The 243,793-nt window shown below is 49.6% G+C and overlaps 9 protein-coding genes across 29 annotated transcripts in view; 4 read left to right on the plus strand and 5 right to left on the minus strand.

The window, feature by feature from the left end:
- The window catches only part of LOC147597857 (protein NDRG2-like), a 6,224-nt gene extending 6,141 nt beyond the window's left edge, over positions 1-83 (minus strand). The window contains exon 1 of the mRNA XM_086765993.1: positions 1-83. This exon is cut by the window's left edge and continues 37 nt beyond it. The gene's annotated coding sequence lies outside the window, so the exon portion shown is untranslated.
- Positions 84-48,986: 48,903 nt separating this feature from the next.
- On the plus strand, positions 48,987-67,725 carry FEZ1 (fasciculation and elongation protein zeta 1). Of its 3 annotated transcripts, XM_086766147.1 has the most exons (10): positions 48,987-49,127; positions 57,863-58,154; positions 61,377-61,473; positions 63,171-63,257; positions 63,488-63,707; positions 64,416-64,687; positions 65,403-65,483; positions 65,889-65,964; positions 66,431-66,496; positions 67,549-67,725. In XM_086766147.1, exons 2-10 carry the CDS (start codon positions 57,880-57,882, stop codon positions 67,563-67,565), a joined length of 1,191 nt encoding a protein of 396 aa, XP_086622273.1. In that variant the 5' UTR covers positions 48,987-49,127; positions 57,863-57,879; the 3' UTR covers positions 67,566-67,725. The 3 variants fall into 3 exon arrangements, with proteins under 3 accessions (XP_086622273.1, XP_086622274.1, XP_086622275.1); XM_086766148.1 differs by lacking the exon at positions 48,987-49,127 and having other exon boundaries at positions 57,910-58,154; positions 63,071-63,257; XM_086766149.1 differs by lacking the exons at positions 48,987-49,127; positions 57,863-58,154 and adding an exon at positions 59,430-59,449.
- A 1,544-nt stretch (positions 67,726-69,269) lies between these two features.
- PKNOX2 (PBX/knotted 1 homeobox 2) lies at positions 69,270-166,221 on the minus strand. 4 transcript variants are annotated; one of them, XM_086766291.1, is made up of 15 exons: positions 166,141-166,187; positions 154,297-154,371; positions 152,056-152,123; positions 110,529-110,680; positions 110,102-110,190; positions 98,762-98,870; positions 93,827-93,966; positions 89,381-89,552; positions 86,091-86,279; positions 77,739-77,871; positions 77,568-77,659; positions 74,565-74,684; positions 72,743-72,819; positions 72,112-72,290; positions 69,270-70,646 (listed from the first exon to the last, which is right to left on the minus strand). In XM_086766291.1, the coding sequence occupies exons 6-15, from the start codon at positions 98,843-98,845 to the stop codon at positions 70,390-70,392; spliced, it is 1,443 nt and encodes a 480-aa protein (XP_086622417.1). In that variant the 5' UTR covers positions 98,846-98,870; positions 110,102-110,190; positions 110,529-110,680; positions 152,056-152,123; positions 154,297-154,371; positions 166,141-166,187; the 3' UTR covers positions 69,270-70,389. The 4 variants fall into 4 exon arrangements, with proteins under 4 accessions (XP_086622417.1, XP_086622416.1, XP_086622419.1 ...); XM_086766290.1 differs by lacking the exon at positions 154,297-154,371 and having other exon boundaries at positions 166,141-166,221; XM_086766293.1 differs by lacking the exons at positions 110,529-110,680; positions 154,297-154,371 and having other exon boundaries at positions 166,141-166,221.
- Positions 166,222-178,201: 11,980 nt separating this feature from the next.
- Positions 178,202-181,343, plus strand: TMEM218 (transmembrane protein 218). The gene is made up of 3 exons (XM_086766184.1): positions 178,202-178,318; positions 178,398-178,506; positions 180,788-181,343. The coding sequence occupies exons 1-3, from the start codon at positions 178,209-178,211 to the stop codon at positions 180,920-180,922; spliced, it is 354 nt and encodes a 117-aa protein (XP_086622310.1). The 5' UTR covers positions 178,202-178,208; the 3' UTR covers positions 180,923-181,343.
- A 5,219-nt stretch (positions 181,344-186,562) lies between these two features.
- On the minus strand, positions 186,563-196,810 carry SLC37A2 (solute carrier family 37 member 2). 2 transcript variants are annotated; one of them, XM_086766121.1, is made up of 18 exons: positions 196,725-196,810; positions 194,183-194,264; positions 193,991-194,078; positions 193,597-193,675; positions 193,287-193,422; positions 192,774-192,850; positions 192,513-192,679; positions 192,059-192,096; positions 191,652-191,819; positions 191,388-191,478; positions 191,247-191,309; positions 190,686-190,771; positions 189,742-189,790; positions 189,354-189,427; positions 188,801-188,879; positions 188,563-188,660; positions 188,175-188,239; positions 186,563-186,830 (listed from the first exon to the last, which is right to left on the minus strand). In XM_086766121.1, the coding sequence occupies exons 1-18, from the start codon at positions 196,781-196,783 to the stop codon at positions 186,815-186,817; spliced, it is 1,515 nt and encodes a 504-aa protein (XP_086622247.1). In that variant the 5' UTR covers positions 196,784-196,810; the 3' UTR covers positions 186,563-186,814. The 2 variants fall into 2 exon arrangements, with proteins under 2 accessions (XP_086622247.1, XP_086622248.1); XM_086766122.1 differs by lacking the exon at positions 186,563-186,830 and having other exon boundaries at positions 188,171-188,239.
- Positions 196,811-197,227: 417 nt separating this feature from the next.
- CCDC15 (coiled-coil domain containing 15) lies at positions 197,228-215,012 on the minus strand. The gene is made up of 13 exons (XM_086766120.1): positions 214,988-215,012; positions 213,697-213,894; positions 211,509-211,658; positions 210,424-210,606; positions 209,419-209,523; positions 203,413-203,577; positions 202,459-202,578; positions 202,134-202,183; positions 201,323-201,460; positions 199,249-199,431; positions 199,031-199,179; positions 198,460-198,631; positions 197,228-197,947 (listed from the first exon to the last, which is right to left on the minus strand). Exons 2-12 carry the CDS (start codon positions 213,868-213,870, stop codon positions 198,510-198,512), a joined length of 1,539 nt encoding a protein of 512 aa, XP_086622246.1. The 5' UTR covers positions 213,871-213,894; positions 214,988-215,012; the 3' UTR covers positions 197,228-197,947; positions 198,460-198,509.
- A 1,000-nt stretch (positions 215,013-216,012) lies between these two features.
- On the plus strand, positions 216,013-221,275 carry HEPACAM (hepatic and glial cell adhesion molecule). 2 transcript variants are annotated; one of them, XM_086766354.1, is made up of 7 exons: positions 216,013-216,163; positions 217,803-218,144; positions 218,370-218,651; positions 218,759-218,852; positions 219,330-219,403; positions 219,489-219,559; positions 219,638-221,275. In XM_086766354.1, the coding sequence occupies exons 1-7, from the start codon at positions 216,085-216,087 to the stop codon at positions 219,917-219,919; spliced, it is 1,224 nt and encodes a 407-aa protein (XP_086622480.1). In that variant the 5' UTR covers positions 216,013-216,084; the 3' UTR covers positions 219,920-221,275. The 2 variants fall into 2 exon arrangements, with proteins under 2 accessions (XP_086622480.1, XP_086622481.1); XM_086766355.1 differs by having other exon boundaries at positions 218,792-218,852.
- Positions 221,276-221,688: 413 nt separating this feature from the next.
- ROBO4 (roundabout guidance receptor 4) lies at positions 221,689-229,253 on the plus strand. Of its 7 annotated transcripts, none has more exons than XM_086766045.1 (19): positions 221,689-221,763; positions 221,876-221,920; positions 222,017-222,295; positions 222,373-222,511; positions 222,591-222,718; positions 223,612-223,724; positions 223,852-224,077; positions 224,161-224,282; positions 224,756-224,927; positions 225,008-225,158; positions 225,255-225,385; positions 225,829-226,005; positions 226,083-226,377; positions 226,471-227,136; positions 227,206-227,343; positions 227,434-227,583; positions 227,663-227,970; positions 228,060-228,207; positions 228,304-229,253. In XM_086766045.1, the coding sequence occupies exons 1-19, from the start codon at positions 221,700-221,702 to the stop codon at positions 228,395-228,397; spliced, it is 3,546 nt and encodes a 1,181-aa protein (XP_086622171.1). In that variant the 5' UTR covers positions 221,689-221,699; the 3' UTR covers positions 228,398-229,253. The 7 variants fall into 7 exon arrangements, with proteins under 7 accessions (XP_086622171.1, XP_086622167.1, XP_086622168.1 ...); XM_086766041.1 differs by having other exon boundaries at positions 228,085-228,207; XM_086766042.1 differs by having other exon boundaries at positions 228,088-228,207.
- Positions 229,254-229,273: 20 nt separating this feature from the next.
- On the minus strand, positions 229,274-242,051 carry ROBO3 (roundabout guidance receptor 3). Of its 8 annotated transcripts, XM_086766036.1 has the most exons (27): positions 241,700-242,051; positions 239,075-239,395; positions 237,662-237,819; positions 237,450-237,570; positions 237,222-237,360; positions 236,191-236,318; positions 235,977-236,101; positions 235,141-235,312; positions 234,825-235,036; positions 233,983-234,064; positions 233,730-233,898; positions 233,487-233,653; positions 232,982-233,103; positions 232,679-232,898; positions 232,485-232,597; positions 232,227-232,398; positions 231,917-232,102; positions 231,812-231,835; positions 231,709-231,742; positions 231,524-231,627; positions 231,232-231,441; positions 230,976-231,153; positions 230,738-230,905; positions 229,936-230,045; positions 229,787-229,858; positions 229,604-229,711; positions 229,274-229,522 (listed from the first exon to the last, which is right to left on the minus strand). In XM_086766036.1, exons 1-27 carry the CDS (start codon positions 241,833-241,835, stop codon positions 229,311-229,313), a joined length of 3,963 nt encoding a protein of 1,320 aa, XP_086622162.1. In that variant the 5' UTR covers positions 241,836-242,051; the 3' UTR covers positions 229,274-229,310. The 8 variants fall into 8 exon arrangements, with proteins under 8 accessions (XP_086622162.1, XP_086622160.1, XP_086622159.1 ...); XM_086766034.1 differs by having other exon boundaries at positions 230,976-231,135; positions 235,977-236,090; positions 237,222-237,570; XM_086766033.1 differs by having other exon boundaries at positions 229,936-230,042; positions 235,977-236,090; positions 237,222-237,570.
- Positions 242,052-243,793: the final 1,742 nt, after the last annotated feature.

The raw sequence follows: 243,793 nt of genomic DNA on the forward strand, positions 1-243,793 counted from the left end.
GCGACCAGGGCGGGGCGCGCCCTCCAGCGCCACGTGAACAGGCCCCAACGGCGTCTCCAACACCGCCCCCTGCTGGCCGGGAGGACCGGACACCGGAACGGGGAGTGGTCACCGCCACACCCCCCACAGGTTCGCCCCCAAAATCTCGCGATTTCCCCCAAGATTCCCACCTTTTGCCCGCCAAATCCCGCATTTTTGCCCCAAATTACCCCATTTCGCACCAAAATCCCCCATTTTGCCCCAAAATCTAACGATTCCCCCCAAATTCCCCCATTTTGCCCCCCAAATCCCGCATTTTTGCCCCAAATTCCCCCATTTCACACCAAAATCCCACATTTTGCCCCCAAAATCCCGGGATTTCACCCCAAATTCCCACATTTTGCCCCCAAAATCCCCCATTCTTGCCCAAAATTCCCCCATTTCGCACCAAAATCCCACATTTTGCCCCCAAAATCCTGTGATTTCCCCCAAATTCCCACAATTTGCCCCCCAAATCCCGCATTTTTGCCCAAATTCCCGCATTTCACACCAAAAGCCCACATTGTTGCCCCAAAATCCTGGAATTTCGCCCCAAATTCCCACATTTTGCCCCACAAATCCCCCATTTTTCCCCCAAATTCCCGCATTCCGCACCAAAAGCCCACATTTTGCTCCCAGAATCCTGTGATTTCCCCAAATTCCCCCATTTTGCCCCCCAAATCCCGCATTTTTGCCCCAAATTCCCGCATTTTTGCACCAAATTCCCACATTTTACACCAAAATTCCCACATTTTGCCCCAAATTCCCACATTTCACACCAAAATCCCACATTTTGCCCCCCAAATCCTGCGATTTCCCCCAAATTCCCCCATTTTCCCCCAAAATCCCCCATTTTTGCCCCAAATCCCCCATTTTTGCCCCAAATTCCCCCATTTCGCACCAAAATTCCCACATTTTGCCCCAAATTCCCCCATTTCGCACCAAAATCCCACATTTTGCCCCCAAAATCCAGCATTTTACACCAAAATCCCACATTTTGCCCCCAAAATCGCCCATTTTCCCCCAAATTCCCCCATTTTGCCCCCCAAATCCAGCATTTTTGCCCAAATTCCCGCATTTTTGCCCCAAATTCCCAAATTTTACACCAAAATTCCCACATTTTGCCCCAAATTCCCACATTTCACACCAAAAGCCCACATTTTGCCCCCAAAATCTCACATTTTTGCCCCAAATTCCGGCATTTTACACCAAAATCCCACATTTTGCCCCCAAATTCCCACATTTTTGCCCCAAATTCCCCCATTTCACACCAAAATTCCCACATTTTGACCCAAATTCCCCCATTTCGCACCAAAATTCCCACATTTTGCCCCCAAAATCCAGCATTTTACACCAAAATCCCACATTTTGCCCCCAAAATCCCCCATTTTTGCCCCAAATTCCCCCATTTCACACCAAAATCTCACATTTTGCCCCCCAAGTCCCACATTTTTGCCCCAAATTCCCACATTTCACACCAAAATCCCACATTTTGCCCCCAAATCCCCCATCTTTTCCCCAAATTCCCGCATTTCGCACCAAAATCCCACATTTTGCTCCCAAAATCCTGTGATTTCCCCAAATTCCCCCATTTTGCCCCCCAAATCCTGCATTTTTGCCCCAAATTCCCGCATTTTTGCCCCAAATTCCCCCATTTCGCACCAAAATTTCCACATTTTGCCCCAAATTCCCCCATTTCACACCAAAATCCCACATTTTGCCCCCAAAATCCCACAATTTCCCCCCAAATTCCCCCATTTTGCCCCCAAAATCCCACATTTTTGCCCCAAATTACCCCATTTTACACCAAATTCCCCCATTTTGCCCCCAAAATCCCCCATTTTTCCCCCAAATTCCCGCATTTTGGCCCGAAATCCCGCATTTTTGCCCCAAATTCCCCCATTTCACACCAAAATCCCACATTTTGCCCCCGAATCCCGGGATTTCACCCCAAATTCCCCCATTTTGCCCCCAGAATCCCCCATTTTTGCCCCAAATTCCCCCATTTCGCACCAAAATCCCACATTGTTGCCCCAAAATCCCGTGATTTCCCCCCAAATTCCCCTGTTTTGCCCGCAAATGCCGCATTTTTGCCCCAAATTCCCCACATTTCACACCAAAATCCCACATTTTGCCCCCAAAATCCCGGGATTTTTTGCCCCAAATTCCCACAATTTGCCCCCAAAATCCCCCATTTTTGCCCCAAATTCCCCCATTTCGCACCAAAATCCCACATTTTGCCCCCAAAAGCCCGTGATTTCCCCCAAATTCCCCCGTTTCGCCCCCCAAATTCCCGCATTTTTGCCCCAAATTCCCCCATTTTGCCCCAAATTCCCCCATTTCGCACCAAAATCCCACATTTTGCCCCCAAAATCCCGTGATTTCCCCCAAATTCCCCCGTTTCGCCCCCCAAATCCCGCATTTTTGCCCCAAATTCCCGCATTTCGCACCAAAAGCCCACATTTTGCCCCAAAATCCAGGAATTTCCCCCCAAATTCCCCCATTTTGCCCCCCAAATCCCCCATTCTTGCCCCAAATTCCCCCATTTCGCACCAAAATTCCCACATTTTGCCCCAAATTCCCCCATTTCGCACCAAAATCCCACATTGTTGCCCCAAAATCCCGCGATTTCCCCCCAAATTCCCCCGTTTTGCCCCCAAATGCCGCATTTTTGCCCAAAATTCCCACATTTCGCATCAAAATCCCACATTTTGCTCCCAAAATCCTGTGATTTCCCCATATTCCCCCATTTTGCCCCCCAAATCCTGCATTTTTGCCCCAAATTCCCCCATTTTCCACCATAATTCCCACATTTTGCCCCAAATTCCCCCATTTCGCACCAAAATCCCACATTGTTGCCCCAAAATCCCGTGATTTCCCCCCAAATTCCCCCGTTTCGCCCCCAAATGCTGCATTTTTGCCCAAAATTCCCACATTTTACACCAAAATCGCACATTTTGCCCCCAAAATCCCCCATTTTTGCCCCAAATTCCCGCATTTTAGCCCCAAATCCCGCTTTTTTGCCCCAAATTCCCCCATTTCGCACCAAAATTCCCACATTTTGCCCCAAATCCCCCCATTTCACACCAAAATCCCACATTTTGCCCCCAAAAGCCCGCAATTTCCCCCCAAATTCCCCCATTTTGCCCCCAAAATCCCACATTTTTGCCCCAAATTCCCCCATTTCACACCAAAATCCCACATTTTGCCCCCAAAATCCCCCATTTTTCCCCCAAATTCCCGCATTTTGCACCAAAATCCCACATTTTGCTCCCAAAATGCTGTGATTTCCCCAAATTCCCCCATTTTGCCCCAAATTCCTGCATTTTTGCCCCAAATTCCCCCATTTCACACCAAAATCCCACATTTTGCCCCCAAAATCCCGCAATTTCCCCCCAAATTCCCCCATTTTGCCCCCAAAATCCCACATTTTTGCCCCAAATTCCCCCATTTCGCACCAAAATCCCACATTGTTGCCCCAAAATCCCGCGATTTCCCCCCAAATTCCCCCGTTTCGCCCCCAAATGCCGCATTTTTGCCCAAAACTCCCACATTTCACACCAAAATCCCACATTTTGCCCCCAAAATCCCCCATTTTTCGCCCAAATTCCTGCATTTTTGCCCCAAATCCCGCTTTTTTGCCCCAAATTCCCCCATTTTTCACCAAAATCCCACATTTTGCCCCAAATTCCCCCATTTCACACCAAAATCCCCCATTCTTGCCCCAAATTCCCCCATTTCACACCAAAATTCCCACATTTTGCCCCAAATCCCCCCATTTCACACCAAAATCCCACATTTTGCCCACTGAAAAGGGAAGCTAGGGAAGGAATTTGTCCTGTCATAGAGCGGTTCATAGAACTAAGACTACTAAAAGAATGTGAGTCAGAATTCAATACACCTATACTTCCAGTTAAGAAACCTGATGGGTCCTATAGGATAGTTCAAGACTTAAGAGCCATCAACAAAATAACAGAGGACCTGTGGTAGCTAACCCCTATACCCTATTAACCATGCTAAAACCTGATTTAGCTTGGTTTACGGTCCTAGATTTAAAAGATGCTTTCTTTTGCCTCCCTCTCCATGAAGCCAGCCAGAAAATTTTTGCTTTTGAATGGGAAAATCCCAAAAGTGGTCGAAAGACCCGGCTCACATGGACGGTGTTGCCGCAGGGTTTTAAAAATAGCCCCACAATTTTTGGGAATCAGCTAGCAAAGGACGTGGAATCATGGGAACCACCATCAGAAGAAGGGAAGGTGTTACAATATGTAGACGACCTTCTTATTGCAACCAGAACCAAAGAATCCTGTGTCATTTGGACCGTGAGTCTGTTAAATTTCCTGGGACTACAGGGATATCGGGTTTCTAAGAAAAAGGCACAGGCGTTGTTACAACCCCAGGTCACGTACCTGGGGTACGAGATCAGTGCCGGACAACGGATCCTAGGACAAGCCCGGAAAGAGGCCATATGGCAAAGCCCCCGACCACAAACTATAAAGGAACTACGGACATTCTTAGGAATGACGGGTGGTGCCAACTTTGGATATGTGATTATGGTCTGCCTGTTAAGCCACTCTATTCCCTGATAGCAGCTAACCAAAAGTGTCTCCAGTGGGATGCTGAGTCAGATCGAGCCTTCCATCAGCTGAAGAAAGCCCTGATGTCGGCATCGGCATTGGGACTTCCTGATGTGAGTAAGCCATTTTTTCTATTTTCCCACGAAAAACAAGGAATGGCACTAGGAATATTGGCACAAGATTTGGGACCATACAGACGGGCGGTAGCATACTTCTCCAAACAGCTGGATGCCGCTGCGAAAGGGTGGCTGTTCTGGTTTTGTTAGTGGGGGGGGGCCTAAGGTGGCAGCTTCTGTAGGAAACTGCTAGAAGTTGCTCCCCTTTGTTCAGTGGACTTGGCTGGGCCTAGAGCGGACCCGCTGCTGGCCAAGGCCAAGCCAATTGGTAGCAGAATGTCCCGTGATAACGCCTCTGCGATAACGTATTTAAATAGGGGAAAACAGAAAAAAAAAAAAAAAGGGAGAGATGTGAAGCAGCTGAGCGGGGGGCAGAGAGGGGGAAGCGCGAGCCTTGTGGGCCTTGCAGGCCTCACCCTCTGGCCTCCCGCCGGGCAGCCAACTGGGCCCAACTCGGCCCGGCCTGGCTGCAAGAAGTGGAGAGGAGCAGTTGAAGTGAATAAGATGTAAAAAGGATCCTGAGAGGCGTCTGCCAGCCTGTTGTGAGGAACGGCTGCAGACGCCAAGGTCAGTGAAGGAGGAGGGGGAGGAGTAATGCGGCTCCTGGCCAAGATTCCTCTGCAACTCGTGGTGACGACCATGGTGGAGCAGGTTGTCCCCCTGCAGCCCATGGAGGTCCACGGAGGGGCAGAGATCCACCTGCAGCCCGTGGAGGACCCCACGCCGGAGCAGGTGGAGGCCTGAAGGAGGCTGTGCCCCGTGGAGGGCCCGCTGGGACAGCTGTTCTAGAGGGACTGTGTTGGATACCTGGAGTATCAGGGACACTTAGTGAACAATCCAGACCGAATGGAATTGTTATGTTTGTGAGCAGCAGGCCTCAAGGACATCACTGAAGCCGCTTGTGAGAAAGTAATGAAGCCGCCTGTAAGAAAGTACTGAAGCCACCTGTGAGAAAATAATGAGGCCGCCTGTGAGAAAGTAATGAAGCTTCCTGTGAGAAAGTAAACGAAGCAACCTTGAAGAAGATCGTAAACAACTCTGAGAAAGTGAAAACATGAAAAGTACGGGACTTTCAGGTTAACGGGACTTTCCAGATTAGCTAACTGCAAGTAGGAAGGATATGCAAATGTAACTATTAGAGCTTAAGCCAATCACGCAATGACTAGTAGGCATATTTTATCTTAGCAATATAAATATGTGCACCTGTTGCAGATATTGGGAGTAAAATGAATCATAGAATATAGAAGTGTTAAGAATCAATAGTAATTACAGATTATAACTTTAAAATAAGGAAACTGCCACTGACACCAATTTGCTGCTAAGAAATCCCCTACCCTTTCCATCTCGATCTGGGAATCGAGGTAATAGAGATGAGGGAGATTAATGAGATAATTTTTTTTATTAATCGCAGAACCGTAGCCGCATAGGGAGTGGGACCCTAGAGATCTTATAATACACATTTGTTAGAAGCTAGCCTAGCATATCTTTAATACAATGGTAAGTCCCAAACACCCCCAGATCCCACCTTCAGAAATAGGCCCTGAGCCATCACTTTGGAGCCAGGAAAACCAAGCAGCACCGCGACCTGTTCTCAAGACCAGATATGGAGATTTCAAGGAGTTTGACCAGCGAATTCGAGGAGGGGGCGTTTTGACGACCACCGAGACCACCAAAAGACCCTCGACTCAAAAGACTGGGCATGCGCGAGTGGGTGGGGAAATGATGTAATGGTTTCTCAGAAAATTTATGTTTATGCATATTATTTCTTGGAATTTAATGAATATGTATAATTAATGTGTATTTAACCCGTGCTGTTGATCAAATGGGCGCACACGCTAGGTGGAGCGATCCCCCGCGCGCCCAGCGCTGCAATAAAGAAGTGCCTGCTTCTTAACTTCTCATTGCTGTTAAGGAGTTTTATTCCGGATTTCGGTAACACACCCGGGACTAATAAATCGAACTACGCTTATTACTCATATTGAGTCTTTTGTCGTACGTTCCTCCGTCGCTCGCAAATGGCGCCCGAACAGGGACTACTAGAAGACACTGCTATCGGAGTGGCGGAGGCAGAGAAGCACCGGGAGCAGCGACCGGGGGGCAAGATCGACTACGCATTTGTCCTTCAGATGCGACGATCCGGAGCCTGAACCGTTGAAACAGGGGTTCGCCGTCTGCCAGGGCTACAGGACAAGCTGCAAAAAAGGGGTGCCTTAATCAGGGAGCACCAATAGTGAGTACTTAATCAGGGAGTAAAAGGGGTGCCTTAATCAGGGAGCACCAATTGTGAAACTGCCGGCAATAATGGAAAAGGAGGTAGCCCTAGAATTATTATGCTCTCTATGAGAGGACTGAGTTATGACTCGGCCGTCCTAGAAGCTTTGCTGCAGTGGGCAAAGAAAAGGGAATTAATCCCCACAGTTGATGATCCTTTTGAACTCCCGACACAGGAAAAGATAGGAAAAAAGCTGTGGGATGAAATAAGTAAGGGATCTCCACCGTGTGGAAGCTAATTAACGAAACATTGATAAGCATGAAAGCCGAGCGTTCAGTTGCTGCATCTGCTTTTGCGGCCTTAACTCCAGCCGACGGGTCCACCTCCACTACCAGCATGCTGTTCTTGGGTTTAACGAGCCCTGCCGCCGCCCCGGCTCGTGCTGAGGGTGGGGGGGTTCGAGCCCCAGCAAGGACTCCAGGAACTGCAGCCACAGCCCCTATAACTATAGATATGCGGGCACCAGAGGGAAAAACTGCCAAAGGCTTTTCACCACCATCAGACGTACCACCGCCAGGCACCCCGCCACGCTGCGCCAGTGCAGACTCAGAGTCACGAGCCTTTTCGCCGGCACCAACAGCTCTGGTTTATCCCCCGTTACCACCTTCTTCCCTGCCACCACGGCGTGAGGAGGAGGGGGATGAACATTCATCTGGCTCCAAGGACGCACAGCTGGAAGAGACGCTAAAAAGACTGGAAGCCCTAGAGATTCGCCTAGAAGTGTCACTGGGAAACTTGTCAACTCCTTCGCCTGTGCCACATCGAGACCTGTCAGCATCCAACCTATTCATTCCGAACGGAGCATCGGGTGAGATCAGTCTTTTTGCACCTTTGCAAGGGACGCCGGCGGGAGGGGCCGGGGTTTTGAATCCGATAGTGCAGTGGAAAGAGGTGATTCGAGATGCTTTGATAGAAGGAGAGCCTTTTCCTATGGCATTTCCAGTTGTGACTGATAATACTGGGAAAAGTGTGTGGAAAGCATTAGACTGGAAAATATTGAAGGAAGCTAAAAGTGCAGTTACTCAGTATGGGCTAAAATCATCATATGCTCAATCTGTGTTGCAGCATATTTTTTCATCACAGTTGTTAGCTCCTTATGATATTAGAATGATTGTCCAGGTCGCAGCAGCTGCAGTTCTTTCAGTACTGGCAGGCTGCTTGTGATAGGGCAGCTGCAACGCCTCGACAACAGGGTGATCCATTATTCGGGGTGCAAACTCAAATGCTGATGGGAGCGGGACACTACACACGATCTGATTGGCAAGCGCAATTTGCTACCGAAGTGTTACAACTGGGCCAAGATTTGGCTTATAGAGCGCTTGCTAGGGTGCACGATGAAAAGTCTGGACCTGCCTTTACATCAAGAAGACAAGGTCCCACAGAACCATATGGGAAATTTATTGATCGGTTGCACACTGCAATTATGGCTCACCCTGATCTGGATGATGACATGAAAGCAAAGTTCTTAGATATGCTTGCCTTTAATAATGCTAATCAAAAAAAAACAAAAAACAAAAAACAAACCCAAAAAACTAAGAGAGCCCTCAGTGTGCTGCCAAAAGGATCTAGTACAGGGCAACTGCTGGAAGCTGCTGAGCGAATGTTAGAACAAGAAAAGGCTACAGTCATGGCTGCTGCTGTAGGTGCAGCCGTTAAACCGTTGATATCAATAAAGCGGCGCGTGATTAACTGTCTGTAACCCCCATTCCCTCTTTCCCCCCCCCCGCCCCCCATCCCTGTCCCGCTAAGGGGGCAGGGGAGGGAGGTGGAGATGGTGTTAAGCCTGGGAAGAGGGAGGGGTGGGGGGAGGTTGTCTTGCTCCCTTTTTCCTTATCCTGCTTTGGTTTTAGTGATGGTCTGTTTTGCCTGTAGCGGTGGCTTTAAGGATCCCTCCCTATTCTTGTCTTAAACCTCAGGTTTTAGTTTTCTTTCCTCTTATATGTCTGGGCCACAGCCGCCGCCAGGCGCCCCCACCCCCCCGCCCCTGACATGGTTAACAGATACTCCTGTCTGAGTCGAGCTTTGTATAAGTGGAAGGACCGTTCCCTCTTATAACATGGGGGAAGGGATACGCTTATGTCTTTACAGGAGCAGTAAACAAGTGGATCCTTGTCTGTATCATCTGCGGGTATTTCAGAACATGTTTGGTTGACCTGCCAGATACCGGTAGGACGGCAACTCTGTGTAAAACAGCAGCAACCACAAGTGCTGAGTGCTAAAACTACAAAAGATGGAACTTTTTGGGATCAGTAAAGATGGACTTCTATTTTTTTTTAACTATTCAAGAGCTAATGTTTCTAGAGGGGTAATGATTGTAAATGCTTTAAGATCTATACATTGCAACGACACAGCATGACGTAATCATGCGAGCACATATCAAAATCCAGACAGCATAAAAGACCTAAACGAAGCATACATAGCATTGAATCTGGTTGCCAAGATAATACAGAGTTTTGGAAACTAAGTAAAATTATTGCTGCTTCAGTCTTTACACCTGGTGTGGCAAGTGCCTAGGCATTAACTATGCTAAATAAATTGGACTGTTGGCTTGCTAAGCAAATAAATACAACTGTATCGGCACTATCAACGCTGTTAACTGATGTAGATTCTATATACTATGCTACTTTACAAAACAGAACCGCTGTTAGCCTGCAGAGCACATATTTGACGGGCCTTGTTGCATGCGCTGGCCACGCATGCAGCAACGTCTAGTCAGGCCTTGTTGTATGCGCTGGCCACGCATGCAGCAACACCTAGTCAGTACTCTTTCACTGAATCTGCTGAGGGTATAAACAGAGGTGGCTCGGAGCGAAGGGGAGAGGACAGACCCAGAGCACACTTTATTTACAACAGGGGACGCCCTGAAGGTGCTGCGCCTGCCTCCCTTCTCTGCTCTGACCCGGCTGATAAACATCCTCTTGCTCAGCGGTGTCTTTGGCATAGTTGGGTTAGTAACAGAATAGATCAGCAATAGATTTTTTTTATTATTAGCACAAAATCATGGTTGTCAGGATTTTGATGGGCTTTGCTGCATGAATCTGTCTGATCATTCGGAATCTATTCACAAAAGTATTCAAAACTTGCAAAAAGGAGTACAAAAACAGCAACAAAGTGATGGTTTTGATATATTCAGACATCTTTTGGTGACTTGATATAAGCTTGTTACTAATAGCTGTAGGATGCTTATTCATTCCTTTTATATATGTATTTTGATCTATAATTCTGTGTCTTAAAATGTGTGCAAACTTTAATAGATAAAGCGTTGAAACAAGCCTCTTCTCCTAAACAAAGAAGGGGGAGATGTGGTATTTCGCTGAGCCAGTATGGTATCAGTGAAAGCACACTGACCTTGGGGGAGGAATGCAATCATGCTCTCAGGAAGAAAGCCATGGAATGAGAAGGGAAGCTTTAAGATACAAAACATTGTTAGCAGAATTTATGGCTTGTTTCAACAGAGGCCTGCAGAAAACTAGTCATTGCTCTTGTAGATAAGAAAGTTACTGGAGTTGTTATATCCATAATAGTAGAAAAATGTTATAGTAGAAAATTACTAGAAGGTACTGAAACTTAGCTTTGCTTTGTAATCATGAATATGCATAAACATGTGATCAGTAATTTTATTAACTAAGCTTGTGTGTGGCATAACTGGGTGGTTGCTGTCCTTGGTTAAAATCGGAATTATGATACTAGGCATCATACTAGGCATAACATACCATGCTTGCAAAAAATGATTAACAACTCAATACAGACAATCTGGCTCATTAAAAAAAAAAAAAAAAAAAAAAGAAGAAAAGGGAGATTCAGTAGAGGCCTACATGAACCTAGTTGATATTGTAGTAAAATAAGGTCAGGAGTACCAAAAAGAGCCATAGGAGGACCATGTTATTTTGGAAAATTGATAATGTTTGCTCCACCTATGAGAACATTACGGAATCACACTCGAGCAAGAAGATCGCTAAAAGTATTGACTCCCCATTGTGACGGCAATTTAACCCTGTTGGGTACAGCTGAGCGGATAGCATTATCTTTATTTGTTCCTTGGGCAGCAACTGCAAAAGCTTTAGCTAACTTAAATAAATTAGCTTGTTGGGCACAAAAGCAAATGAATTTAACCTCTAGCATGTTATCAGGATTATTAGAAGACATGGATAGTATGCGTCATGATATTTTTGCAGAATCTAGCAGCCATTGATTTTTTGTTATTAGCGCATAAGTGGGTCTGGATTGTTCAAAACAAAAAGGGGGATTTGTTGGATACCTGGAGTATCAGGGACACTTAGTGAACAATCCAGACCGAATGGAATTGTTATGTTTGTGAGCAGCAGGCCTCAAGGACATCACTGAAGCCGCTTGTGAGAAAGTAATGAAGCCGCCTGTAAGAAAGTACTGAAGCCACCTGTGAGAAAATAATGAGGCCGCCTGTGAGAAAGTAATGAAGCTTCCTGTGAGAAAGTAAACGAAGCAACCTTGAAGAAGATCGTAAACAACTCTGAGAAAGTGAAAACATGAAAAGTACGGGACTTTCAGGTTAACGGGACTTTCCAGATTAGCTAACTGCAAGTAGGAAGGATATGCAAATGTAACTATTAGAGCTTAAGCCAATCACGCAATGACTAGTAGGCATATTTTATCTTAGCAATATAAATATGTGCACCTGTTGCAGATATTGGGAGTAAAATGAATCATAGAATATAGAAGTGTTAAGAATCAATAGTAATTACAGATTATAACTTTAAAATAAGGAAACTGCCACTGACACCAATTTGCTGCTAAGAAATCCCCTACCCTTTCCATCTCGATCTGGGAATCGAGGTAATAGAGATGAGGGAGATTAATGAGATAATTTTTTTTATTAATCGCAGAACCGTAGCCGCATAGGGAGTGGGACCCTAGAGATCTTATAATACACATTTGTTAGAAGCTAGCCTAGCATATCTTTAATACAATGGTAAGTCCCAAACACCCCCAAACCCCACCTGCAGAAATAGGCCCTGAGCCATCACTTTGGAGCCAGGAAAACCAAGCAGCACCGCGACCTGTTCTCAAGACCAGATATGGAGATTTCAAGGAGTTTGACCAGCGAATTCGAGGAGGGGGCGTTTTGACGACCACCGAGACCACCAAAAGACCCTCGACTCAAAAGACTGGGCATGCGCGAGTGGGTGGGGAAATGATGTAATGGTTTCTCAGAAAATTTATGTTTATGCATATTATTTCTTGGAATTTAATGAATATGTATAATTAATGTGTATTTAACCCGTGCTGTTGATCAAATGGGCGCACACGCTAGGTGGAGCGATCCCCCGTGCGCCCAGCGCTGCAATAAAGAAGTGCCTGCTTCTTAACTTCTCATTGCTGTTAAGGAGTTTTATTCCGGATTTCGGTAACACACCCGGGACTAATAAATCGAACTACGCTTATTACTCATATTGAGTCTTTTGTCGTACGTTCCTCCGTCGCTCGCAGGACTGCACCCCGTGGAAGAGATGACCCACGCCGGAGCAGTTTCACGGAGGACTGTGGACGTGGGAGGGACCCCACGCTGGAGCAGAGGAGGAATGCAAGGAGTTCTTCCCCCGACGATGACACAGAGGCGTAAAACAACGCGTGATGAACTGACTGCGACCCCCATTCCCCCCCCCCGCCCCCGACTCCCCCCTCCATGCCGCTCGGGAGGGGAAGGTAGTAGAGATAATGTTAAGCCCGGGAAGAGGGAGGGGTGGGGGGAGGTTATCTTGTTCCCTGTCTCATTCTCCTGCTAGTTTTAGAAATAAATGAGTGTTTTTCCCCAAGTCGAGTCTGTTTTGCCTGTAACGGTAACTTTACAAATTTCTTCCCGTCCTTATCTCAAACCTCGAGCCGTTTTTCTTATATCATCTCCTCCTATTCTCTCGGAGGGTGGGGGGAGCGAGAGAGAGACTGTGTAGTCTGGTCCCGATCGGGGCTGAACTACGACAGTGGCCCAGCTGTCTGAGAGCAGTAGCAGCTGTCATTCTAAACATTCAAGAAGCCTGAAAGTTCACTCTAGGCCAGAAAATGACTGTCCTAGTTTCCCAGACTGTATCTGCGGTCCTTGAAGCAAAAGGAGGGCATTGGCTTTCCCCACAAAGGTTCCTGAAATATCAAGCTATAATGGTTGAACAGGATGATGTTGAAATCGTGACCACAAACATCATCAATCCGGCCTCATTCCTTGATGGGAACATCAGGGAGCCGGTGAGTCATGACTGCTTGGAAACAATTGAAACCATGTATTCTAGTCGAACGGATCTTAAAGATGTCCCTGTCGATGGAGCCGAACATTGGTTCACCGATGGAAGCAGCTATATGTTAAATGGAAGGCGACATTCCGGATATGCTGTTACCACTTTTGAAAAGGTGATAGAGTCCAGGCCACTATCAGCCGACGTCTCAGCCCAAAAGGCCGAGATCATAGCCCTTACCTGAGCCCTGGAGAGAGCCCAGGGAAGGACTGTAAACATTTGGACTGACCCTAAATATGCCTTTGGGGTGGTACATGCCCATGGAGCAATATGGAAGGCAAGAGGACTGTTAAATTCTCATGGAAAAACCATCAAACACGCAGAAGGGATTTTGAAAATCCTGAATGCAGCCCAGCTTCCCAAAAGGTGGCAATTATGCATATTAAAGCACACCAGAAAGTGAGCACAGAATTGGAAAGAGGAAATGAGCTGGCAGATAGGGAAGCAAAACAAGCAGCTAGAGAAACAATCAAGGTAGAGGGTGCGCTAATACCTGATGGACAGGTATTTCTAGAAGGTAAACCAGAATACACAAAGGAAGTCGGCAAACTTATTAATGATCTAAAGGGGTCATATAATGAGGAAGGGTGGGCCAATTACTACCCCTCACACGGGAGGGTAGTAATTCCCTCCTACATGATATGGTCAGTAGTCCGAGAAGAACATAGAAAAAGACACTGGGGGGAGGGGGGGGCAGAAGCCCTATATAAAGATCTCATCAGGAACATAATAGCGTGAAACTTAGACACTACCGTTAGACAAGTAACTCAACAATGTGATCTTTGTCTCCAGACTAATCCTAAAGTTGTAAAAGGGCCGAAACTTGAAAAAATCGGAAAGGGGAATGGTCCGGGACAACGTTGGCAGATTGATTTCTCAGAACTCCCTAGAAAAGGGGGGTATCGATACTTATTAGTACTTACAGATACCTTTTCAGGCTGGCCAGAAGCTTTCCCGTGCGGAACTGCTAAAGCCTGGGAAGTAACCAAAATACTGCTCCAGGAAATAGTACCTAGGTTTGGAGTCCCAGCAGTAATGTCCTCGGATAGAGGACCACATTTTGTGTCCAGAATAGTACAAGCAATTAGCCACCATCTAGGGATAGAGTGGCAATTACATACCTCTTACCGACCACAATCAAGTGGCCAGGTGGAGAAAATGAATCACCCAATCAAACAACAGATTGTCAAGTTGGGTCAGGAAACTAATCTAACTTTACCATTAGCTCTTATACGAATACGAACCAGACCAAGAGCAAGAGAAGGGCTTAGTCCATTCGAAATTCTATATGGACGACCCTATGGGGTACAAAAGGGAACGTCTTCACAAATTGGTGAAGAAATAATGACCTCCTATATGGTGGCACTAAACAAACAATTAAAAAGAATTGAAAAACATGCAATGGGAACACGTCGTAGGGGTCTGGATGGGCCTGTTCACGATATACAACCAGGGGACTATGTATATGTTAAATCTCTTACAGAAAAAACTCTGGAACCACAGTGAGCCGGATCTTTTCAAGTCCTCCTCACCACCTACACGGCAATTAAGGTAAAGGGACAGAACTCCTGGATACACCATACTCGGATCAAGAGAGCCTCTGCAACCTTGTGGAAAGTAACTCCAGACAACAACGAAGACTTGAGACTTAAACTCGTTCGAACGGATAAGGGCGGGAACAATGTGGGTAACAAGTAAGTGAGCCAAAAGCAGTAGTGAACCGGAGGGACACCACAGCAAACGATACCGGACAAAGAAACCGGGACCGGCCAGTAACTAATCTCGCCCAAATCTGTCATCGGTGCAGTTTATATCTTATTTGTCATTTTATTATAGGAAATATAAAACCCATTTTAGCAGGTCACCAAAGGCAGTACATTATCTACAGAAGTAGCTGTACTAATCCACTAGACCAACTAAATCCTAAAATGACCAATTGTTTAATTGGAATTGTGATTGGGCTTACAATATTTTCCTGCATCTTACCACCAACTTGTAATCAAAAGGACACCAAATGGCCGTGGTCTCACGCCTCCCTTGGGTTTACAGGAAGCATGGGACCACCTTTTAAACGGTCGGGCTTAAACTTGGCCACTGTGGTTATGCACAAAATGGAAATGTACTCAGGGCATGAGTGGGGCTGGGACAGAGGCAACAGGGATCCTTAATACTATGGTGCGCCCCGTTGTGATCTTATTGATTAGCTTAGGAGTTTTATTAATATTAACTATTGTGCTGTACCTATGGGTTTGGAGAATGTTTAAGAAAGTAACACTGTCGTAGTTCAGCCCCGATCAGGACCAGACTACGCAGTCTCTCTCTCACTCCTCCCACCCTCCGAGAGAACAGGGGGAGATAATGTAAGGAAAAACGGCTCGAGGTTTGAGATAAGGACAGGGAGAAATCCTTAAAGTTACCATCACGGGCAAAACAGACTCCTCTTGGGGAAAACTATTCATTTATTACTACAAACAGCAAGATAATGAGACAGAGAACAAGATAACCTCCCTCCACCCCTCCCTCTTCCCAAGCTTAACATTATCTCTACTACCTTCCCCCCCCCCGAGTGGCACAGGAGGGGGAAGAGGGAATGGGGATTGCGGTCAGTTCATCACGCGTTGTTTTACGCTGCTGCTTCATGGTTGGGGGAAGAACTCCTCACATTCCTCCCCTGCTCTGTTGTGGGGTCCCACCCGTACGCCACAGTCCTTCCTGAAACTACTCCGGCATGGGTCATCTCTTCCACGGGGTGCAGTCTCTCCAGAACGGCTGTCCCAGCGGGCCCTCTATGGGCCACAGCTGCCTTCAGGCATCCACCTCCCCCAGTACGGGATCCTTCACGGGCTCCAAGTGGATCTCTGCCCCTCCGTGGACCTCCATGGGCTGCAGGGGGACAACCTGCTCCACCATGGTCGTCACCACAGGCTGCAGGGGAATCTTGGCCAGGAGCCACATTACTCCTCCCACTCCTTCTGAACTGACCTGGGCATCTGCAGCCGTTCCTCACAACAGGCTGGTAGATGTCTCTCAGGATCCTTTTTACATCTTATTCACTTCTCCTCTACTCTCCACTTCCTGCAGCCGGGCCGGACCAATTCGGGCCCAGTCAGCCGCTTGGCGAGAGGCCAGAGGGTGAGGCCTGCAAGGCCCATAAGGCCTGCGCCTCCCCCTCTGTGCCTCTGCCCCCCGCTCAGCTGCTTCACATCTCTCCCTTTTTTTTTTTTTTTCTGTTTTCCCCTATTTGAATACGTTATCACAGAGGCATTATCATGGGACATTCTGCTACCAATTGGCTTGGCCTTGGCCAGCAGCGGGTCCGCTCTAGGCCCGGCCGAGTCCACTGAACAAAGGGGAGCGACTTCTAGCAGTTTCCTACAGAAGCTACCACCTTAGGCCCCCCCGTCACTAAACAAAACCATGTATGATGCTTCATATCATTCAGGGAAACTGTTTAAGTAAAAGAATTTACTTAGTGTGATAAAAAGGGGGGATTGATATAGGGGACAATAAGTTAATCACAACTATATATGTATGCTCTTAAAGAATTGTTGTAGTTCAGCCCCGATCGGGACCAGACTACGCAGTCTCTCTCTCACTCCCCCCCCACCCTCCAAGAGAACAGGGGGAGATTTGGTAAACAAAAGAAAACCAGGAAAAAAACCAAACCCGTGGGTTGAGATTGAACAAAAAGTAAATTTAACAGTAATGACAGAAGAAAACAAAACAGTGATGCAATACAAATATAGTATAATGGCTTACAACAAATCTCCACACCTAGTTTCTTCCACGTAGCAGGAGGCTCCTTTCACCACCCTCCTCACTTACATACTGAGCCCCAGCAGTTAGCTAATTAGTTAACTATCCCAGCCATAGGGGCTACCAGCTTCAGTACTCCACCCAGCTCAGGTAAATATTAACTCTATCCTAGCCAGAAACAGGACAAGAATACAGTTATAAAACATAGTCATGTACCCATATAGCTTAGAGAAACAATTAATGGAAGAGGAAGTCTGTTTTTTTTTTCTTTTCCTGACGAAGGACTCATTTGTAAGGAGTGAGAAACAGTCCCTACTGCTCAGTGGGAAAAAATCTTAAAAATCCTGAACCTTTTGTTACATGGTGACCAGCTCTGAATACCCTTGCTGCTCCTCACCGGCTCTTGCTACCACACATACAGGCTCCAAACTCTGGGGCTCCGGGCTTTCCTAGACCACCAGGACAGGGTGGTAAAGATCTACAGGCGTAAAAAAAATCTACAGGCCAGGAAACATTGGGGCTCCGGGATTTCCTAGACCACCAGGACTCCGACGTTTAACACCAGCTCGAGCTGTCCGCCTAGTGTTAAACCACAGCTTAAAAATGGTGAATGTCAGACAGCTGCTCCCACACCAGAAGTGTCAGCTCTGGAATGTCTTGCTGCTTCTCACCAGCTCTAGGCACCACATCTACAGGCTCACAAACATTGGGGATCCGGCATTTCCTGGGACACCAGGACTCCGACGTCTACCATCACCTCAACTCAGCAGTCCCTTTTGAAAAAAATCTTAAAAATCACAAACGTCAGAAGACTGCTCGCACACCAGAAGTGACATTTCTGAAAGCTCTTGCTTCTCCTGCCCGGCTCTTGCCACCGCATCTACAGGCTCACAAATATTGGGACTGCGAGATTTCCTAGAACACCAGCACTCCAACGTTTACCACGGTGTACTTATGGCCGCCCAGTGAAAACACTCTTATATATCATGAACGTTGGATGATAGATCCCACACCAGAAGTGCCAGCTCTGAAAACCCCTCAGTGGCTCTTGCCACCGCATCTACAAGCCCAGCAACACTGGGGCTCCGTTCTTTCCTAGACAATCAGGACTCTGACTTTTGCCACCATGTACACCAGGAAACTTTCAGAGGTGGCACTTTTGGTGTTAAAGCAATCGTCTGAGTTCGTGATTTTTAAGATTTATTTCTCACTGTGCAGCAGCTCTAGGTGATGGTAAGTGTCAGAGTCCTGCTGGTGGAGGAAAGCCCAGAGACTCAATGTTTCTGAGCCTGTAGATGTGGTGGGAAGAGTCGGTGAGGAGCAGCAAGAACTTTTAGAGCAGGCATTTCAGGTGTTGGAGTAATTGTCTGACTTCCTTCTGCGCGGCTGCTTCCAAGTTGACGGTAAGTGCCAGCGTGCTAGCTGTGTAGGACAGTGAAGAGGCTGACGTGTGTGTGTCCGTAGAGCTGCTAGAAAGCGTACGTGAAGAGCAGGAAGGGCTTTCAGAGCAGCCGGTTCTCGTCTTGGACAGTCGCCACACATCCGCACTTTTAGTGCCTCAGAACCCCGGACAGCTTGCAAAACACGGCTGTAACTGTCCCAGCGCAAGCTGTTCAGGAAAGCACAGAAATGCGATGTTCGCGTGCTTTTAGCGCTGCTCGCAAGAAGCCTCCGGAGCAGGCACTTCTCGTGCGGCAACAACCGTGCCTGCTACGATCTTTCCTAGCCTCTTTTCCTCCGGGCAGCCGGCTTTAGCTGATGTGAAGTGTTGGTGGGCAAATCATCCAGAGAAGTGTAGCAATGCTTCTGGGTTGTTAGCAAGAGCGAGTGAAGAGCAGCAAGAACTTTCCTTGCTGACCGTTTTCACGTGGGAGATTAGCTGGACATTTGCCGGTTTAGTGCCTTGTTTCTTCTGCGCAGCTTGCACAAAGCTTATTGCGGCTTTCGCGGTTCGAGTTGTGCATCGCCGGAGCTCTGCGGGAAAGAGCGAGAGAAGAGCCGCGAAAGCTCCGGGTGCGGCCAGCTCGCGTGTAGCCGCGATGATGCGCTGTTCGCCGGTTGGAGGGCGACTGCCTTCTGCGCGGCTGCTTCCAAGTTGACGGTAACTGCCAGCGTGCTAGCTGTGTAGGACAGTGAAGAGGCTGACGCGTGTGTGTCCGTAGAGCTGCTAGAAAGCGTACGTGAAGAGCAGGAAGGGCTTTCAGAGCAGCCGGTTCTCGTCTTGGACAGTCGCCACACATCTGCACTTTTAGTGCATCAGAACCCCGGACAGCTTGCAAAACACGGCTGTAACTGTCCCAGCGCAAGCTGTTCAGGAAAGCACAGAAATGCGATGTTCGCGTGCTTTTAGCGCTGCTCGCAAGAAGCCTCCGGAGCAGGCACTTCTCGTGCGGCAACAACCGTGCCTGCTACGATCTTTCCTAGCCTCTTTTCCTCCGGGCAGCCGGCTTTAGCTGATGTGAAGTGTTGGTGGGCAAATCATCCAGAGAAGTGTAGCAATGCTTCTGGGCTGTTAGCAAGAGCGAGTGAAGAGCAGCAAGAGCTTTCCTTGCTGACCCTTTTCATGTGGGAGATTAGCTGGACATTTGCCGGTTTAGTGCCTTGTTTCTTCTGCGCAGCTTGCACAAAGCTTATTGCGGCTTTCGCGGTTCGAGTTGTGCATCGCCGGAGCTCTGCGGGAAAGAGCGAGAGAAGAGCCGCGAAAGCTCCGGGTGCGGCCAGCTCGCGTGTAGCCGCGATGATGCGCTGTTCGCCGGTTGGAGGGCGACTGCCTTCTGCGCGGCTGCTTCCAAGTTGACGGTAACTGCCAGCGTGCTAGCTGTGTAGGACAGTGAAGAGGCTGACGTGTGTGTGTCCGTAGAGCTGCTAGAAAGCGTACGTGAAGAGCAGGAAGGGCTTTCAGAGCAGCCGGTTCTCGTCTTGGACAGTCGCCACACATCCGCACTTTTAGTGCCTCAGAACCCCGGACAGCTTGCAAAACACGGCTGTAACTGTCCCAGCGCAAGCTGTTCAGGAAAGCACAGAAATGCGATGTTCGCGTGCTTTTAGCGCTGCTCGCAAGAAGCCTCCGGAGCAGGCACTTCTCGTGCGGCAACAACCGTGCCTGCTACGATCTTTCCTAGCCTCTTTTCCTCCGGGCAGCCGGCTTGAGCTGATGTGAAGTGTTGGTGGGCAAATCATCCAGAGAAGTGTAGCAATGCTTCTGGGCTGTTAGCAAGAGCGAGTGAAGAGCAGCAAGAACTTTCCTTGCTGACCCTTTTCATGTGGGAGATTAGCTGGACATTTGCCGGTTTAGTGCCTTGTTTCTTCTGCGCAGCTTGCACAAAGCTTATTGCGGCTTTCGCGGTTCGAGTTGTGCATCGCCGGAGCTCTGCGGGAAAGAGCGAGAGAAGAGCCGCGAAAGCTCCGGGTGCGGCCAGCTCGCGTGTAGCCGCGATGATGCGCTGTTCGCCGGTTGGAGGGCGACTGCCTTCTGCGCGGCTGCTTCCAAGTTGACGGTAACTGCCAGCGTGCTAGCTGTGTAGGACAGTGAAGAGGCTGACGTGTGTGTGTCCGTAGAGCTGCTAGAAAGCGTACGTGAAGAGCAGGAAGGGCTTTCAGAGCAGCCGGTTCTCGTCTTGGACAATCGCCACACATCTGCACTTTTAGTGCCTCAGAACCCCGGACAGCTTGCAAAACACGGCTGTAACTGTCCCAGCGCAAGCTGTTCAGGAAAGCACAGAAACGCGATGTTCGCGTGCTTTTAGCGCTGCTCGCAAGAAGCCTCCGGAGCAGGCACTTCTCGTGCGGCAACAACCGTGCCTGCTACGATCTTTCCTAGCCTCTTTTCCTCCGGGCAGCCGGCTTTAGCTGATGTGAAGTGTTGGTGGGCAAATCATCCAGAGAAGTGTAGCAATGCTTCTGGGCTGTTAGCAAGAGCGAGTGAAGAGCAGCAAGAGCTTTCCTTGCTGACCCTTTTCATGTGGGAGATTAGCTGGACATTTGCCGGTTTAGTGCCTTGTTTCTTCTGCGCAGCTTGCACAAAGCTTATTGCGGCTTTCGCGGTTCGAGTTGTGCATCGCCGGAGCTCTGCGGGAAAGAGCGAGAGAAGAGCCGCGAAAGCTCCGGGTGCGGCCAGCTCGCGTGTAGCCGCGATGATGCGCTGTTCGCCGGTTGGAGGGCGACTGCCTTCTGCGCGGCTGCTTCCAAGTTGACGGTAACTGCCAGCGTGCTAGCTGTGCAGGACAGTGAAGAGGCTGACGCGTGTGTGTCCGTAGAGATGCTAGAAAGCGTACGTGAAGAGCAGGAAGGGCTTTCAGAGCAGCCGGTTCTCGTCTTGGACAGTCGCCACACATCCGCACTTTTAGTGCCTCAGAACCCCGGACAGCTTGCAAAACACGGCTGTAACTGTCCCAGCGCAAGCTGTTCAGGAAAGCACAGAAATGCGATGTTCGCGTGCTTTTAGCGCTGCTCGCAAGAAGCCTCCGGAGCAGGCACTTCTCGTGCGGCAACAACCGTGCCTGCTACGATCTTTCCTAGCCTCTTTTCCTCCGGGCAGCCGGCTTTAGCTGATGTGAAGTGTTGGTGGGCAAATCATCCAGAGAACAGTCGCAATGCTTCTGGGCTGTTAGCAAGAGCGAGTGAAGAGCAGCAAGAGCTTCCCTTGCTGACCCTTTTCATGTGGGAGATTAGCTGGACATTTGCCGGTTTAGTGCCTTGTTTCTTCTGCGCAGCTTGCACAAAGCTTATTGCGGCTTTCGCGGTTCGAGTTGTGCATCGCCGGAGCTCTGCGGGAAAGAGCGAGAGAAGAGCCGCGAAAGCTCCGAGTGCGGCCAGCTCGCGTGTAGCCGCGATGATGCGCTGTTCGCCGGTTGGAGGGCGACTGCCTTCTGCGCGGCTGCTTCCAAGTTGACGGTAACTGCCAGCGTGCTAGCTGTGTAGGACAGTGAAGAGGCTGACGTGTGTGTGTCCGTAGAGCTGCTAGAAAGCGTACGTGAAGAGCAGGAAGGGCTTTCAGAGCAGCCGGCTCTCGTCTTGGACAGTCGCCACACATCCGCACTTTTAGTGCCTCAGAACCCCGGACAGCTTGCAAAACACGGCTGTAACTGTCCCAGCGCAAGCTGTTCAGGAAAGCACAGAAACGCGATGTTCGCGTGCTTTTAGCGCTGCTCGCAAGAAGCCTCCGGAGCAGGCACTTCTCGTGCGGCAACAACCGTGCCTTCTACGATCTTTCCTAGCCTCTTTTCCTCCGGGCAGCCGGCTTTAGCTGATGTGAAGTGTTGGTGGGCAAATCATCCAGAGAACAGTCGCAATGCTTCTGGGCTGTTAGCAAGAGCGAGTGAAGAGCAGCAAGAGCTTTCCTTGCTGACCCTTTTCACGTGGGAGATTAGCTGGACATTTGCCGGTTTAGTGCCTTGTTTCTTCTGCGCAGCTTGCACAAAGCTTATTGCGGCTTTCGCGGTTCGAGTTGTGCATCGCCGGAGCTCTGCGGGAAAGAGCGAGAGAAGAGCCGCGAAAGCTCCGGGTGCGGCCAGCTCGCGTGTAGCCGCGATGATGCGCTGTTCGTCGGCTGGAGAGCGACTGCCTTCTGCGCGGCTGCTTCCAAGTTGACGGTAACTGCCAGCGTGCTAGCTGTGTAGGACAGTGAAGAGACTGACGTGTGTGTGTCCGTAGAGCTGCTAGAAAGCGTACGTGAAGAGCAGGAAGGGCTTTCAGAGCAGCCGGCTCTCGTCTTGGACAGTCGCCACACATCCGCACTTTTAGTGCCTCAGAACCCCGGACAGCTTGCAAAACACGGCTGTAACTGTCCCAGCGCAAGCTGTTCAGGAAAGCACAGAAATGCGATGTTCGCGTGCTTTTAGCGCTGCTCGCAAGAAGCCTCCGGAGCAGGCACTTCTCGTGCGGCAACAACCGTGCCTGCTACGATCTTTCCTAGCCTCTTTTCCTCCGGGCAGCCGGCTTTAGCTGATGTGAAGTGTTGGTGGGCAAATCATCCAGAGAACAGTCGCAATGCTTCTGGGCTGTTAGCAAGAGCGAGTGAAGAGCAGCAAGAGCTTTCCTTGCTGACCCTTTTCATGTGGGAGATTAGCTGGACATTTGCCGGTTTAGTGCCTTGTTTCTTCTGCGCAGCTTGCACAAAGCTTATTGCGGCTTTCGCGGTTCGAGTTGTGCATCGCCGGAGCTCTGCGGGAAAGAGCGAGAGAAGAGCCGCGAAAGCTCCGGGTGCGGCCAGCTCGCGTGTAGCCGCGATGATGCGCTGTTCGTCGGCTGGAGAGCGACTGCCTTCTGCGCTGCTGGTTCCAAGTTCACGGTAACTGCCAGCGTGCTAGCTGTGTAGGACAGTGAAGAGACTGACGTGTGTGTGTCCGTAGAGCTGCTAGAAAGCGTACGTGAAGAGCAGGAAGGGCTTTCAGAGCAGCCGGTTCTCGTCTTGGACAGTCGCCACACATCCGCACTTTTAGTGCCTCAGAACCCCGGACAGCTTGCAAAACACGGCTGTAACTGTCCCAGCGCAAGCTGTTCAGGAAAGCACAGAAATGCGATGTTCGCGTGCTTTTAGCGCTGCTCGCAAGAAGCCTCCGGAGCAGGCACTTCTCGTGCGGCAACAACCGTGCCTGCTACGATCTTTCCTAGCCTCTTTTCCTCCGGGCAGCCGGCTTTAGCTGATGTGAAGTGTTGGTGGGCAAATCATCCAGAGAAGTGTAGCAATGCTTCTGGGTTGTTAGCAAGAGCGAGTGAAGAGCAGCAAGAGCTTTCCTTGCTGACCCTTTTCATGTGGGAGATTAGCTGGACATTTGCCGGTTTAGTGCCTTGTTTCTTCTGCGCAGCTTGCACAAAGCTTATTGCGGCTTTCGCGGTTCGAGTTGTGCATCGCCGGAGCTCTGCGGGAAAGAGCGAGAGAAGAGCCGCGAAAGCTCCGGGTGCGGCCAGCTCGCGTGTAGCCGCGATGATGCGCTGTTCGTCGGCTGGAGAGCGACTGCCTTCTGCGCTGCTGGTTCCAAGTTCACGGTAACTGCCAGCGTGCTAGCTGTGTAGGACAGTGAAGAGGCTGACGCGTGTGTGTCCGTAGAGCTGCTAGAAAGCGTACGTGAAGAGCAGGAAGGGCTTTCAGAGCAGCCGGTTCTCGTCTTGGACAGTCGCCACACATCCGCACTTTTAGTGCCTCAGAACCCCGGACAGCTTGCAAAACACGGCTGTAACTGTCCCAGCGCAAGCTGTTCAGGAAAGCACAGAAATGCGATGTTCGCGTGCTTTTAGCGCTGCTCGCAAGAAGCCTCCGGAGCAGGCACTTCTCGTGCGGCAACAACCGTGCCTTCTACGATCTTTCCTAGCCTCTTTTCCTCCGGGCAGCCGGCTTTAGCTGATGTGAAGTGTTGGTGGGCAAATCATCCAGAGAACAGTCGCAATGCTTCTGGGCTGTTAGCAAGAGCGAGTGAAGAGCAGCAAGAGCTTTCCTTGCTGACCCTTTTCACGTGGGAGATTAGCTGGACATTTGCCGGTTTAGTGCCTTGTTTCTTCTGCGCAGCTTGCACAAAGCTTATTGCGGCTTTCGCGGTTCGAGTTGTGCATCGCCGGAGCTCTGCGGGAAAGAGCGAGAGAAGAGCCGCGAAAGCTCCGAGTGCGGCCAGCTCGCGTGTAGCCGCGATGATGCGCTGTTCGCCGGTTGCAGGGCGAGTGCCTTCTGCGCTGCTGGTTCCAAGTTGACGGTAACTGCCAGCGTGCTAGCTGTGTAGGACAGTGAAGAGACTGACGTGTGTGTGTCCGTAGAGCTGCTAGAAAGCGTACGTGACGAGCAGGAAGGGCTTTCAGAGCAGCCGGCTCTCGTCTTGGACAGTCGCCACACATCCGCACTTTTAGTGCCTCAGAACCCCGGACAGCTTGCAAAACACGGCTGTAACTGTCCCAGCGCAAGCTGTTCAGGAAAGCACAGAAATGCGATGTTCGCGTGCTTTTAGCGCTGCTCGCAAGAAGCCTCCGGAGCAGGCACTTCTCGTGCGGCAACAACCGTGCCTGCTACGATCTTTCCTAGCCTCTTTTCCTCCGGGCAGCCGGCTTTAGCTGATGTGAAGTGTTGGTGGGCAAATCATCCAGAGAAGTGTCGCAATGCTTCTGGGCTGTTAGCAAGAGCGAGTGAAGAGCAGCAAGAGCTTTCCTTGCTGACCCTTTTCATGTGGGAGATTAGCTGGACATTTGCCGGTTTAGTGCCTTGTTTCTTCTGCGCAGCTTGCACAAAGCTTATTGCGGCTTTCGCGGTTCGAGTTGTGCATCGCCGGAGCTCTGCGAGAAAGAGCGAGAGAAGAGCCGCGAAAGCTACGAGTGCGGCCAGCTCGCGTGTAGCCGCGATGATGCGCTGTTCGTCGGCTGGAGAGCGACTGCCTTCTGCGCTGCTGGTTCCAAGTTCACGGTAACTGCCAGCGTGCTAGCTGTGTAGGACAGTGAAGAGGCTGACGTGTGTGTGTCCGTAGAGCTGCTAGAAAGCGTACGTGAAGAGCAGGAAGGGCTTTCAGAGCAGCCGGCTCTCGTCTTGGACAGTCGCCACACATCCGCACTTTTAGTGCCTCAGAACCCCGGACAGCTTGCAAAACACGGCTGTAACTGTCCCAGCGCAAGCTGTTCAGGAAAGCACAGAAATGCGATGTTCGCGTGCTTTTAGCGCTGCTCGCAAGAAGCCTCCGGAGCAGGCACTTCTCGTGCCCCACAGTTTTCAGGAATCAGCTAGCAAAGGACTTGGAATCATGGGAACCACCATCAGAAGAAGGGAAGGTGTTACAATATGTAGACGACCTTCTTATTGCAACCTGAACCAAAGAATCCTGTGTCATTTGGACCGTGAGTCTGTTAAATTTCCTGGGATTACAGGGATATCGGGTTTCTAAGAAAAAGGCACAGGCGTTGTTACAACCTCAGGTCACGTACCTGGGGTACGAGATCAGTGCCGGACAACGGATCCTAGGACAAGCCCGGAAAGAGGCCATATGCCAAAGCCCCCGACCACAAACTATAAAGGAACTACGGACATTCTTAGGAATGACAGGGTGGTGCCAACTTTGGATATGTGATTATGGTCTGCCTGTTTAAGCCACTCTATTCCCTGATAGCAGCTAACCAAAAGTGTCTCCAGTGGGATGCTGAGTCAGATTGAGCCTTCCATCCGCTGAAGAAAGCCCTGATGTCGGCATCAGCATTGGGACTTCCTGATGTGAGTAAGCCATTTTTTCTATTTTCCCACGAAAAACAAGGAATGGCACTAGGAATATTGGCACAAGATTTGGGACCATACAGACGGGCGGTAGCATACTTCTCCAAACAGCTGGATGCCGCTGCGAAAGGGTGGCTGTTCTGGTTTTGTTAGTGGGGGGGTGCTAAGGTGGTAGCTTCTGTAGGAAACTGCTAGAAGTCGCTCCCCTTTGTTCAGTGGACTCGGCCGGGCCTAGAGCGGACCCGCTGCTGGCCAAGGCCAAGCCAATTGGTAGCAGAATGTTCTGTGATAATGCCTCTGCGATAACATATTTAAGAAGGGGGAAACAGAAAAAAAAAAAGGGAGAGATGTGAAGCAGCTGAGCGGGGGGCAGAGAGGGGGAAGCGCGAGCCTTGTGGGCCTTGCAGGCCTCACCCTCTGGCCTCCCGCCGGGCAGCCGACTGGGCCCAACTCGGCCCGGCCCGGCTGCAAGAAGTGGAGAGGAGTTGAGCAGTTGAAGTGAATAAGATGTAAAAAGGATCCTGAGAGGCGTCTGCCAGCCTGTTGCGAGGAACGGCTGCAGACGCCAAGGTCAGTGAAGAAGGAGGGGGAGGAGTAATATGGCTTCTGGCCAAGATTCCTCTGCAACTCGTGGTGACGACCATGGTGGAGCAGGTTGTCCCCCTGCAGCCCATGGAGGTCCACGGAGGGGCAGAGATCCACCTGCAGCCCATGGAGGACCCCACGCCGGAGCAGGTGGAGGCCTGAAGGAGGCTGTGCCCCATGGAGGGCCCGCTGGGACAGCTGTTCTAGAGGGACTGCACCCTGTGGAAGAGATGACCCATGCCGGGGCAGTTTCACGGAGGACTGTGGGCCGTGGGAGGGACCCCACGCTGGAGCAGAGGAGGAATGCAAGGAGTTCTTCCCCCGACGATGACACAGAGGCGTAAAACAACGCGTGATGAACTGACTGCGACCCCCATTCCCCCCCCCCCGCCACCGACCCCCCCCTCCATGCCGCTCGGGAGGGGAAGGTAGTAGAGATAATGTTAAGCCCGGGAAGAGGGAGGGGTGGGGGGAGGTTATCTTGTTCCCTGTCTCATTCTCCTGCTAGTTTTAGAAATAAATGAGTGTTTTTCCCCAAGTCGAGTCTGTTTTGCCTGTAACGGTAACTTTACAAATTTCTTCCCGTCCTTATCTCAAACCTCGAGCCGTTTTTCTTATATCATCTCCCCCTATTCTCTCGGAGGGTGGGGGGAGCGAGAGAGAGACTGTGTAGTCTGGTCCCGATCGGGGCTGAACTACGACAGTGGCCCAGCTGTCTGAGAGCAGTAGCAGCTGTCATTCTAAACATTCAAGAAGCCTGAAAGTTCACTCTAGGCCAGAAAATGACTGTCCTAGTTTCCCAGACTGTATCTGCGGTCCTTGAAGCAAAAGGAGGGCATTGGCTTTCCCCACAAAGGTTCCTGAAATATCAAGCTATAATGGTTGAACAGGATGATGTTGAAATCGTGACCACAAACATCATCAATCCGGCCTCATTCCTTGATGGGAACATCGGGGAGCCGGTGAGTCATGACTGCTTGGAAACAATTGAAACCATGTATTCTAGTCGAACGGATCTTAAAGATGTCCCTGTCGATGGAGCCGAACATTGGTTCACCGATGGAAGCAGCTATATGTTAAATGGAAGGCGACATTCCGGATATGCTGTTACCACTTTTGAAAAGGTGATAGAGTCCAGGCCACTATCAGCCGACGTCTCAGCCCAAAAGGCCGAGATCATAGCCCTTACCTGAGCCCTGGAGAGAGCCCAGGGAAGGACTGTAAACATTTGGACTGACCCTAAATATGCCTTTGGGGTGGTACATGCCCATGGAGCAATATGGAAGGCAAGAGGACTGTTAAATTCTCATGGAAAAACCATCAAACACGCAGAAGGGATTTTGAAAATCCTGAATGCAGTCCAGCTTCCCAAAAAGGTGGCAATTATGCATATTAAAGCACACCAGAAAGTGAGCACAGAATTGGAAAGAGGAAATGAGCTGGCAGATAGGGAAGCAAAACAAGCAGCTAGAGAAACAATCAAGGTAGAGGGTGCGCTAATACCTGATGGACAGGTATTTCTAGAAGGTAAACCAGAATACACAAAGGAAGTCGGCAAACTTATTAATGATCTAAAGGGGTCATATAATGAGGAAGGGTGGGCCAATTACTACCCCTCACACGGGAGGGTAGTAATTCCCTCCTACATGATATGGTCAGTAGTCCGAGAAGAACATAGAAAAAGACACTGGGGGGAGGGGGGGGCAGAAGCCCTATATAAAGATCTCATCAGGAACATAATAGCGCGAAACTTAGACACTACCGTTAGACAAGTAACTCAACAATGTGATCTTTGTCTCCAGACTAATCCTGAAGTTGTAAAAGGGCCGAAACTTGAAAAAATCGGAAAGGGGAATGGTCCGGGACAACGTTGGCAGATTGATTTCTCAGAACTCCCTAGAAAAGGGGGGTATCGATACTTATTAGTACTTACGGATACCTTTTCAGGCTGGCCAGAAGCTTTCCCGTGCGTAACTGCTAAAGCCTGGGAAGTAACCAAAATACTGCTCCAGGAAATAGTACCTAGGTTTGGAGTCGCAGCAGTAATGTCATCGGATAGAGGACCACATTTTGTGTCCAGAATAGTACAAGCAATTAGCCACCATCTAGGGATAGAGTGGCAATTACATACCTCTTACCGACCACAATCAAGTGGCCAGGTGGAGAAAATGAATCACCCAATCAAACAACAGATTGTCAAGTTGGGTCAGGAAACTAATCTAACTTTACCATTAGCTCTTATACGAATACGAACCAGACCAAGAGCAAGAGAAGGGCTTAGTCCATTCGAAATTCTATATGGACGACCCTATGGGGTACAAAAGGGAACGTCTTCACAAATTGGTGAAGAAATAATGACCTCCTATATGGTGGCACTAAACAAACAATTAAAAAGAATTGAAAAACATGCAATGGGAACATGTCGTAGGGGTCTGGATGGGCCTGTTCACAATATACAACCAGGGGACTATGTATATGTTAAATCTCTTACAGAAAAAACTCTGGAACCACAGTGGGCCGGACCTTTTCAAGTCCTCCTCTCCACCTACACGGCAATTAAGGTAAAGGGACAGAACTCCTGGATACACCATACTCGGATCAAGAGAGCCTCTGCAACCTTGTGGAAAGTAACTCCAGACAACAACGAAGACTTGAGACTTAAACTCGTTCGAACGGATAAGGGTGGGAACAGTGCAGTAGTGAACCGGAGGGACACCACAGCAAACGATACCGGACAAAGAAACCGGGACCGGCCAGTAACTAATCTCGCCCAAATCTGTCATCGGTGCAGTTTATATCTTATTTGTCATTTTATTATAGGAAATATAAAACCCATTTTAGCAGGTCACCAAAGGCAGTACATTATCTACAGAAGTAGCTGTACTAATCCACTAGACCAACTAAATCCTAAAATGACCAATTGTTTAATTGGAATTGTGGTTGGGCTTACAATATTTTCCTGCATCTTACCACCAACTTGTAATCAAAAGGACACCAAATGGCCGTGGTCTCACGCCTCCCTTGGGTTTACAGGAAGCATGGGACCACCTTTTAAACGGTCGGGCTTAAACTTGGCCACTGTGGTTATGCACAAAATGGAAATGTACTCAGGGCATGAGTGGGGCTGGGACAGAGGCAACAGGGATCCTTAATACTATGGTGCGCCCCGTTGTGATCTTATTGATTAGCTTAGGAGTTTTATTACTATTAACTATTGTGCTGTACCTATGGGTTTGGAGAATGTTTAAGAAAGTAACACTGTCGTAGTTCAGCCCCGATCAGGACCAGACTACGCAGTCTCTCTCTCACTCCTCCCACCCTCCGAGAGAACAGGGGGAGATAATGTAAGGAAAAACGGCTCGAGGTTTGAGATAAGGACAGGGAGAAATCCTTAAAGTTACCGTCACGGGCAAAACAGACTCCTCTTGGGGAAAACTATTCATTTATTACTACAAACAGCAAGATAATGAGACAGAGAACAAGATAACCTCCCTCCACCCCTCCCTCTTCCCAAGCTTAACATCGAGCGATATAAAACCGGGAAGGGGGCGGGGCCACCCGGTTTTTCACCGAGGGGGCGGGGCCATCGCGGCTGCACCCCCCGCCTAGGCCCCGCCCCCCTCCCCCGGCCAGGCGGCGTTCACTGGAAGGGGCTGCACGACAAGGACGACGCCGGCGCCTACGCCATGGCCAGCGTCTCCAGCAGCGACGAGGGCTGAGCCCCCACGGACGGCCCCGTGCCGGGAGGAAGCCCCGCCCACCCCCTTCCTCCGAGGAAGAGGAGGGGACGGCGCTGCTTTGCCAGCACGGCGTGGGCCACGAGTAAAAACTCCCCTGGGCCCCTTCCCGCCTCTCATCTCTGCCCAGCGTTCTGTCCCAAGATGGCCGCCGCGGGCAGGGCCATTGCGGGTCTTGAGAGGTCAACCAGGTTGGCCAACCCAACGTGGCCCCGCCCATAAGCTGGGGGGGTGGGGGGCGGAGCTCACTGCAGGTCTCACCTTGCCGCCATTGGACACCGGAGGTCTTCCCTCGCCACCATTGGGTGTCTCGGGTCGTCCCTCGCCGCGATTGGGTGTCTCGGGTCCTCCCTCGCCGTGGGTGGGGCGACCCCCAAAATGGCCTCCTTGCCCCACAAAATAGCCTCCCGCCCCCCAGCTAGGCCTTCTGCCCCCCCAAAATGGTGTCCTGCCCCCCAAAATGCGCTCTCGCCCCCGAAAGTGGTCTCCTGCCCCACAACTGGGCCTTCTACCCCCCCAAAATGGCGTCCTGTCCCCCAAAATGCGCTCTCGCCCCCGAAAGTGGCCTCCTGCCCCATAACTGGGCCTTCTACCCCCCAAAATGGCGTCCTGCCCCCCAAAATGCTCTCTTGCCCCCGAAAGTGGCCCCCTGCCCCACAACTGGGCCTTCTACCCCCCCAAAATGGCGTCCTGCCCCCATAAAATGGCGTCCTGCTGTTATAGTTTATCTGCCCTCTTTGTCCAATTAACTGACAGAGATTGGCCAATTAAAAATTTGGTTTATTAAAGCAAGCGACCAGTAAGCAAAACAGCGCTGGGCGGCCGGGGAGTCTCCTGCTCCGCCAACGGCGCGCGCCGAGATAGCAAACCGCCCCATTCTTATACAGTAAAAACAATAAATATTCCGTTGATGCTTATACATATTCATTACCTAAACCCACCTACTCTCGCTTCGTATGCTAATTAGCTTATCAGTCCTTCGCGCTTGCGCAAATTCTCCCAGGAATTGTGGGCGAGGGTCTTCGGGGGTCTTTTGGGAGGAAGGCCGTAGGTCTTCTTCACGGTGTACTTTTCACCTTTGCCTGGAATGTGCTGTTCCCACAAGTTGGCAGTGTCCTTATCAGTCTGAGCCGATTCGTGTCCTTCTTGAACAAGGAGATTTATGTGATGGGTGCCATCCTGTTCTCGAATCCTTGCTCCTTTTAATCACTCCCTCCCTCCCTCGAGATAATGTGAGACTGTTTCTTGCTCCAAACCAGACTTCCCCCTCCCACTAATTGCTTCTTCAAACTATATGGTTAGAAAGTTACTGGTTTTATACCCTTCATCTTTATGAGCCCCCCCCCGCTCCCTCCTTTCGCAGTCCTGCATGCCGTTTTTACATAGCCAGGTGCCTGTGGCTGACCTTGTGTATTTAATGTAACTTTCTTGTGGCCGACTTTGTGTATTTCATATAACTCTCCATTGTTCTGACAAGGTTTGATGAACAAACAGCTCACAGTTTATTACAATCCCCCCTTTTTCTTTTCACTATTTTGTTCATCAAATCGCTTAAGCACCTGCTGGCTCAAAATGAGGGTCTCCTCCACCTCCGGTATTCCTCCCAGAGGTTCATGCTTGGCTCTCATAAGCATCAAATGAGCTGCTTCCAATCTGTTTTTTACAATTGTAACTACTCTATTGAATATACAGGGTCCAAAAGTTAATACCAGTATTAATATAATCAAGGGTCCTGCAATGGTAGATAGTAATGTGGTAAGCCAAGGAGAGTGGTTAAACCAGGACTCATACCAGCTTTGTTGCGTTTCTTGTTCTCGTTTTCGTTTTTCTAGGCCTTCCCGAAGTTTTGTCATAGTATCCCTTACAATCCCTGTGTGATCAGCATATACACAACATTGTTCTCCCAAGGCAGCACATAGCCCACCTTGTTGTAGAAACATTAAATCTAACCCCCTTCGGTTTTGTAGCACCACCTCTGATAATGATCTAACAGATTTTTCCAAGGCAGTTATTGATTGTTCAATTCTTACCAAGTCTTCGTCTACTGCTATTCTAAGTGATTGAAATTTCTGATTTTGTTGGACCAATGACGTTATTCCTGTGCCCGCGCCTGTTGCTCCTACAGCTATCAAAGTGGCTATTGTCAAAGCCGTAAAGGTAAATGGTTCTCGTTTCTGTAAGTGGTGACTCTGGGTATTCTGGTTATTATGCACAAATTCCTCAGGGTGGTATATGATCCGGGGGATTATCATCACTTGGATGCAATATTCCTCATATTCGTTGAACAATTTAAGAGATAAACAGGGAGTGATTCCAGTTTTGGAGCAGATCCATTTGGTGTTACGGGCTGGTATTAGCCAATCAGCAGGGGGCTTCCCTTTCAGGGAAGCTCTTATCTTGCATAATTTATTTTTCTCTGGGGGTACATTCCCAATACATCTCCCTTGTCCCGATACATGTTGCATCGTCAGGCCTGGTTTTCGACCTTCAGAATCCCATAAACATTGTGTTGGGTTTGAACCATTTACCCTTTTCGCCTTTGAGTGGATGCCTATTGCCTCATAGAAGGGAGGTCTAGTATCGCAACACAACCAGCAATGTTGGGTCATATTTGGGTTTGTGTGGTTTAATACCAGGTAACTGGCTTGCATCAGTTTCCAAAGAGGGTTATCCCCAGAGTTTTCGTCAGGGGTTTGGATGGCTTGGGTACTATTCATTACAATAACTTTCGTTACATCACCCTCTGTTTCCTTGACCAAACTATCAGTCAATGTCTGGTCGGGGTCTGTTTTCTTAGCCAAATCATCAGTCAGGACCTGGTTGGGGCCTACTGGCAGTGGATCATTCGAGGCTGGTTTCTTTTTAATGTGTATTAGCCCACCTCTATCTTGCCCTAGTTCCTTATTATAACGAACTCCCCAAGTTCTTCCTACTAGCCAGCTAGGGTCCTGAGGTCGGGTCACATTCAAGTGCCAGTAGTTGCAACTCCACTTTGCGATACTGACAGACCCACTTCTATCCAGTGTACGTACCACTTGCGGCTTACATCCATAAGGGGCCCAAGATACCTTCAAGAAGGGATCTTTTCCAGGCTCTGGAATCCACCGGTTAGCAATTGTTTCACAACCCCAGTATGCGCAAAAATGTTGTCCTGGTTGGTTACAATACGATTTCCCAGGGTTAGAGCTCGGGCATAGATAAAATGGTGTACCTTCATTTTTACACGCTCCATCTACTGGCGCTAACTGACACAGAGTGGTCTTAAAGGCAGGGGCCCCTGGAGTTATTATAGTTTGTATGACTTTATCATCATCAATGCCCACTTGATGCAGTGTCCATTCGAATGGCTGATGAGCTTGGTGGCTCAGTTTCCCCCATGTTTGTGGTAACATTAAAAACAGAATAGTCAGGACGTACCGAAAAGGGTGAAGCCTCCAATTTTGTTTTAAGCCAATTTGACTAGTGCCTTTTTCCCATTTGGAACCTCGGGGCCTTTTCACTTGGAGGGCCTTTAAATCATCTGCAGTGACAGGGGTCAGTTCTCCACAGCACCTTGTCCCTCCACCTCGCTCGTCAACTCGGTTGCTTCGAGCTACGAGGAATGTCATCTTCTTGGTGGCAAGGACAATCTTCAGGAGAAATGTGACAGTGAATCGGCCCTCACTTATTTATTTTCTGTTCGGCTCCCGATTCTCCTGGGAGTAGCACTTTGGTATTTTATTTTTAAATTGTTTAAACGAGGCTACTCCTGTTTTCGGCACTTCCAAAGATATGTAAGTTCCTTCACTGCTACTACCAAACTTATTGCTACAATTAATATGAACTATGTGACACATCACTTTTCTTAAAGGCTCATATATATAATGATAATTACAATTACAACCACAATTCTGATTTCAATATAGTCCTTACGTATCCATGTATTTTCCAGGTCTCCAAGTGTGGTTCTTCTGTAAAAAAAAGGTTAACAAGCGAAGCGTCTCCGCCTTACCGATACATGTTCATTGCTCAGTTCAATTTATTAGTCTGTCTTTTTCTTCGCAGTTTTAATTTCAAGGTATTCGGGTCTCCAGAGCTCTCCCACTGCTCCTCGGAGATGGGTCCTTTTACCCGGCTGGCATGGGTCCACCCCCGTTCAGCAGTCCGGATGGCGGTTTCTGTAGTGAGTAAAACAAGATAAGGCCCTTCCCAGCGGGGAGTTAGTGAGGACTCCTTCCATGACCTAATTAAAACGTTATCTCCAGGTTGTATATTGTGTATTGCAATGTCCAACGGAGGCCTTTGTACTGCTAAGCCTTTATCTCGCAATTGTTTCCTCATAGACATGAGTTGGATTATGTACTGTTTCAGTTGTAAATTTTCAGCCTGGGGATGATCTCGGGGAACCTCCAAATCATAAGGCATTCCATATAACATTTCGAAAGGGGAGATTCCCACATCCGTGTGAGGTTGGATTCTAATATTTAATAAGGCTAAGGGAAGGCATTTTACCCAAGATAATTTGGTCTCCATCATTAATTTGGTCAGTTGTTTCTTTATCTCACCGTTTACCCGCTCTATTTTTCCCGAACTCTGTGGGTGCCAGGGTGTATGATATTCCCACTTGGTCCCCAAAGCAGTAAAAACTTCTTTTATGATTTTTGAAGCAAAATGTGGTCCCCTATCAGAGTCAATAGTTTCAATAGAGCCATACCTAGGTATCACATTTTCAAGCAATAGTTTTGTCACCGTTTGGGCAGTGGCCCTGACTGTTGGAAATGCTTCTACAAAGTGTGTTAAATGATCTATTATTACCAACAAATATCTATACCTGCCTACTTTCGGTAGTTCGGTGAAGTCTATCTGAATTTTGGCGAAGGGTCGGTGAGCCAAATCTCTTCCCCCTAATGGTCTTTCTCTTAATTGGTGCTTGTTCACTTTTTGGCAAATTAGGCAATCTCCAATTATTCTTTTTGCTATATTATATACCCCAATGCAAGCATATTTTATGGCAAATTGATCTACTAGTGCTTGAACCCCCCAGTGGGTGTTTTCATGGTACTTGCGCATGATTCTTATAGCCATAGTTTTTGAAATGACCTCTCGTCCATCAGGAAGTTCCCATTCTCCAGATTTGACTTCCCTTGCCCCCATTCGGACTAACTTGTCTTTCTCCTGCACAGTGAAGCTGTACAGGTGGTACTCTTCCCCATGCACACAACAAAACTGATAATTAGGATTCGCACAGCTACAATGAAGTGTGCTCTTCCAACAATCCTTGCAAGGAAACTTTCTATCTTTCTTTTCCTTGAAGATCATTAAAGCCGCTCGTTTTGCTTCTTGATCTGCTAGATTGTTTCCCCTTGTCAGTGGAGTTAATCCCCGCTGATGCCCTTTTAAATGGACCACTGCTATTCCTACCGGCCTCCGTAAAGCCTGCAAAATTTCAATTATTAACTCCTGATGAACCAATCCCTTTCCCTGGGAATTTATTAAGCCTCTTTCTTCCCAAATTTTCCCAAATGTATGCACTATTCCAAAGGCATATTTGGAATCCGTATAGATGGTGCCGATTTTTCCTTCTAATAATTGTAAAGCTCTTAAAACTGCGTATAACTCGCATGCTTGAGCCGACCAACTGGGACTCAGGGGCCCTGATTCTATTACCTTAAATGTTTTTCCATTAATTATCGCATATCCTGATTTTCTTTTCCCCTCTATTACCCGGGAAGATCCATCTACAAAAAGTTTTTCCCCATCCTCTAGCTCTTCTTCCTCCAAATCTGGTCTAATTTTGGCTTGTTCTTCAATAGCGTGCAGGCAATCATGAGTTATTTCCTCTGACGGTTCCCCGTACAGAAATTGTGCTGGATTCTGTAAACCAGTAACTTCAAGTTCTAGTTTAGGTGAAGATATCAGGATACCCTCGTACTTCAGGAGCCTGGCATCAGTAATCCACTTTTCAGCTTTCTGTTGTAAAATTCCTCTAATATTGTGGGGTGATAATACTTTCAGTTCTCCCCCAAAGGTAACTTTGTGAGCCTCTTCCACTAGCAGAGCCGCAGCCACTATAGCTTGTAGGCAGATAGGCCATCCTCTGCTTACAGGGTCTAACAATTTAGAAAGGTATCCTACAGGCTTTTTCTTCCCTGCCCATTCTTGCACTAACACCCCATATGCTGTTCCTTCATCAACATTAATAAATAAATAAAATGGTTTCTTGACATCCGGTAAACTCAAAACAGGAGTGTTTACCAAATCCATTTTTAAAACTTCCAATTGTTCATCATCATCCTTAGACCATTTTAATAGGCCATCCTTAGATATCTCAGCATATAAAAATTTTACTTTCCTACTATAGCCTTCAATCCATTGTCTACAATATCCCAAAAGGCCCAGCAATTGTCTGATCTGTCTCTTAGTTTTTGGAGCCGGCAATGATAATATGCCCTGAACTCTTTCTGGGTCTAACTTCTTAGTTCCTTTACTCAATCTGTGCCCTAAATATTTCACTTCCTTTTCGACAAATTGCAGTTTTGATTTCGACACCTTTAATCCCTGTAAACTTAAAAAATTTAACAACCTAATACTCTCCTCCCTAACTGCCTCCTCATCGCTGCCGGCCAACAGTAAATCGTCCACATACTGGACAAGGGTCACCCCCCCACCTAATTCGTACCCCCTCAATATTTGTTCTAATGCCTGTCCAAACAAATTTGGAGACTCGGTGAACCCTTGAGGTAAAACGGTCCACCGTAATTGTTGTTTTCTGTAAGTGTCCGGGTCTTCCCATTCAAAAGCAAAATAATCCCTGCAATCTTTCTTTAAGGGGCATGCCCAGAAGGCATCCTTTAAATCAATTACACTATACCACTGATCATTGGGGCCCAGCTGGCTTAAAAGTGTATGAGGGTTTGCCACTACAGGGAATCTGGTAACCGTTCGTTTGTTAATTTCTCGTAAATCATGCACTAATCTGTATGTCCCATCAGGTTTCTTTACAGGTAAGATGGGGGTGTTAAAAGGGGACATGCAAGGTTCTAATATTCCTTTTTCAATTAACCTTTGAATCTCAGGTTTCAATCCCTGTCTCCCCTCCATCGGTAGGGGGTATTGTTTTATTCTCACTGGTATTTCTGGGTTTCTTATTGTCACTGAAAAAGGTTCAATATACAATTTTCCAATGGTCTCCGGAGTGTACCATACCTCAGGGTTTATTTTCCCCTCATCAACTGTCCGTAAAGGACACAACTTAATTCTTAGTTCATTTTTTATGACTTCTAAGCCAATCCCTAATTCTATCATTAAATCTCTGCCCAATAAGTTATAGTCCGCCTCAGGCACTAACAGCAAGGACCCCACCCCAAATTTAGAATCACTTTCCAAAACCACATTTTTTATTACGGGAACACCAAAAGGCTCTCCTTTTGCTCCAATAACTTCTACTTTCTCCGAGGATGTCTCACACCCCAGGGGCAATTTTTGAACAGTAGATCTTTCTGCTCCAGAGTCCACTAGGAACTCTATTTCTTGTCGCTGGGGACCCACTTTTAATGCCAGCAACTCAAGTGCCAGCAACTCAAGCTCTTGCTGCTCCTCGCCGCCCATTCCCAGCGCATCTACAACACCACAGACATCGGGGCTCCGGGCTTTCCCTGACCAACAGGGCTTCGACGTTTACCACTCGCTGAACCTGGGCTCCCACTGAAAAGAACCCCGAAAAATCACGAACACTGGACGATTGCTCCCACACCGAAAGTGCCAGCCTGTTAAGCTCTTGCTGCTCCTCACCGGCCATTGGCAGCGCATCTACAGCACCACAGACATCGGGGCTCCGGGCTTTCCCTGACCAACAGGGCTTCGACATTTACCACCAGCTGCACCTGGGCGCCCACTGAAATAAAACCCCGAAAAATCACGAACGTCGGACGATTCCTCCCACACCGAAAGTGCCAGCCAGTGAAGCTCTTCCTGCTCCTCACAGGCCATTGGCAGCGCATCTACAGCACCACAGACATCGGGGCTCCGGGCTTTCCCTGACCAACAGGGCTTCGACGTTTACCACTCGCTGAACATGGGCTCCCACTGAAAAGAACCCCGAAAAATCACGAACGTCGGACGATTGCTCCCACACCAAAAGTGCCAGCCAGTCAAGCTCTTGCTGCTCCTCACGGGCCATTGGCAGCGCATCTACAGCACCACAGATATCGGGGCTCCGAGCTTTCCCTGACCAACAGGGCTTCGACGTTTACAACCAGCTGCACCTGGGTGCCCACTGAAAAAAAACCCCGAAAAATCACGAACGTCGGACGATTCCTCCCACACCGAAAGTGCCAGCAACACAAGATCTTGCTGCTCCTCACCGGACAGTGGCAGTGCATCTACAACACCACAGACATCGGGGCTCCGGGCTTTCCCTGACCAACAGGGCTTCGACGTTTACCACTCGCTGAACCTGGGCTCCCACTGAAAAGAACCCCGAAAAATCACGAACGTCGGACGATTGCTCCCACACCCAAAGTGCCAGCCAGTCAAGCTCTTGCTGCTCCTCACCAGCCATTGGCAGCGCATCTACAGCACCACAGATATCGGGGCTCCGAGCTTTCCCTGACCAACAGGGCTTCGACATTTACCATCAGCTGCACCTAGGCGCCCACTGAAAGTAAAACCCCGAAGAATCACGAACGTCGGACGATTGCTCCCACACCAAAAGTGCCAGCCAGTCAAGCTCTTGCTGCTCCTCACCGGAGAGTGGCAGTGCATCTACAACACCACAGACATCGGGGCTCCGGGCTTTCCCTGACCAACAGGGCTTCGACGTTTACCACTCGCTGAACCTGGGCTCCCACTGAAAAGAACCCCGAAAAATCACAAATGTCGGACGATTGCTCCCACACTGAAAGTGCCAGCAAATCAAGCTCTTGCTGCTCCTCACCGGTCATTGGCAGCGCATCTACAGCACCACAGACATCGGGGCTCCGGGCTTACCCTGACCAACAGGGCTTCGACATTTACCACCAGCTGCACCTGGGCGCCCACTGAAATAAAACCCCGAAAAATCAAAAACGTCGGACGATTGCTCCCACACCAAAAGTGCCAGCCAGTCAAGCTCTTGCTGCTCCTCACCGGCCATTGGCAGCGCATCTACGGCACCACAGACATCGGGGCTCTGGGCTTTCCCGGACCAACAGGGCTTCGACGTTTACCACTCGCTGAACCTGGGCGCCCACTGAAAAGAACCCCGAAAAATTACGAACGTCGGACGATTGCTCCCACACCGAAAGTGCCAGCCAGTCAAGCTCTTGCTGCTCCTCACCGGCCATTGGCAGCGCATCTACAGCACCACAGACATTGGGGCTCCGGGCTTTCCCTGACCAACAGGGCTTAGAAGTTTACCACCAGCTGAACCCGGGCGCCCACTGAAAGTAAAACCCCGAAGAATCACAAACGTCCGACGATTGCTCCCACACCAAAACTGCCAGCCAGTCAAGCTCTTGCTGCTCCTCACCGGCCATTCCCAGCGCATCTACAGCACCACAGACATCGGGGCTCCGGGCTTTCCCTGACGAACCGGGCTTCGACATTTACCACCAGCTGCACCTGGGTGCCCCCTGAAAAAAAAACCCCAAAAATCACAAATGTCGGACGATTCCTGCCACACCTTAAATGCCAGCCTGTCAAGCTCTTGCTGCTACTCACCGGCCATTCCCAGCGCATCTACAGCACCACAGACATCGGGGCTCTGGGCTTTCCCTGACCAACAGGGCTTCGACGTTTACCACCAGCTGAACCTGGGCGCCCAGTGAATAAAAATCCCCAAAAATCACAAACGTCCGACGATTGCTCCCACACTGAAAGTGCCAGCAACTCAAGCTCTTTCTGCTCATCACCGGCCATTCCCAGCGCATCTACAGCACCACAGACATCGTGGCTCCGGGCTTTCCCTGACCAACAGGGCTTAGAAGTTTACCACCAGCTGAACCTGGGCGCCCACTGAAAGTAAAACCCCAAAGAATCACGAACGTCGGACGATTGCTCCCACACCGAAAGTGCCAGCAACTCAAGCTCCTGCTGCTCCTCACCGGCCATTCCCAGCGCATCTACAGCACCACAGACATCGGGGCTCTGGGCTTTCCCTGACCAACAGGGCTTCGACGTTTACCACCAGCTGAACCTGGGCGCCCAGTGAATAAAAAACCCCGAAAAATCACGAACGTCGGACGATTCCTCCCACACCGAAAGTGCCAGCAAGTCAAGCTCTTGCTGCTCCTCACCGCCCATTGGCAGCGCATCTACAGCACCACAGACATCGGGGCTCCGGGCTTTCCCTGACCAACAGGGCTTCAACGTTTACCACCAGCTGCACCTGGGCGCCCACTGAAATAAAACCCCGAAAAATCACGAACGTCGGACGATTCCTGCCACACCGAAAGTGCCAGCAACTCAAGCTCTTGCTGCTACTCACCGGACTTTGGCAGTGCATCTACAGCACCACAGACATCGGGGTTCTACGCTTTCCCTGAACAACAGGGCTTGAACGTTTACCACCAGCTGCACCTGGGCGCCCACTGAAAAAAATAAACGAAAAATCACGAACATCGCACGATTGCTCCCACACCGAAAGTGCCAGCCAGTCAAGCTCTTGCTGCTCCTCACCAGCCATTCCCAGCGCATCTACAGGACCACAGACATCGCGGCTCCGGGCTTTCCCGGACCAACAGGGCTTCGACATTTACCACCAGCTGCACCTGGTTACGCACTGAAAAAAAACCCTGAAAAATCAAAAACGTCGGACGATTGCTCCCACACCGAAAGTGCCAGCAAGTCAAGCTCTTGCTGCTCCTCACCGCCCATTGGCAGCTCATCTACAGCACCACAGACATCGGAGCTCCGGGCTTTCCCTGACCAACAGGGCTTCGACGTTTACCACTCGCTGCACCTGGGATCCCACTGAAAAGAACCCCGAAAAATCACGAACGTCGGACGATTGCTCCCACAACGAAAGTGCCAGCAACTCAAGCTCTTGCTGCTACTCACCGCCCATTGGCAGCGCATCTACAGCACCACAGACATCGGGGCTCTGCGCTTTCCCTGACCAACAGGCCTTCGACATTTACCACCAGCTGCACCTGGGCGCCCACTGAAATAAAACCCCGAAAAATCACGAACGTCGGACGATTGTTCCCACATTGAAAGTGCCAGCCAGTCAAGCTCTTGCTGCTCCTCCCCGGCCACTCCCAGTGCATCTACAGCACCAGAGACATCTGGGCTCCGGGCTTTCCCTGACCAACAGGGCTTCGACGTTTACCACCAGCTGAATTTGGGCGCCCACTGAAATAAAACCCCGAAAAATCATGAATGTCGGACGATTGCACCCACATCGAAAGTGCCAGCATGTCAGCCTCTTGCTGCTCCTCACCGGCCATTCCCAGCGCATCTACAGCACCACAGACATCGGGGCTCCGGGCTTTCCCTGACCAACAGGGCTTCGACATTTACCACCAGCTGCACCTGGGCACCCACTGAAATAAAACCCCGAAAAATCAAAAACGTCGGACGATTGCTCCCACACCCAAAGTGCCAGCCAGTCAAGCTCTTGCTGCTGAACACCGGCCATTGGCAGCGCATCTACAGCACCACAGACATCGGGGCTCCGGGCTTTCGCTGACAAACAGGGCTTCGACGTTTTCCACCAGCTGCACCTGGGCGCCCACTGAAAAAAAACCCCGAAAAATCACAAATGTCGGACGATTCCTGCCACACCTTAAATGCCAGCCTGTCAAGCTCTTGCTGCTCCTCACAGCCCAATCCCAGCGCACCTACAGCACCACAGACATCAGGGCTCTGGACTTTCCCTGACGATCAGGGCTTCGACGTTTACCACCCGCTGCACCTGGGCTCCCACTGAAAAGAAACCCCGAAAAATCACGAACGTCGGACAATTGCTCCCACACCAAAAATGCCAGCAACACAAGCTCTTGCTGCTCCTCACCGGCCATTGGCAGCGCATCTACAGCACCACAGACATCGGGGCTCCGGGCTTTCCCTGACGAACCAGGCTTCGACGTTTACCACCAGCTGAACCTGGGCGCCCACTGAAAAAAATAAACGAAAAATCACGAACATCGGACGATTGCTCCCACACCAAAAGTGCCAGCCAGTCAAGCTCTTGCTGCTCCTCATGGGCAATTGGCAGCGCATCTACAGCACCACAGACATCGTGGCTCCGGGCTTTCCCTGACCAACAGGGCTTCGACGTTTACCACCAGCTGCACCTGGGCGCCCACTGAAAAAAATAAATGAAATATCACGAACATCAGACAATTGCTCCCACACCGAAAGTGCCAGCCAGTCAAGCTCTTGCTGCTCCTCACCGGCCATTCCCAGCGCATCTACAGCGCCACAGACATCGGGGCTCCGGGCTTTCCCTGACCAACAGGGCTTTGACTGTTACCACCAGCTGCACCTGGGCTCCCACTGAAAAAAAACCCCGAATAATCACAAACGTCGGACGATTGCTCCCACACCGAAAGTGCCAGCCAGTCAAGCTCTTGCTGCTCCTCACCGGCCATTGGCAGCGCATCTACAGCACCACAGACATCGGGGCTCTACGCTTTCCCTGACCAACAGGGCTTCAACGTTTACCACCAGCTGCACCTGCGCGCCCACTGAAAAAAAACCCCGAAAAATCACGAACGTCGGACGATTGCTCCCACAACGAAAGTGCCAGCCAGTCAAGCTCTTGCTGCTACTCACCGGACTTCGGCAGTGCATCTACAGCACCACAGACATCGGGGTTCTCCGCTTTCCCTGAACAACAGGGCTTCGACATTTACCACCAGCTGCACCTGGGCGCCCACTGAAAAAAAACCCCGTAAACTCACGAACATCGGACGATTGCTCCCACACCGAAAGTGTCAGCAACTCAAGCTCTTGCTGCTACTCACCGGCCATTGGCAGCGCATCTACAGCACCACAGACATCACGGCTCCGGGCTTTCCCTGACCAACAGGGCTTCGACGTTTACCACTAGCTAAACCTGGGCTCCCACTAAAAAAAAAAACCCAAAAAATCACAAACGTCCGACGATTCCTCCCACACCGAAAGTGCCAGCCAGTCAAGCTCTTGCTGCTCCTCACCGGCCATTGGCAGAGCATCTACAGCACCACAGACATCGGGGCTCCGGGCTTTCCCTGACCAACAGGGCTTCGACGTTTACCACCAGCTGCACCTGGGCGCCCACTGAAAGTAAAACCCCGAAAAATCACGAACGTCGGACAATTGCTCCCACACTGAAAGTGCCAGCCAGTCAAGCTCTTGCTGCTCCTCCCCGCCCATTGGAGGCGCATCTACAGCACCACAGACATCGGGGCTCCGAGCTTTCCCTGACCAACAGGGCTTCGACGTTTACCACCAGCTGAACCTGGGCGCCCAGTGAATAAAAATCCCCAAAAATCACAAACGTCGGACGATTGCTCCCACAACGAAAGTGCCAGCATGTCAGCCTCTTCCTGCTCCTCACCGGCCATTGGCAGCGCATCTACAGCACCACAGACATCGGGGTTCTGCGCTTTCCCTGAACAACAGGGCTTCGACGTTTACCACCAGCTGAACCTGGGCGCCCACTGAAAAAAATAAACGAAAAATCACGAAGATCAGACGATTGATCCCACAACGAAAGTGCCACCCAGTCAAGCTCTTGCTGTTCCTCACCGGCCATTGGCAGTGCATCTACAACACCACAGACATCGGGGCTCCGAGCTTTCCCGGACCAACAGGGCTTCGACGTTTACCATCAGCTGCACCTGGGCGCCCACTGAAAAGAACCCCGAAAAATAACAAACGTCGGACGATTGCTCCCACACCGAAAGTGCCAGCAACTCAAGCTCTTGCTGCTACTCACCGGACTTTGGCAGTGCATCTACAGCACCACAGACATTGGGGTTCTGCGCTTTCCCTGACCAACAGGGCTTCGACGTTTACCACCAGCTGAACCTGGGCGCCCACTGAAAAAAATAAACGAAAAATCACGAACATCGGACGATTGCTCCCACACCGAAAGTGCCAGCAACTCAAGCTCTTGCTGCTACTCACCGGACTTTGGCAGGGCATCTACAGCACCACAGACATCAGGGCTCCGGGCTTTCCCTGACCAACAGGCCTTCGACGTTTACCACCAGCTGCACCTGGTTGCCCACTGAAAAAAAACCCTGAAAAATCAAAAACGTCGGACGATTGCTCCCACACCAAAAGTGCCAGCCTGTCAAGCTCTTGCTGCTACTCCCCGGCCATTGGCAGCGCATCTACAGCACCACAGACATCGGGGCTCCGGGCTTTCCCTGACCAACAGGCCTTCGACGTTTACCTCTTGCTGCACCTTGGTGCCGACTGAAAAGAAATCCCTAAAAATCACAAACGTCAGACGATTGCTCCCACACCTTAAATGCCAGCCTGTCAAGCTCTTGCTGCTACTCCCCGGCCATTGGCAGCGCATCTACAGCACCAACGACATCGGGGCTCCGGGCTTTCCCTGACCAACAGGGCTTCCACGTTTACCACCAGCTGCACCTGGGCGCCCACTGGAAAAAAACCCTGAAAAATCACGAACGTCGGACGATTGCTCCCACACCAAAAGTGCCAGCCAGTCAAGACTTGCTACACCTCACCGGCCATGGGCAGCGCATCTACAGCACCACAGACATCGGGGCTCCGGGCTTTCCCTGACGAACCGGGCTTCGACGTTTACGACCAGCTGCACCTGGGCGCACACTGAAAAAAAGCCCCAAAAAATCACGAACGTCGGACAATTGCTCTCACAACGAAAGCGCCAGCCAGTCAAGCTCTTGCTGCTACTCCCCGGCCATTGGCAGCGCATCTACAGCACCACAGACATCGGGGCTCCGGGCTTTCCCTGACCAACAGGGCTTCGATATTTACTACCGGCTGCACCTGTGCGCCCACTGAAAAAAACCCCAAAAAATCACGAACGTCGGACGATTGCTCCCACACTGAAAGTGCCAGCCAGTCAAGCTCTTGCTGCTCCTCACCGGCCATTGGCAGCGCATCTACAGCACCACAGACATCGGGGCTCCAGGCTTTCCCTGACCAACAGGGCTTCGACGTTTACCACCCGCTGCACCTGGGTGCCCACTGAAAGAAAAACCCTGAAAAATCAAGAACATCGGACGATTGCTCCCACACCGAAAGTGCCAGCCAGTCAAGCTTTTGCTGCTCCTCACTGGCCATTCCCAGCGCATCTACAGCACCACAGACATCGGGGCTCTGGGCTTTCCCTGACCAACAGGGCTTCGACGTTTACCACCAGCTGCACCTGGGCGCCCACTGAAAAAAAACCCCCAAAAATCACGAAGGTCGGACTATTGCTCCCACACCGAAAGTGCCAGCCTGTCAAGCTCTTGCTGCTCCTCACCGCCCATTGGCAGCGCATCTACAGCACCGCAGACATCAGGGCTCCGGGCTTTCCCTGACCAACAGGGCTTCGACATATACCACCAGTTACACCTGGGCGCCCACTGGCCTTGGATGTTTGCAGGGAAACATCCAAGGATGTTTCCATCCACCCCCTCTCTGGGTTACCTGGGCCAGTCCTTCACCACCCTCACTGTAAGACATTTTTTCCCAATGTCTGGTCTGAATCCTCCCCTCTTTCAGTTTAAAAACATTACTCTTTCTGCTGTCGCTAAAGGCCCTGCTAAAACGTTTCTCCCCATCTTCCCTGTAGGCCCCTTTAGGCACTGGAAGGCCGCTCTCAGGTCTCCCCGGAGCCTCCTCTTCTCCAGGCTGAACAGCCCCAGCTGTTCCAGCCTGTCTTCATAGGAGAGTTGCTCCAGCCCTCTGATCATCTTCGTGGCCTCCTCTGTACCCTCTCCAACTGGTCCACGTCCTTCTTGTGTTGGGGGCTCCAGAACTGGACACAGCACTGCTGGTGGGGTCTCACCAGGCAGAGTACAGGGGCAGAATCCCCTCCCTCGACCTGCTGGCCACGCTTCTCTTGATGCAGCCCAGGATGCGGTTGGCCTTCTGGGCTGTGAGCGCACATTGCTGGCTCATGTTGAGCTTCTCGTCCACCAGCACTGCCAAGTCCTTCTCCTCAGGGCTGCTCTCCATCCATTCTCCTCCCAGCCTGGATTTGTGCCTGGGATTGCCATGACCCAGGTGCAGGACCTTGTACTTGGCCTGGTTGAACTTCATGAGGTTGGCACGGGCCCACCTCTCCAGCCTGTCCAGGTCCCTCTGGATGGCATCCCTCCCTTCCAGCGTGTCGACGGCACCACATAGCTGGGTGTCATCGGCAAACTTGCTGAGGGCACACTCTATGCCACTGTCCATGTCCCCGACAAAGATGTTGAACAGGGCTGGGCGCAGCAGGGACCCCTGAGGGACGCCACTCGTGACCAGTCTCCACATGGACATTGAGCAGTTGACCACCACTCTCTGAGTGTGGCCATCCAGCCAACTCCTTATCCACTGAGTGCTCCGTCCATCAAACCCATGCCTCTCCAGTTTAGAGAGAATGTTGTGTGGGACAGTGTCAAATGCTTTGCACAAGTCCAGGTAGATGATATCCATTGCTTGTCCCTTGTCCACTGATGCTGTCACCCCGTCATAGAAGGCCACCAAATTGGTCAGGCACGATCTGCCCTTGGTGAAGCCATGTTGGCTGTCACCAACCACCTCCTTGCTCTCCATGTGCCTCAGCATGGTTTCCAGGAGAATCTGCTCCATGACCTTGCCAGGCACAGAGGTGAGGCTGACCAGCCTGTGTCCAGGTCCCTCTGGATGTCATCCCTCCCTTCCAGCGTGTCGACGGCACCACACAGCTGGGTGTCATCGGCAAACTTGCTGAGGGCGCACTCTATGCCACTGTCCATGTCGCCGACAAAGATGTTGAACAGGGCCGGGCCCAACATGGACCCCTGAGGAACGCCACTCATCACTGGTCATTGGCCATTGTCTATCACCTGGACATTGAGACATTGACCACAACTCTTTTAGTGTGGCCATCCAGCCAATTCCTTATCCACTGAGTGGTTCATCCATCAAATCCACCTCCCTCCATTTTAGAGATGAGGATGTCGTGCAGGACAGTGTAGAATGCTTTGCACAAGTCCATGTAGATGACGTCAGTAGTTAGCAGCCCTTCGTAAGCCACTTGTAGGACTTTCTAAAATGAAGCGCCGTTCCTCTGGGACCCTCGCCAGCATTTAGAGCCAAACCAACCCTTTGACCTTGCACATTTTGCCGCCATCCCCTTTTATATCACTGAACGCCTAGGCCTAGTGTATAATGGGCACACAGGGTGGTTGGGCCCCATGGAGTGTAGAGTGGTTGGGTCCCATGGAGTCGTAAGCAAAAGTTTCATCTTTTAAGGCAGTTGATGCTTCATGATTTTTCTGATCTCAGTTCCATACTGTGGATTTCTTCTTTCCTGTTTTCTTCTTTAATTTCTTTTTTTTTTTTTCTTTTCTTCTTTTTCTGTGCCAGATGGCACAGTTTTCCATCCTCCTGTCCATCAGGTACCTAAAAATGTAACCTCTTGGCTCGGTCCTTGCCACGTTGAGTCCGGAGTGCTAATATTTCATTCCTGTAAATGGTGGGCAATAACGGTCATACTTTGGCCAGCCGTTTTCCCGTCCTCCAATCGTCTGTACATTGTAAAATTGTCGCATGAAATATGGATTTACGTCCACTGTAGCAAAAGATAAACTTCAGCCTAATCGCATACTGTGTCTTAAGACATGAGTTAATGATCGTATGAAGTCATCACAATTAGCAAGACATGCAAGAGCAAAGCATCCAGGGCATGAAGACAAACTTCTCCCATTTCTTCAGTGCCATGTCAGAGCGGGTGATGCTCCGGCCAGGACTTGACAAAATTTCGCTGAGCTTAACTATAAAAGTTTTGCAGCCTCTGCTGAGGTTTCTCACTCGATACCAACAATAAGAAAACAGATGTGGGTGGGGAAACCCTTGTTCTGTCCTGCCGCGGCAAAAATCAGCGTGGAAAAGGAGTTGGCGAGCGCAGTCGGTGGTGCTCGTCCTCTCTTTGCATTCCCCGTAGCCGCACAAGGCTGGACGTTAAAGCTGGTTTCAGGGGAAACGGAGCTCAAATCCAGTATCAGGGGAAACCAAACTCGAAGGCAGACCTTTGAGTTGCTGTGCTGCGAGTGGTTAAACTGAGATTTAAAAAAATAAAAAAAGCTGCATACATGATTCCATTGATCTGAAGCATGTTTATTAAAAATATATATAATTTTTTTATTTTTTGAGAGGAAAAAGATGTTTTGATCATTAATAAATAAAATTATTTTTAAATATATTATTTAATATATAAAATAATATCTCATAATATTTCATCTTTATAAGATATTATTTCATTTTTATATAATCTTTTAAAAATTTCATAATGCAGGGAACATATTGGTACACATATGTACAAATGGAGAGATACCGGTAGGAACGGGCGGCCCAGCAACACCCCAGTGATCGAAAAACGCTGGAGACACCCCCCGGGGGGGATGACGTCAGGGCTCCTCTGACCGACCTTCCCTGTGACGTCACCTCCCCGCCCATGCGCAGTGCGGCCGCCTACCCCCGGCGCTGTTCGGAGTATGTGGGGCTGCAGGTGGGTGAGGAGTTCGGTTTTTTTTTTTTGGGAGGGAGGGGGGATTTTTTTTGGGGGGCGGTGCACGGCGGTGCGAGCTCAGGGATGGGGGGAGCGGGCGCGCTGGGGGGTGCATCGGGCGTTGGGGGGAGGGGGGGCGTATTTTGGGGCGGTGCGGGGGGGGTGCGGTGCATGGAGGAGGGGGGTTTGGGGGAGGGGTGCCTAGCCCGCGGGGGGAGGGGGGGAGATGGGCATCAGCATCCGTGCAAGGGCGGTGCCTTGCGGGATGCGCACGCGCGGGGGGGAGGGGGAAGCTTTGCGGGTATTTTGGGGCGTGGGGGTGCGTGCACACGTATGTGCAATGCGTGCACGTGCGGGCGCGTGCGTGCAACCGGAGTGCTCCATTTTGGGCGGGAGAGGGTCAGTGGCGCGTGCACGGGACTGCACGCGTGGGCACGGGACACACGCGCCGTCCGCTGCACGCGCCCCTTGCAGGCCCGTGCGCCCGCACCCGCGTGCACTCGCCCCCGCGTGCCTGCGCGTCTGCGGAGGTGCGGGCCTGCAGGGTCGTGCGCGTGGGGTGCACCGTGCGTGGACACGCACGGCCCTCTGCGTGCACGCACACAGCCCCTGCACACAGAGCCCTTGCACACACACACAGCCCCTGCACACACACAGCCCCTGCACACACAGCCCCTGCACACACAGCCCCTGCACACACAGCCCCTGCACACACACAGCCCCTGCGCACACAGCCCCTGCACACACAGCCCCTGCACACACAGCCCCTGCACACACACAGCCCCTGCGCACACAGCCCCTGCACACACACACAGCCCCTGCACACACACACAGCCCCTGCACACACAGCCCCTGCACACACAGCCCCTGCACACACAGCCCCTGCACACACACAGCCCCTGCGCACACAGCCCCTGCACACACACACAGCCCCTGCACACACACACAGCCCCTGCACACACAGCCCCTGCACACACAGCCCCTGCACACACACACAGCCCCTGCACACACAGCCCCTGCACACACAGCCCCTGCACACACACAGCCCCTGCACACACAGCCCCTGCACACACACACAGCCCTTGCACACACACACAGCCCCTGCACACAGAGCCCCTGCACACACACAGCCCCTGCACACACAGCCCCTGCGCACACAGCCCCTGCACACACACACAGCCCCTGCACACACACACAGCCCCTGCACACACACAGCCCCTGCACACACACAGCCCCTGCACACACACACAGCCCCTGCACACACAGCCCCTGCACACACACAGCCCCTGCACACACAGCCCCTGCACACACAGCCCTTGCACACACACACAGCCCCTGCACACACACACAGCCCCTGCACACAGAGCCCCTGCACACACACAGCCCCTGCACACACACACAGCCCCTGCACACACAGCCCCTGCACACACAGCCCCTGCACACACACAGCCCCTGCACACACAGCCCCTGCACACACACACAGCCCCTGCACACACAGCCCCTGCACACACACACAGCCCCTGCACACACACAGCCCCTGCACACACAGCCCCTGCACACACACACAGCCCCTGCACACACAGCCCCTGCACACACACAGCCCCTGCACACACAGCCCCTGCACACACACAGCCCCTGCACACACACACAGCCCCTGCACACACAGCCCCTGCACACACACAGCCCTTGCACACACACAGCCCCTGCACACACACACAGCCCCTGCGCACACACACAGCCCCTGCACACACAGCCCCTGCACACACACAGCCCTTGCACACACACAGCCCCTGCACACACACACAGCCCTTGCACACACACACAGCCCCTGCACACACACACAGCCCCTGCACACACAGCCCCTGCACACACACACAGCCCCTGCGCACACACACAGCCCCTGCACACACACAGCCCCTGCGCACACAGCCCCTGCACACACAGCCCCTGCACACACACAGCCCCTGCGCACACAGCCCCTGCACACACACAGCCCTTGCACACACACACAGCCCTTGCACACACACAGCCCTTGCACACACACAGCCCCTGCGCACACAGCCCCTGCGCACACAGCCCCTGCACACACACACAGCCCCTGCGCACACAGCCCCTGCACACACAGCCCCTGCGCACACACACAGCCCCTGCGCACACAGCCCCTGCACACACAGCCCCTGCACACACAGCCCCTGCGCACACACACAGCCCCTGCACACACAGCCCCTGCGCACACAGCCCCTGCACACACAGCCCCTGCACACACAGCCCCTGCGCACACACACAGCCCCTGCACACACAGCCCCTGCACACACAGCCCCTGCGCACACAGCCCCTGCACACACAGCCCCTGCACACACAGCCCCTGCACACACAGCCCCTGCGCACACAGCCCCTGCACACACACACAGCCCCTGCACACACAGCCCCTGCGCACACACACAGCCCCTGCACACACACAGCCCCTGCACACACACACAGCCCTTGCACACACACAGCCCCTGCGCACACAGCCCTTGCACACACACAGCCCCTGCGCACACAGCCCCTGCACACACAGCCCCTGCACACACAGCCCCTGCACACACACACAGCCCCTGCACACACACACAGCCCCTGCGCACACACACAGCCCCTGCACACACGCACAGCCCCTGCACACACACAGCCCTTGCACACACACAGCCCCTGCACACACACACAGCCCCTGCACACACACAGCCCTTGCACACACACAGCCCCTGCGCACACAGCCCCTGCACACACACACAGCCCCTGCACACACACAGCCCTTGCACACACACAGCCCCTGCGCACACAGCCCCTGCGCACACAGCCCCTGCACACACACGCAGCCCCTGCGCACACAGCCCCTGCGCACACAGCCCCTGCACACACACAGCCCCTGCACACACACAGCCCCTGCACACACAGCCCCTGCGCACACAGCCCCTGCACACACAGCCCCTGCGCACACAGCCCCTGCACACACACACAGCCCCTGCACACACACAGCCCTTGCACACACACACAGCCCTTGCACACACACACAGCCCCTGCACACACAGCCCCTGCACACACACACAGCCCTTACACACACAGCCCCTGCGCACACAGCCCCTGCACACACACACAGCCCCTGCACACACACACAGCCCCTGCACACACAGCCCCTGCACACACACAGCCCCTGCACACACACACAGCCCTTGCACACACAGCCCCTGCGCACACAGCCCCTGCACACACACACAGCCCCTGCACACACACAGCCCTTGCACACACACACAGCCCCTGCACACACACACAGCCCCTGCACACACAGCCCCTGCACACACACACAGCCCTTGCACACACACAGCCCCTGCACACACACACAGCCCCTGCACACACAGCCCCTGCGCACACAGCCCCTGCACACACAGCCCCTGCACACACAGCCCTTGCACACACACAGCCCCTGCACACACACACAGTCCCTGCACACACAGCCCCTGCACACACACAGCCCCTGCACACACAGCCCCTGCACACACAGCCCTTGCACACACACAGCCCCAGCACACACACACAGCCCCTGCACACACAGCCCCTGCACACACACAGCCCCTGCACACACACAGCCCCTGCACACACAGCCCTTGCACACACACAGCCCCTGCACACACAGCCCCTGCACACACACAGCCCCTGCACACACACAGCCCTTGCACACACACACAGCCCCTGCACACACAGCCCCTGCACACACACACAGCCCTTGCACACACAGCCCCTGCACACACACACAGCCCCTGCACACACACACAGCCCCTGCACACACAGCCCCTGCACACACACAGCCCTTGCACACACAGCCCCTGCGCACACAGCCCCTGCACACACACACAGCCCCTGCGCACACACACAGCCCTTGCACACACACACAGCCCCTGCACACACAGCCCCTGCACACACACAGCCCCTGCACACACAGCCCCTGCACACACAGCCCCTGCACACACACACAGCCCCTGCACACACACACAGCCCCTGCGCACACACACAGCCCCTGCACACACAGCCCCTGCACACACACAGCCCTTGCACACACACACAGCCCCTGCACACACAGCCCCTGCACACACAGCCCCTGCACACACACACAGCCCCTGCGCACACACACAGCCCCTGCACACACAGCCCCTGCACACACACACAGCCCCTGCACACACACAGCCCCTGCACACACACACAGCCCCTGCACACACAGCCCCTGCACACACACAGCCCTTGCACACACACACAGCCCCTGCACACACACAGCCCCTGCACACACACACAGCCCCTGCACACACAGCCCCTGCACACACACAGCCCTTGCACACACACACAGCCCCTGCACACACACACAGCCCCTGCACACACAGCCCCTGCGCACACAGCCCCTGCACACACACAGCCCCTGCACACACACACAGCCCCTGCACACACACACAGCCCTTGCACACACACAGCCCCTGCGCACACACACAGCCCCTGCACACACACACAGCCCTTGCACACACACAGCCCCTGCGCACGCAGCCCCTGCACACACACAGCCCCTGCACACACACACAGCCCCTGCACACACACAGCCCCTGCACACACACAGCCCCTACGCACACAGCCCCTGCACACACACACAGCCCCTGCACACACACACAGCCCCTGCACACACACAGCCCTTGCACACACACAGCCCCTGCGCACACAGCCCCTGCGCACACACCCCCCGCGCACACAGCCCCTGCACACACACAGCCCCTGCGCACACAGCCCCTGCGCACACAGCCCCTGCACACACACAGCCCCTGCACACACACAGCCCCTGCACACACAGCCCCTGCACACACAGCCCCTGCACACACACAGCCCCTGCACACACAGCCCCTGCGCACACAGCCCCTGCACACACAGCCCGTGCGCACACAGCCCCTGCACACACACACAGCCCCTGCACACACACACAGCCCTTGCACACACACACAGCCCCTGCACACACAGCCCCTGCACACACACAGCCCTTGCACACACACACAGCCCCTGCACACACAGCCCCTGCACACACAGCCCCTGCACACACACACAGCCCTTGCACACACACAGCCCCTGCGCACACAGCCCCTGCACACACACACAGCCCCTGCACACACACAGCCCTTGCACACACACACAGCCCCTGCACACACACACAGCCCCTGCACACACAGCCCCTGCACACACACAGCCCCTGCACACACACACAGCCCTTGCACACACAGCCCCTGCGCACACAGCCCCTGCACACACACACAGCCCCTGCACACACACAGCCCTTGCACACACACACAGCCCCTGCACACACACACAGCCCCTGCACACACAGCCCCTGCACACACACACAGCCCTTGCACACACACAGCCCCTGCACACACACACAGCCCCTGCACACACAGCCCCTGCGCACACAGCCCCTGCACACACAGCCCCTGCACACACACACAGCCCCTGCACACACAGCCCCTGCGCACACAGCCCCTGCACACACACAGCCCTTGCACACACACACAGCCCCTGCACACACAGCCCCTGCGCACACAGCCCCTGCACACACAGCCCTTGCACACACACAGCCCCTGCACACACAGCCCCTGCGCACACAGCCCCTGCACACACAGCCCTTGCACACACACAGCCCCTGCACACACAGCCCCTGCACACACACACAGCCCCTGCACACACACAGCCCCTGCGCACACAGCCCCTGCACACACACACAGCCCCTGCACACACAGCCCCTGCACACACAGCCCCTGCGCACACAGCCCCTGCACACACAGCCCTTGCACACACACAGCCCCTGCACACACAGCCCCTGCACACACACACAGCCCTTGCACACACACAGCCCCTGCGCACACACACAGCCCCTGCACACACACAGCCCTTGCACACACACAGCCCCTGCACACACACACAGCCCCTGCACACACAGCCCCTGCACACACACAGCCCCTGCACACACAGCCCTTGCACACACACACAGCCCCTGCACACACACAGACCCTGCGCACACAGCCCTTGCACACACAGCCCCTGCACACACACAGCCCCTGCACACACAGCCCCTGCACACACACACAGCCCCTGCACACACACAGACCCTGCGCACACAGCCCCTGCACACACACAGCCCCTGCACACACACAGCCCCTGCACACACAGCCCCTGCGCACACAGCCCCTGCACACACACACAGCCCCTGCACACACACACAGCCCTTGCACACACACAGCCCCTGCGCACACAGCCCCTGCACACACACACAGCCCTTGCACACAGAGCCCCTGCACACACAGCCCCTGCACACACAGCCCCTGCGCACACAGCCCTTGCACACACACACAGCCCCTGCACACACACACAGCCCCTGCACACACACAGCCCTTGCACACACACAGCCCCTGCGCACACATCCCTTGCACACACAGCCCCTGCGCACACAGCCCCTGCACACACACACAGCCCCTGCACACACACAGCCCTTGCACACACACACAGCCCCTGCACACACACACAGCCCCTGCACACACACAGCCCTTGCACACACACACAGCCCCTGCACACACACACAGCCCCTGCACACACAGCCCTTGCACACACACACAGCCCCTGCACACACACAGCCCCTGCACACACACACAGCCCCTGCACACACACACAGCCCCTGCACACACAGCCCCTGCACACACACACAGCCCCTGCACACACAGCCCCTGCACACACACAGCCCCTGCACACACAGCCCCTGCACACACAGCCCTTGCACACACACAGCCCCTGCACACACAGCCCCTGCACACACACACAGCCCCTGCACACACACACAGCCCCTGCACACACAGCCCCTGCACACACACACAGCCCCTGCACACACACAGCCCTTGCACACACACACAGCCCCTGCACACACACACAGCCCCTGCACACACACAGCCCTTGCACACACACACAGCCCCTGCACACACACACAGCCCCTGCACACACAGCCCTTGCACACACACACAGCCCCTGCACACACACAGCCCCTGCACACACACACAGCCCCTGCGCACACAGCCCCTGCGCACACACAGCCCTTGCACACACACACAGCCCCTGCACACACACACAGCCCCTGCACACACACAGCCCCTGCACACACAGCCCCTGCGCACACACAGCCCCTGCGCACACATCCCTTGCACACACACACAGCCCCTGCACACACACACAGCCCCTGCACACACACAGCCCCTGCGCACACTCACAGCCCCTGCACACACAGCCCCTGCACACACAGCCCCTGCGCACACACAGCCCCTGCACACACACACAGCCCCTGCACACACACACAGCCCCTGCACACACAGCCCCTGCACACACACAGCCCCTGCACACACACAGCCCCTGCACACACAGCCCCTGCGCACACACAGCCCCTGCACACACAGCCCCTGCACACACAGCCCTTGCACACACACACAGCCCCTGCACACACAGCCCCTGCACACACAGCCCCTGCGCACACACAGCCCCTGCACACACAGCCCCTGCACACACACACAGCCCCTGCACACAACACAGCCTTGCACACGCAGCGTGCGTGCTGCAGAGCCGTGCTGCATGTGTGTTGGGGATGCGCACACGTGCACGGTCCCCGCCCGTGCACACGGGCCGTACTCAAAGCCCCAGTCTGGCCAGATTTTCCCCCAAAAGCTGCAGTGCGTTTCTTCTCTCCTCCCCAAGAGAAGTGTGACTGGATCTGGGTGAGTGGATTGGGGTAGTGGCACCTTTACTGGGCTGCCACTGGGTTACTGTTTGCTTCCTGTGAGGATACTACTTGGATACTACTGGGATACTGCTATGATATTACCTGGATACTACTAGGATAGTACTGGGGCAGTATTAGGATACGACTCAGATACTACTTTAATACTACTGTGATGGTAGCGGGATACTGCTGGGATACTCTCAGTAACCTTGTGGGAGAATAGTGAGATACTACCAAGACACAGCTGACATATTCTCCAGATACTCCAAAAGATACTCTCAGTACTATCGCATTACTACAAAGATAATACAGGGCTGTTACTGAGGTGCTGCTAGGTGTTGATGTACTCCTTGGGTACTACCAGGATATTATCAAACGCCGCTACAGGGCTGTCAGGGCCATACTCATTTTTTAGTAGGACACTGGTAGGCTACTAGTACGATACTTCCGAGGTACTACAAGGGCACTAGAAGCAATCATAGTAAGATACTGCTGGGATACTCTCACGGTGATGCTCAAACTTTTGGGATACTGTTGGTGCGTTGCCGATACTAGTAAGATACTTCCACATCACTACTGAGACAGTGGTATAATATAAGGATACTACTAAGATACTGCTTGTTCTCTAAGACGGTCACATTACAATACTTTTTCTAGACCTTTCCGCCACTAGCAACACTTTGTTGACACTATTAATTGCTACAAATGTAGTGCCAGGATATCAACATATTTCTGTAGTGCTGCCAAGACGCATTGAAGACAGTCCTGATGCTCTTGGGATACTACGAGGGTGCTACTGGGATACTATTGGTTGTGGCAGTGGGGTTTCAGCCTTCGTGGTGGCAGCGAAGGGAATGGGAACCCCCAGTGTTGTAACCTAGGAGTAGCCTGGTGCCTGATGGTCTCCCTCTTCCCTCAGCTAAGGCGTTGAGGAGGATGGAAGCACCCTTAGTAAGCTTGGAGGAGGAGTTTGAGGAGGGGCCCGGCGATGATGGGGGGACGCCATGCCGCGCAGCAGACCCAGCACTGGCCGAGCTGGAGAGCTTCTCGGCCGAGATGATGAGCTTCAAGTCAATGGAGGATCTGGTGCAGGAGTTCGATGAGAAGCTCACCGTCTGCTTCCGCAACTACGACGCAGCCACCGAGGGGCTGGCCCCTGTGCGAGGGCATCTCCAGGTGCAGGAGGAGGAAGAACGGCTCCAGGATGAGGAGTGAGTAAGGCCCCCACCCCCCTACACCTACTTCTGGGGTGCACCGTTGCAGTGTGTTCACACATCAGAGTAGGAGTGTAGTATCCTGTGAGTAATGCCCCTCTGGGGCCTGTTACACACTCCTTGCATGCTTGCACGATCTCTGCCATGTGCAGATTGGTCCCTTGCGTGATGACGTGATCACACGGCACCTTAGAGTGGTTGTGGAGCATCCTTAAAGTAGCCATGGAGCATCACTGGAGTAGCTGTGGAACACCCTTGGAGTAGTTGTGGAGCATCCTTGGAGTAGGTGTGGAGCATCCTACGAGGAGGCACAGTGGGCTGCCCCATGTCGCAGTCCAAGGGATCACGACAGGCTCAGTGTATGTGAGAAGAGCCCCGGGGTGGGGGTGAGTGTAGACCCCGAGTAAGGTGTGAGTAGGCTAGCCTCCTGCTTGCAAAGTGCAAGCTCTGCGCCAAGGCAGGGCAGCGAGTCTGGGGCAAAATCCTCCCAGTTCCACCCTTTTGGCCAAAAATGTAGTGGCATTTGTGTTAAAATCTAAATTTTCACTAAAAAAAAAACCCTTTTCTTTTACCGCAAAATGCCTTTTTTTTCCAAATGAGTGTATTTTTTTCAGCTGTGTTTATCCATTAACGTCTTTCTAATGCATTGTCCTGTCACACCAGGCCCTGCTGAAGAGTCTCTCCAGGCTGCAATTCCTAAAATTAATTTTTCACTCTGCAAAGTGGTTATTTTCAACCCAAAAGCCCCCAAATCTGTTTGTTTTGTTGTTTTTTTTTTTTTCACCAAAACCCACTGAGGCCAAATTGGCTGAATTGATGGTTTTTCAGAGAAAAATGCATTTTGTCTCAGTGCCAGGAGCGCCGCGCTGTCGCCGGCAGCCGGCTCACAGAGCTGTTTTGTACTGCTTATTGTGCCTTTTTGGGTCAGTTTGGGCAAAACAGGACTTTTTTTTTTCTTTTTTTTTTTTTCCTTCCTTTCTCTTGAATGAACCCTGTGTACATGGGTGGGGGACGGGCTGAGGTCTTAAAGGCACTGTATTTCCCTAATTATTAACCAGTTCTTGCCATGATTAACTGAGAAATCTGCTACTGCTTGCCTGACTGTGCAGGGTGTTGGCCCTTTAAGAGCGGGGAAAAAAAGCAGATTTGGGGTGAGAGTAATTTTTTCCTTATTTGCTGTGTTTTTCTTAAAAATAGGAATATAGGGGGTTTTGACATGCACATTTTTCTGTGTTAATTTGTGAACTATGTACTGTAGGGAGGAATTAAGATCAGGTGAAGAGGGAGATGAGGTGAATACCCCAAAATTAGCATTTTGAGGACTGGGGAGGGGCAGCTGGTTTTGGGGTGATTTAGGGGGAATCAGGATGTGCATGGACGAGGCACCCTGTAGGACTCAAACCGCCAGTTGTGTTGGGAAAACAGGTGGTTTTGCCTTAATTGGCAATCTCTATCTCTTTTTGTGTCTTTTTCCCCATTTTTGAACTTTTTCCCAATGTCGCCACTTTTCTCCTCTTTTCTTCCCTTTCCCTCTTTTTCCCTTTTTCCCCTCTTTTTTCGCCTTTTTCCTCTTTTCCCTCCCTTTCCCTTTTTTCCCGTTTTTCCCTCCTTTTCCCCTTTTCCCCTCTTCCCTCCTTTTTTTGCATTTTTCTCCTTTCCCTCCTTTTTACCTCTTTCCCTCCCTTTTCCCTCCTTTTTACCCTTTTTTCCCTTTTTTCCATTATTTTCACTCTTTCCCTTTCCCTCCCCTTTCCCCTTTCCTCTCCTTTCCCCCCACTTTCTTTCCTTCACCCCCTTTTTCCTCCTTTTTCCCCTTTTTCCCCACTTCTTCCATTATTTTCACAGTTTCCCCCTTTCCTCTCCTTCCGCCCTTTTTTCCCTTTCCCCCCCTTTTCCTCATTTTTTCCCCCATTTTTTCCGATTTTCTCTCTCCCCTCATCACATTTTTGGGGGTTAAAATGGGCAAAATTGGTTCGGCCCTGCAGAAGAGAGTCGGGCAGCCCTAATAGTGGCGCAGAGGATGGGGATTTGGGAGGTTTGGGGCAGTTTTGGGGTGTTTTGGTACACTTGAGGCAGCTTTGGGATGTTTTGGAGCAATTTTGGTGTTCTTTCCAGGGCTGGGTTTTGAGGCAGCATTTCAGGGGATTTGGGGAGGTTTTGGGGAGTTCAGGGTATCATAGCACTTTTTTGGAGGGGTTTCAGGGGCATTTTGGGGGGATATTTCAGAGCAACACTTTTTGATGTTCCAGAGCCATACTTTGGGGTGTTTCAGGGCAATTTTGGGGTATTTCAGGCCTGTTTCAAGACAAAAATTTGAGGTGTTTCTGGGTGCCATTTTGAAGTGCTGCAGCTGCATTTTGGGGCATTTCAGCATATTCCAGAGCAGCATTTTGGGGCATTTTGAAGCATTTGGGGGCAGTGTTTCAGGACAGGATTTTAAGGTGATTCTGAGTGTTCAAGGGGGACATTTTGGGATATTTTGGGACAGGATGTTTCAGGGGATTTTTGGGGACGGTGGTTTGCAGCGTTGCAGGGTGGCATTTTGGAGCGTTGTGGCTTTTGGGGGTATTTTGGTGTGTTTCAGGATGGCATTTTGAGGCATTTCAGGGCATTTTGGAGCTTTGGGACCTTTAGGGGCATTTTTACAGTGCTTCAGAAGAACATTGTGGAGTGTTCAAAGGCAGCAGTTTGAGGTGTTTTGGGGCCTTTCAGAGAGTCTTGGGGCTTTGAGGCATTTTGGGGCATTCAGGACGACATTTTGGGGTGGTTTGGGGGCTTTGAGGACATTTCAAGATTTTTGGGGCATTTTATGTTTTGGGGTGGCACTTTGGGGCATTTTCAGGGTGGCCTTTTGAGGCGTCTGGGGACATCGCAGTAGCATTTTTGGGGATATTTTGGTGGTGATGTTTGGGGGCATCTCAAGTGCTGGGTCAGTTTTTGTGGTACTTTGAGATATTTCAGGGCAGTATTTTGTGATGATATTTTGAGAAGCTGTGGGGTCTTCTAGGGCAGTATCTGGGGCCTCCTAGGGTAGCATTTGGGGCGTTTTGGGATGTTTGAAGCATCTCTGAGGTTTTTGGGGATTTTTAGGGGAAGGCATTTCAGGGTGTTCTGGGGCTGCATTTTGGGATGTTTTGAGGCATTTTGGTATACTGCTTTGGGACAACTTTCTGGGAGATGACATTTTGCGATGGTCGCTCACCACCCACCTCCCCGCAGGGTCTGGGATGCTCTCACCGATGGCTTCGCCCCCCGGGGCTCCCCTGGGCCCTGGCTACTCCCCGAGGCTGAGGCCCCTGATGGCACCGACCCCCAGGTACGACTGTGACCCCTGCCTTGGCTCCCCAAAACCCCCTGTTCAGTCTACCCCAAGACTCAGCGACAATCAGAGCAAACTACCCCAAAATGGTATTTTTGGGGTGCTGCAGCACCAATGCAGCAGCTGTCTACATTGTAGGGTCAAATTACCCTGAAAACGGCAAGGTGGAGTGTTTGGTTTGGCAATTACATCTTTGCCAATTTGCCCCTGAAGCCAGGGGTGAGGTGAGGTATTGGGGTAGAAAATAGTATTTTCTTCGTTGTAGTGAGTTCATGCTGTGAATAGCTGTGTTTGGGGTTGTGGGAGGGCTGCAAAGATGACCCAAAATCCGCTGAATTTAACCCATTTGGATGTTACACAACCTGTTTCTAACAGAGGAAGAGAAGGTAAATTTGTTGGGGAAACAGACTGTGAAAGGTGGTAAAAAAGAAGATGCTTCCCTGTCCAACGTCTCCATCCAGTGTCTCTGTCCATCACCTCCCCATCCACTGTTCCCCTCTGACATCTCCCCATCTAATGTCTCTGTCCAGTGTCTCCATCTGACCTCTTCCCATTCAGCGTCACTGTCCATCATCTCCCCATCCAATATCCCCATCATCTCCATCCAGCATCTCCAACACCTCCCCATCTAATGTCGCTATCCAATATATTTGCGTCAAACATCTTTCCATTCAGCATCTCCATCCAACATCTCTATCCAACGTTACTGTACATCTCCCTGCCCAACGTCCCAGTTTTACATCTCCGTCCAACAGCTCTCCATCCAGTGTCTCCCTGTCCAACATCTCTATCCATCTCCTTGCAACACCTCCCCATCCAACACTTCCCTGTCCATCATCTCCATCTTCGACGTCTCCAGCATCTCCATCCAGCGTTCCTGCACAAAGTCCCCATCCAAAGTCCTGTCCAACATCCCTGTCCAACATCTCTCCAGCCATCTCCATCTGTCTCTATCCAGTGTTGTTGTCCAGCGTCCTTCCGTCTGACATCTTCATCCAACATCTCCATTCAATGACTTCATCCAACATCTCACCATGCAACATCTCCATCTATCTCTATCCAGTGTCTCTGTCCAACGTAGAATCATAGAATGGTTTGGGTTGGAAGAGACCTTTAAAGGTCATCCAGTCCAACGCCCTTGCAAGGAGCAGGGACATCTCCAACCAGATCAGGTTGCTCAGAGCCCTGTCCAACGTGGCCTTGAACCTTTCCAGGGATGGGGCATCCACCGCCTCTCTGGGCAACCTGGGCCAGTGCTCTACAACCCTCAGAGCATAAAACATCCTTCCCTCCAATGTCTCCATCCGTCTCTATGCACTGTCCTTGTCCAGCATCCTTCCATTCAGCGTTTCCATCCGGCGTCTCCATCCAACGCCCTCATTCAACATCTCCCCATCCAATGTCTCCATCCATCTCTGTCCAGTGTCTGTCCAATTTCGATCTGGTGTCTCCATCCAACATCCCCATCCAACATATCCTCATCCAGCGTCTCCATCCAACGTCTCCATCCATGTCTGCATCCAGTGTTCCCATGCAAATCCCCTCATGGATCGTGTCCCCCTGAGCTGTGGTTCCCTGGTGGCTCTCCCACCAGTGCCAGGTCCAGGGCTGTGTCTGTGTCCGCGCTGGTGCCATGCCTGGGCCGGGCTGGGCCTGTGGTGCCACCAAGGCCACCCAGCCTGTGTCTCCTGCAGCTCTGCGAGAAGGAGGAGGAGGAGCTCACTGAGAGGAGTGAGCAAGACTCGGGCATCAACGAGGAGCCGCTGCTGACAGCTGAGCAGGTACCGCTGGCACCCGAATGCCCGTGTTCTCCCCCAAAAGCCAGGTTTTAGCCCTTCTGCCAGCATGACCTCAGCCCACCAACGTGCAGAAAGTGCAATAAAAGGCCAAATGCCATCGCCTTGGGATGCAGGGTGCGGGATGCCAGTGCAGGCAGAGGACAGGGGGAGCGGGTTGCAGGTGAGGGTGCAGAGCACAGGTGCAAGAGGTGGAGGAGACTGATGCCCTGCAGGTCATCGAGGAGCTGGAGGAGCTGATGCAGAGTTCACCCGACCCCGAGGCCGACCCTGAGGGTGAGGAGGAGGAGGAGGAAGAGGAGGAGGAGGAGGAGGAAGAAGAGGAGGAGGAAGCTGAGGCCGATGCTGAAGCCAGAGGCAGCAGCACAGAGCCCATCCTTCTGCGTGAGCTGCGTCCTTTCTCCCCCGCCTTCAACAACAACACTTCCCACGAAGGTACGGGCAGCAAAACCTGGGCCAGTCACTTTTTGGGGGTAATTCCAACCAAATCGGACAATTGAGTCTCTCCACGCTTCAGGGCTGGCTTTGCACGCAGTTTGGCCAGGAGGGACCTCGCGGTGAAAAAACGAAGGCCATGGGGATCTTGCTTTTAGTGTGGCTCTAAACGCCTCTGAGGTTTTGCCAGCGGTGCCATGTGTTTTGCGAAACGCGCCGCACTAAACGCATTTTTGCCAAGTGGCGTTGCGCCTTCCCTGAAGCACTTGGGCGTTTTGCAAAAGGCAATTGCATCATTGCATCAAGTGTTTCACTCATGCACTTTGCGTTTCACCGATTGCTCCAGGCATGTCACTAATTATGTCAGGTATTTTACTAATTACACCAGGAATTACACTAATTTCACTATGCATTGCACTTACTGCACCGGGCATTTAATTTATTGCACCAGGCATTGCCCTGATTGCAGCGGGCATTTTATTACCGCTCTGTGCGTTGCACTTACACGTGCGTTCACATACCGCACCGCACATCTCACCTGCTGCGCGGGGCGTTGCACCGCTTGTGCCGAGCATTGCACTAGCTGCGCTGGGCGGCCCGCTGGCTGCCCTACGCATCTCTGTCATTGCGCCATCCCTGTCTGGAGCGGTGCGGTGCATCTCCCTGCGGGTGCGTGTCTGTCTCTTAACCGCACCACCCGGGTGACAGGGCTGGGGCGGCTGTCGGCGCGGGAGCTGGCAGTGGCGGTGGGGCGCGCGGAGGCGGCGAGCCGGGCGCTGTCGGCAGAGCTAGTGGCCCAGCTGGCGCGGCGGGACGAGCTGGCGTTCGAGAAGGAGGTGAAGACGGCGTTCATCGGGGCGCTGCTAGCAGTGCAGGGGGAGCAGCGGGAGCAGCGGGAGGCTGCCCGTCGTCGCCGACGCGACAGGGGCCTGAGCCTGCAAGGCGGGCGTCCCGAGCGTGGGGACCATGTGCCCTGGAAGGTGGGGAACACCACGGGGGACATTGAGGGGGACAGGGGAAGATGGGATGGGGGGGGCAAGGGGATGAGGGGAGATGGGACAGGGATGTGGGGATGGGGTGAGGCAGAGGGACCTGGGGGTGAGGGATGGGGATGGGGGACGGGAGGGGTGATGGGACAAGGGGACACGGGACTGGGGACAGGGACATGGGACAGGAGAGGGGTGACAGGGGATAGGGCAGAGGGACATGAGACGGGGGCGGACATGGGGCAGGGGGATGAGGGTTTTGGGAAGCCATGGGACAGGGGAGGGCTGACAGGAGATGGGGCAGAGGGGCATGGGAGGAGTGGGACAGGGCAGGAGGATGACAGTTTTGGGGGGCCATGGGATGGGAGGATGCAGGGACAGGGGGACATGGGACAGGAGAATGCGGGGACGGGATGGCGCAGAGGGTCATGGGACAGGGAGGGTACAGAGGGCAGGAGGATGAGGGGACAGGGATGTGGGAACAGGACAGAGGGATGGTGGCAGGGCATGAGGTAGAGGGATGGGGGATGGGGCAGGGGGACACGGGATGGGGGTTGCGGGGACAGGAGAGGTGCTGAGACATGGGGACAGGAGAACAGGGGGGATGTGGGACAGGGGAAGCAGGGAGACATTGGTGCTGAGGGAGGTGCCACGGGCGACATCCGCATCCTCCGAGGGAGGTGATAGGGTGACGCATCTGTGTCCCCAGCGCTTCAGCATGGAGGGCATCTCCAGCATCCTGCACTCCGGCCTGCGCCAGACCTTCGGCACCGCCACCAATGAGAAGCAGGTCCCCTTTTCCCCTTTTCCCCCCCAAAATGGTCCAAATCTGTCCTTTTTCACCCTCCAACTCCATTTCCCTGCATCCCCCAAACTCCTTTAAGAATATTTTTTAAGTTGACAACCTTGTTCTGTCCCCTACACCCAACTCGTCCATCTTGCAGAAAAAAAAAAAAATCTCCAATTTTCACCCCAGAACATCTTCCCTATACAGGGCATTTGGGTGGATTTTGCAGCATGCGATTATTTCCACACTCCCCCCAAAATACCTGCCAGTTAAATGCAATCACAGGACAATCGCAGAGATATTCTGCTTTTGCATCAGTTTGAGGTGATTTGTGGCGATGTAAAAAAAAATAGGCAGTTTTGTGCCATTTGTGTGGGTTTTGGGGGTGTTTTTTTTTTCTTTTTTTAGTACCTGAACACGGTGATTCCCTATGAGAAGAAGGGGTCGCCGCCCTCCGTCGAGGACCTGCAGATGCTCACCAACAGTGAGTACTGGTTCACACTGCCATTTTTGGGCAGAATCCTTTGTTTTGCACTGCTTTGGTGTGGTGGATTTGGGGGTTGTAAACATGCTTTTTGCATTTTTTTTAATCCGGGCAATTTTGAAGTGCGACAATCTGTGTTGCGTCTTTGCAATGAAGCCCATTTTGGGGGGTTGGGGGGGCGGGGGAAGACCCGTTTTCCATCACTGCAATGCAGCTGAATTGCAGCAACACTCCCCTCCTATTTTTGCACCCTACACCGGAGTCAATCTGGGGGTAAACCACTCATTTTTTGCTGCGTAGCAGCTGTTTGGGGGTGAAAGCATGCAGCTTGGATGCTCTCAGGCCTGGTGCATTGTGGGAAATTCTGGCAGTGTCTCTGTGGTGACTGCGGGGCTGGTTTTGGTGGGGGGAAAGGGACATTTTGATGATGGCAGGGCTGGGCTCACAGTTCTGTTCCCCCTGGCAGTCCTGTTTGCCATGAAGGAGGGGAACGAGAAGGTGCCCACACTGCTCACGGACTACATCCTCAAAGGTATCGCCTCGCCCCGTGCATCCGTTGTGCAGCTCCCATGCAGCCCTTGTGCCTCTGTGCAGCCACTGTGCATCCTCCTGCATCTCCTTCACATCCTTCCTGCACCTCCCATGCATCCTTGTGCATCTTTTGTGCATCCCTCACCCATCCCTCGTGCAACTCCATCCTGGGTGCAACCCCAGTGCATCCCATCGTGCATCGTCACACACCTTTGTGAGTCCCTGGGCATCCTCCCTGCACCGTTACATGGCCCAGTTGCTTCTTTTATGCAGCTTCGTGAACCCCCTGTTCACCCCTCGTGCACCACTGTGCATCCCTCCTGCATCCCAGTTCATCTTCCATGCATTTCCTGGGCATGCCTGTGCATCTCTCGCACAGCTCTTGTGCATCTCTTCTGCAGCCTTCTGCATCCTTGTGCACCCTTCATGCAGCATCGTGCACCCTTTGTGCATCCCCTGTGCCTCCCTCAGGCAGCCCTCCATCTCCCACACAGCTCTTGTGCACCCTTGTGCATCACTGTATGTGCTTGTGCGCATCCCTGTGCACACTCATGCATCCCCATGCACATTCATGCATCCTCATGCATTGCTGTGTACATCATCATGCATCCTCATGCATCGCTGTGCACACTTGTGCATCCCCATGCACGTTCATACATCATCATGGATGCTTGCGCATCCCTGTGCACACTTGCGCATCCTTATGCATCCCTGTGCACATTAGTGCATCCTCATGCATCTCTGCACACACTCATGCATCCCTGTGCAGGCTCATGCAGCATCGTGCACATTCATGCATCATCATGCATTGCTGTGCGCACACGTGCATCCTCACGTATGCCCACCCACGCTCACGCATCGTCATGCATCCTCGTGCACACTTGTGCATCCCCCAGTGCATTCGTGCATCATGGTGCATCCTCATTCATTCCGGTGCATCCCCGTGCATGCTTGTGCATAATTGTGCATCCTCGTACATCATCGTGCAACCCCATCCGTCCCTGGTGGATCCTCGTGGGTGCTGACGCCCACCCGTGATCTCTCTCTTTGCAGTGCTCTGCCCAACCTGATGCGACGCTGCCCTCACATCCCCCCCCAGCCCCAGTGCCCCCTGAAAATGGGGCCAAACCAGAAGAAAATGGGTCACCCATGGTCCCCCAACACCCCTCCCCCCCCAACTACCCCCACCTTTGCACAGCTGGGAAATAAATAATTCGTTTCATTAATTAAGCAACCGGCCTCCAGCGTCTTCATCCCCTGCTTGTGACGCTGTTATGTGACTTTTTGATAGAAAAATGCACTTTTTGGGTGGAAAATCCCAACGAGGACTTTGCTGCAGTGCTCATGAATATGCAGAAATTTATAAAATATGCGAATTTCTGGCCAACGAGTTGCTGTGTGCTCAGAGCCGGCTGCAGCACTGGAGGCAGCTGCTGTGATCCAGGGGGCAAAATTCAGCTGTAAATTCAATTTTGAGGGGATTTTTCCCATTTTTGTCTTTACCGCAGCCCCATTTTCTGCTAAAAATTGTGCAAAAATAATTCCCCCCTCCCCCAAAATAATGCATTTATTAGCAATGGCTCATTAGGGAATAGCGGGAGGCTCCCATTTTGGGGAAAATTACTCAGTTTTGGGGTTTGTCACACATTTGCGGGGACAGTTTTTGCAGAGTGTCATCCACTTCGGGGGCAAATTCAGTCATTTAGGGGGAAGTCACTTCTTTTGGGGAGATTTACTCATTTTTGAGGCATCACTTTTAGGGAGAGCCACTCATTTTCGGGAGCATCGCTGGTTTGGGAGAGCATTATTTTTGGTCAATATCACTTTTTTTGGGGACTATTGATTGTTTTGGGGAAAATTGGGGAAAATTTTGGGGAGCATCATGGTTTGGAGAAGATCAATAATTTTTTAGGCATTACTCCAAATAGTAACTAATTTTCTCCCTCATTTTTGGAGAAAATCCCTCATTTTGGGGTGAGCATCGCTTATTTTAGGGGGGATGTAGCATTTTGGGAGAGCATCTAATTTTGGGGGAGAATCACTCATTTTGGGGGGTATTTGCCCCTCTTGGGTACCCTGACTCCCTTTTGGGGAGCATCCCTCTGAGAATATAACTAATTTTGGAGTGAGCACCACACATTTTGGGGGAGAACCACTCATTTCTGGAGAACTGATCTCCTTTTGGGGTAGGCATCAGAGGTTTTATGGGAGAATCACTCATTTTGGGGGGTATGTGCCCCTCTTGGTTAACATCATTCCTTTTTGGGGAGCATCCCTCATTTTTGGCAAATATCCTTAATTTTGGGATGAGTATCATTTATTTTAGGGGAGGATATAATATTTTGGGGGAGTGTTATTCATTTTAGGGTAAAAATCACTTGCAAATTTGGGTCAGTTCACCCATCTTGGGGCTGATTCACATATTCGAGGGGGGTTTTGCCCATTTTGGGGTTTTCTCTGCTCGCAGGAAAAGCTGCCAATAAAATAGCTGTGAAACTTGTAGCACTTTATAATAAATGGCCATGAATTAATACTAAATTGCAATGAATTCATTATGAAATTACAGATTACATTCATGCTAGATCAGTATCGAAAAATAGGCTTTTCTGCCCATTGCATCACTCATTTTTGGTTTTTTTTTTCCCTGCGGCTGCTGTTTTGTTGTTTTTTTTCCCAAACTCCTCAAGAGCCAAAAAAAAAAGGACAAAACCGGCAAAAACCTGAAAGAAATGAAAACATCCTTCTTACAGAAACCTGCATTTACAGGAGGAACCTACAGAAGAAAATTCCTTTATTATTTTTGCCCCGCATCACCTGGGTTTCCCCCTGTGCCACATTTTAAGGCCAAATTCACCCTTTTGCTAGTATTAAAAAAAAAACAAAACAAAACAAAGCAAAAGACATTGGGGTTTTTTTTTTGCAGATCCACCCTCTCCCATGGCTCGTTTGGGGTAAACCGCCACCATTTTCCCGCACAGGTGGACAATATCAGGGAGAAACCATCTTTCCAGCAACAATACTGAATTTCCCTCCACCCGAGCAAATCTTAGGGGTTGCCATTGAATTTTGGGTAAAAATTTTGCATTTTTAAACACCCACCCCCCTTTTTTCACAACTCTGTGTCAAAACACCCTGGAAAAGTCTCGCTCTCGGCAGCCTTTGTCCCAACTCTGCGTCCAGTCTCCGCCCTTAGGAACGAGGATGGGGTTTCTTCTTACAGACTGGATGGATTTTTAGCACATAAATTAAAGGATTTGGGGGAATTTCCTCCCTTTGCCAGAAGGCTGCATCCAGAGTCACCAAACGACTGCAGCATCAAGGCCAAAACAGTGATTTGGGCAATTTGGTGGGTCAAGAACACAAAACTCTCCTTGGATCAGACCTGAAGCAGATTTTGCACTCATAAATTTTTTTCCACCCACATGCCAGTATTTATGCCTGTGAATCATCTTTTTGGGGGAAAAACCCAAAAAGCATCAGTCTTGGGATGTCTGGTTTTCTTTTTTTGCACCAAGAAATCCAAGTGATGGACGTGGTGGCCCACAGTGAAAACCCAGTGTTGCTCAACAGCATCCAAGCATCGTGTGGGGAAAACAGCCTCCCCTAAAATCACTTTTTGTTACCGAAAACAAGGGGGAAAAGGGGGAAATAAGAATAAACTTTAAAAAAAAAAAAAATCTGGCCACGATATGTGCCTTGTAAACATGTATCCTTCACTTCCACACACTGACGTGGTCCCCGCACTCCTGTGGGCAGGCAGGGCATCCGCCAGCACCTCCAATTTGCTTTTTTTCTCATCGATCCTGTTTTTGTTCTTCCTGGATTTTTTTTTGGCATTTTGGGGGGAATTGCGTTTCCGGTGCTGTCACTATTTTGGGAAGGACCCGGGAGGAGCTATTCAAGTGAGTCACTGTGGTCCAAGCTGAGGTTGACGCTGGGCCCTGCCGGGAGGCCACCAGGCTCTTCCTCCAGCTCTTCTTCCTCTTCTTCCTCTTCCTCCATCTCCTCTTCCTCCTCCTCCTCCTCCTCTTCCTCCTCCTCTTCCTCGGTGCCATCCAGGGAGTCGTCATGGGCTACCAGCATGGCCTGCTGCATGGCCATTGTGGCCGTGGCTGAAGAGAGGGGTTGCAGGTTGTCCATGTTGAGAGAGCCTGAAGTTAAAAAAAAAATATATATATATATAAATAAAGACACCCCAGCTAATATAAAAAGGACCAAAAATAAGTGCGTAAGCCAAAAATAACCCCAGCAGAAAGCTGTACCTAGACAGGACACCCTGTAGGGTATTGCATCTGCCCCAGCCACTCCCCAAGGTCCAACCCAGATTTTTTTTTAGTTAATAACTAAATTTAACTTCATTAAATAACAAGAAAGCTTCATTTTTGCGCAAGTAGATGCACCAATTGGTTGGGCAGATCTTCTCTTCATTTTCTCTTAATTTCCACCTTCTCTTCCTCGTCTCTCTTCCCGTCTTGTCTCATCTGTCTTCCCATCTTCATCTTTTAATTTTTTTTTTCATTTTGTTCCTGTCCTCTCCACATCTCCCCCTCTTTATCTCCTCCCCAGCAGCTCAGGAGATATCCCAGCCCCATAGCAGGTGATCCTTCAGGGTCGTTCCTATGCCAAGGAGATGGCAGTGTCCCATTGCCAGCTCCCTTGTGATGGCCAACAGGAAAGACCTTGCATGGGCCACCTCTTCAACATGTTTATTTTTTCCCCCACAGGGGAATAAAGAGCTCTAGAAATCATAGAATCCCAGAATGGTTTGGGTTGGAAGGGACCTTCAAAGCCCACCAAGTCCAACCCCCCCGCCAGGAGCAGGGACATCTCCAACCACATCAGGTTGCTCAGAGCCCTGGCCAACCTGGCCTGGAATGTTTCCAGGGATGGAGCATCCACCACCTCTCTGGGCAACCTGGGACAGTGCTCTACAACCCTCAGAGTAAAAAATTTTTTCCTAATATCTGATCTAAATCTACCTCCCTCTACTTTAAAACCATTACCCCTTGTCCTGTCACACCAGGCCCTGCTGAAGAGTCTCTCCCCATCTTTCCTGCAGCCCCCTTTAGGTACTGGAAGACCGCTCTCAGGTCTCCCCGGAGCCTCCTCTTCTCCAGGCTGAACAGCCCCAGCTCTCTCAGCCTGGCCTCATAGGAGAGGTGCTCCAGCCCTCTGATCATCTTCGTGGCCCTCCTCTGGACCTTCTCCAACTGGTCCATGTCCTTCTTGTGCTCCAGAACTGGACACAGCACTGCAGGTGGGGTCTCACCAGGGCAGAGTAGAGGGGCAGAATCCCCTCCCTCGACCTGCTGGCCACGCTCCTCTTGATGCAGCCCAGGATGCGGTTGGCCTTCTGGGCTGTGAGCGCACATTGCCGGCTCATGTTGAGCTTCTCGTCCACCAGCACTCCCAAGTCCTTCTCCTGAGGGCTGGTCTCCATCCATTCTCCTCCCAGCCTGGATTTGTGCCTGGGATTGCCACGACCCAGGTGCAGGACCTTGTACTTGCTCCTTAACTACCTTTATTACCATTTACCTTTATTACCTTAATTACCATTAAGGCCTTGATTTTAATGTGTGGTCACCCCATCCATTGGGCATCAGGGTTTGTCCTTACCGTCAGGATTTGTCCCCGAATTGCCACCTTGCTGCTGCAGGACCCCAGCAGCGATGGAGTTGGGCCAGAACCGCTGGGTGGGTCGGTGCTGAGATTTGATTTTCTTGGCTTTGGGAGCTGGGTCTGGGTTGCTGGCGTCAAGCATTGGCTGCAGGATGCGCCGCCGGGCGTTGATGAACCTTTCCAGGGAATACAGAAACCATTTCCATAACTGGTTTACAACAATTTTGAGTCAAAACAAAAGACATTATAAATGAGTCATTACCATTCTGAGTCAAAACAACAGACATAACAATTTAATGAGTCGCAATATAAAACCTGTTTGAAAGTGGCTGCATGGTCCAAAAAGCTGAGTTTTATTTACCCTATTTTATTTGTCTGTGGCGTGTTACACCATTGCATTAAATTTTTCCAGCTGAGTTGGAGGCTGCTACATACCGGCTTTGTCAGGAGAGGGCACTGAGACATCGCAAACGAATGCCATCAGTTAACCGCCCCAGCCCATCTCCCAGAAATCATCCCTAACTGCCGAAGTTACCCCAAAAAAGTATATAGAGCACCAAAATAGTGTGGAAAAAAAGAAAATCTCTAAAGCCAGCAAGATGACTGCATGGGCCACAGATGCTCTCACCAGTTGTTGACTTGCAAGAGGGTCAAGTTGGTTTGGGCGGCGATTTGCCTCTTCTCATCCTCTGTAGGGTAGGGATGCTGGAAAAGAAAAAAAAAAAAAAGACAGCAGCAAAATGGCATCCCTGTGTGCAAAATGGTAGCCCTAAGTTTAAAAAAAAACAAAACCAAAACCTTTTTTTTCAGTTTCTCACCCCAAATTTGGTGGCTTCTTGCATTTGCAAGAGGCAAGGCTTGAGGGTGGTATCTGAGAGCATCAGTTTCCCTGGTGTCCTTAGGGCTTTTCCAAGACTTTCCATCCAAGGCTTTTCCTTGAAGGAATTTTTTTTTTTTTTTTTTTTTAGTTTTAGTGATTTTCTAGTAATAGTTTTTGGTAAAGGTGGAATTTGAGCTTCAAAACCCCCTGTCACCCATAATGCTCCTTGTCAGATACATCGATAAAACACCTCAAAACATCTGCACTGGGAGATGACCAGAACTCAAAGCTTCCCAACCATGCTAAAATCCTCCTTTCCAACCTCAAAAATAAAATAATTTTCAAACCAGTCCCGCAGGTAATTTTTTGGAGCTCCAGGCCAGCACCAGCATTGATTGACATGATTTGTTTCCCCCAAAATAGCATGATTTCCTTGACAAAACCACCCAAAGCCATGGGATGCAGGAGGCTCCTGTCCCACTGAGGCCTCAGAAGTGGTTAAAAATTACTCTTTTTAGCAAAAGTATCAATTTTTGGCATATGATTTCCAGCATTCCTTCTTCCTGCTGGTCCTACAAAACTCCCAAACCCAAGAAAATTATAAGCATCAATGCCTATTAGGTTAAAAACGGCATCATTTATGATGCCAGATGGAGAAATCTCAGGAAGAATCCCAAGCATCTTCTGACCATAAGGACTAGGCTGAGAGCAGAGGTCCAACCATCCAGTAGAAGAACAATTTATTTTTATTTTTCGATCCAGTTTTGGAAGTTTCAAACCATGGGGTTCTCCTGGCACCTGGGAGAAAATTGTTCTTTGGTTTTTGGTCTTCCAAATTCTTTTTCTGCAGTCCAGGCCTCAAAATGCATGGGAGATGCACAACACAGCTTGGGATGGCAGCCCAACAGAGCAATGCTCTGGTCCTCAATGCAATAAATCCAAAATCTCCCATTAAAAAAAAGGCTGGAAAGTTCCCAACCAACTGTCCTGGGTCATGTTTTACCCCAGGCTGCTTCTTGGAGCTGTTAGTTTCCATCTTGCTGCTGGAGTCTCTCAACTTCCTGGAGACCCTCGTGTGACCCTCGTGCAACCCTCTGCAAACCAGTTTCCGAGTTGTTTCTTGACCAAATTATTGAGGAAAAAAGATTTTTGTTTTTAGCTTTTCGCCTTTCTTCTAGCCCTGCTGATGGGAGAGTAATCTTCTTGCCCAGTTGCATCCTCTGAGCTCCCTCCATCAACCTACATCTTCAACCCCCAAAATGACTTTGTAATTCTGTATGCTGACTGATTGCTGATGTGCTACAACCATACCTGTGGGGTGACTTTCACACCCCGGCTTGCTGGAAAAGGGTATTTTGGAGCTGTTAACTGGAAAAAAATGCTCCATCAGCCATCCGCAATAATTTGTGGAAGTCCCCCTCTGGTTTTGTTTGCGTCTTCAGGCGTTAAAATATTTTTACCACCTGCAGTGAAAACGGTCATCCCCAAAATACTCCTGATGTAAAAACAAAGCCATGTTGTGCCTCTGAATATAAATTCAGACAAACCACCACCTTGATCTGTTCGGTTCTGGGGTTTTTTGCCTTTTTTCCGCAGCTTTGCAGCATGTTTTGGTGGCTGCGGTGCTCACCATGAGATGCTGGAAGAGCCATGAGCGCATGATGTTGGTGGCGTGTTTGGGCAGGACGCCCCGCTTGTTCTTGGACTTCTTGTCCTCCCCGTCGAGGAGGGAGGTGAGATCCAGGTTCACCTGCCAGGGGAGAGGAATGAGGAGAGAATTGACTAAAACCAGTGACTGGCAACCCAAAAACCAAGAAAAAAACAACCCCAAAAATGAGCAAAACCAACCAAAAATGGGAGTGGGGCAAGTGCAAAAAACAAACACTTGCAGTGAGTGTCCAAAATGCATCTCTTCCCCCAAAAAATGCATTAAATTAAATTATTTATTTATTTATTTTTACCAATGCTTTGCAACATGGGCTGCTTCTCCCTGTGACAACACAGGCACAACTGGGGAGTGTCGTGCTGATGCCATGTCGTGGTTTTGTTAGTAAGGGGGGGGCCTAAGGTGGTAGCTTCTGTAGTAAACTGCTAGAAGTCGCTCCCCTTTGTTCAGGGCACTCGGCCGGGCCTAGGGCGGACCTGCTGCTGGCCAAGGCCGAGCCGATTGGTAGCGGAATGTCCCGTGATAACGCCTCTGTGATAACGTATTCAAATAGGGGAAAACAGAAAAAAAAAAGAGAGAAGAGAAGATGTGAAGAAGCTGAGCGGGGACAGAGGCACAGAGGGGGAGGCGCAGGCCTCATGGGCCTTGCAGGCCTCACCCTCTGGCCTCTCGCCAGGCAGCCGACTGGGCCCGACTCGGTCCAGCCCGGCTGCAAGAAGTGGAAAGGAGATGAGAAGTGAATAAGATGTGAAAAAAGATCCTGAGAGACATCTACCAGCCTGTTGTGAGGAACGGCTGCAGATGCCAAGGTCAGTTCAGAAGGAGGGGGAGGAGTAATGCGGCTCCTGGCCAAGATTCCCCTGCAGCCTGTGGTGACGACCATGGTGGAGCAGGTTGTCCCCCTGCAGCCCATGGAGGTCCACGGAGGGGCAGAGATCCACTTGGAGCCCGTGAAGGACCCCGTAGTACCGGGGGAGGTGGATGCCTGAAGGCAGCTGTGGCCCGTGGAGGGCCCGCTGGGACAGCCGTACTGGAGGGACTGCACCCCGTGGAAGAGATGACCCACGCTGGAGCAGTTCCACAAAGGACTGTGGCGTAGGGGTGGGACCCCACAACGGAGCAGGGGAGGAATGTGAGGAGTTCTTCCCCCGACCATGAAGCAGCGGCGTGAAACAACGTATGATGAACTGACTGCAACCCCCATTCCCTCTTCCCCCCTGTGCCGCTCGGGAGGGGAAGGTAGTAGAGATAATGTTAAGCTCGGGAAGAGGGAGGGGTGGAGGGAGGTTATCTTGTTCTCTGTCTCATTGTCCTGCTGTTTGTAGTAATAAATGAATAGTTTTTCCCAAGTCGAGTCTGTTTTGCCCGTGATGGTAACTTTAAGGATTTCTCCCTGTCCTTATCTCAAACCTCGAGCCGTTTTTCCTTATATTTTCTCTCCCTGTTCTCTCGGAGGGTGGGGGGAGTGAGAGAGAAACTGCGTAGTCTGGTCCTGATCAGGGCTGAACTACGACATGCCACAACAGTTTTCAGTGCGCAATTAAGGGGGAAAAACACTTTTCTCTTAAAAAAACACAAAAAAAACCCACAGAAAAGGTGACTTTCTAAACCTGAAGTTAAAACTCTGCCCCTCATTAACTCCTAGCAAATTTGGGATCCTCACCCAGCGGATTCCCACCACGAGGACAAACATGCCCATTGATTGAAAAATAAAAAAATTAAAAATAAACATCTTGCTGCAAGATAAGTTTTAATGAGGTTATGGGAACTGAACTGAAATCTCAATGCTTGAGTTAAAAAGGGATTTTTTTTTATTATTTTTTTTTTTCCCCCCCAGCTCTTCATCAAAACACTTCTCCTGGATGAATTAAACATCAGGCCAGTAGGTCCCTGTGATTCCCTTGGGCTCCAGCTGAATAAATCACGCCGGCAGTGCAGGAAGAGCATCCGGAGGTGCTTGTCTGGAGCTCTCTCCCTGCCCTGATATTCTCTGCGCGTGTGTTTTTCCCACCATGGAGGGCTTTGCTGCAAGATTTAAGCCTGCAACAGTGAGATATTAAAGAAAGAAATTTTAAAAAGCATTGTGCAGGCAATAAAACCTACCAGGGGGGTGCCATCCGCTTCCAAAACGCCCTTTTTTTTTTTTTTTTTTTTTTAAAAGGCTCCTGAAATTAAATTGGGGCTTTTCAGAAAAAAAATTTGCATGGGAAGATTTTTACCGATTTGTCCCCGGGAAACAGCATAGCAGAAATCGACGGGTTTTTTCCCAAATTCCTGAGGAATGAGGATTTGGAAGAGATCACGGGCAACACAGCCAACGGGCACAGCAAGTTGTCCTTATAAATCCATTTCTACCCCAAACCTTCTACCTTATCGCAAGAATGCAGCCACACGGGGAGACCCCGTGTAGTTACTTGCAATGACAAAATATGGAATAAAACCAGAGGAAATGGCTAAAAAATACCCCCAAATCTATACAACCAGGAAAAAAAAAAGCCTTTCTCATGAATGGTGTGATTGTCATACTGGACAGGCGATGCTGGTGATCCCAGATCCATAATATTATAGCAATAATGTATAATATAATATAACATAATATGATATAATATTAATAATATATAATATAATATAATACCATAGAATATAATATATTGTATATTATATAATATAATATATAATAAATATCATGTCACATCCTATCATATTCTATATATTATCTTTTATATGCTATATATTATAATATTAGATAATGTCACAATAATAAGCATTACTATAATTTGTTAGGTTGTTGCTATAATTTGTTAGGTATCCCAAAGGCACCCAGCAGATGGATTTAATAAATGTTTCTTGCTAATTAAAAATGTAGGCCATGCCAAGGGTTGAATTTATGGAGAAACTGGGGTTTTTGCTTGCTGTAGCAGTGCAAAATATCACGGAAAATGGAATTTTGAGGTGGGACAGTCTTACCTGGGCGCTGGGGATCTGCAGGGCACTGGGGGCGATGGCTTGGGTGAGGACCTGGCCCGTCACCATTGTCACGGGCTGGTACAAGGCTCCACCTATGGAAAAAAAGGCTCGTGGGGGTACTGAACCCCTAAATTCCTACCCCTTCCTGGGAGCTTCCCCTGTAGTCCCTACCCGGCACGGTAGGCGAGCTGCTGCTGGCACTCATGGCCAAGTTGCCCGGCGGTAGTGCAGCTGCCGGCACCACGATGCCCGGCGGTGGGTTGGAGGCAGGCGGCAGTGCCGCTGGTGAGCTCTGCAGCATCTCCTGCGGAAAAAAAAATATTAAAACCACGCACTTTAACACATGGCAGGAGCATGCAAGGTTTTCATTTTCTCCCTCCGATAAATTTGCCGCATTGCCTATTTTTTTTTCTCTAGTGGTTCAACAGGCAAAATTGCAGAAAAAGGGATTTTTCAGTTTGTTGCAATTGCCAAAAAAAAGATGGAAAAATAAGGATTTACACTTAGGAAAGTTCCCAGTTTGCATCTTCCTCAAACTCATCCTCTTTGTGCAGCCACTATTTCCCATAAGGAAAAAGGAGAGAAAAAGAAAGAGTATGAGAGACAAGAAGGAATTTCTTCAATCTTCGTCTTCTTTCTATAAATTTCCTTTTTTTTTTGGTGCTTTAACTAGAAAGGGATGAAGAAGCATTTGCTAAAAGCCAAGGCACACATCACAGTTTCCCCTTGCCAGAATAATAGTAAAATAATGAAAATAGTAATAACTCAATTTTGAACCATTCCTTGCAGCTTTAAGCTAAATTCTTCCAAAAATTGGCAATTTTTTTAGCCAAAAGCTCTAATCTTATTATCAGCCCCAGCTCTGGAGCAGCTTTTTGCATGCAAGCAGCAATTGGAAAAAGCCCAAACTGAATGATTATTGGAGTATTTCATGCAACATTTTGGGTAGGGAACGGTGCTGCGATTGAGGATATGGGTGATGTACCACAGCCTCCAGATTGGTGCGATTTTTGTGCGTTATGGCAATAATATTTAGAAAATTATAATTTCAAAATAAGCCCAAGATAACTATATATCTCTAATTTGCCTAGCTGTAATGGAAATAGAACTGCACTCGTTTCGTGCAATAAGAATATTTTTTTCCCCTTTTCTACCCATTTTCCCATTCTGCATCACTTCCTTGGTATCTAGCTAGTTCTCAATTGTTGAACAAAATTGTTGAACAACACAGGGGATTTTTTCACCTTTTTACTCCATTTCCCTTCATTTTTATGCATTTCTTCAAGAAAACTATTACTTGGTTTAAGAAAAGAGGATTTATCTGGACTAGCGACGTGCAACGACCGGAAAAGGTGACTACACAAATGTGGTCCGAGTTGGAAAAAACTGTAACTTTTCTTTTCCTTGCAATAAAACTGTAGACATGGCAATTTGAACACACAAACCAATCAATTTTACATCACGAGATGATGCAGGTGCATTGTTTGGCGGGGAGTTAGCATATCGCTGTGTCCATGTCAATGCATTTCTTATTACTGAGGGGAAAAAAAAGACATTTTTGGTGCTTTTTTTTTTGCTTTTCCTCCTTACATTCATGCTTCTATCAGCTTTGTCCCCATCAGTCACCATCGAATTGTGCAGAGATCACAAGTAAACTCCGATCTCCCTGCATGCTTTTGCTGCATTTTCCCCTTCCGTGATGCCAAACCCAAAATGTTGCAACCAATGCCTCTGTCGTGTTATCTTCTTCCTCTCCATTGATGATCTGAATATTATTTATCTGGAAAATTTGCTGCAATTGCTGTGAATTTTTGCTTTGCCTTCCAGACATGCCTTTTCATAGCTAAATTAATTTTTAAAACACAAATATACCCACAAAATACTTGCACTTTTAAAAATACTCTTTCCCCATCGCCAGCCTTTTGGAGGAAATGGTTCTGGATTTGAAAAATGAGGATTTCTCAGCATACAGAAAGCAGAAATCAGTTGCTTTTGCATGCATTTGGATTTGACTTTTGCTAAGCATGTGGCTAACAAGCACAGAGGAAATATTCCTATAAAACCAAATGTGGTCCTTGGAGAACCTCAAAAGCAGTCAGATGTGGCCAGGGGCAACCAGAGAGTTAGACCAGTCTGGGGATCTCCAGGTGTCCTCTCCTGCCTCGTTTTTCCAGGATTCCTCCAAAAGAATGGCATCCAGACGATCGGTTTTGGACGTGCATGGGGAAGAAATAATTTGGGATATCACAAAGTGGGAATAAGAAACTTCCATTTCCAGGTATAGTGATCAAAGCCAGCTTCAGAAGCGCTTTATGATGACAAAAAATGCAATTTTTTTTGGTTGTGTAGAGGAGAATTGTCCCAAAACAACAGCTCAGCAACATCCAAAAAGGCAGAATATTGGTAATTATTAGAAAAAGATATGAAAGAAATTAATGGTGTTTCTGCAACATCAATGTGAAAACAAGGGTATCCAACGCAAGTGGAGGCTCTACCTTAACATAAATATATAGATACCTCCAAGAAGACTTTTAAAATATATTTTGCATAGTAATTGCCTTGGATCACAAATGCCAGCCAAATTATATTATGCTTGTGATTTTGCTGCAGTGGAGAATGTTTTATATTTTAGGACTCAAAGAAGTTGAAATGTTTCCAGCAATTTTGAAACTTGAGTGTAAAAAAATGCAGCACTAGGTGTCTCTGCAGATCTACATCTCGGCACTGACCTTCCCTGGTTCTACGGCAAAATGCAGTTTCTCTGAATTAAAAGTCACTTTAATGAAGAAAAAGACCTGGTACATATTACACTGCACAAAAAAAAATTTCCTTTGTCACAATAAGGCGAGTGTCAAAGACCAAGTGCTAAAATGTAAATAAGTGCTAAAATTCAGCGCTACTTAAGCTGATGTCCTTCCCCTTGTGCTTTATGATACAGTAATTTGGTTTTAGGTGGCACATATGCATAAAAATTTCTATCCCAACCTAACTTTGTCAGCTTTATTTGTGCTTGAGTAAAGCTGGGGAAAACTGGAGTTAGTTGGAGAAAAAAGAAACCTATGAGTTTGCCCAGAAAGAGTTGGCCAAACTCGAACTCATAGAATCACAGAATGGTTTGAATTGGAAGGGACCTTCAAAGCCCACCCAGTCCAACCCCGCTGCAAGAAGCAGGGACATCTCCAACCAGATCAGGTTGCTCACAGCCCCATCCAACCTGGCCTGGAATGTTTCCAGGGATGGGGCATCCACCACCTCTCTGGGTGACCTGGGACAGTGCTCTACAACCCTCAGAGTAAAACATTTTTTCCTAATATCTGATCTGAATCTACCTCCCTCTATTTTGAAACCGTTACCCCTTGTCCTGTCACACCAGGCCCTGCTGAAGAGTCTCTCCCCACCTTTCCTGCAGCCCCCTTTGGGCACTGGGAGGCCGCTCTCAGGTCTCCCCGGAGCCTCCTCTTCTCCAGGCTGAACAGCCCCAGCTCTCTCAGCCTGGCCTCACAGCAGAGCTGCTCCAGCCCTCCCAGCATCTGCGTGGCCTCCTCTGGACCCTCTCCAACCGGTCCATGTCCTTCTGATGCTGGGGGCTCCAGAACTGGACACAGTACTCCAGGTGGGGTCTCACCAGGGCAGAGTAGAGGGGCAGAATCACCTCCCTCGACCTGCTGGCCACGCTGCTGGGGATGCAGCCCAGGATGCAGTTGGCCTTCTGGGCCACAAGTGCACATTGCCGGCTTATGCTGAGCTTCTCATCCACTAATCACACTCAAGTCCTTCTCCTCAGGGCTGCTCTCCATCCATTCTCCTCCCAGCCTGGATTTGTGCCTGGGATTGCCACGACCCAGGTGCAGGACCTTGCACTTGGCCTAGTTGAACTCCATGAGGTTGGCACGGGCCCACCTCTCCAGCCTGTCCAGGTCCCTCTGGATGGCATCCCTCCCTTCCAGCGTGTTGATGGCACCACACAGCTTGGTGTTGTCGGCGAATTTGCTGAGGGTGCACTCTATGCCACTGTCTGTGCCGCCGACAAAGATGTTGAACATGGCCAGGCTCAACACGGACCTCTGAGGGACGCCACTCGTGTCCACTTGGACATCAAGCCATTGATCACCACTCCCTGAGTGTCGCCATCTAGCCAACTCCTTATCCATCGAGTGGTCCGTCCATCAAACCCATGCCTCTCCAGTTTAGAGAGAAGGATGTCGTGCGGGACTGTGTCAAAAGCCTTGCACAATTCCAGGTACATGATATCCGTTGCTCATCCCTTGTCCACCGATGCTGTCACCCTGTCACAGAAGGCCACCAAATTGATCAGGCACGATCTGCCCTTCGCGAAGCCATGTTGGCTGTCACCACCTCCTTGCTCTCCATGTGCCTTAGCATGGTTTCCAGGAGAATCTGCTCTGTGACCTTGCCAGGCACAGAGGTGAGGCTGACCGGCCTGGAGTTGCCTGGGTCTTCCTTGTTTCCCTTTTTAGAAATGGGGGTTATGTTCCCTCTCTTACAGTCATCGGGGACCTCACCAGACCGCCACGACTTCTCAAACACAATGGCCAGCGGCTTGGCAACTTCATCCGCCAGTTCCCTCAGGACCCGCAAATGCACTTCATCAGGTCCCATGGACTTGTGCACCTTCAGGTTCCTCAGATGCTCCCAAACCTGCTCTTCCAGTCCAGTGGGCGGTTCTTCATCCTCCCAGTCCCAGCTTGTGCCTTCCACAGCTTGGGTGGCGAGACAAGAGCCCTTATCAGTGAAGACTGATGCAAAAAAGTCATTGAGTACCTCAGCCTTCTCCATGTCCCGGGTAACCAGGTCACCCGTTTCCTTCCAGAGGGGACCTACATTCTCCCTGGACCTTCTTTTGTCCCCTACATACCTATAGAAGCCTTGTGTGTTGTTTTGGACATCCCTGGCCAGATTCAACTCCGTCAGGGCTTTAGCCTTCCTCACCTGATCCCTGGCCACTCGCACAGCCTCTTTATAGTCCTCCCAGGCTACCTGTCCCCGCTTCCACCTTCTATAGGCTTCCTTCTTTACTTTCAGTTGGTCCAGGAGCTCCTTGCTCATCCACACAGGCCTCCTCACCTTTTTGCCTGACTTGTTCTTCATCGGGATGCATCACTGCCAAGCCTTGATTCATAGGGCTCCTTCATGAATGGATGGGTGGATGGATGGAGATGAAAAAATAGTTGGCTTTAAATAACAGAGACATCTAGGCCTGTCCACAGGGTAAACTTGGATAAATTAAGATCTACAGAGAAGTACTGCATGGCATCAGGCAAACCCAACCATCAGCCTCCAACGATTAGCAAGATGAGGAGGAAGACAAGAAGAAGAAATGCTGTCCTGAAAATGCACATATAAACATTGACAATTGGCTGCAATTCTTGCACTAAATGAGAGCTGAAAAATGCAAGATTTTATCCAATTCGAACATCCCTGGCAATGCTGTGATTTCCAATATGATTGGCTTCCTAGTGGTTTTTTTCTTGCAAGTGAGGTCAACTGGAGAGCAGTCAGGGCCACTTTGATGTCAAAGGGAAGTTGAAATGATTTACTTTAAGTATTGGGTTAAATTGGCTTCTCCCCGCTGCTCCATGCAACAAGCATCTCCCCTCTCCTATCCTTATCTGAAAAACTAAAAAAAATTCATTAAATGGAGGGAGTTTAAAAGGATCTGATGAGGACTCAAGGGACAGGAATGAAGCCAAGTGAAAAGCAACCAAGAAAAATGGAAGAAGGGGATGATGGATTTGCAGGCCAAAGAGGCTAAAACTGCTCTGCCAATTGAAGTGGAGCACAACATGAGAAAGTGATGGAGAAAACAGGGTAGAAAAGTGTCTCTAAGGAAATGAAGGTTCAAGGAAGGCTCAACACATAGGAAAACCCCCTAACTTTTCACCTAGACTTGGCCAATGCCAGGAGTCATCCCCAGACTTGGTAACATGAGAAGATTTCAGCAACAGTCAAAACACCTGTTTGGGTGCTCTCTCATCTTCCTGTCGCTTCCAGGCTGTCCTGGTTCTGGCTAGGATAGAGTTAATATTCACCTGAGCTGGGTGGAGAACTGAAGCTGGTAGCCCCTATGGCTGGGATTATTAACTAATTAGCTAACATCTGGGGTTAATTTACCCAAATTAGCCCAAGGGCTATTTCATCCCATCTGCCATCATGCTAAGTGTATCAGTGAGGAGGGTGCTGAGGGGAGTTGCCTGCTACTTGGAAGAAACTGGCTGTGGAGATTTGTGGTGAGCCATTATACTGTATTTATTTTCCATCTCTGTTTTGCTTTCTTCAGCTCTCTGGAGCATCCCCAGTCCTTAAATCTCAACTGACGGACATAGAGTATTTCCACCCTTTTTTTTTTTTTTTTTTTTTTTTTTTTAAGCCTTATCCATGCAAACTCAAGTCTACTCCATGAGTCAAAGCACTGAGGCACTTGATGTTGTTTAGTTGGATAATTAGAAAAAAATTGCCATTGTATCGTCATCCTCATCCAATGACCAGATGAGATGGTGTTACCTTCTGGTCTAGCACCATTAATATTTTGGCTCCTATTGCCTGCTGAAAATCTCTTCGTCGCTGAGCCAGCATTTCCCCTTCCAGCTGGGTCTTTCCTGAGTGAGTTTCCATTTATTTAGCAACTACCTCCAAATCCTCACTTGAATTTCTCAACTTTAGAGTCTTGCTGAGAAAGGAAACATCAACAGCTCTGGGTTTGCCAGGATCAGAGGCTCTTGGTACCTCTCCATGGGCCTGATTATTTTCCAAAGACTTGTGCTAATTTTCTGATACGATCCCCACCTCTTTGTGAAGCACTAAATCCTCATTACTTTTCCTGACCGATGCATTCTAATTAGATCAACACTTTAAAAAAAAAAAAAGAAAAGGAGAAAAAAAATCACAATAGCCACAGGACGGCTTTCCATCTCATTAACTCCCCCACTTATTATTTTCATGAAAATTACTGATAAAAAACGCGCATCTCCATTTGCTGGGAGCGGGAGCTTCGTCGGCTCATATCTTAACATCTCTCTCATCACCCGGGATGCGAGCTGTTGCCATGGTGACGCACAATAATAGAAACTAATAAATTACAAACGAGATGCTCGTTGAGCAATTATTGTTCTCTTTTATGCAAGTGTCTTGCTAATTTTGATCATAAGGAATGCTACCATAAAGCAGCGAAGGGATAATAAGTCTATTTCTAGAGATTATTAGAAAATAGAGAGAAGGTGGTTTTTTTTGTTTTTTTTTTTAGATCAATGATTAAGTGGTTTGGTGCTTTCAGGAAACCTAAAGAAGAAATAAAACTTTATGGGGGGGTTTTTCCCTGCCCACGCTGGGGGAAGAAAGTGATTGCAAGCATTGGGAACTTCAAACTCTGCAGCACTTGGAGTTGGCTGAGCTGCTAAAATAATATTTTTTTTCCTTTCCGCCAACCTAAAAATGCCCTGAAAAGCCCCCCAAAAGCTGTCTTCTTTTGGGGGAGAATCTCAAGAGCTGCCTGTGAACACCTTGGCTTATTTTGAATTGGCTACAGTTATTTCTGGTGGGATTGTGCAACCCCTAATTTAATTTTCCCCAAACCAAAATCCTGTACCTGAGAGTGAAATCCATAAGGGACACACAACGTTGCATCAAGGAAGTTTTCTGGGATGCAACCAGCCAGCATTTATTCCCTGCACTGCAAATTCACATGAAAACCCCAACCCATGGGCAACTTTTTTTTCCCAAATATTAAGTTTAAAATTCCTTATTTTGTCCCAAAAGCCACCAGGTGCAGCCACTTCAGTTGATATTTCCGCAGTTCTTGGACATCTCCTTGTACTTTCCCACTGTGCTTGAGGCACCAAATATTTCCTTCTCCCAACTAAAACCCAAATTATGCAAAAAAAAAAAAAAAAAAAAAAAAGGCAAGGTGAAAATGTTGATCATGCTGGGGGAGAGCTGCAAGATGTGATGGGGAAAAAAAGGAGCAATGAAGCCAAAAAGGATTATCTGAGACCCAAAAATCCATTGAGTTGCCTTGAAACAAAGACAAGAATGGGGAAAAAGGAAGCGGTGGAGAAAATCATGGTGTTTCTGTCCCTTCCACCAGCATATAGTATTTTTTAATTTAAAAAATACAAATTTCTTGTCAATTTTCCCACATGCTTTCATGGCCTCTGCAATTCCTTACCCCACATTTCATTGCTGCAACATAAGAGTTTAGGGGAAGTCCTTGTTTCTCCCTTTTGCAGAGACACAAACACTGGGTTTGCACCCCAGCAAAACCCATGAAAAAAAAAAGCCATGAAAAAAACACTTCAAAAAGAAAAAAAAATTGCTGCAGAATCATTTATTGCACCGTATGCACAAGATATGGGTTATTTTTAATTATTTTCCTCATTTGGGGATGGTTTTTGATGAATTTCCAGGCGGCCACAAGAGTCGTGGAGCAACCCCCAAACCTCATTGGCCCAACTTGCCCATTGGCCAAGGTGCAACGATGGGGATTACAGGTGATTATGAAGGTGTTACCTGGGGGTGGAGGCTGATGGAGGAGGGGTTGGGGGAGTAGGGCCCCCCCAGATCGTTCCTGAGTAGGTTATCGCTGTGCATCTTGGTTTTGAGGCAGGTGATGTAGCGGTTGCAAAAGTCCTTGCACAACTCGTTGACCTTCTCCAGCTCCAGAAGGTGGATGCGCAGCACCTGGATTGCCTTCACCATCTACACAAGGACACAATGGCAGAATTAAAATCACTTTTTTCCTCGACACATTGAAAAAAAAAAACCAGTAAATCACTTAAATGCATTTCCTTTCTAAACAAACCAAAAAAAGGGAAAAAACCCAAGATTCTTACCCAAAACCCATCCCAGAGCCCACCTCTCTGCACCTCCACATTTCTTTTCCCTCCCCATCAATCATACCTCTGAAATCCCAAGAGGCGAAAATTCACAAAATTCACCGTTGCCTTCATGGGTATTGCTCCCCGTGCCCAGAAAAAGTCCAAGTCAAAGCCCTGACTGTCAAAAAGTGTTTGCTTATTCTCTGGAGGCCACTTCTAACAAGATTATGGGGCTGCAACTCTGCTGTAAGCTGTTGCTGGTGCAAAGCCTGGGCCTCATTAAAACGTACCCCATAAATGTTAAAAAATTTACACATAAAACATTCCTCTCGCCAAGCTGAAACCTTAAGTTTTACAGCTGCCATTTGAAATCTTGCATAATATATAAAATTTCAGCTATTCACTCCGGGGCAATAAATCCAGTTTTATGTAACAAAGCGTCTTTGCATTTCAAAGGGTGTTTTTAACTTGCAAATTTTAGTGGTCATCTTTACAAACTGTGAGTCACCACGTTTGGGAAACTTCCCGAAAAATCCAGGGCCAAACTGAGGTGGCGGCTTCACGATGCAGTTAGTGAATTTTTGGTTGGCAAACAACAAGGATGATAGGTTGTGGCTGGAAAAAAATAAATTTTTTTGCTTTTTTGGGTGCTTTTTTTTTTTTTTTTCCTCTTTTTTTCTTCCTCTGCAGTTGGCACAAGCAAAGCACAAGGTGGAGGCATCACGCCCCAAGTCTCCGCATCCTCCCAGGGCTCAGCGGCCATGAAAGTCAATATTCAAGGGCAAAGGCAAGAAGACCTGACACATATATGTATAAAAAATAAATCTCTCAATTATCTCAGCTCATTTGCTTAGGGTCTCATTTTATGTCCCTGCTCCGCTGCACCGTATATCTGTCCGGATAAAGAGTTACAGTCCGATGGCGTACGTGCACGGGGTTGTAAAAAATACAGATGCTGAATTAATTGACTGTGTGGCACTCGGCAGCTGATTGAGTTGATAATGGTGAGATCTGACCTTTTTCTAATTTCTAATTATGTGCATCTTGGTGGTGAGGAATACATGACTCTTATTCTAATGATAGCTAGTGCCACTGGTCTTTTCATCCCTCCTTTGCCATCGCTGATTTCTGGGGAATTAGTGGTACTGAAGAAAAAAAAAAACCAAACAAAAATAAGCATAAAAAGGACAATGGAAATACGGAAAAAATGTCTGCTCGGGAACAGGTTGAAATGGTGAGTTTTGGGCACTGCAAGATTTCTTCATCCAAAATTCCCTCCAGCTGGTGCTTCCCACCAACAGTAACGGTCCTTCTTCAGCATCACATTAACCATCTCCTCTGTCTTAATGAAGGACAGCCACACTGAGCGACTTGGATGGCTTTTGGACAAGTTTTGGGCATTAAATTAGAATATATACATACAGATATGTCCTACAAATAAGGCAAAAATACATATATATATAAAATTTAAATATATCTGGTGCTATGAGGCCATCCATGGGATCAATGCATATCTTCACAGACAAATTTCACCTCAGCTCCAAGAGTTGCTCCCAAACAGGACACTTATGGCCCAAAAACATGATTGGTGTGGGGTTTTTTTGAAGAAACCACCCAAACCCACTGAAAATAGCCTCCATGGACACACATGTCCCGCACTGACCATTTGCTGGAGATGTTTCACCTTGATATATGTAGGAATAGATTTTCGTCCCCCAAAATTTTAGAATTTTTTTTTTAGCTTCAGGTGGCTTTATCCTCTTGCTAAGTTGTTGCACTCATTTTTATCTAATTTAATGTGATGGGCTTTTTTTGGTGCACCTCAACATTCAATATGTATTCAGTTCCAAAACTGAAATAATATAAAATGTTACTTTTTTGGCTATTCATCCCAAAGCAATTCCTGTTCTTGGCTATAAGACATGGCAAAATGACCCATAATTTTTTGGTTTAGGGGTGTCACAAAACTCTTCTCCACAAACTGAAATTGGGCACAAAAGACACAGGATTTTAATTCATCTTGAAACTGTTTCTTGCATTTTTAGGAAAGGAGTAGTTTTTTGCATTGGGATGAACATTGCTCATTCTTCTTCCTTTCATGATAGGTTGTTGGACAAACTAATCTCCTTGATATCTCCAATATTTGGAAAAAGCTGAATTGCCTGATTTTGCTTCTTTTCCAGGATGGAAATCCCTCTGCAACACATGCCAGGGGGCACACCATCCCTCATGGAAGGTGTTTTACTATTTGCATTGTCAGAAACGGGTAAAATTGCCTCTTTTGGCATTAAAAGTCTGCTGGTGGAGCTCTGGGAGGGTGCACCAGGATGGTGCCATGGACCTGCCCACCCACATTCTTGCCATGGAGACCACATATGTCCAGGCTTCCTGGACAAAATAATGGGATTTAGGGTTGTTTCCAAGGAGTCTCCTGAGATGTCTTCCAGCCGCAATGGATGTGGTAGGAAATTTGGGTTGCTGTGACAAGGAAGTCACCAAAAATGGTCCAAAGTGTCCCAAATCACTGATACACATAACCACTTTTGGAAAAAGCTCTTATTTTGCCTTGTTTCTAGGACAAGAGCTGGCCATCACACTTGAAACAAGGTGGTGCCAGACAAGAAGGCAGACACTATTGCATGTTGCACCAAAGAGCAGCATTTCCTGCAGAGATTGCAAGTTTTGGGGCTCAGACCAGCCACTGATCTCAACTGTTTCCAGGAAGTGCGTTGACTCCATGGCCTTTGTGTGGGAAAAATAGCCAAAAATTGGGCAAGGGTTTGTTCTCACAGGCAATCTTATGGAAAAGGTCTCAGAGAAGGTCATGGAGAAGGTCTTGCAAGGTCTATGCAGAATATTGCCAAGATGGCCACCACTACAAAGGGACCTCCAAGACATTGCCCAAGGTGGTAGATCTCCATAATTTGTTCCTCATCCTCTACCCTCTCCCCATATTGCAAAAACCATCCACCAAGCCTCTACCAGGTTGTCCAGCTCTGGGTCATCGCTGAAGAAGGGCTTGTGCTCCTGCTCCTGCTGGTGGACAAAGTTTTCAATGTCGACATCAAAGCTGGCTGAGGTGATGCACTCAGAGCCCTGCGTCGCCTGCTCGCACTTCTCAAAGAGGAGGGTCAGCAGCGGGAAGAGTGGGTGCCTGCAGAGGACAAAGGAGACCCCCCCATAACCCCCATTGTTTTAGGTCCTCTGTCCATTTTTACCCCACGCCATCCATCCGTTCCCTCCCAGCCTGCAAGAGCCTGGTGGTGCAAAACCCACTCCCAAGTCAATGCTGGAAGTGCTCCTTCTAGACCTTTCCCAACTACAAAATAAAGCTTAAAAACCACAAAATTCACCATCTTCTCCACCAGGCAATGACTTCTTCCAGCATTTTTGTGCTTTCCATCACTGCACCACAGCTGGCGTTTCCAAAATGTTTTGCCATGGGCAAAAAGATTTAGCTTCGGGGTTGTTGTCTTGGAGCCATCTGCTGTCTCTCTTGGTTGGAGATGTTGGACGGGAATGGGATGGTATCACTACATACCCACAGAATCCTTTGGAACGACCTTGCTACGGGTTGCTCCTCCACCAAGAGGTCTCTTTGCACCTCCATGAAGCACATCCATGTCCATGCACAAAGTAAAAGATGAGTCAAATCTCACTTCCTTCTTACCATAAGATGACTCTTAGAAAACAAAGATTTGCAATTCTTCTTGTAAATCCACAATTTGCTCTAATGATGATGCTAAATTGATGCAATATGAAATACAAATATATGTCCAACACCAAAGCATGTGGAGAAGAAGGGGATGAAGACAATGAGTTAGTGTAACCTTCAGTGAACCTCTCCAGTTGTGCAATTAAAAAAAAAAATAAACTATTTATGGCGACTTGGAAGTGAAAAATACAAAATGTTGCTCCAGGGATGGTCTCCTCCAGCACCTCAGTTATCCCAGTGCAATGGGATTTGCTCCACTGTTTTATCTCCAAAAGCGGTCCAAAGGATGACTAGCAATCACTTCCCAACAGTCTTTTCTGAGCCGGAGTCAGGTGAAGGGGTTAAACCCCTCGGCTAAGTCTTCATTTGCAGCCGCTAATACCACAGCTTATTATAGTTTAATCTGTCCTGATCCCGGTTTAATGCAAGATTCGCCGAGGCTGGAGTGGAGAACAGAGAGGGGGGAAAATAATTTCATAATTTCAGCAGCCCTACCAGGGCTTAGTCGAGGGATATGAAAGGCAAATTCCAGGCGGCGGGCTGCATTATTGTGACTTATGAACCAGTGGCTCAGCAGCAGGAGCCTGCTGCCATTCCCAGAGCCGCTCCATCAATTCAGAGCAAAGGCACAGAATTACCCCAAGGATGGGGGGATTTGAGCTGGCGGGGGGGCAAGATTGCAACCGCCAAGCATTTTGTAGTCCCTTTGCTTTGAGGAGTTCCATGTGCCGAAGGGGAATTAAGATCGTTGCCAGCATCACTCCGCGTTGCTCAGTGTTAATAACTGGGGCAATGCTGCTGCTGACCCCCCATGAATGTCCTGGAGCACTGGCGGGGAGGAGGAGGAGGGGGAGACGTGGCTTCTCAGGGCAGGACGGTTTGCTTTTCAGTTGGAGATACAATAGAATAGAATAGAATAGAATAGAATAGAATAGAATAGAATAGAATAGAATAGAATCCACTCAAACAAAATAAATAAAAATTAAAATAAAATAAAAACTCAAAATAAATAAAAAAGAAAAGAAAAAAACCAATGCAAACCAAACCAAACTAAACTAAAATAACCTAAAATAAAGTAACATAACATAATAAAATAAAACAAAACAAAGTGCAAAACTCCCAGGGATGGGTTAAGGGAGAGCACCAAGGCTCCTGGTCAAGTGCAGTGTCGAGGATTTGCAATTGGACCTTTTTTTTCCTTTTTGCATGGGGAAAAAAAAAAAAAAAAAAGTGTGTTTTTTTTTTTTTTTTCTCTATTTCCAGCCATACTATGGCCACGACAGACAGGGGAAGGGAACAGCCATCATGGGGGTCTGGAGGCAGAGGTCGTGGCGTGGAAATTAAGAGCTGGAGGCCATCCTTGCTATGAAATCTGGAGGGGGAAAATAGATGGATATCCAGGATGCGCAGGAAAACAGGAGGATTTTCCCCATTATGAGTGTTATGGAGGCGGAAAAATCACTCCCATCACATGAAGAAGAGTTTTGGGATAGAAAAATCTGGTTTTGCTGAATATCGTTATGCAAAAAAAATCCTTTTTTTTTTTTTTTTTTTCCCAGGGAATCCTCCAAATAAAAGGGCTGAATCAGCCCTGACATTTTCCTGCAGGAAAGAGGTCGTTGGCAGTCACTAACAAAAAGGATTCGACATGGGCTAATAAAGAGAAATGAATTCTTCTAATGGCCTAATTTTGCACCTCTACCCACAAGCTAGTGAGCTGCGGCATGGGGTGCACATCAAAACATGGGGTTTTTCTTACCCAACTCCAATATACAACTTTCCTCCCTCAAAAAAAAAAAAAAAAAAAAAAAAAAAAAAAAAGAGAAAATGTAATGCAAACAAATCCATTTCCCCCATGAAAAAAATCCAGTTTGGGGGTGCTGGGTTGGTGTAAGCATCGGTTCCTGTGGGAGCATCATCTTTACTGGTCCAAAATCCACTGGGAAGTCCCAGTCCTGCTGTTGCATAAAGTAAATAAAATACTTCTGGTGGAAAAAAAAAAATGCTGCTGGATCAGTCCCAGTGAAGAGGCTCCCACACCAAGCAGGGAGGGGGAGGATTAATTTTTTTTCCCTTTTTTTCTATTTTTTTATGGGTGATAAACTTCTTGCTAGAGCATAAAACCCAGTGAGGTGACTTGTCCAGAGTTTTTTATATTTCCATTCGTATTTTCCTGGCGATTTTCCTCCAGGTTGACCGACCGATGCTTACAGACGATGCCTTCTGCCTTAGTGCAATTATTGAAAATTAACAAAAATCCATCATTTTCGGTGGAGGGTACAGCCAGGGCTAAAAAACTCCCTGTGTGCATTTGACAGCTCAGGACACGTACCCAATCCATATTAAAGGTTGTATAGGTGAATATTCTGATTTTGCATGCAGCAAGAAAAGGCTCGCTGGGTGTGGTTTAACAGATAAAAATATATTTGGGGAGTGATTTTGTTTGGTAGCCAAAAATAAGCATCCAAATTTGGGCAATCAAGTCCATGCACAGGACCAGTCAACATTTTTTTCCTCACTTTTCTGGATGGGAAATACCTCCAAAAATTTATTTCTGGCTTTTTTTTTTTTACCTTCAAATGAAGGCTGTCAAAAATCCGAAGGTGTTTTTGGTTTTCGTTATCCCATGAATGTTGCAAAAATCCTTGCAGAAGTGCAATGAAAAGGTGGAGTTTTTTTTTCCTCTGGAAGGACCTCTTTTGCCTTGAGAAAATTATTTCCAACAACAGAAAAAATCTTTAGATCCGCTGCAAATAATCCTTTGCATTTTCCTAGGAAACCAGTGGGTATCTTCCATGCTTTCATCCGTCTTTCCAGACGTTTTAGACTTGGAATTTTTGAATATTTGGAGTCAAAATATTTTAATTCCATCACTTCTGAGCTGCATTTTTTTTTGGTTCAGAAGCCCGCACTGCCCTGGCCATTAACAGGGGAGTTAATCCTTAACCTTAAACTTGAATCCTAATTATATTATAATATTTTACATTACTGTTACATCATTACTGTGTACATTATAATATTGTAAATAATTACATATTACTTCCCTAATTATACTATTTACATAATTATAAAATTACTTATTGCAATTATACAATAACATTACTGCATATAACATAATATTATATATTATTATCACCAAAATGACAAAAAAAAAAATGAAGCGGAGGCACTCATGCATCTCCTGCCCGTTGCTGCCCGCATCCCGTGGGGCTGCCTGAACCACACATTTCAGATTAATATGTGACTTCACCCTTCCTGGCTGCTTTTTTGACCCAAAATCGCATGGTTTCGCAAAAAAAAAAAAGAGGCTAATTTGGGTTTTCTGGGGGATGAATCATAGAATTCAAACCATGGAATCATAGAATGGTTTGAATATTAGAATATTTTGGAAGGGGGAGATGTTGCAAAACCTGGTCCACGAAGGAGCTCCACCACCATGCGTAATTATTACCAATAATTATTACCGCTGAAAAGGGAGCTAATTGCTAATTGTCCCATTCCTCTGTGTTAATTAACGCATTAGAATAATAGTGGATTAATAATGCATTATAATAATGAATGCACCAACAAATCAATGCATTAACCAATGCATTAATTAATGCATCGCCAAATCCATACATGAATAATGCATTCAGAAAATGAATGCATTAATGAAATAATGCATTAATTAATGCATTACTTAATTACTGTACACTGCTATTAGCTTGCATCACCTGTAGACGGCTCGCTTGTCGGCCTCCAGCTGCGCCTGGGGGTCACCAGCCGTGGCAGGTACGGGCGCGTTGGCGGCTGGTGCCGGTGTGGTGAGATGCACGGGCTGTGCCTTGGTGGGCTGCTGGGCTGTGGCTGTCATCTGGGAGAGGGAGAAAAAAATAGAGGAAAAAAGGAAGAAAAGAAAAGAAAAAAATGGGGTTTGGTGCACTTTTCCACCAAGTTTTGCAGCGTTCTGCACAGAATTTTGGAAATTTTGGCGGAGGCAGCCCTGTTGTGGGGCTCGCAGCAGGATGGTTTGGGGGAGGTAAAAATATATTGGAATTTCATCTAATCCTGGAAAGAGCAAGTTTAGTTTTTTCCCACTTTACCTCTACTTTTTACTTGGGGAAAATACAGGAAAAAAATCCCGATATCCTTATTGCCCTGCTAGCAAAGCGAAGGCGGGGGATAATTTATTAAGGGATGCTTTGCAGAAGTCCCAGAGTAAATCAACTGCAATGCTCGTCAAATGCCTGACGTGATTTTTTTTTTTTTTTCAAAGCAGGTATTACTGTCTAGACACAGGCATTTTAAAATTTCTTCCAAAATTACATGAGCCTCTTGCAACTCTCCAAGCCCAGGGATAAGTAATTTTTGCACCGTGTGAATCCAGCCAAAAAAAAAAAAAAAAAAAATCTGCCAGCATCACCCCCAAAACTGCCACTCCCATGTGCACAGGATTGCACAGATTTAGGGGCAATTTCCACTTAAAATTAACAGTTATTTGAATTATGTGCTGCTGGGCTGCAGAGGGGACCAATGTACACATGCGACGCATCCCTTTATCATCACAAATTTGGTTTAAAAAAAAAAAAAAATTCTGGGAAAATTTTCATTAGTTTGTGCGCAAATGCATCAGCAATCCCTCAAATCCTCTAAATCCTGTGGTTTTAGATCAAAATCTCAGTGGAAAATTAATGCAAAGGAGATCTTTCACCTGCTCTGGTTTGGAAATGTGAAAAACTTTGCATTTGCCTGTTTTCACCAGTAAATCTTCAATCCTTGCTTGAGCTAGGAAGCAAAAGGAAGCCTCTGTCTCTTGTTAAATATTATAGATGATAATTTATTTAGTTGTCTAATACATATTTATCTCTGTGTTTGTTTATATATAAATAAAATATTTTTAGAATTTATTTCTTTTTCTAATATATTTCTGTATTTATTTCTGTGGTTATATTATTTCAGTGTCTAGTATACTTCTGTATTTCTTTCTGTGGTTATTTATATATAAATAGAATGTTTTAATATATACACACACACCCCTAAACATATATATATATATATAAAAATACATACTCATTTTTCTCCAGCGAAACCCACCCTTATATTCATCTTTTTATTCATCTTTTTGCCATGAAAAAAAGTAGATTTCTTGCCTCCCTTAAAAGCTGCGTAAACGTGAGCTGGGCCAAAAGCGCGGCCCCTTTTGCTTTTAAAATGTTTGACTTTAATATCTCCTGCCTGACCTTTTGCTGCCAATACGGTGCTTTTTTTTTTTTTTTTAATCTCCTTTATTGTACATAACTCCAAAGTTTGGCTCTGACATCTTAGAAATTCTGTTAAATTTTTAACTCTCCCAACCCAGAATTCGATTTCCATCCCTCTTCCCTTCCCTGCTGCTAAATAAATTAGTGACAATTCAGGCTCCACTTCCCATTCCTATCCCAGCAGTTTGGATTTCTCTTTTTTTTCCCCCATTTTCGATCTAAAACCAAAATACAAGCGGATTCTGGGATTTTCCAACCATACCGTTCAATATTTCCCCATCCTCTTTCTCTTTTTGCCCTTCTCCCTATAATCCACCTTAAAAATTACCTTTCTGGGGGGAAAATAATGCTTTTTTCCCTCCTTTTTTATTTTTTTCCCTCTCATCATACTTATTTACTAGGATGTCAAAGCCCTTTTCCCATCTTGCTCCGAAATCCTGCCAAGTTGGCTCCTTCCAGCCTAGTCTGCAAGTAATTGGGCTATTACCCCCCAAAAATCAGCTTTCTCTGAGGCTCTTTCGAAGTCATTACCTCATGTTGGACTAAAGAAAATAATGAAAAAATAAATAAAAATAATCCCAAATTAGTAGAAAAAGAGGCGAGAGTATGCTTGAACGTGAGCATTTGCAAAGTACCAAAAAAAGGACAAGAATATATTTAATTTCAAAATATAAAAAAGTTTTTAAATGAAAAAGTTATGTAAAAATTATGTTAAAATGCAAAATTAAAAATATGTTAAAAAGATAAAAATGTAAAAATATGTCTAAAGTATGCAAAATATGGTTTTTTAAAGTAATAAAAAGTTTTAAAATTTAAAAAAAAAGTTTAAAAAGAAACAAAATTTTTTTAAAAATGCAAAAAAATCCCCCTGTTTTTGCAAGACTCCCAGTTAACGTAGAGATTTTTGAGGCGCTGTTTGCTCGATGATGTGCATCACCTCCCTGTTATATCCCTTTTTCTATTATATTTCTGGGTTTTTTTAACTTCTTTAGGAGGAAAATCCTTTGCCACAACGCAATGGGGATCTTCCTGCAGGTTTAAATGCGATAATCCCTCTTGCTTTCAGGGGTTTTTTTTTTAAGACTATGGCCAAATACGTCAACTCTAGAGAGCAACCACGGTGAAGGTCTTCACAGCAAGAAAATCTCCTAAATCAATAATATTTACCCTATTCCTTTGTGGTTCTGCGTGAAATTTCTCTAGTGTCATCGCACGTGCTGTAAACAGTAGTTCTAAGCCCAAAAATGTGCCAAGGACACCAGGAGTTGGAGGTTTCATTGATCCTACTGAAAAATCAGTATCTCCACACAAATTTTAATACGTGATTTTTTTGGTAATATTTTTATAATTAAAAATAAGAATTTTTGTGAAATAATTTTCCAGTTTTGTCCTTGATGTAACCATGTAAAAAACACTTTTTGGGGGGGCAAAGCTGCTTTCTTTGCTAAAAATACTGAAAAATCAACATCTCCACTCAATTTTCAATAATTTAAAAAATATTTGTATAATAAATAAATAAATTTTAATATTTTTTTAATTTTCCATTTTTGTCCCTAATTGAACCATCTAAAAAGCACTTTTTTGGGGAGGGCAAAGCTGCTTTCATTGCTTTTAGTGCTAAAACCGCCTATTTTTAAAACAACCTCTTTTTGTTAATGAAATAGCTGAAGAAATTTCCCTTGGCTTTTTCTTTTAATTTCTGATGTAAAATACGCAGATAATTATGCAGGCTCTTCAATTTTCAACAGGTAGAGTTACTCGGAGAGGGTGATACCCGGTGATAATTACAGCACTTTTTTCCTCAAAAAGGCAGCTTTTCCCATAATTTCTGCTTCTTTTTTGCACATTTCTGACAGTGGGGATGATCGCTTGCACAGTAAAATATTCATGCAAAGCTCCCCCAAATCCTTTTTTTAGCACTTTTCTCCCTAAAACAGTCCCTTGATGATGAGGAATGGGTTGTATCTCTCATAACTGATTTTTAAAAAAAATTATCACTGACCATCCCAATCTCTACCTCACTTGTGCAATTTGCTTTTCCAAACCCTAGAAATCCCCGATTTTCAGCTGAAAAGCTCATAGGAGTGAGAGGGTTGGATCAAAAAAAGCAACTCTTGGGTGCAGCTTTTCCTCCAAATCCACTAAGCTGCATGAAAAATGCTTCAGCAGCCCTCTCAGCGGGGGAACAAAGGAGGGATTTGGGCAACAATGCTCCCGAGATTCCCCAAAATCCAACATATTAAGATGGGGGGCAGATAAAGGGCAGGGATGGGGAAGGTAGGGGGACATCTCCATAGGATGCTGCAGAAAATCTCAGCTATTTTAAAAGTCCCTTAAATTGCCCATTAGGTCTAAAATGGTGTCGCGGCTCCCTGCTGCATAAGCGAGAAGTGCAGTGTGCTTCAAAAAAAAAAAATTGGGAAAAAAACCTTCTCAGAGCAGAGCAGTGAAGCGTGCAAATGATGACACAGAAGTTGGAGGAGCCATAAAAACCCCACCGAGGTGTCGTTTGCAAGAAGTGACCTTTTCCCACCAAAGGAGACGAGCAGAAAAGAGACCCAGGTGGCTTCAGGGGGGGCGTAAAAGTAAATTTATTTATTTTAGCTTGCAGAGAGCAGGCTTGATTTCTCTTTTTTTTTTTTTTTTTTGCCTGGGAGGGGAGATATTTCTGCTTTTGTAGCTGAGATTTGCAGCAAATGGGAGAAAGACTCAATATTTCCCCTATGAATCCCCAAAAAAAGCTGCTTTGAACGCAGAGCCAGTTCAGCGTTTGATCCCAATCATCCCCATTGGGTCACTGCAGCTGGGGAGGTGGAAACGTGATGTGGATTTGTGTCCCCTCACGCGGGACTGTCTCTGAAATCCAACCTCAGCTCCTATGTCCAGCCCATTGGGGTGCTCCAGTAGAGCTGCTCTTGGACAAAATCCTCTTCTTATAATAAATAACTCAACTCCTTAATGATGCTCAGAAAAGTTATTTGACCCCTTAGAGCAACATCATAGACTAAGTTTTTTCCCCGCTGCCACAGGTTGCCAAAAAGCATCATAAAAGCAAATCAAAAGGCCATTTCTACAGCTAAACCTGTCCCAGTTTAGTCAGATGTTCTGTCTTTCCAGCTCGTTAACGTGCTTGCTGCAGTCACACTACCGCATCAGCTTTCTGAGAAGATCCCATAACCCCAAAATAAGCCAGAAAGGGGAAGAAGTCCCATAGGTTGTCCCAAAACCTGTCAATGCTGGAAATTGCATAAAGAAAGGTTTTTTTTTTTAATTTTTGCCAGTCTCTGAAATGAGTTTTGGGGTGAAATACTTTGTAATGGTCATTATTTAGCAAGGGAGGGTAATTAATGCAGAAGTTAGGGGTCATGAGGGGTCTGGAGGAGCCCATGGGTGCTGGGGGACACTCACCTGCGGGGTGTCTTGGTAGGGAGCGGGGGGCACCGTCTGGGTGGCCATCATTGTCAGAGTCGGTGCTGGGGAGACATGGTGCATCCTGGGTGGGAGTCACATCGAGAACCTGCAGGTGGGAGAAACGCCACTGGATTAAGGGGACCTCCCCATGCAAAAATCCCTCGGAAAGGAAAAAAAAAAAGGGACAGACAGGAGAGGTGATGTCCTCGAGCACCCCAGCACAGTGCTCCACCACTCAGACCCTGGAAGAAACTCAAGATGATTTGATGACCCTCACCATAATTTTATAAATATTCGAGATCGTGACTTTGGATAAAGAACATATTGGGGGAAAAGCAAAGAGGATCGCTGGCAAGGAGACCTCTGCAAGGGTTCTTGGAGATGGTGGCTGCCATGAGTGAACCTCATTATATTTTCCCCTTGTGAACCCTGGTGCACCCAGGGCATTTTTTTCCACCCCTTATGCCTATAACCACAGCGCTTAAATGGGGATTTCCATCCCCTTTCCAGTTATTTCTTCTTTTTGGAAAGAGGAAGGAAAGTCAGAAATGCAAAACCTTCCATTTTCTGAAATGATACACCAAAAAACCCTCAAACAATGTGTCTCTTTGTCTTTGGCCACCACGGAGTCACATCCAAAGCACTGCATGCTCAATTCACAAGTGACATTGAGTATCCAATGTTGAGTTGACCGACACAGTTGATTCCTACATTGAGTTGACCTATCCAGTTGACTCCTACATTGAGCTGACCAACCCCATGGTGACTGAATGCAAAGAAGCAAGGAAAGAGGGTTCAAACCCTTGCTTGATTTGAACTGGGGAGCAAACCCTCATTTTGCACATCCCATATGGACATTCTTGAAGCCAGGAGTCATTCTGAGATGTGCTGCCTTCAACCTCTCTTCAAGTTGCTCTGCATTCTGTAAATGCACAGTTCTTTTTGGGGAAAGCAAACTCTTTTTGGGTATCTTGAGGTCCCAAAGTGATGGAGAAAGAAGAGGGCACTGGGAAGGGACAAATTTGTAGAGGAGCTCTTGGCTGGATGCCTTGGGGAAGGGTAGACTTGGTAGCAGAGTGCAACCAAAAGTCAGCTCTTTGCCCCAAAGTGTCCTGTTATTTCACTGTAGCTGCATGGTTGCTTCAGAAGGAAAGCCAATCATCTTGCTTAAATGCTCAAAAAAACCTCCTGTCCTGGATCTTCTCTGAGGCTCTGAGCTTGGGATTCAGCAAACTCACAAAGTTAAAATCTGTTAAAATCTCCCCAGAGCCTCCAAAAGCGCATTTCTCCCTGCAATGACTCATTTTTGTAAGAGGGTGACATCTCTCAAAGGGTTTGTCCAGTTGCGATGCCCATCATTCCACTGGGTTTCCTGCTGGCTCCTCATCTGGAGAGGAGCTGTCACTCTGTCCCATGGAAAGTAGATGCCTCTGATATAGTGAAGGGATTTACCACAAAATAGCGTCAGTGCTGCTTTTGCCATGAAATGGAGACATGCAGGAAGAAACCCTCTCGCACAAGGCAGAGGAACGGGGATATTGAGCTCAGTAAAAACAGAGGCACATTTGGGCTCTTCACATCAGTCTCCACAGTTTTGGGGGGAAAATTCACATTATTCTGGTCTTCTCTGTGAGATCCACAATTGTTTGGGGGAAGATTCACAATATTCTGGTCTTCTCCATGAACTCTACAGTTCTTTGGGGGAAGATTTGCAATATTCTGGCCTTCTCCATGAGGCTTTGGGCTTCACAGGCAGCACCAGGGACCAAGAGAATAAATGCACTGAGCCCACATGGACAGTCAAGTGCTGTCTGCACGAGATAAGCATCAACCACTCATTATTATGCATGAATAAATTAGAAAAAAAAAACCAATGCATGATTACTTTACACACATTTTGCACTTGTATGGACGCCCCGTGAATTATTAAAAGAAATCCTGTGCATTGGGAAGGCAGACGAGGGTCCTTGCATGACACAGACCTCTTGCAGCGAGCAGGATATCGCATTTATGGGATTAAAAATGATGCTTTTCATCTTTTTTCCCCAACAGCAAAATAGCAGGAGGCAAAATTATCTGCTCCTGAGTGAACTCGCGGCTTAAAATCTTTGGTGTCCGATGTCAAAACTCAACTTGCAGCTGGAGGCATGCGAGCATCCAGGTCCTCGAGGGGTAACACCAAGGGGAAACCTCTCCACCAGAAATAGCTGCAGCTGGAGAAAAGCAGAATTTACCATTGTGGTGATCTAGACCTCTCGGTAGGAAGCTAAAAAATATAAGAGTGCTATTTTGGGAAAAAAAAACCTGCTTGGCTTCTATTGTTTGTGCCAGGAGCAAGCCTACCTCTAGCGCACAGGGATTTATTGTGAAGTGCGAGTTTTTTGGCCAAATATATTCCCAGAAGGTGGCAGTCCAGAGCCCAATTTAATTGCCAAATATCATCTAACCTACTAAAATCAAACCGTTTGTTAAGGCTTTACGGGTGTTGATTTGTTTGAAGAATAGGACTTATAGCCAAATGTAAAAAAAAATTAAAAAGGGATAAAAATGAGTGACAGCTGTTCCTGACAGCAGTATATTTATCTTGGGGGAAACAAATGCTCTCGGGTGTCATAAACATCCAGGGAAGCGCCTGGCACTCGCGGGAAAAGCCGGACGGGTGTTTTACGTGGGAGCCCCCGGCCATGAATCTTGGGATAACGATGCAAAGCTGTCAGCCTCATGGATTTATCAGCAGCCAAATGCAGGGAAGGGTCAAAAGCTGGTATTTTACGCATTAATCCTTTCTTAATTTTTATATATATTTTTAATGCACTAATCCTCTCTTTTCTTTTTTTCCCCACCTCTTAAATCTATTTAGCTGCATGAGCTCTTGATTGTAGACATCCGATGATGAAAGGAGCAGAGCATCGCCAAACCCCTGCCAATCCCTGGCAGATCAGCTGAAGGCAATGATCAAATCTTGGATGAAGAGTGAATTTTGAGGGGCTGGGGGTCGAGAAGGGCAGGAATTGCTTCCAACTCCCAGGGCGTTTACACAGAGGAAAGAAATGGTGAGCCATAAAGCCCATAAAGGTTCTTTCATTTCTGGAAGCGGCAATACTTTAGGTTTTGGCAGTGATCTAAGATCAAAGTATCCTAAATTTCCTTATGAAATAAAATTATTTCAGCTATCACTGAAATATTGCCATTAAGTTGGAAATGTATTTCCTGAAGAGCTTGCATCAACCTAAAAGAGTCTCAGATTTACAGGCTACTCTTTTTTTGCCAGCAATATATTACCTCCTCTTTCAAACAAAAATAATTAAAGACTAAATTGAGAAGTTGGGGGTTTTTTTTCAGCCTGGCCACTGAGGCCTTAAAACATTTTAAAAATCAAAGTATTGCAGACAGTCGTCCACCACCCCCCAGGTGACTATGACTCCTTGATTAATAAAACAGCCGTAAAATCATATTAGTAGAGTTGAATGAAAAAAAAAAAAGTCGCATTATTGGTCTCCACATTAGTGTTTTCACTGGATAATGTTAATATTAGATTTGCAAGGTGCAACTCGTTTCCAAATCAACGGGAAAATGGGGATCGTCTTTCCTCACGCATTCAGCAGCTTCTCCTCCGCAGCAATTGATAACAGAGGATTCAACGTGAGTAATCAGAAAATCAGCTTTTCAGGTATTTTCTCTTCTATACCCAAAGTTTCAAAATTAGTAGAGGATGTTTTTCCAGCCATGGGAAGGTATTTTTAATTTTTTTTTTTTTAAGATTTGCAAGGATGTCATGTTAGTCTTGCTTTCTCTGCAATGGGCTGCAAGTTTTTTATGCCATTGTCTTCACAGAGGGCTCGTGCATGCTGAAGTTGATGATATATGCATTCATTATATGCACACATCTAAGTTAAAATGAAGAAATATAGCTGAGGGGGAAGGGAGAGGCACTTCCAGAGGACAATAAGTCTCTCTCTGAACTGCCAGCGAGGACAGGTTCACCCTCAACGGGTGATGCCAACTCTTCATTGGCCATAAAGTGAACAGAGAGTGACCCTCTCGTTCCTCGACATCTCATTTCTATCTGCCAACCTTCCCACTTTTTGCTTGTTTTTACCAAAATTCGCCTATTACCCTGAAAGATGAACACTAGGGTTTCACAAGCTATTAAAGGAACCCCCCTGTGCCTCATTAAAAATAAACTGAATGCTATTAAATGGTCAAAAATGGGGAAGAACCCCATTTTTTCAAGATATCACTCATTCTTGGTCATTCCTCACATTCAAGGTTGCTTCCAAGAAGGCTCGCATGATGCCTCATCTGAGGATATCAGGAGTGTTCGTGCAAGAAATATCACTGAGCCACTAAATATTTTTATTTTTTTAGGAATATTTGGTAGCCAAATCTCCTTTATCCAAACCCAGGAGGGTTTTTGCACTGGGAACATCCTCTTCTCTTGGCCAAGATGCTGGTTCCCTAAAAGCTGACCTTTGTATCCTTCCCAGCATCCAGTTATCGAGTTATTTCCCAATAAAAAAGGACAAATTGAGTCTATGCTTCTGCAACAACTACGGGCTAAAGCAGAAGGAGGTTCAATATTTCTGCAGGATAAAACCTGGACCAGAGCAAACCCCTTTCCTATTTTTCTCCTAAAAAAGCTCTTGGCCAATGCATAAGCACTGGGGTAAAAGGGAGACGGAAACATCATGCCGGAAAATGCCAAAAAACTCTTGCCAAGTTTGATTCATCATCGGATGGGACATCTCCGCTGGATGTGGGAGAAAATAGCATTTATTTATTTATTATTTGCATTTATTTATTTAATATTTGCAAATCCTCCTCCCAGCTCCAGCTCCCTAGAAAGAGAGGAGCTGCTACAGTGAATTTCCAATGAGAACAACAATTACCACTAAATATTTCTCTCCTGTCTGAATATACCCATCCCTAAAAGGCTCCAGGGACATCTCTGCAACATAAACAGGAGAATAAAACCTGCAAGAGCCAGTCAGAGCTTTAGTAGTCAAGGTTAATGTACCTTGAACACCAGCATTAAACAACTTTGTTCGTTTCTTTTAAGTGGAGAGCTGAGATACCTACATACATTTTAAACTGTTATTTTTATAGAGGGAGAGATTAAAACACCTTCCAAAACAAACCGGCACAGGGAAAGATCAAAGAAGCTTCTTCAAAGTAACCTGAAAGCACTTGCATTTTGTGCAATCCAGCCCCCGGCCCAACAAAAGTTTCCAAAAGAGCAGATTGTGAATTTTTTTGGAGGGCAAATCAAAAAGCTTTGAAGTGAAACATAGCTGAGAAACAACAAAAAAAAAATGCACAAAATTCCTCTTGCCAGACAGAAATTGTCCAGGAAAAGTTTCTGATTGCCTTGAGAGTGCTTGTAAAAAATAAGGAGCAGATTAATTTTCCAACACTTCCTCACTGCAAGCAATTAACTGTGAATAATTTATAATCCAAATCTTGCCTGACGCTTTCAAAACCTTGCTTTGTGCTCTTCGTTCTCCATCTCAACCTGCTAATCCCATGAGAGAGGAATCACTGAGCACTCGCATTTCCATGGTGCAAACACCAAATCTCAGTCCCATGCCTGTCTTGCAATGGGAAAGTCCCATGCCTAAGGTCCCAGCCAGGTTCAGAGGAGCTTCTTGGAGGACAAAGAAGATGATGGTAAACAAACACGATGACTTTAGGAGAGAAGGGCTGGAAGAAGGAGCTTAAATATGGGCCTGAGATGAATGAGGTATTGGGAAAATGGGAGATTTGTGGTTTTTACACATCTTCTGTCCCACCAGCAAAGGCGACATTAGAGCTGTTGCTTCGAGGATGGGCAGTCGAGAAGGAAGACGCTCAAAAACAGTCTTGCCAAGCAAAAATTTAACCATCAGCCACGTTTTCCCATCCCAAACTGACAACTGCAGTCCTTCACCAATTTCTCAGGCAGCGCAAGTATTGCAAAGCGCAGATCAGACCAATGTCAGCGCAAAACCCAGCCGCAATCTCTAACATACACAACAATTCCAGCAAAGATCCCACCACAAACTATGCAATGACTTTTTGCAACCATTGCTGCAGCCCATAAACCTCTCATGTGCAACACTGCAATTCTTAATAACGCCTTTTTGGGGTGTTCATTTTGCAAATCAAAGCCTGGAGGCTTCATGCAAATCTCTCAACACTTGCATGAGTAATTGCACTGGCTAAACACAAATGGAAACTTGCTTTTTGGTGGGCTTGCAGAAACTGGGCTAAAGCCAACAGACCTAACCCTACTGCAGAAACATGGGCAAGACGTACACAGGAGCGTGCAAAAATTTCCCAGCACGTGGGAAGCCCTGAAAACAGAACAATGCCACAGCACACCTAATAAAACCCTCTCCTCCCTTAAATCTGCCTTGTTTCTTGCTATATCCTGCTAACATGCTTGCAAATTTTCCCTTCGGGAGAGGGAAAGAAATCCCTCTGGAGCCGGTTGTTTTCCTCTTTCCCATATGGCAGATAAATCAGAGCTCCCGACTCGCCGAGTTTCCGCTTCGCATCCCCCTCTCACAGCTCTCTGGCTCCTCCCGGTCTTACCTCTCTCAAGGAAACAGGTCTGAATTCCCTTTTAAAATGCAAAATTCCCAAGAAGAAATACCTCTAGAAGCCAGAAAATAAAAATAAGATTTTCTTTGAGGCATGCCAGTCTTCCTGGTACCAACACAGATATCCATTCAAGCCCTGAGCCGAGACACCAAAGATTGCAATATGAGCCGCCAGATTAATTGCCTCATTTTAAACAGTTTTCATTCACCAATTTGAAAGCAAATTTTTGCCATATTTCCAGCCTCCATGACAAAAGAGAAGTTTGAGATGTGACGCGGTAATTTATACCAGATCCATCTAGCTAGGGAGTTGCAAATAGTTTTGAACTCCTTTAATTATGCTTAATTACACTGTCTCCTCCATTTACTCTGAATGGTACACCCCAAAATACGTTCAGTCTGGTCTGAATTCAACACAAGGAGGAAACTGGGGACAAAACACAACTGGGAAGTGTTTGACGGTGTGAGACAGATGTGCCAAATTGTTTCTGCAACTTCTTTTTTGCACAGTGACAAAAGGTACGACCTGGCCTCAGAGGTGCATCTCTGCGGACGTACAGGCTCCAGGAGGAGGAAAGTTGAAATGGTTTTGTGCCTGGAAAATGGACACACATACAAGGTAAAAAAGGCCAAGGGGAACCAAGTTATTTCTCAGATGTCTTCACCATAGATAATTTCTATCATTAACCACTTAGAGCAATGCCAGCCTTCTGTTCCAGAAGGTAATCAGGTGGATGCCCGTCATCGTGTCTTTCTGTGCCTTTAATGGGACATGTCTGGACCTTGTTGCCACAATTTGCTGAACAGGTTGGGTTTGGTCTTCTTGCTGGAGATGCTTCCCAAGCCAGGCTATGCTTGTGTCCTCCACAGACACATGCTCGTTTCCTCCAAGGGGGACAACCCAATGTGCCCAATATGCATTACAAGGGCAACCAGCCCTTCCACACAAGCACTGGGCAGCTCACATAATTTTTTTTTCTACAATGAGAGTGGTTCACTGTCCCAGGTCACACAGAGAGGTGGTGGATGCCCCATCCCTGGAAACATTCAAGGCCAGGTTGGCCGGGGCTCTGAGCAACCTGATGTGGTTGGAGATGTCCCTGCTCCTGGCAGGGGGGTTGGACTGGGTGGGCTTTGAAGGTCCCTTCCAACCCAAACCATCCTGTGATTCTATGATTCTAAAATACTGACTGGAAAGAGGGCATCAAGGCAGGAAGGATTTCCCACAAAAGAGGTCCTTGTGGTGACCCCAAGCCCCTACAAACCCATCAGAGAAGTAATTTCAAAGTGAGCTCAACCTGTACCTTTATTAGAAACAGGGCAAAACCAGACTAATGAAAAATTCAGCCACTTCCATCACATCCTTAATCCTGGTGTTTTTTGACCAAGGGAAGGTCATCGCCAAGAATCAGGGCTGAAAGGGCACCCTGGGGGAAATAATCCTGCCGTTATCTGCTGCTGTTTATTAAAAGGGACTTTCAGAGGAGGTAAGACTCAAACAAAAGATGCTCTGCTGCACCGTGGACAGAAAGAAGCTTTTGGGTTTTCCCCTGAGATGCCCTCACCTAAACATCACCAGTTTAAGAAGAAATCAGGCACTTTTTCAGGATATTTGAACAAGTTGAAGGCAGCACCTTTGTTTTCAGCAATCGAAGATTTCTCTTTGCTACTTTAGGAGGAAATTTGCAGCCAACGGGGTTTTATTTTTTTTGTCACTTGCCGGGTGCCTACGGTTTTGGCATAGATCTAGCACATTTGTCACTCCGTCAAGCCCTAATTTTAGCAATTGGGGTTGACTAGAGGACTGTGAGACCCTTGGTTTAATGTACATCTTATTTTAAGCTCTGCATTTCAGTTATTTTTAGCTGGTAACCATTTCTCTGCATCCTACTGATGTGCCAAAATTCTGCAGTGATAACAGCCTGTATTGCAGAGTATTTTTACAAAAATATATCTGTGTTTTCCTCCAGGCTGGCCATGACTTGTAGGGCTCATAACAACACGTTTTAAATACTTGAGCTTTAAAGTAGGATTCCCAGCACAGTCTGATTTCTAAAAAATAAAGGAAAGCACAGCAAAAAACTGTAATTCCCCCTTAAAGGATCACTGTATTTAGAGAAGAGGTAATATAGAATCATAGAATCATAGAATCACATGGTTGGATGGGACCTATAAGATCATCTAGTCTAACCGTCTTCCCACTACCATTGCTGCCACAGCTACTAAACCATATCCTGTAGCTTCTCATCAAGCCACCTCTTGAACACTGCCAGGGACGGAGACTCCACCACCTCCCTGGGCAGGCCGTTCCAGTGCCTTACCACTCTTTGGGAGAAAAAGTTTTTCCTCAAGTCCAATCTAAACCTCCTCTGGTACAACTTGTGGCCATTTCCTCGGGTCCTGCTTGTTGCCTGGAAGAAGAGGCCAAACCCCTGTTCATCACAACCTGCCTTCAGGAAGCTATAGAGTGCAATGAGGTCTCCCCTGAGCCTCCTCTTCTCCAGACTAAACAATCCCAACTCTCTCAGCCGCTCCTCATAAGACTTGTGCTCCAGACCCCTCACCAGCTTTGTTGCCCTTCTCTGGACACGTTCCAGGGCTTCAATGTCTTTCTTGTAGTGAGGGGCCCAAAACTGAACACAATACTCAAGGTGCGGCCTCACCAGTGCCGAATACAGGGGGATGATTACCTCCCTGCTCCTGCTGGCCACACTATTTCTAATGCAGGCCAGGATGCCGTTGGCCCTCTTGGCCACCTGGGCACACTGTCGGCTCATGTTCAGCTGAGCATCAACCAACACCCCCAGGTCCCTTTCCTCTTCACAGTCCTCCAGCCACTCAGCTCCGAGCCTATAGCGCTGCATGGGGTTATTGTGGCCAAAGTGCAGGACCCGACACTTGGCCTTGTTGAACCTCATGCCATTCAGCTCAGCCCAGTGATCCAGCCTATCCAGATCCCTCTGAAGGGCCTCCCTACCCTCAGGCAGATCAACACCGCCACCCAACTTGGTGTCATCTGCAAACTTACTGAGGGTACACTCAATCCCCTCGTCTAGGTCATCAATAAAGATATTGAACAAGATGGGCCCAAGTACCGACCCCTGGGGGACACCACTTGTAACAGGCTGCCAGCTGGACTTGACTCCATTAACCACCACCCGCTGGGCACGGCCCCCTAGCCAATTCTTTATCCAAAGAAGGGTATACCTACCCAGTCCACAGGCAGCCAGTTTCCCTAGGAGAATACTGTGAGAGACCGTGTCAAAGGCCTTGCTGAAGTCCAGGTAGACCACATCAACAGCCTTTCCTTCATCCACCAGTCTGGTCACCCAGTCGTAAAAGGAAATGAGGTTGGTCAAGCACGACCTGCCTTTCGTGAACCCGTGCTGGCTGGGCCTGATCCCCTGGATGCCACTCATATGCCGAGTGATCTCACCCAAGATGATTTGCTCCATAACTTTCCCAGGTACTGAGGTCAGGCTGACAGGCCTGTAGTTCCCCGGATCCTCCTTACGGCCCTTCTTGTAGATGGGAGTCACATCGGCAAGCCTCCAGTCCTCCGGGACCTCCCCAGATAACCAGGACCGCTGGTAGATGGCCGAGAGCGGCTCGGCAATCACCCCCGCCAACTCCCTTAGCACCCTAGGATGGAGCCCGTCCGGTCCCATGGACTTGTGGCAGTCCAGATGGAGAAGGAGCTCTCTAACTGTCTCCACCTGTACCACAGGGGGTGTACTCGGCCTGGCATCCCAGACTTCCAGATTAGGGCATAAAGTGCCCTGAGGATAACTGATCTGCCTATTAAAGGCAGAAGTAAAGAAGGCGTTGAGGACCTCAGCCTTCTCCTTATCCTCAGTGATCACATTCCCCGCTGCATCAAGTAAAGGGTGTAAATGCTCCTTATTTCTTCTCTTACCACTGATATATTGGTAAAAGGATTTCTTGTTCTCTTTTACTGCAGTGGCCAATCTGAGTTCATGCTGAGCTTTTGCCTTCCTAACTTCCTCCCTGCATACCTTAGAAACTTCTTTGTAATCTCCCCAAGTAGCCTGTCCCTTCTTCCAGAGGACATAGACTCTCTTTTTCTTCCGGAGCCTCAACAATTGTTCCCGGTTCATCCACACTGGTCTTCTTCCCCTACGGCTCGCCTTACAGCATTCAGGAACAGCCTGTTCTTGTGCCTTTAAGATCTCCATCTTGAGGAGCGTCCAGGCTTCCTGGACCCCTTTACCCTTAAGGAGCGACTCCCAAGGGACCCTCGCAACAAGCGTCCTGAACAAGTCAAAGTCCGCCCTCTTGAAGTTCAGGATAGCCGTTCTGCTAGTGATCCTTCTGACATCTCCAAGAATAGAGAATTCTACAATTTCATGGTCGCTCTGCCCAAGACAGTGCCCAACCTTCACGTCTCCCACCAGACCTTCTCTGTTAGTAAAGAGTAGGTCAATCAGGGCACCACCCCTGGTAGGCTCTCGTACCAGCTGCATAAGGAAACTATCTTCCACACCCTCTAGGAACCTTTTGGACTGCTTCCTGTGCGCTGTATGATATTCCCAGTATATATCAGGGAAGTTGAAGTCTCCCACAAGAACGAGTGCTGGCGATTGCATATAATTCAGGTGTACCCGAAAAGAGCAGGAATTACATCAAATAAAGCCCCATTGATGTCACGACTCATCACATCTCACTTGATTAATGCATATAATTGTGTGATTAATACATATAATTGCCTAATTAATAGAAAGCGAAGCAGCCTTACCTTTTGGGGGGGGCTGCTTGGGGAGCCGCTGCCCTGCAAGCGTCTTTCCGCCACCCCAAAACGAAGAACTTCTGGGTAGGGATTACAACCTGGAAAAGCAAAGGATGAAATATTTGAATATTGAGAGAAAATGCTGAAAATGAGAAGGTGAAATATTAAGCAGAAGATGAAGCTTTCTGTGCTAGGAAAGGCCTTTCAGTGGTGTCAGTGAAACCATGGTGGGCAAGTCTGCTCTTAACACAGTTTTTTTTTGGCAGGATAGTGGGGAAAATAGGAGGAATCAAGGAAACCTTAGGTGGTTATATCCCCTTGGAGGTCAAAGCAGGGCTGATGGCTGAGCTAGATCAGACCCTCAGTGTTTTGTCCAGGTAGGGTTGAACATCTCCAAGGAAGGACAAAAAATAAATCATATTTTCAGAGGTCGAACCGAGGTATGTCCAGAAAATGAAGGCGTGCTCGTTGCTGGTCTATCCACAAAGAATGAAGGGCGATGCAGACCCGTCCTGCCCTTTTCGACTCCTGGAGGGCAGCGAATCCCCAGCACGGGATCTCACTGAGGGTTAGCGGTACAATCTGGGGCTGTAAAGGAGAAAAAAGGGAAAAAGCGATGAAACAGCATTGCCATTGGCCATGTCCATTTCGCGCCAGCTGTTGCCATCACCCTGGTTAATTATAATCTTTGTTTGCGAGTAAATGCTTTTACACTTGGACCTAGACTGCACGAACTAGGGAAGAGCCATTAACTCAAAAACAGGGGAACTCCCAGCCTTCATTTAATAAGGAAAAGTCCACACAGATGTTAGAGATGATGCTGCATCTCCCAAAGATCTGGCCTTTATGGAGGCTGAGGTTGGAATTTCTAAACCCATCTAAGTGGATCCAGTGGAAAACCGAAGATGGGCTGAGCAAGGATCAGCACCACCACAGGGGTCTTCTGTGTTTGACTGCAAAAAAAAAAAAGAAATAAAAGAGAGAAAATTCCCCTGATCTCTGAATATACATCAACTCTAGCGAGCCACTCATCTCCAATATATGTCTGATAAATGTCCCTCCAGATATTACCTTGACGTTAGGTGAAAAACATCACCCAAGATCTCCGATACATGTCTGACATATCTCCCTTAACATATATAACCTGGCACAGAGCTCCTCAGATTATATGTCTAGTTTGATCTACTGAGCCGCTCAAATTCCAATGTACATCTGATATATGCACCTCTAGACACAGAGAGCTCCAGAGAGCTCCTCAGATCTTCCAAGGGACACCTGAGGGATGCATCTCCACTATACATCACCTGCAGAGAGCTATGTCTCACGTGGTGAGGCCATATGGGAGACCAAGGAGAATCATTTCCCCTGGTTTTTAATTCCATCTTGAGCCCCTTGCAACTACAACACTCGTGTTCTTGTGCCCTCACATCCTGTATCCATCATTGCAGCCAGGAGTAGAAGTCCAAAAGACAGAGATATATGGGGAAGCTTGCATAGCAAGTGCCATTTCCGGAAACCTAGATGTCACTGAGGCCACTGGCCCAGGAGAGATATGGAAGCAACTGGATGATTTCAAGGCAAAACAGCAGAAACTCACCACACACGGTGAAAGGGGCAAAAGGTCAAGATGCCTCTTGACTTCTCAGGCAAGCGTAGATCCTGCTGAGATGTTGAAAGACCTAATCCAGGTTATGCTAAATGCTCAGAAGGCGCTTGAGTCCTAAACTCGTCAACCACAACAGCAGCTGAAATATCCTTCTGGATATTTATGATCAGGAATAAAAAGCCTACGGGCTCGTGCCTTGGAAGAATGTGCACGGGTTGATACCAAATACACATCAAAGACCCAGGACTTGATTTGGCTTGGATTTCTCCTGACAACACTATGAAAAGCTCATGTTTTACAGTGATCCATCGTCCCTGTAAAGACTTTCTTCCATCCTGTGGGAGAGATTTTTGTCATCTGGGATCACCATGTGAACCAAACATGAGGAGTGGAGAAAAAAACAGCAGATAAATAAGGCTCTGCCACTGCTAAAAGAGCTCTGGTAGAGTGATCTTCACCCTTGGAGGTGATCAGGGTTGAGGTCTTGGATGTTGTATGTATGTAGGACAAAAATACAGGCTTGTGCAGCTTCTGAAAAAAAAGATGCCATTTTTGTCCCTTTCATGAAGAACACCAAGAGTCACTCCCACCAGCGACATCTTCCTCAACACCCTTGCAGAGGGAGATAAGTCTTTTTGAGTCAGCACACACTTTTAGTGACTTCAAAAAGCATCCTTTGAAGTTTAGCGGAGACCTTTGAGGTCCTCCCAGTGCAAAAGGGAACAGAGACACCTCCTTCAAGATGCTCCACTGCTGGCAATGCAAGCCAGCAAGATAGTGTCCCACACACTAAGGTTGCATGGAGCAGCTGATGGAGGGTTATAAATGAGACACCATTTACGACAAGCCAGCAATCCCCCAAAATGCCCTAATCAAACCCCAAAATACCATAATCAAACCCCAAAATACCCTAATCAATCCCCTCAAATGCCCTACATCCTGATCTACTTGACCTGAATAACATCCAGCAGTGGAGATGGGAATCCCAGGACCTCAACCAGTACCCAGGCTGCAAAAAGCCAAGGGCATTCCTGTTCATAAAGATTTAATTAACTGTAAGGGAATGCTAATAAAGCTGACATTTAGCAAAAAAAAATCCAGGATTTTTGAAAAAAATCTAGGACTTTTAAGCATGAAGGCTTTTCCTGTTGTGTTGCCTTGTTTCCAATGTGAGCAGATCATGATGCTTCCAATCTCATCACATCAATGTTGTTTAATTGTGACCATGATTTAAAAAAAAAAAAAAAAAATTAATGCCAGCTCCTCTGACTTAAGTGGAAACCACAAATGGTGAAATCCCTAATAACGCTGCTGGGATTTGCTGAATTATTTTTACACCCCACGCTAAGCCCAGGAGCAAGTTGTACTGGCCCCAAACTCTGCACCCATGGGGACAACCACAGAAACCCTGTATGCATGAAAAAGAGTATAAATGCAGAAATCAAAGCTCAAATTTCAGTTTAAGGAGCTGAAAGGGGCAAGCACGACTCTCCAAGCGCTTGGGCAACACCCGCTGCCATCTGCAATGAGTGCTATTGCAATAAAAACCTTTGATTTGTTAGGTTTTTTTCTGCCCACAGTGCAATTTTTGTAGCATCTCCAGCCTCTGAGGATGGGCTGGGGCTGGATGTTGGGGATGCTTGAAGATGCAAAGAGCCACATGGTATTCTCATCCTTCCACCTCTCCAGTGCTGCCAGTTAAACCTGCTGACACGCTAACCCCATCCGCTCAGAGAGAGTGAAAGGATTCAAGATGTACCCGTACGCATGCAATATTTCTGTATTTTTGCAAAAACAAAGCTGTTTTGCCAAAAAACACGGTTTGGGAGAGACAGGTCCATCGGTGGAACCCCGTCACAGGCAGTCTGCATTATCCAAAGGGCACATATGGAAATTTCGGACACTCCCACCCCCGGAGATGCACATGTGCGCACATCTGGGTCTGGGGAACAAAAGTGGCCTCGCTACGCCGCACCAATAAATAATGAAAAGTCAAACTGCCCAGAAGCGGCACCATACTGCTCGGCCTCGGGCGAGATGGAGGAAAATTCGGTACCCATAAGGCCTGGAACAGTGGGATTAATAACACATCAATTTTAATGCAGGGTGGGTTGTGGGTTTTTTTTCCTTTTTCCCTTTTTTTTTTTTTTCTGCTTCACAAACAGCAAAGTGAATGTTTGAGCATCTCAGTGGGAGGTTAATGAGGACTCTGATTAGTTATTCAGATTTGCCGATGCTGCCTCCATCCTGGGATGGGGGAATAACGGGAAAGGCTTTGCAGAAAACCTGCTTGGTTTTCACAGCACAGGCAAACACAGGTTTCGGGGGGCTCATGCTGCAGGGGTTCCCAAGCCTGAAATCCTAATGCCAGCTTTGGGGCAGAAAAGTTTATTTTCCCATCATTTGGGGAAGATGTGAAAAGCTGCTGCATTTTGGGCCATGCTGATTCCTATAAAGGCTCAAGGGAAAATATTGGAATTTGTGGATTTTTTTCACATTAAAAACAAATTCTTCAGTGCTTTTAATAAAATTTGTGTGCAATTATGGTCAGAGGTACATAACTAAAAACAGTGGATGCATGGATGAATGCATGTGAGGATGCACGCAGGCAAGGACACACGGATGAACAAATGCATGGATGCAAAGATGCGTAGATGCAACTATGGAAGAAGGAAGGTCCATCCCTTAAGCCAGCACTGGGCTGCAAAAATGCAACACATTCCACCATTGCAGTATTTTATAAAGCCTCCCATAAAAGTCTAATAGAGTACTTTATGCCCTTATGCAAAAGCAAGGAGGTCACCTCTTTGCTCCTTGGCCCAGAAATATTTCAAGCAGGAGGGGCTCAACCAGTGCTGGAGTGTTTTGGGGTTTATTTCAAGATTTAGGCTTTTGTTCTTCACTCACATCAAAAAAAAAAAAAAAGGCAACCTGAGAAAATAGATGGCAGGCACCTGAAATGATGCTGCAAAAAGGCTTAAAGGATGGAGCCAGAGTGGTGTTTTGTGGTACTGCAAAGGGGGCTCATAAAAAAAACTAGGCATTATTTCAAGATTTGCTTTAGGATTCATTATTTCTTTGTCAAGAAGAAATATTTCAAGGATGGATGGGGAGGTGAACAGCACTCTCACAACGGTGAATTCATCCCAGCGATGAATGTCAACACTTTATCTCTAGTTGGGACTGGGGACCCAGTTGGCTCTTGCTTTGAGCATCTCTCAACCCAGCCTGTAACAGGGAGGTTTGGGGGATAAACTCCCTGGTATTCGTATCATTCCCCACAGCACCTGCCAGGATCTCAAAAGAAAAACAAACTGGAGTTATCCATCTGATTTTTGCAAACTCCATCCCAAACAGGCTCTTTTCCCCCGGACCGCCTCCATATGCTTCGTCTGGGTTTTAAACGGCGCGTTAATTGTTCTGAATTAACAGCTCCAGCTGGAGGAGCAAACAAGCAATTTGCAACCTTACGATAACGCCCAGCTTATCTCAAGTGATTTAAGTTGGGGGTATTTTGAGGGGAAATCTCGCTTTTCTGGTTGCAAAAGCACTTCTCAGATTTGGCTAAAATCACATCACTGAGACGATTAATGCACTATTTAGCAGAAGTGGCTATTAGCCCATAGCCACAGGAGGAGGTAGGATGGTAGGAAAAAAAAAAGAAATAAGAAGTCTCCACATTTGGCTTTACTTTAGAGAGAAGAGAAATATAATCCGTCCTCTTCACTGCTGGGCAACTCAATGGTTGCAACAGAACTCATGAATATTTTCTCCGAAACACAGTTTTTTTCATATTACATTTACACATTTTGTTTCAAAATATTCACACTCTCTAAAAAAAAAAAAAGAAATCTTTCAAGCTCTATCCCTTTGCCCTCTTCTATCTCTTTTTGCCTTTTCTTTTTTCATTTGCTAGTAGATACAGGCGGTGAGAAAGAAATCACAATGATTATTTGTTTACAAGTCTGGATCTTCAACATAGATAGATATTTTTTAAATTCGCATTTTCACCACTTCAAATCCTTTCTAATATCACCCACAGTGTGGGATTCAAGAAGCAATGTCCATCCCCATCTCCCCACCCTGTCACGCTTGGTTTCAAGAAGAACAAACGATGCTGGCAGTGAAAAGGACTCTACAGAAATGTTATTTCTCCTATGGGAATGCATAACTTCTTTGGAAATGCAAGAAAAGCTTTCTATGATTACGACTAAGTGTCTGCTGCCAGATCGAGTCGAAACTCCTCTTGCTACCCCAGCCAAGGTTGAGATGGGAGTCAACATCCATCGGCTCCAAACAGCTTTCCAACAGCATCAATGTTGGATCTCATCAGATGATCAATGTTGTGGATGGAGTTACGGGCCTCCAATAAGGTCTTCTGATCATGTCAGGACAGTTTGTCTCTGGTTTACAGGGAAAAAGGGGTTTAATTGTGTCCTGAAGACACCAAGAAGGGACACAAAGGCAATTCTAAGTATCGACGCTGCATCGAAATGCAATGATGCATCCTTCTCCAATGACAGGAGGTACCTCCAAAATACAGATCCAACATCCAAGGCCATGGGCAATGCTGTCAAGACTCAAGCAGCCTTGGATGCCTGGATCCCCAGGGTCTGAGCAATGCTACCTGATGACCTCCTGGCTCACTTATAAAGTAACAGGAGAAGTGATAAATCACCTTGGTACCTTCCCTGGGCATGGCAGCCCTCGATAACCGACCAAAATTCAAGGGAGGCAGCATGACATCACACTACTCCCAGTGCACCCTGTTACACAGATTAATTCTTCTTGATGGAGAATTACAATTAGGCCTCTGTCTTAAGGAGATATCAGCAATCAGATATCTTATCAAATGCCACCTCAATTATTCAAATAATCTCTGGCTCTTAGATTTGGGTGCTGTTTAGGGAAAGTGGTCCGATTAATGTGCTGACACTTCCTCATCACGTCCGACATCCTCAACTTCATGTCTGATTACGGAATTTGCATTCAATTTAATTTTTTCCATCTGGAGTAAATGAATAATCCGAGTACCTACCCCAGCCTTAATTACATTTGTTAAATTAAAAACCCGGGATGTGAGAAATTTAAATGCACGTAGCTCCGCGGCCAGACAAACCTGCATGTTCAACCCGCCGCAGCCCTGCCATCTCCTGCTCCAATTTCTCTTCCTTTCCCACAGCCACGCATCAAAGAAATTACAAGTAGAAAACAAAATTTCTTTCTAAACGATGAAACAATAGATGATCTTTTGACACTTCTAGTGCTGTTTGCAGGGGAACGAGATAAAACGTAATAAATTCATATACTTCTGTGTGTTTCTTGGCTCCAGCAGCTAAAATTTCCATCTCTTTATGCGGGAGTCCTGGGGAGCAGAAATCCTTGATAATGCCAAACAATTCGACACTTTATTTTCTCTTTACTCCGCACCATGCAAAACACAGGCTTCAAGCTGCCAGCTGCTGGGAGTGAAACCAGATGCCACATCCCTTTTCCATATGGAAACAGAAATCAGCCCGTCTGGGGGCGCGTGTGCTCCCCTCGGTCACAGCCCTCCGTGACCCTGGGGTTGCTTACCGGCACGCAGCAAAGCCTCTCCCCAGCAGCCGAAAATATTCTTGCAATGGGGCAATTGTAATTTTTCACACTTGACCTGGTTCAGGCCAGATCCTGGTACCATCAGTCTTGGAGAACGGCAGGGAAGATTTGCCCCAAGCCACCAGATTTCCTAATATTTAAATAAAAAGGTAAACAGGGTAGTGGAAATAGAATCACTGATCTTGACATTTTTTTTGAAATAGCTTTGCAAAAGCTTTCTAAATTCTCCTTCTTTTAGAGAAGATGAAACTCAAGAGGATAGAACTAATAGGTGCACTCAAGGTGGTCGCGAGAAAAATGTTCGAATAATTGTAAAGAATACTTAACCATAAATCAAAGATAAAACATTTCCAGCTCTGGTCATTTTAGGAGCAACACTCCATATATCATGTGACGGGAAATGTCAAATAAATATTTTTGGGTGTTGATCTAGATGTCAGCAACAATGAAAACGTTGAGGAAAGCCTGTTCGCAGCGCTCCCAAAGACTGAATTAAATAACTTACATGTGAGTGACTGTAGTGGTAACAATCTCCCCAGTCTGGAGCTTGCAAGACCGGTAATAAAAAACGGCTAAAAATATTCAAGAAAGCCACGCTCGGGTAAAGTGAGACAGGTGAGAGCAGAGCTGAAAATAGCTTTTCCCTTTGCTCCCAGCGTGCTCACAGCTCAGACGACATTTCTGCACTCCAAGGAAGCCGAATTTGACTCCCCACCCCCCAAAAAAATCCCCTCAGAGGGGTGTAACAGAGCACAGCAGGAGGATTTGGCCATCAGAGAAATCCCCTCCAAACGGGCGGCTCAGATGCCGTCTGATGGACGTTGCGGTTCCTCATGCTTTCTGGCTTTCTTCTGCTTTGTTCTGAGTTAACAGTTATGATGCTGGAGGAGAAAACACCATGTTTTAGCAATGAGGTCCCCAGTGAGGCTGTTTAAAAATGAATTAGTGCCATACAACATACTAGCAATGAATAGTAATTTCAGCTTTCGTACCTACTTCATCGTCTTCCACATCGCCGTTATTACAGCTTTTTTATGGTCCTCCATGGGTGGAGATCTCCCAACCCTGAGGATGGGGAACCTTCAAGGATGGAGATCTCCCAGTTATGAGGACAGAGAATCTCTGAGGATGGGGATCCTCCATAACCAAGGGTGGAGATCCACCAACTCCAAGGATGAAGATTACCCCCTAAGCCCAGGGAAGGATCATAATCCAAAAGTGGAAGACCTCCAACTCTGAAGGTGAAGATGCTCCAGCCTCATGGATGGAGCTCCACAAAACACAAGGATGGAGATCCTCCTAACACCAAGTATGGGAATTCCCTCAACCACAATGATGAGGATCCCCCAGCCCTGCAGGTGGACATCTCCAAAACCCAAAGATGGAGATCTCCCAAGCCTCTAGGATGGAGATCCTCCAAACCCCAAGTAGGAAGATTCCCCCAATCTTGAGGATGCAGATCCCCAACACGCAAGGGCCTTCACAACCCTGAGGATGGAGATCCCCAAAACCCAAGGGCCCTCACAACCCTGAGGATCTGAGGATGGAGATCCCCAAAACCCAAGGGCCCTCACAACCCTGAGGGTGGAAATTCCTCAGACTCCAAGGATGGAGATCTCCCAACCCCAGAACGGAAACCTTCCAAGGAGAGAGAGATCCTCTCCAGCCACGAGGATGAAGATCCCCCCAAAACCCAAGAATGGAGATCCCACCTTCCCCAATCCCAAAGAGATCGCCTGCTGGGACCTCTCTGGCCACTAGCTGCAGCCTTCAACCCACACTGCTCTGGGCAAGACCTGGGGGCATCACCAGTGACAGCCACCCCCACTCAAACCACGACCTCAAATGAGCCAACATCCCACTCCTTCGGGCAGCGAGCGAGGCAGCGGGGACCGAGGAGCCTCGCCGCCTCGGCTGCCTTCAGGTGGCTGGCGAAAGCCAGGGAAATTGGCAGCAACATCTGGAATATATTCATTTTATGGCATGTTTCATATCACAGACAGGTACTTTGAAGCAGTTAAGTAGTAGCAGGGCAGCACGTCCCCATGGGTGGGCTGCGGTTTGCGCTTTTCAGCCCAAGCCGCCCCGCCATGACAAAGGGGCTAGGGAGACGGAGCTGACATTTTCCAAACACAACTTTGTGCCTCTGGGGGCGAACCCAGAAAGAAATTAAAACACGAAAGGCCAAAAAGCAAAAAAAAAAGAAAAAAAAAGAAACCAACCCCCACGTCTAAGTGATGCTGATGCCCAGATCAGGTTGTTAACAGTCCCATCACAAATTGTGAATGGCTCAGGTAAATTAAACAGCTTAGTAGCTGCGAGGAAGGGCCCTTCTGAAGATTCATTTGTTTGGTGGAAAAGAAATTAGTCGGGAATTTAAAATCTTTTCCAGCAGCTTGATGCAAACACCCTGCCAAAGCCCACACGTTGCTGCTCGCGCAGCCCCAGGATGCAGCCGGCTCCCAAAAGGTAAAGTCCTCCACGAGCATCGGAAAGTGGGGAGATGCGGGCGTGCTCCCATTAGCACGCCTCTAACGAGGCTGTGCCTCTTTCCAGCAGACGTATTAAAAGCCTCAAGTGCTGAAGAGGCCTGAAAAGGGGGAAGAATTGACCCAAAACATCCCCATAGTGAGGGAAAGCCAGCGACAGAGATGCAATTAAAGAAGAAAAAAAAAAAGGCGAGGAGGGGACAGTAATGCTCAGAACAGGGCAAGAAGATGGGGTTGGACCCTCGGGTGCAGCGAGGTGCAGTGATTCATGCCCCCAACTGCAGTGAACTGCAGTGATTTAACCCCAAAAGCAGTGAACTGCAGTGATTTACCCCCAAAAGCAGTGAACTGCAGTGATTTAAACCCCAAAAGCAGTGAACTGCAGTGATTTACCCCTGAAAGCAGTGAACTGCAGTGATTTAACCCCTGGTGCAGGGAGATACAATGATTTTACCCTCAGAAGCAGTGAGCCACACTGATTTGCCCCCACCCAGATGTAGTAAGACATGACAATTTACCCCTAAAAGCAGTGAACTGCAGTGATTTAAACCCAGGTGCAGTAAGAAGCCATGATTTACTCCTAAAAACAGTGAGAAACAGTAACTTGCCCCCAAAAGTAGTGAACTGCAGTGATCTATCCCCCCAGATGCAGTAAGCCACAGTGATTTGCCCCCAAAAGCAGTGAGATGCAGTGATTTGCCCCCGAAAGCAGCAAGCCTCTGCGATACACCCCCAGAGGCAGTGAGACGCAGTGATTTCCCCCCAGTTGCAGCACACCCCAGTGATTCACCTGAAGGCTCCCCACAAACACCCAAACCACCCCACTTTCCTAATGCTTGCAGGCAGGGAAACACCACGGCCAAGCTGCGCTCACCGCAGACGCCCTTTCTCCAACATTAACACGTGCAATTAATGCGTTAAGCCTCTCCACATCTGGAGGCTTCCCCAGCAAAGCCCTGCTCCCCAACCACATCCCCTTTAGCTCATGCAAAACTGAAGGGGTTTTTTCACCTCCAGACGCTATTTCGCAGGCAGCAATCTCTCAAAACCCCTTTTAGTAGAAGTTCAGAAGTATAAAAGATGCAAAACACCCCTAAATTATTCACACGGTGTTTCAATCAAGGCCCCAAGATGGGATAAAGGAAAGGACCTGGTGACAGAGCCACGACCCTGGGATGTCTCCTGATCTCTGTTCTGATGGAAAAATCCTCCTCGTATTAATGGGGGAGAAGAGGATGGTGGAGAGGATAAAATAAAAGGGTTTCCCCCATCCAGAAAGGGCTGGAGAGCGAGGATATGCAAGGAGCATCCATATTTCGGGAGCATCCAACCAGAGCAATCCAGTTGCATTTGCCCTTTGGAGACATCGAAGTTTTCCCAAACTTTTACAGGCCTTAAGGAACAAAATTAAAGTGGGGAGCGGGAAATTGCAAACCAAGAAACCCCACCACAGCAAAAAGGTTTTTCCTTTTCAAGAAGGAAAAACCCTGGAAGATGTTTTTTCTTCCACTTTTTCCTTTCTGATTTGCTTCTTTCTGATTCATTGAGCATCCAGGTGCTCCTGAGCTGGGATTTCCATTTCTCCACCTCCTACTCGGGGCAAAAACCCAACAACCTAGTGAGAAAAAAAAAATAAAACCCCCGAAAGTAGGACACCAAGCCCTGCTCAATCCAAACTCAGCTTGATGCTCACTAATTACCCGGTAATAGTATTTATATGCTGCTGGCACGCTCAGAAATGCAGCTCCTAATAACTGAGGTCCGCATCAATATTAATGTCCCGGCTTGAGTCTCGATACCCAGGGACCAACAGGAGACAAAGAAACATCACAGCAAAATGAAAGAGGGCAGAAAACGAAATAACTTTCTTTTTTCCCCGTGTTTGGCAGGAAAGGAGTGCGTGAGATCCAATGATGGGATCCCCTCTTGGCATGTATCAGCAATAAAAATAAATATACATTGTAAGTTTCCATCTCTGGGGCATAAATCTTCAAGCAGCAGAAAATTTTTCAACATACATAAGCCCTTCCCCAAAATTTGAGTTTCCTCATAGGTAGAAGAAGGCTGGAAAACTTATTTTCTTGTTATGCGAAAACACTTCCAAAATTCGGGGCTTGCCCCTTACCTGAGTTACCCTGAAACAATCGACTTCATAAATTAATCCTTGCAAACTTCAGTCCGCTTTTGGTTGCTCACACAAAGCCTCAGGCTTTGGGTTGGCTCAGCAAGAAATGCTGCTGGAAATGAGCTCCTGAAAAGCATTTTTTTTTCCCAGCAATGCTTCAATCATTATGGAAAGAGGGAGCACACCCCCAAAAGTCACCAATATTATATTGCACGCAAATATGCAAATATTTGCAGAAACGCTGCCACGCAGGGCACGGCGCAGGTTGCAAACATGCCCCGGCGCCACTCAGTAATTCGATTAAAAACCTCTTTTCTTAATAATTTCCATGCAGAGGCACCGGGAGCTTTTAGGCAGAGTTTAAATGGAGTTAATAAACTATTAACAGCCTGCAGTAACGCTGTGATAGATTTGAGCTGCAGTGCTCTGCGCAGTACAAGGTGTTATTACCGATGTCTGCGCTTGGTGCGCATCAAAAAAAATCATGGAGGTCTTCCATGAAAAATGCAATTCCAGGAAATCCAATGTTTCTCAGGGAAAGATGTGTATTTTCAGGAGTCTGGCTATCAAAAATGAAATCTGGCAATTTGAGAGTAAGTGTGGACTCCATGGAGCACTGGGTGTGCACCGTTGACCTGTTAATTAGTGTTGATCTGGGCTTATTAGTTATTAATAGTCAAAGAAAATAAATTAAACCCATAAAGTTCACATCCAGAAATTCAACAAAGGATGTTCTCAAATCATCATCTTTCGGTGCTTTTATTTTCATGGAAGTTGATAATTTCCCTATTTTTAGTCAAATTCCAAGCGAGAAAAAGGTAAATTCTGGAAAGATCTTGAAAATGGATGTTCTCCATCCACAACGAACCATTTACCGACACAGATCTATTTAAGCAGTTATTAAAAAATGGCAAAGAGTAACGCATTGACCCTTCAGAGAAAACACAACTCTGCGGTGATGACTACACAACACAGAAGCAGGACTCAAGCCAACTGCCCAAAGATAGCCATAAAAATCAAACGCCACTGTAAAGTGACTTCAGATATTGCAAGAAATCCCCAGAAAGAAACTATTTATAACCCTGTTTGGCAATCTGGGCTGGAAACAGCACTCTGCGTTTGTAGGCTTGGTCATCAATTCTGGTCAAACTCAAGAAGATCCTTCTAAAGAGCCATTGAATGATCAAGCGGAAATGGTAATTTTTTTTATATAGAAATTTTCCCAAAGCTTAAATGACCTCTTTATTAAATATTTCTTAGTTCTAACTTGTAGGAAGAGGTCATGAGGTCTATTCCAAGCGGAGCCAACTATGAGAAGTCAGAAGCTAGAAACGAGCTTTTCTCAGGGAAAGAAGTGTGGGTTTCCACTCAAGAGACACGGATCAGCATCACTGGAGGACTTGAAACCAACCCCCAGAAAAGATGTTTTCTCTTTCTTTGTTGGGGTGATGGAAGAAGAACCATTAGAAGAAGCAACACTTTCTTCCAACTTCCAGGTGCTCATCACCTTTCGGGCATTCAGGAGCACTGTTTCTCTGACCAAAATCACGTCAACTCACCAGAAGACCCCTCCCCACCGCTTCCAGCCATGATGAGTGAAAAGGGAGCACCTTGCCCCAGCACTTTCATCAGCACCAGAGAAAGCATCCGAATCATCGCAACTTGCAAATCCCTCCCTACCTTTCCCCTTCTTGAGGGCTGCTTTCCACCAAGGAACCTCCAAGATGCCCAAAACTTGCCCATAATTGTGACCTACCAAAAAAAAAAACCAAACCAAAATCAAATGAGAAACGGAGCCAATTAATTAAATGGGAACCAACGCAAGTCAACACGCCACACGATCAACTTGCCATTTGGCTGCCTGTGCTGGATACGGCTGGTTTATCGGCGCTCAGTGTTGGTTCCCATTTTATTTACCATGAAATGAGAGCTGCAAGGACTGGGATAAATAGGAGTAAAAGCGATTTTTTCACTGTCGCTTTTCAGCTCTCCATTGAGATATTACTGGCTGATCTCCTACACAGCTGCTCCCCACTGAATAGGCACATCCCACCTCCAACGCTGTTGGCCATCAGTCAATGTGGGAATAAATACAAGTTTGGAGTTTCCTGTCAGTTGATGTGACTTATTTGGGGATTTTTATGGGGGTTGTTTTGGGAGGAATACGCGGTGCTTTATCCAATATCACAACAAAATGGGAAAAAAAACCCCTGCTTTGCTGTCTCATCTGCACTGAAGTGGGCAGCCGGAGGACGTCCAGCTTGGTGACCACCATCTCACAGTAAAGTGGGTCGGGACTATTTAATACCAAGACTAGGGGGAAATATTTGATTTCTTCAGCAATAAATGCTCCTTCTTCCAAAGCACTAGTTCACAACAGAGAAAAACACTCCATTTTAAAATGCTTCAATGAAATTTAATTTTTGGTTTAAATCAACAGCTTCAGTCAGTGTCATTTTAATGCTATTTTAAGTTGAAATGTCAATTGGAAACTAACATTTAAAAACGTCAAAACATTTCAAGTATGCAGATGGAGCCGATAGTTTTTTGCTTCCATGTGTCCAAACAGAAAATGTTTTTGGAATTTTACCGTGAAAAAAGAAAAAAAAAATACATTAAAAAAATCAATATTTTGACTTCTTGGAATGAAAACAAAGTTAAAATATAATATTTCCTCCAGCATGCAAACAATATTTTCTGACAAGCTGTAATCACCAAAAACTAATCTGAACCAAACGTTTGCTACCATGGGCTGTTATAGCTATGCAGGAAGAGAAGAAAAACAGGGATTTTGGTTATCATAGGCTCTCGGAATCCTTTTTTTTTGCCAGTTATTTCCATATTTCCACAGCTTTTCTCTCTTATTATATAGCAATAGGTTAAAATTAGGGTGTGGGACGTCCCTTCCACCATACGGAACCATTTTCAACACGCTGATTTTCCTAAATAACAAGAAAAAGCCTGTAAAAAAGAAAAGCTTTCTCCCGTAGAACAGGCAACATTTGATTTTGGGGGAATTTTCTCTGTATTTTGCATTAATGACACCTCCTCACCCTCATCAGTTTGGGAGATTCTAGGGGGGAACAACACTGGGATTTTTTTTCCCGTGCTCACTCAGGCTGCAGGGAGCACATGCCTGGGGACGTGGTTTTTTTTATCCAATATAAATGTAATTTTCCAGTGATCTCACCTTTTAAATTCTTGCTTTGGCCATGCATGCCAAAAAAAAAAGGGAAAAAAAAAAAAAGCTGAAAGAAAAGCAATCCAGGCCAGTTGCCGTAAAACAAACATTAAGTTTTACTGATTTTTCAGGTTCCACAAGCAGGGTGTAAAAATGCAATGTTGCAAAATGGAGTGAAAGCCAGCAATTTTGGGGCCTTAGCCACGCTGTAAAGCAAGTTTTTTGTCCCAAAGTTGGCAATTCCATCATCCTTCATCACCTTTGTGTCTCCCCCAAATTTCTCTTTTTCTCTTTTTTTTTTTTTTTTCTCCGAGCCTGGGCTAAAGCCCCGCACAGGGAATAAGCGCAATTATCTCGTCTCGCCACATTTTTCCAGCCCTGCCTGAGGTTTAATTAAAGCCAAGTGAAAAACACAGAGGAGAAGCGCTCAGTTCTGATATCGCCCCTCCGCATGTGACAGGAAGGGCGGAAAAAAAAACCTTAAAAAAAAAAGAAAAAAACAAAACCTTTATCACAGACTTTTTAATTTAGCAAACCTTGTTAGATATTGCTCCTTTATCATATTCCCTTTAAAAAATACATAAAAATATATATATTTATGGATATGCATGCACAGGTGAGTATATATGCATATATATATATACGTACACAAGGATATACACGCACCCTCTATAAATATTAAAAATATATATATACGTGCACCCTAATCCCCTATAATCTCCTTGAATTACACCTAAACCACCCTTCTTGCAGGTGACCTTTCCACAAAAGGCTGTTTCTATGCCAACAGCATTGTTTGAGTCAGGCAAGAGAAAAAATACAGCACAATAATCTTTAATTTTGGCTTAATTCAGTGTTTTCACTGATGGCCAGGAGCTGGTTGATGCTAGAGATGTCCTCTGTCACAGGAAAAAATTAATATTAAAAATGAATTAACATCTATATGGTTTGAATATTAGGGAGAGAGAGGTAACCTCAACCCAATTACATTTTGCTTAAATTCTCAGCATAGTTTTGGGGTGAAATTCCCCTCATTTTAGGGTTCAGGAGCAAAATCCTATAGTTTTAAGGTCCTTTTCATATTAAAATCTGCTTTTCTAGCTCCTTTCCCATCTCATCTTGCAAATGCAACCCGCAGGCAAAAAGTCCAAATACGTAAAACTCTGAAAACCCCATTTTTTTTTCCATTTTCACTGATCTTTAGGGAATTCCAACACAAACTCATCTATGGGAATTGAATTGCAGAGTACCTTATATTAAAAAAAAAAACAACAAAATGCAACACTTCTTGAATAAAAAACCCTCATATTTCGTTATGTTTTTATTCCCTGCTTTAATTTTCCCATTCACCAGCAGCAAAGTGCTTGTCCCCAATGGAGAAAAATAATTTGCAATAAATTGCAGACCTGAAATCTGAAAAATTCAGCAAAATTGTTAAAAAAATAATACGCATTATGCCAGACAAGTAACCCTGGGTAATAAGGTTGTGATGAGATTTGCCAGAGTAAAAGCAGCTCCATATAAACAATTTTCCACGGATAAAGGCTGGTTTGGCTCTAGATAATTTGATTCCATTGACAATTTGGGACATTTTTCCTCACTTTCTTGAGTTCTTTAAGTTCCAACTCAGCCTGTAAAGTCGCATCCCAACCCAAAGCATTTAAAAAAGACACGGAGAAGGAAAAATTAGATTTTTCCAGCACAAATTATATTTTTTTCATTTATTTCTGGGGTTTTTTGGTGTGTTTTAGCGAGTGGCACGAGGACCCACGCCCCATTGGGTTGGAGCGACCCCAAAATTGCCTTTCTTTTTCTCATCGTGACAGGGATGTCATCCAAATTCTGCATGTTTTGTTTTTATTGGCAGGCGGGGATATATTTTTATTTTCCTTCTGACCCGACCCCGACACCTCCATGAGTCTCAGGAGGGAAGGCATTTACCCACAGCTCCATCTCGCGAGGCACCAAACCAAGAAGATAAAAATACTGGTTGCCATGGGAACATAAACTCCAGAGTTTGAAAATACCAGAATTAAACCTTGCACTAATTTTGCCCTTAAATCCACATTTTTGCATCTGTGTTTAGGTGGATTTGAGAGATTTGGAATAAAAATTTGAATTTCAAGCAATGCAATCAACGTTTTAAGTCCTTACAGATGTTTTCCCACAGCTGGATGCATCTGAAAACCAGGAAAAAACTTATAATTTTTTTTTTTTTATTAAAATAAGGATTAATCCTGGCTTGTGGAATTGCCTGGTGCCATCCGGCCTCAGAGTCACCGCCCTGCAGTGGCCCCGTGGATGTGAGGAGCATCCAGGGCTCACAGACAGAATATGAATTTTTGTATATTATCTGTAAAAAAAATGCTTGCAAGCCTTAATTTTATTTGCTCAAAATACACCACGATCACTTAACAAATACTAAATTATAATAATAAGGTCCTAGCCCTAACGATGCTCGGCTGGTTTTGCACAGGCTTAAGCAACTTTTGGAGTTGGTTTTAGCAAAACTTGCCTGAGCAGGGCTAAACCATGCTCAAAGGAAAATAAATTATTTTTTATTTCATACTAAGCAAGAAATTTGGCATCACAAGCGAGGGGATAAGCAGCAGGTCACACAAGAAAAGATACATGGGAATAAAAAGATCAGGAATTAAATGGGGGCGCGGGTAATCCTCTGTGCAAAGAACGATTCCCATCATTAAACTTGAGTTTGCAAAGGCAAAACAAGAGGGAATTCATTCCTCTCCTCAGAAAAACACGGAATTCCTGGAACTAATTTGTTGGCGATGGCAATAAATCGACTCCACACTGGCACCTGAGGAACCCTGCGAGTTTGAAGGTTTTGCAATGCGATGCGATGCAATGTTTCTGCAGGTTCTGCACTGCGATGCAACGCAACGCATCTGCAGGTTTGCAATGCGATGCACTCGCAGGTTTGCAATGCAATGCACTCGCAGGTTTGCACTGCGATGCAACGCAACACGTCTGCAGGTTTGCAATGCGATGCACTCACAGGTTTGCAATGCGATGCAATGCAACGCTTCTGCAGGTTTGCAATGCGGTGCACTCGCAGGTTTGCAATACGATGCAACGCAACGCGTCTGCAGGCTTGCAATGCGGTGCACTCGCAGGTTTGCAATACAATGCAACGCAACGCGTCTGCAGGTTTGCAATGCGGTGCACTCGCAGGTTTGCAATACAATGCAACGCAACGCGTCTGCAGGTTTGCAATGCGATGCACTCGCAGGTTTGCAATACGATGCAACGCAACGCGTCTGCAGGTTTGCAATGCGATGCACTCGCAGGTTTGCAATGCAATGCAACGCAACGCGTCTGCAGGTTTGCAATGCGGTGCACTCGCAGGTTTGCAATACAATGCAACGCAACGCGTCTGCAGGTTTGCAATGCGATGCACTCGCAGGTTTGCAATACGATGCAACGCAACGCGTCTGCAGGTTTGCAATGCGATGCACTCGCAGGTTTGCAATACGATGCAACGCAACGCGTCTGCAGGTTTGCAATGCGATGCACTCGCAGGTTTGCAATGCAATGCAACGCAACGCGTCTGCAGGTTTGCAATGCGGTGCACTCGCAGGTTTGCACTGCGATGCAATGCAACGCTTCTGCAGGTTTGCAATGCGGTGCACTCGCAGGTTTGCAATACGATGCAACGCAACGCGTCTGCAGGTTTGCAATGCGGTGCACTCGCAGGTTTGCAATACGATGCAACGCAACGCGTCTGCAGGTTTGCAATGCGATGCACTCGCAGGTTTGCAATGCGGTGCACTGTGTTTGCAGGTTTTGCAACGTTTGCAGGGTTTGTGCTGCAATGTGTTTGAGGTTTTTGCAACAGAAGGCAGGTTTTGCAGTGCAACCTGTTTGACATTTTTGCAATGCAATGCAACACAAAATGTAGGTTTTGCAATGCAATGTGCCGGTTTTGCAGTCCAACCCGTCTGCAGTCATTGCTAGGCTATGCAATGCAGTGCACTTGCAGATTTCCCAGTGCAGCATCGCGTGTTTTGGCAAGTCGGCAATGCACCGCATGCTTACACTTTTGCAGCTTTCCCGTGCAATGTATCTTTGCCTTCCTTTGCACCTTTGCAACGCAAAGTCTATTTGCTTTAATTTTCAACTTTGCAATGCAATGCCTGCTTGCTTTTTTTTTTTTTTTTTTTTTTTTCCGCAACCTTGCCTGGACCTTCGCAACTTTGCATCGCTCCAGATGCTTGGCACAGAACCGTTCAACCGTCTCCGTTACACAAATTCAGTTTCCTCCAAAATTCAGGCGGATGCTTTCGAAGCCACCCCCAATCCCGGCTGCAAAACTCCAGGTGAAACGTTGCACTCTATTGTTTCCAAAAATGACTATTTCCACTTGCTTTTTCCCACAAAATAGGGGAGTTCTGCGGAAGTTAATTTCTGTAGAGTAACCAGGCCACAATCCTGACGCATTTTGAGGGGAAAAAGCTCGGTTCTGGGGCACCTGTGGAGGTTAGTCGGACGCTCCGCTGAGCGCAGAAACAATCATGGGAACTTACCCCGGTGATGCTGTCCTTTTGCAGCAATATCCCCCCCAAAAACCAAATCTGGGGGAGAAGTGAGCCTCCACGCATTTTTCACCCCAAATTCCTAGCTGGGAGATGCAGCCTGGCTGCTGTAGAACAAAAAGAAGTGAGGAAAGAGAAAAGGAAAGCGGCGGGGGGGGGGGGTGGCAAAGAAAAGCAAAAAAAAAAAAAGGCAAGGAAAAATAAAAAAAAAAAGCAAGCCAGAGCAAAAAAAAAACCAAATAAAAAAGCAAATAAAAGTGAAAAAGAAACAAGCAAAAGCCAAAAAAAAAAAAAAGCAAAGAAAGCAAGCCAAAAAAGGCAACAAAAAAAAAAAAAAGCAAAGAAAAAGCAAGGAAAAGCGAAAAAAAAAGCAAGGAAAGGCAAAAAAGGGATATTAAAAAAAGGCACATAAAGAAAAAAAAACCACACATAAAGCAAAAGAAAGGACAAGCAATAAAAAGCAGGCAAAAGCAGAAAAAGCAAGCAGAAAGCAAGCTCATTGAAGCAGTTTGGGGGAAAAAAGGGTGAAACCAGCTTTGCTGAGCCACTTTCCCTCGCCCCACAATCCCCCGCCGGCCCCCAGCGAGCTTGTGCAAACAGCACAGGCCCAGCGAGTGGCTGGGCGCGCTCTGCGAGCCGCGATTTTAACAAATACCTCAGATCCGCAGCGGGCGAGGGGAGAGGCAAGAGGCTGCAGCCGGGCTCCCCGTCCCGGCAGGGAACCCGCATTTTTGGGGGTGCCGAAGAGGCGGACTTCAGGGCGATGTGTGGCTCCCCCGCGTGTGAAAAGATGGTTTTCTGGGCAGCATGGGAAGGGGAAGTTCTGTTTTCGAAGGCAAAGCAAGCGTTGCGAATGGATTGTGTATGGGATATGGTGTCTTCAAGATTTAATGTGCCTTCTTTTTAGTACTGTGGCCCAAAAATTCAGGGTCTGGGTATGGGAAAGAGAGGGGAAAGGCCACAAGGTCACCTAATTCCCACATAGATATATATTGTCTATTATCTATTATTATCTGCCTTCGGTTCTCTTTTATTATCTATTATGCCTTTTAGTATATAGTGCATATATCATATGCATCTAATTCCCATACATATTATCTATTATCTCTTAATAGGGAGATAATTCATTATCTACTATGCATTATAGTATATAGTACATATATTATCTATTATTTTATCTAGGACTTACATATTATATTAGTTATTATTCCAATAATATATTATATATTAATAACATACATTTTAGATATGATATGATACAATATGATGATATATACGATATGACATGATATGATACGATATGAAATTATATGATATTATATAATATACGGGAATAATAAATTATTTACTTATTCTTATATATAGCAATATATATTATATGATAGGAATAATATATCATATATCATGTAATATTCCAATATATATCTATTATTCCATTATATTATATTACATTATATTAGGTATGGTATGATATGATATGATACAACACGATACATGATACAATACAACATGATATGATACATTATGCTACAATACAATACAATATGCTATGAAATTATATGATATGATATAATATATGGGAACAATAAATAATTTATTGTCTATTATTCATATATATAGTAATATATAATATGATGGGAATATCATATATTATTCCAATATATATTACCAATGATTCAATTATATAATATAATATTTATTACATTATATATTATATTATATCTGGTATGGTATGGTATGGTATGGTATGGTATGGTATGGTATGGTATGGTACGACCAAGAAATAATATATATTATTTGCAGCAGAAAGCAGATTTTGGGGGAGGAATACAGCCCTCGCACAATGATGACAACAGCTGCCTGCAACTCCCATCATCAAGACCACCTCATTTTCCCCCAAATAACCCCATTGCATCATTCCAGGGATGCTTTTGGCACTCCAAAATAATTCAGATTGGGGGACAAAAAATATTTCCCTTATTGACCCCCAGCCTTGTGAAAAGGAGCTGCAATTTGATCAAATTCGAGTTTTTACCTGGGCCTGTTTTTCAGTCCTTCCCGAATTAAAAAACAATAAAGTGACGATGAAAATACATTCATTAGGATTGATAACGCTCATTAAAACTGGCTGGGTAGGAAAGCGCGACTCCGCTTCGGAGAAGGAAGGGGGGAAAAATGCAAATTCTTCTGCATGAAACCAGGAGATTTCCCTAATCGCCCCAATCAAATGCCGGCGCAATTATCTGTGGCCAACCCAACGGGTTAAAATTATCCTCTTCATCTCCGGACACAGTAAGGAGCCGCAGAAATGTTTCATTTTAATAAAAATGAAATCTGGACCCTGCAGAAACCAGCTTCGCTAATGACGTGTTTACACAGAAAAAGCCAATTTCTATTTAATGGTGATTACTAGCGAGAAGAAATTAAACTTCCTGGAGTATATGGGTTAGAGATAATGGGCAAAAAAGAAAGTTACGGAGGGTGTGTAAATCAGGAGCATGGCTTATGGGTCTTAGCGTTCAAAACCCGTACATATTTTGCTATGAGGACTTTTGTGCACGTGTATGTGTTTGCATGTGTGCAAATATGCATGTATGTGCACATGCAAACTTGCAAATAGACATACAAATTTGAAAATGTAGATGCAAATACACGTGCAAACATGCATGTGCACATGCAAACGTACAGGCAAACTTGCAAATGTACTTGCAAATACATATGTAAACATGCAAATATACATGCAAACTCGCAAATGTACATGCACATGCACACGGGCACTCAATCATGCACATGCAAACATGCAAATACAGGTGCAAATGTATATGCATACAGGCAAACGTACGTGCAAACGCACGTGCAAATGCAAACATGCATGTACATGCACATGCAAATTCATGCATATGCACAGGTGTCCTCATAGCAAAATCTAGACGGGGTTTTGGCACGCTTAAAGTAGCCAGGTCCTGCGCATGATGCTCCAGGATGTCTGGGCTAATTTTTTTTGCTTCCGCGACGGGCGAAAAAAGTGCAAAATAGGGTTTGATCGCGGAAATGCAGGTTTTTGGCTTGCCGGGTTACCCATACTGATCCGTCCTACTCATTTTTTTTTTTAATGATTCTTTTTTTCCAGGTTGAAAACTATTTTTTTCCCAAAAGCAGCCAAGTCGAGATGAGGTAACTGACTCCCACACAGGATGAACTAAATTTTCGGGTTCGTCTTTATGCCAAGGCCATTCCAAGCCCGTGCCGACCTGTGCAAACCCATCCTGCGGTAAAAATCATTTTGACGGCGGGCCTGAATGTCTTTTTTTTTTTTTTTTATCCTGCAAACATCTGCAGAACAAGCCCAGATATGAGTCGGTCCCATTCCCCCCCCATAATTCAGGAATTTCAGCTCCGAGGCACACAATAAGGCAATGTCTGGGATGGTTTAATAATAATAAAATTTAAATTGTTACCGAAGTGTAATGAAGAATGTGCTTGCAAAAAAAAAACCAAACAAACTAACCAGCCCTGAGCTGAAGTCTCCGGGGAACGGTCAATTCAGAGGAACGGTAACCAACACGCAGAAACACAACTTCATTATCGTCACGAACAGAGGACGTGACGGGCCGCTGCAGCTGTCGAGGGACGCAGGGGCGGAGGGGCGCGTGCAACCCCCTGTGCTGGAGGTTGAGCAGCCCCAAAATGACTTTTTTGGCAGAGTTTTGCTTGACTTTTAAGTTAAACAGCAAAGGGTGGCAGCTCTGTCTCAGCGCTGGGGATGCTCATCCTGATTTCTCACTCAACTGGGCCAAACGCGGCTCATCGGCACTTTTTTTTTTTTTTTTTTTGAAAAGCAAAGGCTTGGCTTGAACTTGGGCAGATCTCGCTGCACACGCGACCGTCATCCCCACCCTGCGTTAACACCAACTGGAGATTTGCCACTTATCACTCGCCGGGATGATTTACCATAAAAATTGCTGGAAAATACGGCAATGGGCAACAAAAACGCCTGAATTCAGCTCTTTACCCGATGCTCTAGACACTCTAGATACGGACTGAGTTTCTGCGAAGCACAGGCCCCCTTCACTTCATCTGTCCATCCGCTAAAGCAGATGCAGTCCATATCCAGCCACAAGCACACCAAAAGCCGGACGATATCATGCTGCATTGGATTTGGGAAGGGAAAGCGCTGGGGTTTTGCAAGGACTCAGTTTGCGCGAGAGCTGCTCAAAGGATGCTGCATGCAGTGGACTGCACCCATCGCAGCCGTTGGGAATGCGTTTTTCGCTATCTATATTGATACATTTCCATCTGTAAACTGGAAATTGTGTTAAATTTAAGCCAAGGATGCTGGCGGCGATGCTGGCTAGGAGCAAAGCAAGGTCTAAAAACCAAGCACGGGGCTTGGCTTAGATTAAACCAAGAATGCTGAAGAAGATCAACACAAGGATGTCGGAGAGGATAAACACAAAGATGCAGGTGACTACAGGCCAGTCAGCCTCACCTCTGTGCCTGGCAAAGTTATGGAGCAGATTCTCCTGGAAACCATGCTAAGGCACATGGAGAGCAAGGAGGTGGTTGGTGACAGCCAACATGGCTTCACCAAGGGCAGATCGTGCTTGACCAATTTGGTGGCCTTCTGTGACGGGGTGACAGCATCAGTGGACAAGGGACAAGCAACGGATATCATCTACCTGGACTTGTGCAAAGCATTTGACACTGTCCCGCATGACATCCTTCTCTCTAAACTGGAGAGGCATGGGTTTGATGGACGGACCACTCGGTGGATAAGGAGTTCGCTGGATGGCCACACTCAGAGAGTGGTCGTTAACGGCTCAATGCCCAGGTGGAGACCAGCGATGACTGGCATTCCCCAGGGGTCCGTGTTGGGCCCAGGCCTGTTCATCTTTGTTGGTGACATGGACAGTGGGATAGAGTGCACCCTCAGCAAGTTCACCGACGACACCAAGTTGTGTGGTGCTGTCGACACGCTGGAGGGGAGGGATGCCATCCAGAGGGATCTGGACAGGCTGGAGAGGTGGGCCCGTGAAAACCTCATGAAGTTCAACCAGGCCAAGTGCAAGGTCCTGCACCTGGGTCATGGCAATCCCAGGCACAAATCCAGGCTGGGAGGAGAATGGATGGAGACTAGCCCTCAGGAGAAGGACTTGGGAGTGCTGGTGGACGAGAAGCTCAACATGAGCCGGCAATGCGCCCTTGCAGCCCAGAAGGCCAACCACATCCTGGGCTGCATCAAGAGAAGCGTGGCCAGCAGGTCGAGGGAGGTGATTCTCCCCCTCTACTCTGCCCTGGTGAGACCCCACCTGCAGTACTGTGTCCAGTTCTGGAGCCCCCAACACAAGAAGGACATGGACCAGTTGGAGAAGGTCCAGAGGAGGGCCACAAAGATGATAAGAGGGCTGGAGCACCTCTCCTGTGAGGCCAGGCTGAGAGAGTTGGAGCTGCTCAGCCTGGAGAAGGATCTGGGCAGACCTTAGAGCGGCCTTCCAGTACCTAAAGGGGGCCTACAGGAAAGATGGGGAGAAAGTCTTCAGTAGGGCCTGGTGTGACAGGACGAGGGGTAAAGGTTTTAAAATAGAGAGAGGCAGATTCAGATCAGATATTAGGAAAAATTTTTTTACACTGAGGGTGGTGGAGCACTGTCCCAGGTTGCCCAGAGAGGTGGTGGATGCCCCATCCCTGGAAACATTCCAGGCCAGGTTGGATGGGGCTCTGAGCAACCTGATGTGGTTGGAGATGTCCCTGCTCCTGGCAGGGGGGTTGGACTGGGTGGGCTTTAAAGGTCTCTTCCAACCCAAACCATTCTACGCTGGAGAGGATCAGCACAACGATGCTGGGTAGGATTAATGCAAGGATGTTGGAGAGGATCAACGCAACGATGTTGGAGAGGATAAACACAACAATGCTGGAAAGGATCAGTGCAACAATGCTGCGTAGGATCAACGCAGGGATGCTGGCTGGGACTGAACCAAGGGCATTGGCTAAAATCAAACCAAAGATCCTGGCTAGCACCAAAGCAAAGACACGGGCTAAAAGCAAAGGTCAATGACTCTCCATTTGGATCCAACTTGAAAAAAAAAAGCTAAGTTTTACATCTTCCCAGGCTGCCAGCAGCCCGGCAAGGCTCAGCGCTGCTCTGTAGCCCCTCCGGCAAGGCGATGATGGGTTTTTGTTAACTCGGCTAAAGCAGCTGGGAAAAAAAAAGCCCATGCTTTCTGGCACAGTTCGCATCCCAAAAGATCTGTCCCGCTCCTGGCTCCAGAGCTAAGAGCAGCCTCGGGCTGCGTGCATGGTACAGGCATGCCTGTACATCAGTTCAGCTCCCCAAAACCCCACCAGCTATTCCTTACCATGGCATGTGTTTTCTGAAAAAAATCATTTGCCACCACCATTTAACTCATTGCACAGGCCCGGCACACAAATTTGGCAATATTTCAGTCAAAAGGAGGGGTTTGTCCCAGATTTCTTGCAAAAAAAAAAAGCTGCTAATAATTTCTGCACCAAGCACAGGGCTTGGTCATTAAAGAACTATGCTGCTTTTCAAGGGAGATTCAGCTTCCAGCAATCCCAAATCAATCAAATCACCCCCCAAATCTGTTTTTAGTTCCAGAATTCATAAGAAAACCTTAAGATTTGGGGCTTTTGACGGGGTTTGGGGTTTTTTTGACACCTGGTTGCATTGGTAAATCAGCTGTCTCCAGTGCAGAGTAATTCAATCCAGTCATGTCCTCTGCCCACCCCCCAAAAAAAATATTCCTCATGCTTTGAAGTTCAGTTAACTGCTTTTTTTTTCCTCCCTATTTTTTTTTAAGGAAGGTGATTTTTTCCCAGAAACATCACGTTTTTCATTGTTCTCTCGGCACACCTGAGCTAGATTTAACCCCTAGAAGTAACTTCAGGACACAGAAAGCTACAAAAAAAAAAGCTGTTTTCCCAGCAAATCTAATTGTGATGCAACAGCTGGAGGAAAAAAACAGTCCCCAACCACATGCTCAAATCACACAGTTTTCAAACAGGACAGAAAATGATTCCTGTGCTGAGCTTTGAGGCCAACGACGCCGCTTTACAACATTTTTCTGCTCCAGGATGAAGATAAATTAAGCCCCGGGTGTCGCTTAAGCCCTGTTCAGTGTTGCATCCTAGAAAAATAGTAATTGCCAAATGGTTTTAGAATTCTTTTCATGAGGCTGTGACTCCGGTACGAGGAGATGTGATGCTCTGCAATCACACTGGGCTTTTTTTTTTTCCCCTGTGTATTTCAGTGCAGTGCCGTAACGTCGTGATCCGGAGTCAGGGAGGTTTGGATGCATGGTTATACGAGCTCTGTGCTTAATGACAGGTGCATAATTAAGATCAGGGAGTGCTGGCTTCATCAGGAGACCCTGTGTCAAGTCTGCCCTGGGTTTTTTTTGGGGTGGGGGTGAGCATCCCTGGCTGTCTGGTCACTTATCCCAGCAAGGTCACGTCTGCAATAATTATTTCGGCTCAATGGGTTGCACCATCCTTGCACCATCAGGGTTGCTTTTTGCTCCACGTTGAAATAATACCAAATAATCTCCCGAATTATTCTGCTGATCGAGCCGGCGTTTGCATGCCCAGGGAAGGAAAAGAATGTGGAAAAGCTAAGATACTCTTAAATTCCTTGGAAATAAGGAGAGCTGAAAGCTCGGAAGGCTGCAACCCCCAAGCATTGATGCTAAATAGATTTGTAAAATAAGGACGAAGGCAACGGCGTGCATCCGTCCCAGCCTGTTGCCGGATGGCGAGGAGCCTCAAAAGGCCAGGGCGAAAATTAGCAAGAGCCATCAGCTTAACGAAGTGGAGGGCTGGTGTCGTCCCAGCGCCGGGTTAATGGAGCTCTGCAGCAGCATCTGGTGGCCACCTCAGCAAAAACTGCAGGATTTTACCCCAAATCAGACGCTAAACCACACTTTCAGCATGAGACGAGGATGCAAACGGTTGCACGTCACCACGGCCAGTTGCGGGTCGTTGCTTTTTTCCCCTCCCGGGTGCACAAACTCCTGCAAAAACTACTTAAGGGACGATTTTTTGCAAAGCAGGGAGTTGAATTTACACCACAGCTCAGATGCTTCAGCATCAACCGGCGCAAACAGCCATCACCCAAAATTTTGCCGTCCTGATTTTAGAGGTTTTTCTGCTTTCTCCACCTAAAATCGCAGCTGTGGTTGGTTAAAGGAAATCTAAGGTCTCCTCCTCCCTGTGAGTCACCTCAGTTCTGCAAAGCTGTTCATTACCGAATTTCTCGCAGTGCCCTGAAGGATGCATGGTTCAATATATTCATTATTATGCGGAAAGATATTTACAAAGAGAAACCCTTCTTCCTACTGCAAAAAATTATGATTTTCTTTTTTTTTTTTTTTGTAATAGGGCAGTTTTGGAGGGAGAGATTTGAGGCGCGCAACACAGAGCTGAAGGAAATCACGGGATGCGATGACCGGTGAAGGACGCGGTGCTAGCTAAGCAGCTTTCAGAGTCACTTTAAATAAAAAAACAGATTTTGCTCAGATACTGCAAGATGTGCTCCCCCAGTTTGGTGGGTAAATCCATATTCCAGCAGTTGAACACTCAGAAGAGTCGATTAAATACAGAAATTTTTTTTAAATTATTATATATAGCCCGTGAAAACCTCATGAAGTTCAACCAGGCCAAGTGCAAGGTCCTGCACCTGGGTCGTGGCAATCCCAGGCACAAATCCAGGCTGAGAGGAGAATGGATGGAAAGCAGCCCTGAGGAGAAGGACTTGGCAGTGCTGGTGGACGAGAAGCTCAACATGAGCAGGCAATGCGCCCTTGCAGCCCAGAAGGCCAACCGCATCCTGGGCTGCATCAAGAGAAGCGTGGCCAGCAGGTCGAGGGAGGTGATTCTGCCCCTCTACTCTGCCCTGGTGAGACCCCACCTGCAGTACTGTGTCCAGTTCTGGAGCCCCCAACACAAGAAGGACATGGACCAGTTGGAGAAGGTCCAGAGGAGGCCACGCAGATGCTGAGAGGGCTGGAGCAGCTCTGCTGTGAGGCCAGGCTGAGAGAGCTGGGGCTGTTCAGCCTGGAGAAGAGGAGGCTCCGGGGAGACCTGAGAGCGGCCTCCCAGTGCCTAAAGGGGGCTGCAGGAAAGATGGGGAGAGACTCTTCAGCAGGGCCTGGTGTGACAGGACGAGGGGTGATGGTTTCAAAATAGAGGGAGGCAGATTCAGATTAGATATTAGGAAGAAATTTTTTACTCTGAGGGTTGTAGAGCACTGTCCCAGGTTGCCCAGCGAGGTGGTGGATGCCCCATCCCTGGAAACGTTCAAGGCCAGGTTGGATGAGGCTCTGAGCAACCTGATGTGGTTGGAGATGTCCCTGCTCCTGGCAGGGGGGTTGGACTGGGTGGGCTTTGAAGGTCCCTTCCCACCCAAACCATTCTGTGATTCTATATTACATGAATATTATTGGATAATGAGGATGAAGACATATAAATAATGTCTATAAAAATAACTGTCCTACATAGAAGATATATAGAGAATATAAATCCAATATATAATATATGTATATTTTCATAGAATCATACAATCATAACTATTCTATGATTCTATGAAAATATAGGTATATTATATTGGATTAATATATTGGATATATTATACTATATATATCCAATGGATATATTATATGGATATAATATATTCAAGAGGATACATATAATATATCCAATGGATGGATATAATGTATTAGATCTAAAATATCCCATATATTTTTATATAAATATAAATTAAAAATACCCGATATACACATGTAATATAATATATTCAATGGATAGATATATTGTATTATATCCAATATACTCTCTCTATATATTTTTATATATATTAAAAACATCCAATATAATAGATCCAATGGACAGATATAAGGTAATACATCCAACATATACCCAGTATATGTCCCACCTTCCGTAAGCATTAACCCTTTCCGCTGCTGTTTTTTATCTCCTTTTTATCTTAAAAACCTTTTTCCCCTCCACCGCCACAGCGATAATTCACTTTTTTCTATGGTGAGCAATCCCCAGATTAAAGCATTTTCCCCTCCATTTTGGGGTGTCCCTTGCGCCTTGCCTCCAAAAACAGCTTTTTTTTTTTCGCAGATTTAGCAAGCGTGACACTTCTGAAAGGGATTTGGCCATTTCAGCTTGGGTTTTACTCATTTTTAGACGTATATCCAAACATCTGATAATTCTGGTGGGGGTCTGGCTCTGAGTATTTCACCTAACCAGGAATTTTGCCTTTTTTTGAAGGGTTTTCCATGAGTTTCCACTTGAATTTCACTTTGCTGTGAAGCCTCGTTCCTGTGCTAACGATGTCTGTGGTGGGGCGCTTCATCCCCGAGCATCACACTATGGCCAAGGGTTCAATTTTGCCTTTTTTTTTCCAAAAAAAAATACAAAGTCCTGGTGGGAATCGATGCCTTTTTTTGGCCAAAAATCCCGGCGCCCGACTTCATGTGGTACCAAGATGGAGCCCAGCTCCATCCCAGCACCTGGAACACATCTGCATCCAGCAAAAGAAATGGAAAATGTGGAGGAAAGATGGAGGAAATGGGGGAAAAAAAAATTTTAAAAGTTTTATATAAATAAAAATAATGCGGAAAGAATATCTGCTTGAGGAGCAAAAATAATACCCAGCGAGCCTTCAAATTTCAACTAAAACCCCAAAAAATCTTTGCCTCTACCTCCGTCTGCTGGGCAAATATATTTAATAGCAGAAAAGGGTACTTTAGTGCAAAAAATATATTATATAGCAACATCTATATAGCAATATGATTACTGCATTTATAAATAATCTATGCTATATAATATGTAGCAATATAATCATTGTTAGCAATAGATTATATTGCTATATATATGAAGCATTATATAGTGATATATTGCTTATATATCGAGTAATACATTCTGTATTTCTATAATATATATTTCTAGAATATATAATTTTATATTTCTATGATACATAATTATGTTTCTATAATATAAAATCCTATGATGAAGTTATTTACTATTTATTAATATTTTCATGTATTATATTAATGTATTATTATGTTATATTATATTATATAGCAATGTTATTATATTGCTCTATATCATATGTAATATATTAATATATTATATTTGTACTAATAAATAGTGTATTGCTACATATACAGCAAAAAAGAAGGGGGGAAAGTAGTCTTTTGCAAGCCAGTAGGAATTTAGAGAAAAATTTTAAAAATTTGAAAAAAAAAAAAAAATCCAAAAAGGTTCAAGCCTGGATATGGGGAAAACCTGCGCCCATCTCGGAGATGCTGCCAACCTCACGGTCATCAACACCAAAACCACACCCAAACCTCTCAATACTGCGGAAGTTATGTCGATAAAATAAAAGAAGCTGTTTAAACACCTTTTTTTTTTTGGTTTTCCTTTTTTTTTTTTTTTTTCCCCTTTTTTTTTGCCCACAGAGCTGGAGCTGGGAATCCATTAGCCTTTAATGAAGTGAAACTCTCATCTTGCTGGAGCCACCTCATTTAGCGCAATTGTTTCACAGCCATTACGGAAAGACAATTACAAGGAAGCGGCGAGAGTAATTGGAAATGCTGGCGGGAGTTGGGCGAAATGATAATAAATAAAAATATTCCCCCTAATAAGCTTGCCAGGAGGGGGGTGGGCTGGAGAAAATCAACATAATTAGAACTGAACCTTGGCGAGGAAAAACAGACAGCGGGGTGGCGAGCGCTTAGCATGGCGAAGAAGGGAAAACTTCTTTTTTTGCCCCAAAAAGAGTCAGAAAAAAATTACTCTTCCTGCCTGTATCAAGCTATCAGGAGGAAAAAATGCTCGAAAAGGAGGATGCTGCCCACTGGGATGCAGGTGATGCTGCTCCACTGCCCGCCCCGCAACAAGTTTGTTCCTCCATCACCTGCTCCAGGCTGAAATTAAAGCCAAAAAATCCTGAAAAATGAGATTTGCTCATGGGACGACGTAGAAGAGCGTCACTGGGTCACATGAATTTCTCTGCAACAGAGTTTTTTTCTTTTTTCCATGAAAACACAATTATTTTAGCAAAATCTGTATTATTTAAATAGTTCGCAAGAATAAAAAAAAAAAAATGGGTGGGGATTTTGGGGCTATTTTGCTTGGCGACGGAAGGAAAAAAGGTTAAATCACGTTCGAAAGCGGTGGGTTCTCTCCTCGCTTCTAAAATCCCAGCTTTGTCCCCCGTGTGCCCTGTGCAAGCATCCAGGCTCTGTCCCATCCTCATCCACCCCAACGGTGCTTGAGTAGCTCCTCCTGCAGCAAAAAAAAAATCCTTTAAATTGGGGTTTTCCAACAAAATAGTCGTTCGAGCAGGGGTTTGCACCTAAAAAAGTCCTCCAAGCAGGGGCTTGTAGCAGAAAAAGCATTAAAACAGGGGTTTGTAGCAAAAAAACACTTAAAATAGGGTCTGAACCAAAAAAATACTCTTAAAACAGGAGTTTGCAGCAAAAAAAAAAGTCCTTAAAACAGGGGTTTGCAGCAAAAAAAGTCCTTCAAAAATGAGTCTGCTGAAAAAAAAAGCCATTCAAACAGGGGTTTTCGCCTAAAAAAAAAGCCCTTCAAATAGGGAGTTTTCACCCCCCAAAAAGCACTTTAAACAGGAGTTTGCACCCAAAATTCCTTCAAGCAGTGGGTTTCACACAAAAAGCCCTTTAAACATAGGTTTTACAGAAAAAAAAATCCCTGCAAAAAAAGGGTTTGCACCAAAAAAGTCCTTCCAACAAGGGTTTGCACCAGAAAAAGCCCTTTAAGGACGGATTTGGCAGCAAAAAAAATGTCTAAAGCAGGGGTTTTGCACCAAAAGAGCACTTGAAACAGGGGTTTTGCACCAAAAAAAGGCCTCGAAAAATGGAGCTGCACCGAAAAAAGAGCATCTTCTCTCTGCTCCCACTCTCCATACTTGCCCCAGAATTCATCCCTCACAGCCCATCTCCGTTTTGGAGGGCTGAGGTCCATCTCTATCCCATCGTGTTTTCCCGGATACAGGGGAGAGCCCGTTGAGGGAATTCTAGTTCTTATGTTTTCATTCCTGCTTGGAGTCTCCACAATCCTACTCACACATAATAAAATCCCCCCAGACATTTTTAAAAATCCCAAATAAATAATGCCCCCCCCCCAAAAAAAAACCAAAACCCAGCCCAAAATAATAAAATGTTTCAAATAAAGAATAAAATAGCCCCAAGCATAACAAAATACTCCAAATAAAGTAGTACTCCAAATAAAGCTAGCCCAAATCTCAGCTCCAGCCCTCTGGCGCGAAGGTGACTTTCATTTAAAACCCACGCGCGGTTTTTTCCCTGGCCATTTCCCCGTGAAGATCGTTATCACAGAATGCGATCAACAGTAAAACGTTTTTCTTTCCTTTCCTTTCCTTTCCGGTGGAATTTTTCAGCAGCGCGTCCCCCCCGCCAGCTCCCACGGAAGTCAACGCATGTTGAGAGTTAATGTTTCGTTAATATATATATATATTTTTAAATATATATTTTTTTTAATTTTCATTTTCCATATTCCTCCCTGGTCACCAATTATTTTGCTCTCCAAGGCGGTATTGCAATTGTCCCCGGAACGTTTTTAGCCGCGCTGCCTTCCGTAAGCCACAGGTGATGCTCACGCCGCAATATTGCACTATTCATAATAAATCATACTAAACCATATTAAATCATAGTAAATCACAGTAAATAATGTTAAATATTAAGTATTGGTATTAATATTAAATAATATATTAGATGCTATTAAGTGGTATTAAATTGTCTTGAATATTATTAGATCTTATTAAATAGTATCAATTATTAATAAATATTATCAAATATCATAAATTATTATTAAATATTATTAAATATCCTGCAAAGCTGCATGCACAACTATTTAAGAGCTGCAAAATTCTTCTGGAATGGTGGCACGCATGCAGGCACCGTGCGCGGGAGACACTCCACGCACGTAAATGCAGCCAGCAAGGACACAAACCGAGAAAGGAATCTGTGGGAAATGCGCAAAAAGTTGATTTTCAGGGAAATTTTCTTCTTTTTTCTGTCTGGGGAGGGGCAAAACCAAAAGTCACTTTTGATACAGAGAAGTAAAAAAACCACAAGTTTGCTCTTTATTCTTATGTAAGCGCACATCCGAGCCACCGCCAAATGCTCTCGTGGCCCCCAACTTTTGGTGACAAAATCTGAAATTTCCCTGATTGACAGCTCCTTCCCCATGGGGTCTCCAAGTGCCCACTCAAAATCCCATCACATTTGCCAAATTTGGGAATATTCATGGCAGTACTGCATCCACCAACCTGTTGGTGATGCTTCGCAGTGGACTCGGCATCACCTGCCACATTCGTGGCAACGCTGCAGCAGCGAGCAGCCCTGTGAAATTATTGTATTATAATTATTATTCTTCTAAATAAGATGTTAATTCCAGGATTTTGGGGGTCATTTGTGTGGGAAAATGTAGGAGTGAATCAGCACTGCTGCTGGTGGAGCACTGGGCTGTCAGCTCCAAGCAAACAGTGTGTGAGCTGGTATAACGAGAAAAAGGCTGTACAATATCTAAAATATGTATGATAATATATAATATGACTACCACATGTAATATATGACATATGATATATAATACAATATATAGAATCCTAGAATCACAGAATGGTTTGGGTGGGAAGGGACCTTCAAAGCCCACCCAGTCCAACCCCCTGCCAGGAGCAGGGACATCTCCAACCACATCAGGTTGCTCACAGCCCCATCCAACCTGGCCTGGAACGTTTCCAGGGATGGAGCATCCACCACCTCGCTGGGTGACCTGGGACAGTGCTCTACAACCCTCAGAGTAAAACATTTTTTCCTAATATCCAATCTAAATCTGCCTCCCTCTGTCTTAAAACCGTTACCCCTTGTCCTGTCACACCAGGCCCTGCTGAAGAGTCTCTCCCCACCTTTCCTGCAGCCCCCTTTGGGCACTGGGAGGCCGCTCTCAGCTCTCCCCGGAGCCTCCTCTTCTCCAGGCTGAACAGCCCCAGCTCTCCCAGCCTGGCCTCACAGCAGAGCTGCTCCAGCCCTCTCATCATCTGTGTGGCCTCCTCTGGACCCTCTCCAACTGGTCCATGTCCTTCTTGTGTTTGGGGCTCCAGAACTGGACACAGTACTGCAGGTGGGGTCTCACCAGAGCGGAGCAGAGGGGGAGAATCACCTCCCTCGACCTGCTGCCCACGCTGCTGGGGGTGCAGCCCAGGATGCGGTTGGCCTTCTGGGCTGCAAGGGCGTATTGCCTGCTCATGTTGAGCTTCTCGTCCACCAGCACTGCCAAGTCCTTCTCCTCAGGGCTGCTCTCCATCCATTCTCCTCCCAGCCTGGATTTGTGCCTGGGATTGCCATGACCCAGGTGCAGGACCTTGCCCTTGGCCTGGTTGAACTTCATGAGGTTGGCACGGGCCCACCTCTCCAGCCTGTCAAGGTCCCTCTGGATGGCATCCCTCCCCTCCAGCGTGTCGACAGCACCACACAACTTGGTGTCATCAGCGAACTTAATATACTAATTATATTCTGATATAATTATATTATATATTATAATTATATATTATATGTAACAACATGTAATCATATATAATATATAATATTATAGTAATACATTATAATTATATTAATTAATTATAATGTACTATATATGATGAATATATTATATAAATATATACTATATACATATTTATACACATTTTATATTATATGTAACTGTATATTTATTACATATTATATAATTATACATATTACCTATATTTCCTATATTCACTATATTATGTGTTACCTATATATTTTATATATTATAAATCTACAGAGTTAATATAGTTTATTTGATATACCATGTAATTATATATTATCTATTATATATACTGACTAATACAGTTAGGCGTTTGTTCTATATATACAGTATATAATATAAAATTAACGCACATAATATTGATAATATAGATGATATAGGCAATAGCGATGATGTAGATGATATAGATAATATCAATTATGTGGATGATATAGATTATATAGCTAATATCGACAATGTAGGTTATATAGATTATACAGTTAATATTGATAATGTAGGTAATATAGCTAATATCGATGACACAGATGATACAGATTCTACAGCTAATATCAATGATGCATATAATATAGATAATATATTCCATATGTAATGTGGTTAGTGTACACTGCAGGCCGCCCCATCGCGGGGAGCCTACAGATGAAGCCTTCTTGCTCCAGCTGCAGGAAGGTATCGTGCCCACAGGCTCTCGGCCTACTCGGGGACTCCAACCACCCCGGCATCGGCTGGCATCGGCACAGCCAGCTGTCGGCGAAACAGGAGATTCCAGGAACGCATGGAGGGTAACTACTTAATCACAGAATCATAGAATGGTCTGAGTTGGAAGGGACCTTTCAAGACCACCCAGCCCAACCCCCCTGCAAGGACCAGGGACATCTCCAGCCACATCAGGTTGCTCAGAGCCCCATTCAACCTGGCCTTGAACACTTCCAGGGATGGGGCATCCACCACCTCTCTGGGCAACCAGGCCAGTGTGCCACCACCCTCACACAGAAGAATTTCTTCCTTATATCCAATCTAAATCTAACCTCTTCCAGTTTAAAACAATCACCCCTCATCCTGTCACACCAGGCCCTGCTGAAGAGTCTCTCCCCATCTTTCCCACAGCCCCCTTTAGGCACTGGAAGAACGCTCTAAGGTCTCCCTGGAGCCTCCTCTTCTCCAGGCTGAACAGCCCCAGCTCTCCCAGCGTGGCCTCACAGCAGAGGTGCTCCAGCCCTCTGATCATCTTCGTGGCCCTCCTTGGGACCCACTCCAACAGGTTCACCTCCTTCTCATGCAGGTGTACCCCCAAGTCCTTCTCCTCAGGGCTGCTCTCAATTAAGCCAGACAATAAACAGCCCTACCAGAGGCGATGCCATAAGGGACCTGATGGTCACCAACGCAAGTGAGCTCATTGGTGACATCAAGGTTGCAGGCAGCCTGGGGTGTTGTGATCACGCACGGGTGGAGTCAGCTGTTCTGAGGGATATGGGTCAGGCAAAGAGTAAAGTCAGGACCCTGAATTTTAGGAAACCAAACTTCCAACTCTTCAAGGAGTTGGTCAACAGGCCTCCCTGGGAAACTGCCCTCAAGGACAAGGGAACGGAACAGAGCTGGCAGATCTGAAGGATGGTTTCCATGGAGAGCAAGAGCTCTCGATTCCCAGGTGTAAGAAAGCAGGCAGGGACGGCAAGAGATCGGCATGGAGGAGTTGAGATCTGCTGGTCAAAATACACAGGCTGTGGAAGCCGGGTCAGGTATGCTGGGAAGAGGGGTGGGGTCAGGAAGGCCAAGGCATGGCTGGGGCTGAGTGTGGCAAGGGATGCAAGAATAACAAGAAGGGCTTCTACAGGTACATCCGTTGGAAAAGGAAGGTCAAAGAAACTGTAGCCTGCCCTGATGGACACTACTGGCCAAGCGGTAACAACAGACATGGAGAAGGCTGAGGTACTCAACTGTTTTGCCTCAGTATCCACTGGTAACCCCTCTTTCCACACCTCTCGAGTAGATGGACTGCAAGATGGAGTCTGAGGGAGCAAAGTCCCTCCCACTGTAAGAGAAGATCAGGTTTGTGACCACCTGAGGAACCCAAATATCCAGCAGTCCATGGGACCTGGCGAGATGCATCCCAGAGTCCTCAGGGAATTGTCTGATGGAGCTGCCAAGCCACTCTCTGTGATATTTGAAAAGTCATGGCAGTCACATGAAGTCCCTGTCAACTGGAAAAGGGGAAACACTGGCAAAGAGGAGGATCCTGGGAACTACTGACCTCTCAGCCTCACCTCTGTGTCTGGTGAGATCATGGAACAGATCCTCCTAGAAGCGATGCTGAGGCATATGAAGGACAGAGAGGTGATTCGAGACACCCAGCATGGCTTCACCAAGGGCGAGTCCTGCCTGACCAACCTGGTGGCCTTCTACGATGGAGTGACTACATCAGTGGGCAAGGGAAGAGCTATGGATGGCATCTACCTGGGCTTCTGTAAGGCCTTTGACACGGTCCCCCACAACATCCTTCTCTCCAAATTGGAGAGGTATGGATTTGATGGGTGGACTGTTCGGTGGATGAGGAATTGGTTGGATGGTCGCATGCAGAGGGTAGTGGTCAACAGCTCAATGTCCAGATGGAGGTCGGTGACGAGTGATGTCCCTCAAGGGTCCGTACTGGAACTAGTACTGTTTAACATCTTCATCAATGACATGCACAGTGGGATCGAGTGCACCCTCAGCAAGTTTGCAGACGACACCAAGCTGAGTGGTGCAGTTGACACACCAGAGGGATGGCATACCATCCAGAAGGATGTGGACAAGCTTGAGAAGTGGGTCAATGCAAACCTCATGAGATTCAACCAGGCCAAGTGCAAGGTCCTGCACGTGGGTGGGGGCAATCCCCGGTATCAGTACAGGCTGGAGGATGAAGGGATGGAGAGCAGCCCTGAGGAGCAAGACTTGCAGGTGTTGGTTGATAAGAAGCTCAACATGAGCTGACAACGTGTGCCTGCAGCCCAGAAGGACAACCGCATCCTGGGCTGCATCAAGAGAAGAGTGGCCAGCAGGTCGAGGGAGGGGATTCTCCCCCTCTGCTCTGCCCTGGTGAGACCCCACCTGCAGTACTGTGTCCAGTTCTGGAGCCCCCAGCATAAGAAGGACATGGACCAGTTGGAGAGGGTCCAGAGGAGGCCACAAAGATGATCAGAGGATGTGAGAGAGGAGGCTGGAGAGTTGGGGTTGTTTGACTGGGAAAAACCAGGGGCTAAATGGTGGTCAAGAGTCAGAGCTGGGAGAATTCTCCCCATGAGACAGCTGGGGGGGATGCAGAGAGGTTCCCAAAATCTGCATCCAAGGAGATGTCGGGGATGCCGCAGCCGTGGGAAGTGATGGGGAGGATGACGCCCAGGGAGGTCTTCCTCATCACAAGGCCATTTCGCAGCAGGATGACCCCCCGTCTTGTTTATTTTCCCTGTGGAAAAAACTCATGGCCAAAATCCACCCAGCAATGCGCACTCAACTCCAAATTTCCCACCGAGGCTGAAATGATCTTATTTTATGCCAGCTCCATAAATAGATGTTTATACACACACACACACACAATGCAAATATATATTGATACATATTATATACGGGCAGAACGGCAGTTATAATATCTATTATCTATTATCATATATCATATAATATGTATTTTACATTATCTATTATCCTCTATTATATATCATATATATTATATATTTCCTTTATCCAAAACCCATGCTTCAGCCAGTATATTCTATAAAATACATATGTTTTAAGTCAAAACCCACAGTTCAGTCCCTAAAGACACCCAAAAAGTTGCAAAAAAGACCTGAAAGCTTTGCCATCCACAGCACAACATCCACGAGCAGGCGGTGCATCCCTCCCCCCATCCAAATTTGCATTATTTAGACTCATTTTATGAGAGTAAAAATTTATTTCCAGGGTCGAGATCTGGCATGTGAGCCACTTATAGGGGCAACTTCTCATTTGACAGAAACATGTAATAATAATAATAATATTTGAGATATAATATATTCCAGTCCTAGATCTCAATTGAGATATAGGACTGCAATAACAATATTTGAGATATTTGAGAACACCTCATTTTGGGGATCTCCTCTATTCCATTCTATTCCATTTAATCCGAAGTGAATTTGCTCGGAGACTCCTGTGGGGGATGGCGGAAATAGAGATTTTTAGGAGCAAAACCAGCACTGCGATATAGAGATGTGTGGCTTCGGACTGAACGAGACTTTCCTGAATTCACAAGAATTTCCTTCCTAAATTTCCTGAATTCATTTCCCTGAATTTACTGAACTTATTGAATTTCCTGAATTTATTTTCTTTAATTTCCTGAATTTATTTTCTTTAATTTCCTGATTTCACAAAATTTTGCTATCCCGAGGCTGCAGCTCTTTGGAGAAAGTCCAACTTATTAATAAGTAAGCGTGCCTTCTGCTCCAAACCCCAAGACCTCCGTGACAAATTTTGGGGCTATTTTAGAGCCTCAAAACCCCATTCTGATTCTTCCCCTGAATCAACCCTGAATAAGCCAAAACCCTCCTGAATTTGGTACTTTGCAACCAAAAATATGTGTATTTTTTGGATGCACGAGCATCCCAACACACACGTCTGCGCTGGAGCAATAAAAGGGGATGCAGGGAGCAACTCTATATTTTTTTGGCAACAGAAAAGCTTTTTTAGGGTTGCAAAAATGAATTCATTTGCCAAGGATCCCACAATCCCCGTGTTTTGGGGTTTTTTTTCGGTAGCCGAGTGGAAAGGTTTATTTACCCGGCAGCGGCGATGGCTTCACAAACATTTCCCCCTATCCTGCAGGGAGAACGGCACCAACCGAAAGAAGATTTAATTAGCGAAAATCTCGTTAGGCAAACGAAATTATCCGTAAGACAATACTCCTCTGGACAGGGGGTATGATTAAACAAAGCCATTAATTGAGAAAGGCGCTCCAAGAGTCGTCTTGGCTCAAGGATGGGGGGGCGTTTGGGGGGGGATGTTAATGGTAAGACCCTGCCAAAAAGCCCTTGAGCATCTCATCAGCGCGCCTTGATTGCATCATGCAAATTGCAAGCCAGCACGTGCCGACTCGCTGTTCGTTTTGTAGTTTCATTGCTCCCCAAAAACAGTCAAAAAAAACCAAACCCAACACGTATCTTGGAGGCACGCGCGCAGGATACACCAAATTTAGGCGGGGAATCAGATTGGTATCTGCCGGACTGCGCGACTGCACCACGCCATCGAGTGCTAAGTGACGAAAACCCTATTTTTTAAAGTTATTTTAAGATATTTTGACATTATTTCCAGCTCTTACTTAAGGTTTTTTTTTACTGCTGCTGGCTTGTTCACACTGGTCCCTAATGACGCCTGGGAGCGCCACGGCATCCGCGTGTCATAACGCTAACGGCGTTCGTTTAGACAGCACGGCACTACAGGGAAAGCTAAAATAGTTGATAGCACAAGCTGCTGTACTTAATAATTCCCTGTGATTTAAAATCAGAGGTTATAACAACCGGCGGGAGAAGAGAAGAGAAACGCCGCCGCTCTTTTAACCTTCCGCTTTTTTAGTATACTACGGAGCGACCCATAAAAAGCATCAATTCAGCGCAAGAGAAGCCTTCCCTTTTCCAGGAACTCTTGAAAAATGGGGGAAAAAAAGCAAAAGCATAATAAAATAGGTATCCAGCGAATGCTCAAGAGTTTTTTGGGTTTTTTTTAATATGTATTTATGTATCTTGTTCAAGAGGAATTGCTGGGGACCTCGCGCCCGCCACCACCCTGGCAGCATCCTCCATCTCCAATTTTTAGCATCCATAAAATGATGCTTTTTTTCCCACCTCCCATATGTTCCCAAGCAATGTGTGGAGGAAAGCTGCAGTATTGCCGTTGTCACCCTAAAAATTGGGAAATTTGGGGTTTTTTAGGTGTGGTGTAAAGACGAGCTCACTGAAAACAATCCAGGGATACATCGGGTACCAGGGCGAGCAAGATGATGGGGCAGGGTGACGATGGATGCCAGCGGGAGCAGCAGGTAATTAAAAAATCCCAACTAAATCCCAATTAAATCCAGACTGGCAGAGCCCTGCGAATGTGTGAGGGGGTTTGCAAACACCCCTGTCAACAGCACCCTCTAATTTTGGGGATATTTGAGCCTGTTTTGGCCAAAAGCCTGGCAAGCCACGGAGTGGCACATATCAGCTGCTCCATAAACCGCTGCCAATTACTTATATAATATGCATGAAATATATTACATTATATATATCATATTCCACAATATATTGTATCCTTAAGTATATTCTGCCACTGTATTCCCCAATATTACATACTTATATACATATATATTAAAATATTATATCTCACACTTATACATACAAGGAACATAATATTTCTATAATACTCCCCAATATATTATATTCCTCAATATATTCCCCAAAATAACATATATACAAAATATGTATCATATTGCCCAATATACGTATGACTAATACAGTACATTATTCCACATACATATATACTGGGAAATATAAATATTCCCTAATATGTTCTCCCAATATATTCCCAATTTATTGATTTTTATATATATATATATAATAAATATATATATAAAAATAAATATATATAGAAAATATATATATCTATATATAGACAAATATAGATAGATAGATAGATATTCCCCAATATATATGGGGAATATATATCCCCTGCAATGTGGTTTGGGTTTTTTTGCTTTACTTATTATTTTTCATTTTCAATTGAGTTTTAAACTTACATTTTTTATTTCATATCTGTTTTTAATCCTCGCTGACTCACAGCCGGTCATTCCTCTCCATTCCCCTGCTGCAAAAAACAAAACAAAACAAAACAATACAATTCAGCAGTTTTGCTCCTAAATAGGTGCATCTCCAGCAAGATTTTGGGTTTTTTTGCTTTACCGCAGCACCAGAAACGATGGGGAGGAAGCAAAAATTTTGGCGGTACCCTGGAGCAGGAGGTGATGCTCTATCTCCACATGCCATCAAGGAGCAAGATGCTTGCGAGACACGCTCCGAATATCCTCTCCCTCCACGCTTGTTTTGATTTCGGCGCTTCATCGCCCGCCTGCATCTGCCACCGCACTCAACCCCACCGCAAAAATTCTCCCCATCTTTCACGAAACAGCATGGAAACACCCTGGTTTGCGCTGCCCTTAACTTAGAAGTGACTCAGCGGTTGCAATTAATGCAATTATTTGGATTTATTTAAATTATTATGGATTAGTATTTACGGATTATATTTATTATTTTAAATTATTATGGAATTATTTTGGATTTTGCAGAAAAGCTCTGTTTTTAATGACAACCACAGACAGGCACCAGGCGCGGATGGGAATTACGAAGCTTGGGCATCAAACGTGCAGAGAAATTCGTTTTCGCATTTTGATTTTCAAAATTTTGATTTCAGACTGCGGGATGTTTTATGCTTGCAGAGAGGAGCCTTTTTGGAACTTCAATGCTAAAAGTGAGATTGCAGCTGTGGGGGTCTTGAATTTGGGTGCCCTGCCAGTGTCTTCCCTGCCTTGGGTGCCCCATTGGGATTGTTGCTAATATGCTAATATGCTGAGGTCATTAATTTGGGTGCTCTACAAGGGTCTTTGCTGATTTGGGGACCATCCCATGGTCTTCACTAATTTAGGTGTCACACCAGGGTCTTTGCTAATTAGGGTGCCCTACAACGATCTTTGCTAATTTGGGTGCCATCCTATGGTTTTGCTAATTTGGGTGCATGGCTGGGATCTTTCATTTGGGTGCCCTACATGGACCTTGGCTGATCTGGGTGCCATCCCATGGTCTATGCTCACGTGGGTGCCCTCCTAGGGTCTGGAATTTGGGCATCCTGCACGGCTCTTTGCAAATTAGGATGCCCCACAAGGACCGTTGCTAATTAGGGGTCCTGCTGGAGTCTTTAATTTGGGTGCCCTGCAAACGTCTTCGCTGGTTCGTGTACCATCCCATTGGCCAATTTGGATGCCACACCAAAGTCTTGGCCAATTAGGGTGTCATTTAAGAATCTTTGCTAATTTGGGTGCCCGGCTTGGGTCTGCAATTTGGGTGCCCTGTGAGCATCCCTTGACCGTGGGCATTTTAGAATTGCCAGTGGCTTTGCACCCCAAAAAGTCCTGTGAGGAGCACGTGGTGGGGTACCCAGGTGGCTCCCAGGATGCCTCGTTTGCATTGGAGCATCCCAAAATCCCATCCGCAGCCCCTGCGCTGCGTTAACAGGCTCATCTTTTGCTAATTGTACAAACCTAATGGGGAAAGGCACTGGCGGGGAGGAAAGAAAAAAAAGGGTAATGGCCATCAGGCCAGCAATAAACCAAAATTAATGGGCCATGGGAAGAAATCATGTCCACTTAATACCAGCTCCGAAACTCTAATAGAATAATGTAATACCAAGGGGGGCTTGCTTTACACGGGGGTCGCTCGTGGTGCCGTCCATCACGCGCGGAGCAGGGCACATTCTGTCCGAGCCCCTGCCGCCCACCGGAGGAGGGAGATTTCAGGAGGTGAGCAGAGAGAGCAAGAGTATCCTTACAGTTTTTTTTAATTTTTTTTTTCTATTTTTTATCTTTTAAACTTTTTTCACTTTTAAAATTTTTTTTTATTTTTGTTTTTATTTTTTAAAATTTTATTTAAATTGGTTTTAATTTTCTTTTTTCTCTTTTTTAATTGTTTCTCATTTTCTTTTTTCCAATTTCCCTTTTTCTCATTATCTTTATTTTTTTTTCCTAATCAATTTTCCTATCTCTCTTTTTTCCCCCTTGAGAAAGGGAAGCTCCGCAATTGCCCTGCTGCATCAGGGAGGAAAAACCTACCCAAACCTCCAACACACCAGCATTCCCAGCAAGCCAGCAACGACGCAGCCACACCGCCCCTTGATTCCCAATCCCTATTTTCACTGTCTCCCATCCAACCCTGTCCCCAGCCCTGCTTCGTCCCAGTAAAAATTTAATTACTTCCAGATTTTTGCTTACCCTACAATGAAAATCCAAGTGCAAGAATATTCCTGGCGGAGGGGGGACGGAGAGGAGGTGCATCCCAAACTTTCCCTTTGGATTAAAAAAAAAAAAAATCCTGACACAAAAAACTTCTGCCCAGGAAAGTTTAGGTGTGAGCAAAGCCCTTAATTCCAGGAAAACCAGGATTAAAAGCGGATGTGGAGTATTTATATGAAGTTGTGTAAATACAGACGCGACAACCCGGCAGACGTCAGCAGCGCTTTTAAAAATCTAAAATATGCAACGGGAAAAAAAAAACCACCTGTGTTTTCCAACCAAGCTACGCCACCCTGGAGCCAAAAAACCAGTAAAACCCAGTGGTTTTTATTAATGCCCCAAATCATACTGATAATGCTCACGTTGCACGATCCAGCCTCGCCGAGAGATTGCAGGGCCGTGGCGTAAAGCGGCTATTTTAAGCTGAGATATCGTTTCACCAACAATTTCCCTCGGTTTCATGTGACATGGACCCAGCATCCCTAAAATAAACAGGCAACCGCTCCCCTGTCTTAACTGGAATAGAAATATGATATGATATGATATGATATGATATGATATGATATGATATGATATGATATGATATGATATGATATGATAATGTAGACAACCAAATAATTTAATTAATTATTTTGCTTATTTGGGGTTAGTTATAGGAAGGAGAATAAAAGGACGCCAAGGGTGAAAAGCGCTTTTATTTCAGCAAATATTTGGAAATCTCGTTAATTAAAAGCACAGCGGACTCAAAAGATGCTGCTGAGATCCAGAGCTTGGGATTATAGAGGGATTTGGGGGATTTTAACCCTGATTTAGGGAGTTTTCCCCCAGAAATTAAAAAAAAAAAAATAAGTTATTGCTCTGCAGGCAGGATTGGTCCCTGCCGGTCACACGCTCGGGTTTTTTTTACCCAAAGTGGCAGCAAAGACGTGATGCTCAGTGAGCCAAAACAGCAAAAATTGTTGGGAAAATTATTTTTTGCTGATTTTTTTTTTCTTATTTGCTGTCCGCAACAAACCCAATGGGGATTTTTGCTGTTTGTGGCCAAAAATCTCTAATTTAGGATTATCCTCATCCTCCCTGGAGCTGCTTCTTATTATTGTACATTAAAACAATTTCCTATTATATATGTTTTCAATATATATATTAAAAAAGAATTTTGCTAAAATAGCCCAATCTCTCAATTGAAAATGATCCTTTATCAGCTGGAAAAATTGTTTGCATCTCTCATGGGAGACACACATTGATTTTCGCAGCTAAAAGTCACTTGGTAGCAAGTTTCAAAGTTATTTTTGACTCTATTTCTGCAGTTGTAGAGAACTCACCTCTGCCTTCTTTACTTTCTCCCTTGCAAATGGGATGTAAAGTTGGAAATTCATGTTAAAATAAAAAAAATCAGCATGAGGGGAAAATTTTTTTCCAGGAATCTGAGCATCGGCGATGTTCGTGTGCTTGAACGCGTGCCGGGAGCACGCGAGTGTGTGCATCCCAGCAGTCTTTTTCCCTGGAAATCGTCATCATACAGCGCCCATTGGGACATGTAATTTCCGTCGGGAAAAGTTCTTTTTTATTTACGAGTATCTCAACGGGTCGATCGCCAGCTCGCCCCTTGCTCGTGGACGATGCAACAATGACCTTCCTTGCCCCAAAACCCGCCACGGGGAAGACGACTCATGCCCAGCACTCGCTCTGCCCTCTTGCTTGATAATTTCCTACTCTAAGTCAATCAATCAACATTTTTCTGTTATAAATCAATCAATAATTTCCTATTGTAAATCAATCAATTGATAATTTTCTATTATAATTCAATCAACCCATGGTTTTCTATTATACATCAATCAACTCAGGATTTTCTAATTTTCTATTATAAATCAACACATGATTTTCTATTATACATCAATCAATTAATGATTTGCTATTATAAATCAATTGATAATTTTATATTATAACTCAATCAACCCATGGTTTTCTATTATAAATCAATTTATAATTTCCTATAATAAATCAATCAACCCATGGTTTTCTATTAAAAATCAAACAACAATTTCCTATAATAAATCAATCAACTTTTCTATTACAAATCAATCAGCCCATCATTTTCTATTATACATGAATTGATCAATAGTGTTTTACTCTAAGTCAATTAAAACCAAATCAAATTTAATTTGATTTAGGTGCGATCGCTGCCAGGCTAAATGCCACCATGCATCCCTCCCCTCCAAAAAAAAAAGAAGTATTTCTAGCCGGCGCGTCTCAGCCCCACTGCCCTTCGGCCCCCGCGATTTAATTAAATTAGCACAAAGAGGAGTTTGTTGAGCCTCTCCGACCTCGCGAAGTCAAGTCAGCGAACAAGAATTCTGTCCGGTTGGCTGAAGGGTGCTGTGGGTCCCGATCGGGTGCTGGAGCAGGGGGGTCAGGGGACACCCCTCTTCCCAAACCAGTACAGCGGGATGGGAAAAGAAACCCCCACCTGGCGCTGTGTCACGGTGGGATTTGGGGTGCATGGGGCGAGTTTCGCATTGGGTTGGGGTCGTTGGGTCAAGGGGGTTTGCTAAGGGGGCTTTGCAAAGAGGGCTTCATACAGCAGGTCTTGCTAAGGGGGTCTTGCTAAGGAGTCTTTGCTAAGGGGTCTTGCTAAGGGGTCTTGCTAAAGGGGTCTTGCTAAGGGGGTCTTGCTAAGGGGGTTTTGCTAAAGGGGTCTCTGCTAAGGGTGCTTCACTAGTGGGGTTCTGCTAAAGGAGTTTTGCTAAGGGGTTCTTGCAAAAGGGGTCTTGCTAAGGGGGTCTTGTTCAGGGTGCCTTGTAAAGCAGGTTTTGCTAAGGGGGCTTCAGTAAGAGGGTTTTGCTAAGGGGGTTTTGCTAAAGGATCTTTGCGAAGTGGGTTTTGATACGGGGGTTTTGCAAAAGGGGGGTTTCGCAAAGTGGGCTTCGCAAAGCAGGTCTTGCCAAGGGTCTTAGCAAAGGGAGTTTTACAAATTGAGGTTTTGCAAATGAACCATTAAAAAAGGCGGGGGAAGAAAAAAAAAAAATCAAACAAACCCCTGAGCCCTTTCCAACTCATCACAGGAACGCGAGCACACTTATGCACCAAGCCCCTCTCTCTGAGTGCAGTTAATTGGGAGTGAAAAAGCTCCCGGTAATTCCTGCCAGAATAACAGGGTTGGGAATTTCTTTGGCTTTTCTGCCATCAAGCTAAATCCCGACATAAACGGTTGCAGGGAAAAAGAAAACCCCCCAGCGTCTACACCTTGCGACAACCTCAGCCACTTCCCAGGTGCTCTGCTGCTAAAGATGCCACTAAATCGCTTTATTTGGTGGTTTTAGCAGAAATATTCCAGACGGTTCCTTCAGCTACACTCTTTGGGAATTTTAAAAGGAGAGGAAGAAGAAAAAAGGAAAAAAACCAATATGTTTTTGGAGGTTGGTTAGGTAAGGAGGAACAATTGAGCGCGGTGTAGGGTGATGTTAAAATGGAAAAAGTTATGTAAAAGAGAGGGAAAAGTTCCCCGACGGCTAACCAGTATCTGTAAAATTGCACCAGCATCCCTAAAAATTGCACCAGCATCTCTAAAAATTGCACCAGCATCCCTAAAAATTGTGCCAGCATCCCTGAAAATGGCACCAGCATCTGTAAAAATGGCATCGGTATCCCTAAGAATTGCATCATCAACCCTAAAATAGCACCAGTATCCCTAAAAATTGCACCGGAATCCACAAGATCGCATCGCCCCTCAATCGGCAATGCTTCCCCCAGGCAAGCGTCCCCTCCTGTGCCGCAGAACCCTGAATCCGAAGGGGAGAGGGAACCCAAGGATTTCCTAGCGCCTGTCCCAGGAAAAGCCATGGACGGGGAGGGAAGCCATGCAACTCCTATATTTACAAAAATACACGTATTTTCCAGAAATTTATTGAAGAGCGCAAATAAAGCAGGTTCCTCGTCCCATTTTTCCCCATCAGCTTTCAAACCAACCCGTGCTACTCCAATCCAGGGATGCTCCAGCCCGAGAGCACCAGGAAATAAAGCCAGGACTAAATGTGAGCCAGCTTAAATTCACGTAAGACTCTGCCTAGATGCCTGTCTCTTAATCCTGGCTTATTTTACCCATTTTATGACACATTAGATCATTACAGGAAAATAACCCAGTGATACAGTTTATTATTTATTATTCATTTTTACTCCTTATTACTTTTTATTGTTTATCATTTTGTCGTAGTTCACAAAACCACAACACATTTTTACTTATTATTTATTATTTCTTCCTATTTATTCTTTATTATTCTTATTATTATTTCTTCATTCTTTGTTGTTACTTAATATTTATTTACTCTTTATTTATTATTTTTATTTCTCCTTATTTATTACTTAATTACTATCACTTATTACTCATTTACCAATTTGTTTTGTCATCACGCTGACAAAAGCTTCCTGAGCCCCTTCGAGCCAAATCGCGTCCAAAGGGCGAAATATTTGCCCAGACTATCGGCAAATTGGCCAATAGGCAAAATATCATCCCCACAAAACTGCCAAATATTGGCAAAAGGATTGTTTCCATATCAATATATATTTTAATTTAAAAAAAAATTAATTCCTCCAGCTTTAATAAGTTCTTATAATTAATAACTTAATATTATTATTATAAATTAGTTAATATAATTATTAATAAGTTAATATGTTCGGAATCCAGATTTTGGGGTTTTTAAAATAATTTTCTTTAAATTGGGTGAGTCATAAGGAGCAAGGTGAGGGAGAGGATGCGGGATGGGAGAGGAGGGACGGAGAACGGGGGATGTGGGATGCTCCCCGCCCGCCATCTCGGAGCTGATTATTTCTCATTATTTATTATGAGCTGATCAAGGGGCTTATCAAATATAAGACCCAGCAGGGGTTCAGCTCATCGTCCTCACTTGCCAGGGCTCTTCCCTTTGAAGCAGCAGAAAGATAGTGGAAAATAGGGGAAAAAATAGACTATTGGGGGAAAAATAAAAAATAAGGGGAAAAAATATGGGGAAAAAATAGAGGAAAAGTAGAAAATGGGGAAAAAAAAGAAAATACAGGGGAAAAAATAGAAAATGCGGAGGAAAATGGAAAATGGGGAGGGAAATAGAAAATAGGGCGGAAAATACAGAAAACAGGGGAAAAAATTCAGACAATCGAAAGGAAAAACGTCCTTTTTTTCTAGGATAGGCAACAAAATCGCTAAATCGCATCCCAGCATCGCCACCAGCACCAGGCGGCAGCATTGGGACAGAGAAATCACCAATAAATTCCTTTTTCAGTTTCTCACTCGGGAGCATTATAAACGTCAAAAGCAGTTTACAGCCACCATCGCAGGGAGAACTTGCTCAGGGATAAGGCAGTTTGGAATTGCTATTCTAAAACTTGCCTTAGAATCTTCAAGTAGCGCTTAAAAATTTTTTATTTTTAAATAAATTTCTTTCCAATGCAGCTAGAAGCAATGGATCTGCAAAAGCCCGCTCCTGCCACCGCCAAATAATCTGAGGGATGACACACCGCTGGTGAAATAATGTGAAAGAAAACATCAAAAATTAAATATTCTTAAGTTTTTTTAAAAATTATTTGGAAAAGTTTTGGCGCGCTGCGGGATTGGTGGCGTTATTTTGGCACTGCTTGCAGCACAGGAGGGGGGTGAGCAGCAGCGAGTCTGCAGCAGGGAGATGATGGAGCCCCGTTTTGGGTTGTTGAAAAAGAAGGCAACAAAGCAAAAAATAAAAGAAAGAAGAAAAAAATAAAAAGGATTGAAAGGTAAAAAAAAAAGAGGAAAGAAAGGAAAAGGAAAAAAGTAAAAAAAGATAAAAAATAAGAGAAAAAAAGGAAAGAAAAACAAAAATTAAAAAGTCTAAAATAAAAGAAAAAAGAAAAAAGAGAAAAGGGAAAAAAAGGAAAAAGAAAACAAAAAAAAGGAGAAAAAAAGAAAAAGCAGAAAAGGGGGAAAAAAGGAAAAAAGGGGAGAGAAAGGGGAAAAAGGGAAAAAGAAAAAAAGAAAGGGAGGGGGAAAGAAGAGGGAAGGGGGAAAAGAGAAGAAAAGGGGGGAAAAGGGGAACAGGGAAGGGGGAAGGGAAAAAGTAAAAAAAAGAAAGAAAGTAAAAAAAAAAAGAAAAATGTTTAAAAAAAGGAAAAAAGGAAAAAGGTGGTAAAAATGTGAAAAAAGGAAAAGAGAAAAAAGGGGGGAAAAGGTGGGGGGAAATGCTTTTCCCATCAGGGCAAGGTTGCGGGGAGGTTCAAGATCTGAACACAGGCAACGGCCGAACCTGAGCGCGGGGGCAGGATCGCTGGGGTCCGTTACCAACTGGCCTCCGGACAGCGGGCAACCAGATTTTCCTGGGTCCAAATCCTGTTCGCAAACACATCCTTGAAAAATTATCAAATCGGGGCAAAATAAAACAGCAACCTCTCAAAGCGCTACAAAATTTGGATTGTTTTTAATTTCTAAAATAAATTTATAAAATAAATTAAGTTTCTTAAATGTATAAATTAATTAAACTAATAAATTAATTGATAGGAGATGATAGGAGAGAACGAGCCATCGTGGAAAGGGAGAACTAAGCAAAAAAAAAAAAGGTTTTGGTTATAACATCTTTCATCACTTTTGCAACACCTTATTAAAGTTGAATTTCTGTATGGAATATTATTGGGGGAATTTTTTTTTTTCTCATCCACCCAAGCAGGATTTCAGGGCAGCTTGCAAAACTCTCCTCCACCTGCACTAAAATAAGTTGGGGTTTTTTTTGAGCAGTATCAGCGGTGCTCCATCCCTAACTTGATTTTTTATCGCTTTTTGGTGAGGCGATCTGGATATTTGGGATTTTCCTGCCTGGAGTGTAGCTGGCAGAGGCAGGACAGGAGGGGTCGCACGGAACGGGATGCTAAAGGTGGTTCAAGCACAGATGGGAAAATGGAAGTGAAGGGGAAAAAAAAGAAAACAAAATATAGAAAAAGAAAGTCAATAAAAGAAAATAAAAAGAAAAATTAAAAAGGGAAAAGGGAATGGAAGGGAAAAGTGAAAGGGAAAAGGGAAAAGGGAAAAGGGAAAAGGGAAAAGGGAAAAGGAGAGGGAGAGGAAGAAGGGGAGGGGGAGGGATAAGGGGAAGGAGAAGGGAAAAGGGGAAGGGGAAGGGAAAAGGGAAAAGGGGAAGGGGAAGGGAAAGGGAAAGGGAAAAGGGGAAGGGGAAGGGAAGAGGGAAAGGGGAAGGGAAAGGGAAAGGGAAAAGGGGAAGGGGAAGAGAAAAGGGGAAGGGAAAAGGGGATGGGAAAAGGGGAAGGGAAAAGGGGAAGGGAAAGGGAAAAGGGGAAGGGAAAAGGGGAAGGGAAAGGGAAAGGGAAAAGGGGAAGGGGAAGAGAAAAGGGGAACGGAAAAGGGGAATGGGAAGGGAAAGGGAAAGGGAAAGGGAAAGGGAAAGGGAAAGGGAAAGGGAAAGGGAAAGGGAAGAAGATAAAATAAATTTTAAAAAGATTAAAGATAGAATTAAATAAAATAAAAATAAAATAAAGTTAATAAAAAATAATATTAAAAGTACAATTAAAAAGTAAAATAAGATAAAAATAAAAAAGATAAAATATTTTAATTTTTTAAAATGAAATAAAATAAAATAAAAAAATAAACAGATGACATATGGAAAATTATTTCTAGTTGAAATAGCCCCTAAACTGGAATTTTAGATAATTGGAATTTTAGATCCCAAGCCCTCCATCCCCCGGCCCGTACAGCACCGGTCCCTTGGAGCATCTGCATCGCGTTAGCCACAAAGAGCATCCCATTGGCGCAGTGCTGATCGGAAAAAGAAAAGCCCTTTTTGGCCTCTTAAAATTAAAAAAAAAAAAAAAATACACCAGAAGCTCGCAAATATTTAACAAACCCTAATTGAAATTGAAGGGTGGACTAATATGGGTTTATTTTCCCTTTCCAAAGAGGAAAGACCAAAAAATTAAGACAGAATCAGGGAGCGGGAAGAGCCGAGGCCAAATTCTCCGCTTATTTATACAGCTGCAAATCACAGCTGGGCAAAGGCGACCTCATCCCACCCGGACCGCCGCTCCATCCTGACAGAGGGGCTGGTTTTCCCATGGAGTGTCACCTTGGTCCTAGCAAGGCTGGAGGCAGAGGGACATAAATCGAGTCTAAATTTAATCCAGGATTAACTCCCACCCCTCTGGATTATTATTCTGAGCCAACATCCTAACAATCCGATTAACGATGCCAGAAAATCAATTATTTTTTTGCTAATTAGAAGGCATTTGTTAATATGCTCTTCGGTGGTGGCGAAAATTATTTGGGAATCAACTTATTTGACGGTGTGCGGGAGATCAAATTCAACCAAGAATTTTCCAGATCAAGAAAATTCTCCTGCTAACAACCCAGAGAAGTGTTTTTCCACGCCCTGGCATAAACAAGGATGGAGGATAACCAGGGATGGGATGCTGAGAGGCGTCGGGGGTACCCACAGCATAAAACAAAAGAAGATATTGAGGCTCACAGTCGTCCAATCTCCCCTACTTTATCCCTATTAAATAATAGGAATACTATTTAAATCTCCTGGGAGGTGAAAAAAAATATCGCTCAGAGATGGATGGATGGTGTCGAGGAACTTTGAAAAAAAAAAAAAACCAACACATGAAGTAAAAGTTTAAAAGTTTGCCAGAAAACCAAAAATCACCCAAAATTCAAAGCTGCCCCTCCACCGGGACTTGTTTTATCCACGAGTTGGGGCAAAAAGTTATTCCCTGATGTTTCACTGGGATCAAATCTTCCCCTCCCAACAAAATTTTCTGCATTTGCTGGAAAAAAAAAAAAGGTGATTTCCTTAAAAAAAAAATTTCCTTTAAAAAAAGGGAATTTCTTTCTTTAAAAAATATTTCCTTTAAAAAAAAAAGGAATTTCCTTAAAAAATGAAAATTCCTTTAAAAAAGGAGATGTCCTTTAAGAAAATAAGATTTCCTTTTTTAAAAAAAAGGCAATTTCCCTAAAGAAAGGAGATTCTGTGAAAAAAAAAAGATTACCTTTAAGAAAGGAGATGTCCCTAAAGAAATGGAGATTTCCTCAAAAATGGGGAGATTTCCTTAAAAAAAGGCAACTTCCTCAAAAAAAAAAAGGTAATTTCCTTAAAAAAATAGAATTTCCTTAAAAAAGAGAATTTCCTTAAAAAAGATAATTTCCTTAAAAAAAGAGAGAATTTCCTTAAAAAAAAGGCAGATTTCATTTTAAAAAAAGCAATTTCCAGTTTAAAAAGTTATTTCCTTTAAAAAAAGATGTCCTTAAAAAAGAGGCAATTTCCTTAAAAAAGGGAGACTTCCATAAAAAATATTTCCTCTAAAGAAAATGATATTTCCTTAAAAAAAGAGGGGAGATTTCCTAAAATAAAGGCTATTTCCTTTTAAAAATGGGGGAAATTTCCTCAAAAAACCCACACAATTTCCTTTAAAAAAACAGCAATTTCCTTTAAAAAAAGACAATTTCCTTTACCTCTCCCTGACAAAAATGCTGGAGGGGTCGCTGAGCATCACTTTTTTCCCCCTTTTTCCCCCCGTCCCACGATACTGGGGAAGGTGTTTAATGTTATCGACAGCTCAGACGTTAGAGCGATAACTTTATATTAAATAATATTCCAGGGGTTAGGGGCCCCCCTGGACGCTGTTCTTTGGGGGGCCAGAGCTGCAAACCGCCTTAAAAATCCCAATTTTGGGATGACGGGGAGTGTAGCATCCCCCACTCAGCCCCGTAATTAGCCTCCCGCAATTAACTTTTGCCCCTAATGAAGGAATCGTGGCATAGGGAATTGAATAAAATGGGAAAGAGAGGGAGGAAAAATAAAATACAGGGGAATCCCAATCCTGTCATCCTGCTCTGTACGGCTTAACCCCCCCAAAAAAAATTCGTTATTTTTTGAATCACACCAAAACCCAATTAATTCCCCCAAATCCCTCTCTGCCCCATTCGGGGTGAAAAACCGCCCCGAAACATCAGCCCCCAAAGACGTTTGGGGGTTTTTGTTTTGCTTTTTTTTCCAACGAGCACCCTCTTATTGGGGGCAGGGGGGGAGCTGATGCCAAATACACTGAGTCAGCACTTTTGGAGGTGCGCTGCCTGAAACTTTCGCCCAAGCTGGGTGTCCCACTTTTTCACCCCCTCGTCTGCTCCGTTCGCACTACTTTTTAGGTTTTAAGGGTAAAAAAAAGCCCAGAAAAGTAAAATTAAAGCATTTTCCCGCTTCTTTTCTCCTTTTTCCCAACAGATACCCTGCATCCCAGCCAAAAATAATTCATCCTCGACGTTTTTCCTGACTCTCATCTTCCCAGTAGGGAATTTGAAAATATCCTGCTGGGTTTAGGGTTTCAGCAGTGAGATAGTAGGGGAGAAAAAAAAACAACCTTGGAAGTGAGAAAAAAAAACGGGAAGAGCCCGAACAAAGAGCCAGAGCCTAAGTTGAGATTCGACCCTCAGCGAGGAGCGGGATGAAGTCGGCATGGGGGGGACCACGACCTGGACCCCGTCCTCTCGCCAAAAACTTCCCCGAGTCACGCGACGCCACCGGCGGAGCCACCTACCTGCGGGTGTAAATAAGCTAAAAAATGCAAAATAAATTTTCAAAAAATGATAAATTATTCTTTACAAGTCTCCCCCCTCGCCGGATCACTGCAAAGCTGCTAAATTCGAATTTGTTTTTTTTTATTTTTAGCATTTTTTTGTGCGCGCGCTGGAAGGAGGAGATGGGGAGGAGGGGGGTCCCCTTTGGGTGCACTGGGAGAACTGGGCACACTGGGAGTATGGGATGTATGGCGGGAGGGGTTATCCCTGGGAGAAGCAGCCCGCGTTTCGGCGCTGGCGTGGGTGCGCCCCCACCCCAATGGGTGCCCTGTGGGTGCTGGGGTGCTGCACCCCAAGGTGAAGGGGGTGCATGGCAAGGGGCAACTTCCCACTTGCAAAAGGCAATGAGTTGGGGGAGATGCAAAATCCCCCGGGGGTGGGGGGCATTGCAAGCAGTTGAGGGGGGCTGCAGAGAGCATTGCAACTGCGTGGGGAGCCTGCAAACACCCCGGGGGTCATCGCAACCGGCTGGGGGGGGAGTTCTGCAAATACCCCCGGGGTCACTGCAAGCGGCTGGGGGTGTTGCAAACCCCCCCGGTGCACTGCAACTGGTCAAGGGGTCTGCAGAGAGCACTACAACTGCCTGGGGGGCTGCAATCCCCTCTGGGGGTCACTGCAACCGGCGGGGGTTGCAACGCCCCCGGGGTATTGCAACTGGTTGGGGGGTCTGCAAACACCCGGGGATCATTGCAACCGGTCAAGGGGTCTGCAGAGAGCATTGCCACGGGCTAGGTGGGCTGCAACCCGCCGGGGGGGTATTGCAACCAGTTGGGGAGGGTTGCAGAGAGCATTGCAGCTGCTTGGGGGGGGCTGCGAACCCCCCCAGGGGCATTGCAACCCGTTGCGGGGGAGCTCTGCAGCAAGTCCGAGGGCATTGCAACCGGTCGCGGAGGGCTACAAGCAGCTCGGGGGGGGGTGCAGCCCCCCCGGGGGTCACTGCAACCGGCTGGGGGGTGGGGGGCTGCAAAGGCCCTGGCTCACTGCACAGCCCCCCCCCCGGGGGGGGGCACCGCAGAAAACCGCAACGGCGGGGGCAAAGCGCGATCGCGGCGGGGGGTGGGGGGGAACCGGAACGGCAAGTTACTTCCCGCACCGGAGGGGATGGAAGGGGGGGGGTCCCCGTCCCCGCACGTGCCCCGCCGCTTTGTCCGAGACGCCGGGCTCGGCTCCGCCCGCCATCCCCCCACACACCCTCCTCTCCCCGGTGAGTGACAGCCAGCCCCTACCTGCCCGCCAATCTTCATCACACCGGCACCGGCACCGGCCCTGACAGCGACCGCCGCCGCTCGCCGCCCGCCCGCCCGGCCCCGCCGCGCCGCCGCCGCCCCGCCCCCGCCGCCGGGACACGCCCCCCGCCGCCAGGCCACGCCACGCCTCTAGCCACGCCCCCGCGGCCACGCCACGCCCCCTCCCGCCGCTAGGCCACGCCCCCAGCCGCCCAGCGCCCCCTGCTGGCCGCACGCACCACACCCCTTCCCCCCCCCCCCCCCCCGCGTTTGCCCACTCATCAGCGGCATTTCGCCCCCCCAAATTTGGCCTCCCCACCACATTTGCCGCTCCCCCCCAGCCGCACTCGCCCCCCCAGCCACATCCAGAGCCAACCCTCCTGGCATTTGATGCTCCCCAACTGCAACCACAGACCCCCACCCCCATCAAGGCCACCCCCCCAGCATGACCTTTCATCCTCCTTAAATTTAGGGTACCGCAAAAAAATATTAGTATTTATTAATAGTGATTAATAGTTATTAACTTTATTGCTATTAATAATTATTAATAATTGGAGGGGGCTGGCTCCTCCCCACCCCAAATTTCGGCTATGTGAGACATTACCCCCCACCTCCTCCCAAAGACCTGACAATGAGCTTTCCCTGGAGTGACTTCTGCTGGGAGCACTGGGTCCCGCAGCCAAATTTTCCCACGTTTTATTGGAAAAGCCACAGGGGAGAATTTTTCTGGATCAGCTCCCACCACGGTTTGGTTTCTCTCGATTTTCCATCCCCTTCCCCAATAAAAAGCGCTGTTAAATCTGGATTTGGTGAGAAACACAGAATTTTCACCCGTTTCCTAAAGAATATTGGATGGGAGAAGGAATCACTCGAAATAGCCCTGGAATTCTTTCAGGATGGGTTAAAATCAGTTCTAAAGACTTACAGCGGCACACAGGAGCCAACAGGAATACATAACGCGTAAGGGATGGCCATAGGGCTAGGGATGTGACAGGAAAGGTGGAAAAATGTACTTAAATTTAAGGCTAAGAACCCAAAACACCTCAATTTCCTCTCTTGAGTTTCCTGGTGACCAGGAAAATCCCCAGTTCCAGCTTATTCCCCCCCAAAAACCATCTGGAAAATATTTGCTCTGACGTTTGCACCTCGTACTCGAGAGCAGCCTCAAAAATACATTGGCCTCCTTTGGGTTGGCCATTGGAGAGCGCCTGAAAACCCGAAGCATCCCCCCTGATCCTTTGGAGATGTTGGGGCAATGATTTTTAAGAATTTCTTGCCGCGTAAATCAGCCACCGGGACAGTTTTCCCCTCTCCCTCCTTACAGTTCCACAGGAGCAAGCGAAGACGAGGAGCCATAAAGCTGTCGCTGGTTGTTTCAGCCGGTTGGGGATGCCGGGCAAAAAATACTTGAGGTTTTTTTCAGAAGTTGGAGAATTTGAATGGGAGAGACAAGGGGAGGTGGATGGAAACTCTGTCATCATGATATCAAAGCAGGGCAGATTGTCCACACTCGGTATCTCATCTTGGAAAACAAGAGGTGAAAAGAAGGCAGGCACACGTGGGCCCTGTCATCCCTGAAATCGTCCGAGTGCTCGATATTTTAGGGTTCTCCTGATGCAGGGCTGTTTCTTCTGGTGCCAGCAATAGTGAGCATCCCATGTTGCTCCTCGAGCATTCCAAGTTCGTTCCTCCAGCACCTCACGTTCACTCCTCCAGCATCTCATCCCTCTTCCCCAATTTCTCTTGCCGATCACCAAAGCAATTCCTCCGCTGGTTTCGGAATCTCACATGCATCCTCCAGAAAAAGTAGCTGGGCCTGGATTTTTCCTCCGCTGGGCCTGGATTTTTCCTCCGCAGATGCAAAAGCTGCTTCTTCCCTGAAGAGCTGGGTTTTTCCAGAGGTTAATTATCATCTTTGGTAAAAAAAAACCAGCACCTGATTTCCCAACATCTAGCTGTGGGGTCTTGCCATCTTTTTTCGGCAAGGTCACCTCGGATCAACCAACCTGAGCCCACCAGATCCATGGGATCAGGGTGCTTGGCAGCGTCCTCACCGGAATGCATAACCTGGCTGGCACAGGGGCTCGGGCGGGTACTGACCCACTTCTCCCTGCCCTGGACCACCCTCTGGCGACTGCAGCCCAGGGATGGAAGTAGTACCCAGCTGGAAGAGTCATCCAAATCCCCAAAACCACAAATTCCTCGATCAAACACCTTATTCCACATCCCCATCCCAAACCGGAGCATGGACCACTGGAAAACCTCCCTGAAATTAAACTCCCTTCAGCCAGGAGTCCCCAAATTTGGGGGGTTCTGCCATCTACCCACCTCAAATCTTGGAGGGATGGCTTTTTCGTGCACTCAAAGTTGGTGTCGTAAATATCTAATTACTATGAACTAATCAGTGCTTATTCAAGAGCGCTTGGATGGTTCCTTCTCAAAAATGACGAGTACTCAGAGTGAGTTTGCTAAAATACTAAATATTTGGCAAGAGCGACAACATATATAACCAGCAATATTTACATTTTACATAACGGGCTTCAGGAGAAAACAAATTACAGAAAATACAGCAGTTTAGTCTCTGTCATTTGACTGCTCCTCCATAAATAATTCAATTCTCTTTCCAAGATTGCGTTATTGCTCGTGTCAGATTTCTCTAAGAAAACTGTGGTGGGATACTCCGAAAAATATATAAGAGCGAAGCCGAGTAAATTATTAAACGATAGATGTTAAAAACGAGATGGGGGTTTAGGATGCAGCCAGAGCTGGGCTCCTAAGGCTGAGCTTTGCAGCTGAGCCCGGCTTGAGCACCACGATGGGTTGGATGGGGTAAGATATCCCCTCCAAATTGTAAGCTCACTGTCTGGGAGGACGTCCAATCCCCTCAGGAGTTAAAAGATGCTAAAAAGGGATCCCAAAGGAAAATCAAGGACTTGTTTTGGATCAAACTGTCCCAGATCTGACGCTGGTGACAGCCACCAGCCCTTCACAGCTCGGGGACTGTGTCGCAATCGCGGAACAATCCATTAAAATTTGGGTTGGATTTTTAGAAGATACTTAGGATACAGAGATTTTCCTACACCTTTCAAAATGCTCTCCGGTCATGAGTTCCAAGAAAAGAGAAGAAAAATCAGCAACATCCAGCGCAGCCTTAAAAGCAAGAGAATGAACCTGGGGCTGGACACATGGACGATCGTCTGTTCGAATGCAGTGGTGCTCGCACTGAATCCCACCTGAAGTTAAGGGATTCCCCAAATTTTAACTATTTAGCTGATTTCCCTCAGTTTGTGGTACTTCAGATAGCCACAGGACAACTCCTCTTCTTCAAAATGTTTATTTTTTACCTCTGTAATGTGATTTTCCTGGGAATAATAAGAGAATGAACCCCAGAAGATTTACAGCACCGGGGCGACAGCATTATTTTTGAAGCCACTGTGCATTTTAAATAGTCTCAGACACACAAAGAAGAGCAAGTAATGCTACACAGATTTGACAACTGTTAATAGATAAATAAACAGGAGAATATAATTAAAGGCTTTATCGATAACAAGGAGGATGTATGAAGAAGAAGTAATCGATGCTGGGATGGCTCGGTATTCCCGGAGGTTTCCCCATGCAAGATTAAATAAGATTAAAGCTTATTTCTTGTGCGGGACTGATGGATCTACTGTAATGAAAGCTGAACTGAAAAAAAAGGATTTTTCCCTGCCGTTGCCTCCACAAAGCAGCTGGGATCAAGTGGGAAGAAAAAATGGGAATTTTTTCCCCCCTGCGCTGGCTGAACAAGGGTTAATGATGACACTTTGTGGTCCTTCCAGTGGAAAAATGCTGGATAAATGGCAGGTTATATATATTTTGATTAGAAAATCCCTGCTGCCAATTTACTCCTTTTTAATGTTTAATTTCAAGGCATAATAAGTCTGCAGCTGGTTCTTGCTGCTCCTTCAGGGTCTCCTATGCAAAGTTACTGTGAGCATCCCATTGACTGATCCCTTCCCAAGCATTTCCAGGATTAAAAAAAAAAAAGAAGGAGGATTTGCGTGTTTAAAGCAACTTACCTCCAGCACTTGGGCAAGCTTTGGAGTCTGTTTTCCGGAGGCGATATCAGCCGGTTGAGATAGGGATGGGCTGCAGGGATACGCACTTGGGGGGGATAAAAAACCTAAATAATCATAAAACTACACCTTGTACAAATACTGTGAAAATAAAAACTAGGGTCGATTAATGGGATAAAGCAGGTAAAGCAGTAAAACCCTCTCAACTTATTTTGGGCTCGGATATCTGTGGTAGTTGGGTACCAGACAGTCGGCAGAAGTGCCGTGGAGATGCTGAATCCTGCCCTTTTAAACTCTGGCTCCACCTGAGATGTTTCTTCACCTTGGCTGGGCTGCAGCATCCCTTCCCCACCCTCGTTGCGGTTCACTCCACGATGGGAGTTCAATCTTCACCCGCAGCATCTCTTTACCAAGCAACACAGCGCGGCACCAACAGCCAGCACCCGCCCGGCTTCAGAGGAGCCAGCGAAGGGAGAAGCAGAGAGGTGGTCACAACTCTTTAAAGATGCAAATTGAGAAGCAGCCATCATAACTAGAGATCTCTGTTAATTCTCTTACGAGTATGCAGATTTCGACGCTGAATTTTCCTAGGCTTATTTGTTTTATTTAGCAATAAATTTAATACCAGCTCCCTGAAGCAAAGAGACAGATGGACTATAAACTTTGAATTTTGAGTAGCTTTACTTCCCTAGGTTAGTGTCATCTTTGATCTCTCCTGAAATTACATCTAGGAAAGTTTGCAGAGATTGAATTATGCTTTTTTTTTACAGCCCTCAAAGCCATTTGATTAGCTGCCTTTTGATTTTTTTTTTTTTTTTTGCACAGGTTACCCAAAAGGATCTTAAATACCATCTAAATGATTCATACCCTTGCCTGCTGGAGTTATCTCTGAGACTTGCTGATGGGCCTGAGAAAACCAAAGCACTACATCATATCTTCTCTGCAGGCAAAGGAAAGCAAAATAAGTTTTATGCATCCATCCAGATGCCAAAATCCCTGGGTCTGAGACCAAAATCCCAGGGCTGAAATAAAACTGTGCCCTTGGAGAACATGGGGCAACAGGTGCATGGTTTTGGAAGGACCATAAAGTCATGATGCAGCAGAAAAGACTCATCTCTGGGTTTTTTTACCATCCACCAGCAATTAAAAAATCACCTTGGAGGTGAGGAGAAACACCCAGACAGGGAGGGTCAGTGCTGCCCAAGGAAGTCTCCAAGAGGTGGGTGGTTTCCGTCCTCAGGTTGTCCACACGCAGTAGGACGAAGCTGAGTTGATTGAGCGCTATGATAGCCAGATACACGAGAACATCCTTTTTGATAACGACCCTGAGGTGTGTGAAAACCCAAAATTTAATTTGGGGATATAAAAGCTACATCCCACGGGCTCAGGACTCAAGGAAAGGAGAGCTTAAGGACAACGCTGTGACTTTTGAAGGAAGGTCCCAGGAGCCACGCAACGCTCAAGGCCCAGCCGGTTCCCACCGCGACCAATTTCCCCACTGCCACACACAAATAAGGAAAGACATTAATTTCTTTTTTAAAAAAAAAAAAACAAAAAAAACCAGCCACATCGTTTCCAAGCTGCCACCTGGGGAATGGGAGAAAAAGATCAAAACGTGTCAAATGAAAAAGGGCGAAAGCAAGGTGTTGCGAGGAGCAGAGGATAAAACCATAATTAAAACTGCAAACAGGCTTGGCTGCCAAAAGAAACCAAAGTCTTGGGGACTGCAGTGACTGCCACGCTCATGCCCCACCATTTTGGGCCATTTCAGCAGACGCTGGTTCCTCACGGCCATCCAAGATCCCACCATGGATGGACGGCACCCGTCAACATCGTCAACCGTTTCCAATAAGGACATATTATCGACTGCTCAATTGCGATTGAATTACTATGGATGAACATATTATGGGCACATTAAAATCTAATGAGCGGCCAGTGATTAATGCCATTACGAGGAATACCAAAAGAACATGATGAGCCACTTAAGTGAAGTGTCGAAGGTTTCATTATCGATGACTCCTTGGTTTCTCAACTAAAAACCCTTCGATGGGAAGGAAGAAGAGGATGAAACGGGTAAAGGCGAGAGGTTTCCAGAAGCATTGACACAAGGAATTCCCATGTTGATATTTTTAAGGATAAGACTGATGGGAAATAGTGTTTCTTGGAGAAAAGTATGAGAAATAGAAGCTGCTTGGAAAAACATCTCACCATGGGCTTTAGCACCTTTAGGAATGCCATTATAAAAGCTAATTAGAATTTTTAGCATCTCCCCAGACCCTGTTCTTGCCTTCCTTTCTCCCCTTGACCTTCTTACATTCATTTTTAATTGGTTCTTTCAGTCCTTTCTTTAGCTTTGCCTCTGTTCTATCACTTGCAGCACCCAGGGAGGGCTCTACAGCCCAATTTAAGTCTCTCCTCTCCTCGGTTGGATCAGATTTTGTCACAATATCACCCAGGGTTTTGATCCCATGGGGAAATGTCACCCCACGTGGGCATGATGATATTTAAGCATTCCCAGAAGATGACTACAGGACCTTTTTTGGTAGGGTTTTTTTAGGGAAATCACTCTGCAGTTGCTTCAACCTGGAAGAGCCAACTACCAAAAATTCTTCTTTGTACTTATATACAAATTTACTGGACTGAATTAGAATTGCATTTATTATAAAAAGTCACCAAAACCAAAAAATGACCAACTTCCTCCCACTTGGAACTGTTTTGGACCATAATGGGTAATGATGAAGACACCGTGTCTTCCTCCATCTGTCTTCTCCAAGTGCTTCTCAGTTGAGGTCAGACTTGTCCCAACAAAGGAAATGCTTTCGCTCCTCCGCCTCCCACCAACCGGGGCCTTTCGCAGCTTTTAGAGGCATCTCCTTTTGCTGGGATAGGATTTTTTTCTTTTCTTTTAAAAGTGACTATATATCCCATTTTATTTTTTTTAATGTTGCAGGATTTGTTCTGTTTGAAGTCTTACATCCTCATTTCCTGTCACGACGATTAAAATTGATTTCCGCCATCAGCAAGAGAAACATAATCCAAAGCGGGTTCCTGCAAGAGAGAGCTGTATCCCCACCAGAGCCATTACAAACTCTCTCCTCCTATTTTAACTTTCTTTTCTAAGGTATTTCTCTTTGGAAAAAGGCAATTTAGCACTTCTTGGCCATAGACGTCCTCCAAAAGTTGGGGAGAACTATTTAACCTCATGTATTTCCATCACAGAAAGTGGACCGGGGGATTTAAATAGCTCTTGTTTACCCCAGCCACCCTCCCAGAGGTATTTTTAGAGGAGTAATTGGATCCCCTCAACGCCTTCACTTTGCTTTCTTGGGCTCCGCATCCTCCGACCCCATCCCTGCACCTGTCCCAGTTTGTATTCCGGCAAACTGAAACGGGATGTTTTTTTCCCATTGCATCAAGCTGAGTGCTTCCCAGTGCACCCAGAGGCTTTGCAGAAGGAGGATGGAGGGATTGGGGCTGGAAAACCATCTCCAAGGCATAAAAACTCCAGCCAGAGAAGAAGATGTGGAAATAATGGGCACGGAGGGCAAGTGGCACTCAGGGATTCAGCTGTGTCCACATTTACCCATCTCTTAAATTAAACCCAGCATATCCTAGATACAAAATCAATTAACATAACTAAAATAAACTAAATCATTTTTAAAATCAATTAAATAAATAAAAAATATTTATTAAATCAACTAAACCCTGAATATCCTAAATAAACTCTGAAATATGCCAAACACACACTTAAAACATAAATAGCATCTTTCCAAACTGGAGGATCCCAGGGCCCTGCGACCATCCCACTCCTGCGTTGGTTTGCAACAAATCTCCTAAGCAAATTTATGCAAATGTGGGGGTTTGGTGGTTCCTATTGTACCTGGGGAGGGGAAATGATGAGTCTGTACCAACATTGCAAGAGTTCAGCTTTTTTCCAGCCCCCATCATCGGGCTCCCAACCCACGATGAGCCACCCCAAAAAGGGGGTCCCCAGCCAGGTCCCCACCATCTAACAACATCCCTTCATAAGACCTAAATATCTTTACATGAGAGTAATTTAACGCCATCCCCAGCTTAAGCTCCATATCTACTGGGCGTGAAATTAGTTCCAGCAAGCTGCAAATTTGCCGCTAATAAAAATATTTAGCAATTCGCTAGTCTTTAAATCAGGAGCAGAATATTTTCTTGCTTGCATCAACGCCTGTTTCTTTTTAATTCTAATATTTGAGCATTAGGGAGCTCCAGCCGTAAAACTGCAAGTTTTACGACTGTGCGAGGAGTTTTAAATCAATTCCCGCAGCGCTTCCAACTCTGCTGCCAAGAGTTTGATCATTTAATATCATTTTATATTAGATTATGTTGGTCATTTTGGCCACTGGGATGAGCCAGGCATGGGTGGAGTTGCAGTTTTTTACCCAAAAAAGGCCATCTCAACCCAAACTCATCCCGTTTCTAGGGGCTCCTCCTCGAGCGGCATCTTACCAAAGAGCTTTGATCCATGTGATCCTTCCTTGCAGTCCTTGAAGTAAGGTGACCTCTCCGTCCTTCTGGGCCAAGGTTTGATTAACCTCGGTACTAATTGCATCTCTCTGCCAAGCCCATTTTGTCCAATTCCAACATCAGGATCTTTTTCATGTCTTTGCCAAGAAATGCTGCAATGCCTTAATCTTTTCCTTGGGAAAAACCGACCACGGTGATGAAGCATCCTTCGAATTGTTCCTGGGCAGGACAGCATGTCCCATCCATCAGTGACACTGACACAAGCAGTAAATGATACCAAATCCTAGCAGGTAAAAGCTGGAAAAAACCCTAATTTTAGGACAGCAATAAATTATTCTTTGGCCATAAAATTTAATCTTTGCGTTCAACTGACCAGCTGCCAGCAGTCCCGGTAAAGGAAATCTCCACCGAGGCATTTCTGATGCCAGGGGGAGGCTGAGATAAAGAAGAGGGTCATTAGGATGATGTGTTTTGGTGCAGATGGGTTGAAGAAATGTCTAAGGAAGGTTGTGCTTGGGAATATCACACCGATGAGGTTGGTCTTCCCTGGTACCTTCTCCCAATTCCTGATCCGTGGATTTACGGTTTGCCTCTGTTGTGCTCAAAGAATGCCACAACCGTGCCACAATGCCATATATATACCATATAAATAAATATTATAGGGATATTTGGAGTGTGTTGGGATGCTGGGCACCATTTAACCTCCAAATCTTAGTACTTGAGCTATCATCAGCCCAACGATGCTGGATACAACAGATACAGCAGCAACACGACTAAAACCTGCCCGCTGGATGTGGTTGCTGGTGCGTAGATCAGATTTATTCTTTCACCTTTGGCCAAATATCTGGCATGTGGTGTGGTTGTTCTGGTTTTATTTAGGGGCGGGGGGGCTACGGTGGCAGCTTCTGTAAGAAGCTACTGGAAGTTGTTTCCCCTTTGTCCAGTGAACTCGGCCGGGCCTAGGGCAGACCCATTCCTGGCCAGGGCCGAGCCAATTGGCCAGAATGTACCGTGATAACGCCTCTGCGATAACGTATTTAAGAAGGGAAAAACAGAAAAAAAAGGGAGAAGATGTGAAGGAGTTGAGTGGGGGCAGAGAGGGGGAGGCGCGAGCTCCGTGGGCCTTGCAGGCCTCACCCTCTGGCCTCCCACTGGGCAGCCGACTGGGCCCAACTCGGCCCGGCCTGGCTGCAAGAAGTGGAGATGAGACGAGATGTGAGAGAACCTGAGAGGCGTCTGCCAGCCTGTTGTGAAGAATTTCTTGTGAGAGGAATGGCTGCAGACGCCAGGGTCAGGGCAGAAGGAGGGGAGCAGTAATGCGGCTCCTGGCCAAGATTCCCCTGCAGCCTGTGGTGATGGCCATGGTGAGGCTGGCTGTGCCCCTGCAGCCCATGGAGGCCATGGAGGGGTAGAGATCCCCCTGCAGCCCGGGGAGGACCCCACACCGGGACAGGCGGGTGCCTGGAGGAGACTGTGGCCCACTGGGGCAGCCGTTCTGGAGGGACTGCACCCGTGGAAGAGATGACCCACGCTGGAGCAGTTTCACAAAGGACTGTGGCCCGTGGGAGGGACCCCACAATGGAGCAGGGGAGGAATGTGAGGAGTTCTTCCCCCGACGATGAAGCAGCGGTGTAAAACAACACGTGATGGACTGACCGTAACCCCCGTTCCCTCTTCGCCCCTGTGCCGCTCGGGGCGGGGGGGGGAGGTGGTAGAGATAATGTTAAGCCTGGGAAGAGGGAGGGGTTGGGGGAAGTTATCTTGTTCTCTGTCTCATTTTCCAGCTGTTTTTAGCAATAAATGAATAATTTTCCCCAAGTCAAGTCTGTTTTGCCTGTAACGGTAACTTTAAGGATTTCTCCCCGTCCTTATATCAAACCTCGAGCCTTTTTCCTTATATTATCTCTCCCTGTTCTCTTGGAGGGTGGGGGGAGTGAGAGAGCAACTGCGTGGTCTGGTCCGGAGCAGGGCTGAACTACGACAGTGGTCCAGCAGCTGGATGGGTACAATAGCTGGGTGACTCAAGCTCCCTGCTGCAACCTCTTGGACTTGCTTAGAGTTGGTGTTGCTGGTATCAAGAAACTACCAGGCAGCACCAAGAGGAGATGAAAATGAAAATAAATGGGGAAAAGACCCAGTTGATATGGGAATGGGTTAAAGATGCCGTTGTTAAAGCTCCAGATAAAAGGTAGAAGGGAAAATTCAGTAAAAGAAAAGCCTTGTTGGCTGATGGACAAAAACTTTCAGATGGAAAGGCAAAGGACGGAAGAGGAATAGCAGGAAAAGTAGAGTCTCCATGAAGACAGGGCTATGACGAAGAAATTTGGGGTTTTACAAACTACTCGGGTCCAAAAATGCAAAGAAATGGGAAAATAGAGAAAAGCAAACGGAGATTCTAAAGCAACAGGAGCAAATATCTCATTTCTGATTACCACCAGGAGTAAAAAGTATGGGGAATAGCAGGAGAGAAGGGTTGGGAAACCAACGGCGAAGATGGATATAGCCAACATGGGGTTTGTAGAGAAAAAGAAAAGCCTCTCTGGTGGGATTAATGGCACGAGATGGCATGGGAAGGAGTTTGCTGTCAAACATATGCTTTTAATAAGTTGGCAGGTAGTTCCTACTCGATGCCAAGTACAGGCAGGTGTCGGAGACAGTTTGCGCTCCGCTTGCCGAAGTGGTTGATGTCACGCTGGTGACTTTGATTTCATTGCAGGAAAAGGCAGGTCAGTGTTGCGCAGCGTAATTAATCACTGCTTTATTCCTCCCATGAAAAGAAATGACAGAAAGGAAACAGCAGTTACGTGATATTTTATGCAGGCAGAGCATCATCAGGCTTCAAGTAGTGGAGAGGAAAAACTGAATATATCAATATATTTTGGTTTTTTTCAGGTTAACTGGTAGGCGAGTTGTGAGTACAGATATGAAGTCACTGGCGAACCACCCCGGCCAGAGTCCGATGGGTGAGATGCAATGGGGAAAAAACAGGGTTCAAAAACAGGCCAAAAATGGGTTAAAACAGAAATCACTCGTGTCTTGATGTTAAACAATGCTTGGCGCATTGGCAAACTCCTTGGCTAGGATCGGAGGTCCTTGACCTGTGTGGCCGTCCCAAAACCCTGCTGTACCCAGCCGTGTTTGCATTTGATCAAATCTGCCTGATTTTGGCCCTACATATTTTGAGGACACGGGCAATGCAAATTCTGGATTTTAGGGGTTAAAACCTTGCGGCGGGGTGGGCGAAGGCTGGCTGCGGGCTACAGTGCCATGTAACGAGCAGGGCTGGGTTAACTGAGCACCGACCCGCGGGGGAAAACCCTGTTCTGCCGGGAACATCCCGGGATCGGGCCCGGGGCGCACTGAGCCCGGGGTGCGCTCCCGCCTCTGGCGGCGCGGGTAACGCCCCGCGACCCCGCCCCCTCCACCCTCAGCCAATAGAAAGCGTCAGGTGAGCGGCGGGCGGCGCTGATTGGCTTATCGGGCGCGGTTGCTAGGGGGAAGCGGCGGAGCAACATGGCGGGCGCGGCGCTCGGCATGGGGTCGGGGGTGCTGGCGCTGCAGCTGCTCTGGGGCCTGGCGCTGCTGCTTTGCCTGGCGCTGTCCCGCGCGGCCGGGCGGGCCCGGTGAGCTGCGGGAAAGGGGCGGGGGCGGGGGCGGGACCGGGACCGGTGCTGAGGCCCCTCCGCCCCCTTCTCCCCACAGATTCGCCACGGTGCTGGTGGCGCTGGGAGCCACTGTCCTCAGCGTCGCGCTGGTGCTTTTCCCCCGAGAGGACGAGCACCCGGCTGCCGCCGCCGCTGCCACCGACCAGGTGAGCCCACGCGTGGCCCGGCGGACCTGGGGGTAGTGGGACCTTACCTCAGGGATGGGCCCCAGGGTGCCCTGAGGCCCCAGGGATGGGCCTGTCCCTCAGGGATGGGACCCACGGGTGCCCTGAGGTGCCAGGGATGGGCCTTTTCCTGAAGGATGGGTCCCACGGGTGTCCCGAGGTCCCGGAGATGCACCTTTTCCTCAGGATGTGGCCCAGGGATGGGCCTTTCCCTCAGGATTGGGCTCTAAGGGTGCCCTGAAGCCCCGGGGATGGTCTTTTACCTCCAGACTGGCCACAGCAGCTGTCCTGAGGCCCCAGGAATGGGGCCTATCCCTGAGGTAAAGACCCAAGGGTGACCCTGAGGTCCTGGGCATGGGCCTTTACCTTAGGATCTGGGCCAGGGATGGGCCTTTCCCTCAGAGATGGACCCCAAGGGCTGCCCCAAGGCTCTGGGAATGGCCCTTTCCCTCCGGCATGGGCCCCAAGAGCCACTGTGAGGCCCCGGGGATGGGCCTTTCCCTCAGGATGTGGCCCAGGGTTGCGCCTTTCCCTCAGGGTTGGGCTCCAAGGGCTTCCCCAAGGCCCGAGGGATGGGCCTTTCCCTCAGAATTGGGCTCTAAGGGTGCCCTGAAGCCCCAAGGATGATCTTTTCCCTCCGGACTGGCCTCAGCAGTTGCCCTGAGGCCCCAGGAATGGGTCTTTCCCTCCGGGGTGGGTACCAGTGGCTGCCCTGAGGTGCTGGGAATGGGCCTTTACCTCAGAGATAGGCCCCACAGGTGCCCCAAGGCCGCAGGGTTGGGCTTTTAGCTCTTTTTTTGGGTCCTGCACTGACTTTTCAGTCTCCTGTAGCTCCTGCTCCGGCGTAGGCTCCCATCAGTGCAGGCTGTGTCGCTCACAGAGCAGGGATCTATTTATTCCCTGAACAAAATCCCTTATTTACGTGCCATTACACATGACCTGTGGGGTTTAGCCCCCGTTCTCCCATCCCCAGTCCCAAGGGGCTCTCTGCAGGAGTCGTGCTCATACTCTTATCCCTCTCAGCTCAGCCCTGTGCTCCCGCAGCTTCTGCTCCCCCTCTGCCACCCCGTTTCACAGCTTGGTCTGCTGCTTTCTGTGCTTCTGCCCGCTTCCATCTTCCATCACATCCCGGAGTACGCCAATAGCCACGTGGCAGGTAGTTTTGATAATTTTCCCTCTAATTCTGCAGCCTTTCACTTTCCCCCAGCTCTGTTTTACATTTTAAAGCCCAGTAACTGCATTTTGGCTCTTTTGTAGGTTATTAATGCTCTCAAGCACAGAGACGTCTGTATTTTTAGACTGCCCCTTGTCTGTGTTGTCAGGCATGGGGGTTTCCCTCAGTTTTGGGTTGCATCAGGCTGCCTCCATGTCCGCTGCCCGAGCTGCCATCTTGAGCTTTCCCAGAGCTCTTTAGACTTTGAATACACAAAGCTTTGTGGCGTTTTAGGCGCCATTTCCTCTGTTCTATTATTAATGCACATTAATTATTGCTCTTCAAGATCTTGATCTGTGTTAATCCCTCTTACAGGTACTTGTAAGTTTTTCTTCTTTTCTCTGCCTTGCATGGGACCTGCTCGTGTAAAGGTTGGAAGCGAGATGAAGGGTGTCCAAGCATGTGTGTGTGCCTGGAAGGCCAACAGAAATGGAAAGCTTTTTTTTTTTTTTGGATCTTCAATTGGACTGGAGCTGCCCTAACTATCAATAATACATGACCCTGGGCTTTCTGCACCGAAACTCTGCTAAGTGCCTAATTAAAAAGTGAAACGTGCAGAAGGAGCCAGTGCGTCACTCATGAGAGACTCTTTCTGCAGCACCAAGGCTGAGAGTGTGCGAATGCAATTTATAAACCTGAGCAGGGGGTGAGCGAAGCTCTGGGGTAGTCTCAGGAGCCAACAGCATGATTTGGTAACCACCTTTCTCGCGGTTGCCTTTTCATTGTGTCTTGCCTTGCTGCTGTACCTTCTTTTTTTTAAATTTTTCCCTGTTTTCCTTCTAAAAGGGAAGAATTGTGCGCAGTTCCTTACAGCGCTGGGAAGTTTGTGGTCAGGGAGAGCTGCTGTGGGTTTTGACGCGTGTTTCTTCCCTGTGCTCGGTACTGTGCTGCTTTCTTTCCTCCACGTTAGCTTTCCCACCGGACGTCTTTTCCAGGACGTGACATGCTCCCTCCAGGCTCCTGGAGCAGACCAAAGCTCTAACTTGTGTTGTGATTTTTTTTTTTTTTTTTTTTCTTCTTTTTTCTTTCCCCCTCCCTTGCTCTCTGCAGATCGTGGACACCTTCTTTATCGGCCGCTTTGTCCTCCTGGTCGTGATGAGCCTGGTCTTACTCGGGTGCCTGTTCCTGCTCCTGATTTACCACCTCATGGAGCCAGTGTATGCCAAACCACTCCACAGCAGCTAGCGGCAGCCAGAGGCAGCGATCCTCGCGAAGAGGAAATCCCAATTTCATAGCAGTAACCCAGGAAGGGAGACCAGAAAACTATTCTAGAGGTGAAGGCATCGGTTTTTCTGAGCTCAGAAAGAGCCAGTGAAGCAAGCGAAGTGTGTTGCTTGCACCCGGCGCTGCATCTTTCATCTTTAAAAGCAAAGTTTGAATGGACCTCAAGCGCCTTCCTCTACAGGAACTCTGCAGACTGCAAAGGTGCTTTAACCTCTCTCTCCTTTTTTTTTTTCACAGGAGAGTTGAAATACATGCACTTTGTCTACACTTGATTCAGTGAACTCAGCTGAGCCAAGATGGCTTGTTATTGTTATCCCCAAGAGACAGTTTGTTATCATTCCTTTTTCACCTTAGTTTAATAAAATTCTCTGAGAAACCCCGACTTGGTCTTCATTTATTCTCCAGGAACATCACCTTTGGTGACAGTGTCTCTGAAAACTGCTTTTTCCCAAGGGTTTTTTTGGAAATTCAGCGTGTGTTTGTTGGGGGTGGTCCCTTTGACTGGAAAGCTGAGCCTTTGGAGTGGGGCGGGAACAACATGCAGAATAATGACGAAATGAAGCAGATTAAAATCTCCACTCAGCTAAGATGCGGAAGAAAGCCGGGTCTTAGCTCCCTGTGCTAAACGATCCTGCCAGCCCACGAAAAAACCCTCCTGCTTTTCCAGGACTGCTGGTAGCCGAGTGTCTCCCACGTTGTGGTGGGTCCCCAAGTTGTCATCCTGGGTGGGGAGCCGAAGTTTCTGCTACCCTAAAACAGAAAAATATTGCTCACACTAGTGCAGATCACTGTTTGAAGCCGGTAGTTGACCCCAGTACCTCTCCTCTTGGGGGGGGAAAAAGCCACTTCTGTCTACTTAACTAGCAATGATTACTGCTTTGCCCCATCTTATCCATCCCTTAACAGCTATGGTTTCTATTCTTGCACAAAATCTCACAAGGCTTTTAAATTGCTTGCAGGAGAACAGGAGTTTGGTGGCCCAGAGCATCATGTGACCCTTTCAGAGCAGGGAAGGAGCCTTTGCCCTCCGTACTGCACCGGGAGATGTTCCCACAGGTGCTCCGCAGCAGCTGCGCAAGGTGAGTTACCTCATGGCTCGTGTTTTCCAGCCCCGGAGGGGTGAAGCCACTCAGCCTTTCGTGGCTGAGCAAGCAGTGGGTGTTGCTGTGAGGTTAAAGCCACGCTGCAGCACTGAGCTCTGTTCAGGGTGCAATATGGCCAAAAACCTGAGGGCATGAAACTCTGAGCACTCATATAGATTTTTATTTTTTTCCCATTTTAGATATTTTTTTTTTTTTTTTTTTTTTCATTTTGAATTGAAGTTGGTGAACAGTAAATAAAAGAAGTGGCCGGTTTCTTCCAGCCCTGTCCTGCCAGCTGTCAGTCACACAATATCGCTATCAGGACATGAAAGATTAATAAGGCAGAGCTAGCGGGCTTGGAGATGACACTTCCCCTGCAGAAAATGCCCTGGCACCCAGGAGCCCTACCTTGGTCAGCTCAAACATGTAAGTACATTTCAAAAAAAGGCGGAGGAGAGGGGTGTCTGCTTTTCGAGCCACGTAAATGCTCAATCCCTTCCTATCCTGAAGGCGATGTCCAAGGGAGTTGAACTGTCGTGTTAAGGAACACGCGGAGCATTTATGCAGCACAAGCACATCTGGCCTCTTGGTCATTTTGAAGTTAAACCTGAAACAAAATTCATATTTAATTCATCATCTTAATAACATTTATGAACATGAAGCTAGTCTTGCAGCTCACTCCAGCTCTGCGCACACCGTGTCTTTATTCCCCGTGCCTGGGCAAGAGCAGTGGGCTGGTTCCCAGAGCCTTGGTGAGGCCGCAGCGGCAAACCGTGCCAGACGGAGGTGGCAGCATTTTGCCAGGCTTCCAGTTCAATGAACAGGGAAGCTGCAGCAAAAGCAGATGGAGTACTAAAAAAAACCCACCAAACCTAAAAGCAGAAATGTGAGACTTCTTCCAGTTTCACACCGTAAACAAACCCAAGATACTTGCTTTTTCTGTCCCCTTAGACCGTTTGCAACTAAAATCGGTCCAAAGGCTCATCGTGTGGGGGCATTTTGGGGAGAGCAGAAAGCTGTGCTGCAGGAGGGACACAGTGGCTCTTGCACAGGGAGGCTATTTCAGCGCTTTCCCAAAAATCCTGTTAATTGGGGAAAGAGTGCTGTGTGTTCTGACCCAACTCCAGACATTTCAAGCTCCATCCTCATCCTTCACCACCCTTGGCAGCAGGGAACAACTGGCTGGATGAACTCAAGCCAGGCTCTCTCCGTGTATTTATTTATTCTGGGCAATTCTGCTCCTCCCCGCACAAGGGCTTTCCAGACAGTTCCTGTTTATTTTTGGGAAAGGAAAGACCGTGTCAAGGAATTGGTATGAGCCAGAGCTGCTTTCCAACCAGCCCTGAATGGTGAATTTTTTTTTTTTTTTCCTGCCATTCTCCACCCAAACCTTCAGCTCCTGGTGTCTCTGCTTTTTTTCTTTTCTTTTTTTTTTTTTTTTTGCAACTAATGTGTGGTAGGAGGGTGGGTTTGGCGTAAATCCAACTTCTCAGTCGCTGGTGAAGGTGTTGTGAGCTCAGGAGATGTTATAGCTAAGGAGCCCTGCTCCAGCCCAGCTTTCTCCCAAAACTGCGAGCAAATGATCCCAGCATTCCTTTTGCAGAGTGGGAGCGCCAGGCTCTCCGTGTCCTGAGGAGCTAGCCCTGTGCAGGCAAAAACCCCTGCTAAACCCCGGGGAGGGAAACCTGCTGTGCCAAAAGGGATGTTTGCACAAGATACGGCATGCGCCAGGAGGAGGGCGGCCAAGCTGCTTTCAGATCAGGTGGGGAAAGCAACCCTTTTTCCCCCTAAATTCCCTGCCTGGCTTGTTAGGAATAAGCAGGAATGCTTCTGCACCAGGATGCCACCCCAGGACGTCTGCTCCCTCCTGCCCAAGGCCAGGCGGTGAGTGGTGGTGGAGGGAGAGCAAGTGTCTGCAGGCGAAACTCCTGCAGATTTGATTTAAGGTCCTTGAATGATGGCAATTCCTCACGCCTAGTCCTGTGCTCTGGCGGCGCTTAATTATCCTCACTGGTAAAAGCTGGCCTCTTATTTCCACCTTGACTTTGCTGACTTCAGCTTCCCTGCTGCTGAATCCCGCTTTGCCTTTGGCTGCTAATTAAAAAGCCCTTCAGCATTCGTTGGCTGCTCCTTGCATAGGTAATTACAGACCGTGCCCCAGCCACCTTCTTCACCTTCACAGCAGCTCGGCGGCCCATGGCGTTCCTCCAGAACACTTCCAGGGCTGCCTCCCGACAAAGCTCAGCCGAAACTGTGTCACTGGGGCGAGGAGCGTGGTGTCACCAACAGAAAAAGATCCAGGGATGGGCATTGCCTGTATGGGAGATGGGAAGTGCCCGCGGGAGGGCTGAGTGCTGACACTGGGGAATGTGGATGCTCTCCGTGGGCACCACTCTCCCCAGCCGCATCGGCTACGGAGAGAAGTCCTTGAGCTATAAAATCCAGGTTTTCCAGGCAGTGTGCTAGGAAAGCAGGCTCCACGTTTACTGAAGGGGCTCCTAATGAGCTCATTTCAGCTGCAATGTTTCTTCCTGTCCACAGAACAGCGGTGCACCTGTATTCGTGCTCTCCTGGCTCGCACAACCCCCTCGCCACGCCAAAGGGGCTCATGGCAGTGGAAAAAGCAGCGCCCCCTTCTCCAGTGGAGGATGAGGTGAGTTCCAGACTTCTCCAGGAGGAGTTTGGCTCAATTTAAACAGTCCTTCGGCTGGGGCAAACCCAGAGGATCCCCTCCTGCCTTTCCATCCACACCTCAGTCTCCAAAATCTCAGTGAGTTCGGAGGTTTTCTTTGGCATTTGGCACTTTTTTTTTTTTTTTTTTTTTAAGGTTAATACTGCCGTGGGCCGTCTGCCCTTTCTCCTCTCTCCCAGCAGTGCAGCTAAAGCTGCTCAGACTTTCCAAACACGAGCGGGATGTAGCCCAGGCCTAAATTTGTCCCAGAAAAACTATGAGCAGCTGAAAGAACAGGCAGGACGTGGAGGAGGGGGAGAAAAAAAGGAAGAAAAGGAGAAAAAAACCCCACAACCAAACCAACTTGCTTTTGCAGTAAGCTCCAGCGTGTGTCAGGGCTTGCAGGATTTTTTTCTGAAAACGTATTTCCAGCCCCTGTCCTCCTCCACAAGGTGGATGGCAACTAAGTAAAGCGAAAGCTCAGTCACATATGCACTGAAATCACTGTTCTCAGCCTGGTGTGTGGGGCAGGGTGGCATCTCTGCTGGCATCGTTGACCCTTGTGTCACCAGAGGCCACGTTTACCAGGAGCCACGCAGCCTGGTGATGCTGCAAGTGTCAGCCCTTCGTGTCTGCTGAGGACAGATCCTGTCGTGACGCCTCTCCCTGTGACTCCATCGGGTTTGCCCTGGAGTGGGGGTTGTTTTGCTGGGAAAAAGAGCAATTGGGGATTTTGCTTTTCTCTACCTGCCCTATCATTTCTCCTGCTTTCTCCCCAAGGGACCTGCAGGCAACCAACGAGTTTTTGAAGCCTCGTCAGGTGTCTCCGCCCGCTCCTGGGGCTCAGCGTGGAGGGGACTGAAGGTCATCGCCACCTCAAACACGCGGCTGCTGCTCTCTGAGTTGCCTGTCCCACTCCGTGCCTCTCCACCACCTTGCAGGGGTTTACAGCAAGCTGATCCAACTGGCCAGCAGGTATGCTTCTTGTTTTTTTGCTGATGAAATCAGCACTCAATAAAAATCACATCAGGCCCAGATGTTTTCTCATTGGGTTACGATCCAAGGAGGTGAAGGCAATTAGAGTTCAGATTTATACCGGGCATAAACGCAGCCCCTTGCACCCTGTGCTACTCTCGCCTGGACGGAGAACCAGCGCCTGCCTGGGCACAATCCCTCAATGGCGAGGCAGCTGAGAAATGCACCTCATGACTTGCGAACGCCCCACGCACCCCAGCTCCTCACACATCAAAGCAGGGGGCCCCTCTGCCAGCGCACAGCTGGCCCCTGCCACCTCTGCATGGGGGAGCCTGTGTGGCCAGCAGGCCAGTGGCGCCGGTTTAACCTCCTGGGACTCCTCCTAATTAGGAGGTGTCTAACAAAGACCATCAGCTGCCTGTGCTGGACTGAGAAGTGGCCACAGTGTGCGAGGAGCTGTTTGCCACAGCGCAGGGGCTGACGCCTGGCTACGGGTCTCTCATTTGAGGCTAAATGGTACAAAGTAGGAACCATATGAATGAGGAAAAAATGCTGTTTTGTTTGGGTTAGGGTTTTCTTTTTTTTGCAGTGGGATGAGACAAGGAGCAAAACAAGGTTAATTTGGGCTCAGTGAAAAGCCTGGTGATATTCTTTATGTAGAATAAGTGGTGCTTTGTCGGTGGGGCAATGCCTTACGTGATTTGGTGCAGTCCTCCTGGTCCGATATCCTGAAATATTGAGTGCCAGGGTGGGGCAAGACTTACAAATGAGAAGCTCCATGTGGAGAAAAGCAAGAAGAGGGGCACAATCACCGCCCTCAAGTTCATGGAGACCTGGCTGAGCCCTGCCAGGAAAAGGCATGGAGTAGCCACACAAGTTTCACACGTTTTTATTAATAAAACGGCCAACGGCCAAGAATCAGCCCAGAAAACCAGTCAGCCAGGGCCCTTGGACTGTTCCTCGCTGCTGCCTCCCTCCAAAGCAAACCCACGGTGGCAGCACAAGCCCACAGGGCTGTGCCTGAGGCTGTGCCTCGGCTCTGCCGAGACAAGCGCGCTTGTGGAGTGCCCCAGCCTCTCTCCTCCCTCTAGGCTGCTCGGCGTGGGGTGGCTTGCAGGGGACACATCAAAATTCCTTAAACCTGTGGGGAAAGAAATGAGCGGCTGAGTGCCCTGGGTGACATTTGGCAGGTGCTGGGATGGATGATGGGTGCCACGGTGCTGCCGGAGAGGTGCAAACAGCTCTGCCGGGCAACCCCAGCCCCGTGTGCAGTGCAAGCCCAGAGGAGAAGCAGGCGCAAGGACGAAATCCAGCCACCATTTTGTCTCCAGCCAAAGCTGAAATGTCCCCCAAAAAACCACGCAGTGTTTGCGCCTCCTCTCTGCAAACTGCTCTGGAGACAATGCACTCCCCAAAGCCCTCTAAGTTGTTGCAGAATTTCCACAAACTGAGCCAACTACTTTCCCCAGCCCAAAACAGACGGATTTTGGTGCAAATGGGGGCAGTGCAGACCTGGCCAGGACAGTCCTCACCCAGCCAGCCCCGGCACAGGAGAGTGGAGCCCGACAGCCCTCCACCAGCGGCCAGAGAAGGAGATTTGGGCCGCACTTACCGCAACGCAAGGCTCAGACTATTGGTCTTTCACCTGCAAACACAAGACATAAAGGACCAAACGTTTTCGTAGGGGATCTGGGGTTTCCAGGACCAGCTGTGGCCCCTTCCCCCTTGATGCTGAAGGGGGAGCCTTGGTGGCAATCAGAGATGGGCCAGTGCTGATTTGGAGATGATTTACACCCTCGCTGCAGCAATTTGGCCACAGATTTGATTAGCGAGCCCAGACTCTGTGTAATCAAGCTCATTAGCATGGGTGGGCAAGTCAGCCTGTAAATTTGGCCATTTTGAGTGCAGTAATCAATGTTTTGCTGATCGGGCTAACATCTCCTAAGTCAGTGGGAAACAAGGACATACTGCCCATCCGCCCATCTGCGCTCTCTTCCCCAGCCATCGTGATTTGATCCTTTGATTCCCAAATCTTGATCTCAGCCCTTAAATTATCAGCAGAGCGCCTGTTTCTAAGCTGAACCTGCCAAGCAAAACTTGAAATCAGCGCAAATCAGCTTCCATTTGCATTTAATCCTTGGGGCTCAAGCAGGGATACTCACGCCGAGCTATTTCCCATTCAGCACTGACTCTGTTAGCTGCACGCTAGAGCTACAAAGACACAAGGACAGTGTTTAGCACCAAGCGCGCTGCACTGGGCACAGATGGCTAAAATGCTCCGGGTGCTGCCCTGGGTCAAGGTGGAAATGTCTTTGTGCCCACAGGAGCGAGACATTGGGCAGACAGCCTTGCGAAGCCCGACGTGATGCCCACGCGGAGATGCAACAGTGAAAGCAAGGGATAACAAACGTCCTTCTGGAGTGGCACTGATGCCATGTTTTGGCATCACGGAACTGGGAGCCGCTCCAAGAGGGTATGTACTTACCCTCTCTTTCTCGCCATGTAGCCGCACCACCCGCGGACCTCTTTGACCACCACGCGAGCGAGGAGCTGCAAGAGGAAAGGTGTCAGATCGCTGCGGGACCAATGGGTCTGCAGCTGCCAGCCACCAGCATTTCCATCGCCAAGAGATAAATTTTTAAGGCTCTTCCTAGGGAAGATGTCATGAACCAAAACCGTCCATGGAGGATGTTTTTGGGAAAAGCCAAGTGAATGGAGGCAAAGGTTTGGAGTCAATACAGTGCTTTGCAACTCGCCCTGTGCCCGGCTGCCTCCTGAGGACTGTTCCTGCTCTCCACTGGCGAGCGGGCGGCTAAAAGGGAGCCCTTGAGTATCCAGGGTAGCAAAACAAGTCCTGCCGAGGAGGGACCTACCAGGCAAGCCAAGACGTCGGCTGCTATCAACATGTAGAAGACATTATTCCAGCCCGTGGGGGAGATGAGCCCTGCGAGCAGCGGCCCGAGCGCAGCACCTGTGAGGGCACGCGAGCCACATTAGGAGATGTGTTCATGAGGGAGAGGGGACCAGGATCCCACCAGCACCACAGCACCAGGGGGAAATCAGTGCTTCGAAGCCCCAGCCCCCAGCCCCTACTACATAGATAGTATGTACCTATGGATCCTGTGCCATCGATGATGGCTGTGACAGTAGAAAGGGCTTTGGCGTTTCCTTTGATAGACTCGTGGGTTCCCTGTAGAGACGGAGGAGCAAAACATGAGAAAAAGTGGCTTCAGGATCTGCAGCCGGCAAGTGTGAGGCCACTCACACCCTGAGCAGCAATTTCCATCCATTGGACCCAGCCATGGGTGGGAAGACCGAACTCGGATGCTGCCTACAGGCAAGCCACAAGAAAACTGGGATCACCAACAGCAGGCAGCTATCCTAGGTGATCTCCCAGCAAATTTTACCACCAGGATTGTAGTTAGAGGGAGACACAATGGGGCCAAAGCAAAGTTGTTCAGCCAAGATGAAAAAGCAATAGGAAAAAAAAAAAAGCTGTGTTTAAGGGACACTGCAGCACGAGGTGTGACAGCTCTGCCCTTCTCCACTGGGCTTCAGAGGCTTTGGAAAACAAAGTGAAAATTTAAAAATCCCAGCAAACATTCCTTCAGGAAAGAGGGAGCAGCCTCTGCGTGTGCAAGGCAGCTGGGGCAAGGGATCTTACCAAATCTGCCGAAACTGCCGTTGTGATGAGAGCGTAGGGCCCGTTAACCAGAGCGCCGCAGACGATCAGCATTGCTATGAGGAACAAGACAGCCACAGAGGTACCCAGGAAGAGATTAAGTCTTTAAGGACAAGGAGCAGCAGGACGTCGCATCCATCGTCCCCGGCCCGTGGGCAGACATCGCTGTCCCGCACATCTGCCGCCTGCTCATCTCAGTTTTCCCCAGGCATTCCCACCCAGCAGGCATTGACCGCTCATCCAGCACCACCCTCCCCTAAATCCTGGAAGGGGAGCCCGGCTCAAGAGGAGAAATAAAGGCAGGTGGGTCTACAGCATCTTCCATCACCCCTTTGGTGACTGGAGCCAGCTGCGCTGAGGAGCTCCTTACCTATGGATGTGCCAATGCCGTTCTGGCCGATGTGGTTATACAGGAACAGCTGGAAAAAAGACACAGGATGAACCAGTTTTGGCTATTCCAGCTGTTTTCCCAAGTGTTTTCCCTGCACCAGCACCCTTGGGACAGGACAGAGAATGCGGGGACCTGAATTATCACCGGTGCCAACCTCCACAGCCCCCCTGGTACGTGGTGTTTGGAGAGGAGAGTTCCAGCCAGGACAGGGATCCAAGTGCGCCCTTAGCTCTGCATCCCGCCATCTGCCTGCCAGATGAAATACTGGCAGCTGGCAAACAGAGGTGCTGCTGTGATTTACGGCCCAGCGGCACTTGCGTGCCTCCCTGCCGGCTGAAGCCAGACAGTGATTTGCCCCGACACTGCTATCGGGGGACGTGGATATGATGCGGGGTCCTTGCTTTTCAGTGCATGCCAGCTTCTTCGAAGGGGAGAGGCTTGCAACCCAGAGCCAGCCAGGCTTGGGTTACAGCTAATTAGCTGCAATTTTGCAGCAGCAAATCCAAACGAGCTCCAGGCAGGTGCTTGGGAAGGACATCCTGGCCAAGCGCTGATGGAGCACGGGGCCGTCAGCACGGGGGATTTTGGGATGGAAAATAAAGAGACGAAAGCTGGACCAGCTTGGTGGCCTTGAGGCTTGAGGCTTTAAGACAGAGCAGGATTATGGCAAGATGGAGGGAAAAAATCCCTAAAGGGGGGTTTTTTAGCTGTCAAGGACTCTACAATCCCCTCCAAGGCCCCAGGTCTGGATGTCCACCCTGGGAACATCTGGGCACGTGGATCAATCACAGCTCTTGTCTCCGCTGAGCATGTGACCAGCTCATCCCAGGCACTTGGGAAGAGGAAGGCAGCCGTGACTCAAATGAGCTGGACAAGAGGAAACCCTCGTGACTGAGTGGTTTTTTCCCCGCGTGACAACACACCATGGGAGCAGCGACAACCAGCATCACACAGCACGTGGTGGCTCTGCCGCCACTGTAGTCGGAGATGAGGCCAGCAAAGATCCCCCCTGCAAGAAGGAGCCAGACATGTTGGTCGCGCCACCCCCGTGGCAAAGCTTCACCCTGGCTTAGCCCAAAATCCAACAGGATGCTACCCTGCGATGCCTTTTTATCCCCCAACTTCTGAGCGAGATGCCTCCAGAGTTAAATATAATAACATAAGAGTGAAGAGCTTTGATTTATCCACACTGCTTTATCCCTGCAGATGGTTTCCCTACACCTGCACACAGCCCTGGCCTCCTCCCCGCTTGCAAAATGTATTATTTATCTAAGAAAAACGAAAGCCTGAGCAAGCGAGACCCAAAGAAAGGTGTTGCAATGGTCAGCTGCATGGCAAAATAAAAGTGAGGGGCATTTGCTGCCTGCTGCATGCTACGAACACTGAATAAACTGCAGTGCTCCATGGAGGGGATTTTCCATGAAGGCCAGGTTTGTCCCCAAATCATCCCCGATCCACCCCCTCCACCCGGGCACGTGACAAACCTAAAATGCCCCCAACGTCAAAGAGGGTCGACAGGTCCCCGGCTTCCTTAGCACCAAAATGAGCTGCAAGGGAAAGGAGAGAGGTGAGGAGACACTCCCCTTGCCAGGCTCACTCCCGCCTCGCCAGCCCCAAAAACTCACCAACGTTCACAATGTAGAGGGGCAGCCAGTAGAGGAAGGTGTAGCTCACCAGCTTGGCAAAGAGCAGGCAAAGGGAGAACTCCACCACGCCCTGGGAGGAGAGGAGAAGACATCAGAGGAGCTGCCTTCTCCCAGCCTCCTCCAGATGGTGGTTTTTTCCCCCTAGTTTTCTGCGTGGTGGTCACCCGGTTGATGGGGTGAGCCGCCCTGGCTTTGCTCTTTTCTCCATCCCCGTCACGATGCAAGGGACCTCCCGCGACTCACAGGTATCTGGAGCGCCCCAAGGAAGCTGATGGCTTCGGGCTCCTCAGACGGCTCCCTGGGGCTGTCGGAGCGATCTGTGCTACTCTGGCCCACCTCACTGGAGGTGACCACTTCAGGATCCTTCTCGTTGGATGTCACTCCTCCAGCACCCTCCTCATCGGAGGCCATCTGAAAACAAGCCAAAAGCAGGAGATGTGGCTCTCATTGCTGCAAGGGGCTGAAACATGAGATTCGCCGCTGGGACGTGACCTGGAGGATGCTCACACTGGAATAGTAATGAGCATCCTCTGTGACAACTGAACGTCACTCTCACTTCTGACGTTATGACCGGACACCTGGGTTGTTTTGCCATAAACCGAGTGACCACCCAGCCCAGGACGAGCCCGTTGGGAATTGATTCGACTCACGTGATGTAGAGGCGGACTGCAGCCAACGTCCTCGGGATCTGCAGGGAGAAAAGAGATCCTGTGAGAGCCTGGACCAACGCTGCTCTGCCTGCTCTCCCTCCAGCATTTCCATAGGGGAGAAATGTGGGGCTGGGAAACTCCAGGGGCTGTGCTGCAGCTCCGGGTACCTGCTTCCAGGCAGTGAAAAACCCTGGTAAAATCTCAAATTCCAAATGTTTCCTAGAAAGACAAGCTGAGAGGAACAAGCAGCACAGGGGCTAAGCCTGCCTGGATGACCCCAAAGGATGCTGAGCATCCCTGTGGTGGTCGAGTCCATGCCTCTGCTTGCCATAAGCTGGAAATAATTATTTGGGGTTGCCAAAAATGCTTGGAGATGGGTAAAGAGAAGAATTGTGGCCCCACTGATTTTAGCATTATGCTGGGCATCTGCTGTGCCCCGGATCACGCCACTCACACTCCACAAGGAAGAAGAAGCAGATGATGCCGATGGCGGCAATGATGATGCCAGGCACGACGAAGGACAGGCCCCAGGCGGAGGAAACCCAGACGCCGGCAATGAGCGACCCTAAAATGTTGCCAACAGAGGTGTGCGAGTTCCAGATGCCCATGATGAAACCTCTCCTGGTGGGGACAGAGCCAGGGTTGGCATCACCGGGGTGGCTGCCGGGACCAACGGGGATGAGGACGAAGGGGGACGCACCAGAGAAACACTCACTTTCCCTTCCCGAACCAGTTTCCGACGCACGCCACGACGGCAGGCCAGCCTGTCGTCTGCGCCAGCCCGTTGCAGACCTGGCAAGAGATAGACAGCATCAGGCGGCAGCACCGGCACCCGCTGAGTGCTGACTTGATCCATGGAGCACAGCCCCTGCACTGTTTTCGGTAGCCAGGCTCAGCCATAGCCACCCCCATCCCAAAGCTGTCAAGAAGACAGTCAGTTGGTGGGTTTTTTTTTCCTGCTGGGGCAATCCCAGAGCCATTTGCATCATTCCCATGGCTAAACCGGGAGCAGCCAGTGTTGCCAAACCGGCTGCCTGCCCCGCTCGGCAAGAGGGGTGCGCCCAGGGGTTTTGGCGCCCACGCCACACGTGACCAGGTTTTGCGAGGCGTGGAAATGCTCGGCGTTCTCCCGCTTGGAAACTGGGCCACAGCAATCCCCAAAAGCCACCAGAAAACCAGGATGAGGCCGCAGTGGTAAAATCCAGAGCATCCTCCAGTGTGGACGCACCTGTATGATGATGAAGTACCAGAGGACGTGGATGTTCCAGAAGTAGCCAAGGCCAAAGAGCGCGGTGAAGAGCCCGCTCAGTACCATTCCCCCCGACAGGTAGTAGCGCAGGGGGAGCCGCTCGCCAAAAATGCCGCTGCGGACAGAAGGAGCTGTCACGGGTGATGCTGCCGCTCGGCGCTATCACACCGAGCCATTGCCCAGATCCCGAGCGGATCCTAGCACCACCCCATCCCAATGGAAAACAGTTTCCTGGCCGACTGGTGCAAACTGGTGTGCAGACGGAAAGGGCTGCAAGGGACCTAGGTACCTGATAAACATCCCGATGGCGTAGGCCACCAGGAAAGCGTTATCCAGCGCTCCGAAAAGCTCCTTGTAGTTGTCCCCATCTGGAAAATAAATATTAGGGCCACATCAGCTCGGCCTTAATTTTGTTTGCCCAGCCCTTGGCCACTGGCTCATTCTCTGTCCCCAAAACACGAGGGTAAGCCCTCAGAGCATGGCAGGGCGCTATCGGCCTTGCGACCCGGTCCTGATTTTGCCACTCGCTGATGCCCTTTGGCCTGCTGCTTAATTACCTCCGGCTGCCTAACAAGCAGCCGGCCTCTTGCCAAAACCGCCATCCGTGACCTGGCACAGAGGGGGGCAGGGGGCACCCATTTTGGCTGCCACGAAGGTGGTTTTTGGGGGGGACTTGGCCTCACCGAAGGGTGCCCAGCTGCACCACATGCTGCTGTTGGAGTCATTGCGAGGGTTGGGGCCCAAAGCTGAGCAATTGGGGTGCAGCTGGCTCTGCAGGGAGAGAGAAGGGGTGAAATTGGGGTGCTTGAGTCCATCCCCCCGCCTGCTGTCCCCACGTCCCCTCTCCCCATAGCTGGGGCAAGGTTGGAGCTCACCTTGACGATGCTGATGGGTTTTCGGGAGAGGTGGTAGCTGGTGTAGCAGAGGAAGGTCAGCACCAGCGTCAGTCCTCTATAGCTGCAGGATAAAGTGAGTGGAGGGCTCAGGGTTGCGGGACAGGGATGGGGGGTCGGTCACCGTCCAGCTGGCAAAACCTGGCCCAACGTCTCAGACACCTCCAGCTTTGGTGTTAGCCATGCTCTTCTTTCCCTTCCCTCAAAATTCATGGGTTTTGGAGAAAAATAGCAGGTAACGGGGATGAGAGCCACCGCCGTGGACTCCACTCGGGATGCGGATGCAAATTTAGGACAACTCTGCTGCTGTGTAACTGCCAGGTCTTAAAAAAACACACAGAGAAAAACTCTTCAGCAGGGCCTGTTGTGACAGGACAAGGGGTGATGGTGTCAAAATAGAGGGAGGCAGATTCAGACTGGACATAAGGAAAAAACTTTTTACACTGAGGGTGGTGGAGCACTGGCCCAGGTTGCCCAGAGAGGCGGTGGATGCCCCATCCCTGGAAACGTTCCAGGCCAGGTTGGCCGGGGCTCTGAGCAACCTGATCCAGTTGGAGATGTCCCTGGTCCTGGCAGGGGGGTTGGGCTGGGTGGCTTTTGAAGGTCCCTTCCCACCCAAACCAGTCTGTGATTCTATTAAAAGGGGAAAACAGGGTTGTTTCTCCTCATTCCCCTGGCAAGATACCCCCTTGTCACCCAACAGGGATGATTCTGCTGGATTGGTGAGCTGAACCTCCTAAAATAGCCAAGGGCGTGGCTTAAAAAGATCACCTAAGGTTAAGGGGAGCATTAATTGGTGTTTCCCCTTCCTCAAGCCGCGGTCCCGCCAAACCGCCGGGTGAGCAAGCGCCTTCCTGGCGTCACGGGTGGAAACTGGGGCACGAGATGGTGGCTGATTCATCATCACTCCTGGCGTTAATTAAAGATGAGCTGGAAAAAAAAAGCTGGGGGAGTGAGGGATGACCCAAGCAATACCTGCTCCACTTCCTCCACCCGTAGCGACTTTATCCCTTTTTCCTTGAAGTAAATTCAGGAAAATGGGGGGGAAAAAGGTTTTGGGCTTGGGGATAGGGATGTTGCTCCTGCGTTTAAGGAGGTTTTACATCAGCACTGAGGATGCGAGTGGTCAGGGAGCAGCTCTGGCCCTGACAGAGATTACGAGGTTGCTCCAAGTTTAGAAAGAAAGAAAAAAAAAAAAAAAGCTTTTTTTTTTTTTTTTTTTTTTTTTCAATTTCAGCCGGTCTCACTCCTCTTCGCAGTTTCACTTCTTCATTTTCATGCAGCAGCAATTACAGATGCCTTGCAAATCCTGGGCAGCTTTCTGCTCCGGGGTGCCAGCTCTGAGACAGCAGCGCCACAGAAAAATTGCTGGTTTCCAGCCCCAAAAAAGTGTAAACAAACCCTTCCAAAAAAACCCACCCGACACTGCTGATGGCTGCAGAGCTGAGCCGAGGGGAGCGGAGAGGCTGTGACGAGGAGGGGGAAGAGAAACTTGGTTGGTTTGGGTTTTTTTTTACCCCACGTGTTTTGGCAGGGAAAAATCACAGCTGGTGGAAAAGCATGGGGGTTGTTTGGCAACAGGCTCCTGAAAAATAAATCTATTAAATGAAATTAAACAGGCAGTGGGCTTGTCGCCTCGCCAAAAGGGATGGAAACAGGTGGGATCTTGGTGTTGGCCACATCCCGCCAAATTCTGAAGGCAAGGCAAGAGCCGAAGGACGGCTGGAGGCTCGCCAGGCGCAGCCGCCCTGGTTGGGATCGCCCCGCGTCCCTGCTGCCCGCTCCCCGGTGCCTGGGCCAGGCTTGGTGACCCCTTCATGCCGAAATCCCCGGGCTCGGTGCCCACGGGGCGATGCTGGTCCCTGAGCGAGCAACCCCCGGTCCAGAGCCTGGCCCCATCCTGTTGCTGGTCCCTGTGCTGGTTCCCATCCTGGTGCCAGTGCCCGGATGAGTGACCCCCCAGTCCAATGTTGGTCCCTGGGTCCAGGGCCAGTCCCCATCCCAGTACTGGTACTGGTCCCCTGCTCCAAGGCCAGTCCCTGTCCCGGTACTGGTCCCCTGATCCAGGCCTGGCCCCCATCCCAGTCCCTATCCTGGTACTGGTCCCAATTCCAGTCCCTACTGTGGTACTGGTCCCTATCCTGGTCCTCTGCTGCAGGGCCAGTCCCCATCCCAGTACCAGTCCCTATCCCGGTCCCTACCCCAGTGCCAGTCCCTATAGCGGTACCGCTCACCATCCCGGTACCAGTCCCTATCCCGCTCCACGTTTCTATTCTCAGTCTCCTGCTTCAGGGTCAGTCCCTATCCCGGTCCCGGCCCCTACCCCCGTCCCCATACCAGTCCCAGTCCCCATCCCGCTCCCCACGTCTATCCCAATACCATCCCGGCACTGATCACCATCCCAGTCCCTATCCCGGGACCACCACCTTAGGTGCCGGTCCCCATCCCGATCCCTATCCCAGTCCCCTGCTCCAGGGCCCGTCCCGTTCCCCATCCTGGCGCCGGCGCCCCCCGCCCCGCTCACCGCTTGTCCCGGGGGAGCGCTCGGAGCAGTCGAACCCCGGGAGCGAGCGCTGCCCTCATGGCGGGCGGCGGCCGAGCTACCGGTCTCCCCGGCCCCGCCGCTCCTTTTCACCGCCCCGCGGGGCCGCCGCTCCCCGCCCCGGGCCCGGGCCCGCCCTCTCCGCCGGCCCCGGCTCCACTTAAAACAAAAACCGACTCGAAATTCGCCTGCAAGGAGGGGAAAACACAAAACCGGGCAGCGACGACTCACCCGCACCACATCCCCTCCCCGCAGGGGCTCCAGGATTTTCCCCAGCCGCTCTTTTATCAGCCCAAAACCAGCGGGTTTAACTTTCCCACTCACTTTTCCCGTAAACTCCCCGAGAAAAGGGCTTTCGCTGCCTTGATTTCACCTCAGCCGCAGTTTTTGGGTTCATTTTCAGGGATTGTGGGGTTTCACACTCAGAGAATTCCACTTCGCCCCCTGGCATTTATGGAGCCAAGCGAGGGGCACATCGCGGGGTAGAGGAACAGCAATGGTTTTATTGAAACATTGCTCTGCCAGGTTAAACCCCCAACCAGCCCCAATCCCTTCAGAGAAGTCGAAAAAGGGAGATCCCAGAGTACGCCAAGGAAACACTCCGCCTCAGCTGCCCCCACCACGAAGCCCTGCCTGAAATCAATTAAAAAAAAAAAAAAAAAACCAACAACAAAAAAAAAACCCCAAACTTGCATTTGCAATTTTAGCCCTTTGTGCTTGCAAAAAAACCTCCCAGGCCGGATCCTGCCCTTTACAAATCCGCCTCAGCACCCCTGATTAGATCCGTGGCATCCTCCCCTGACGCAAATTGCGGTTAATAAATAGCACTGGCCGCCAGGAATCACAGTGGTGAATGATTCTCCAAGTGGGAGCATCCCCGCGCGCAGCTCAACGCCTCTGCGCCACCTCTGGACCGGGGTTGGGGGTTTGCTTCGCGCCCGGAGGGATTAAAAAAAAAAAAAAAAAAAAAAAAGAAAAAAAAAAGGAAATTATCCATCACGCTCGGCCGCCCGGCTTTCCTGCCGCAGTTAATATTGGAGAGGTGGCAGAAAATATTAATGTCAGGTCATCCAGGAACATGTTACCGGTGTCATTTTTCCAGGGATTTGTGGATTTTTTTTAACTGGAGGTGGAAAAGCAGCATTGTGGTGTTGCGGTAGCATCGTGGTAAAAACAATCTCATTCCAGCAACCTCTGCCAAGGGACTGCAGCACAGCAAAGAGAGAGAAAGATTAAATATAGATTTATTTTTTTTCCTCCTAGGAAAAAAGCTTCTTTCTGCAGCAAAACAAAGGTGGATGTTACTGGAGGAGAGGTCCTCACCAGGAAGAAAGTGAAGGAGCAATAAATCCCTGGCTCTGGACCGTGACCCAAGAGCAGGGAGTGGGAAGGAAGAGGTGAGAAACCGGGAGCGTTTCTAACCCTAAAGAGGTATTGACCCCTCGTACTTTGTTTTCTCCTCATTTCACACTCCCTGTGAGACAAACAAGCCTCGGGGGAAAAAAAAAAAGTTTATTCCGCAGCCAAATGCCAAAATTCAAGCACCTGCCTATAAAGCGCCTGCTGAGCACCGAGCTCCTTCACGCCTACCACGGCCCAAGCACTCGCGGTCCAGTCAACGGAGGAAAACGGGAGCGGTGCAGCTGAAAGCTGAGCACGAGGAGCAGGAGAGAGGCAAGAGCTGGGAGGACAGGGCACAGCCCCGCTCTCTACTCACGACAGTCGCCAAAATATCAGGGCAAGGCGGGACACGGGCAGCTGCCCTCCTCACGGACGCTTCCCCGAGCGAGCGCAGAGAGCGGCCAAACCTCGTAGCGGCAGCTTCGCAGAGGAGCTGCCATCGGTGGGGTGGCAGGACAAGACAACGGACTGCAGAGCGCGGCTGTAGGCTGGGTGGGGAAAGGGACACAGAAGCAGCACTGAGAGATGAACATTTCAGTCACTGTGTGAAGCCGAGCTTGGCTTCAGCCTTTTACCATAAAACACAGAGAAAAACTGGTTTTTAAGATAAATCGACATGTCTCTCATTCTCCACGGGCTTGTTTGCACGTTTCTGGTGTGCGAGTCAAAGCAGAAAAGCCGAAGATTTTTTATAAAGCCCTGATTTATCCCCCCCCGCCCAGAAGACAACTCCCAGCTACTCAGCCAGGTATTTTTCCAAGCTGTATTCACGATCAGAGCACTCCCCACCACCTAACAAAAACAATTTCCACCACCTTCTTGTACCTTCCCACCAGAAGAGTTGGTGTTAAGGCAAAGAGGCTTCCTCCAGAAGCAGGAGCTCCCACCTTTATGGTTTTTGTAGAAGACACAGTTGTTGGCGCAGGTATCCGGGTGGGAAGCCCAAAAATCGGACCCACAGGAGCACAGCAGGGGCAAGTCGATGTTGTGGAGTTCTATCTTCTCCCTCAACTGGGCTCTTAGAGCTTCCACATACCTGCAAGGGATAAAACAATTTACCTTTGGCAGGAACACCCAGCCCCACATAAGGCAGATGTGGCCATACCTCACGTACTCCTTCTTTCGCTGCTGGTTTTCTTTTGTCTTTGCTCTCCTCTCCTCCAGTTTAAGCTGGGCCAGGGTTTCACAGGTTCCCTCTCCTGCGGGGGGTTCTCGCTGGTCAGCTGTCTCTGTCTCCTGCATCCTCCGCTCTTCCGCACGGCGCTGGTTCTCCTTCCCGCTCTTCATCCTGCGAGCGCCCGCAGACACTCAGAGGAGCTTCGCGATCCCAACCTCCGCTCCCCGGTTGTGAGATCGCAGCTTCCAGGACAGGGAGCGCAGGTGGGCTGTAGAGGAGCACGGGGTACAGCTGAGAAGCTCCAAGGATCCCACACCTCCCCTAAAATAGGTTTTAAGTGGCATTTTTAACCAAATCTTCCCCTATTTCTCCCTCACGCCTACATGGCACGCTGGCCCTGTCGGTGAACAGGGGACGCAAAGCGCGTTCCCTCACCAAGTGGCAACTCCAGAGCACAGACTTTAAACTGAGGCATCTGCAATTTAGCCCTGCTGATGGGTACCAAACGCAGTAACACGTTACAGGCTGATCACTGTCAAAAGGCATTAAAAAAATTAAATTAAATTAAATTAAAAAATCAAGACTGAGTAGAAGCCAAGAGGAGAAAGCATAATCGAATGAGACATTTTGGATATTCCTCCATTTGGGGGATTCAAATGTTTACATCCAGAAGAAAAATGCTGAAGCCAAACTTCTCTAGTCAAGCTATAAACTCCAAAATGTTTTTTAAATGAAGTGGTAATAGAGCCATAACTACCCCACTATAAATCTTCCACTATAGAAACTAAGGCCAAGGCCAACTTAAGGCTTTACACTAAGTAATTACAAAACCAGCTCTTTTCCGCGTACGCTCCGAGCAGCTCGTGGCTCCATCAGCACCCTTGCAACTGAGGGAAAAAGAGTAAAACAATTAAATATAATAAAAAGATATCATGTTAACTAGGAAGTCCCTGGTGTCTGGCCAGCACTTGCAGAGCAGGAAAAGGTCTCCGAAGCTCCCAAGTGCCAACTTAAATGGCAGGAATGTGGCCAGAGGAGCTTTTTTTTTGTTAAAAAAAAAAAAAAAAATTTAAGACTGGCAATTTGTCTCCAAAAAGTGACCATGAAAAACCTGCCCTCAGGTGCCTGTGTTGCTCCCACAGAGCCAGCATTAAGGGTCAGACATGGTCAGAGCTACATTGTTTTATTTTAAGGCAAGGCAGATATAGAAACAACAAAAAAAATTTAGAATCTCTTTCCTATTTTGGTGTGAATTTGCAGAGCCCCTCAATGAAAACCTTAAAAGGGAGAAGATGACTAAAGGACAAGTACTGATACTTTTACCTAGAGATCGAGTTTTCAACTCTGGAACAAATGCTAGGAAATCTTTTTATTACACTATATACATTTATAGCCGTTGAGGGTGAAGGGTCCAGTATTAAAAACCCCAGAGATAAGATCAGTTTAACGATGACGATGTGACCTCTCCCCAAACTTTCTAAACACCAACTGTAGCACAGGGTCTTGCCATTGGTTCCCAAGAGCTGGGTGAGCTGTAACCCTGCCAGCGATCATTTCAGCTCCCTGCTCCTACCCAAGCTGCACAGGGACTCAGAAAACAGACGGAGAAGCGCTGAGCGCCCCGAAGGACGCGACATGGCCCCAGGGTCTCTGTCAAGGGCCTGGTCAAACGAATCCCACCCCAGGGTTAACAGACTGGGGCTGAAAAAGCAAAACCAGGAGACAAGTCAGGCTTCACATCTGGCACTTGTATCACAGGGCTTCTTTCAACGTACTCCAATTTTTAAAAATTGGGTAAAAGTGGCTTTTTTTAACCTATTGGGGGAAGCTTGCAGCCAGGGAGGCAGAATACTATTCATCGTGTGTGGTCTTTTTTTTTTTTTTCTTTTCCTTCATATCAAGCTGTTCAGTCTTCTCAAAGCCTCTGTGTTCCGGCTGCAGAAGCGCTTTCCAAAACATTGCTGCCCGGTTCATGCCAGACGAGTGCCCCAAACCCTTCTGGCCTTACGAAGGGCCTGGCCTGCGTCCCCGCGAAGCTGCGCTCTCATCTGCCCGTACTCACTCAGCGATTCTCTTCTGCCTCTCTCTCTGCCGCCGCTGTTCCTTCACTTGCTCTCGCTCGATGTCCATAAAGAGGCGCCTGTACCTCAGGTACTCGTTCCGACGCTGCAGGGAAGAAGAGGTCCTTTGAGAAGGACGCCTGGGATTGATATCGAGCGATATCAGGGTAGAAACCTCACTCCTTCCCCAAGAGACCCTCAAACATCTCCCAGTGCATGTGCCACAGGACTGAGGAGCTGGAGAAGTCAGTGGCTAGCTAGGAGTGGAGGACCAAGACGTCTCGGAGCATCAGAGAACCAGCGTCCCCTGACTGAACCTTCCTACGGACGGAAGCTCTGCCACATGACAAATTCCTCAACTCTCACTTCAATGCACTTCACCAGAGCGCTACAAGCTGGAGTCCAAGAGGCTGGTCCTGGAGGCCAGAAAGTTTAAGGAGCGGATTTTATTCCCCCCGCCCCTCCCATCAACACCAAGAGTTTTGGGCCAAGTTTATCCTCGTCCAAAGCAGCGAGCCCGGCACAGCTGGAGATAAAGGAGCAGGGGAGATCAAGCCAAAAGGGGAGAAAGCTGGATGGAAAAAAACCATGCGGAAGACAGTGTTGCAAAACCAGTTATCTCAGGGTGGATCAGAGCCAAGGAGATAAAAAGCAAGGGGCAGAGGGAAGCGCTGGGGGCAGGAACAGCCTGACAGGCCCAAGCTGCTGTCATGCTGTCTAGACACCACAACCGGATTTCAGATCAGCTTGTTGGAAAAACGCATGTAAGGAACAACAATAACAACATGCAATTCGTTCAAAGTCAAGTTTTACCCCATCAGCTGCAAGAAAGCTGACAAAAGAAGAAGGAAGTGTTCCTCTTCCTGTCAGAAGGAAGCAGGAAAATAGAAGTCACTTCGTCAGGCATCCCAGAGAAACACCATTCCTTTGCGTCGCTTAGATTAGCGCAAGCCAACCCTTCAGCATTATTGAGATCCCAGGTTTGTTGGGAGGAGCACGTAATGGTTGCACTTTTGTTCATGATGGACAGAAAAAAAAAAAAAAAAGCAAAAAAAAACCTGAGCCACCAACAGCGCTGACAAAGTTAGAGCCCTAAAATGGAGATGAAATGCTGAGGATTTGGCTCCAGCAGACAAACCTGCTTCTCTGTTTCCTCTTGGTCTGCGCCAGCCCAGAGTACGAGGGGAGCTCGGTCATCAGCATGTGGCCGCTGGGGAGGCTCGGGCAAGCTCGAGTCCTTCACTGATCCGTCACGGAACTGGAAGATAACATTAAGAGAGCAGCATCAGCATCTTCAGGGTCAAGTTTCTCATCTTCCCTCAGCAAAATACTCCTCTGTCCATGATCCCGACAGTCCTCAATGGGGTAACCCACCTATGAGCTGGGGTGGTTTTTTTTGGAGGTATAGACAGGAGAAACATGTAGGACATCTTAGTCCAGGAGCCTGAGCATCAAAGCTTTATCAGAACACTTCTAAACATACCCTTGGGGAGGTTTCTGGTACAGACTCACACCTCGCCTTCCCAAACCTTCAGTCTGAGGTGCAATAACAACAACAATAAATAACAATAACAAAAGTGTCAGGGGAGTTGTCTCCCAAAACCTCAGCATAAACCTCCGCCTTCCTCCCTCCAGTCAAGCCAGTATTTCTGCTCTTAGCTGGATGAATCACTGGCTACAGGCGGGCACATGCCGCTATGGCCCTACACTAATTACTCCAGGTAATCAGGGCGAAACATTTCCACACCTCAGGTGCTTAACAACAGCCTGCCCGAAAACAAAAGACGAATCAATAAATACATTAGTACAGTTCTCGCATTCCTCTAAGGGAGGTGTTTCCCCAGCCTGGAGGCACAAGAATCACCGGAGCAGGCACAAATAAAAAACCTTTTGAAGCCACAGCTGTAGTTGAAAGCTGTGAAACAGAAGCCGCTGAGCCGGGTTTTGATGACAGTAGGCTTCAGAGGTAACCAAGCCTTGAGGGAGCAACTGCTCTGCTTCCAGCAGCCTCACTGTCTCTGCCGAAATAAACTCCAATCCCAAAGATTTGAACCTCTTAAGACCAACTGGCCCAGCCCTGTACGAGTCTTACCTTTTCAAACTCGATTTTGATATAGAAGTCATCGTCTTGCTCAGGTTGATGTGGGGCTGGCCGCTGGTCTTGCAGTTCAGCTGGAAGATCGTGATGTCCTGCTAGAACCAATTGCTCGCTCTCATCTTCCGCAGGTGCTGTGGCCATCTTGCAAGACTCCGAATTCTGGAGGAGAAGGGAGAGAGATGACTGTAAATATGGAATTTAAATGCAGCTGCTTCGGTACCCAGGGCAAAGTCAACATCCTCCTGTGCGGGTTGCAAGCAGCTTTAACCCGAGGGCGCTTGTTCCGCAGTCAGTCGGGATCCAGTGGGCAGCAACGCAATGCAACGCAAGCGTCACTACAGGCCACGAGAGCCAGAAAAAAACCAAACAAATTTAGCAGGGTAACTCATGACTACTTTCTCACCAACGGCAGAAGCAGAGGGACAGACACATGTGGGGCGAAGGAAAAAACAAGGGAAAGGCCTCTCCAGGCACTGCTTCGCAACCGCAAAGAGTTGGGGGGGGGTGGTGGTGGGATCTCTGGAGGAGCACTGGAGCATGGAGCATACTCCTTCAGGTGGCAAGCGGGCAGGTTCTTTGTTTCACTCCCCCATGGGGATCCTGGCGTGGATGAGCAAGGAGCTCCTGGACCAACTGAAAGTAAAAAAGGAGGCCTATAGAGGGTGGAAACAGAGACAGGTAGCCTGGGAGGTCTACAAAGAGGCTGTGCGAGTGGCCAGGGATAAGATAAGGAAGACCAAAGCCCTGGCAGAACTGAATCTGGCCAGGGATATAAAATGCAACAAGAAGAGCTTTTATAGGTACGTAGGGGACAAAAGAAAGTCCAGGGTAAATGTAGGCCCCCTCCGGAAGGGAACTGGTGTCCTGGTTACCCAGGACATGGAGAAGGCTGAGCTACTCAATGACTTTTTTGCCTCAGTCTTCACCGACAAGAGTTCTTGTTCCACCACCCAAGCTGTAGAAGGTGCAAGCAGGCACTGCGAGGATGAAGAACTGCCCATTGTACTGGAAGAGCAGGTTCGGGATCATCTAAGGAACCTGAAGGTGCACAAGTCCACGGGACCTGATGAGATCCATCCACGGGTCCTGAGGGAACTGGCGGATGAAGTTGCCAAGCCACTGGCTATCGTATTTGAGAAGTCGTGGCGGTCTGGTGAGGTCCCCGATGACTGGAAGAAAGGGAACATAACCCCAATTTTTTAAAAGGGGAATAAGGAAGACCTGGATAACTCCAGGCCGGTCAGCCTCACCTCTGTGCCTGGCAAGGTCATGGAGCAGATTCTCCTGGAAACCATGCTAAGGCACATGGAGAGCAAGGAGGTGGTTGGTGACAGCCAACATGGCTTCACCAAGGGCAGATCGTGCCTGACCAATTTGGTGGCCTTCTATGACGGGGTGACGGCATTGGTGGACAAGGGACAAGCAACGGATATCATCTACCTGGACTTGTGCAAGGCATTTGACACTGTCCCGCACAACATTCTCTCTAAACTGGAGAGGCATGGGTTTGATGGACGGAGCACTCAGTGGATAAGGAGTTGGCTGGATGGCCACACTCAGAGAGTGGTGGTCAACTGCTCAATGTCCATGTGGAGACTGGTCACGAGTGGCGTCCCTCAGGGGTCCCTGCTGCGCCCAGCCCTGTTCAACATCTTTGTCGGCGACATGGACAGTGGCATAGAGTGCGCCCTCCGCAAGTTCGCCCATGACACCAAGTTGTGTGGTGCCGTCAACACGCTGGAGGGGAGGGACCTGGACAGGCTGGAGAGGTGGGCCCGTGCCAACCTCATGAAGTTCAACCAGGCCAAGTGCAAGGTCCTGCACCTGGGTCATGGCAATCCCAGGCACAAACACAGGCTGGGAGGAGAATGGATGGAGAACAGCCCTGAGGAGAAGGACTTGGCAGTGCTGGTGGACGAGAAGCTCAACATGAGCCAGCAATGTGCACTTGCAGCCCAGAAGGCCAACCGCATCCTGGGCTGCATCAAGAGAAGCGTGGCCAGCAGGTCGAGGGAGGTGATTCTCCCCCTCTACTCTGCCCTGGTGAGACCCCACCTGCAGTACTGTGTCCAGTTCTGGAGCCCCCAACACAAGAAGGGCATGGACCAGTTGGAGAAGGTCCAGAGGAGGGCCACAAAGATGATAAAAGGGCTGGAGCACCTCTCTTATGAGGACAGGCTGAGAGAGCTGGGGCTGTTCAGCCTGGAGAAGAGGAGGCTCCGGGGAGACCTGATAGCGGTCTTCCAGTACCTCAAGGGGGCCTACAAGAAAGATGGGGAAAGGCTGTTTAGTAGGGCCTGTTGCAATAGGACAAGGAGTAATGGTTTTAAAATAGACAGGGGTAGATTTAGATTGGAAATTAGGAAAAAATTTTTCACAATGTGAGTTATAGAACACCGGAACAGGTTGCCCAGAAAGGTGGTGGAGGCGCCATCCCTGGGAACATTCCAGGCCAGGCTGGATGAGGCTTTGAGCAACCTGACCTAGTCAGGGATGTCCCTGCTCCTTGCAGGGGGGTTGGACTAGATGACCTTTGAAGGTCCCTTCCAACCCTAACCATTCTATGATTCTATGGCAATTAACAATATTTTGAGAGGCAGCAGATTGTTTCCTACAAACTAAAAGAATCAAAATGCCAGAAGCAAAAAAGGATTATTTTTTTTTTTTTCTTTTCCCCTGCCTTGCCGTCCCTTCAGCATGCTAGGAGGTGAAGAGCAGGACTGCTGACAGAGGGAGAGGATGGATCAACAGGAGGAGAGCATGTCACGCTGGGGATCCCTTGAGATGGTTCTGCTGCAATTCAGGAAGGACAGATGACAGCCTAGTCTGAACGTGAAATTATTCGATAGGCATAAGAATTATTCTATCAACTCCGTTATGACAGAAACACGATGCAGAAGAACTTCTTTGGTGAGGGCACGGGAACAGAGAGGAATGGCTTTGTAAAGATGCTCTGAAGCCCTGAAGGAAATGAAACTGTAGAGAAAAAAAAACAAAACAAACAACTTTGGTGAATGATCAGTTGGGGAAAAGAATTTGGGTGCTGTCATGCTGGGGACCTACAGCAATCTACCAAACCCTAAGGGCAAAGTGGCTGAAGACTGGGCGAACAGGATCATCCGAAACACAGGACAGGTCATTTCCACGCAACTACCATCTAGGTATCTGCTTGGGAAAGCAAGGGAGAAACTCTCAGAATGTTTTTTGACCTGAAAAGAAATCTCTGGGAGAGAGGAAGAGCAACAATTTTGGGAACATGGATTATTGATCACAAGGAATGCAACTCTTTAGAGGGAAGGAGCGGGGAGGAGGGGGGCGGCGGGAAGAAAAATGCAGAAAACAGGACTGAAACAACAGTTCCTTTAAACTGAGGAAGCACTAACTGCCCAGCTGGAGTGGAAAGACACGAAGTGCAGCACGAGACACCCCTGGCTTGATCCCCAAGCTCTCCTGGCACCCGCGATCCACGCGCGCATGAGCACGGAGGAAGTGGAACGTGGGTCAGATTACTGAAGGAATTGCGTGCAGGAGACAACACAAGCACGTGGGAACAAAAAAAAACCCAAACCCAAAACAAGTGTCAGTAAGGCCAAAACTCTAAGTAAAACATGAGAGATCAAGGTGACAAGTCAGGCTTTAGTAAGGGACTCGCTACTCAAGACCGACAGCCATTAGAGGACACCCAGAAAACTAGCGTTTTACGCTTCTGGGTGCTGGCGTCCGGCCAAAAGGCTTGCCCTGAGCTAACAGCAGCAAGAAAAAAATCTTGGGTTATTATGGGGAAGAAAAAGTCAGATTATTCCCAGAAGGTGAGGTTTTTCAGCAAGCAGGATCTGCCAGGAGCTGCAGACAAGCTGCTAACAGCCCCCTCCCCAAAAATCTGTGGAGGTCCAGTTTATCAGGTAAAGGCACAGCTAGAGTATCTCTCTTTATTTACAGGAAGGGAAAAGGAAGTACTAAAGTACTAAAGGCTACTGAGTGTAGCCTCAGGAGTTTAACTGTCTGACTTTTGGCAAAAGAAAAGGAAATCACCTTGCAAATTGCCTGTAATCTGCTAGAAAGTGAGATAAGCAGCCATCAGCAGAGATTTCTCACACCAGCAAGTCACGCCTAGCTGGTTCAAATTTCTCCTACAACAGGAGAAAGCGGCCTCAGGCAAAGCACAGCAGAAGACATCTCGATTTTAGCCTAGCTTCTCATGTGGCCAAATTCAACACCTGTGTAGGAAAATATCTGTTATATGGAGCTATTACAGGGGAGGCACAATGCTGATTAAAAACATTTCCCAGATTCAGTCTCAGGAGTTCACTGCACAAAACTAGTCGAAGAACTCGGTGGGCTCTGCTCAATAATTTCATTATCAGCCTGGATGACGGAAGAAAGAAGCATCTTGATTACACTGGCTGACCCCACCAAGCCACTTGAGGTTGCAGAATTATTTGAGAACAGGCTAAAAATGCTTGGGTTCCAACCAAAGAAAGCAGTTTGAACAGATAGCACAAGGAAATTCAGCACAGACAAGCGCAAAGGGCAAGGCAGTGCGCTACAGCAGCAATTACCAGGGCGGTTAAGCCAGCGGCATGGCAGCCTTCTGCACCTGAAGAGAAGGGAATAAGCTGCTGTCCTGCCTAGTTGTGATCATGGCAAACCTTCATGCAGGGAGAAAGATTCAGATTAATATTAGAGCTTTTTTCCCCTCTACTGTCTTGAAGTAATAAAACAGAGTCATGCAATAAATTAATGCATTCCTCCCAGAATAAATTGCCAAGGGAAGCTGTTAAATCCTCCTTGCCAGAGGTTTGAAGCAAGCGTTGATTGACTGTAGCTGCAGTCAGGTTCAAGTGGGCAGACAGCCCCCAGTCCCTCCCAGCCTTGTTTCTCACTGCCATGGATGACTCGCCATGGGACTCCCCCGCTTGCCATCCTCTGTAACTCTCCGGCTTGCACGGGCCATGGCTATTAATCACGCGAGGCTTTAGCGCTGCCAATAGCCAAGTAATGAATCACTCCATCTTGCCCAGTGGTCTGAATGCGCTAAGGACTTAAACAGACGGTATGTTCGGTGTCTGAAACAGATAAGAAGTTTTCCAGCCTATAATTATACTGTTTCTGCGACTCTTGTTCGCAAAGCTGACTTCCTTGAACAGAAATTCTAGAGTACACAGAGGGGGAAGAGCCAGACTAGCCCTTACACAAAAGGTATTTTCGAGATAACAGCCAGCCAAGATCTACTTCACCTTTGACGAACCTGAGAAAGAGATGGGAATGAAGAATGGCAAGATGGGCAGGAAACTGGCTCCAGAGGAGGCAATGAGACAAAATACCAGGTCAGGTTGCTGCTGGTGTTCTCCGGGATGGACAAAGTATGTCAGTTTAAGAAAGCTCTTGGCACAGAAAGCAGGATAACAGCTGCGGCAAAAAGCCACTTATGAGTGACAAAAGCCAGGTGAAATTCAATGGAACAGAAGGCGAGGCACTCAGGACTGACTTCCTTCCGTGGCTCCTACACGCTGCTTCAAGAAAAATAGGTGTGTGCACCAACAATCCTCTACCAGAAGCCAGCCCCAGGTGAGGAAAACTCTCCAGATCTTTGCCACCCATAGGAAACAAGGGATTGATTCAAGGGAAGGAGTTGTTGGTGTTTGTTGAAGAAATAAGAGCACCTAAGGGGAGGACTGATCATTGCATTCCTCCCAGATCACAACCTCAGTATTGAAAAAAATCTTTTTTGACTTCTGGCTTCCTAGTTTATTTCTCTGTGGAGACATTTTCACCCACTTTATTCTGCTGCCTCCTCTCAAAGGCACCAAGAACAAAGGGACAGAGCCCTCGGGCCACCGAAATCCATAGGCTAACCATCAGCTGGGTCGCAAAAGCCCAGCTGTTTCACTTCTGCTAGAGAAACAGACCAAACCGCGCTCTGGATTTGCGCATTAGAGCAGACCTTCAACAGTTTGCAGGGTAACTCCTCTTACCCTGCCCCAGGCATTCCTTGCTCACCTCTTGCGTCCAGACGCTGCCGGGGAGTTTGGGGGGACCAGCTCCTTGGGGCACAGTTTTGCAGGACGCCAGCCTGCGCCGGACTTGCTTCACAGTATTGCTAAGCTGCCGTTAAGAGGGAAGGGAAAGACAAAAAAATGAGAGGTCACTAGTTGCTTTCCGTGAGGGCTAAGCCAAGAAGCGTAGCTGCGCAGAAGAGATCTCCTAATGTACCCTGCTCCAACCACGGCTCTTTAATTAACAACAAAATTAGTGTAATAAACAAGTGTAAGGTAACCTGCAACCCAAGGGGTCTTTCCGAGCTGCCCCAAAGCACTGAAATACCAATCCAAGCACGGTAAAGACCTTGGTTACAGCTCATCTGCTCCCAAATCACTTTGCCAAGACGCCAGAAGTCCCAGATCCTGCCGTACATCCAGCCAGAAGTGATTTTCCACCCCAAGGGAAGCAGTACTGCAAGTGGAATAACTCCAGCTCCTAGGTGAACACGCGTGCTTTATAAAATGCCACATGCAGCACAAACATCGCTATTTAAAAAAAAAAAAAAAAAAAAAACCAAAACAGAACCTCTAACAGTCCCTAAGGCAGGTTTTCCAAGATTTTGCCATCCCACACTCCTGGTTTGCAGGACAGAAGCTGCAATGAGGTGGCACCACCTAGTGCCACCTCTCCCACATGACACGACTGCACAGCGACGAGTCCTTGTGTGGGGAGGGAAAATTTGCTGTTTTCTACAAGCAGCGGGGCAAGTACAACCACACATCCTCCAAGAAGCCATTTACCATCGGTTTTGAGGCTCTGATAAGAGCTGCGGAGGAGTACAACAATATTTAGTAAACCAGAGCAAAAACATAAGGCCATGTTTTATTCAATACTAAAAATAAAAATTAGGGATGTGTGTAAAAGAGGGTAGAAAGAGAGAAATATTGTCCGTCCTGCATTTCAAACCACAAAAAACCAGCATGAGGAAGCAGGGATGAAAAATGCAGGAGGGGAATCGCTCACCTTGGCAGCCTGCAGCTGGAACGGCTCGCTTTGTGTCTCCTGGCGCTGTGCCGGGACAGCACGAGTGCCGGGACCACGGATGGCGGGCGCGGGGTGACTGCGAAACAGGCAGGTGTTCTTCCCAGGGGTCAAATGCAGTGCTGAGTCCACGTACTGCACAGCGACGCAGCTCTCCCTCTCCGCCTCCCGGGACACAGAACCCAGAGTTAGAAAGCCACACGCAAATCTCTGTCACCTGTCAGGACGTCACCCGCGCTGCATGGGAGTTGCCAGATCAATTTGGCAGCATTTCTCGAGACAGATATTTTCGCTCTCCATGCTCAGAGGAGCACAAAGAGTTGTCAGGAGCCGAAGGCACCCGTGGGCTTTCAGCCGAGAGCGGTGCTAGCAGAGTTACGCGAGGACATCCCCACTCAACCATGCCTGCCGACCCCTGGAAAGAGCCCAAATGTCCCAGGGGCAGCCAAAACCATCAACATTTCAGCGTGTTCCCTTCTTTGCTCCGCAGCCAGTTTCTGCCAAGTCTCCCTGGCAGCTTGTTTAAAAGCAGAAAGGATTAAATATATTCACAGGATAATGTAAAACAAGCCCACAGGGGAAATGGGAACGTGGAGACAGCGCTGAAGCGTCACTTGCAAACTGACCAAGCAGAAATGAGCTGCTTTGTTTAAACCTCGACCAGGAGACATCCACATCGTTCACTGGCCTGGCTGTTTTTTAACTCAGCACAATTCTGCACAGGGCACCAGGACTCTGTTCTTCTGCAGTGCCAAGAGCGAGCGACCTTTCTGTGCAGAGGTAAAGGGCTCCTGAAGCGCCTGCAGCGCCAGAGCAAGCCAAGGCATTGCACTGCCCTTGCTGGAGGGGACACCATTTGCAGCCGCGAGGTCTGCCGTGACCACAAGTTTCCTTGCTTTTTTTTTTTTCTTATTAACACCATGACACAAGGTCTAGTGGGTTTTTTGGGTTAGTTTTGTTGTTGTTTTTTTGGGGTTTTTTGTTTGTTTGTTTTTTCAATTTACGCTGGTTTCAGAAGAGTTTCTCCTGCAAGACTCCTGGTGAGGCAGGGAGAAAGCCTGGCTTACCGCCTCGTAGGACTTCTGCAGCTGCTGCTTTCTCCACAGCCGGACCTGCTGGTTCACCCGCTGCCTCACCTCTCCCTGGAATCGTCTCAGGCTGGCTGCCTTCTCCCGCTGCTGCTCCTTCAGCTCCTCCTCCACCCGAAACGCTGAAGCCTGCCAGAGGCAAAAGCAGATTTCACATGAGTTTTTGCTACCTCGCAGCTTTTATTCCACCTTCCCTTCCCACACCTGTGTCTACAAGCCAGGCAAGCAGCACCCAGAGTGAACTTAACGATGTTTTGTTTCAAAAAAACAATGTATTAACAGGCTGGACAATGTCTGTTGAATTATTTTGAGCTTGGACTGAATCTAGCTAGCCAGATACAGAGTCAGAAATGTAGGAAAAAAAAAAAAAAAAGGCAGCAGCCTCAGCCTCACGCAGCAACTCCCAGGCCCTGCTCCCAGGAAAGGATGCTCAGATATTCCAAGCCTGGATCCAAAAGGAACAGGCCGGCTTCTGGACCCATTAACGCTCTGTGAGAGTAGCAGGGAAGCAGTTTACAGAGCACAGCACAGACAGGGCTACCGCTCTGAGAATGTTTTTACTGTCTGAAGTAAAAGATTAAAAGCAATGACCTAAAAAAAAAAAAATCAGGTTTTTGGGGTGGTGTGGTTTTTTTTTTTTGTTTTTTTTTTTTTTTTTTTTTTTGTTAAGGTTCTCACTCATGCCAAGCAATTCTGCTGATGCTACCACAGTTTAAAAACCGAAAAACAGTATCACTCTCCTGGGTGTCACTGCATCATGGCCCAAAAAAGAAAAAAAAAAATTAAAAAATTTAAAAAAAAAAAAAAAAATCAGTGAAGGGCTGGAGGAAAGGGGCGAGTCTGAAAAAAATCAACTTCGTAAACACCAGGATGGACGCTCCCTGCATCCCACTGACCACCAGGAACATCACCAGCAGCAAAGCAAGGTGGGCAGAACCACCCAAGGCGCAAAGACGAGGAGAAAATCTGCCCCATTAACGATGAAACCAAGGCAGAGCTACAGGAAACAGCACCATCGACAGCTTGTTCCGCTCCCCACTGGCAACCTCATCAGCAATTCTGATGCAGGAGGCATTAGTATAGATATTTTTTTTAATATGATCTGCTGGCATATAAAAGGATATTAAATAAGCTCCGACAACGCTGTGTGCCCTCATCCCCACCTCTGTGCCGGCGGGTGAGGACCGGAAGCGCCCAGACCCCTCGAAGCAGTCAGGAAGAGCTCGGCTCCCCGAGAAGTTTCATGGTGCCGAGGTGGAAGTTATGCGGAATATGGAGATGATTCATTTCCATATATTATCTCAACGTTTCAGAATTTAAATTACAATATGGAAATAAATCATCTCAGAAGGGCAGGAGCTTCTGTAACGTTTAGACATTAATTACAGGGGACTGAACTCATCATTCTACATTTAATGCACTTTTAGTCCTCTTATAATAACCCTCAAAGCAGAAATCCCTGCGATAAGCATCGATGAAGATTTTTCTTAAGTGTTTCTAATGGGGTACAGTGGAGATTGGCACCAGAACCTGAAACACTCAATTTTTTTTTTTTTTTTTTTTTAAATTGGCAACATGGAATAAATTCTTAGCTCACCGGCATCCTTTACGGATGAACGGGAAGGCAAAGAGCAGCATGGATACGGGGGGGACAGACTGGTCAGCGCCTCAAACACAAAGTTATGGCGTGGAATTCCAAAGTCAGTGCTGACAAACCAAGAAGCAGCCAGGAATAGGAAAAAAAAAAACCCAAATCTCATAGAGGGACACAAACCTGCAAAGTTTTAGCTTGCTACTGGCTTCTAGTGACATGCTGAAAATCTATAGGTCCAGTTAAAATTACGAGTGCAGAGCGCACAGTCAGAATAATTAATAAACAGCAGTTGATTAGAGCACTGGCTGGATTCCTCACCTGACTGACACGTAAAATCGATGCGTTTCTCCGAAAAAAAAACCCTGCAGCTTATTTGAGGGGAATCCACTCAGGGCTCACATAAACAGAACACCAGGCTCCACGGACACCATGGCAGCTTTCAAACCCCCCCGCCCCCAAATCATTAAAATAAATTATTCTTTCTAGGAGCAGTGCTCCTGGCTGCCTTCAAGCGGAGCTAACAGGGTTAGGGTCACCCCGGTGGGTGCCCGGGACCCCGCAGGCAGCACTCACGAAGGCCAGGCCCTGCTCCGGTTCCCCCGAGGCGCTTTCCACCCAGACGCCCACGGGTGCCACGCTTTGGGTCCTCTCGGCCAGCACGCGCCAGCTCTGCAGCAGGGGTCTTGCCTGAAGTCCCCCTCGCTGCCCCTTGGCCCCCCGAGGCCGCTCCTTGGCAGGCGGCAGCATCCTGGCACGGCAGTGGGTCCGGCCCTGAGGAAAGAGGGGCAGAGGAGGTGAGCGGTGTCCCTCAACCCGCACCCACAGGCCCAACCCTTCTGGCCAAGCACCCCCGTGCACGTTCCCATCCCATTAGACCCCCAGCCCGCTGTGCCCCTGCACCCTCACCTCCCCAGGCCCCCCTGAGCACCCCCTCACCCACCAGGCACCCCCTCTCCTACCCCATATCCCCCCAATCTCCTCCCCCTCTCCTCTTGCCCCTTGGACCCCCCTAACCTCCATACCCCCACTCCCCTCGCTCCACAGGTACCCAACCTCTGCACCCCACCTCCCCTCATGCTCTGGGCCCCCTCAACCCATGCACCCTTCCCACTCAGCCCCCCCAATCCTTGCACCTCCCTCTCACTCCATGGGCCCCCTCAATCCCTGAATGTGTCTCCTGCCTCCTGGCCCCTCCTCAATCCCTGCACCGCCCCTTCTCCCCCTGGGCCCCCCAATCTCCCCCAACTCCCCTCCTCGCACCCTCTGTGCCCCCCTAACTCCTGCATCCCCCCCTCTCCTCATGCTCTGGGCCTCCTCAAGCACCACACCCCGCCTCCCCTCACCCCCTAGGCACCTCCTATCTCTACACCCCACCCCCTCATCCCACAGGCCCCCCATTCTCTGCACCACCCCACTCTTTGCCCCTGTTTCCCCCCTCCCCTCACTTCCTGGGCCCCCCAACTCCTGTACCCACCCCTCCCCTCACTCCCTAGGCTCCTCCAACCCCATAGTCCCCCCCCAATCTCCTCATCCTCGCTCCTTCTTGCCCCCTGGGCTGCCCCAACCCCTACACCCCACCCCTCACCCCATGAGTCCCCCCAACCCCTGGATCCCCCCTTCTCCCAAACTCTGCCCCCCCCGTAATCCCTGCAACCCGCCCCTCACCCCACGGGCCCCCTCAATCCCTGAACTCCTCTCTCCCCCCCTCCCCCAGGCTCCCCTAATTTCTGCACGCCACCCTTCCCTCGCCCCCTGGGTCCCCCCAATCCCTGGGTCCCCCCTCTCCTCACCCCACAGGCCCCCCAAGCCCCGCACCCCCTCCCCTCACCCCAAAACGTTCTCACTCCCCGCCCCGCCCGCCAACCGCCGCTTCCGCCTCCACCGCCGCTTTCAATCCCGGCGCCACTTCCGCCCCATTGGCCCCGCCCAGACCCCGCCCCCAGATCGCTCTGGAGACCCGGGTTCGCGTCCCAGCCCGGCCAGATCGCGGGCGGGGCGAGGGGAGAGGGGGGTCGGGGGTGGGGAGAGATGGTGATTGTTCTGTGTCCTCCCCGAATCACCCCCCTGAAGCCCCCCAAAATCCCCACAATGTCCCCCACAGCGTCCCTACCCCCAATGTATCTCCAAGCATCTCCCCACAGCATCCCCCCCCCGCAAAATCCCCCCTCCCAACATCACCCCAAACCATCTCCATCCAAAAATTCTACAAAAAAAATGCCCCACAAAGCATCCCCATCGCGCTGGGACAGGATACTCAGAGGCCTGGACCCCTTTTTGGGGGCTGCAGGGTAGGGGGGACTCACTGGGGTGATGAGCTTGGCAGGTCTCAGTCTTGGTGGGAAGCGACTCCGGGCATCCTGCCCCGCGTCCCCGCTGCCCTATTCAGCGGTTCCCTGGTGCTAATTGGCACCAGCGCTGGAACGAAGCCTGGATGCCAGCGGCAGCTTCATTTTAAAGCCTGGGAAGATTAAAAAAAAAAAGGGGGAGCACCATTTGGGGTTGGAGGTGAGTATCTTACTTTGCCAAATGCCCCCCTCCCAAAAAAAAAAACAAACCCCCAAAAAAACATTGTCATGGGATGCTTGGAGCCTAAATCCCATGGGATTATCTGCAGAGGGGATGGCAAATCGACAAATCTTAACTGGGCTCACTGGGGCAATGCCCCCGGCCTCAGGCATCTCCGCGGGACAGGGAAAACATGGGAACAGGGAGGTTGTAACAGGGAAAGGGGGGGAAATGGCAAATCTGGGTGGTTTTTCCTCAAATAAACGGCAGCTCGAGGCTGTCGGGGAGGCCAAAGCCACTGGGACACAGGGTTCTATTGAGAAAGGGAAGAACAAGAGGAGGAAAAAAAAATAAATAAAAAAATAAACGAGCCGGGCAGAGCGCCAAGGCAGGGAGCGCGGAGGGACGTGCCCGGAGTGGGGAAGCGAAGGGATTCAGGGGGCGAACCTGCCCGAAATGTGGGGCCCCAGAAAGCGGGGCCACCCCGCTCCCCCCTGCTTGCTGCCGCTGACCTGGCTCCTGGCGCTGCACACAGGTAGAGAGGGGTTTTTCCCTGTTTTTCCATGTTTTTTCCCCCTTTTCCAGGGAGTTTGGGGGTATGTGGACAGAGGATTGGGTGGGGGTACCCGATGAAGTGGGGGGTTGAGGGGGGTCACCGCGCCGTCCAGCATCCCTTCCGCTTGGGACAGGGAAAAAAAACGGGGAGAAATGGGGAATAAAAACTGGGAAAAGCATTTATTTGGAACCAAGCAGGTGCTGCTGAGGGAGTTGGACCTAGCACCAGCTTCCCCCGAGCTTCTCCCCAGCTTTTTGGCTTCCCAAAACCCCTTTTTTTGCTCATTTTTCCTCATCCCCAAACCTATTTTCTCAGCCATCAGCTTTCCCAAAAAGGCCATTTTTCACCCTGTTTCTAGGTTCGCTCCCATTTGCCCCATCCCTCCACAGCCTGGGTTGCATCCAGAATTTATTCCCTAAAAATCCCACATTTTGGGGTTCAACAAACCCCAAGCTACCCCACCCTGGGGTCTGACAGGGCGGAAAACCGCCCGCGATGCTTTGTGCATCATTTTTCCAAAGTCTGGACCCAAACCCAGCCCCGGGGAGGCCCCGGGCGAAGCGGAACCAGCCCGTTCCGCACGCCGCTGAGCTTCCATTTGCACCCCAAAAAAAAGCGCCTGGCTCACAGCCAGAGCACCCCCAAAATGCTGCTGTGCGTTTCAAAAGAAATAAGCATTTATGTCACGAAATAATGGGAAAATAAGGATTTTTGGTGGTTTTTTTTTTTTTCTGGCAAGAGCCAGCCAGGAAGGGTGGGAGATCTCCATCCCCAAGCCTCTAGAAGATCGGGAACATTGCCTAATTTATGAATTAACTCCCAAATTTATCACCCGGAGCGGAGGAAAAAGAAAAATCAGCAATTGGGTTAAAAAAAGGGACGAAACGGTTAAAAAGCAGCATTTGGGGGATGCTCGGGGTGCAAGGCTGCCTTAAATCCTCATCCCCATCCCACGCCTGGGTTTTCCCTCTGGGGGTTCCCAAAATTTTTCAGGTCAGGGATGTTTTCGAGGCCGCACTGCTGGGGAGGACGGGGGGACGGGCGCTGCATACCAATAGGTCCCATGACTTTTCGGGTTTGTTTAACGCCTTTCTCGTGCCCGGCTCGCCCTCTTCAGCTGGTTTTTCCCCTGCCCCCCCACCTCTTCAATAACGGGGTTTGTTCAGCCTCGATGACAGCATCCGGATGGGGGGGCGCAGATGAGACCCCTGAGCTGGCGAAGCGGGGGGGTGAGGTTACAGTGTTTTGGGGAGATAACCTATTTTGAGGGGTGCCTTCCTAAAAAAAAAAAAAATTATATTTTTTCCATTTTTTCCCTGCCTTTTTTTGGCTTAAAACCAGCGACAAGGAGCATATTTTGCATGTGGGGGTGGGGGGGCTTTAGCTGGACCCAATGTATTTTTGGGGGTGATGCATGCATTTTTGCAGAGCAACCATCCATGCACTTTTCGGCGCTATGCACGCGTCTTTGCAGAGGCTTGGGCAAACAGCTGGCTTGCATAGCAGCTGGGCGTCCTGACAAGGTTCGAGCATTTTGGGGGTTCCCTGTTTTCTCTGGGCTCAGAGGACCAGGCGGCCCACCCGGACTCGCCGCCCCACTGTCTCTCCCCACCCCAAGGTCTGTTGGCAGGGGTGAATATCACCAGCCCCACGCCGCTCGTCCGCGGCACGGTGGGCAAGGCGGCACTGCTGTCGGTGCGCTACGCCAGCGCCAGTGCCGACAAGCCGGTGGTCAAGTGGCAGCTGAAGCGGGACAAGCCCGTCACCGTCGTCCAGTCCATCGGCACCGAGATCATCGGCAACCTGCGGCCTGATTACCGCAACCGCATCCAGGTGCTGGAGAACGGCTCACTGCTCATCAGCCCCTTGCAGCTGGCCGACGAAGGTGCTTACGAGGTGGAGGTGTCCATCACTGATGACACCTTCACCGGCGAGAAGACCATCAACCTCACCGTGGACAGTAAGCGCAAGAAGGATGTCCAGTGGAGATGGGGTTCTCCATGGGACATCTTCCCCAACCCGTTTGTGGGAGGGCTTTCTCCAACTGGGAGGTAGTTTGGGGGGTTCAACCACTCCATGCAGCCAAGCTACATCCCTGATGGGGTTTTGATGTCCCCCTTCCCATCCCCTGCACCTATCCATCTCCCGAGACGCGGCATCATCTGGTTTTCCTGCTTGCCTGCAGTTCCCATCTCAAAGCCACAAGTGCTGGTGGCCTCCTCGACCGTGCTGGAGCTCAGCGAGTTCTTCACCCTCAACTGCTCGCATGAGAATGGCACCAAGCCCACCTACACCTGGCTGAAGGACGGGCGACCACTGAGCAATGACTCCCGCCTGCTCCTCTCCCCTGACCAGAAGATCCTCACCATCACCCGTGTCCTCATGGCCGACGATGATGTCTACAGCTGCCTGGTGGAGAACCCCATTAGCCACGGCCGCAGCGTCCCCGTGAAGCTCACCGTCTACCGTAAGCCACCCGTTCCCCCTTCCGCATCCCTGGGGCTGCCCATCCCTTGCAAATGCTCTCAGCTAAAATCTGGCATGGGGTTTTCTCCCCTCATTCCTCTCCCCAAGGCCGGAGCTCCCTCTACATCATCCTCTCCACGGGCGGCATCTTCCTCCTCGTCACCCTGGTGACAGTTTGTGCCTGCTGGAAACCCTCCAAGAAGTATGTCTGGGGGTAACACATGAGCCAAACAGGGTTCCTCTTATCCTGTCTTGTCCCATCCTGCCTAGACCCATCCCACCCCATCCCATCTTGTCCCATCCTGTCCCACCTGATCCTGTCCCATCTTGTCCCATTTATTCCCATCTTGTCCTGTCCCATCTCATTTGTCCCATCTCAGCTCATCTCATCCCATCCAGCCTTGACTCATTCATCCCATCCCATCCCATCCCATCCCATCCCATCCCATCCCACCTGATCCTTGTCCCATTCCGTCCCATTTTGTCTAATCTCATCCCATCCCTTCTCATCTTGTCCCATCTCATCTAATTTCATTCCAGCTCATCCCATCCCATCCTGTCCCATCCCGTCCCATCCACATCCCACCCCATTCTATCCAATCTCACCCCACCCCACCTCTCCCTCACCACAGCACCATGCCCTTTCCCGGTGCTGCCCCATCCCCTACCCTTTCCTCAGGGAGAAGCGGCAAATGGAAACGCAGCCAGCCTCTGAATACGGCGAGCAGGACGAGGAGCGCCTGAAGCACGAGGGTGAGTGCCAGCCCCGGCGCGGCGGCGGCATGCTGGGGAACACCAGCGCTGCCGGCGCGGTCAGCAACACCTTGCCTCCATGCAGCCGAGGGTGTCCCGAGGAGCGGTGAGCACGAGCGCAAAAACCCGGTGGCCTTGTACATCATCAAGGACAAGGTAAGCGGCCGGCAGCGTCCCAGTAGCGCATCAGATCTCGCGCGCTCGGCATGCTCCTCTGCCCTTGGCTTTTGGCAGGATGCGCCGGAGGCAGAAGAGGATTCGCCACCCGAACCCCGCAGCGCGGTTGAGCCGTGTTACACCAGCTCACCGGCAGCCGGTCGCTCGCCGGGCCCTGTGGGGCGTTCAACGCGTCGTTACCATCGCTCGCCGGCTCGCTCGCCCGCCTCAACGCGGACGCACAGGTCACCGCCGGGTTCGCCAGCGCGTTCCCGTGCCGCCCCGCGACTGCTGCGGACTGCCGGCGTCCACGTCATCCGGGAGCAGGAGGAGGCCAATGCTGTGGAGATCAGTGCCTGAGCGAGCGGGACACATGCGCGCTTCGGCGGCGGCGGCAAGCAAGTGGGGACACCGGCATAGCGCCGCTCCCGCCACGAGGCATCGCTTGGTTGGGTGTAAAGTCACTAATTTGCTATTGATCCCACCCAGAGCTCCCCTCTTCCGTCCCTGCCTTCCCAGGGCGTCACTTGAACGGCATTCTCGCTGGGACGAGCGCGCAGGGAGTGTGCAGAAAGCACATGCGCTCACCGGGGAGCATGCAGGAGAGAGCGTGCGCGCAGCACGCCATCACGGAGCACACTAGAGGGCATGGATGCAGCGGTCAGGGAGAGCGCGCGTGAAGCGTCCAAGGGGACACGTAGAGAGCGTGCATGCAAGCTGGAGCACGCATGTGGTGCACAGAGAGAGTGCGCGTGCGCGGAACATGCAGCGAGTGTGCACAGAGCATGCAAGAGAGCGTGTGCGCAACATGTGGAGAGAGCGTACCCAGCGCGTGCAGGGACGTGGTGCACAGAGCGTGCACGAAATGCGCGGAGAGAGCATGAGCACAATGCGCAGAGAGCATGCGAGAGACCGTGCGTAAAGCCTGCAGAGAGGACGTGCACAGAGCGTGCACGAGCGAGCACATGGAGCTTGCTGAGAGAGCGTGCACGGCATGTGCAACTGAGACCGCATGGGTTGCACGGGGAGCGTGCATGTGGAGAACGCAGAAGGAAGCCGGCACAGCAGGCGCAGAGAGCGCACGCGGGGCGAGTGGATAAGGCTGCGCATGGCGTTTGCAAGAGAGCATGGCAGCACCAGGCATGCTGTGCGAGCGTGCACGGCACGTGCAGAGCGCACGAGTGCATGCAGAGAGAGCGTGGAGCGTGCGCAGAGCGTGCAAAGAGACCGTGCATGCGGTGCTTGCAGGGGGCACGCGTGGGAGCAGGCCGAAGGAGCGTGCACAGAGCATGTGAAAAGAGCGCGCACGCAGTGTGCCAAGCAAGCACGTCCACAGCTGGCGCGTGCAAGAGCGCCATGCCCACCTGCCGCGGCGCGTGGGACCACGTGCACGTTTTGCGCCGGCACGCAAGCTCACCCGAGCACGAGCGCACGCACACAGGCAGCCTAAATGGGGGGCTCTCTTCTCCCCCTCCCAGCTGCACCGCCCCCTAAAACGCGGTCCGAGTGCTGCCCCTCTGCCATGCCCGGATTTTCCGTGAAAATCCCCCGCTCCTCGGGTGCGCACCGTCGCCTCTCCCCCAGGCCTTCCCAGGAAATAGGTTTAGGATGAAAACCAGAGAGCGGCCAGGACCCGGGGCACCCGGGGTGGGTGCCGGGGCACCCTGGGGTGCTCAGGGTGCGCTACTAACCAATAAACTAAACGTACTACGCGTCCGCCAGCCGCACCCGTGGGTGTCTGTGTGAGACAGGGTGCCCTTCTGGAGCAGGTGGAGGGACACAAGGGGTGGGCGGCAGCTGAGAACGGACGAGCTCGACGCATCTGTCTGGCACACAAACTTAAGCCTGCAGAGCCTGGGAGGCCCCGGACCGTTCACTCTGGTCCCTACTGATGGTGTCCCCAGCTGAGACTGCTGGCGTCCTCAACCCCGCTGCCTGGAGGTGCTGCTGGTGCCACCGTGCCAGGGCTCTCCCACCGCTGCAGCTTGGCTGAGCTGTTTGCGTGTCCATCCCTCACCGTCACTTCCCGGCCCCTGCGTCCGGCTATTGTCCCCCCCCATCCGGAGCCAGATCCGGCCCCGGTGCTGGCAGGGAGGGATCGGGATTTAGGGAGGAAGCGGGAAGGCTGGCTGGGGCCAGCATGGCGGGCAGCTTGGTGGTGGCGCTGGGCTTGGGGCTCTGCCTCTCCGCACTGCGCCAGGGAGGTGAGTGTGGCCCCCGGGGGGGTCCAAAACACCCTTAACTGTGCCCCCCCACCTGCCAGGGCTGAGACCACGCCCACTCGGTGGACCCACCAGCCTCCATGTCACCCCGCAGGCTGCCACCCCCCCGGCGTGGCCGCAGCACCCCAAACCGCAGCCGGTAAGAACACCCCGTGGGGATGACGCCAGGTGGGGGGAGACCCTAAAAATTCCTGTCGTTCCCCCTCCCACCCGTAGTGTCCCCTCCCTACCACAGCGCTGCGGGACAATTTCCGCCTGCAGCCGGGCGATTTGGTGGCCACGGTGGGGCAAGCGTTGGAGTTGGATTGCGTCCCCCCCTCCGGACACCCCGAACCCCGCGTCACCTGGAAGAAGGACGGGGTGAGCCTGGACCTGAGCAGCGACCGATACGCGGTCACCAGTGGGAGGCTGCATGTGGCAGCAGCGCGACGGAGCGACTCCGGGCTCTACGTCTGCGTGGCGGCCAATGCGGCAGGCGAGAGGGAGAGCCGAGGTGCCCGTGTCTCCGTCCTGGGTAAGCCAAGGGTCTCCCACGGGTGGTGGACACGTCGTGCCCAGCCTTGGTGCCACGTCCTCCATGTCCCCCCCCAGAGAAGCCGACCATCGCACGGCGCCCGAGTGATGCTGTGGCGGTGGCTGGCAGCACCGTGGAGCTGGGCTGCAGCGCCCAAGGTGACCCGCCGCCGCGGGTGCAGTGGCACAAAGAGCGTGGGGACCTGCCCTGGGGGAGGTAGGTGGTGGCAGGGTGAGGGTGTCCCACCCCCAGGGTGGGGCGGCGGTGGGGCTGACAGAGAACTGGTGACCCGCAGGCACGAGGTGGACCAGGAGCACACGTTGCGCCTCTACGCTGTGACGCCTGCCGACTCTGGCACCTACGTGTGCACGGCACAGAGCCAGCTGGGCACCGCCGCCGCCACAGCCCACCTCCGCGTGCAGGGTCAGCAGTGGGACCTCTGGGGCTCCACGCCCATGGGCATGCAGGGCCATCTGGGTGTCCATGCAAGGGGAGCCATCTAATGGGGTTCATCCAAGGAGGTCATTCAAGGAGGTCATCCATGGGGAGTTTATCCAAGGGAGGGGGATTCATCCATGGGAATCCATCCAAGGAGATCATCCATGGGGTTCATCTGGGGGGTCATCTGTGGGGACTTTATCCAAGGCAAGTCCATCCAAGGAGGTCATCCATGGGGAGTCCATCCATGGGGGTCCATCCAAGGGCATCTAACCAAAGATGGTCTATCCAAGGGGAGATTCATCAAAAAAAGGTCCATCCAACTGAATCATCTAAGGAGGTCTGTTCAAGGAGGGTCCAGCAAAGGGGGCGCTTCCAAAGGAGGAGTTGTCTCAGGAGGTTCATCTGAAGGCATCCCTCCAACAAGATCCATCCAAACATGTCTGTCTAAGGGGTTCCTCCCAAAGGGATACGTTCGGGTGGGGGGTCCATCCAAGGGTGTAGACCCAAGGGGATCCATTCAGGAGAGTCTATCTAAAGGGGATGCCTCCAAAGCAGGTTCCTCCAAGGGCATCTATTTAAGGGCGTCTATTAAAGGGGGATTGAACAGGAGGTATCCATCCAAAAGGTCCATGTAAGAGGGACGCATCAATATGGGTCTATCATGGGGTCCATCGAAGGGGGTCTATCCAAGACAGATCCAAAGGGTGTCAGTCCAAGGGGGTTCATCCCAGAGGGGTCCCTCCAAGAGGTCCATTTGAATGGGCCCATCCAAGGAGACATCAGGGTCTCCAGGCATAGGTATCTGAGGTGGATGCCTGGGCAGGTGCCGGGGTGCTCCTGCCCAGCGCTGCCGTTAGCCTCCCTCTGCCCCACAGACCAGCTGCCAACAGGCCGGCGGGAGCCTGCGCCGTGGGACCTGCTGGCCATGCGGCTGCACTTGGAGAACAGCACTGTGCTGCCCGCTGCCACAGTCTGGCTCCGCTGGCGGGTTGGTGGGATTGATCCCGGGACATCCCCACCAGAGGGCTGGGATGGGACACAGGGATGAGGCTGGCGCTCCATTCCCACATTCCCTGTGTCCCACCGCACCTCATAACCCTCCCTGTTCCCTGTAGATGCTGACGTCGGTGCCGGCGCCAGCGCCCGAGGGCTACATGGTGCTGTACCGTCGCCTCCTCCCTGCCAGCACCTCCTGGGTCCAGCACGACGCAGGAAGGGAGCTCAGCACCACCATCCCGGCACTGCACAGAGGCTACAAGTACGAGTTCAAGGTCCGACCCTACGCTGGAGGGACCCAGGGCTTGGACAGCAACACAAGGCACCTCTGGATTCCGGAGGAAGGTGTGCTGGGCGTGAGGTGCCCCCAGAGATGCCCAGAGGGTCGTGTGGGGGTCCTGGGGGTCTCAGCATGGCTGTCCCGGCAGTGCCGAGCGCAGCACCCCAGCATGTCACCATGGACCAGACTGAGACGGGGAATGGCACCGTGGTCGTGAGCTGGGAGCCACCTCCTCCTGAGGCCCACAATGGCATCATTCGGGGCTACAAGGTTTGGGACAACAAGGCAGGAGGGGGTTGGGGGGCTTCTGGACAAGGAGGATTCGAGGGGTCTGTCTAAGGGGGATCCATCCAAAGGTGGGGGGGGCATCCAAGCGGTCCATCCAAAAGAGATACGTGCAAGGGGTTCATCCAAGAGGGGCCAAACAAGGTGGATGTCCATCCCAGGAGATCCATCCAAGGGGTCAGTCTAAGGAAGGGGATCATGCAAAAGGATCTAACCCATGGAAGTCCATCAAGAGGTTCAAGCAAGGGAACTCATCTAAGGCCATCCATCCAAGGGGGGCAATCCAAGGGGCATCCATCCAAGGGGGTCCATGCAAAGGGGTCCATCCAGGGTAGATCCATCAGCGGGGACTCGTCTAAGGGGGCCCATCCAAAAGGCGTCAGTCCTGCTGGGATCCGTCAACGGGGGTCCATCAAAAGGATTCATCTAAGGGGCCCCATGCTCTTGGTGCCTGACAGGTCTGGTTGACGGGTGAGGGCTGGCAGCGTCCCACCAACAGGACGGTGGATGGAGGCACCCACCGCCTGGAAACCCTCCTCCCAGGTCCCGGGGCCGAGTTCTGTGTCCAGGTGGCGGCTTTCAACAGCGCGGGGCTGGGGGTCCCCAGCAACGCCACCTGCAGCGTCCCGGGTACAAGACAGGGAGCGAGGCAGGGTGCGGGGGGGGGGCACGGTGGTGGCACAGGGGTGACACTGGTGGGACCCTTGCAGGGCTGACGGCGGAGAGCAGCGGGGTGGTGCGGGTGCTGCGGCAGCCTGCAGTCATTACAGCCGTGGGCTCACTGCTCTGGGTGGCCTTGCTCGCCCTCCTCCTCCTCCTCTGCCAGCGTCGCACCAGCCAGGAGACCATGGCTCGCCGCAGGTGAGCGGCCGTGGGGCAGGGGCTGTGGGGCAGGGGCCGTGGGCAGTCTCGGCTGTGGTGGGGATGGAACACCTGATGGCACCCTTCACCCCGCAGGCTGGTGGCTGGTGACTCGCCGTGGCTCGGGGGCCCCTGGGAACCCGGCTGCGCCCCCCAAAACCTCAGCAGCAGCAGCAGCCTCAGCAGCCGGCTCCTGGGCAGCAACGGCAGGGACCCGCACCCCTCCAGTGAGCCCCAGGGCTGGGACCCCCACTTGGTGCCACAGAAGTCCCCCTCAGGGTGCCCTGGGACCCCCACCCAGTGCCACGGGACCCCCTGCCCGAGCCATGGGACCCCCACTCCCCTGCAGTGAACCCCAGGGCTGGGACCCTCACCCAGAGACACGGGACCCTCACCCAGACCCCTGGGACCACTCACCCAGTGCCATGGGACCCCCGCCCGGCGCCTAGGACCCTGGCAGAGTGCTATGGGACCAGCAAAGGGTGCCCGAGACCCCCACCCTGTGCCTGGGGTGCCAATGCTGTAGGACCCCCACCTGGGTGCCCCCCGCATCGCCACAGGACCCTCTCTGCAGGCGGCAGGGGCCTGGGGACAGGCAGAGCGGGGAAGGAGGGGACAGGGGAAGCCCAGCTCCGCGCCCACGGCTGCCATGCGCTCTCTTGCCCCCCAGCCCTCTCCTTGGAGCCTCCAAGTCTTGGCCCCCCCACGCCCCCCAACCGCAGCAGCCTCCGTGGGGGGCACCCAGTGTCCCCCGGGGACACGGGGCACTGTGACGGGGGGCAACCCGCAGCGCGCACCACCCCCGGCACCCCGAACCCTGCGCCCTGGGACCATGTCCGCAAGAGAGGTGGGTACGGGGGGACAGTGGGGATGCGGGGACACTGGGGGGTGGCTCATGGCTCTGTGTCCCCCTGCCCCGCGCAGAGCTGCACCAGGTGCACAGCACCCCACTGCTCACGGGTGGCCCCAGCCACGTCCCTGTCACCAGGCATGGAGGCGAGTGGGGCACGGATTTGGGGCTGGTGGCCGGGTGGCCTCAGCAGAGGGGACGCAACGGTGACACCGCCACTGCTGCGCTGGCTGGGGGAGCCCTGCGGCAGCTGCCAATCTTCAGCTCCCCGAGAGCACGGCGGGGCAGTGCCTCGCTGGCCCCTGGTGTCACCAGCTCACCAGTGACACCCCCGAGGCCGCCCCGCGCCTGGCACCCGCCGGTGACCCGGTGAGTCTGGGTGTCCCCACCCTGGGGATGCAGACGGGTGCTCCTCACCCCGGCCTTGCCCTGCGAAAGCCACCGCATCCCTTCCACCCGCAGGTCTCCGGCTGCTGCACACCCCAGGGACGTGTCCCCAGTCGCCAGGCCCCCCAAGGACGTGTCCCCACTCACTGGGATCCCCAGGGACATGTGTCCAGCCACCCAGCACCCCAGGGACACATCCTCGGCCACTGGGAACCCCAGGGACATGTCACCGGTCGCCAGGCATCCTAGGGATGTGTCCTTGGTCACGGAGCACCCCAAGGACACGTTCCTGGCCACTGGGCACTCCAGGGATGTGTCACCAGTCACCAGGCTTCCCAGGGACGTGTCCCCCCTCGCCAGGCACCCCGAGGAGATGTCCCCAGTCGCCAGGCACTGCAGGGACCAGGTCCTGGGCAGCAGGTACCCCAAGGACACATCCCCAGGCACCAGGCAACCCAGGGACCTGTCACCAGTGACCAAGTGCTGCAGGGACAGGTCACCGGCCACCAGGCACCCCGAGGACACATCCCCAGCCAGCAGGCACCCAAGGGACACATCCCCAGTCACTGGGCTCCCCAAAGAAAAGTCCTCAGCCACTGGACACTGCAGGGACAAATTCCTGGCCACCAGGTACCACAAGGACACATCCCTGGCCACCAGGCACCCGTCACCGGTCACCAGGCACCCTGAGGAGATGTCTCCAGCCCCCGGTCACCTCAAGGACACATTCTTGGCCACAAGGTACCCCAAGGACATGTCCTTGGCCACCAGGCACCCCAGGGACACATCATTGGTGACCAGCCACCCAAGGGACATATTTCTGTCCAGCAGGTACCCTGGTGACATGTTACCGGTCAGCAGGCACCCAAGGGACACATCCCTGGTCACCAAGCACCCTGAAATGTCTCCAGCCCCTGGTCACCTCAAGGACACGTTCTTGGGCAGCAGGTACCCCAAGGACATGTCCCTGGCCACCAGGCACCCCAGGGACCCATCACTGGTGACCGGACACCCAAGACACATGTTCCTGGCCACCAGGTACCCCAGGGACACATCTCCAACCACGAGGCACCCCAGGGACGGGTCCCCGCTCCCTGGCCGCCTCTCGCCAGTGTTCAGTGACGGGGTCCTCACGCCGCAGCAGGTGGCCGAGGACATGGAGATGGACCAGGCCACCATCTGCCCCAGGTACGCTCCGTCCCCGAGCACGCCACCATGGTGCCAGCTTGTCCTGGCCCCAGCGGCACCCCTGACACATCCCCTGCAGCCCACTGGCGCCAACCACGCCACGGTCCTTCTCGCCACTGCACACCTACGGCTACATCTGTGGGCCACCAGCCTCTGAGCTGGGCGAGGAGGAGGAGGAAGAGCGGCCAGTGACGAGGGGCTCACCAGAGGGGTCGCTGCTGAATGGCTGGGGGTCTGTCTCAGAGGACAACTTCACCAGCGCCCGCTGCAGCTTGGTGAGCTCCTGTGATGGCTCCTTCCTCCTGGATGCCAGCTTCGCCCGGGCGCTGGCAGTGGCCGTCGATGGCCTCTGCTTCAGCCTCGAGGACACCGATGGGATGTACGGGGGTGAGCGAAGGGCCCCTGGGCCCCCTCTTTTACCCCAATCGTCATCACCTTCTCGGGGGAGGTGGCCCCATCATGACACCATGGTGAAGCAATCGTCTCCTGCCTTCTCCCCAGCAGGTCCCTCATCACCACCATCACCCCTGGATGGGATCTTCTCACCCGGGGTCCCCATCCCCACCTGGGACTGGGGGATGGCGCTGGGTGTCCCACAGAGAGTCGGGACAGAGGCAGCCACGGGTGAGCAGCGCCCCAACACCAGGGTGACAGGCAGCGGGCTCAGTGCGGGGTGCTACTCGTTGTGGGGTGCTGGCAAATGTCCCCTTTTCTTTCCAGGTGGCCGCGGGCCAGGGAGCAGCAGCCCCTGGGCCAGGGTGGGGGGCGAGCTGGTGACAGGAGGGACAGGAGCGTGGCAGTCCCCAGAGCGTAGGACACAACACAGACAGAGTCCGCTCAGCTCAGCTAAAATCCACCTTTATTAAGTGGTTCCCCAAAAGGGGCTCTTCGCTAGCAAAAGCCACCCACAGAGGGTGGGTGGCACCATGGTGGTCCATCCATGGGTCCCTCATTCTCCAGTGTCCTTGTGCTCCCCAAGTGTCCTCAGCCTTCCCCACTGTTCCCGTCCCTCCTCGGTGTCCTCACCCCTCGCCAAATTCCTCATCCATCCCCAAGCGCCCTCATCCCCTCCAAGTGTCCTCATCCTCCCCAAGTGTCCTCATCCTTCTCCAGTGTCATCCTCCTCCCCAAACCATCCTCCTCCAGCCCGAGCACCGCTGCCCATCCCAAGTGTCCCTGTCCCTCCTCAGCATCATTGTTCCCCCAAACATCCTAAACCCCGCTGACTGTCTGGTTCCTCCTCACTGTCCTCATCCCTCCTACCCGTCTGCATCCTTGTCCTGCCTTGGCCATCCTTGGCCCTCTCAAGTATCCTTGTCCCTCCCAAGTGTCCCCATCCCTTCCCAGACATGCTTGTGCCCCCTCACTGTGCCCTCGTCCATCCCCAGGATCCTCATCCCTCCCAATTTTCCTTGTCCCCACGGGTCTTCGTCCCTCCTTGAGCTCCCTCATCCCTCCCCAATGTCCTCATCCCTCCCAGCTGTCCTTGTCCCCATGGTCCTCATCCCTTCCTGAGCATCGTCATCGCTCCCGAGCGTCCTCGTCCCTCCTGACTGTCCTCGTCCCACCCCGAGCGTTCTCTCCCCCTCGCACTGCCACCCACCAGCTGCTGGCTCTGTGCAACCCCGTTTACCTGGTGCCACTCCGAAATTAAAGAGCATCCCCCCGCCTCCCCCGTCCCCTCCATGTCCCCATTCTTGTGTCCCCATCCCTGCTCGCCCTCCTCTTCATCGCTTCTCCTGCGACGGGCAGGGAAACGGAGGACCCGGGCGGCGGCGATGGCCGGTCCCTTCGCCACGGTCCCTCGGCATCCGGCTGCGCCCCGAGCCATGGCCACGGGAGCCGGTGGATCCGCGGGACGAGACGCTGCCCGTGGTGGAGCAGGTGCCGGGTGCCTGGCCCTGGGGCAGGCCAGAGGGTTTGCTGTGGGGGACCTTGTCTGCAAGGGAAGGGACGAGCTTGGCCCTCCGCGGTGACGTCCCCTCGACGCCTTTCGCGCCAGGCCGGGGCTCGGGCTTACCACTGCGGGGCAGGCGGTGGGCGGCCTTGCGCTCGGCCCCGCTCAGCTCCTGCTCGGGCGAGGGGCCAGGGGTCTCGCTGGGCGGTGGCAGTGGCGGGGGCGGCAGGTCTGCAGCAGAGAAGGGAGAAGGTTGATTCCCCCCCGGGCCCCCCCCGACCCCTCCCTTTTTTCCCCTCCGCTCACCTGCCGGTTGCTTTTCCCGGCGGTAGAGGTTGGGCTTCAGGCGACTTTTTGGGGTCTCCCCACGGGTTTTCCCTGGGCACGATGGCAGTGTCAGCCCCTCCCCAGCCCCTGGGCCCCCTTCTGGCACAAAATGGCTCCCCAGGGCTCACCTGTGCCAGGGGGGCGACGGGCTCGAGGTGGGTGGCCCTCACCAGCATCTGGACACAGTGTGGGGGGGCTGGGTGCCCATGGAGGGGTGCTGGTGCCATGGTGGGGTCTCCTGGCAAAGAGGGGGTGTGGAGTGAAGCCAAGGTGGGGGGAGCAGAATGGAAGCACCCAATGGGACATCCAGACCCCAATGGCACGGCAGGGCCAGATGGTGACAACATGGCTTGATTGTGATGGGACATCTGGGCCATGGTGGGACATCTGGAACCCAATGGGACATCTGGATCCCAACGGGACAGCCAGACCCCAACGGGACATCCAGATCCCGACAGCACATCTGGACCACGATCACGACAACATGGCTGGATCTTGATGGGACATTTGGACCATGGTGGGACATCTGGACCCCAATGGGACATCCGGAACTTGATGGCACAGCTGGACCATGATTGTGACAGCATGGCTGGATCGTGAAGGGACATCCAGATCCCAATGGGACATCCAGACCCCGATGGCATGGCAGGGCCAGGTGGTGACAACATGGCTTGATTGAGATGGGACATCTGGGCCATGGTGGGACGTCTGGACCCCAATGGGACATCCAGATCCCTATGAGACACCTGGACCCCAATGATATAGCTGAACCATGACGGCACAGCAAGGCCGGATAGTCCTAACATGATTGGATTGCGATGGGAGGCCCAGACCATGGTGGGACATCTGGACCCCAATGGGACATCCAGACCCTGATGCGGTATCCAGACTCCAACCGCATGGTCGGACCAAGTGAGGCCCATCTCCTACCGGGGCAGGCGGGGGCTATCGAAGTCACGGAGGCGGGGGATGTCCTCAACGGCATGGGGCGATGGGGTCAGCGTGGCGGTGGACCGGCAGCCAGAGGAGGCAGCGGGCGAGGATGCAGCGGTGGCACGAGGGACCTCCTCACCGGGGTACCACTCCTCCATCCCCAACCTACAGAGTGGGGGCCACAGAGTGGGCACCGGGACCAGCAGGCCCCAGTGCCCTGGCCCCTCACGCTCACCCTCCAGCTGCCTCTTCCTCTTGGTCCTCCTCTTCCTCCTCCTCCTCCTCCTCCTGCGTGCACTGGCTGAGCTCGCTGGCTGAGGGCGGTGGGGGCAGCAGCTCCGTCCAGCTCACCGTGGGCGGTTTCACCGCTTGCCCCAGCTTCTTCCCTTTGGCCCCTGCGGTGAGGAAGGACACTGGGGCGGGGGAGCTGCAGGGAGGAGACCACGCCGCCAGCACCCGGGGGGTCCCCCTCACCCATCCCATCGCCCTACCGTGCTCAGCCCACCCCCGGGGCGCTTGTGAGGCCAGGGCGTCCGTCAGGTGGGGACCCCCGCCAGCACAGGGGCTCTCGTGCTGCGAGAATGGGCGGTGGAAGCTGCGTAGCTCCTCGTCGCCGGCCGCGATGGCGCTGTACACCGGCCCGTCGCCAGCCCGGGCCCCCAGTTGTTCCGTCTGCGCGATGTAATGCGTGATGCCGGCGTCTGCAGAAGGTGACTGGCACCATCAGTGCTGATCGTGACCCCGCTCCAACCCAAGCCACCCATCCCCATTATGACCCCTCACCGTTGTAGTATCTCTCAGTGGTCCCCAGGCAGCCAGCAGCAGTGGCCGCACTGCTGCCACGCCACGTGTCCGCCAGCCACGGGTAACCACCACCCGCGGCTACCCTGCAAGGAGACGGGGTGAAGGAACGCTGGCGGTCAGCACTGGGGGTTCTGGGGAGGGCGGGGGGCTACACGGGGGGTTACCTGGGGCTGCCGCGCACCGAACTGGGGAAGGCTGCTGTGGAAAGAGGCGGGAGTGAGGGCAGCGTGGGGCTGCGTCGGGTCCCCGCGGCACCTGTCGGCTTACCGGTGGGCGTGTAGGCGAAGGACGCTGTAAAGAGAGGCGGTGGGTGGCTGGGGGTTGGCGGGTGCTGGGGTGGGGTAGGGTCCCAGGGGTGGCATCCACCCGTACCGGTGAAGTGGGTCAGCTCCTTCTTCTTCCGACGGCGGCCGTAGAGCCAAGCGGCGAAGGTGGCGAGGATGACCCAGCAAGCGCCGCCAACACCGGCGATGAAGGCCGGGCGCCTGGCCACCTCGGCCAAACGCTCCGTCATGCTGCTCCCGCTCGCCGGCCTTGCGTCCCGCTCCGCCGGAGGAGCTGCAAGCGACACAGGGAAAAAGGAGGGGACACACCGGGGGGGTGCCAAGAAGCCGTTCCCAGCAGTGGGGTGACCCCGCCACCCGCCCGCCCATGGGTGTGGTGGTGGCGACGAGGGACTCACCAATGCGGATGGGAACAGGGGTACTGCGGGCACCCACGCCAGCGCCGGTAGCGGCGGCAACCTCAGCGTGGTAGGGGACACCGGGGACTAGACCCTGAAGCACCGTGGCCAGCACTGTCCCCTCCACGCTCTGATTGATGTGGAAGCGGCTCTCGTTGCCCAGGCACCAGATCTGGAGGGGACACCCAGGCTGGGTTCACCACGACGCTGCCGAGGGGGACGGAGGGGACCCACCACATCGCCGCCGCCCACCCTCACCCGGTAATCGCGGATGACGCCGTTCTGCTCGGCCAGCGGCGGCGGCTGCCACGAGATGCGGACGCTGGTGCCGTTACCAGCCACACTGACGGCTCGTGGTGGGGCGCTGGGGGCTACCGGGGGGTAGGCAGGGCGGGTGTCACCTCCAGGGGGTCCCTGGGGGCCCCCACCATCCCCTCCATCCTCGCACTCACCCGCCTCAGGGGTGCGCAGGGCACGCATGGCGCTGTCGGGGCCATGGAGGTGATGGAAGTAAGGTTGGACCTTGACCTCATAGTCCTGGCCACGGCGAAGCTCGGTGAGCAGGGCCTCCCGCTGCCCCGGAGCCCACGCCGCCCGCGCCTCCTCCCAGTGCCCACCACGCCGCCGGTACAGCACCCGGTAGCCCTGAAGGAAGGGTACTTGGCGCTCCACCTGGGGACCCAAGGGGAGGATGGGATGGATGGGGGACGCGTGGCACCGGGAGCCCTGTACTGGTGGCGCGGCATGGCACTCACGGTCCAGGAGAGGCGGACGGTGCCCTGCGGCAGCACCACGGGTTCCTGCAGGTGCACGGCCACCTGTGCCAGCTCCCGCTGCACCCGCTCAAGGTCCAGCCCCTGCTGCGTGGGGGCAGCGTCTGCCAAAAACAGGAGAGGGTGCTGGGTCCCTGGGCACCTCTGATGGCATCATTGGGTGGTGATGCACCCAAGGGTGGTGGATCCATTGGAACCTCCATTGGTGTCACCAATCAGAGATGCATCCAAGGGTGGTGGGTGCACGGGCACCTCCATGGGTGTCCCCAAGTGGAGATGCTCCCAATGGTGATGGGTCCATTAGAACTTCTACTGATGTCACCAAGTGGGGATGCACCCAAGGGTGGTGGGCACATAGGCACCTCTGTTGGTGTTACCCACTGCAGATGGTGGGTGCACGGACACCTCTATTGGTGACACCAAGCAGAGATGCGTCCAAGGGCGGTGGGTGCATGGACACCTCTACCGGCATCACCGCTGGTCTCACCTTGGGTGCGTACAGGCTCCGAGATGCCGCTGGGGCTGCTGAGCCCATAGGCGTTGACCGCCCGCACCAAGAAGAGGTAGATGGTGTCGGGGACGAGGCCGCTCACCGTGTGGGCCTCACCCTCCACGTTGGTCGCCACTGTCTGCCACGGGCCACCTGCCGCCTGGCTGCCGGGGGACAGGGGTGACCTGGCACTGGGTCACCTTGTCACCCCTGCACCCGGAGAGGACACTCATATGCTACCTGAAAGCCTCCACAACATAGGAGGTGACATTGGCGGCACCACTCTCCTGGTTCCTTTGCCAGCTCAGGGTGACGCTGCTTTTGGTGATGTTGGTGACCAAGGGGGTGGAGGGTGGCCCAGGGAGGGCACCGGGCTCAGGGGACAGCGGGGAGAGGCTGGATTCGTCACCTGTGGGGAGCCACATGGAGATACGGGGTGGTGGTGTTCCCAGCACCGCGGTGTCTCTGGTGCAGTGATGTCCCTATGCCCCACCTTGCACCTCCAGGGAGATGTCCCAGCGCGTCTCGCCCACCGAGCTGGTGGCCACACACTCGTAGTGCCCGGAGTCCGTCACCTGTGAGGGGAAGAGCTCCTGCCCCTTCGCCCTGAGCACCCAGCACCTCAGCACCCACCACCCTGAGCACTCACCACCCTGAGCACCCACCAACCCTTGAACCTACCACCCCGAGCACCCATCACCTTGACCACCCACCAGCCCTTGAACCCACCAGTTCTTGAACCCACCACCACAAGCACCCACCACCTTGAGCACCCACCACCCATCGCATCCACCATTCCTTGTGCCCACCACCCTGACCACCACTGCTCTGAGCACCCACCACTGAGCATCCACCACACATCGCACCCACCGCCCTGAGCATCTGTCACCTTGAGCACCCACCACCCTACGCACCCATCACTCTCAGCACCCACCAGCTTGGGCAGCCATCTCCCTTTGCACCCACCACCCCTTGTATCCACCAACCCTTGCACCCACATCCCTGAGCACCCACCACCCATAGCACCCACCACCCCGAGCACCCACCAGCCCTTGCAACCCATCTCCCTGAGCATCCACCGACCCTTGCATCCACCAGCTCATGCACACATCACCCCAAACACCAACCGTCCTGAGCATCCACCAGCCCTCACGACCACCACCCATTGTACCCACCACCCATTGCATGAACCACCCTGAGCACCCATCACTCTGAGCATCCAGGAACCTGCATACCCGCCACCATGGCACCCGCCACCCCCTCCCACCTCCACGTTGCCACCCCGCAGGTGCCCCCAGCGCTGGGTGCCCTGAGCCCCCGCGGCGGGCGGCTCACCCGGAGGTCAGTGATCTGCAGGGTGCCGTTCTCCAGCAGGCTGGCACGAGGCTGGGCGCCCGGCAGGGCGCTGCCATCCTTCAGCCACCCCACGCTGACCGAGGGGTCACCGTCCCCCAGCCGGCACGGCAGCCGCACTGTGGCCCCCGCTGGCAGCACTGTCCGGTTAGCGGGACCCCGGTGGATTACCAGCGGTGGGTGCTCAGCTGGTGCTACGGTGAAGGGGAGGGAAAATTCAGCGCTTGCACCCCCTAACTCCTCGGTGGATGCCACTCATGCACCAAATGCGCCCGTTCTCTGCCAGCACAGGACTTACCCTCTTCCACCTCCAACCGCGCCTTGGCCAAGATGCTGCCGGCCACGCTGATGGCCTGGCACAGGTAGTGACCAGCATCGGCGGGCCGCACGTCGGCGATGGTGATGGCGCCGGCAGGGCTGACGGACAGGCGGGCGGTAGGGTGCGGGGGCTGGCCCGGGAACAGCAGGGTCTGCGGGGAAAGGGAGGGGGGCTACTGAGTGGTGGAGGAGGGTGCAGGGGATGGAGGGGGATGGGGATTGGGATTAGCATTGGAATTGGGATTGGGATTGCGATGGGTTGGGACTGGATGGGAATGGGGACAAGGACTGGGATGGCATGGAGATGAGATGGGATGGGATAGGGATAGGGATGAGAGTGGGATGGGGATAAGGATGAGGACAAGGATGGAGTGGGAATGGAGATGGGAATGGGGATGAAATAGAATGGAGATGGGATGGGATGGAGATGCGATGAAGATGGGGATGGGGATGGGGATGGGGATGGGGATGGAAATGGGGACAAGGACAGGGATGGGATGAGGATGGGGATGGGATAAGATGGGACGGGGATGGAGTGAGGATGGGGATAGGAATGGGATGGGATGGACTGAGAGGGAATGGAACGGGAATTGGGATGGGATGGGATGGCATGGGATAGGAAGGGAAGCGAATGGGAACAAGGATGGTATGGGAATGGGGACGGGAATGGGGAAAAGGATGAGGATGAGATGGGATGAGGATGGGATGGGGTGGAATGGGATGGGGAAAGGGATGGGAACGTGGACAGGGACAGGAATGGGGATGGAGACAGCGATGGGGACAGGGACAGGGCTGGGGTCGGGGACAGGGACAGACCTGGCTGCCCTCCTTCTGCCAAAAGACGGCGGGCGGCGGGTTGCCCTTGCTCTGGCACTGGAAGGTGACGTTCTGGCCGGGGGTGACAGTCTGGTTGCGGGGCCCAGTGACGAGCTGGGGGGGCACTGCCGCAGCGTGGGGAGAGAGAAGGGGGCTCGCCCGGCCGCTTTGCCAGCACCCATGGGTGCTCCCTCAGAGACCCCCGCCCCCTTACTGTGCACGGTGAGGCTGCCCGATGCCTCCGCTCGGCCCACGCTGCTGGTGGCCACGCAGGTGTAGGTGCCCTCGTCCTCCGGGCGCAGCCAGCGGATCCGCAGGGTGTTGTCCGGGAGCACCTCCCACCTGGGGGAACGGGGGAACCCCGCGAGGCCGCGGCGCCAGCGGGGAGCCGCGAGGGGCCGGGGGGAGGTGAGGATACGAGGTGCGGTGGGATGTGAGCTGTGGTGGGGATTTGGGATGGGATGAGGATGTGGAATGTGATGGGAATATGATGGGGATGTGGAATGCAACGGGGATTTGGGAGGCAACGGGGATGCAGGATGTGATGCGAATGCGGGATGAGATGGGGATTTGGGATGCAGTAGGAATGTGAAATATGATGAGGATGCAGGATACAATTGGGATGTGGGATGCAGCGGGAATGCAGGATGTGGGATGTGATGGGGATGCGATGGAAATGTGGGATGTGATGGGGATTTGGGATGCAATGGGGATGCGGGGTGTGATGGGGATTTGGGATGTGATGGGGACATAGGATGAACTGGGGATGTGGAATGCAATGAGGACGTGGGATGCGATGGGAATGGGGGATGCGATGGGGATTTGGGATGCAATGGGGATATGGGATGCAGTCAGGATGCAGTGGAGATGCGGGATGCGATGGGGGTGTGGGTACAATGGGGATCTGGGATGCAACGGAAACGGGAGGATGCAATGGAGATGTGGGGCGCGACGGGAATGCAATCAGGACGCAGTCAGGGCATGGGATGCGATGGGTACGTGGGCTACGATAAGGACGCAGCATATAACGGGGATGCGGGATGTGATAACGATGCAGGATGTGATGGGAATACTCGATGCCACGGCAATGCTAGCTGCGACGAGGCTGAGGGCAGCAGCAGGGCTGCCGGAGGCTCCGAGCGCAGCGTGCCGGCCCACAGCCACACCACCTGGCTTCACCACCAGACACGCACGCCGAGCCCGGCACCCCACGGCGCCGGCACCCCCTCGCCCACCACCGCTTACCTTCCCGGCGGCAGCTCGCCCTCCTCCTTGCGCCAACGAGCCGCCGGCCGCGGGTCCCCCACCGCCTCGCAGGGAAACTCCGCCGTCCCTGCCACCAGCACTGCTTGGCTGAGCGGCCTCTTGCTGAATGCCGGCCGTTCTGCGGGGCGACCGTCAGTCCCACCGGGGTGGGCCTAACCCCCTGCTTGTCCCCAGCGCCCCAAAAGTGATGGGCCCGTCCCCACGCACCAAAGACGACGAGCTGGGCTGGCTCGCTGGCCCTCTCCCCCGCCACGTTGGCGGCCACGCAGATGTAGACACCGGCATCGCTCTTGCGGGTGTTGGCCAACATCAGCTTCCCGCCACGGATCTGTCGGGCAGCGTGGTTCAACCGGGGGGGACTCACACCCCTGGCTTGGTGTTTTGGGGTTTTTCGGGGGGGACATCCCCCCGTCGCTCACCGTCAGGCGCTCGTCCTCGTCGCTGAGCCAAGCACCGTTCTTCTTCCAGGTGACGCTGGGTTCGGGGTGGCCCCGCGGGGGCACGCACTCCAGGACGGCCGGTTCACCCGCCGCCACCGCCACATCCCCGGGGGGCTGCCGGAAATCGTCCCGCAGCACTGGGGGGGGATGGGGGACAGCAGCTCTGCCTCAGCCCCCCCCCCGCCCCGGCACCCCCTTGCTTGGGCCTCATCCCGGCCCTGGGTCTGAGCCTGAGCCTGGGCTGGGGGCAGCGGGGGCCGGAGCTGGGGGGGCACCAGGGACCTTATGTCATTTATTTTCATTTCTTTTCAATTATTTACAATTATTTTCACTTATTTTCAATTATTTTCAATTATTGTCAATTTTCTTAGTTTATTTACAATTTTTAAAATGTCTTTTCAAATATTTTAATTTCTTTCAAATTGTTTTCATTTGTTTTCCCTTATTTTCTTGCCTTTCAATACACTTATTTTCATTTATTTTAACTTATTTCAATTTATTTACATTTATTTTTATTTATTTTAATTTTATATATTTTCACTTATTTTAACATCTTTTCATTTATTTTCATTTCTTCTTTTCATTTTTTTCACTTCATTTATTTTCACTTATTTTCCTTAATTTCCAATTATTTTCACTTACATCCATTTTCCATTTCCTTTCCCTTGTTTTCACTTATTTTCAATTCTTTTAACATCTTTTCATTTGTTTTCTTTTTTCTAATTTACTTTCCCTTATTTGCACTGATTTTCAATTATTTTAACTTATTTTCATTTCATCTTTCATTTCTTTTCACCCCTTATCATCTATTTTCACTTTTCACTTCTTTTAATCTCTTCTCACTTCTTTTCACTTCTTTTAGTCTATTTTCACTTCTTTTCACTTATTTTACTTATTTTCACTCTTTCTCTTGTTTTCCCTTGTTTTCCCTTATTTTAACTTGTTTTCATTTCTTTTCCCTTATTTCCCTTATTTTCCATTATTTTAACTTATTTTCACTTCTTCTTTTCATTTCTTTTCACTCCTTTTCATCTATTTTCTTTTCTTTTCAATTTTTCCACTTTTCACTTCTTTTATTTTCACTTCTTTTCATGTCTTTCCACTTTTTTCATTCATTTTCATTTATTTTTATTTATTTTCATTTCATTTCACTTATTTTAACTCCTTTTAATCTATTTTCACTCCTTTTCATTTCTTTCACTTCTTTCCATCTATTTTCATCTCTTTCCCCCCTCCCCGCCCCGCCCCTTTTCTCCTTGCTGCGCCAGCCCCGGGTGTTTGACAGCCCCTCGTCGCGCCCCGGCCACCGCACCGGGGTCACCAGTGACACTGACCCCTCCAAAATCACCCCCACTCCCCATCCCCCCCCGTCCTCCCACCGAGGGGTCTCACCGGCCACCTCCAAGGACGCGTTCCTGCTGGTGGCCTCCCCCAGATAATTCCTGGCCACGCAAACGTAGACCCCCTCATCGGGCTTCCCTCGGCGGCCAGTGCGGAGGAAGAAGAGGGACCCCCCCGGGAGGAGGGTGCGGTGGGAGCGAGGGTCCTCTCGGTCCGTCTCCACCCGCTCCCCATCTTTGTACCACTCCACGGCGGGCGGTGGGCGACCCTCGGCTTTGCAGCTCAAGGTGGCCGGCTCACCCTTGGAGACCAGGAGGTCGGCGGGGTGCTCCACGATGCGGGGCGCCACGTCCTCCAGCTGTGGGTGGGACCCTGCGGGGAAAAAATTGAGGGGGGGATGCTCCCCACATATCCCCCCGCCCTTCCGGGGAGGGTGGTTTGGAGGGGCTGTGCAGCCTCCATCGGCCTGCACGGCGCTTTGCCGGCGCTGTTATCTGCTTTGCTCTGTGAGTAGGAGGTGAGATGAAGCACGGCCAGGTCTCAGCCCAGTGTATCCTCACCTGGGAACTGAAGCGACTGGGAGATGAAATGAAGTGCGACCAGGTCTCAGCCTGCTCTTCCCCTCTCCAGCAGGTGACACAAGCGGGAGGTGAAATGAAGTGCAGCCAGGTCTCAGCCCAGTGTACCCTCCTCCCCCCAACCCAAGGTAGGTGCTGGTGGGGTGGGAGCAAGACCGGGAGGGTGTTGGAACTCAGACCCCCAGGGGTGGGCACAAGGGAGATAAAGCAGGTCCACTCCCAGCAACGCCCCTTTTCTGCCCGATTTCCAACTGGGCATCCCTGAGGAAATGAGGTTGGGGCTGAATTCTCCCAAAAAAGGGTTTTTTTCTTCATCAGCTGCGAATGATGATTTTTTTGTAGTGAAGCTGGGAACTCCAGGTTGAAGAAAATGCTTAATTTTAAGTTAAAAAAACCCCAACATATTGAGTTGTGGGGCTGTTCCAGGAAAATCCCTGGAATTAATGGGAATTAATGAATGCTCGTTAATGCTGGGCTAATTAATGCTCATTAACGCTGGGGTCTAACCGGCTGGGTCCAGAAGGCGCGGCCCACCCGTGTCCCCAGTGCTACCCGCGGCTGGCACCGCAATTCAGGCGGCAGCCGCCCAGTGTCACTGCTGGCCCGGGGCCCAGCTGCGTGCGCACACAACAGCACGCCCGGACACACATGTGCATGCACACGCATGCAGCTTGCACGTACACAGGCTCGAGCACACATGCAGGCACAGGGATATACAAGCGTTTGTGCACACACGTGTGCTTACAGACAAGCAGGCACATGTAAGTCCATGCACGTATGTACACACGCCCGGATGCATGCACGCACACGTGCACTCATGCAGGGGTGTGCATGCACGCGCTTACCCAAGCACGCACATAAACTGGCATGTGCGCACCTGTGCGCGTTCACACTGGGGTGTGCACGCTCAGGCTTTACAGGTACACATGCATGCACATAGGCGTGCACACCCACACATGTCCACTCGTGCGGCGGCGCATCTTCACACACGCCAGTGTACGCACGTGGCTGCACACATGTGGAGGTGCACACACACACAGACACGCTTTTGCACGTGTGTTGGCATCTGCGTCGGCACATGCACCCATGCGTGTCCATGCACATGTGTGCATTAGGGGGGCTGCGATGTGGGCCACCCCGGGCTGGGTTGCCATGGGGATGGGATGCAGGCTGCCATGGGGACGGGGAAAGGATGCTGCGGGGGATAGCGGGTACCCCATGGGGCAGTGGTGGGGTGGGGGGCTGAGGGGGCTGCAGCTGGGCCCGGTGGCTAATTGGGATGAGCTGGGGGTCAGGCCAGGCCCCCTCCTGAGCCCAGGGGGGAGGGTCCCGCGGGGGGCTGGGGGAACAGCCCCCCCCCATTGGCCACCCAGAGCCGACTGGAGCGGGAAGTGGAGGCGAAAAAAGAGTGGAAAAGCTGAAAAAGGGCTTCAAATTCAGGTGGAGACCCTCTCCGTCACCCCCCCACTACCCACAGCTGGCCCAGGCTGCCCCCCTCTGCCCCCTGCTCCGGCCCAGCTCAGGGACACTGGGCTGGTCTGGGGACACGGGGAAGGTTTGGGGACACGGGGAAGGTTTGGGGACACTGGGCTGGTCTGGGGACACGGGGCTGGTCTGGGGACACGGGGAAGGTTTGAGGATGTGCGGCTGGTATAGGGACATGGGGTCAATTTGGGGACAAGGGGTCAGTTTGGGGATGTGGGTCTGGTTTGGGGACACAGGGTCAGTTTGGGGATGTGGGGTCGGTTTGGGGACTTGAGAAAGGTTTGAGGACACTGGGTCGGTTCCAGTTCAGAGTCCAGGGATCGGCTGGGGGATACTGGACTGGTCTGGGGACACAGGGTCAGTCTGGGGAGATGGGGCTGGTTTGGGGACACAGAGTCTCTCCCAGTTTGGCTCTGAGAGTTGGTCTGGGAACACGGGGACAATACGGGGACACTGGCTGAGTCCCCAGTTCACGGTCTGGGGGTTGGTGTGGGGACACAGAGCCGGCCCTGGAGTGGGATCACGGGGCTTATCTGGGGACTCCTAGTTCGGGGGCCCCGGGCTGTTCCCAATGTCGGGGACATGAGGGACACGGGGACACGGACCCACGTACCATTGCCGGGGAGCTGGGAGGCAGCGATGGTCCGGTTGATGCCGAGCAGGAGCTGGGAAGAGTTGGAGCCCTCGGCCCCCAGCGAATCGGCAAACAGGTTCATCTGCAGCAGCGTCTTCAGCAGGTACCGCAGCATCTCGGTCCGGCTTGGCTGGGCTCGGCTTAACTAAGCTCGGCTTGGCTAAACTCGATTTAGCTAGGCTCGGTTTAGTCAGGTTCGGTTTAGCTAAACTCAGTTTAGCTCGGTTTGCCCAGGCGCAGCGTGGCCCGGCGCAGCTCTCGGCGCGGCTGAGCCCGGCTCGGCCCCGCACCAGCCCGGGACAGCGCGGCTGAGCGCGGCTGGGCTGGGACTGAGCGCGGCTGGGCTCGGCTCAGCCCGCGGCACCGCCCCCCCACCAACCCCACCCCTAAGTCCGGCGGGGAGCGGGGGCGGGGCCAGCCCGGGGGAAGTGGGGGGGCAGCATCTGGGCACACATCTGGAGACGCGGGCGGTTTGAGGTCGTGCGTATCTGGAAAATGGGACATAGGCGAGCGCACAGCTGGGGGCGCAGCCGGAGACCTGGGTGGGTTCGATTTTGCACATCTGGGGGTACCTGGAGGAAGGAGGCAAGAGCACATCTGGGCGCACATCTGGAGAGTTAGGTGGTTCGTGGTTGTGCACGTCTGGAGTTGCATGTAGGACGCAGATAGGTGCACATCTGGACACCTGGATGGTTTGCAGTTCTGCACATCTCGAAGTGCAAGTAGGTGGTGGGCAATCACACATCTGGGTGCACATCTGGAGACCCAGGCAGTTTGCAGTTCTGCACATCTGGAATGGCAAGCAGAAAGTCTGGAGACGTGTGGTTTCAATTTTGCACATCTGGGGCACAAGCAGGAAGTAGGTGAGCGCACATCTGGATTCACATCTGGAGAGCTGGGCTGTTTGTGGTTGTGCACATCTAGGGGTGCAAATAGGAAGTAAGTGGATGCACACCTGGGCGCACATCTGGAGATGTGAGTGGTTTGTGGCTGCACACATCCAGAGGCGCAAGGAGGAGGTGGACGAGCACACATCTGGGCGCACATCTGGGGAGCTCGCAGTTTTCTGGGAGAGGTGCAGTTTTTTGAAGGAGAATTTGGGAATTTCGAGCGGAGCTCCAGGGATGAATCCCGCTCCCAGGCCCAAGGCTGCGGCTTGGGCTGGGGAACAGAGACAAAGGAATCGCCTCCTCCCTGTGGATAATCCCCCCGCCCCCCGCCAAATTTATCCCTGTTAATCAGCTGGGCAAACAGCGAGCGGAGGGGGGGCATCACCTCCTCACGAGCAGATTTATTGCGTTTAATTGCCCTTTTATTCGGCGATTAGCGGCTGTTTGCGCAGGATTTGCCCAAACCTCCACCCACTGCCGCCTAAAATCGCCCTCTGAAATTTTCTAGCTGGGGGAAGGCTTTGCTCAGATTCCCTTCTTCTTCTTTTTTCTCCTTATTTTTCTTTTTCTTCTTACTTTTTTTTTCTCCTTATTTTTCTTTTTCACCTTCTTTCTCTTTTTCTCCTTATTTTTATTTCTTTTGTCAGGCTTTTCTCCTTATTTTTCTTTTTTGATTTATTTTTATCTTTCTCCTTATTTTTGCTTTCTCCTTATTTTTCTTTTTCTCCTTATTTTTAGTTTTCTTCTTATTTTTATTTTTCTCCTTTTTTTCTCCTTCTTTTCTTTTTCTTCTTATTTTTATTTTCCCCTTCTTTTTCTTTTTCTCCTTCTTTTCTTTTTCTCCTTATTTTGATTTTTCTCACTATTCTTTCTCTCCTTATTTTTCTTTTTCTCCTTCCTTCTCCCTGTTTCTCCCCAAAATCCCACACGGCCAGGCAGCAGCGGGATGGGGAAACTGAGGGACGGAAGAGGCGGTGGTAGCAAGGAACGCCGAGATGTTTGTCCGGGCAAACGGAGCGGCCGAGGCTCCCCGCTCCGCGCCGCTGCGCTGGTGGGGAAATCCCTCGCCACCCCCGTTATTACCATACCCCCCGGGAGCCCCCCACCACGAGCCCATGGTTTGGGGGAAAATGCGGCTTTTTGAATATTTATAGGGGCTGCGGCACGGAGGGGTGGGGCTGGA

This window comes from Chlamydotis macqueenii, chromosome 24, assembly GCF_036417535.1.
Source record: "Chlamydotis macqueenii isolate bChlMac1 chromosome 24, bChlMac1.mat, whole genome shotgun sequence".
In the NCBI taxonomy this organism is placed as follows: domain Eukaryota; kingdom Metazoa; phylum Chordata; class Aves; order Otidiformes; family Otididae; genus Chlamydotis; species Chlamydotis macqueenii.

Coding starts and splice junctions, on each gene's coding strand:
- FEZ1 (XM_086766147.1), top strand. CDS start 57,880: ATGGAAGCACCCTTAGTAAGCTTGGAGGAGGAGTTTGAGGAGGGGCCC. Junction 58,155..61,376: donor GAACGGCTCCAGGATGAGGA/GTGAGTAAGGCC, acceptor ACCTCCCCGCAG/GGTCTGGGATGCTCTCACCG. Junction 61,474..63,170: donor CTGATGGCACCGACCCCCAG/GTACGACTGTGA, acceptor TGTCTCCTGCAG/CTCTGCGAGAAGGAGGAGGA.
- PKNOX2 (XM_086766293.1), bottom strand. CDS start 98,845: ATGCACCATGTCTCCCCAGCACCGACTCTGACAATGATGGCCACCCAG. Junction 93,967..98,761: donor CCTACCAAGACACCCCGCAG/GTGAGTGTCCCC, acceptor TCCCTCTCCCAG/ATGACAGCCACAGCCCAGCA. Junction 70,647..72,111: donor TTCGGGGACAAATCCTGACG/GTAAGGACAAAC, acceptor TTTTAACTTCAG/GCTCTCTCAACATGGACAAC.
- SLC37A2 (XM_086766121.1), bottom strand. CDS start 196,783: ATGAGGGCAGCGCTCGCTCCCGGGGTTCGACTGCTCCGAGCGCTCCCC. Junction 193,676..193,990: donor GTGCAGCTGGGCACCCTTCG/GTGAGGCCAAGT, acceptor TTTATTTTCCAG/ATGGGGACAACTACAAGGAG. Junction 192,097..192,512: donor CTTCTTCTTCCTTGTGGAGT/GTGAGTGGCGTG, acceptor TTCTCCCTGCAG/ATCCCGAGGACGTTGGCTGC.
- TMEM218 (XM_086766184.1), top strand. CDS start 178,209: ATGGCGGGCGCGGCGCTCGGCATGGGGTCGGGGGTGCTGGCGCTGCAG. Junction 178,319..178,397: donor CGCGCGGCCGGGCGGGCCCG/GTGAGCTGCGGG, acceptor TTCTCCCCACAG/ATTCGCCACGGTGCTGGTGG. Junction 178,507..180,787: donor CCGCCGCTGCCACCGACCAG/GTGAGCCCACGC, acceptor TGCTCTCTGCAG/ATCGTGGACACCTTCTTTAT.
- CCDC15 (XM_086766120.1), bottom strand. CDS start 213,870: ATGCTGCCGCCTGCCAAGGAGCGGCCTCGGGGGGCCAAGGGGCAGCGA. Junction 211,659..213,696: donor CGGAGCAGGGCCTGGCCTTC/GTGAGTGCTGCC, acceptor TGCCTCTGGCAG/GCTTCAGCGTTTCGGGTGGA. Junction 203,578..209,418: donor GCAGCGTCTGGACGCAAGAG/GTGAGCAAGGAA, acceptor CTTCTCCTCCAG/AATTCGGAGTCTTGCAAGAT.
- ROBO4 (XM_086766041.1), top strand. CDS start 221,700: ATGGCGGGCAGCTTGGTGGTGGCGCTGGGCTTGGGGCTCTGCCTCTCC. Junction 221,921..222,016: donor AGCACCCCAAACCGCAGCCG/GTAAGAACACCC, acceptor TCCCTACCACAG/CGCTGCGGGACAATTTCCGC. Junction 227,137..227,205: donor GACACATTCTTGGCCACAAG/GTACCCCAAGGA, acceptor CAGCCACCCAAG/GGACATATTTCTGTCCAGCA.
- HEPACAM (XM_086766354.1), top strand. CDS start 216,085: ATGTGGGGCCCCAGAAAGCGGGGCCACCCCGCTCCCCCCTGCTTGCTG. Junction 218,145..218,369: donor CATCAACCTCACCGTGGACA/GTAAGCGCAAGA, acceptor GCTTGCCTGCAG/TTCCCATCTCAAAGCCACAA. Junction 219,560..219,637: donor TGTACATCATCAAGGACAAG/GTAAGCGGCCGG, acceptor GGCTTTTGGCAG/GATGCGCCGGAGGCAGAAGA.
- ROBO3 (XM_086766032.1), bottom strand. CDS start 241,835: ATGCTGCGGTACCTGCTGAAGACGCTGCTGCAGATGAACCTGTTTGCC. Junction 237,571..237,661: donor ACGAGGACGAGCGCCTGACG/GTGAGCGACGGG, acceptor GCTGCCCGACAG/ATCCGTGGCGGGAAGCTGAT. Junction 232,899..232,981: donor CCGTCCGCCTCTCCTGGACC/GTGAGTGCCATG, acceptor TTGGGTCCCCAG/GTGGAGCGCCAAGTACCCTT.